At 47.0% G+C, this 245624-nt stretch overlaps 1 protein-coding gene and 2 long non-coding RNA genes across 4 annotated transcripts; 2 read left to right on the top strand and 1 right to left on the bottom strand.

Annotated features, from left to right (window-relative positions):
• Positions 1-3248: 3248 nt before the first annotated feature.
• On the bottom strand, positions 3249-16129 carry LOC311589722. Of its 2 annotated transcripts, none has more exons than XR_014776634.1 (3): positions 15996-16129; positions 7594-7691; positions 3249-4333 (listed from the first exon to the last, which is right to left on the bottom strand). It is a non-coding gene; the product is annotated as an uncharacterized lncRNA (long non-coding RNA). The 2 variants fall into 2 exon arrangements; XR_014776635.1 differs by lacking the exon at positions 15996-16129 and adding an exon at positions 12729-12837.
• XKR6 (XK related 6) lies at positions 13602-235152 on the top strand. The gene is made up of 3 exons (XM_084768302.1): positions 13602-16321; positions 201927-202123; positions 220501-235152. The coding sequence occupies exons 1-3, from the start codon at positions 15570-15572 to the stop codon at positions 221463-221465; spliced, it is 1914 nt and encodes a 637-aa protein (XP_084624428.1). The 5' UTR covers positions 13602-15569; the 3' UTR covers positions 221466-235152.
• On the top strand, positions 16710-47936 carry LOC311589721. The gene is made up of 2 exons (XR_014776633.1): positions 16710-21727; positions 24381-47936. It is a non-coding gene; the product is annotated as an uncharacterized lncRNA (long non-coding RNA).
• Positions 235153-245624: the final 10472 nt, after the last annotated feature.

The following is a 245624-nucleotide window of genomic DNA, read 5'->3' as shown; positions in this document are numbered from 1 at the left end:
CTCTCTCTCTCTCTCTCTCTCTCTCTCTCTCTCTCTGTGTGTGTGTGTGTGTGTGTGTGTGTGTGTGTACACATGTGTTTGTACAAGTATGCTAGACTATAGAGGTCAAGGGTCAGCACTGGGTGTCTTCATCTATTGCTCTATCTCTCCACTTTACCTTTTGAGACAGCGTCTTTCACTGAACCATGAGTTTGCCGTCTTTTGGCCAGCATGGCTGACCTGTAAAGCTCTGAGATCCACCTGTCTCCAGAGCTGAAGTTATAGATACACACTGCCTTGCTGTGCCATGCCATGCTGAGCAGCATGACAAACACTTTACCCACTGAGCCATTATCCCAGCACCATCTAATACTTCTTGGATGCTTCCTAATCCAATACCACCAGGCAGGTGTGGTGGTGCTTGGCTTTAACCTCAGCCTCTGGGAGGCAAAGGCAAATGGATTTCTCTGAGTTCTAGGCAAGCCAGAAATACACCAAATATCAAACCAAACCAAACACACACACACACACACACACACACACACACACACACACACACACACCAAAACAAAACAAAGCAAAAAACCCAAACCCAAAATCAAACCAAAAGACAAAACAGAGGGAAGGACCATGAGACCACACAGAAGTCAGCTCTCCGTAAGTTAAACAAAAAAGCTACGCAAGAAACTAACTAACCCTGCTGCCACCTTGATCTTGAACTTCCAGCCTCCAGAATTAGGAGCAGGGGATTTCTGTTGCTACCCTCCAAGTCTGTACAACTTAATTCCTCGTCGTGTAGGTTCTGGTGATCAAAGTCAAATCATCAGGCTTGGTGGTGAGTGCCTTTACCAGATGAGACATCTTGGTGGCCCCTTATCTAGAAGATTTTAAAGAATCTGTTCTTTTTAATATTCCCCTTTCCTCTTTTTAAGTGCATCATTTTAAAAACTCATTGTTTTATAACTTACTCCAGAGTTGCTTAAAATAACCAAATGTATTCCTCACTTATCCCTTCTATTATTACTACTACTATTTTCCCTTCCCCCTCACTATGTTGCTATGGCTGGCCTGAAACTCACTGTGTACACCAGGCTAGCCTGGATATATTTTGGCTTTTTGATACAAGATCTAGCTATATATCCCTGACTGGCCCGGAACCACTTATTCTTTCATGGAATCTTGACTGTATTGACTTTGGTCTTGCATATTCAAAGCTCATCTAGGGAAATTCATATACGTGTTCATAAGCATATTCTGTAGGAAACTTTCACATATGAGCTCCACTATAGAGCAGAGTGAGAGGAGGAATTAGAAACCAGACCTCCTATTCTGCAGCTGATTTATCTGATAGGAGGCAGAACAGACCACAAATACATAGTGAAAGCCATGGAAAAGGCTTTTGGACTTTTGTGATTTTTATCAGCAGATGGCAAGTGTGATTTATTGTAGGCAAACTAGTAATTAATTCCAGAGCAAGGAAGCCAGGCCAGTGATGTGTCTGGGCAGCATATAATCCTCTAGCACACAGATCAAGAAGAGGATTTAGGGATTACTCCTGAAAAAGCATCGACACTATCAATCTAGCACAGGGTTCTGAAAATGAAGGCAAACAGTGCTGACAAAGAGGGGCACACACAACAGTCACTAGTGACTGCCATGCAAAAAGAAACAACGGGAGAATGATCAAACCAGGAACCAACTGTATTTTCTTAGAGGGCCTTCAAGGGCTATGCAGGGACTGGGAAGCTACCGCGGTAAGACTTCTGGGCATGGTGGACTGGGTCTGCAAGGATGCTTGAAAGTTTTTATGTTCACACATATTTATACACACACGTCTGCCTTTATAGGTCAGCCATTGGTGCCTTCCTTCTGTTTCCTGTCTGATCTGAGAGTCTCTAGAAGGTAGTTCTGGGCCTTATATCCCAGCTGCAGCTTATGTAGCAATGACTGCCCTGGAGATGCTGCTTGAGAATGCTGAAAGAAAGGAGGCCGTTGTGCTGTTTAGCAGTACGTGTGATGGATGGTGGCTATCCAGTACCCCTACTATGTCTAATGCTTAAAAGGCCTGCTGGGTGAGCCCTACATGCTAGTTCTATGTGGACTCAGCCCCTCCCTGTGCCTACACGTGCACGGGCTTTGTGGTTTCTTTTTTTTTCTTTTTTAAAATTAATTTATTCATAATTACATCTCAGTTGTTAGCCCATCCCTTGTATCCTCCCATTCCTCCCTTCCTCCCATTTCCCCCCTACTCCCCTCCCCTATGTCTGTGTCTGAGGGGGACTTCCTCCCCCTGTATATGCTCATAGGGTATCAAGTCTCTCCTTGGTGACCTATTATCCTTCCTCTGAGTGCCACCAGGCATCTCCATCCAAGGGACATGTTCAAATATGGGGCACCAGAGTTTGTGTGAAAGTTAGATCTCCTTCTCCACTCAACAGTGGAGAATGTCCTGTCCATCGGCTATTCTGGGTAGGGGTTCGAGGTTCACTGCCTATTTTTTCCTTGGCTGTTGCCATAGTTTGCGGAGGACCCCAGGGCCCAGACTCGCCTGTAGTTTTCCAGGACCCTCTGGATCCTTCTATTTCCTCATTCTCCCAGGCTTCTCACACCTAAAGTCTCAATAGGATGTCCTCCCCTCTTACCCACTTTCCTGGTAGGTACAGTTTTTCATGGGGACGTACACCTTGTGGTTTCTTTTTAAGCTTTATTTTCTTTAGTGTGTGTATGTGTGTGAATACAAGGGGAGGTCAGGGATAAATTTCAAGAGTCAGTTCTTGTCTGTCAAGTGCCTCTACCCTCTGCACCATTTTGCCAGCCTTAGAGTTTGTGAATTATTCTGTCATCTGTTATGAATGAGACTGCATTTTATCTCTGCTCTCTCCACCAAGCTGAACCTTTCTTCTCCCTTGTGTAGCTATTAAAACAAACAACAAACAAACAAAAACCAACATGGTGTCAGGTAGCCCAGGCTGACCTTAAACTCCTTATGTATTCAAGGATGCTTTTAAACTTCTGACCCTCCTGCTTTCACCCCTCAAGGGCTTGATTTACAGGTTCCCATGGCTACCCTAGGCTTGCTCAGTCCTGGGGATTGATCCCCTGGCTCCAAGAATGCTCAGCAAGGCAAGCACTCTACCAGTTGAGCTATGTTCCCAGCCTTCTTGTTTACTATGTAGACAAGAACTTTCTTATCTGGGGTTTCCTTGTCTTGACTCTCATCCCAGGGTAGTTTGCTCTCTGCTCCTCTTGCCTTTTTCTCACTGTACCTGTGTGTGTGTGTGTGTGTGTGTGTGTGTGTGTGTGAGAGAGAGAGAGAGAGAGAGAGAGAGAGAGAGAGAGAGAGAGAGAGAGAGACAGAGAGACAGAGACAGAGAGACAGAGAGAAAGAGAGAGAGAGAGAGAGAGAGAGAGAGAGAGAGAGAGACAGAGAGAGAGAGACAGAGACAGAGGCAGAGACAGAGACAGAGACAGAGACAGAGACAGAGACAGAGACAGAGACAGAGACAGAGACAGAGAGGCGCCAAGGATATGAGATCTGCTGTTGCAGAGTTTGTGTAGAACTGGGAATCTACTCCTTCTGATGGTAACTTTGTCTGGTAGGTGACAGTCCTGGAACAGACAAATACTTAATAAGTACTTTAAAACAAACAAACAAACAAACAAATGCTAAAGAGATGGCTCAGCAGTTTAAGGACACACACTGCTCCTGCAGGTAACCCAAGTTCAGTTCTCAGCACCCACATCAGGCAGCTCACAAGTACCTGAACACCAGATCTAGGAGATCAGATATCTCCATTTGGCTTCCATGGGTATCCAAGTAGTTACACACATCCACAACCAAACACACTCACAGAATTAAAAAAAGAAAAACAACAACCAAAAAACCAAAAGAACTACCTTAGGCTGAACTTTAAGCTTATACCTTAAATTCTGCACTATTATATCTATACAAAAGTTCCTATATAATATTTACATGTAGAAACTATTTAGCATAATATAGTAAACATCTGTGAGTCTGCCTCTCAGGAACTAGAACATTGAAAATACTGTTAAAATGCCTGCCTATCAGCCAGCGTTCTCATGAGGCTTGTAAATCCTGCTCTAGGATCATCAACATGAGCATCCATTGAGACCGTGAGGTGCTGTGGATATGCAAGGCGATGTGACTGTAGAAATATGAAATAAGCCTCCGTGTTGCTTCTTGCATCTGCCACCTCCTGCTTCTTCTGCTTCTCAGCTGCCACTTCAGTTGCACAGACCCCCAAGAAGCACACATCGGCGTGGCAATAATGCCTTGTTCTCTCTGTCTTCTTTCCCACTCAAAGATGAGTGAGCAGCTGGAAGAGTCGTGTCACTAGGGCAACCAAAGAGGCAAGGAAGTATTTGAAGCAACTAGAAACATGGTACAAATAAATGCAGATGTTGCGCAACTCCAGGCACATAGTGGAAGACGAGCAGCTGCCCGGGACCTTCCCTGTATGTTCACCCTTTACACGTGCTGTACACTAGGCTGGTGAATCTTACCCAAAATAATTGGGACCAGGAGTGTTTGGATTTGGCATTTAGGTGGTTTTGCTTTAGTGTTTTCCGCAGACTTTACTAGTTAAACGTCCCTCAACTGTGGAGAATGTCCTGTCCATTGGCTAGATTTGGGCAGGGGTTCGAAGTTTACTGCATGTATTGTCCTTGGCTGGTGCCGTTTGAGCGGGACCCCTGGGCCCAGATCTGCCCGTCATAATGTTCTTCTTGTAGGTTTCTAGGACCCTCTGGGACATTCTCCACAGTTGAGTGGAGACTGAGGACTGACTTTCACATGAACTCTGTTGTCCCATATTTGACCATGTCCCCTGGAAGGGGAGGCCTGGTGGCACTCAGAGGAAGGATAGCAGGTTACCAAGAAGAGACTTGATACCCTATGAGCATATACAGGGGGAGGAGGTCCCCCTCAGTCACAGTCATAGGGGAGGGGAATGGGGGAAAGCGAGAGGGAGGGAGGAATGGGAGGATACAAGGGATGGGATAGCAATTGAGATGTAATATGAATAAATTAATAAAATATTTTAAAAAAAGAAACATCCTTCATCTGACAATACAACATCTGAATAAACCGAGTGTGGTGACACACACCTACAATTCCAGCACACAGTAGGTGGAGGTGGGAGGATCAGGAGTTCAAGGTTATCCTCAGGAACATAACAAGTTTAAGGCCAGCCTGGGATATGTGAGGCCCTGTCTCAAAAAACAAAGCAAATAAAACCAAAGAAAAAAGCTCCCAATTCTGAAATGCCTCAAATCTAAAACTTTTGGAGCAAGACACAAAACATTTCTGATTTAGAAACGTTTGTAAAGGATTTGAGTTATTTTTAAGCATGTGTGTGTGTGTGTGTGTGTGTGTGTGTGTGTGTGTGTGTGTCCCTGCACATGTGGGTATGCACATGTGAGTGCACATGTCTGTAGAGGCCAGAGGTGTCAGATCCCCTGGAACTGGAGTTACAGTTGTGAGGCTTCTGGTATGGGTCTGGGAATTGAACTCTGGTCCTCTGGAAGAGCAGCAAGTGCTCTTAACTGCTGAGGCATCTTTCCAGCCCCTGATTTAAAAGTATTTACAGTTGATCTGTAACAGATTAGTGTAAATCAAGTAGCTGAGTATAATGCACCTATTATCCTAGTGTCTGGGAGGCAGCTCAGGCAGTGTGGCTGGGACCTCTGCCCAGTGACTCTTGTGACTATGATGAAAGTACTGCCAGGCTTGTATAGACTCTGTTGGGGAAGACTTCAGTGCCAGGGGGCAGGGGGGGATTAATTTCCCCGTGACTCTGTTATTGCAGGACCTATGTTTTGGCTTGCTGCTGGCTGAGGCTACTCCCCAGTCTTAGGGCCTTCTCCCACAGAGCCACTTGCTACCTCGAACACCCAGGAAAGCCTTCAGTTTCATCTGACTTAAGCAATATAAATCACAGATTGATAACCCACCATCTTGGCCATATTCTGTTGGCTAGAATCAAGGCACGGGTCTTGGCTACCCTCAAGGAGGAAGGTACGAACACCAGCAGACAATTCATTAGGGGTAGACTTGGTGGTGATCTTATTACCTGTGCCTAAGGAGACAGGGCCTTGGTACAGGAAAAAAAAAATCTGGTCAGCAGGCTTTATTTTATTGGCATTTCTTTCCAGAGATCACGTGTGACTACATTAGCAGAAATTTGGCATTCTGCTGGCATTTTAGAACCAAATGATGCATTGTATAGTGCTGACTGTTTGGAAGGAGTGACTTATTGTATTGCTCAACTTTCAAACCCTTAAATATGCTCCTGGAAAGTGGTGAAGCTTAGAAAATCATGAGACAGAACTGATGAGAGAGAAGGCACTATAGGAAAGCAGAAACTACTGTAAAGTTTTAAGCTTTTGTGTGTGTGTGCGCGCGCGCGCGCGTGTTCATGCATGTGTGTATGTGTGTGTGTGCATGTGTATGTGTTCGTGTTCATGCATGTGTGTTTGTGTGTGTGTGCATGTGCACACATTCATGAATGTATACAGAGACGTCTACCTTAGGTATCTGTCTCCCAGGAGCACTTCATTTTGTTTTATGAGGCAGGGTCTCTCTTTGGCCCGGGGCTCACTGATCAGATTAGGTCAGTTGGCCTAGGTTAGGTTAGGCTCCAGGGGTCCAACTGTCTCTGCCTTCCCAGAGACTTGAAATAACAAGTGTACACTGCCATGTCTGGCTTTTTAAAAAGTGGATTCTGAGGAGCAAGCAGGCTTGTCAGGCAAGTACTTTAGTGTCTCCCCAGCACCCTTTTCTGGTAACTTTTAAAATGACAATTGATTCTGTTTGGATTAGGAAAAATTAATCTTAGTAGGATTTTTAACTAAAATCAAACGTGTTCCCTATTTCTACTAAATAAATGTGAAACCCCAAATGCTGGTTTATAAGGATACCATCTAATTAGTCCAGGGCACTTATTGTCAGTCTTTGCTCTGACTTCCACACTTTCATCAAAACAAATTGTCTGAAACACAAAGCTGCGGAGCTGGAGAGAGATGAGAGTGGGGGTGTTGCTGATCAAGAGCGTTTGCTGCTTTTGGAGGACCCCAGGCTCAGTTCCCAGCACTCACATGGCTGACCACAACTGCGTATAACTCTGGTTCCAAGGGGGATCTGCTGGTCTCTTCTGGCCTTCACAGGCACCAGGCATGTACATGGTACGTGTACACATGCATACATGCAGGCAAAAAGTCACACACATACATTAAAAAAAGAAAAGAAACACCAACAAAGTTTAATTTGTCACTTTTCTGATAAAAGCCTATAGGATCAACTTTAAAGTCCCATGCTGATACCTGTGGCTCTTGCTGACCACAGCATGGATGCTCACTGGGCATCTTCCTCTGCTTCATGTGTCCAGTGCTATGAATGAGCTGCACAGTTTCATGGTCTTTCCTGTTCCTGTCTCTGCGTACATTTTTCCCCTCTTCTTGATCTATGCACTCATGGTGTCTAGAGACTTTGCTTACAGGCCCCGAGGACATCGCCTTGCCTGATTTACCCCAGGAGTTATTTATTACAGTCCTAAAACACAGCAAGTGTTCCATAAATATTACTGGGGCACATACCTGAGAGTCCACTCATTCAAAGAATTGGTAGAGCTGGCTCCTATACTCCATCCTGGCCCAAAGGGCGAGAAGCAACTGAGATAATGGATTCCTTATGGCTGTGATTTGAGAAAAAAAAACATTACACGAATTAAGATGTAAGCATGCACATGAGTAAATTAATGCACAGAGGAAGGAGGCAGCAGGCTGGACTAAAACAGTTCAAGACATTTTTTTTTTCTGAAGGAATCTAAATGTACATTAAATACATTTAAATATTTATTTAAAACACATATTGAGAGATGAGAAGGAATTTTGAGCCTTTGCTAGCATGACATCTTCTTAACAGTAGGCTTTCATTAAAAATTATTTTTTCTTGCCTGTGTAGACTCCCTCCCCGCCCCCTGTCTGTGTATATGGGCACATGTGTCTGTATGGGTGCTCATGAATATGTGCAAGCCCAAGGTTGGTTGCTGTGAGGTAGCTTCCTCAGTTGTTCTCAGCTTTTTAAGTGAGACATGGTCTCTCCCTTGAACCCAGAGCTCACCAATACAGGCTAGCCAGCTTTCCCAGGGATCTGTTTTCTGCCTGAGTAGTGTGGGAATACAGGGTGCCTATCACATTTGCCCAGTCTTTATACAGGCTTCTCTAGTGACAATCACTTTATCCCCTCAGCTGTCTTCCTAGCTCCCCTTTATTAAAAGTATTGGTTTGAATGAAACACATCTTCCCTCACAGTCTGCAGGAGCAACACAGCCCTGCCCACGCGGAGGGCCAGCCTCATGAGGTACCTTTTGGAGTTCCATCTCTGGAAGGGTAGTGGTTTTGTTGCTTTAAGCAATGTAGTTTGTGGCAGTCTGTGTAGCCGACTCAGGCAACAAACAGGGAAGAAGCTGGAGAGGGAGGAGCAACGTCCACTGAGCACCTACTGCGCACCATGACCAATCAATCGTACACAAAGCTTGCGGAGGAAAGGTCTGCTAGCCATTTTACATACAAGGAAAATAAAGCAGAGAGCTTGTCCAACGTGGTATGGTTGGGCTGAGACAGAAAACGAAGGGACTGAGACCTGCTGGGAAAATGCTGATTCTTCTCTCCAATTTCATAAGCTCCATCTGGGGACATATGTTGCACACTGCTTCTCAGAAATACCCTTCGGATTTAATTTGTAATGATAAGTTGGTTTGACCAAAGTTGTATCTATGAGAAGAAGCTGTAATACTTTTTTTTGTTGGGTTCAGGGTGGAAGCCTAGAAAACTCACTTCAGATGCAAAAGCTTAAAATGAAAGGTTCATTTTCTGAGCCCAGGGAAGCGGCCAGTTCCGTATCTGAACCCCATCCTTGAGGGGAAGCTGTATTGCATATTTAAAGGGTGAAACCCACAATTAGCTCATACTAGGCACAGGTGGGCGGTGGAATAGGGTGGTCATCTTTGACTCGTTATTTTGCTAACAAGCAATTCTAGCTAACCTTGAAAGTGTGTGTGCCTGGCAGTTGGAGACAGCTGGGCTTATGATTGGGGAATTTTTGCTGATTAATTAGACCATCGGGTACGTTGAGCATAAACATAGTTTGAGGTCGACTTGACCCGGTGTTGGGAGTTTTCCCCAGAACTAAAAGGTATAAACATTTCCCTCAAAACATAAACATTATTTTTATTCAGTCTTGTGGTCTGCTTGACCTTTTGTAAGGAGTTTCCTGAGTTGGTGGTCTTTTGGATGGAGTTAAGTTGTTTCTAACAAAACGGAATCTTACAGCTTTAAACATGATCTCTTCGCTTTGGGATGTGAACTCATGAAGCTCATTATCTTTGCTTAGATAATACACATGAAAACTATAAGTAAGCTCCAGAAAGGCTTCCTTCAAGTCCCCAATGTCGGACTTAGTTCTTAAAGGTAATGCCTTTAGAGAACCCTCAATGCTGTTCTATCAACAGTGGCTTCTTAGGGCTGCCCCGGCTGTTCTATCCAACTCTGTGACACAGCAGAGCCATGTACATACCACATGCCACCTTCCAGTATCTTCCAATGTTATTATCCCAGCACCTTCCTGTTCACACAATTTTGCTGCACCTATAACACCGCTCTATAGGTGATTAATTGTTTTAATTATTTCTTGGGCACTTTCCCTGAATTGCTTTATATAGAAATAAGCAAACAGGAGCAGATAATAAACGTACTTCTTCTCCAGTCTTACGGAAGCTGAAACATGTCCTCTTGGACCACACCTGTTCTTTTTGTATAAGGCAACAGCATACAACCCATTCTGCTTAACTCAGGGGCGAACTGACATTTTCAACATCACCGTATCATATTCTGTCACAGAGACAACCACAGTTTATCCAGTTGTGTCCCTTGAATGGACGTCTGCGTCATTTTACCCTCTACATATTTCCATGCTATTATAAACATGCTACATGAAGAACTGAGTTGTATGAATATACATATACTTTCTTTTTAAAAAGTTTATCTTGAAGCTGGGCGTGGTGGCACATGCCTTTAATCCCAGCACTCAGGGAGGCAGAGACAGGTGGACTGCCATGAGTTTAAGGCCAGCCTGGCCTATAAAGGGAGGCCAGGACAGCCAAGGATACACAGAAAAACCCTGACTCAAAACAACAACAACAACAACAACAACAACAACAACAACAAACAACCAAAAACAAAAGAGCAGCTTATTTTACGTGCATGGGTGTTTTGTCTACATGCATACTGTGATATATTGCTGCAACAATGGCATAAATAAAATGGATCTAACCAATCACTTCATGAGATGGAACTCACATTTGACACTGTTAATGAGGTCAAGAATCTGAAACTAGATAAGTTATATGTGCCTTTTTAGTTATGGTTTGGCTTTTTTTTCCCCTTGTCTTTTTTGTTTTTGTTTTCATATTGAGAGAAAGAAAATGATGTTGGGTGGATAGACAGGTGAGACGGATCTGGGAGGACTTCGGGAAGGGAAAGAGCATGATCAAAACACATTATACAAAAATTTTTATAAATAACTAGGGGACTGTCATGAGGGCAAGGAGGGGAGGCTGTGGTCAGGGTGAATTGTATGAGAGCTGAATACATTAATAATAAATAAATAAATATGTAAAGAATATTTTATATGCATGAATGTTTTGTCTGCATGCATATCTGTGAAACATGTGTGTGCTTCATGCCCTTAGAGACCATTAGACTCCCTGGAACTGGAGTTAGAGGCAGTTGTGAGCTACCATGCGGTGCTGGGAATTAAACCCAGGTGATGTGAAAGAGCATCCAGTACTCTCAACTGCTGAGTCACATCTTCAGTCCTATTTGTACTTTCCGGCATGCGCATACTTGTCTATAGGATAAACTTACGTAAGAAACATTATCGTTTCAGAGAGTAATTCCATTGTAGTTTCTCATTCTCCTCTGTAGAAATTGTACCATTTTATACCACCAGTAATAATACTTCAATTCTATGTGTGTGTGTGTGTGTGTCTGTGTGTGTGTGTCTGTGGGAGTGTATGTCACATGTGTGAAAGCACCAATAGAAGCCAGAAGAGGACACCAAACCTCCCAGAACAGGAGTTACAGTGGTTGTGAACTATCTGGTGTGGGTGCTGGGAACCCAACTTAGGTCTTCTGTAAGAGGAAAGGCTCTTAACCATGCAGCTGTCTCTCTAGCCTAACACGACAATTCTTAACATCAACCGTCAAAATAAAAGGTTCTACTGTCTTTACTTTGCAGTTCTGAAAGAAGTCCTATTTCTATAGAAGTCAGTAAAACAGAAGGCACAGGAATGATAAGGCGATGCACACTTACTGTTAAGAAGCTTACATAGGCTCTGGGGCTAGAGAAAGGTCCTCTCCCAGGGGACCTGGGTTCAATTCTAAGCACCCACAGGGCAGCTCATAGCTGTCACTCCAGCTCTGTGGGAACCAACACCCTCGCACAGACATATATACAGGAAAAAATACCAATTCATGTAAAATAAGAGTAAATAAATCATTGGAGGAGGAGGAGGGTGAGGATGATGATGATGATGATGACGATGACGAGGAGGAGAAGCAGTAGCTTACACAGGCTCAATACATGTGAAGAATGTATGTAGAAGCCTCTCTAAGATGTTTTGCTGAGGCCCATCCCCATTTTGGACCTTGAGTGATCTGTCTCCTAGATGTGTGCCAGTACTACAATATAATAACAGGGTCCCTTTTACAACTAATAGAGTGAGTGATGTGATGTCCTTTGGGGTTTGGTACCAGCTGGTTGGACCAGTACAGTGATAGGGTAGATGGCATAGGGTGTGGCTCAGGAGAAGTCATTTAGCAGAACTGACAGAAGAAACTCCTGAGCCTTTTGGCACCATGGTAAGATTTAAAAATGAATAATCTTTGCTTTTCTGAAAATAGTGAAGAATTAAGAAGGAAAACTCAAGGACTTCCAAACAGGATTTACATCACAACTTCCATACAGTAACACTTACTATTCTCATAAAAGCTCTTAGAATGTATTTAGAATTACTTCACATGTAAATGGAACATACTTTGTTGCTTAACTTTTCAGTCTACATACTAGTAAAAACATAGGATCAAACCATTGACTGACTTAATAACTGAATTATGGAAAGCAAAGAATAAAAAAAGATATTAGGAAAAAGCCACATTAGCACCCATAATAAAGGTGCTTAGTAGGCCCACATAGCCTCTTAACACAAGACCATTTCAAAACCAAGCTGTCAAGGAAAGGTTAACGAGGACAGGAAAGATTACCTAGGTGAAAGTGGGTGGTAAATCATGTGCTTAGCATGTATGAAGTCTTGAGGTCAATTTCCAGCAGCAAAATAGTAAATTAGTAGACCTCAAATTAAAAGGTTAACCGCCTCTCTGTATGTAGAAAGCAGGCCAATATGTAAATTTTAGTTACCTTTCTCTCTATAATTTAAATAAAGGGATGAGATGTCTCTGTAACACTTCAATGATTTTATGAAGATTTACATCATAACATATAAAATATAATTTATGATGCACAATTTTAAATGTTAAGTTACCCAGAAAATTAGTCATCAACTCCTTTGTCTATTCAGTGCCCATGTATTCAATACTGAGAAGTACTAAACATACACAGATATCTGACCTAAAATTCTAGGTTAAAAGTACCATTAAAAAAAAAAAAGTACCATTCATAGAACTGTCCACATTCATATTAATCTTTCAGTAAGTCTCTGTGATAGGCTTATTATCCTTATGTCTGACTTTAATTTTAGAATCTTCTGGATTGGAGACTGTATTGTCCCCCTCCTAAAAAAGAAAGATAAAATTGTTGAGCCAGCAATTACAAAATTGAAATCACTTGAAAAGACTGAATCTTATATATCTACTTGAAATTTCAATTGCGATACATTTTGACTCTGTCCCTTTTGTCAGCCTTAGCGAGTGTAATTTACTTAGTTAATTTCACTAGTAGATTCTGATCTTTCAGGGTACAGAGAAATAAGAATCATAAATATACCATTACTGCCTGCTTTTGCATCTCATTTCATAGCCCCACAATTTAAATAAAGAAAATATATTTAAAAGTACAAATTAATTGCACTTATTTCCTGGAAGTATTTCAAAAATGCTTTCTTTTATTAGAGGCAATGAATCTATTCATGGAGTTTAAATGGATATATGTTGGCATGATGCAAATGTAAGAGTAGCAATAATGGCAATGATAATACAGGCAGTTAGCATTTATTTACTACCGAGTACCTATGTGGTATCATGTCGAGAGCTTTGAATAGATTACTGAGCATATTTTCAAAGAAGGCACTATTATTATTTTCATGATATAATGGTGAAAACTAATGTTTAAGGGGATTATTTTGTTTACATTATTCACATTATTACTTTAATGGAACTAGAATTCAAGTCTGAGCAACTGCATTCAATCCATGTATTTAAGGTGTTATTTAATTGCTTGGTTTTTTTTTCACTTTTTAAATATTTATTTTTTTACGTGTATTGGTGTTTTGCCTACATTTATGCCTGTATGAGGGTGCCAGGTCCCCTGAAACTAGAGTTAGAGATAGTTGTGACCATGTGGGTGTTGGGAATTGAACTTGGGACCTCTAGAAGAACAGCCAGTGCTCTTAACCAGTGAGCCATCTCTCCAGCCCCCAAGGCGTTATTTCAGTTCCAGCAAAGAAACAGTCTTTAATTTATATGCAGAAATAATTTTTACCAGTTAGCTTGTTTTTATTGCCATAGAAAGTAAAAGGATTAAAATACAGAAAAGAAGCAAAAGATGCAGTTATGTGATTAGTTGCTAGAATCACTTTCCGTAATGCGTAGATAAAATCTTCTTCAAATAGTCTTTATATGTTTTATATAGGCTTATATACTTATGAAAATTTGTGTTCCACAATGGGGTATTCTCTTTTTTTCCAATCCCTCTAAAAATTTAAGAAGATCCTATGGGTTAAATGCCATATACATTAAAGTAACTACTAAGTTGTCAAAGAAACTTTTTCTTCAGAACTCCAGCGCTATAAACATATTACCTATTTGTCTTCTTAGCATTTGAAAAAATGCTATTGCCATTATTAATTTTTACTGAAAGGAAAGTGGGTTTAAAAAAATCTACAGAGGTTGGTGAGAAAATCCCAGTGTTTTCACTCTTTGTCTTGAAAATATTCAGTTCAACTAATTAGTAACAACCAAGTAGTTTGTTGTGTCTTTCACTGGAAGAGCATTGTAATTCAAATCCATTCAGTGCTGCGTCACTTGTGCAGTTTGTTAGCAAAGCTCAAATTGTGTACTCTGCACCTATTTTAATGATATAGCACATTAATAACATTTTCACTCACTTAAAGCCATGTTTACTAACAGAGCCTTAGCACCTCCCCCCAAAAACCTCAGAGACAAGTTTCACACATTCAAATTGTCTGAAGAAGTAATTGATACATACAGCTTAAAGCTTTTTGTTTTTTGGTTTTTTTTTTTCAAATGAAGGTCTTTATAAAGTTTTAAAATCATGCTTTAAAAAAAGATAGGTAGAAATATGTTTGACTGTCCAGAAAACACTCAAGGTCACAAGATCCTCACTCAGTCCTTGCTACAACAGGAAAGAGGCAACCAGGCTGATTTCTTGTTAGATTTTACCTAGAATTTTCTTGAGGGAAAGTTGGAAACTTTATTTCAAAAGACGAGAAAGTTATCAAGTCACAGGAAAACCAGGGGGGTCAATGGGGATGAGAGGTGCCTAAACACAAGTGAAAATCAGTAAGTTTGTAGACTCTATACTGACTTATGTAATTTTTTTTAGAGCCCCTCAAAATAAGAAAAAAACACGGATGTAAGAGGGGGGAAAAAAAAAAAAACCCCAGCCCAGCCAGAGGTGAGACACAGCCATTTTGATTGGGGGGAGGGGGGAATGTCTAACTACACAATGAGGTCATCCTATCTCCCGGAAGTGACAAGTAATCACCTGCTTTGTACTAGCTCCTCCCCTTCCCTCAGAGGTCCCGCCCCTCCGCCAGCAGCCGGGAGGGTGTTAGGGGGCGTTTCTCCCAGAGCAAAGCTGAGAGATGCGACGCAGAGGAAGGGGACCCCAAAACGTCTGGCACTGCCTCCTCCAGGGAACACTTTGGACCGCCTCACTCAGCCCAGCGGGATTCTGAAACGCCGAGGGGTCAACCTGATGGGTTTCGGGGTCAACGGAAGAGGGGAAGGGGAGCCCTGGCGGGGAGAACCCCCCGGCCCCCCGCCCAGCAGCTGAGGCACAGGAGGGCGGCCATCTTGGCCGGCAGGGTAGGGCCAAGAGGCTGCGGGCGCCGTGCGATTGGGGGGCTCGCCCGGAAGTGACGCCACCCGCCCGGAAGCGGAGGGGGTTCCCTGGCCCACTCCCCCCGTTCGTCTGCTCCCCGCTTCCTCCCCGCCCCCCTTCCTCTCCATTCGTTCCCCCCCTCCCCGGTCCCTGCCTTCTCCCCCCACCCGTCCCTCCCCCCCCAACCTCCGGAGCTGGGAAGAGAGTCAAGATGGCGGCGAAATCCGATGGCGGTGGCGTGGGGGTGGGCTTCGCCCAGCTGCACAACCTGGACGAGGCGGTGGGCAGCGGCGAGGAGGACGGGGAGCCCGGGGGAGGCGGCTGCGGCGGCGACGGCAGCGAGCCCGGCGAGAGCAGCTCGCTGCACATCTGCCACTGCTGCAACACCTCCTCGTGCTACTGGGGCTGCCGCTCCGCCTGCCTGCGCTCGCTGCTGGGCAAGAAGCCGCGCCGCAGCGCCGCCGCCGCCGACGGGGGGGACCAGCCGCTGCAGCCGCCCGGGGCCGCCGGCCGCCACCCCCCGACGCCCTCGGCCGGCCGACCGCAGCCCGCGTCGCCGCAGGTGGAGCGGCCGTGGCTCGACTGCCTGTGGATCGTGCTAGCGCTGCTGGTGTTCTTCGGGGACGTGGGTACCGACCTGTGGCTGGCCCTCGACTACTACCGCAAGGGGGACTACGGCTGCTTCGGGCTGACCCTGTTCTTCGTGCTGGTGCCGTCGCTGCTGGTGCAGAGCCTGAGCTTCCGCTGGTTCGTGCAGGACTACACGGGCGGCGGGCTGGGCGCCGTGGAGGGGCTCAGCAGCCGGGGACCCCCAATGATGGGGGCCGGCTACGGCCACGGCGCGGCCCGAGGCGGGCCGGGTGCGGGGGGCTCGGCTACCCCGGGGGCGCAGCGTCTGTGCCGCCTCTCCGTGTGGATCTGGCAGTCTGTCATCCACCTGCTGCAGATGGGGCAGGTGTGGAGGTAAGAGCACTGCGGGGTGGGTGGCTGGGGTTGAAAGGGGGGGGGGGCTGCGGCCGAGCGCGGGCTGCTCAGACTGGCCCGGTTGGGCTGAGCAGGGTTGCCGCGAGCTGTCCAGGCGTCTCGCGACGGTCAATAGGATGCCTGGCCACGCCTTTTGGCCGGAGGGAGGCCCCAGGTCCGGCTGTTTGCCCATCTCCGTCCCTGGGTCGCACTTGGAGGAGACCCGGTCCCTGCCCTCCCTCCTCTCTGCAGACCTCTATCCTGGTTGCCCCTTTCCCCCCCCCGCCCTGTGTCCCAAGGTACCCGGAGCTTGCGCCCTGGAGGGGACCTGGCCTCCTCTAGCCGGTTGCACTTGGCCTTGCCCCCCTCCCGGCTCCCTCTCCTGCGAGACATTTCGTTTCTCCCCCACCTCTCCTTTTCTCTCTGCAGTGGCCGGTGTGGGGCCCTGTGGAAAAACCCTAGCTGCCTCTCCTTAAAGCACTCCTTCCTTTCACGCCCCTCCTCTTCCCGCAGCCCCAACCCCTGCAGACCGCTCCACACCAATGCCCTCCTTGAAGGAAAAATGACTTTTTTTTTCCTTTCTGGCATAGATGTGCCCTTTTCGCAGTGACAGGGGAAAAATGAGATGGTATCTAATGGCAGCAAGCGTTTGATGTTAACTCTCACCTTTGGAAAATCACTGAGCCACTTGGGCACCTTTTCTGTTTTTAATGGCCAGGCCTATGTGTGATTTCTGTTTACATGGAAGACGAAAGCTTGGCCTCAAGGCCTTTTCCCTTCCTTCTGTGAAGTCCTAGTGTGGCAGGTGGATCTTTCAAAAGCACTTGCCAAGGAACCTTAACTGCCTACCTCACTGTCTAACCACATAGAGTACCACGCTGACTGGCCACCCCACCGACTACCTCATTAGCTGTTTACCTCACTGTCTCACTGCCATGTAGACTACCATAAGTCTTCATTTCACTGACTGCCCTCATTGCCTAGTCACTGCCTACCTGCCGCCTCCTGACTGCCTCTCTGTTGACCCCACAGCTTGGCTGCCTCACCCGTGTTTGCATCACAGGCACTGCCTGCCTTTATGGTCTGCCTCTCTGATTATCTCACTGTCTTACCTTATTGACTACCTCACCTCAGGCCACCTCACTAACTGGCTACTCCACTGCTTTACCCTCATTGTCTTCTGCACTGACCCGGTACATCACTGGCTACCTCACTTTTTACCCTTTCCACTGCCTGTCTACCTCACTAGCTCGGCAACTTGATTTCCTCACTGTCTTGTCTGGCTTCACTAACTGCTTGCTTCACTAGCTACATCATTATCTCTGCTTCCCTCACTATCTTCACTGTCTACCTCACCAATTACCTTTGCTGCTTACCTAACTGCCTGACGACTGGTGTTTACCTCACTGTCTCACTGTCTGCTGACTGTCTCGGTGTCTATTTCTGTCTACTTACTGAATACCTCACTATGACTGCCTTACTAAACCAACCGCCTTCACTGTCTGCTGTCTCACTAGCTACCTTACAAACTACCTCACTGATTAGCCTTGCTGTTCCCTCCAGCTGTCTCACTGTTCACCTCACTACCTCCCCACCTCACCGTCTACTGATGAGCTTAGTCTACCGACTGCCTGCCTGTCTGTCTACCTTTGATGTTTATTTCACTGACTGCCTGACTGACGACTTCCACTGTTTACCTCACTGTCTATCTCACTGGGTACCCCAAGAAACCACGGAAACCTTAGTCACTCTGTCCTCCGACTTAAAACCTGCTTCAGTGTGTTCTGGAACCAGTGACTTTGTCAGTGACAGCAGGTACAAGGGAAACAATTTTGCTAGTAAAGCCGACCCTGGGATGAATCCTTTGAGTACATTTCCTCCGAGGAGATTGGCCTAGCTTGTCTTCTATGCCAAGTAGATTTGAGACCTCAGTATCCCAGCTAATAAAGCTGGACTCTGGCTAGACAGTAAGAAAGTTTGTGTTCTGAATGTTTTCTTCAGGTCTTTATTCTGCATCACCAGAGCATCTCAGAAAGCATGGGATTGAATTAACACGCCCTGCAGGGCTGACATCACTTTCAGGAAAAAGTGACAGTGGGCCTTGATTTTTTTCTGGTCTTCCCATGGTTGTTGACTAGTATTCTAAGTAATGGTCTCGGTGACCATTACGCTAGCTGCATTTATCTGCAGATAATTTGTTTTCCTGCAGCTAAAGGTTTATGAACAGGGGAATAACATTTTTACTTATGAGCATAGCAGAAGTCCAATAACATTTTCAAAGTAAGTCTTAAACTTAAAGTTTAAAATTTTAGCTCTTTCCCTAAATAATTCCATGCTGCATCAACGTGGGTTTGGTACTGAGAACACCGTCTTTCCGTCTGTGGTGGGCTGGTATGAGGAGTCAAAAGGTTTGGGTATGAGAGCGATCTTGAGCTGTTAGTAGGGATTGTATAGTGTGTATTTAATTACTAGGCTTTTATTTGGACAAGCTGGAATTACTGTCTGCTTGTGTGTGTGAATGTGGGCAGTAAGCATGTTGATGTCAAGTTAAGTTTTCTGAGAATTCATTCTGATGGGACCCTTCCCATTAGTGGGAAGGACGCTTTTGTGAAGCTAAAGTTCAGGGTCAGCCAGTCTTCCTCTTCAGTGCAAGCCCCTACCCCATGCCTCATTTAGCCAAACTTCATTGTGTTGTGCAAAGTTGAAGTGTAGAGTTCGGGACAAACTGAAAAGTGTAGATTTAGCTTTGAGAACTTAAATGGGGTGCTGTATTTGCCCCCATCTTCATTTAACTTTCCAGAGTCTTCGCTGGAAAGAAATTATGGAAGATGCCTGTGTTTTTAGTGTGTCTAATTTCTAGATTGGAATGTATCTTTACATAACTCACAGAGCAACAATATTAAAAGGCAGGCTAATTTATCAAAGCTGCATTGTCTCTATTGTTGCCTTTCAAAAGCAATATTACTGAGCAGGGATTTTCATTTTTTATTTTTGGACTGACTTTACTTGAAATGCTCCAAAAACAAGGCCTGCTCATTAGTACCTGCTAGGCATGTTGCTTGCACTGGAGTCATTCGTACGGAAGAGCTTGTGAGAAAGGTTTTCACTCTTTTCTTGTTTTCACCTCTTGGCAAATGGTTGCTTGTCAACATGTATAAGCACACATTGACTCAGCCCTTTACTGCAAGTCTTTAGGGTTCTAGCTATTTCCTACATCACATTTGTGACCTAAATTGTGCTATTTCATGTGGTCACATGGCATCCAAGTTAAGGCTAGGAAATCCATCATTTGATTTGGGCCATGTTTCTAAGAAAAGATACCAGTGAAGTTGTACATTGTCAAAACCAATTCCATTAAACACTGAGTACTTCCCTTCTTTTTCTTGCCTGTTTTAAAATGTAAGATTTCAGGAGTCTGCTTGGAGAGAGTATGGTCCCTATTTAAGAACATGTAGCTTCCCCTGATACAGAGGAGGGCTCTCCTTGTGTTGTCTTCCCTGTCAAGATGGCACACACTTGACATCTCTGTCATGCTAAGCCCAACTTGGAGCAAGGAAGCGTAGCTGTGTCTTAGCTAGGGTTAATATTGCTGTGATGGCCAAAAGCAACTTGGGGAAGAAAGGCTTCCATATCCTGAAAGATAGTCTGCTGAGGGAGACTAAGGGAGGAACTCAAACCGGATGGGAACCTAGAGGTAGGAACTAATGAAGAGGCCATGGCAGAGTGCTGTTTCCTGGCTTGCTCAGCTTGCCTGCTTATAGCAGGATGGAGGGTGACACTCTCACTACTGGCTGGGTCCTCTCTCTAATCACTAATTATGAAAATGCCCTACAGGCTTCTTGCAGTTGGATTCTATTGAGGTAGTTTTTCATTTCAAGTCCCCTCCTCTCACATGACTTTAGCTTATGTCAAGCTGACATACAAACTGTGTTTGTAGTGCTTTGGTATGTTGAACTTGCCTCTGTGGAGCATCAGAGTGTGATTGAGGTCTGTTTAGTGCAAGCTTGCCTAGTACTAATTGCTGACCATGTCGCTTCCTGTGTAGCTTTGTGTGCACTATTCGTCAGGTGCTTTTCCCTGGGGATAATGGGTGTGTGAGTCAGTCATAGGGACAGCCCACTCCAGACTCCACTTCAGTGTACTGAGCTGTTATTAGGAAGTGAGATTTTTTTTTGGGGGGGGGGAGGAGGCTCTGCACTCTGCACTGTGGATTGAGTTTGCATATCTGTGACCATGCTCATGTCTTTCCTCAGCATCTTGGGCCTTGCTGTTGGCTCCACCCTCAGAGGGTGCCCAGTGAGGGTTGTTATAAAAATGGCTTTAGATGTCATGATAGTTTTGGGGGGACTGTCCCAGTTGCTAGTTAAGGTTGGAGATGGAGGGATACCTGCTGTCAGCTGGGGCCAGCTAACTCATGAGACTGTGGAATGACAGTGATAGTAGAAAAGAGCTTGAGATTGAGAAATTGCTAAGCAGGATGGGGAATTCTGTCTTACACATGTATCATCCAACTTAAAAATTGCACTCATTTTACAGATGGAATGGGGCCAGGGGGACTTTGCAACCTGTGCCACTGGTCACTGGATCTCAGTGATGGCAAAGCTGGTCCCAGTTTTCTCCTTCATGGGGTTCTTCTCCCTGAGTGAAGGCCAAGGCAGCTGGTGTGGCACTCTCAGTGACTTTGCTTCCCCTGAGAGTTTGTTCTTTTGGCTAGTTTGGAAGTGGGCTTGTGGCACCCTTGATGCTCTGGGACCCCTTGGTAGATGAGCTGAGGTTCCTTGACACCCTGCTCTTTTAGTCTGATGTATTAGTCCCTTGAAATTGAGGCAGAGTTTCAAGTCTTGTAGCTGATGATGACATCAAATGTGGCACATCGGTGAGGACCACCAGGGAGCACGTCTTGAGAACAGTATTTTCAGCAGTTATATCCAACTCTTTTCTCAGAGTAGCTGCCTTTCAGCCCTATAAATCTACACTGCTGAGAGTATATGTCAGGTTTGACCCCTCTGGGCCACCATTCATACGTCTGGTCCCATCTATAAGCAGTCTTTCTTTATTGCTTTCTGTTGATCTGTTGGAAATGCCTTAGGGCTACAAAGTACTCACTTGCTAGCCTGAGCTGTGCATCAAGCTCACCCCAAAGTCAGATATTTGGATCCGTCATGAGAGATTTTGGTCCATGAGTTCTGGGATTAGGATGACCCCAAGCATCTTAAATATTAGGGACTGGAGAGATGGCTTAGCTGTTAAGAGCACTTGCTTCTTTTCCAGAGGACCTGGGTTCAGTTTCCAGAACCCATGTCAGGTGGCTCACAACGTCCTGTAATATACATGCAAACAAAACACCCATACATATAAAGTGAAAAAAAAATTTCTTTTTGAGATAGGTCTTTCTATGTAACCTTGGTTGACCTGAAATTCACTGTGTAGAGCAGGCTGGTCTCGGACTCAATGGAGAGCTATCCCCTTTTGCTTTCTTAGTGAGTGACTAAAGTCATGTGCTACTATCCTTGAGGGGAAAAAAACTTAAAAGAAGAAAAGAATCTAACTATTCTGAAAGTCTAGGTTTCCAGCAAGTTCCCCTAGCTCTTCGAGAGGGGAGTGAGAACACAGCTGCACCTGTCTTGAGTCACACGGTACTTACAGAGACGTGTTCACAGAGAAAGGAGTACATTCTAGGTGACTTAGGCTGGCTCTGTAAAGTTAAGATCTATGCAGATCAGGATTATTGTGGTAGAATTATGAAAAGGGCTTTGTGGATAGTTTTTTTTTTTAGCAATTTTTACAGATTTATTTATTAATATATATTTCTTGCATATTAGTGTTTACACCCTGCATGTATGTATGTGGACTGTGTGCTTGTACAGAGGCCAGAAGAAGGCACCAGATCCCCCGGAACTGGAGTTATGGATGGTTACCATGTGGTTGCTGGGAATTGAACTCAGGACCTTTGGAAGAGCAGTCAGTGCTCTTAACCGCTGAGCCATCTCTCTAGCCTGAACTCCGGTATTTAAACAGTAGTTGGCTAGGTTTTTTCAAACCTGGAATGGGGTTGATGAAAATGTGGATCATGTATTACTCAAATAATTGCTGTGGCCATATTATGCGCTTACAATTCTGGATATTGTTGTGGAGACATTTGGTACCCAAATGCAGTAGAATACTCTGTTGACTCAGAAGTTTCTGTGGACTTTTAAATAAGCCAGGATCATTATTTGAACACATACCATCTGGAAAACCACACACTACAAATATTAGGGCTGTGGGGGAAGAGAGTAAATACAGCTTACCTAAAACAGTAACTTTGTAAGCAGCCCATTAATAAAGACCATAACTTTGCCTAGAATCACCTTTCTGTGATTCTACTCTAGGTCTTCCCTGATTTGCACACGTAAAATCCTTTTTTTCTTTTTTCTTTTGGTCTTATGAGACAGGGTTTCTGTGTAGCCTTGACTGTCCTGAACTCGCTTTATAGACCAGGCTGGCCTTGAACTCACAGCGGTCTGCCTGCCTCTGCCTCCTGAATGCTGGGATTAAAGGCGTGCGCCACCATGCCCGCCTTAAAATTCTTAAAAAAAAAAAAAAATGAAAGCAGGATTTATGTGTTTGTGTGGGCTTGTGCAGAGGTCAGAAAGCAGATTGTGGGAGTCGGTTTTCTTCTTCATTTGAATTCTGGGCATTGAACACAGGCTGCAGGGCTTGGTAGCAAGTGCCTTTATCTGCTGAGCCCTCTTGCTGGCCCTTGATGAAGGTGTTTGATAAGATTCTCAGCATTCTTTTAGAAAGTAGTCTTCCTCTTTGCTGTCTTCCTCATTATTTTTTGAGACCATCAGTAGCTGCAGAGCATGCTAAGAAGAGTGGGCTTCTTTGGGCTAATGGCGCTTCCCCATATGCTGCTGTTCCCACCTCATGGGCACATGGAGGGGCCTGTGGTATAGAAACGTGCTACATGTTGGAATTGAGAGGTGTCAAGATGCAGCCGTTGAAATGTCAAGGTTGTACTGTACTGGGAAGCCTAGCTTGGGAGAGATGGTAAAGTGTTCCAAGGTCAAGTGGAAATGATTACTCTCTTCATGCTTAGTTGGCCCCAGCAGATAGTAAAGAAGCAAAGAGGGGCTGTCTTAACCCCCTTCTAAGTGTCTACTTCTGTGACCTCGCTCGCCACTGCATGAGAAGTGATCCTGTTGAGTAGTGCGCCTGGCGCCTGGAGTGCTTTGGGAATTTGCCTCATTTGTTATGTGGTTATGGTGAGGGTTTATATTAAAATTCATCTGAGCACACAGTAAACAAAAAGAGCAACAGTAGCCAGTTGTCAGGGAAAAGACTGATGGGTAGAATAAACAGACCGCTTTCTGCAATATAAACAATCTGTTTTCGTAGGTTTTTTTTTGAAGGATGAGTAGAACTTCCAAATCAAGAAACTGCTGAAGTGGGAAGCAGCAGCTCTGCCTGTGCGCTAGTCACTGCTGGTTTCTGCACTAACAGAGACACGACAGGAGTGCATGGCCTGTTGCTGTGTCCTGGCTGCAGGTGGCCTTGGCTGGTGGTGGCTCTGGCATTTCTCTGGCACAATCCAGTCGTAGATAGGCGAGAGTGGGCCTGTTTCTTCAACCTTTGGCTTGAGTGACACATAGCACTTCCACATAGATGCCAGAGTGAAGTGAGCCCAGTGGACGTGCCAAGGTCAAGAATGGCTTGCACTCCATGCAAAAAGGAGTTTGCATTTTAGTGAAATGAGACTCAGAAAGAAATAACTATACTTAAATCATCAGATTACAGTGGCAAATGCGTGTATATGTGAGAGAGGGGGATGGATCTGGTCAATATGCATTGTATGAAATTGTCAAAGAATTAATAAGCACACACACATCATGCCAGTGATTATGAGAGCATTAGAAGTGATTGCTTTCTGTGGTTGTTTTAAAGTTTCTTTTTGGTTCCTGCGTGTGTGGGTGTGCCTGCACAGTGCCCCCCATACCTGTAGAGATTAGAGAACAACTTTTGGGAGTTGGCTTTCTCTTTCCATCATGGGATCCTAGGATTGGCCTCAGGTCATCAGGCTTGCCTGGCAGGCACTGTCACTGGCTGAGCTATCTACCCTGTCTCACCTGTCTATACTGTCTACATGGTTTTCTGAGACCCAGTCTGCTGGGCAATCCAACTGGCCTGGAACTCATTACAGAGGCCAGGCTGGCTTCAGATTTGTGGGTGATTTTCCTGGGTCTGTCTTCCAGATGATGTGATTATAGTTGTGCCCCACCATGCCTGGCTCTGCCATTGCCTTTTAAAATTTTGATTGTTGCTTTAGTTCAAGGATCAACAAAATTTCTCTAAAAAAAAAAAAAAATCTTTCAGAACTTGGGTGCCCTGTCAGTCATCCATTGTGCAATTCCCCTTAAGAATGTATAACTGACCTTGCCTGTTGGGCCTGGAAAATAGTTAACTATTTAATTTTTAAAGCTAAGAGCTAAATTTAATGATTTGAAGCTGGAGCCATACTAAATAAACCTAAATTAAATGTGCTGAGACATCTTGGGTGCTGGTCTCAGGGGCTCCTCACCTAGACATGTTTGTTTGTTTGTTTGTTTGTTTAGTACCTGGAACTCACCAAGTAGGCTGCCATTGAGCTCCAGGCATCCTACTGTCTCTTGTTTCCCCAGTGCTGGAATAACAAGTGTGTGCCACCATGGCTGCCTTTTTTTATGGGGGGGTCTGGGAATCAAAGTCAGGTCTCCACGCTTGCTGTGTATTTAATTGGCTAGGCTGTCTTCCCAGCCCCCAGTGGTTCTTTATTGTAAAAATGTCTCCCGCAAAGTATTACGGCCCTATACCTAGACTTGCTAATATTTCAAGTTTTAAAACATAGTTCATCTGGCTTAGAAAAGGTTGGGTTTTGATATTTAACCATAGCTAATGTCACTTTAAAGGAATTCTGTTCCTTCTGTGGGACTTTTATTGGACCCAGGCTCTCCAAAGTGACTTTATTTCTACACGCTAATTTTATACATCACCAAATATATTGCCTAGAAAACTTGTAAATTTTTACTTAGATTTGGAACTTTTCATATACTAAAATGTACTGGATACTCTTTAACATTTGTGTTAGTGATTCTTGGTGACAGATTACAATTATCTGAAAATTCCTTACAAAGGTGTTAATTATCTAAGTGTGACTTAAGTGTGAAGCTAAACCTAATGTGCTGTAGAAACAGGACAGTGTGTTTTAGAAGTTCATATACAAGTCCAAAAGATAATGTAAAAATAGGCACCTACTATTCCAGAAAGGAAGTTTTTAACTGCTCTTTAAAAGTACTTCTCTACTAATTCTCTATTAATAATAGGTTACATTTTTGGTGATTCTTAAATAGCTTTTAAAACTGGGTCACTGACACATGAAAATAATAACTATATATTTATTTAGCACCTACTTAATAATTAAGGTTCCTTTATGTGAAATAACACCAGTGAGCCCATACAGGGGTCTAGATGAACATTCTTATTTTTTTAAGAAGTCAGATTGTGACCTGTGTAGGTAATAAGATCTTCTTAGACTTGAGGGTCAACTGCAAATTACATAATAAGAGTAACAAATACATACCAGAAGTTTTGGTAGACTGCGGTAGGATGTCAAGTTAGAAACATTGCAGGAATTGGGGTCCTTGTAAAAAGCATTTTACATGGTCTTCATGTAATGTTCACTCAGGAGTGGGTAGTACAGAGCATCTCATTCTTCGGGGTCAGAGTTGACACCCATTTTTATGCTTTAAATGCAGATTACTGTGGGAGATAAGCTGCAGGCTTGTATTGTCTTGTTTTATGCACTGTGCTGCAAAAGAAAGCTGGCTTTTGAGCAGGGCCTTAGATCGTGTGTCTGCTCCGGCACACAGAAGGGTGATGCATTTTGGAGGGGTTTGGAAGGAAGTGCCAAAGGCTCATTGTTCTAGTAGTGTAGCACATGGGGCCTAGGAACCATGCGTTCCGTTCAGAGTGAAGTAGGAGATCAGTAGAATTTAAAAAGGGTTTGACTACTCACCCCGATTTGAAGTGAGTGTACATTGTGAATAAATTTAATTTCTTTCTCCTTGTCTTAGAGGAGAGGCTGAGTCACCTTGGGTGGATGAGACAGACCCCTCTGTTCTTCCACAAAGATCTGAGGTGTTTGAGAAGGTGATAGTTCCCCACGGCTGTCCGCTTTCCTTTCCCCTCTGCTTGACTGGCATTCATGGAATAAATAGGCTCAAGAGAAGACCTGGTGAGCTTGCTGGAGACTTAAGGGGAGAGCTCTAATTGGAAGCACACAGGTCAGCGTGTCTGCCCAGTACATCGGTGTAACCTCCAAGACAATTAATAAGCAGCTAAAGGAAGGCACTTTGTGTTCCTTGCAAGTTGCAGGCACTTTGTTCCTGTATCAAAGGAAGGAACAGAATACCTAATTATAATAATCTTCTAATAATTACAATATTTTGCATTCATCTTCTTTTAAAAATCTATTTGAGTAAGTACTAGCCTTCAGAAGATGTTGGAAAATAGTGTTTAGGCGGCAGCTGGCAGCGCCACTGCTGCAGTGTGTAGTGCCCTGCTGCAAGGAGATCTAGTTGGTCATACCCTTTGGTTTCCTTACTGCTGCACACATGTGCTCCTCAGCAACTGTTTTGGGAAGGAATGGACAGTACAGGCTCCTGTAGTAGTTGTGACTTATGTGGAGTGTCACACGTCATCTGGGAGAGAGAAGAGTGAGTACTCAACTCCTAAGAGTGGCGGTGCTGGAGACTCCACAGCACTCCTGGTGCAGTTGCCGTCCCCTCACCTCGTCCCTCACGGGAGAGTAGCTGGCAGCGGTTGTCATTTTCCTTCATCACAGGTTTAACAATTGGGCTACATGGGCAGGAGCCTCGACATAGGAGGGTGTCTTAACTGAGTGAGTGTCTTTCGTAATGCGAATTGACACTTGGTCCTTTTATTTTCATATTGTGTGTATGAATGTTTGCCTGCGTGTATGCATGTCATCATGTGCATGCCTCATGGCTTGCAGAGGCCAGAAGAGAATTGGATTCCCGAGTATTGGAGTTACAGATGGTCATAAGCTGCCATGTGTGGGAGCTGAGACCTGGTCCTCTGCAAGAGCAAAAATGCTCTTAACTGCTGAGTCACCTCTTGCCCAAACTTAGCATTTTTAAAAAAATATGTTGTGTTTTTTAGAATTAAGACAAAAATACTGATCTGTGTAAGAATAAAATAAGTCCTTATCCTGAAGGACCTCATGGTAACTGCCATTGGCAGGAAAGGGTTGTGAGCTCTCCCTCCTTTTTTTGTAATGTGTCCTATCAAATAACTAGATATCAATATTTTTAACTTTTATTTTTATTAATTTAAAATTTTATGTGTGTGAATGTTTTGCCTGCTTGTGTGTCTGTACACCACTTGTGTGCCTGGTGCTTATGGAAGCCAGCAGAGGGCGCTGGATCCCTGGAGCTGGAATTGCAGATGGTTGTGCGCTGTCATGTGGGTGCTGGGACTCTGCAGGGTCCTCTGTAAGAGCACCCAGTGTTCTTAACCACTGAGCCATCTCTAGCCCCCTATCTGTGTGGTTTTGAGTTGAATTCATCACTGAAATAGACTTGATTCTGACCATAATAAAAATCACATTTTTTTCTCTTAGGTAGCGGCGGAGGGAAGGGACTGGTAGAGTGAGTTAATAAAGATGTAGAAGGTTCACAGTCCACATGTAGTTGGGCTTACAGCTTTAAGTTTACGGTCTTACCGTGCAGGGCACAAACTGCTTAGTGTACATGTTACTCCGTCCTAGGTAAACTGTTGATAGGCTAGTGATTTAGCTATCGTTACAAGATTTTACATTCATAGTTTTAATTCATAGCCTGAAACAGCTGCACTGGCTGCGGGCGCTTTGCTGGCTCCTCCCCTCCTTGGGTGTAGCTTAGTTACAGTAAACATTTCTCTATGCGTCATGTGTAGGACTGTATTCCTGAGGTCTTTCTTTGGAGTCTGCGTGCTTCCTGACATTGCTCCTGTTGACACCTAGAGATAGTTATAGAAGAAGAAAAAAACTCCACAGTCTAAAGTGGGCTTTTCTGTGGTTAAAAAAAAAAAAGAACCAGTAGACAGCAAACATCCACAAAAGCACAAAAGCACAACACATCACCTCTGGGCAGCAGTAGATAGGCAGGCACAGTGACAGCCTCATGGCTTCTGTGAGAAGCTTGTGCTGAGCAGCATGGAGGTGCTGTCACTGAGTGTCCTGTGCTTTGTCCTGTTCTGTGACCAGGCGTGGACTTGTCCTGTGCTGTGTTAAAGTGCCTTGCCGTTCAGGGCAGTGGCCACTGTGGCTGCTGGATCGAGCTGGTGCCATCTGGCTCCATTCATTTGTCTTTCCTGAAGTTCTACTCACTATGCAACAGCGCTTGTTGAACTTTGTATTTTTCCTTTAGTTCTGGTGATCCTTGTTTCTGGTCAGGCTCTATGTTATCTCCTTTCTTATTTTTTGATGTGTTGTGTCTTTGATGAATGAACTCTTATTGATGGATAATGTTCTCCCTTTCACTTTCCATGGCTTACTGATACTGAACTTATATTTTAGAAATTGCTTTAAAGTCTTTGCATAGTAAATATAGTGGTCTTCTTTCTGTTAATTTTGAATGGGCTTTTACTTACTGTGTCTCATATTCCTTACGCTTGTATCTGCTGGGTTTTTGTTTGTTTGTTTTGTTTTTTATTGTTGTTGTTGAAAGCCCAGATGTCTGAGAATTATGCACTCTCTGTAAACCCGATTCCCTGTCTCCAGTCTCCAGGGCATGCTTGTTTTTCGGGTTTGGTTATTGAGGGCCATCACCTTTCCTTCCTCTTACTCCCCACCCTCCACCTCCCTTTTTAAAGTGTTTTTGTAGGGACTATATAGTTCTTGACCTGGGTGGTTGAGGCTTGCTTGGAAGTTTGTGATGTTACTGTTGTGTGTGTTTTGAATTTCAGTGCCAGGGATTGTACCTACAGGCTTGACCATGATAAGCAACTGCTGAACCACTAAGCGATTCCTCCAATGCTTTAAATGCTTTTTATTTTAGGATCTCACTAAGTTGCCCACGGTGGCTTTAAGCTTGCTCTTCAGCCTAGTCTGGCCTTGAGCATATGGCTCGTTTGTTTGAGCATCCAAGTAATCAGAACTAAAAACTAAAGCTAAATCTCCCTCTCAGTCTTTGCTGGCTGGCTCTTTGCTGGGTCTGCTTTGAGCAGTTAGACAGACTGGTGTCTGGTACAAACTCAACCCATGGTGAGACGCCATAGGGTCTCCTCATTGGTGCTTCTAAGCCTGTGCTCCACCCTGAGCATGTATGGTTTCTGAAATCCTTCCACGTGTATGCTACTTTTGATTGCCCTCAGCCCCAAGACACCCTTGGCTTTTCCTTTGAGGCCTCCCATGCCTATCTCAGGTCTCGATGGTGATCCTTCACCTCAGGTAATCCTGAGCAGTGGCAGCCTTCTCCATCCTGCCTGGGATTTGGGTTAGGTACATGGCAGGGTTTTGTGACAGACTAGAGCAGTTGCTGAATAATGGAACCTGGAATTAGAGTCCCAGTCTGAGAACATGGCGTGATGCCCCAAACAGGCAAGACAGATGAGAATGCTGTAGACTTGCTTGTTGTTTTTAGCTGACTTTTCCAGGTTCCGTTGGTTGCTTAGCCTCTGACTGACTTGCAGATCTTTGATAGGCAGTTGGCTGCTTTCTCATGTTTGACATGGGGAGGCTGCGCACCTTCAGCTGCCGCCTCTTCCATTTCCCAGCATCATTCTGTCAGACTCTGCAGGAGTCTGTTCCAGAAAGCACAGAAGTGTTTGCTTTGTAGACAGGGCTGCCCTGTTGCTAGCTCAGATCTTCCTCCTGTGACTGTGAGAATCACCCAGTACCTTTTACCTGAATGCCAGTGTTGATATTTTCTGTCTTAAATATAAAAATACTAGAAGATGCCTTGATTATTAGTTCATTCAGGGTATCATAACAAAATATTATATTGGAGGGTTACTTAGGACCAAGAGGTGTTATTTATTTATTTATTTATTTATTTATTTATTTATTTATTTATTTTTAATCTTTCTAGAAACTAGAAGTTCAGGTCAAGGTTTTGGCAGATTTGTTTGGTGTCTGGTGAGGACCTGCTCCTCCGTTTTTACTAATCACTCAGTTTCAGGTATTTACAGCAACAGAAATGGACAATAATTACCAAGAGTTTGAATCCCTGGGATGAAAGAACAGTGCACACTAGCCTTCTGGTGTTTCCTGGCTGCTTTTGTTCTTGGTGGACCTTTGGTGTCCTCTCATCCTATGTGGTGAGAAGGACATCTTACTCCCTGGGGCCTCTTCTCTAAGGGCACTGATCCCATTCTTGAGGGTTCTACTGCTTAAAGGCCCCACTTCTTAAGGCCATGATAGGCTTGGCTTGCAACTTTGGAATTTTGGTGAGATACAAATATTCAGACCATAGCCAGATGGCCACGTTTTGTGGTATTTTTTTCTGCTGTGAAAATGCATTTCCAAAATGAGCCAAGGACAAGTCTGATTTCATAATATACAACTTTCTAGCTATGTTTTTATTGGTAAAACTTAAGTGCAGCTAACATTATTTTGTCTGTTTGGTGGATGGTATTTGTAGTCAGTTTGCAGATTGGGAAAGTTAGAGTTGTTTGGCAGTGTTAGTCACCACTGCATGCAAGCCTCTGTGGACTTAATGTCCTCATGGTGAGACAGTGCAAAGCTACTTATGGAGGAAAGACACAGCCTCCTATTTTGTGGGAGCGACAAATGACCATGCCATAGTTTTAGTGTCCCCAAAGCATTGTGTTAAAGTTAATTGCCAGTGTGATGCAATCGGAAAGTGTTTGATTCCTTTTCCTGTGGTTGTGGTATAACTTAAAGAGGGCTTGCTTTGGCCCTTGGTTTGAGGGCCCAGGTGGTCATGGAGGAAGAGCAGCATGGCTGCAGTCATATGAGGCATCCTGGGACATTGTGTCCACAGTTAGAAAGCAGAGAGAATTCTGGTAGTCTGCTTACCTTCTCCTTATTCATTTGGAGACTGGAGCCCATGGGATTGTGCCACCTACATGCCTAGAGTGGGTCTTCCTTCTCTGTCTCTGGGAACCTCACCAGAGCGTTGTATCATTTTGAATAATCAAGTTGACAGTCAAGATTAATTATGGGAAGCAGAGGAGGAAGCCAGGAGTGGATGTGTGTTGTTGACAGGCAATAGCTCTGTCAGAGACACGGATGTGTCAGGCCCTTCCTCTGAGTGAGGCTCAGCCAGATACAAAATGTTCTTCCTTTGGTTCAAACTCAAATGTTGGCACTGTTTATAAGAACTAGCGACTACAATCTCCTCCCTACCAGATGACTGTAAGGAGATGCTTCTCTGTAGAGACCTCCTACAGAGACCAGCTCACTACTCCTGGTCTGTACAAAATAAGTGCCCTGAGGTTCCAGGGTGGTATGAGGTTGTTGGTGTGTCTCCATCAGACCTAGCACATCACACCTGATCCCAGCTTTTCTGTATGTGCGTCCGTTCTTTTCTCATCCCCTCAAGGCCACAGTCAGATTTCAGCCACTAAGTTGGGCAGTTAACCATCAGGTTGACCAAGACATGCAGGATGTGACAGTTAACCACCATGGAGTGAGATTGTTGAAGGCCCATGTGAATGTAGTAGTCCGTTGTAGGCTCATTGTGAAAGCTCTGCTCCTTCTCTTGTCTCTGTCTTGTTTCCTGCCGTTCTGCCTGCCATGAGTGCAGCAGCAAGTTTTTTGCCAGATGCCACTGCCAGGCCTTTGGACTTCTTAGCTTCCAGAACTATGAGCCAAATCAGTTTCTATTATTTATAAATTTCCCTGTCTCAGGTTTTCTGTTATAGACTGAAATAGACGATCTTAGTGGAAGTTTAAGGTCTTTGGATGAAAGAATAGTGTATATTGTCTTTCTGCTGTCTCTTGGCTACTTTTGTCCTTGATGAAGCATCTTGTGCGCTGTCTTGGGATTCACTGTTAATTTCCAGACGTACAAGTATGAATTAACACATTATATTTACACTGAAGACTGAGGTGGAGTTGGGGGGAAGAAAATGGGTTGCTAATATATTGTGACCTGGCATGTCATCAGCCAGGAGTGAGCCTTCCTCCCAGCTGTCCCTCTTTGACCCTATCTTGTTAGTCTGGGTGGGTGGAAACCGAGCTGTAATTTGGTAAAATTCTCCCTAAAACCACAGGTGGTAGTTGCCCTGGCTTCCCTGTTTAAGATATTCACAGCATGTCTGCAGTGCAGGTTGAATCACTTAGTCCTAGCATGCTTCTTCCCAGGGCTTGCTTATATCCAAAGCTGTCTTAACCTGTCGGCTCCTTCAGCACTTTGATGGCCTTGGAGCTTCCCACTGGTGAGGTGACGAGGGCGTGTAGGCAGGTGGAGTTGCCTGAGAGCTCCAGGCCCTGTGCTCTGAGGAAGTGGTGATGTCGGTATAGGAGGTGGGTCTCAGATGTCCAGGGCAGATCATCCGTCCACTGTGTTGCATCTGAGGAGTGGGTGGTAAAGAGCACTGGGGTTAGTGGGTAGGAGGGGAGAGGCCATCTTGAGATCTAAGGTCTTCACTATTACAGCGTGGATGCTTGTTTGTGTGCCGTAGGCAAGCCTTTTCCCTCTGGGCTATACTCCAGCCAGCCCACTGTGTCTTTTAAAATAGTGGCTTAAAGCGAGAACTTCTGAATTTTGGGTTCATCCTCCCCCCCAGCCCCCCCTCCCCAACCTCTTCATCTCTTTGGTTTACCCCTCAGGAATCTGTAGGAGAGAAGACTCAGAATAGCTTAACTGTAGGGCCAGTTTCATGGAGAGGAAAGGGCTAATGACAGTTCTGCGTGCGTACTGGGAAGAGGCTGAACCCCAGGGCAGAGAGGAGGAGAGAAAGTCTAGCAAGTACTCTAGTAATTGACCTCATTCCTGGCGTGGCTGGATGGCACTCAGTCGCAGAGTCTGAGATTGAAAAGGATCAGAGGACTGTGGGCTCTGCTTGAGGCACTTTCAAACCTCACTGTTCTCCTAGAATTGAAGCTGAAGCCTGTGGGGTGATTTGACTCTCTGGCCTTGAATAGGCAGAGCCAGTGGGGAGTCAGGGAGGAAGCAGTGCTGGCCTGGCTGTCTGCTTTCCCCACTGTAGACAAGCATTGCAGGTGAGGTAGGAGCGCCGCCTTCCACGTTAGCCTGGGAGTGAACTTACAAAGGTAGTGGGGCCGTCAGTGAAGCTTGTCCTTTGGAGATTTCTCTATAATTTTGTACTGTCTGTATGTTTTGGTTAGAACTAAGTCAGGGACCAGAGAAGTGGCATTTAGACCACATTTAGTTCCCTGTGCTGAGCTGTCTTACCTACCCTCCATTCCTCAGCTGTTAATATCCTCTGCCCAGGGCAAAATAAGTATGTGTTTGGTGCTTAGCTTAAAGGAAGTGATATATATATACATGTTGTTAGACACCAAACAAAGGAGTGACAGGGCTTGTACCCAGCAAACATGGCTGCTGTTCAGCAAGCTTAGTATGTATCTTTGTGTTCTTAATTGTTACTATTTTGCCCTTAGAGTTATTGTAGGACTTAATTCTATTTCATGGGAATTTCTCTCCAGCAAATCCAGAGAAATCTGTATGTAGTAAAGACAGACACAGGAGAGGCAAATTTGGATAGATTTTCTGAGCCTTTTAACCCCACATCAGCACCTGGGCTTTGACAGTGGTGGTCAGACACAGTTTGGAGGGCCAGTTGGGTTTTCCCTGCAGCCCCCATCATGTGCTAGGTCACAGCTCATTTGCTAAGTGTAGAGCTTGGATAGGAGGGCTGGAGACACACATGGTAAGGTGGTGTCACTGGCAATACGAGCTGCCCAGTGCTTAAACTTGACATAAAGCCTTCTTGAGTTGAGAGGGTGGTGGTTTGTAGAATTGCCTTCATACTTTCTCACCGTTCCCATGTTAAGTTTGTTGACTTATGACCATTGTAAATGGTTTTGAGTCCAGCAGAAAGTAATTTTGGATTATGTGCACTGGGTTTAGTGTAGAATCAGAGTTAGCGAAAGGTTCGGGTTTCTCAGTCTTCATGAGCAGAGTGAAAGATTGATAAAGTAGTCTGTTTTCTTAGAGAAGAAAGAGTTAGTCTCTTTTTTCTTGCATGTCAAGTGATAAGCGTATAGTGATGTCTGTGAGGGATGTTCTGGTGGGATTCAATAGTCTTCTCACCCGTGGAAGAACACCCTTGGCTTCTTAGTGGCTTTTCATTCAAAGTGGAAGCTTTTAAAACACTGAAACAGGATATTAGGGATTTGAACCTTGAGTCTTGTGCTTGAAGTACTTTGCCAACTGAACTGTCTGCCCATCCTGTACAAGCCATTCTTGGTAGCTCTAAAGGTTGTAGACTTGCCTTTCCAGCTCTTTCTAGGGCAATAGTTCTTAATCCGTACCCGAGAGAGGCCATAGATCAGATAGCCTGCATATCATATTTACATTATGGTTCATAAACAGTAGCAAAATTACAGATAATGAAGTAGCAACAAAATAATTTTATGGTTGGGGGGACAGTGGCTCACCACAACATGAGGAACTGTGTTAAATGGTGCCAGCACTAGAAGCGTTGCGAACCGCTGTGCTAGGTAGAAGTATAATTAGAGCTCAGTGTGGGGTGCGCACCTGTAACCCTTGCAGTTGGGAGATTGAAGCAGGGATATTATAAGTTCAGGGCCAGCTGGGGCAGCAATAGCAAGACATTGTTTCAAAACAAAAACCATAGGAAGATAGGGTTGTGTTTTCAGATTGTGTCTAACCCATGCGTTCAGTGGTATAGCCTACTGCCAAGTGCTTCTCCAGACTCAGAGGGGCTCATGCTGCAGATTTGACCTGGAACAGAGGTCAGGATTTGTGCTCTGGGAATTATTCTTTCACTTCATGGTTCATCTCTGCCTATGTTTGTATGGTTTTAGGATGTTATCTATAGAACTTAAAATATGCCAGCTGCATCTGTTACCTTTTGCCATATTCTTGCATTTCACTAGCTGGCCTTCCCTGTCTTTGTGTGCATCCTGGTGGGCAAATGAGATGGAGAGCTGGATGTCATTGAGTGGAGCTGGATTTCCTCATTAGAGTGATTGTGCTGGTCATGGCTTAGTGGCAAGTTACCAATAAACACAAGGGGTTTTACGTAGTTGCCCCAGAATTGTCAGTAAAGCCAAAGCAATCTGATTGCAGGGGCCATGCCCAGAGTTGATTGAGATCCTGTCTGTTTCTGACCTTGTCCTGTCCTTATGAAGAGCTTTTGGCTTTATGCTGGGCTGTCTGAGCTGCCTGCCTGCCCTGTCACTTGGTGTCATGTGGTGCCTATCCTTTTGCCCCTCTTCCTAACTGATGCTCCTTAGATTTGAGGCCTCACTCTGAGTTTTCCTGTAAGGCTTTTATGGGTCTCTTCATGCTAATCATGCTGGTAGACACACACCGCTTTGCTCCTCCTGCGACAGAGTTACTGATGGCTACCAACTTGCCCTTCCCCCTTCATGTGTGAAGCTTGGAAGTAGGAAATTAGATAGCTTAGGTTTGAAGTCACCCATTTTACACGGAACTTTCAGGAGATGATGCCTGTGGTTGCCATATAAGTTGGAATTCTTGCGATTCCCGTGGACTTGATAACTCTTTCGATTGGCTTGAATAGAACATCTTTGCAGCATGCCTTGCATGGCCGGAGCTCGATGACTGGCTTGCTCACTAATACTTCTTTGAAGTTTGGAAACTGGGAATCTGAGAGGTTTGTGTTTACGTAAGAGAATCTGTAAACCTCTTTTAATAGTTGCAGGTCGAAGGGCACTTGTAAAGGTGGCAGAGTTGCCTCGCTCTGTTTATTCTCTTGCGCTTATTAATTGTCCAGACCAAGAAACTTCAGCCTCTCCCTGTGAGAACAAACTCCTGCCATGGTGTGGCTCTGCAGCATGTTGCCACCCTGTGAAAGGTACTGTCCTAAGGCAGGGACAGTCATTTTAATTTTTTTCAGGTAACACACCTCTGAGAAACTGATCATTGCTATAGGCTTTTTCTCCCCAAACATAAAGCTATTCAAGATTTTGTATACAGTTTTATGAGTTCACGTATTTTTACGCTCTTAAGACTTCTGTTAACATGCAGTTGGTGCTGGGTGGTGGCAGCAGAGGCAGGCAGGTCTCTGTGGTTTGAAGCCAGGGGACATAAAGAAGACACTGTCCTCTGGGAATCCAGCCCCACTGACTGGCATGCAGTAAGGGAATGGGTGTTGCACACCCTGAAATGAAAGACCTTATTTAAGGGAACAGCAGTTTGACTCGAATGAGACAGTAGACAAGGCTGCTGAGGGCAAATGCCGCTGGAGTCTGAACTTGAAGAGTGGGAAAGTTAAATCAGAAGGTCTGACAGGGAGCTAAAGAGTTAGCTCAGGGGTCATGAGTGCAGCGTTTGCATACTGTTCTGCCCGCCCTACACCCAAGTCAAGTGGCTAGCTCACAATTGCCTGTAACTCCAGCTCCAGGGAATCTGTGCCTTTCACCTCTGGGACATTTGTACAAATGTGTATATGTATAACCATATGCAGACACATGGCCATAATTAAAAATAAAATGTTTCTAAGTCTTAATAAAAAGGCCCGAAAAACATAGTAGTTAACTAGAAGGAACCAAACCAGCAAACATGCACAGTGTGTTTTATAATGGCTGAAGATTCTGATCTTGTCACAATTGTGGAAGACGAACTGAGAGGTGGGCAGGACGTAACACTGGAGGAAAAGGGTGGAGAGTAGACGAGAACTGGACGAGCTTCTCCGTTTGTGAATTTAGAATGTTTTAAAGGCTGCTTAATTCTGTACTCAAGTAATTTTCGTCTTTAGCTCAGTGTCTCAGTGGTTTACTGGTGCACGGTGAGTTGAGTAGGCAGAAAAGAAAAATGCAGTTGCACTGTAGAGAGATGTGGCTGTGAAGGGACTTGGGGTGAGAGGTGGTTGCCATGCTGGGGATCCAGAGAAAAGGGAGAGAGCAGTACTGACTGAGCTGAGAGTGATGGGGGGAGGAAGAAAGCAGGCGAGGACAGTTGGGATCCCATGAAGGGGAGGGCTCGCAGCTCTAACCCAGTGGATTCCCCACTGCCTTCGTCACTGTCTCTTTCACAGTTCTGGATGTGTGTGTCCTATTAGTTACCTTTCCTATTTCTCCAACCATGTATGTACTCAACAAACAACTTAAGAGAGGAGAAGGGCTTATTTTTAATTATAATTCTAGACTGAATATGGCCTATTGTTGGGGGGGGGGTTGTGAACAGGAGTGGGGCCAGGCTGTAAATGGTAAGACCTGCCCCTAGTGGGCCTCCTTTCTCCAGCAAGACTTCCAAACCAGTGCTGTCACCTGGGTACCGAGTCTTCCAACATACAAGCTTAAGGGAGTGTTTGACATCCAAACCGCAGCAGCTGATTAGAACAATCAGACATCAGAAGCCTAGATTTTAAGCGTGGCTTCAAGTTGATCTTGCTGCTAGTACAGTGACTCTACTTAATTTACTTCCTTTCACTGAGGCCTTTGCTAGATTCTACTGATAGAAACATCTACGTTCAGGCCCCTGATGGACTCAGTGAGGTAATTAAGGAACAAACATGGAAAGGATAAAAATACCTGTAACATGAGAAGTCGCACTGCTCTCTCTGCCATGGCCAGAACAGTCTGCCATCTTTGCGTTGCTGGGAAATAAAGCTGAGGTCTGTGTGGTTTCTCTTCCCTAACCAGCTCCTTCTTTAGAAGGGAGTGCAACCGTCTCTGTGCTCATTGCCGCCTCACTTTCACGTCCTTCTTCCTTGTCTGTATTCTGTGGAGAGGGCTGGCGTTTATGACCTCACCCCTTTTAGTTTAGGTAATGGTCCTGCTACTTTTGTTCTGTTTGTTTTTGAGACAGGGCTTCTCTGCGTAGCCTTGGCTGCCCTGGACTCGCTTTGTAGACCAGGCTAGCCTTGAACTTCCAGCGCTCTGCCTGTCTGTGCCTCCCTGAGTGGTCCTGTTACTTTTTAATCCCAAAAGTGCTATCCATAAAGGAGAAACCGGAAACCTTTGTGAGGGAAATGATCCCTTAATATAAAATTTAGTTATTTTGAGCACAAATTTGGCTCCCTGCTCTACAAAAAAAGGTTTTTGGTCATGGTTAGAAAGCATTTTGTGTATTCTATTAATTGACAGTGGAAGTTAGTTTAAAATAAAGCTTCACTAGGTAGACATTGCTTTTGTGTTTTAATTCTTGTTTTTCTTGTGGCCTCTTTCTTGGGAAAGAAAACTCAGAAGCTATGCATTCAAGTTTTATTGTTTAAAAAATTGGTCTAGTGTCAGAAATAACTGACTTTGGAGAAACTTTACCCTTTTGTGGTGGATTTTTACTAAGAAGTGCTAGTTGAGTTGCATAATTTCTACCATTCACAGGACTTTGAGTTCTTCAGAGTCAGGGTCTGTTCTGTCTCTGGGCTTACCCTGCACATCTGTGCCAAAGCACCGTGTTGTAGAGGCAGCAAAGTCAGGAGGCTCACACTCAGGGGGCCAGTCGCCAGACAGGAGTGGCTGGCTCTGAGACAGCGTTTTGACAATGGCTCGCATTTAGGACAAGGTGAGGGCTGAAGCTTGGAGAAGAGTGGAAAGGCACATAGGAGATGAAGGTCACAGGGTGAGGCAGAGCTGTGCATGGTGGAGAGGCTGTATTGACCCGGCCTGTGGCTGGAGGGCTCATAGGGGTTTTGCCTCTGTCCTGTGCACACTGAGAGGCTCAAGAGTTGTGTTTTGAGTCATAAACTGGATTGTTTGATGCTGCCTTAGAGTCATGGGCTGTGTGCATGTGCACCAGGCAGGTGACAGTTCGCGCAGCCGAAGGTACTGTAAGTCTGCACCACTGCTGCTGGCATGGCTGAAGAGGCCTTTGGAGCCCCAGCCCTTCTATGCAGATTCTCCTGGTGTCTCAGTCCTCAACTCAGTCCAGCCGCTTACAGGGCCTGGACATGAGCCAGCTTCAGGTCGGGGTGGTAACCTCTGGTCTGCCTGGGCTAGAGGTCAGGCCACCAGCTTTCCAGTGATGGAAGTTGACTCTGTCACCTCAGGAATTAAGAGAGCACTGAAGGACAGAATTCCAAAGTTGCATGCTTCTCTTGCTTCAAAAATCAAAAACAATTCTTTTATTTTTCAAGATCTTTCTAAAGCACAATAACAGAGCATTAGCTTGGGCTCTAAGTAAAGAGAAAGAGAATTTTTAAAGAATTACTACAGAGAAGTAGAAGCTGAGCGTGAAGGTACACGCCTTTAATCCCAGCACTCAGGGAAGCAGAGGCAGGCAGATCTCTGTGAGTGAGCCAGCCCGATATACAAAGCGCATCCACAACAGCCAAGGCGACATAGAGAAACACTGTCTCAAAAAACAAAAAACCAAACCAAACCAAACCAAAACGAAAAGCTCCCCCTCCCCAAAGTAGAGAAATTGAATTTTGAGAATAACTTTCTTCACCTAATGCTAAATAATTTGAATAAGAAGCTTATAGACATAGACTGACTTGTGAGCAGTAATTTGATAGCTGTAGCTGAAATGAGCAGTCTTTCTGTGTTCCATCAGAGTTCTCTTCCTGTCAGCTGCCAAGAGGAGAAGGCTCAGGAAGCAGTGCAAGACAGTGCATCTTCCATTTGCAAGGGTTCTTACACCTCTGCCTTCCTCCCACCCCTTCTCCACCCCAATCCCTTCCAACCCCCAACACTAGGTAGGGGAGACAGAAGGTAGAAGGGGAGGGGGCATAGGTCTCTTTAGACTGCTTCCTGCTGATTGGGGTTATTGGATTCCTTGGGGGCAAATCCGATCTTTGTAGTCAGGCTGTCTCCGCCTTCTTCTCATGAAGTTGCAGCAGCAGCAGCGGGGAAGCAGCAGCTGCCTCCTTCTTGTTCTTCTTGTTCTTGTTCGTTTCTTTCTCCTCTTCATCCTGTTCCTGTTCCTGCTGTCCTTCTGCAAGCCCCGGCCCCTCTCTGGGCTCTGGCATTTATTATACCCTCTCAAGAGTCCCCAGAATTAAACTATCTGCAGCTTGCAAAGATCACGCCCTTGCTAGTGCACAAGACAATCATAGTTAACACCTGTGGACAAACTGAAGTAGCTCCATATCCCATACCTGGGATTAAAGCAAAAACATAATGTAGCTGGGTTTTTAAAGAGACCACTCACTATATGAGTCCGATCACTCTCATGTGAGGTAGAGAAAAAAACTAGCGTGGTGGGATTTGGGTGAGGTTGGCGAGGCTGGGGCGTGTGCTGCTTTCTATGGAGTCTGCAGATGAGGAGGCGGTGAGCTCTGAGCTACCAGCTGCACACTCTTGAGAGACTGCTGTCACAGGCCAGAGGGAGCTATGTGAGCAGTCTGCATCTCTTTTCAGAAGTTTTATTTGTTTTCATCTCACTCTTGACTCTCATTTAAGGAGTCTAAATTTCACTAGGCTTCTTGTCCTCAGAATGAATGCCTCATGGCTATAGTGAAGGCTTCTCATCCTAGAGATGCTGCACAGTATCCTGAAGGCTCCTCCTGTAAATGCTGCATGGTTACTATAGTGAAGGCTGTTCTCCTATGAATACTGTACTGCTATGGTGAAGGCTCCTCCTATGAATGATGCACAGCTATTGTGAATTCTTCATATTCTTCATTATTTTTCTTCCTGGAAGCTTGCCTTTTGTTACTTTATAAAATGAGGTTATTGTTTGTTTTGCATTTCAGTCATGAAGTTTTTGGTCACATTAAATTAAGAGTAATTTTTTTCTTTCAGTTATAAACATACCAGACTTTTATTTCTGAAACACTTGATCCTTAATTAGCTGACAGGGCAAGGAATTCTAAAACTTGGAAGCCTGAAGGGAGATAATAAGGCTATTGTGACACTGTTCAAATCATGTGCAGCCTTTTTGAGTAATAAAATAAACTTCTCAGGTGAGTAGAGTATTGGGCAGTGTTCTGTCCAAACTGGGGATCAGGGTCCAGTGGCCTTGTTTTCAGGACACAACAGTGATGTGCCAGACAACTGCTATTTGTCTCAGACAGCTCAGGTAGCCCCAAGGCTGTGCTGCTGGAATCCCCTTTGAAGGCCTTCACCTGTCTTTCCCTTTCAGAAGGAGTGGAAGCTGTGTCAAGGAGACTACAATAGATTTTTAGGATTCAGTTTTGAGTCTCTATAAAAATAGAGACTTTAATACTGAGAATTTTGAAGTAAGAATGAAGGAAATCAAGGACAGTAGAGGGAAGAGCGCCTTTGTCTTTTCTTGGAATCCAAAGGTGGATTTTCACTTGTAGACAGAGAAGTAGTAAACAAGAACCCATCACACACTCTTGTTAACTCTTGGTTAACTTGCAAGAAAACTATATAGACACTCGGGCTGATAGCTTTCTAGAATCAGCCAAACTGAGGTCTGAGGGTGTGATAATTTGTAGGCAGAACTTGGCTTCCCTGAATGTTGTTATGCTTACTGTTATGGTTTATTGCTGAAACATGCTAAGGGAAGGTTCCATTTGTATCTTCAGTTTTTTCCCCCATGCCACTCTCCTGGTACTCATGTGTGACAGTACACAGTGTTGTCAGCCAGGAAGGCTCTCCTGAGCATCCATGTCCACAGGGTTTGCCAGAGACCTGCTACACATACTTATTCAGTTGGGTGGTTATCCACAGACTTGACTTCAGTCTCTGGGCCTACTGATACCATGATCCCAAACTGCTACCCTAAATCACACGATTGGCCTTTCTGGCATGGCCAGTCTCCATCCTAATTATATAGTATGACCATCTCCTCCTAAGATCCAGTTGGTCACTGCTAACAAACACACTTATATCTGACACAGATTACCTCCCGGAAGTGACGGGCAAGCAAGGGTCAGACCTAGCTTCTGTCCACCTGCAGACTGAAAAGATTGCCTTAAGTGGTTTTTCACTTTTCCCTTTTTGTTTTCTAACATGGATCCTGAATGAGAGGGTGGAAAGCAGAGACTGAGAAGAAGTCTGTTTGCCATAGTCCAGAGAGCTGGTGACGGATAGAGGTCATACAACTAGCTCCAATCTGGGAATACCTCTAAGGAAAGGAAATGGCAGGATGTTTTGATGGGTAGATGCGTGCACGAGAGGAAGGTGGGGGTGGGGGGTGGTTGATGCTTCTCCAAGCTTTGACTTGAGCTCTCCGAAGGGTCCTGAGATATGGGAAAACCAGTTGCTCATCATAAGAATGAAGTGGGTCCATCTTCATCACCATTGGAGAAGTCATGCAAACTGGTCCTGTGCTGACAGCTCCATGTTGGTGCTCTGAAGGAACAAATGCACCTCAACTTGATATTTTGTATTTAAGTTTCTAAATTATGCTTTTGTTTGTTTGTTATGTTTGTTTGTTTTTGAGGCAGGGTCTTATTGTGTGTAAACCAGATGGACCTGGAGCTTTCAGTTCAGCGTCAGCCTCCCTAAATGTCAGGAGTGCAGACAAGCCTGCATGATAGCCTCTAGATCTCAAATTATTTGACCTGTCGAAACGGGCCAGATACGTGGCAAGGCTTTGTCTGCATGTTGTGCATGCTACAGTGCCTTCGTGGCTTCATGTGTCTTCATTTCTATCTGTTGCCTTTGTCTCATCATGGTCTCTATTGATCCAGTAAATTGGTTTATTTGGGTCAATTGAGAATAGTTACCTAAGGGAACTGTAAATATTGAACTCAGTCATTCATGTTGCTTAACTAAGTGCTGGGAGTTAGTTACAACTCTCTGGATACTGTGTAATAATCTAACTGTAATTCAAAAATTAATTATTCTAAATAGCAAGACTGTGCATCACACTGTGTTAGTGTCTGGCCACAGTGAGGTTACAGCTGTGTACCTATTTGGTCTGTTGTAGCACACACCTTGTTTTGTCATCTTTGACAGATCTGTCGGCTTACATTTGTTATGTTCAGGCCTCAATGATTGGTAGTAATTTTGTTGAATTATGGGTAGTGAGACCAATTTGCTTAGGACTGTTTGTAAAGAAAGTTACTATGTGTCCCTTGTATGGTTGACAGGAATAGCCAAACGCTCCAGACCTTCTGCTCAGGGGCTGGTTGAGGAGCAGCTGGTCAGTTTGTGACTTCTGATTACTAATTCTCTTTCTTGCTGTATGAAAGTAGTTAGGTTTTACAGGCAATGGGCAAAGTTCCAGAAAGCTTTCATTGCAAGAGTCTTGTCCAGGTAGCAGCCCACCTTCTAGAACACTGGGTGCATTTCTCCCTGCGCCCCAGACTCCTGGGAGTATCTGCTCTCCAAATACAGTATCTGTATCTGCTTAGCTCCAACCCCAGATGGAATGGGGAACCTAGCAACATGCCTGGGTATTACTTGAAACTGAGATGTTTAAGGGTGGACCATTGTCCTTAAATTCCCTTAAGTTCCTTAGCTGATGCCACTGGTTTATTCCAATATTATGTTGGTGGAAACTTTTCTTAAAGCCTTATGCAAATTCTGTACACTTTAGCAAAATCTTGTAACTATCCTTAATGTAAATAGAAGAAAAAAGATGCTGCCGAACAAAGTAGCACATGTTTGTATTGCTGCCATGAGGGAGGCTGAAGTAAGATGACGAGTTCAGGGTCCGTGTGGGCTACATAGTAAGATACAATCTTAAGTAAGGCCTGAGTGTAGTTCAGTGGTGGACCCTGGCATGCACAAGCCCCTGACCTACCTGGTGGAGGGCCTGTGTGTATGGTTGTGTTTTTTGGATATATTCTGTACTCTCTTTCCCAGCAAGGCTTCAGCGTAGCTAAACTTGCAATGTGAACCCAGCCTTATTAATCATTATTTCCTTGGCTGATGGGAGCTATTGAGAACTTTAAAAGGCTAACTTGTGTTTTTTAAGGTGAGGAAAAATGTGAAGCCGAAGGAGTGTAAATGGGGTGAGAGCAAGCTTAAAGATAGAAATAAAATAAACTTCTTGCTGAGAGCTTATCGAATAGCTCTTAGGTTGACAGCTCTGAAATGAGCTTGTCTGATCAGCGTTCACTTCCTGGCTGCTTCATTGCCCTCCACGCGCTTCCTGGTGTAGCCTGGGCTTTCAGGGAACATTGTGTTTACATGGGTGGAATTAAATTAGAATGTTCTCTGAATGATCATGTACTAAGTTAAAATATTGCCACTGTAAAATGAGTAAATAGTAAGAAATCACAGGAAATTGTTCAAGTTTTCTGGTTTCACACAGCTGATGTGCAGTCTTAGAAAATACGTGTCTAAAGTAAATGTACATATTTTGAAATGCGGTGACTTTTTATATATGCATACTCTTATCAAAATGTGGCATTGTGATTACATCTTCATTAAAGTATACCAGTCTGGGTTACAGCTTAATAAATGTAAGTTAAATTGGGAAGTAATGGGCTGCTGATGAGACTGAATTCTGCCATGTTGAAGGCTGCCTTGAGTCATCGACTCTTGTAACAAAAATTAGAGAAGAGAAACTGAGCAGAGTGTCTTTTGCTTACTTTCACTCTCAGCTTTTGTATACTCTGGGAGCAGAAGTTGTTTCCCAATACCCAGTGAACAAGTCCATTGTTGAGGAAGAAAGGCGACTGGGAAGAGTGTCCTGGGGAGGTTAGGGGCCGCACCTGTTTTCAGGGACACTCACAAATGACTTGGTTTCTTTATTCCTTGGAGTAATTTCAATGCCATGTGTGCCTTTAAGTTAAGCAGAGGAACATAAAATTGCATTTAATGTGTACAGTAAACAAAGCAATTTTATCTCAGTTGGAGTTACTAAAGGAGGAAATAACAGCTTTCAGAGTTAGGAGGTGTTCAGAAAAGTTGTTCTGTCCCACTCCCTTCCCAGTCAGCATCCCAGCCAGGTGGGACAGATGTCAGAATCAGCCCTCTCCTCCTTGTCTAGCTGAAAGTAGACAGCAGGCTGGACTTGTGAACTTGTGTGAATGCAATCGTAAGGAACTCACAGGAGATGGAGAGATGGCTCATCCTTTAAGAGTCTGTTCAGCTTTTGCAGAGGACCTGTATTTGCTTCCAGAGCCCACGCCTGGTAGCTCACTGCTGCCTTAACTCCAGCACTATGGGATCTGACACCTCTGTCTGTCCTATGCCGGCACCCACACACGTGTGAATTCACACACATAATTAAAGGTCATTTAAAAAAGGATTATACAGACGCTTAGTGTCTTTAGGTCAGTATCACTGTTGGCATTTAGCCTTGATGTGTTGTAGGCTGTTCTGTGTGTATGCTGCTACTGTGGGCCATGTGGAGGAGCGATGCTGTGAGTACACCCAGCCTGCCTCACGGACTCCTTTGCCTTCTGTGTGCCCCAGAGGTGAAGTTGCTCTGCCAGCATTTCATTTTGACAGATCTTCCATCCCCTTTGCATTATAGCTTCAGCTTCTGCCTTGTTATTTTCTTTACTGTTTTCATTTGCGTCTTTTAATTTTTCTTTCTTAGTATTGTTCTTACAGTCAGTTTTGGGAGATGCTGGCAAGTGTTTTTATGAAGTAATTGTGTTCACATGTACTTCAGGTGGCTTCATGTCGTTGCTAATGCTACTTATTTCATTGCACTTATGCTTTCAGGGATATAGTATTCCATGTCATATTATTATACCTCTATTTGATTTAAAAGTGTTTTGATTCCAGAATTTCATGACCAGTCTTAAATGAATGAGCATTTCATCAATGTTAACTTTAAGATCATTTTGAAATTTACAAAATCAATACACTGGGGTTTTACATCAGCTTTGGTCAAATTTAAAATAGAGAGTCTTCTGGTTTAGCGTGACACTTGTCTTTCCAGTTGCTTTGATGTGTCTTTTCTGGCCCATAATTTGAGGTAGGTGGTTGACGTAGAAACGCTCTATAATGAGCGGATCCCCTGTGTTACGCTTTTAACACAGTTTCAATGCATTCTTCTGGCTTCTTCAATTTCAAGCTTCTTTATTTATTTTCGTTTGTACTTAGTAGCATAGACATTTAAAAATTTAAACCTTCTTGTGTTACAGATTTAGAAGTTACTTTTAGATTTTGACATGGTTTTCATTTTAATGAAAAATTTTCTAGCTAGTGTATAATGCTGTCTCAGATTTCTCCTTTGCCTAATTACCCATTTGTAAGCAAGTGTTTTAAATTCTGTGAGGTTAAGGGATTTTGTTATTGCTGTAAATCTTCAGTTTTGTTGCATGATGATCAAGATTCTAGAATTCTTTTGTAATCCATTAATAGCTTTTATTGCTCTAGTAGCTGTTGAAATTCTCTGTTGTGAAGTTTTGAATAGAGATGCAGCTGTCTTTTGTGATGTAGTTAATGTGGGGATGTGAATGTGTATCCTAACAGTTGTTACTTACAAGTTTTTGCTTGTGTTATCTTTTGGGGCTGAAAAGATTTATGAAAATACTGATTTTTTAAATTAGTTTCTTGTTCACTGTTATATTTTAAATATATAGTGTGTTTTGTTGAGAATTGATACAGAAAAAAACTATATACATGTAAAATATAAAATTTAATATTTTTGAACATATATGCATCTCCAGGAGGCTCAAAGTCGCAGTAATCAACACATTTATCCATCACTCCCTGTCTAGGTCAGGTCTGGCTGTTAAATAACTACATTATGGGTAGCCCACACAGATGTTTCTCAAGTTCTGGACATTGGAAGTCTGAGGTCATGGTCTCTGGCCCTCTTGGTGAGGGCCTTCGGGGCTCACAGACTGACTGGGGAGGGGCAAAACTCTCTGCACTAGTGATTTTTCAGCCCCATCACCTCTCAAAGGCCCCATCTCCCAATTCCAGTGCATTGGCTATTAGCATTTCAACATCTGGATTAGAGGGAATATATATACTGTTAATTCCAAATGACATGCCTCTCCCACCTTCAAAGTATCTCTTAGCCATCCTTCATGTCCAGGCAACCATTAATGTGCTTTCGCTCTCTAGTTTTATAACAGTAGTAGCATTTACTCCATATTTCTGTTTGGTTTCTTTTACTTAGCACAGTTATTTTCAAATTCATTCATGTTGTGTGAGATTATTAGTGCATTCTTTTTATTGCTCAGAAGTGCTGCCTTGTATAAAAACATAAATGCATCCATCTATCTGCTGTGGACATTCCTGGTTCATGCAGCTGGGGGCTATTATGAACAGGTAGTCTTGTAACATTGGGAGCAAGTCTGTATAGACACAGCTTTACATCTTCTAGGTAAACACCCAGGAGTGGGACAGCTGTGTCATATGGCATATACATGGTTAAACACCCAGGAGTGGGATAGCTGGGTCATATGACAGATATATGTTTTATGGTTTAAGAAACCACCAAACTGTTTTACAGAATGCTTGAAGCATTTTTATTTCTGTCAGCTGTATAAGAATGGGTACTTGGGGCTGGTGAGATGGCTCAGTGGTTAAGTGCGCCACCTGCTCTTCCAGAGGTCCTGAGTTCAATTCCCAGCAACCACATGGTGGCTCACAACCACCTATGATGTGATCTGATGCCCTCTTCTTCAGATAAAGCACTCATATACACTAAATAAATAAATAAATCTTAAAAAAAAAAAAGGAATGGGTCCTTGCTTCACACCTTTGCTGAAGGCTGCCATAAAAACAAACAAATTAGGCCATAGCTTTAGTGTCTGACATGGTAGAGATTTATCTTCTCCAGATCTGGAATTTAGTCATGCCAAGACCAGGATCCACAGGGTTGATTTTTCCTAAGGCCTCTGTTTGGCTCATGTGTGGTTCCCTTCTAACTGCATCTGGTTGGCCTCGCCTCTGCCTGCTCCTGGTGCGTACAGTCTCCTCTCTGGCTTTGTTTTTATGTGAGATACTCTATGTGCCTGTTTTGGACCTAACACACCCATCTTCCATCCTTTTTATTGTATCTCTATCTTCCTTTTAATCTTCATATTTCTAAGACTTGGTCTTCTTTTTTCCTGGTTGTGTATTTTTGGGGCATTGCTATGAGGTATTTGCTCTTCACTGTCTTTTCTTCCTTAACAACTTTGTAGAATCTGACTTAGTATTTTTGATGCTCATTTCTGTGTGAAGTGTCTCCTTCCCCTGGGAAGGAGTTGCGTGTGTATTTGGTTAGTCTTTTGACCCTCTAGGGCTCCTCCAAGGTTCTGTGGCACACGCAGCTTCCTCTGAAATGTTCTGCTCCCCTTATCATGTTTACCTCGCCCTTTTCTCTTATCTTATTTCCCTTCTCTAATTCTTGTTTCAGGCTTTCAGAAACTCTGCTGCCCTGGCGGGGCTGGAACTCAATGCAGAGCAGGCTGGCCTTAACTCACAGAAATCCACCAGGCTTCTTTTGGAACTCTTGTGTATTAGCTTAATCATCTCTTGTCTCCTCAGTGGGGACCTTGATCTGGAAGCGGGGGGTGGGGGTGGGGGGACGTGGGGGGGCGGTTGGTTCCATATATGAGTCATTCCAGGTCTGGGAGGTCTAGCCCTGCATGCCTGTGCTTCCAAGTTGTGTGGAGCGGGCTGAACAACTCCGCGGCCGTTCCCAATGAGCACCTGTACTATTGGGCTCTGCTGAGTGGGCAGACTTACCACACTGTGCCTCCTGCACAGTGTCCTCTGCAGCCTGTTGCAGGGTCCCTAGTCTGAGGCCTGTGACTGGCATTTGTTCCTATTTCCTGGTGTATTGGTGTCCACAGAATTCTCATCATTGGATGTGTTGGAAATTGTATGTGTGTGTTGGATTTTGTTACCTAGTCTTTTTATATTTAGTTAGATTTTCTTTTTTAATTCAGAGAGGTGTTTTAGCTATTTCATAAGCTAAAGAATATACTTTGATTTTAAGTTAACAGCCTTTCATGAGGCCAAGAGAGTAAAATTGATAAAGCTTTAACACTTGCATTTAATATTATTAAAGGTTAATTGTTTTATTGTGAAAATTCCAAGCATTGGGAAACTAATTACTTTTATTAGTCCCTAACAAGTAACTCAAGAGTTGTCAAGAATGTGACAAACAGCTGATTATGTATTAGTGATTATTGAAAATCTCATCTTGAGGTCAGTTTCTGTCATCAGTTAATGAACTGGTCCACATACTTCAGCATAAAAAGTGCTTCTGGCTCTGGAACCTATGTTATTTGTTTTGTACATTTTTGCCTAGAGATTATAGAATACTCACTTGCAGTCAAACTAGACACTTTGTGATTCCCGAGAACTAGAAACTCCATTTCCAATCACAATCTCCTTGTTTTCATCCACTTGATAGACCCCCTTGGTTTGAGAGTGTTTTAAATAGAAGTATATACAGATTTAATAAAAGTTTTCAGTCATTTTATGTATTGCTCTGTATTAGGACTTAATAAAATTTTCTTTGTTTTCAATCTGCTTTAAAATAATTTCTTTTTAAAATTTAGTTCTCTTTGTGTTACATGTTAACATATATTTTCTAAAATTTATTTTTAACACAAAGTTTATAGCCACTTTTATTTTAACAGTACAATGGAAATAAATACCTTTTTATGTCATTAAATCACATTCTAAAACAAAATTTTATGCTGTATGGTATTTTATTGTGTTTGTACTGTAGTGTAATTTGCTAGTTTAGTATTGGTCATTTAAGCTCTTTGTAGTTTTTGCTGTTATAAATAACACGATAGTAGACACTTTGTGGAAATAGCATCATGTGTATTCATGACCACTTCCCCAGGTAAATAATTTGTATATTTGTTTGGAGGTTGGGGGAATAAGATATGCAGGGTGAATTCACATGGCTTTCATGAAAGGTTGTATGAAGGGATAGGGATGTAGCTCAGTGGTAGAGTGCTTGCCCCACACACACCCCTGGCCTTTATCTTCATCAGTCCCATCTCCAGTCAACACCAGCCAAGAGACAAGGGACACAGAAAGAAAAGAAAACGAACTTAACGTTCCCCTCTGCAGCAGAAATGACCATGCAAATGAAAGTCATCTAGCATCTTACACCACCGAGTCAGCTGCACAGCAGTCAGTGAATGCCCACGGTGGCCACAGCAGTCAGTGAATGCCCACGGTGGCCACAGCAGTCAGTGAATGCCCACGGTGGCCACAGCAGTCAGTGAATGCCCACGGTGGCCACAGCAGTCAGTGAATGCCCTCTGTGGCCACAGCAGTCAGTGAATGCCCTCTGTGGCCACAGCAGTCAGTGAATGCCCTCTGTGGCCACAGCAGTCAGTGAATGCCCACGGTGGCCATAGCAGTCAGTAAATGCCCACTGTGGCCATAGCAGTCAGTGAATGCCCACTGTGGCCACAGCAGTCAGTGAATGCCCACGGTGGCCATAGCAGTCAGTAAATGCCCACTGTGGCCAGGCCACGATGTGACTATCGATGTCAGTGTTTTAGGGCGCATGGTTATTTTATTTGCAATAGTACATGCTGAGTTATTGAGCAATGTCTGAGGATACCCTTTCAGTATATACTTACATTTAAGGTATTGAGATAGGAGACAGTCCAGATAGACAAGAAATAACATAGCATGGTTACTCTGAAAGAGGAGGAGATTGGGGACCAGAGGAGAGAGCATCAGGGGCAGTGGGGCAAGGAAGGTGTCACAAAGCAGGGGATGGCTGTGTTGAATGTTGAGTGAGAGTTCTCCAAATAGACCGGGAGTCAAATGGGAGGTGACCGGTGCATATAGAACAAGCAGCACTATGTGTCAGTGCACAGGGCTGAGAGCATTGTGGATGCTTCTTAGGAAATGGGCAGGATTTTGAAGTTGGGGTTTTTTGATAGAAAACCAGATTAAAAGACTGAGACTAGTTTATAAATGGCCTGACAGGCAAAGTCACAGGCCTAACATTTACTCCGTGAATTAGGGAACATCTTTTCTGGGCTTCAGGCAGAGAGTTAGGATTCGGGTGTTGAGTGATTGTAAAACCCAACATTTCCTTGGGAAATGACATTCCTCTTAGAAGAAATCAGGCTACTGGGAACAGAGACAGTTTGGAGCATAGGGTTTCAGCTGCATCTTTCTTTCCGAAGAATGGCCTAACCCTGCTGCCTCATTTTTTCCCAGCATGGGTTGATCTGTTAGTAAAGGCCAAGTTCTTTGATAAGCTTATACTACATTAGCATTTTCTTTTTAATTTTTTTATTTTGTGTGTGTGTTGTGTATACTTGTGTATATATGCATGGGTGGGCTGTCCATGAAGGAGGCCAGTGGAGACCAATGGTTCGTTGTGAGCATTTTCTTCAGTCACTTTATACTTGGTTTTTAGAGACAGGGCCTTTCTGAATCTGGAGCTCACCATTTTGGCTAGACTGGCTGGCTAGTAAGCCACTGAGACCTGCCTCCCCCAGTGCTGATGCTATAGACACCAGCACACCCTGCTTTTAAGTGGGTGCTGGAAATATGAACTTAGGTCCTCCCTTACAAAGCAAGCTCTTTACCCACTGAGCTGTGTCCCCAGCCCCTATCATGTGATCTTCCCTTTTTAGTCTCTCTGGAGAGAGTTTATTTTTAAAAAGCCCAACCCCCCTCCTGCTCAGGGTCTGTTCTGAAAGGTCTTGCATATTCAGGAGTAGTATTTTGCAATCTTTATAGCTTGTGCCCTTCCTTCTCCTGGACATGAAAGATGACATTCACATACTTGGCCCAGGTGTCCTAAGTTAGGTCCAGACAGTAACAATGTCCCAGAATATCTAAAACTTGCCCCCCTGTGAAGTTGTCTCCAGGTCTGTCAGAGTGGGATTCCAGCTCCTTACAAACACAGCAGTGACAGCACTGTAGTGCTGATGGCCTAAATGCACTTAAGCTTTTAATAACTACATTTAAATCACAATCTTTGGCTCCCATTTGCTCGCTGCCTGCTTTCTCCATCTAGGCACCACCCCTCAGTTTCTACACGTCCCAGCCATGGCCAACTCACTGTGAATTGATCTGCGATTAATGTGTTGACCACGACCAGTCACTCCCAGGGGCCCCACCCCAGCACTCTGCTGGGGACCAAGCCTTTAACGCACAAAGTTTGTGAGGACACACTGACACCTTTATTACAGTATAATCGACTTATTTTGGTATTAGCTATTTTATTGAATCTAACTCATTAACTAAGCTTTATCAGAGGTCTGTATGTATACAGAGAAACATGGTATATGATAGGGTTGATACTTTGCAGTTTTAGCCATTACTGGAGCTCTTGGATGCTGCTGTTCTCATAAGGAAGCAGGGAAGACCACAAGTACAAAATAATGTGCACACCATTCTGCTCCTGCAGAGCAGGAGGCCTGGTGGCCAGTGCACATACTTGAGAAGACTCCACTCTGCCCTAGTTCACTCAGATTTTATGCTGTTACTTCACTCAAAAATAACTTTTAAAATAAGCCATATTAAAATAATATATAATATTTCTAAGGAAATTTCCCATTCAATATCATAAACTTGAAATGACTCAGGAAAAGTATTTCTGCTATGCCCTCTACTTCATTAACCTTCCTCATCTCTCCCACTTATTCATTCACCCCCCCCCCCCATATACAGAAACATAAAGAGACATCATCCAGATTAAAGAGGTGCAGTCCAAGTGTCTGCACAGCAAATACAGAGGAAGGCACTGTGACACTGTAGAAGATGCAAGTCACTTGCGGGATTCAAGGCAGTGTCCATTCCAGAATGTTTTCTTTATTGAAATTATAGCAAGGTGCTCCCTTGGGATGGAGTCTCTAAAGCATCGTACTGAATTATGTGATCAGGCTTTGTGTGAAGTGTGTTTATACTGTGTGTGATGCCATGACACCAATTCTTGCTCTTCTGCTCAGAGTTCAGGTCGTTTGGCTATAGAATCTATATGGGACTCCATTTGACACCCATGTGGTGTATGTCAATATTGCTACAGTCAGGTGGGAAAAAAATATAGATCTATATGACCGAGGTTCTGAAGTGACAGTAGTTTAGTGAATGTGTACATGTGCATGCTTTGAAAAGGCCCCTGCCAGTCTTCAGTGGTACTTTTCATTAGGTTGAGCATCTGAAGGCTGGTCATGGAAGGCCCACCATTGGTACAGTATTCTGAAGAAGGACAGTATTTTGTGAGCATGTTTTAACAACACATCTGAAGGCAGTGCCCAGAATAGAGTAGGCCATAGTGTGTCTGCAGTGGCCTTTGTCAGATATCAATGGGTGGGAATAAGACACCGGTTATAAATAAGGCAGTGAAAGAGGTTTGTGTTTGTTTGTTCTCGTTTGTTTTATTTGCCACGTCGAACAGTTTTTACACCCAACCCAAAGACCCTGCAGCTCTCAGGTTTAGCATACCTGTACCACCTCTGTGCGTATGTCACATGCCTGCTTGGTGGGATAAGGAAGACAGGGCTTCCTGTAAAAGCCCCGCTGCTGTGAGTGTTGATACCTCGTCAAATGCTTGTACTTTGGGGACCTAAGAACCGCAAACTCAGATGTCATTGCATGTGAAAATGAACTGAATTTCACTAAAACTGTGTATCATTTTGGAAGCACTGAAAAATTAAACATTTCAGATGGCAAATAAACACCCCAAACAAGCAGGTCAGCTACCAGTTTTACTCTCCCTTAAAATCTGAAGGCTGTTCTAGACCCCCAAACACCTGCTTGCATTTCTAGAAGGTGTGTTTTGATTGCGTAATGAGGTAATGTTCCTTTGGCTTTGGAAGTTAATTTTAGTAATTCGTCAGACTTTTTATGTAAGAGCACGCTAAGGATTTCCCTTTCAGCCAGGGACTGAGAATTTGGTTCAGGAGTCGAGCTTCGTGCCTCAAACATTGCTACCCCTGTTAAAGATCACTTGTGTGAGGCTCTTCTTGCTTTGTTTTGTTTTTTAAGTGTTGAATTGTCCTCATTCTTGTGGATGGGCAGAAAATGGAAAGGCCTTAGACAGTTGCCTTTGGAATGAAAAGCATCTTCCAGCCTGTTTTCTTGTGCATCCCACACTGACTTAACAAATCAATACAAATGCAGAATCCCCCAATCACAGGTTTAGGATGAATTAAAATTCAGAGGCATGCAGGAATTATAATCTGTTTATGCAGCACCTGACACTAAGTGCCTGTAATCTTTGATGGCGTGTTTTCGTGTTTTCTTGACTGTCACTAGGACCAGCTATGTTGGAAGCAGAGGCAGGAGGTTCACAAGCTCAAGCCTTGCCTGGAAAACTTAGTGACATCCTGACTCAAAATTCAAAAAGAAGGCTGAGGATGGAGCTGACAGTGTAGGTACTTGCCTAGCATTCATGAAGTTCTGGCTTCAGTTCCTACTAAGGCACACGTGCCAGCAAAGAAACCATCCAGAAGAAGTGTCGTCACAGTGCAGTTGCTGTATGATTGTTCATAGCCTGTGGGCATTCTCATTCAGTTTAGAACTAATTACTAACCCAAGCTTGGGCATCCATTCATCTTTCTGTGGAAGTAGAAAGCACCACTATTCTGTCTGATGATGTGTTGGAGAGTCACTTAAGGGGCGTTTGGCAGGAAGTCTTAAAAAGGATGCAGCCTCAGTGAAACGGTAACTGTGTGCCGAACCTTTTAGCATTGCCAGCAAGTGGTGTTCTGTGGATGTCAAACATCTTTGGAAGTAAAACTTGCACAGCACAAATCATCCACTTTGCTATTTGTATTTATTTATTTTTGTTTAGGCGCATGTGTGCGTGTGTGTGTGTGCGCGCGCGCGCGCGCGCGCATGTGGCCATCTTCCTGAAATGATCTGCTTTAAAGTGACTTGTTCTGAGTGGGTCATCGAGATGACTCAGTAGAGGTGCCTGCCCCAAGTCCTGACGGCTTGATATTATTAATTCCTGAGACCCACGTAGTAGAAGGAAAGATCCTACTACTGCAAGTGTCCCCTGACCTCCACAGTGCTCCAGGGTGTGTGCCTGCCCACCCCCACACAAAACAAACAAGTGAAGACATGAAAAAATCTTCATAATGAACTGTTCTGTGACATTCAGTGCTTCTCTGATATTAAACAACCACCACTTCTGACTACTCCAAAACCCTTTTTGTCATCCTGTACCCGTTGTATAATTTATCCTATTTTCCTTCCAGCTTTGCCTTCTGTCTCCGTGTATTTACTCATTCTAAATATCTTGTGTAAATGTTCTCTCATATTTGGTATCTGTCATGGAGCATAATATTTTTAGTGTTTATCTACCTGTGTGTGCCTGAATGAAAATTCACTGCATAGATAGATCCACCACGTTTGGTTACCAGTTGTCCATTGATGGGTGTTTGGGCACCTTGGGCTTTTTGGCTGTCCTGAACAGTGCTGTTGGTAGAAGCAGCCATGTGTGTCTGCTCTGTGACACAGCAGTTCTATCTTGGATGTTACCCAATAAGATCCTCTATCTCTAAAAAGGATGCTTATATTACAACAGCATTATTCATAAGACACCAGCTTTGGGAGTGTTAGGTCTTGAAAGGGGTCCTGTTTACATGAGGTATGTACTCACTGAGTTGAAACCAAAGATAATGTTTGATTTCACTGTTGGCACATTTTAACCCATTTTACAAGAGAGAATAGAGCAAACTGTGAATCCTAATTCTCAACAACTCCAGCTGCTGTGCCAAACTAGGAGACCAAGAATAGAAGGAAACTAGTTAGCTGGGTGTAAATCTTGAGAGGCAGTGGTAGCTTGGCTCCTGTGGTAATCGTGGGGGTGGGTGGAAAGTGGTGTGATTCTTGGTGTACTTGGAAGGTATAGCTGATTTGTTGTGTTGACAGCTGTGATGGTTGGTGATGGACATAGATATATTGGCAGGGAAGACAGTTGTAAAGGATGCTAAGAGTTCGGATGGGGATGGAGCTGCCGTTTAATGAGCTGAGAGAGCCTGAGGGCAGATGTGTAGGAAGGTGGGGAGTTTAAAACCTGCCAAAGACTAGGAATCTGATTGGGACCAGAAATGTAAAATCCAAAGTTGCCAGCCCGGTCGTCAAGTCCTGAGACTGAAGGAGCTCCAACCGAGTGAGTGGGCAAAGCAGTTCTGAGTGCCTAGCCTCAGGAAGAAGGTGGGTGGAAAGAAGCCAGCAGAGGCGGGGGTGGGGTGGGTGGGCACGCAGAGGCCTGGCCAATGGGGGGAAAGGAAATTCAGAGTACATGGTAAGCTCCTTTTCTGTTTCACAAGGAAAAGCACACATGTTCTGATCTTTTTCTTCCCCTAAGTTTCTCACTTATTTTGAAGTGTATTAATTGGCACAGTCTAAACTCCGTGTGTATGTGGGCACAAATGGTGTGTGTGTGTGTTTATGTGTGTGTGTACATGCGTGGAGGTTGTGGATGGGTGTCTGGCGTTTTCTCATCCCTCCACTCTGGAGCTCAGGGATCATCGAGGATGGGGACTGGTAAACCCTAAGGATCCTGTCTGTGCCTCTCCTGTGTTGGGATTACAGACGAGTGCCACAGCATCTGATCTTTATGTGGGCACTGGAGACCTGGACTGGGTCTTCATGCTTCCATCTCTCAAGCAGTGGAGTGTCAGGACAGCAGTTGGTTGAGGTATTTTAAAGCCGTGTTTATCTTAGTACCAACTAGAGTACCCTGCTTGGAGAATGGTGCGAGAGGTTAATTTATCCTGTGTTGTTAAATGTATTTTAGGGAACTGTTTGCTCTGGGTTCTGAGTGCAGTAAACCAGCTCTTGGTGATCATGTGACTCCCTCTGTGGCTTGCTCACGTGGAGCAGGTGCACTGAGCAAAGGAATCACTTATTTGGCTTCCTGTGATTGCATCCCAGTCTCAAACAAGATTTGTCTGCTGGGGAGAGTGGTAGTCGCTTGTCACAGGACTCTGATGTTTCCTGGTCCCTTCCAGTGTTATAACTCCCTAAGCACTGCCAAGTCAGCATTCTGGGTAGAGTCCATTAAGACGGAGTTCAGAGATAACTGAGACAAACCGTTCTACCTAGTCTATGAGGGTGTTGGCCTCTTAGAAGGTCAAATTGCCACAGTCCTCTTCTCGGGGGACTTACTCCTATTGAGCAAGCCTGATAGTAAATGTGTGAGTTTTTCCTCAGTTTGAATTTTTATTTTGACAACCAGGAAAATGGAAAATGAAATAAAGCATGAATGAAGTAGAGTTTTCTTCCCTCCTTCCCTTCTACTTCCTTCCCTCCTTTTCCCTCTCTGTTTGATTGGTTGGTTGGTTTTTGTTTTGAGAGGAGATCTAGCTCGCTGTGTGGCCTTAGCTGGCCTGGTCTTGCTGCACAGTGCAGGCTGCCTTTGACAGCAGTTCTCCTGTTTCAGTCCTGTTTGTGCTGGGAGCCTAGACAGGTGCCAGATTCCCTGAGCTTCCCTGCTCTCCTCCCCTTCCCTTCCCCTCTGTCTTAGGTGACAAGGTAGTGCTTCTAGGAGGCCAGACCTATCTGTTACTTGCTGGAAATACAGAAAGGCTGCAGTTCCCAGCAGGTTGGTTGACAGTGGGCCAGTAGGACAGCACTGTGCCGCACCATAGTAGGACGTCCTGTGGATAGAAATGCGGCGTTCAGAGTAATGGACTAGGCACTGAACATCATAGAGGGGATCCTGGACATTTTATGAAGGGCTGCTGACTGGAAGAGGGATCAGATGGTAAAGCACCGATTTCGACCTGTGTATGGGGAGGGGAGTTGAGGATGGAAAGGGGAACACAATAGAGTCTCTGTGAGTGCAGCTTATAGTGCACCAGGGAGCTTGGCTTCTTTCTTTAGATCAAGAGGTCAAAGCCAGTATCAGCAGAAATTACTGGAATACAAAAATGTTTGACTCCGTACACCTCCAGTGAACGCTGGGTAACCCTTAAATCTGCCTGACACCTCCTCCTTCTTGATTTTATAATCTGCCCTCCCTGTACCCCTTTATCTCTCAAGTGATGCAGACCCCAGTCGGAGTCTGTGTGTGAGGGCGAAGGAGGGGAAGGAGATCAGGATCTATGCCAGTGATTGGCCAGACACAGCTGTGGTTGAGGCATTGTTTTGGGGCCATTTGTGTTACAACAAAGTTACAGAGGCTGTGTATTTTTTATTTTTTTAATTTAAAAAATTGAAGAGATATGTTTGGTTTTATTTATGTGTCCCCCCCCCACCGTGTGTGTGTGTGTGTGTGTGTGTGTGTGTGTGTGTGTGTGTGTACACAGAGGCCAGAAGAGAGTGTTGAAGCTCCTGGAGCTCTCTTTTCAGGTCGTTGTGAGCTGGGTGTGGGCAACTCTGGTCCTCTGAAAAGGCTGCAAGTGCTCTTAACACTGAGCTGTCTCTGCAGCCCTGAACTATGTGTTTTAAAGGAGATGATTTATTTAACCCACAATTGGGAGGTCCAGGGTTCAGTGCTGACATCCTCCGCCGGTGAGTACCAACTGTGGTGTTCCACTGTGGTGGGAATGTAGAAAGGATGTGAGTGCATGCACAGAGCACAGGTGCAAGAGCACACAAAGGGGCCAGACTGCTTCACAACCCTTTCCTCTCAGATATTGATCCTATGTAAGTGTTGAGCCCTCAGGCTCCATGTGAGTCTCAGTGGAGACAAAGCATTCAGAAGATGCGCCGGAGATCGTGGGACACAAGGAAACCGCCGCCCCCCCCCCTTTAAAAGTAGATTGAAAACGGCAGATAGATTCTTCTAGTGGACATGGCCAGATGTGCACCCCAGGCCTGGCAGGTAGGGAGGTCTCCGGAAGCTGTTCCATTCCCATGTGCTGGGGCAGAGAAGCTGGGTCCCAGATGATCTTTAACTAACACTTTGCAGCGGCTGGACTTGAGGACTTAATGAATGACACAGCAGATGAGTTTGCCTCCATGTGAAGCTGTTACCATAACAACACCGTTGATGGACCAGTTACTAACACTGACGGGTGCCCTGAAGTGGAAAAGATGATTCTCCAGGGAGAGGGTCCTTGGAGAGTGGCTACTTGATGACATGGGAGTCCAGCATTGGGCAGAGTTTGGGGAGACTGGACTTCTGTCCTTTTTAACGGGGAGACTCGGGGTTTGCCATTCTGGCTGTACAGCAGATGGCCTCTGAGGTTGTCTCTTGGAAGGGAGGTGAACCTCAATTGCAAGGCTTTGCTTGTGTTCAGGGGTGGGTGTGGAACATGGCTCCCCGACCCCAGCCCACCTTAATGACTTCAATATCTGTTCGCTGAGTTATCTGTGCTTTTATCATTTCAGAGAGGAGGTGGTACTTTATAAACATCGTTCCTTGTGAGGATATACTGGCTTAGGAAGATGGGTGTCATGTAATTAGATGTCAAGACTTTGTCTAATTATAGTAACGTAAATAGTGTTTATCATTTAGTTGTTTGTTTCAGAAAAAGACCCATTCATTTACTGAAATTTTACTACTAACGAATGCTTTGGTGATACAACGAAATGATACAACTTTGGGAAAGGTAGCAATGGCAGACATTCATTTGAAACTTTTTGTGCAGTTTGAATTGAGAGTACTTTATTATGTTGAAGTCGAATGAGCAATTTGAGAAGGCGTTGAGAGGAACATAAAAGCAGGTAGGTGTGTCTGCCGGGGATTTGTGAGGTGTTCTTCCTTCTGATTGTGAACTGTCCAGCTTTCCACCCTATCTATTGTTACAAGTCATTTTTCTGATCATTCTATTCTTCATCTCTTACCTGTGTGGTTTTTAAACCATGCCTAACCCCGAGCAGTTGGTTAATAGTGGACAGTATGTCTTCAGCATTTCCTGTCTCTCGCTGTAGCATTGCAGCTTTTATGGACAGTGCTTTTGTCTTGTGCTCAGGAAGCTGTATTGATCTTTCCTGGGGAGCGACAGACTCAGAGCATGGTCATTATGACTGCAGTGAAGCTTATCAGTTCTGTGTTTCCTGCCTGGGAAGCACCATCTGCTCTGCAGTGATTATTCTCCTGTGCAGCCGTGGGATTGTGTTTCGGAGATCTTAATGTGTTGCTCTCCCCAGCCCCCTTATTTAAACACTATAACCACCACCATCCCTAGAAATGTCCCACGGCACAGTTGGCCTTGATATACCCTGTAAATTGTACCCTGCTGCCATGCCTCTGCCAAGGCTTCCTGCTCAGATGGGTGGCCTGCTGTTCCGTCCTCCCTCCGCTGTGTGTTCACTCAGCTCCGTGCTGGTGCTGCTGTCTTGAGCTTGCTGGTTATCGCCCCGTACCGTGTTTCATTATGTGCCAGGCGCTAGGAACCCTGTAGCCGCCCTGCGATGGGCTGTGGCCATTGCCCTGCTGTGCCGCCCCTGTGCCTCAGTGCTGCCCTCTCCCTGTTCTTACTTCTTGTCTTCCTTTTACGTTCTGTTCACCTTTAGGGTTGACTAGGGTTGACTAGCCAACCCTAAAGGTTCTTGTGTGGCGGGAATTTGTTTTCATCATTCCTTAACCGTTCAACAGTCAATTGTAGGACTTTCTTGAGCCTTGACAGACTTACTCTCATTATGTTGAGGAGGCAGTGTGTGGCTGTAAACATTAGTGGGGTACAGTGTGTTGTCTATGCATGTATCTAACATGTCCTGCTCACAATAAGATGATACAGTTTTTCTATTGTATAAAGCATGGACTTAAATTTTTATTACGTTTTTATTGTCTGTTTGTTGCATGGGTGCACACATGTACCATGGCATACATTTGGCTGTGAGTGGACACATATGCCATTGCATACATTTGGCTGTCAGAGGACAGCTTATAGAAGTCTGTACTTTCCTATTATCATGTGAGTTCCAGGATTGAACTGAGGTCATCAGTCTTGGTGGCAATTGCCTTCACCCACTGAGCCATCTTGCCAGCCCAAGATCCCTTTTTTTTCAATTATCAAATATTGTTTCCTTATGCTATTTTGAGAACATGTATAATCACTCCCGTTACTCTTCCTTGTCCCTGCTTTTTTTGCTGATCCAAAACACTTCCCTTCTACTTTTATGTTTTGTTTTGAATTTAGATTCCATATCTAAAAGAATGCTCATTCATTTTTCTGAATGTGACTTATATCATTTAACGGTGATTTATAGTTCTATTTTCTTTTAGATTACATAATTCTGTTCTTCTTTATGGCTGAATAAAATTCCATTGTATGTGTATTTGTTCATTTATCTGTTGGCTGATACCTGTATTCTATAAGTTGCTTATTGTGAATAATGCTGCAATAGCGTGTATGTGTGTATAGAGCAACATAGGGTGTGTGGGCTTAAAGCTGAGTAAGTTTGCTTATTTTATGGATAAAGACACGCCTGCATCTTTATTTTTTCTGCCTGATGTTCCTTGGGATGCTAAACATTATCAGCATTGTGTGTGGTGGGGCCTGTGCTTCCAGGGGGACTATGGGAGCTACTTGCTGATGCAGACTGCGTCTCTCTAGGTTGGCAGTACTAACAGCTTTCCCAGAAATTTTGTTTTAGACTTTGAGTTCTGGCTGCTATTGTTTGGCTGTTTGTGTTATTTGGAAGTAGTTTGCATGCAGTGTGTTTAGACCTGAGCTATTTAGTAGTGACATAGCCATATTTGTGACAGCTACTAGTGAAGAAACTGCTGGTCTAGGTTAAGCTCCTAGGGAGCATCAGTTGTCATCTCATTTTACATACATTTTCATGTGTGTCTTTTAAAAATCCTGCCTATTTTTGTACTTAGCTGTGTGTTTAATAGTATGTTAGCAGTCAGCTTAATCCTCTGATGGGGAGAAAACATTTACACAGACATATGGGAGACAAATAAACATCCCAGGTACTCACCAGCAGAGCAGGGTGCTCAATGAGTCGGCACATGTGTAGGATTGGATAGAACAACACATACAAAAACTGTTTGTAGACACTGCGTTTTCGTCAGGTGCTCACTGCCTTACAAATGCCTGTTTATCATCCTGTGCACTGTTGGTGGGAACAGAAAGTGGTATGGTTGTTGTGGGAAACAGTTTGGTTGTTCCTCAAACAAAAGAATGGAATTGCTACACAATCCAGAAATGTCACTTCTGGGCATACATACTGAAAAATGGAAAGCACGCACTTCAAGACACCCAGGCAGCCGTGCCTCCAGCAGCTTTACTTGTCATTGCCTGAAGGTGCAGGCAGCTGCAGCGCCCTAGATGAATGAGTGGATATGAGCCAGCTTTGGGAAAGAGTTCTGCTACATGTGGCATGTAGATGAACCTTGAGGGCGTTATGCTATAGAAAAGAAAAGACAGGTCACAAAACCCCTAAGCAGCGTGTGCTTCTGCTTCAGAGACACCTGGCATAGGCAGCCATCAAGTCGGAAAGGAGGGAAGGTGGGTGGGAGATGGTATTCAGTGGATGTGGCTTGTGCTTTGCAAGGTGAAAAACGTGGTGGAGATGGTCACACAGTACTGGTACACTGAGTACCATGGAGCTGTGTGCCTACGAGCTGATGAAGAGGGAAAGGCAAACCACAGCTCACACACTCGCAGATTGTGCTTAAGGTGGGGAAGGTAAAAATGACCATGGCATTGGGAGGTGAGGAGCCTCTGGAGAAGTAGGTGAAACAAAGATGGCATGATATGGTAGCTATTAAAGCTGGATGCAGGTACCCATCAGGGCTCACTGTGCTGCTGTTTATTGTATGCGTATTTGAACATTCCCATAGTTACTTTAAAGCTCTTATTTGTCATTCAGTTAAGAAAGCCACTTGCCTTTTCCACAACCAATGGGTGCTTCAAGAGAGAGAGGTGTGAGCTGGTCACCTCTTCAGTGCAGGGGGCTGAGGGAAGAGCAGCTAGGGAGGGGAGCATTTCTGCAGACAGGCAGTTTTGTGGTACCCAAGTGGCTCACAAACAACTAAAGGACATGAGTCCTCTGGACCTCTGACACATGGGCGTCAGAGCTCGTCATTCCTACAGTGATGTCTTCTGAACGGCGCATCGGGTTTTACTTGTCTGTGCTTTGGGAGGCAAAGTGTCTCAGTTACTCCTCAGTAAAGCTAATATGAAAGAATACAGTGGCAAGACCCTGTCCTTAGGTGAGCAGCTGTCAGCAGCTAAGGAAAAGTCATACTGCTAGGTTTCCATGATCCAGTGCACATGTTGCGAACAACCCTGATGAAATTAGTGGGTGAAATATTTTTTTATAGACATGAAAGTAGGAAGAAGATGTGTTTGGAAAAAGGGATCAGAGGTAGTTGGGGTTAGGATAAGAAAGGGGAATGGGCTGAGCAGTGGTGGCACACGCCTTTTGTCCCAACACTCAGGAGGCAGAGGCAGGTAGATCTCTGTGAGTTCGAGGGAGGCCAGCCTGATCTACAGAGAGAGTCCAGGACAGCCAACGCTACACAGAGAAACCCTGTCTAGAAAACAAAAGGAAAGGGGAATGGAGGGTAAATGTGATCAAAATACATTATAAATAATAGGAATTTATTTTTTAAAAATAGATGAATAATTTTTAGAAGACAGGAAAAATACTGTGGCATACATTTCATGGAGCAAAGATTATAATGTCCCCACAAAAAATGTCCCCCAAAAGTTGGGGTCTGTGTTGTGGCCAAAGACAGACAGTTTTTGCTTTTTCCTGATTAGAATCTAATGATGTCTTGTAGACAGCACAGTGTCTTCTTGTGAGCAGGAGCCAAGTATTACAGGTTCATACATTTCCAGCTTTATTACTGAGGCAGCCTGACGTGTGCCCACACCGAGCTGCCCAGTGTGCAGCTTGATTCCTTAAGACACTTTAAGACAAAGCCCTCTCTATGTAGACTTTATTTATCAGTAGTATTTAAATTTTATGGCATTCTTACTTTTGCTTATAAAAGAATGAGTACAAGGCCAAGAGGAAGGTCATTTTGTTTGAATTATATAAAGCTGCCTGTGTTTAACTAAGTGAGAGGTAATTCTGGGCACCACTGTGATGATCTGATGGACTTCTAAAAGAAAGGCAGGGGCTGCTGAAAAGGCTCATTGGGCAAAAGTGCTTGCTGCCAAGCCTGACGACTTGGGTTTTATCCCTGGTACTCACAACATGATGAAAGGAGAGAACTGACTCAATTTGTCCTCTGACTTCCATATATGCACCATGACATAGGTGTGTGCTTATACAATAAAAAATCCCCCCTCTCTCTTTGTGTGTTTGTGTGTGTGTGTGTGTGTGTGTGTGTGTGTGTGTGTGTGTGTGTGTGTGTAAGTTGGTAAAGAGGGGGCTGGAAAGATGGCTGAGCAGTTAAGAGCAAGAACTACTCTTAAAGAGGACCTGAGTTGAGTTCCCAGCACCCACATTGTACAGCCTACTATGAGGATCAGATACCCCTAGTTTCAGTGGCATTTGCACCGAAGTGCACATTAACCTCTACATACATAGTTAAAAGTAAAATGAACCCTTAAAGAGCTAGCAAAACAAACAAACAAACAAAAACAAAAACCCAATACTGGCAACTTGCTTTGTTAGTGGGATAATATTATTTTCTTAACTTTTACATTTCTTTTTATATTTGCACCCATAATTTGTTAAATGTGAGCCTATCCTGTTCCACCTAACAGAATAAGATGAGATTCCTTAGTACGTCTTTTCATTTAATCGAATGTATTAAATCATAATTTTCCTCTATAATGTACAAATGGTGTTGACCAGTAACGTTTAGCATTTACTAAAATGTCAAAATGGAAAGAATACTCCACGAAGTTTGAAAATGAATGTGAGCCAAGGGAAGGGCATGCCAATCAATGACTGACATGTGTGAAAGCTGATGGCAGATTTGACACTAGCAACATAACACTAGGAGCATTACCACTCACTGATGCAGGGGCCGATCAGCACAGAGGACAGTGACACAAAGAGCAGTATCATGAATGGTGTGCCAGGCTGGCGGTGGGGATTTGCTTAAAGGAGTTTATTGCCGGAGTTTCTGGGTGTTTCGTTGGAGCCTGAGGAAACAGCACAGCAGGGCTACATTCTTGTGTTGCTTCTTCTCTTCAGTAGTTTCCTTTTAGGCTGATTCATCTGCGGCACAAATTCTAAACACTTCCAGTGTGCAGAATGCTGTGCTAAATATTGAGAGAAGCTGAGGGGCAAAGCCAGCAAGAGTCTGTGCTTCAAGCTCAGACCAGGAGTCATTTCCAAAGCGTAACAGGAGCTGTGACCTCTGAGCAGGTCCTGTGCCTGAGAGTGCTCAGCTAGCCCTAGGGCAGTGGTTCTCATCCTGTGGGCAGTGACCCCTTAGGCGAACCTCTGTCTCCAAAAATATTTACACCGTGATTCATAACTAGCAAATTACAGTTCTGAAGTAGCAATGGAAATAAGCTTATGGTTGGGAGTTACCACAACATGAAGAACTGCATTAAAGGGTCTCAACATTAGGAAGGTTGAGAACCACTGCCTTAGGGGATAGAGGGAAGCCATGAGCAAGAGGTAAGAGGTAAGGCTACTGAATTCAGTTCCTGCATTAAGGGTGACAGCCCAAGTTGCCTGTGGTTGCCTGGGTGAGGGCTGGTTTTCTTCTTCAAAATTGACCTCACATCACCCAGCCTGACGTGTCAAGATCCCTCATTTTGGTCTTAGGTCCCTACCTAGGTTGCTACTGTTCATACTTTGCTTAGCCACCTCCTGTCCAGCCCTTAGGTCTCAAACTCAAGATACCCTTCTTCCCAGTCCCCAGTCAGGGCTGTGTGTGATCCAGAACCTTCAGGACAGATGGAAAGTAGGGTGCAAACAAAGTCCTTTGGGTGTACCCTTCAGCTGTAGGTACTTTTCCTTCATGAAAAGTCACATTTCAAACTAGTGAATGTGCCTGATGGTTTGTGCAGTGCAAGCACAAATCCCTAGCAATCTCATTTTATTCACTAAGCCCCGGTGCATTGTCAGTTCCCAGTAAACACTTAATGAGTGATTAGATGCCATTGGAATTGTCAGTCAAGCAGTTGGTGAGGGGAGGGGACTGTGGGTTGTTCCAGGGTCTGCAGTGTGTTTGTGCTTAGTGGTTGGAAGGAGAATGAAAGGAGGGTGGGGGATGGGATAGTGGTGGAATGAAGTCTACAGGAGAGATGGGCAGAGAGCCCGAGAAAGGAGGCACCTGATAAAAGGAGACTCTTGGGTCCGCTTGAAATGAGGGAGAGGGCTTTCAGTAACAACCTGCCATCGACACACTCTGTTCCCGTGGGGGAATACCTCAAGGCAGGTGCCTATGGGTTTTCTAAGCCTTGTGTGTATTCGTGGTCAGAAACAGTGTGGCATAGCTATTTTACAGCTCATCACTTAGGATTGTTGGATTCCAATCACATCAACATGCCTGTACTTCCTGCCATCCTGTTCAGGTCTGATCAGTGCTGATGTGGGGCACCTCTGAGGATTGTCAAGTTAACAAGGGGCTCTCTGCAGCATGGGGTTTTTGTTTTTTGTTTTTTCATGTACTTTCAGTGACATGTTACTGGGAGGTGTGCCTTCAGATGTCAAGATGCCTATCAAAGGTTGCAACCATGGTTGGGGTAGTTAAGCTATGGGAATAAAACACCCAGTGTGGACTCAGTTGGAGCATTTGTTGTTATGGCTTGTACTTTGGATTAAAAAACAATACCTAACATTTGAAGCAGAAAAGGGATGGGTGTACAGCTGTGGCTGTGGCACAAAAAAAAAAAAAAAAAAAAAAGAGTAACCAACCTAGGGTGGGTAAGAGCTCTGGGGAGGAGAACGGAGCTTCCTGGCTGCGTTTGCTTGTTTGCTTGCTTGTTTGTTGCAAAGACTGGTAGAAAGGAGAGTTGGGACGAACTTCAGGATGAACTGTAGCTTTTCTCTTGATTCGGGACTAGTTTGGAATTTTTAGGTAAACAAAGCAGAAATGTGCACCTATTAATTATGTTTTTTGTGAGCGTACTTAAGATTGCTAAGTGGGTCCTGTGACGTGGGGAGGATGAGAAGGATGGGCTGCTGGCACATAGGAGCGACCAGATTGCCTTGATTCAAACTTGCCTCAGAGTAGAGAGCCGCTTGAGCACAGGCCTGATCTGATTTGCTTAAGACTTGCATAGAACAAGAACTTAGATTATCCCCATAATTATTTTAAGTATTCAATCATGTCTCATAGTATATTCCTTTAAAGCACAAATCTGTGTGCTTTAGAGCTAAGCCAGTGTAGCTTCCTAACACTTATCTAGATTTTAAATTTAGTTGGTCCTCAAGAAAAGCTCTGGAAGATGGACAGACCTAAATATGTGTTGACTACACTTGCTGCTGTGATTCACAGAATGAAGAGATGTCGTTGACACACACACCCAGCAGACACACGTGAAACACAAAACGCTCGTGTCCGTATAGATGCTGCTTGCTAGCTTCGGAGTTGTATTTAACTCAGGGTATTGATGAACGGAATGAAAGTCCATAAGCTGATGTCTTCACTATAGGGAGGGCTGATTCCAAGGTAACTGCAGCAGATTCTGAATTTTCAATAACAGCTCCAGCTAACTGAAGTACTGAGCAAGTAGCTTTGGTCAGTTTGGCCTTTGAAAAACAGCCTAAGACATGTTTAGGATCCAAGCTACCCATATTTTCCAGGAGAATGAATTGCAAGATTAATGTAGGGTTTTAAAACCCATGCTTGGTCCTGAAGTATAGAGGTTAATGATGTGAGACAGAAGCATGTGGGGCTCCTGGTGCGGTTTGTTTGAGTCCTGTAGTCTCTTGCTGGCACTTCAAAGATTCTCCTGGCCTGCCTGGTGGAAGTGGTGGCTGCTCCTGCCCTGCAATGGCTGGGACTCTTTCTGTGTGCTTGGCTTTGCCGTCTAGCACTTAGGCACATTCTGTATTGCTTGGATGAGCGAATGCTTGCTTTCACTGGAGAAACATGCCAGTTCCCACGTACTTCATCACTACTGTTGAAACCAGGAGTTCTGAAAACTCTACTTCTTATTGTCAGACCACTGACATGACTCAACATTGTACTTTGCTTTCTCGCTCTGGTATGCATGTATCTACAAATATATATGTATATAAGTAAAAAAGTGAAATTTCTATTTTAACTTTGTCAGTGTCATTAATTTAAGTATAAAAATAAACATGTCATAATTTCAGAAGATGAATGAAGTACTGCTTCGGCTTTGTAGGCCAAACTTGGAATTGGATGATTGTTATTGTTCAGCTTTTAAAAGGCTAGAGAGGGAGCCTTCCAGGGAGACTGGAGCTGTGACACTGTGCACACAGCGTGGGCTTCATTCTCCTGATGCTCTATATTTTACTGTCATGTTAGAGGCTTCATCTCATGATCATTTGTTCATTCACGTGTATTTTTATTTTTAGCTCTAAGCAAAAGACATGAGGCCTTATCTGCAGTGAGGTGGCTTTGAGGTCATCCGATTTCTAGACATGTGCGGTCACCTGGTCCTGAAAGCCCTCCACACAGAATGGTAATGGCAAAATTTGAGGGATTGAGAGGGACCTCGTGCTCCCGCCTCTGCCCCCGTACCACACCTTGAAGTATGTTAAAGAAACAGTACTTAGAGAAAGGTCTTGATTTCTGGGAGAGACTAAGATTCTTCACTTACATTCAAAAGGTGTCTAAGCCACCATTCAGTCAGGGAAGGGGCTCTCCGTGCCAGTTCCTATCCTGCGTTAGATATGGTACCATTTTAGCTTCTCAAATTACCTCAGAGGTTTGCTGCGTTTTAGCCTAGGGTGTGAAGTTGCTTCATCGCTGAGCTCTAAGGGGGCAGTTCATCCAGTCTAGTGGGCCACATAGAAGGCAAGTTCCAAGTTGTTCCCCAGGGACAGTTGCATCTTGAAGCAACACCTTGTTGATGTTTATCTTTCCTTTCACGCATGCTCATCAGCACTTTTGTGCATCCTCACATTTGTCAGTAGTACTTTAAAGCCCATAATCATACATATTGAGGGCGATAAGATTCAGGGCCATTCCCATCCCATCACGTTTGTGACATTTATGATGACTGAGAGCTGTTCACATGCATCCAGATAAAGCTCTGCTCCAGTTGGTCACCCTGAACTGTGGTCTTATCTGTGTCTCAGCTTGTCCTCACTGGCCAGCCTTGTCGTGTTTTAGACAAAAGCCGTGATCAGTGGGTTGTTCCTATACACAGCGTTGCAGTTTCTTGGAAGGGAGAACCCTGGTCTTAAACTACAGTGGAGGAGTTGGATGTATGCCTCATTCTCATGTATTCACATGACTTAGTAAGAAGGGGCAGAGTGGTACATTTCTGAAGTCACAGTTCCAGCACTTGAGAGGCATGAGGAACATAATGAGACTGTCCTGGCTGTGGGTGTGGGGAAAGTCTCAATGAGAAACAATTGCTGGCACTCTTGATGCCTGTGTGCTTAGAAACTAATCTCGGGCCAGGCCTAGTGGCCCACACCTGCAGTCCCAGCACTCCCAAGGCAGCGACAGAAAACCTTTATGAGTTCTAGGCCATCCCAGTTTTCAGAGAGTTCTAGGCTAACCAGGGCTACATAGTAGTAACTGATAAACTAACTCTCTCTCTCTCTCTCTCTCTCTCTCTCTCTCTCTCTCTCTCTCTCTCTCTTTCTTCTTATTACCGAAACAAAAGTTTTGTTTTGTTTTTGTTTTTTTTCATAGAAAGAGAAAGCAAACCAGGCCCACTTGACTGTGCTGCCCCTTTTGAGCTTAGAAGAACTTAGTGTCTTTCTAATGTTAAGTGGTAGAAGTTGGTGCGCTGGAGGACAGACACTGGCCACTGTCACCTAAGAAGTAGCTTCTAAAGATACATGATATTCAAGAAAAGCCTGTGGCTTTACTTATGCACCTCAGTGTCTTCACCATGGCGATCACTTCCAAGAGAAAAAGACAGGACTGTGCCATTTTAAAGACTTACAACTGTGAAAGGTGTTGACCCAGCAAGTGTAAACAAGCAGGTAGCACGTGTGAGTGTAGTTGGATATTTATTTTGCTGTATGAAAACTGCTTTGTTTTAAAGTAAAGCTTAAGCGCTAATGTAACACAAGTAAAGCATTTATGTTGAAATGTTTTGAGATTTATAAAGGTAAATATTGACCTTTTCTGGAAAACTCTTTTCTTTTGCCCTTGTTTAATTTGTTTTCCCCTTTTTTGTTTTTTAGGTTTGCAATTTTTTTTGGTGATGGCATGTACAGAATCTTGGATCCCTAAGTTGAATGTTGGAAATATGTAGGAGCCTTGGAAATTACATTGTTTTCATATTTTAATGTCTTATTAGGTGAATTAGTAGATTAATAAATGAATGTAAAGGGACTCTGTACTTGTAAGTTGACAAGTGTCTCTCAGGATTGTCACCTGTCTGAGCGCTGTGCTCCATAGACAGCTCTGCAGCTGAAGCTCCCTGCCCCCGGGCAGTATGTGGGACTCCTCCTGTGATGCTTCCATTAGCTGCTTTTCCTTCCTACCTGCCTTGCAGTGTCAGCTACTTAGATCACAGGGATCGCTGATCAGGAGTTATGAAGAGAAGAAAAAGCATCGAGTGACAATCTTAAATGCAGTAATTACAGAATTTCTACCTGGAAATCATCTCACAAGGTCTGTATTAGAATATGTAAATTATTATTATTATTATCCTTTTTACAAATATATGTGTGGCTGAATGCTGCCAGGCATCATTGTAGATCAGCGATGGCTCATATTGAGGGAGTAAAGCTGTTCGCTTTCACCTTCTTCCTGCCCCTCTCTTGTTGGGTTGATAAGTTAGTGGGAAGGGTTGGTGGTCTGGGTAAAGAGGAGGAGAAAAGGCTTGAATTTCCTGGAAAAATTAATTTTCCTAAAAAATAAAAACAAAAGCAAAATCCCCAGAAGTTTGTTCCCTTCTAAGTGTAGGCAGCTCTCATGTAGAATGTGGGTGAGAGAGAATGTTCAGCCGCGGGTGGATGGATGCGTGATACTGGGCTGTAGTCACCATGGGGGGTTGTTGTCCTTCCTCTGCCTCCTCTGCACCTGCTGCCGTTCAGAGGCTCAAGGAGGCTCAGTTACTTCACCAATATGAGTGCTTTCCTACTCTTCACACCGTAACTGGGGAAGATGATTGCAAAGAGCACAGATAGAGCCACTTGGAAAGATGAGGAGGATGCAGGCAACTGCCGAGACCGAAGCTCAGGGGAGCACATGGTGAGTTTTATTATTGGGGAATCGCAAACACAGTTATCCTCAGATTTCTGTTAGAAAGTTTTCAGAAACAGAAGGGCTGGACCACTGCCAGTGACCCCTTCTAACTAGAATTTAATTGCATTATCTCCCCCTCCCCCATCTTTATTCCAGCCTTCTCCCTTTTCAGTGGGAGGAATTAGATGATACTTACTTAATAGAAAGCACACTGGAAAACACTAGGTAGACTTGTTTTTTTAATTGTTGCATACCAATCTCAGCATGCATTGCCTATTTAGCTGCTTTCTGATTACAACTGGCTTTTAAAAACTCTCCTGTGGTATTCTGCCAATAGAGGTTTTCTTTTAGCCAGGTCTAGCCACAGTATTGATTGGGCCTGGGTATCTGATACACCCAGAAGGAATTAGCCAGCCAGAAAAAACTTTGTCCCCACCAGAATAAATATTTTAAAGACCTTCTTAGATTCTGAAAACCATGAGTACAAATGAAAGAGACTCAAGAAAGAGAAACCCTTAGGAGCCTAACAGCACAAAGTGCTGGTGGGCTGCAGACTGACCTTCACAGAGCAGATCTGAGGGAACAGAGTGCGTCCTGGAAGGGAAGAGGATGCTAGGCTATCTTGGACACAAGGCATTCCGTGTTGTCATGCGTAGCTTTCACGAGCATAAGTGAGGCCAAAATTTGGAAATACTAATGTATTTCCTAGTGCTGAGTTTGCATCGTTTTGGTATGTTGTAAATGTGTTTGTGGCTCAATGGTTAATTAAATTTCGAATAAGTATCTTAAATATTAGGGAAAATACATTATCAATAAAATTATTTTGTTCTGTTGTATAACTTTACAGAATTCTATAATATATATAGTGGAGAACTTGGGGTATGAATATGGTCATAGTGGCCACCTCCTAGAAACTTCTAGGTACAACTTTAAGACTGTACTTAATTTTGTTCTACTTGTAGTACTGATTAAAGAGCATTTTAGTGTCTCTCATGGGAAGTCACTGTGCTTGAGTAACAGATCTGTGTGAGTTACACACATTATTAACAGAGGGACCTGGATAAAGTGAGTGGAATGGTAGCCTGCCATATGGGGGAAGTTGTAGAGAAACTCTGCATGGAAACCTGCTGAAAGCTGGGGCTCCTTCACCAGCAACCCACCCAGGTAGAGCATCTCTGTGCAGTTTCTTTCTGCGCAGGCGGGGACATTGTCATGTGAGGATGCCTGATCTATGGGGTCCTCATCACACGCTCCGACTTTTGCCCCCTCTAGTTCTCTGCCTCTAAAAGAAGGACCTCAGACTTGAAGGCTGTGCACTGCCTCTTCACACACACAAACAGGCTGGGAGTGTGCTAGGGAAAGGGAGCAGACCCTGCAAAGGCCACTCCCCAGGACAAGTGGGAGAAAGTGGAGCCCGAGGCACAGTGCATGGTGGTGTCTTTTGTTGATGAATGTTTTTTTCACATTAAGTTGAATAATAGTGCCTTTTAAACATGAGTATATGTTCCCTGAATCATTGCAAAGATTTCTCTCAAGTGTGACTTTTATTATGCTAGGATATTAAATTCTTGGTGTCAGATGATTCTTAAATTATGTAATAGTAACTGGAAGTTTGGGATTCTGTTCTGACTTGTAAGTTTGAAGCACATTTTTCAGGAGGATCGTCAGGATCCCCAGTTGGCACATCTCCATTCCTTTCAGCGTTTTGGGGTGTGATCCTTTCTGAGTCTGTCAGTCGGGAAGAGCCACCTTCACTTTTGTTCTGACTTGGTGGCTGCCTCTGTCTTGCATGACTCAAAATCTAGTTCATCAGAAAGTCCATTTGAACAGCTCTCCTTTCTCTGTGCAATCTCGGGTCGCTTCCTTGTTCTGTCAAGTTGTTGGGAAATCCTTGCACAGCACAGCTTTACTCTGAAGGTGACATCAAGAAACTTGAAGAAACACCACCACCAGGACTACGGAGACAGAAGAGAATCATCAGGTGACAGCAGCAGAGTGTCCTGGGTGGCCTAATGTCAGCAAAGCGCATCTGATGTACATACCTGTGGTAGTTCTGTCTGTGTTGTCTAAAACTGGTGTCCTGTTCTGCGACAAAGGACCTGGGTCAGTTCAGCTGACTGGAAGATGCCACTCCCTCATCAGCGGAGGTGTTTAATGTTTCCTTTGAGAGTTTGCTGTTTTGGACTTTAATGGTTTCACATCTAGAAGAGAAGAGGGTCCTGGAAGGAGAGCTTGAGTTGGTCCATGCCTCAAATTCATGTCCTCTGTGGTGACAGTAAAAACAGCGAGCACAGGGGTTCCAAGGCTGGCTGGAATTGCGCCACATCTGCCTGCTTATCCTTCTAGGCAATTCCATTGTAGTTGCTTCTAGGTCTTCAAAGTGATGCCGCTTGGCTCCTGAGTCCTGAGTCCACACAGACGTATAACACATCCTGCCCTTCTCCTTTGCCATTGTCAGGTTGCGTTCTGCCGTGCACAGGGGCTTCCCATCACCTTCCTGAGAGGCACATTCCTGATGTGTTTCCATCCTCCTTCCTGGAGAGAAGCAGCGTTTCTAGACATAGGGACCTTGGCTGATAAGGGACATCTCTAGAAAGTTCTCAGCACTCTATTCTAAGAGTGACCTCTCAGCGTGCTGCTGGTCACTGCTGTTGTGGTATCCAAGGAAAACTTTTCCAACAGCTGTGCTCTGAGGCCAAGAGGAGCCTAGTGTGCCTCAGGCGTGGGAAGACCCAGAGCTGACTTCTGAGGATGGAAGCCTACTAGGACTGAAGAGCTGGAGACGCTCCTACATTTCCCTTGGTGGCTTAAAAAAAAGTCACATAGAGCAAGTGGCTATGTCAGCAAGATTTGTCCAGACCAACTTTTTAAGCCCACATGACTCCATATTGCATATATACTGACTATCTAGATGTATCTTTGTAAGCTATCATGCAATCTTTTGAAAAGTTTGTTACACTGACATTAAAAAAAAAAAGATTTAAAGTTTTTTTACATATAAATGTCAAAAGCAATACAGATGTGTTTTGTGGAAAGGCTATCTGGCTTGTTATAAATTTCTGATCTTGCTTAATAAAAATTCAGTGGTCCAGTTATTTAAAACCTAACACTTGGATTTTTTTTGGGGGGGGGTGATAAATGTGTGGCTGTTTTTACTTTTCCTGTAATATATGCATATTCTCTGTGGCTGCTGCATTTAAATAATGTAGTCAGGGCTCATGTGTTTTCTCCAGTGTCTCTAAGCTCCTGGCTTATGGTTACTAAGTCTTGGGGTACCTGAAATTCATCGCAAGCTTTTCTGTGTACATAGCAGACTTTGTCCAAGTAAAGTAGCTTTATACTCTGAAAGAGATTTTAATAAGCAAGGGTGAGTGGGTCGTGTAGTTCAGAGGGAAAGGAAAGACCCCCTGTCTGGAACGAGCAGTGGATAAGTTTTGTGCATATCTGAACCCAGTTAGAGGGCTCATGGGTACCAGTGCTCCTGTGTGCCTGACAGGGAGTCCCTCCCTGCAGCAGAATACAGGGGAAAGGAACTCAAGAACAAGCAAACGCTTTGGAAAGCTTTGGCTTGTGATTGTCAGTCAGTCTCAGGACTCAGAAGGCTGAGACAGGAGCTATAACGTGAATTCTAGTCAAGCTCTCAAAACCAAACCAAACCAAAACAAAAAACTACACACACATACACAAATTTTTATACTCCTCTCCACTGTATGATGGGTACATAAAATTAAAAGTTTATACTGTTGGGTTCTCTTAAAGACATTTGTACAATCTCTCATTGGCCTTTGAAGTCAAAGGCCTGGGAAGCACTGCCATTTCTTAGAACTGTAGGTCAGTATTAGCGTGTTGACCGACTTCAGCCTAAAGGACTTGATTAACTTTCAAGTGCCCTTATTAGGGTTTCTGAGATGGTGAAGGGGGTTTTGACCATTACTTTAGTACATAGTTTAGCAGGTGTCTTTGTTTTTAAAGCAAATCTGACAATGTAATACTGTCATCAAGGTTGAACTGTTGCTCAGCCAAGAACTTTCTGGTAATCTTTCAGATTATCAAGATGTTAAAATTCAACTGAAAACTCAGATGGTGCAGAGATCCATGACAACACAGATTTTCTGGAAATGATTTATACCCCCCTGTGGATTCTGTTTTTAATATTTTGTGTGTGTGTTTGTGTGTACCCACGCATGCATGCTTCAGCTTGTGTATACAGAAATCAGTGCTCTTCTACCATAGATAGGGTTCCAGGGATTGGACATGGGTTGTCAGGCTTGTGTGGCACATGCTTTTACTCACTAGGCCCTAAGCCATCTTGCCCTTATTAACTTAAAGAATTTCTGCTCATCTGTAATATTAAGTTTAAAGCTGGTTTCTTTGGCATGCCAATATCTTCCTTAGCTAGACTATTTTCATTAATAAGCTTTAAAGGACTAAACCAAAATACACCGAAATGTCCACGGTGCCTTTGAGATGTGAAACCATCTTCATCCTCCCAGTGTAATGGCATTTTCTAGAAAAACCTGAAGTGCAGTAATTCCAGTTTCCATGCTTTGTCTACTCATGGGCCAGCCACAGTGCTAAGTGTGTGAAGGAGCCAATTTCTTAGATTATCTTTGTCTTCTTCAAGAGTGGGGTTGGACTTTATTCAGTGAGTCTTGCAAACACAACATTCGGGGGCCGCTCAATGACTTCTGACTTGGGGCCAACACTCTTAAGAGTTTCCCCCTGACCTCTCAGGACTATGCCGAGTTCTTCCTGGGTTGCACACTAGAGGAAGTTCTTGTCTGTTTTCCTTAGAAGTTTTTCCCCCTAAAAGATCCAACATTGAACTCTTAAGCCCTGAGCTGTGAGTGGTGAGGCAGTTTCTCTCTCCATTCATTGGGACTTAGAAGCAAGAATGTAATTACCAAATACTGAACTTGGCTGCAGGGTTGTCTTGGACTCTGTGGCATTGCTCTGTATTCTTCCCCAGGGCTGCACAACCATGGCCTTGGGCTTCTGAAACTTCATGGAAGGTGTTACTTGCTGTTCAGGATTTGAACCAAACATTTTAAACATTCCCAAATAACAGCAAAGATTGCCAATACTTATTGAAATACTGATTAAAATATGGCGTCCAGAAACCGGTGGCTTTGTGCCTTTTTACTCTGAAGAGGAAGCACAGGTCCCTGACTGTCTTTGATGACAGTCTCAAGCAGGCCACTCAGCTGTCTCTCTGCCTTGCTCCCAGGCCATTTGCATTTGTGGTTAAATCATGGCTCAGGTTTCTCTTACAAATTGGACAGTTTTGTTTGTTTTCTGCTTGGGTTTCTCCATGGTGTCTGTCGAAAGCCGAAATCCAGATCACAGAACTTTTTTTCAAGAACTTTTGTAGACTCTTTAAAATATACCAGAATATTAAAGACGCTGTGGAATGGTTCTCATGTGAGGAAAATGGAAAATGTGTGGCCTGAGTGCAACTTGTGGGTAGCTCAGGGCTGCCCTCTGCTTTCCAATTGTCCTGATTCGGTAGCTGAAGTTCTTGGTTTTACCAAATTGAAGGCAGCTGTTGGATGTTGCTTTACCTGTAATGCCACCGTGAGCAAAAAAAAATTTTACATCTCTCCAGGAAGCTGCTGTAGTGAATTGTAGTTTCTTTCTAGATTTTAATTTTAAAACTTATGTTTGAATTAAAATCGAGTATCTGTCATTTCTTTTAAAAAGTAACAGCGAACCTAGAAGCATGCTTTAAAAACTCACTATTGAGGCACATTACTCTTGAGGCACATTACTCTTAAATCTGAAGAAGAAAATAAATGTGATTGGGCTTTATGGAGCAGAGGCCTGTGGAAGGACCATTCCTCTGGAGGCCTCTCTGTGTATTCTTGCTCCACTGCTCTTTTGGGGGAAGCTTCAGACCATCTTGTGAGTTTGTAATCAAGGGCACCCAGAGGAAGGAGGGGGTGGGCAGCCAGGCCAAATATAGGCAGGGGGTCAGTACTGGGGTATCTTTATAGCTGCCCGGAACTGTTGGGTTCTGCATCATCTTCCTCTTGCTTGACAGGAACTTGGCTTCTCTTAGGCTGCACTAGCGCTGGGGAGGCAGAAGCATTGAGAATAGGCAGGCTTTGTGCTCTCCCAAGACTCCTCGGGATGGGGGAAGATGACTGTCTTTTGTCCATAGGACACTCTCACTTTCCATCCTCTTTCTTCCTGCCCTTCTCAGGGTGAGTTACACCAAAAGCTTTCTTCCAGAAGACTCTAATCTTCCAGGAAACGGACATGAGCATAAAGTTTGTGTTTGGGAAGGGATACAGTTGATTTACCATGTTTTAACCTTGACCGACAACTGGCAGCACAGGGAGCAAAGCCATGGTGCTGTGGGGGAGACTGAGCAGTATGTGGTGGTGACTACCACTGTTAGGGTGGCTGAACCTCGGGTGATGTTTCTGCCTTCCCACCCCATTCCTTGGCTCATATTACACATGTACATCAGCTGTAGGGAACCTCTTGTCTCTCTGTTCTGGCCTTGCCTGATTTCCCACCATCCAGTTCAGACATCAGGGCCATGGCACTGGGGAGTTGTGACATTTAAATTCAGAGGTTCTACCAGAAGGGAGTGGTCTTTGGGAGTCTGCAGCCCAGGCCCAGGACATACAGCCAGACATGAGAGAAATAGACCAGTGGCAGACCCTGTGTTTATGCTGCGCGGGGAAAGTGCAGCTCTGGACACAGGGGTCCTCTGCTGTCTTCTGCAGCTCCCCTGTGAGAGTTAGTTAATGCTGAGCAGGACCAGAATTCCTTGGTTCCTGTGGCCAGGCTAGAATTCTGGTGAGTGAGGGATAGAAGGTGGGGTAGTCAGATTTTTTTCTTCTGTCTCTATACCCATTTTCTTCAAAATGCAATAATTTGTCTTAAAATTGTGATGTGATTTGCAAACCTTACTTTCTATTACTCATCTTTGCAGACCAGTCCCCCTCTCCCACTCTTTTAAGTAGTGCTGGGTTTGAACCTAGGTGTTGTGCATGCTAGGCCGACCACGCCTCTCCTTTCCTGTGTCCATAGCCCCGCACTTTTTCTTTGTTGCAGTATCATGCAGGTACACATTATTCAGTTGAAAGCATCCTTTTCAGCATCTTCTCCATGTGGATGGAACCAACCCTTATGTTACTCCTGTCAGTGCAGCAGAGTACCTGACTGAAACAACTCAGGTGTGGCGGTAGGTCATGGCACCAGTAACGTAACACCACGTGTGAAGGAGAAACGCTATAGCCTCTGGTCAGTTGGCTAGACCCCATGTCCAAAGGGTCTCCAATCTTTCTCTGTACAGGGTCCCAGCTGTCCAAACGTATGAATGAGCTCGTGGGGCTACTTCATGACTAAACCATAATGTCCCTACTGCTGGAAGCTATGTTTGCAGTTTGGGATCCTTCCAGGTTATCTCTCGTACAAACTCAGTCCCAGTGACCACTCTCCTGTGCAGTTTCTGCACTTACCCTAATACCGCAGTGTGAGTTACCAATACCTGGAAACGTAGAGGTTCTACATCTGAGATGCACTGTTCCACGAGTCAGTGCTTCGAGATGGTCCCTCTGAACGGCATCGAGGCTGGACAGCATTTTCCTCAGGACTTGTGAACCTGTGCTGCCTTTCCCAGCTGGTCCTGGTGTTTGGTTCCAGGCAGGTTTTGCAGCACTGATTCTAAGGCCTACGGAACTTTCCAGCCTGGTGTGAAGCTGCTTTGATTGCAAGTTTTCCTGTCCAGTTAGGCAGCTCAAAGAGGAGTGCTCTTGTTGAAGAAGTTGAAGATTTGCGGCAAGTTCAGATGCATCCCTGTGTCTAGTCTAGGATGGTAGGTATTGCTTCATTCTCCTTGTCTTCAAGGGAGGAGCCTATGGGTGCAGCATAGTTACTGTTTTGTGCTTGGGGCCTGCAGTGCTGATCATTTTCCCATGCTGCCCTCCCAGGTCATCATAAGGCCTCTACATGCTTTCTACATGAAACCATTGCTGCCTCATGAACTTCTCAAAATAGGGAGCGCCTGGCCCTTAGGGCAAAGGTTGGGAGCTTGGCTTTTTTTTATTTTTTTATTTTTTTTGCCAGTCTCAAGGACATACTTAGGCACAATATAGTTTTTAATCAACATGTAGGACCTTTGTTAGATTTGGAGAAACTTTGCCAGTGTGTCCAGACCATTGTCAGACCACAAGGAGAGAGAAAAGCCAGATATATAGTAATGTCTGCACCTAAGTCAGCAGTTTTAGTTTCCCCCAGATGGGTGGAATGGTGGAGTTCATCTTCCAATAATGGCAGGGAGTGTGGGTCTCAAATCAGGCAAGGACCACCACACGTTTGCTGCCTGTTTGGCATCCTCCCTTTTTGTCCACATGCTCTCTTCTTGTATGGGTTAGGCTCTGGAGCAATTCAGGTTCAAGCAGGGTAATCAAGATCTGTTGAGGTCCCACTGGTTCCAGGGCTGCCTTCTGTGTGGCTAATCTGCTACCCTATTCCTCGAGCCTCTGGGGAGTCCCCTTTCAGTGCCCTTTGCAGTAGACAGTAGACCTTTCTAGAGGGCCAGAGTTGTTCCTGTTTTTTTATTTCCTTTTTGGCTATGACGAGGAGCACCTTCACTCTATAAAGGTCCCCATGGAGATGGGCCATGACAAATGCAGACTGTCTGTGTACAGTGGTGGCTCCGCCCTGTTCCCAGAGAAGTCACTGGGTTAACTCCAGCTCAGCCCTTTGTGCTGAAGTCCCTCAGCTGAGGGGCTGGGCCCACTCTGTCCTGTCCAAGGCTATAATTGAGGCTCCAGCCTAAGTGATTTAATCCCGAATGAAACTGCTCCTATCAGTGTACAGTACCTCTTCTGCTTCTTGTAGCAGGACATCTGTTAGGTCTAGGCCCCGAGCAGAGGATGCAGCAAGTGGGGCCAGGCCCTGCCTGAGGCAAGAGCTGAAGCTGCCAGACTCCATCTTTCACCAAGGCAACATGTGTTGGCATATCTCCAGCACCCCTCTGCATGAGCCGACCTGTGAGGTCCTGCTGGCTGGAGTTACAGGGGCCAGGGCATCTCCCCTCACTGGTTGGTACCAAGGGACCCTGTCGGCATCCTCTTCAGCATTACAGAGTCATACCCTGTTAGGCCTCCATGGGTGGTGGAGTCTGATGGCCCGAACATAGCTGCTGTCTTGGAGAGGCTCTGTTGGGTTACTCTTTGGCAATAGGCTGGATGGGCTGATGACGGGAGTTATGCAGAACTGGAGATTGGGTTGCCCCAAAAGTGTCTGCTCATGCATTATTTGGGTGTTGTGCATCTATTTTCTGGGATCCCCCTCAGGAGGGCCACTACAGAGTGTGGCATAGTTAGGAACAGTTCCAGGGCCTAAGTCAGTTTGTCACCTTCTTTTATTAGCATAGCCGTGGCAGCAGCTGCTCACAAACAATCCAGAAACAAAGTTATTCATTTGGACAGATAGGTCACTGGCCTCTTCCAGGACAGACACACTTTGTAGAATGGGGTGACCTTTGCCCTTCTTCCCTCTTCCTTCCCCACTATCCCTGGCTTCCCCCTCTGGGATCTCTTTTATCTTTTGTTTTCCTTTTCTCTCCATAAATTTGAGCAGCCTCCAATAGTTAAGACCTATTTATATTATCAAACTTGTCTAACTTCCAAAGCTTTTCTAATATCTGGGGACAACTGAATAACACAAGCAGCATTTTCTAGCAACTGTCTTTAATCTTTTTAAAAGGGCCTTGCAAAAATTTACCTTGATCAGTGTTGGAGGTCCCTGTTAGGTCAGGCAGGAGGAAAAAACCCCACTCTATCCAGGCAGTACTGTCCAGAAGTGACGAGCTCCCACCCCACCCCCACCCCCCATCCTGCCCTGGCTTTTCTATTCTTTTCAAAGAACCATGTGTTCCGAGCTTTTTCAATCATATAGATTGTTGGTTGAAAAGGAGACAGACTGTGAAGGAGAAAGGAGTTGAACTTCCTCTTCTCCTCTGGGCTTGACCTGGGGAACTGCTTACCAGAGGTTACCAGAGCAGACTGGAGAGGGAGCAGAGGGAGCGCTTGGCTGAGGAACTATTTCCTCCTCCCTGTGCTCTCTACTTAGATGGCAGAAGGCCCTGGTTGAGAGACCTCCACACAGGGAACAGAGCTGGGACCTCAGGGACTGTGAGTGAGGTTGAGGAACATGGGAGCTTTGGACTTTCTCTGGGTGACCTGGCTTAGCCAACATGATTCAGGTCCCCAGCAAGAGGACGTGGGACTTACAAAGAGATGGTGGTGGGATTGTCTTGCACCTTGTAAATAAAGCCGCTGGTCTGGGTGGTTAGGGTTTCCCAGTCACTATGTTCCAAGTTAGGCACATCCATCCACACAGTTGTGGGGATGGAGATCAGTCTTGGGCCTTGGTGTTCATGGGAAGTGGTGGGCTATATGGTGCTGTTGCCATGATACATGACAAAACACAGGAGCCAGGATGCTGCTGTTGGGCACCAGGGCTTCCTTCTAGAGCATCTTAATAAAATTCTTGTGTGTCCTCTTTTAAGTTATTAAGCTAGACATCTATTGATTTGGTGCAGGGTGTTATTTGTGGAGATTTTTTTCAGAAACTTCCAAGATCTTAAAAGTCTATTAAAGCAATGTTTAAAACACTACAAGTGCCTGTGAGGTGGCTCAGTAGGTAAAGGGACTGCTGGCAAGCCTGACAACTTGGGTTCTAGACCCAAGGCCCATGTGGAAAGGCAGAACCTACTCCTGGAGAATGTGTTCTACACACATGTGCATTCTCCATAGCAAGTGCATGCCTACACACATACATAAACACAACAACTAAACTTAAAATATGCATATATATGTTGCTGTTCTTTCCCGCTATAAGTTTCAAAAGACAGTAAAAAAGGAAATCTGTTTCTCTAAGAGTGTGAGTAGGATAAAGTTTAAGTGAGCAGAATTTGGGATTCTCACAGAGTTAATAATTCTTTAATAATAAGCTCCCTGGGTGTTTAAGAACCTCTAAACTTACTCTGAAGAATGAGTATTTAACTGAAAGCAAAAATGTCCTGGAAATAAATATGAACACGCAGTGTGCCCTAGTCAGCTTTAAGTATCAACTTGATACACCTTTGAGTCAACTGAGAAAGGAGTCTCAATTGAGGGATTGCCCAAATCAGGCTGGCCAGTTGACATGCCTGCTGAGCATTACAGTCCACTGTGGGTGGTGCTATTCCCTGCACAGGTTGGCTTCTATTGTGAAAGAAAACTACATAAGCATAGGCCCTGTGAATGAGCTAGCAAGCTGCAATGCACTTTAGTGTCTTTTTCAAGTTCCTGCCCTGACTTCTCTCAGTGATGAACTGTAACCTGTACACTGAAATAATAAATAAGCCCTTCCCTCCCCTAAGTTGCTTTTGTTTGGAGTGGTTTGTTTCATTTTGTTTTGTTTTTATCACAGGAACAGAGGAAGGTAGCTAAACCACAGCCAGCCCTAAATTGTGGAGTCAGGCTTGCTGAAAATTTTTGGTACCTGGCCAAAGGGCCTTGGGCTCCAAAGATTTTGTCCCAGTGCTTAAAATGCAAAGATACAACACATTTGAAGATGTTAGGAGGCTCGCATTGATGTTATAACTCTAACAGTGTTCTGTGTACTGTATGGTCAACTCAGGAGAGGTGACAGGACATATGCAAAGGTCACATGATAACTTTCAGGACTTGGTTCTTTCCTTCCACTGTGTGGGTCCCAAGGATCAAGGTCATCACACTTGGTGGCTGCCACCCTACCAAATGAGCCATCTCACCTGCCCTCAAATTTTCTCTTACGCAGTATTCAAAAAAACTATTTTCCCAAACTGGAAACAAAATGATGCTGAAAGTTCTTTTTCTTTTTTAAAAAATTATTTTTCTTTTTTACATATACATTGATTTGTGTTATTACAAATAAACTGCATATAGCAAGAAAAACCAAGAAACAATCAGGAATTATATAAGTGTTACATCATAATGTTTTGGGTATTTGTATTTGCAACCTTGAAGAGAAATCTTTCCTATCTTTGTGAATCTAAAATTCTGAATGTAAATCAAAATCTATCATATCTCATTTTTATCAACTTAAAACATCTGTATAGACCTAAAAAATCTTAACCCCCTAAACAACCAAGCTTAATTGTAAAACTAAATTTTCTGGTCTTCAACCTCATCAGAGACTTGAGAAGAAATAAACTTAAATTACCTGAATATTTGGGAAGTGCAATTTAGCAACTTCCAAAATGAAAAAATAACAGACAGTTTGCTTCCTGAACAGTCACCCAAAACTCTCTGTAACATTGGAACATCATCTTCAGCCTTCTGGCCCAATATACCTGACAGACATATTTGTGAGGCAGGAACTATTGAAGACTTGCTTACCCTGCTTTGGCAGAGTTTGGCTGATGTCTATGCCTGCATCCAAACTTGCGATTTTTAATCCAGAGTTCTGTCTGTGGCTGAAATGAGGACATTTTGCCCAGTGGCTAGTTTTCCTCATTTTAGGCCATCTCCATAAGGAGGTTCTTTGATGCTCATCATCTTCTTTGAGATAGGTGGGCTAAAAGTTACTTTTAATTGTAGACTTAATTAAAAAAACAGTGGAATTGGTAGTTGGTAGGAAATATTTTGAGACAAATACTTCACTGTATTAGGTTGTTACTAGTTCTTTATGGATCCGGACACCAGACTCTCCATTCTGGCTTTTTGAACTTAGCAATACCTGAGCTGCATCTAAAGCCACCCCTCACTCGTCTGCAGCCTCAGAAAAGCTGAGCTGGGTGCAGGTGGGTATTTTAGGTTATTTCTTTTGCAGGCTTTGGTTTATACATTAGATCGTCTCAGTGTACCAGATATGTTTGGCCATGGCCCGTACCCTAAGTAAACAGCAAGGATCAGTGCCCTAGATTCTGTGCAGAAGGGACCCAGAACTGCATGTTCTGGGGGAGATGCCACAACATTGCATGGGTTCTTTATTTGTGAACAGGATTATTTCCAAGTTTTGTGACTGACTTAGTGCCTGCCTTAGATGTCACCACATTCTAGTAGCTTTTTAAAAATGGCTTGTACAAAGTATTTAATAATACTTTGCATTTGTATAATTATATGGAGCACAATTCATTGTTGTTTGGTCTACACTATAATCACAATTAAAATGGATTATAATTAAAACTGTAGATCACTAACCAGGCTGGTGGTGTCCCAGCACTTGAAAGGCAGAGACACAAATTTGAGGTTTACCTACTAAACCCTGTCTCAAAACCAACCAAACAGAACCAGCAATCAGAGCCACAAAGAGCTTTACAGATTGATATCTGGGGAAAGACGGTAAAATGACAAATAGTCTCATCTCTGTGCGAAATGAAAGTGTCTGCCTTTGCTGGGAAAATTCCTGTTTCTGTCCCAGAGTTGCAGATCCATTCATTGATGATTGTACAGGCAGCTTGCCTGTGAATCAGCTGCCTTTGTCTTCTTTTGTGTCTGTCTGGTGAAGAGAATCTGTGAATGGAAAGCAGCCATCTGCCCACAGTGGAGAGCTGCAGGCCGATTTTGGCTTTGGGCGAGTTAGCCCAGGAGTTTATTCAGGTAATGGTGCTGATAGTGATGGTGTCACTGCCTCATGTGGTTGTGAAGATCAGTATGTGTCCCCAAGTGCTGGCACCATGAGAGCATCACCAGCTCCATCCACACAGCAGATGACTTGAAGAGGCTATGTGGGGGCAGGGAAGAGGGCAAAGGAACTCAAGGAGAGGGTTTAAAGTTTATTTTCCTGTGTCTTGAGGTGAATTGGTCACTTTGTATGTATGGATTATATATACCCCAAATAAAAAGTAGATAGCATAAAGCCTCTGAATTATGAAGCTCTAAACTTTTATTTAAAGGTTTATTATTTAAAAAATAAAGAGAGCTCTAACCTGGAGTAGTTACTGCAGTTATTGTACATATGATTTGAAGCACTCAAGGAAGATTTAAATGTTAGGCCATCTTAAGAAGAAAAGGGTCAGGCCACCTGCAGTCTGTCTTTAAATTCCATTTATTTAGAGGGAGAGGTGGGAGGGAGGAGGAGAGGAGAGAGAGTGCGCGCGCGTACACACACACACACACACACACACATGAAGCACACATATGGAGGTTAGAGGACAGTTTTCAACTGTCATTTCTTTCCATCATGAGTGTCCCGGGGATCCAACTAAGGTCATGAGTCTTAGTGCAAGCATCTTTACCTGCTCCAAATCTTTTAATACTGTTGCTGGGACTGCATTCTGTGATGGAGATGGAGCACCATGTATACAAGATGCAGTCTGCTGACTGGAGCTGGAAAGCATTGGGGTTTTGGAGCTCTAGGGCTTGGCCTGGCAGGTTTTCTACAAGACTTATCTGTGTGTGAGCAGAGTGACTGGAGCTGAGAGCTGGGCTGGGATGCTGGAGTGACTGAGGGAACCTACCATGGGGTCATCTGCCCCCAACCACTGATGGGCAGCCTGGAAAGTGGCCCAAGGGCCTGTCAATCATGGTAGGTCACAACCTCTACCCAAGGCAGGTCTAACCATCCATCCTCAATAAGCCAACAAAAAGAGCCAAATTAATAGTGGAAAGCAGAAAAAGAACTACACAAAGTGACCATACTGGGAAGACTCCTCTTTAACCTTCATCACCTCATATGAAAGGCTTCTGCCGGCTTTCCACCTCTGGCAGAATACGTGGAAAAGAATACACGAAAGGACACAGGCTCATTTTCGCTCATAATTCTAGCCATTCCATGGTCACCCTGCTCTGTGGCTTCTTGTTCTGGAGTGTGGTAGGCCCTCGTGGCAGGAAATATGTCGTGGAGCAGAGCTCCTCATAATTATCAGGAAGCAGAGAAAAAAGAGGGGGCCCAAGACTAGAGCCTTCAGCAACTGCTTCTTGCCGCTTTGCCCACCTCCTAGTTTCCACCTTGCCACCCCCCCCACATCTGTCTGTTTAACTGGCTCCATCAATGATTAGATGATGCCAGCCCCCTCATGATCAGGTCATTCCTAAAGGCTCATCTCTGAATTCTACTGCACAGGGATCAAGCCTTTGACACAGCCTTTAAGGAATGTGTCAGACTGTAACTGGACCCAGCTGACTGGGCCTCTCAACCCTGGCATTCTGTAATGAGAAACCTGTTTATAAGTTGTTGCAGGTCAGAAAGATCTAAAGAGGTTGAGAAGGGGGTCTCAGCTCTTTGGTGGCTGAGGACCTTGGCTCCCACCCAGGAGGAAATAACATTTGAATCCTTACCTCCAGTCCCCTTGCTGGTATCTGCAGGCAGCACCATGGACAGCTCCTGCCAATCTAGTACCATAAACTGTGACCTGCTGCAGTGTCACTCACACCTTGCCCGCTAGAGAATCCCACCTTCCCAGCCAGAGTTCTCACGAAACCCCTCAGAGCTCACGGGGCATCTCAGGTGAAAGTATTGTATGGACTCTGATAGAAATGGAGTGAGCCACAACCGGAATTGTAAGGTAGGGTAAGATAATACAATATAGGATATGTGATCTTTAATAGAATGTTCCTTGGCTTTTCATTTGTATGTGTGTGCGCGCATGTGTATGGTTGCATGCTCAATGAGGTGCAGTGAAAATTCATTTGATTTTCTTTTTTACTCCAGGGTTGTAAACAGAAACATTTTGAAGAGCAAAGCTTCAGGCTCACAGTCCCTTGCACAAAAAGGATCCTCCTGTCCCCACTTCCATATTACTGGGATTACAAGTGTGTGTCAACTTGCTTACCTTAAAAAAATGTATCTGGGGGTCAAACTTAGGTCCTCATGCTTGCAAAGGAATCATGGCACCGTCTGCGCTGTCTTCCTCAGCCCATGAGGGGGCGGGGGATCCGAAGAGGGAGTAAAAGGATCAGGATGTACATTAAAAGGTGTTCGACTTCCTTGTAACCCAGGAATGCAAACTAAAAGAATGCTGTTCATGTTTATCATAGAGCATGAATTACGGGCAAGCCTGTCAGGCCCACGTATTCCTGGTGGATTGCAAGGGGCTCCTTCTTTTTTGAGTGTAGTTAATAATATGCAATAAAAATCAAAGCTGTACAATCCATCTGTCACCTGACCCTCCAGCTAGAAGTTTGCTCCAAAGTACTAATTTGGCCGCAAACCCATTAAAAATAAAAAATACTAACAAATTGTAGGCATTCATTAGTAGAGTACTATATAGCTATTAAAATAAAAGCTACATTTGAATCATGGAAAGTCTGAAAAAAATATTGAGTGAAAGAAAATACATAGGGGCTGGAGAAATGGTTCAGCAGTTAAGAGCACTTTTTCCTTTTGCAGAGGACCAGTGCCCATGTCAGGGGGCTCACAACCACTTCTAACTCCAGCTTCAGGGGATCCAACACACCCTCTGGCCCCTGAAAGCACCCTCACATGCACATATACATACACATAAACAAAACATTTTTTAAAAACCTACTTACATAAAATTTAAAGCATGGCAAACATCTTTTATGTTTGCATGTATGTGTGAATAAGTAAGTGAAATTTAAATATTCATGAGAGTGATGAACAGGAATTCAGTGCTGTGTCTCAGTCACAGGAAGGGGAAGGGAATGAAGGATGTTCAGAGTTTCAGTTGCCTGACCTTTTCTTATCATTACTCATATGTTTGAAATGTCTCATTCCTAGAAAATCCCTAGTAGTAATATTTCTTCTTTCATTCAGAGAGCTTCTATGATTTCCACTCATCTGGCTGGTAGAGTTCCAGTGCTTCTGTCCGGAATCCCAGGTTAGATTAGTGTCACGGACCAGCTCAGTGGGGCATAGGTCTTTGGGATCGAGGGGGTTCTTGAAGCGTAGGTAGACAGAGATAAGGGGTGTGACACTCAGACACACTCATCTGTGTGGTTGTGTCTGTTTGTCACATGCCTTATCTCTGTTCACCGACGCATCGAGAACCCCCACTCCCAAGGACCTATTCCCTACTGAGCTGGTGTGGGACAGATTAGGTCTTAGCTCTCAGACTGTAATCTCTTGTGCCAGCACTTTAATGGACCTCATATCCATCCATGCAGTGTGGTTTTGTTAGCCATAATCTACTTATTCCACTATCCTGTGACCTTACACTTGGGACTCCTCTTTCAAAGCCTATTAAGATGCTGACTCATCCTCTCCATCCATCTACCCATTCGTGCCCCAACCCTTTTATTCACCCATTCAGTTAACCACCCACTCATCCATCTAATCGTACTCCTATCTGTCTATCATGCATCCATTCATCCGTCCACCCAGTCATCCAGCTTGTCCGTCCATCCACCCATCCACTCACCCACCATTTCATCTAACCATTCAGTTATATATTCACTCACACATTATTCCATCCGCCCACCTATCCATCCATCCTTTCATCCACCTATCCAATTATCCACCCACCTGCCATCCATCTGCCCACCAAGCCATCCATCCATCCATCCATCCGTCCATCCATCTACTCATTCCACCCTACCACCCTTTGATTCACTTATTAAATCACCACCATTCATCTACCCACCTAATCCATCCCTTTGCCCTCTGCCTATATATTGAGCATCTTCAGTATGCAAGTCATATACAGCATACTTTACTTTCCCCTGTTACAAGTCATTGTACCTTCTGCAGGATCTCTGTATTACTTTGTATCTGTACCATGGGTTTAAGTCACATTAGCATTTATCTTCCTAGACTGTACATCCTTAATGCTTTGTACTTACAGAGGCTCGTTAAACATTAGCTGAAGAGATAAATTAGGCTCAGGTTGTCTGTCCACAACACTGAGATCCATGTTAAGATGATGGTTCCGCCCTTAACATTTGACCCTGAGTACTCAGTGTCCTTAACTCATCACTGCACAGTGTTCGTGCACGTACCAGGTTCTCATGTTTGTTATAGGGAAGTCGAGGAAGGAGGTGAGGAGAGAGGGAGGGATAAAGGGAGAGAAAGGGGGTGGGCGGCTGTCTTTGAGTTGTTTTCTCTCACATTGACTGGGAATCCAGACTCTATGCATCAGATGAACCTGCCTCTCTGGGGACTTTGCATTTAGTCAGAGAGGGAAGGAAATGCCATGAAAAATTAGTAACCTGACAGAGAAATGTGAGGTGTGGGCCAAATGAATAATGCTGGTGTTACGGCCTGAGATGGCCCATAATGAAACAACTTGTTTTATGCTTGGCTGTGTGAGACTGGTTCTGTGAGATCTGTTCTTTTGCAAGAGGATCTGGGTCAGAATTATCATTTTATGTCAGGTTGGGTTTCTGTAAATCTTTTTTTTTTCCTAGCTCAATGCATGTTTAACAACATCTCTATTAGGTGTAAGCTCATGTACAGGTACAGTTTTGAGAAGTATCTTCTGATACTACATTTTTACACGGCGTGAGCCTCAAATAACTTTCTGACCTGACACCAAATGGGATTTTCTTTGCACTCCCTGACAGGTGTCTGAGTTCCTAGAACTGCTAACCTTCCTTGCAGCTCTTGCAGTGCTTTCTCGGAATACGGTTTCCACTCTTGACAGTGGCTGGCTCTATGTCTCTAGCCACTAGGCTCAGGTTTACTTTTATCACTGGGTTTTTCCTACCCATGCAGGCTTCTTGAAGACTTTTTAAGTTAGAAGGGGTCTTTGTGCGGGTTCCCCTCTTTACAGGACATAGGTCCCTCCTCTGCTTTCTGCCGTTGAACATTTCTGATGACAGGGAGCATACTGTTTCTCATCCATGATGACCTTTGTGTGTGAGGTCAGGTGTCTTGAGTTGTACATCAGTGAGTACATCTTGGTATGTATTAACATAGTGAGCGAGTTGGACTCTCTGCAGGAATAGAACCCACATAGGATTTCAGGAAACTCAGGCCCCCGCAGTAGGCTCAGGATCTGCTCGTAGATCACAGTCTTTTTTTCAATGGGGGAATTGGTTGAGCATTAACTGAAGCCTTGTCCTTAGGATTAAGATCATCATGAGTGGCACGTGTCACTTAGCATTCTGGGTGGCACATAACAGACTTCAGTTCTGGCTCTGTGTGTGTGTGTGTGTGTGTGTGTGTGTGTGTGTGTGTGTGTGTGTGAAGGAGTAGGCAGCAGGAGCATGAGTTACAGGGCAAGCACGGGAAACCGTGGGCAAGTTAAAGGGGTGACAGTGCTCTGCAGGAACTAGCAGCTGTGAGTTCCAGGTGTGACCTGGACTCTCCGCTGTCCTCAGAGTCAGCACCTCTGATTAGGCCAGGTGGAAGGTTTTGTTCCTTCCTTCTAAATTTGTCCTGGGCAGAGAACAAAGAAGGAAAGCCTGGAGGGGGCAGCACCTCTGCCGTGGGTTGGAGCCCAGCAGATGTGCCTTTCAACTGGACAGCCGAGACAGCAACAGAGATTACAGTCTTGAACTAAGTCCTACAGCATCTGTGTTCAAAGAACTCTGCTTATCCAGGAAGAAACATATGATCACTCCCTGCTTCACACTTGGGCATGCATATTTTGTTGGCCAGGAAAGTAACTGTGAGTTAATAATGGAAGCAGAGCCAGCTGGGCCCTAGCTAATAGGGTCCAGTGATTGCCTGACAAATGGAAACTGGAGCCGGCTTGAGGAGCAGGGTTTCTGGGGATCCGCCAGTTCTCTCAGGACCATCAGCTTCGTACACATCCAGTCATCTCTCCCGAGTGAATCACAACACAGCACAATGTTGGAGTCTGTTGAAATGAGCTTCACAACACCTTGAAGTGTGCTATGTTAGATCTTTGCATTATGACCAGTATCGCACTGTTCCCCTCAGCTGGGAGGTTCCTTCCTACTCAGCTGGGCCTTTTCCTGGCCCAGGCCTGGGGCCCACACCCTCACCCTCTCAAAGTATCTAGGCATATTCCTACCTCAGTTTCCCCAAGTACAACCTTGCTATTGTACTCCTTGACTACCTGTCCCTTTTTCCCTCAGGACTCTTCACCAGTGTGGTGTAACAGTTGAGTCTTATATAGGGTAGGGTGGTGCCTTAGATTCTAGAGTTTTTACCTAGTCTTGGCTGTCTATGGAATCCGAGCGTAAATAGCAGGGATTCTTTTTCACCAGCAGTGGTTTTGAAAGGCCACGAGTACAAACAGAACCAGGCTTAAAAACTTTGCAGACGCGATGAATTCACAGCGCAAGGGAAGTCACAGGCTGGCTGGCTGGATAATTAATACCCACAGTAGACCATGAATGGAAAGATTGGGAAGGCCTTATAGGCTGACATGCTAGAGTGCTGCTGAAGGACCCGGAAGACAAGGCCCCTGCCAATCAGAACCCATGTCACCATCGGCTGGGGAACTGGACTCTGATTTTATTCCAGGGATACTGATGTTGGGGGGGGGGGCAGTGCCTGGCATCCTTGCCATTTGCCTGACAAGAATATGTGCCCAGCTTGCCATATGGATGATGACAAAAGATGTGGCCCAGATTTCCAGAGGTGCATTTTAGGGATTGGCTTGTTTTCTGTTTAACTTGGTTTGTGTATCCTGGTTGGGTGGGTGTTTGTATTGCCAGCCCGTAGCAGTTTAGGAATTTTCTCTCTCATGCCATCCTTTGCCCAGCTCCAATCAGGAATGGAAAACAGGGACCCATCTTCATGACCCCTCCAAAGCCCACCCTTTCTGAGAGGTAGGCCTGGTGGCACTTCTCCTGGTGGCATAGTGGATGCTGTAGGACAGCCCAGTTAAGACTCTCACTCTCCCTGCTCATCACAGCACTGTGAGAGGAAGCTTGGCCTTACAGAGACACTCTAGCTTTGAAGCCCTGCTCTGCCATTTGTTGTCAGTGCACTTCCAGACAGGCCGACTTCTGAGTCCCAGTTGCCTCACGTGTCTCCCATGCCTGTGAGGATGAGTAAATAGCGTTAACTGAGTGTCCTTCTGTCCACTGCCCGTGGTGCTTGAGGCTGCAGGCTTAGTGTTTCTGAGAAGATACTTGGAGACCAATGAGCTGGCCATTCCCTCCAGGCTCCCGGTGGGCCTGTGGCTTCCACCTCCCTCTTCCACTCTGGATCTTAATCGCTTGGAAGTACAATGGTGGCCGGACTTGGAGGATCACCAGCTAGAATACTCGGACTTAACAGATGAATCCAGTTTCCTTGATTAAGAGCCCATCATCAAAGTATTCATTTCAGAAGGGACCACTCTAATTTCAGAGCGAAACACTAAGAAAGCAGATCTGATGCTTTTCAGCAAGAATCAGCTCTACAAAATGCAGGCTTGACTGTGGAGAAGGGAAGTGTGCACCTAGAAATGTCTTAATGATGCAAGGCCTAGGTGCATTTTGTGCCACAGGGAAGACATTGTCACCTCATATTTACACTGTGCCTTGTGAGGAGGGAGGAGCTGCAGGCCGGTAGAGCTGGATTGTCTCTGCTAAACCTGGGAAGGAGCTGTTGGCCCTCGATGTCCAGAAGCAGACCCTCCAGGGGCGCAGGAAACTGACCCCTGAGCACTTACTTGTTCAGGGCCCCATGTGCAGGTCTGAAGAACCTTTAGTTCACTTTGGGAATAATCTGGTACCTTCATGTAATGTGGAAGACAGAAGATGCTGCCATCCCTCTGGACTATGGATACTGGATTCTATTGGTACACTTTGACCTGCCATATAGATGGCTCTTGATACATATACTGAGCTACTTGTACAGAGGGTGTGTCATCATTTCTTGGCATTAAGGGTAGGTTGGACAGCCTTGTGCATCTTTTCCATGGCTGATTCTGGAGGTGGGCAGTATCTCTTCTGGGAGGCCTTTTCTGGACCCTACAGCCAGGGAAATACCTGCTTCTTCTCTGCCACAGTCAGTCAGTGTCTCCTATTGGTCAATGAGCAGCAGGATCCAGGATCACATCTCATTTCCAATTGTGTGTCTAGTGCCCAGGACCCAGTAGGCTCTCCATTGACACCGTATGACTGAATCGGAGAGAGAAATGTCTCATGGAAGTGTTTAGCTGGAGTGGAGTTCAGACTTGCCCTCCATCACAGACTCCCACCATGGTTCCCTGGACTATGTGGATGTTCCCCCCTCCTCCCCTCTCCCCAGATTTCTGATACTCTGACCATCAGCTCATCCCCTGTGTTCAGTAATCACTCTGACCTTGGATCCTCAATTACCCAATCTCTCATCAGCTTGGTCCTCCTGTACCTAGGACTCTGTGGTCTCAACTACCCACTCCCCTCCCTAGTCTTCCAGCCCCATCTTTTTAAGCACTCTGCACTGTCATCGTTTGTACCTCTCTTGGGTCTTCGATCTCTCCCTGAGAACACCGAAGGCTCTCAGAATGCAAGTACAATAACTGAACAAATGGGGCCCCAGACGCAGAATCTTGAATAGATAAGAAACAGCCTTAGGGCTTAGATAGTTTCCTCTCTGAGAAGCGATCTTGCAGCTAGAGTCTATCCCGGAGATCCCAGAGAACAGCCTACTTCTTAAGAAAACAAACTTTCAGTGATTTCCCCTTAACTGGGGGTTTACAAGTCCCATCCACAGACCCCCTTCCACAGACCCCTTCTCCGAGTCTCCTATACCACCCTGTGAATGTGCTGGGATGATTCCCGTCCTTTAGGATGTGGTGCATACACTGTTACCATGTCATTTCTGCGGTCCTTGGTTGCAGATGAGGAAACAAAAGGTTACAGAAGCGTTGGCAGCAATGGGCACTGGGTCACACAGCTGGAAGGTCATATAGCTGAAGGGTTGCACAGCTGAAAGGTCGCACAACTAGATGGCATAAGTGGGGTTTGAATCTCACTAACCAGTGTGTTCCTTCTTCACTCAGGCTGTGCCTCATCTTACACTAAATTCCCCCTTCCTGTAGTCCTCAAGGGAGGTCATGAAAACCCTTATTTGCCAGGGACCATTATTTTGATCTTACTGTAGAAGACGAGCAGTTCATTTTACTTTCCATTCATCCAAGAAGTTCCTAAATGCTTAGTGTTGTTGTCCTAAGGTATAATATACTGACCTAATGTGTAGTTTCGAAATTGGTTCTAGCAATAGCCTGTCTCGTTAATTAGACGGTAAGAGTGCACCAAGAAGAAAGATTGCCAATCATGTAGGTTGGTTTTGGCTACAAATACAGAAAATGCAGTTCCTAGTCAGCCAGATAAGGAAAATGGATAATATCACTTAACAAGAAGTTACCAAAGTGACTCCAGAATTGATTAAATTAGTTAGCTCAAAGTTGGCATCAGAGACCAAGGCTCCTTCCATCTTTTTGCTCTGCCACCCCTAGAATGCCAGGCCAGCTCCTTTACTGTGTGTTGAGATGTAACAATGAGATGATGGAGGGAGTGCCTCCCTGCCTCTGTAAGGAGGAAACATTCACAACCCTCTCAGTGGGCGTCTACCATGTCTGACTGTCCAGACCCCATCCGATTCAAGTTTAGAGTGAGCCCCTGGGGAGAGAAACAAGGTCTCTGAGATTGTTGGAAGCAAGTTAGGCTTTTTCCTGAGCTCGGCCATTCCCTTTTTCCAAAGGGGGAGGTCAAGATAAGAACTCATTAAGCAGGGAAGCAGGGGAGGAGTGGCTGGGGGCGTGAAGTTGTGCGAGGACACAGAGTCCCTTCACTGAGACAGTTGTCAGTGCCTCTTTGGGATACTAAAACTATTCAGGAAGATTTCTAGGGAGTACACCACACCAGACTGCAGAGCAGAGTGCCGGGAGGGCCTGACAAAGGAAATAGAGTACCTGAGTGTCTGTGGGCTCTGCTTGCTCACATCCACCCTTAGAGGGAAAGCAGAGGAGCATGGTTGGCAGGTCAACTTTCATGGAACCAGCAGTGAATCCATTCCCCACAAGATCCCCCAAAGAAGGGCACGACTGATCCCTGCGGGGCAGCGCCGGGCAGGTGACCCCCAGGCCCTCTCTTCTCTACAGCTGCTTCTGGTCTTATGCCTCTTCAGAGGATGCTGGCAGCAGACACAGCGCTGCCTCCATTAACAGCAGAGCAAGCGGCTATGCTTACTTGTTATTTGAAGTCTCCCCTTTCACTAGACAGCCAGCAGCAATATAGCAAAGAGATACAACCAGTGGGATACCAGAGCCCTAGATTAGATGTCGGCCTCCGCTGGGGAGTGGGCTTTGTAGCTGAGGTGAGTCACTTAACCTCAGCACGTCTCTTTCTAGTGTACAGGACTTACTGCCATTGAAAGCTTTCTGCTCTCTCTGACATTTTAGACTAGCTGGTCCAGGATTGTCCTCATGCAGGCTGTAATGTTACCCATTGGGGTGCCCTGCTATGGCTCAATAATCAATGGCAAGGGACAGTTTCGATCAACCCCTCACACTTAAAAGCCCACCACAGCCACAGGCTACATTAGTAGACAACACAGCTGTCATTGCTCGAAAACCTACTATGTAGGGCACTTCTGCAACCAAGGCTCCATGCCAGGTCTCAAATTCACCTTCAGGTCAGCCGAGTTCACCTGTTTTCCCCTTCCGTGGGTTTCCTTTTCTTAAACAAGTTACATTTAAATAACAAGCCACCAAGGCAGGGTATTCACAAGAGTGGGGATCAGGGGTATGAGTTCTTGCTTTTGAAAAAAAATCTTTCCTAAACACACATTGGCTTTCAACCCTGTTCTTCACATGAGGGCATCTGGGTGGCTGTCCAAGCTGTGAGGTATCTAAGGAGAACTCAGGACATCTAACAAAGAGAAGATGTGCGCCCTTCCACCAGATGCTCAGATCCTGGGTAGAAACTTCAGTGATCACCTGACTCTGAGATGAGAGTGAGCATGTGAATTCCTGGGGCCACCTTGTAGGCAGCCAGACTCCATAGGTTTAAGATGCAATTAGCATCTGCATGCCGGCAAGTCCCCAGATGGTGTGAAGCAGGCAGTATGCAAACTTCAGTCCGGACAGTGCCAGGCTGTGGTATAGAACACCTGCCCAGTGGACAGCAAGGAATCAGAGCTGGGTGAGTGTACCTCCAAGAAGCCACCTTTTGGAAGCTGTGGGTGTGACCTGAAGTGTGCAGGAGGAGAAGACTGGTGGCATGGAGGCCATTGATGCGGTCCCCAGGCAAGACTGTCGCTAGGCCAGATTCTCAACACATGGGGTATATGACCGTCCACATGCCAGCTTGTTACCATGGCCAACCAAGCTTGGGCAGAAGGGAGAGGGAGGCATTACCAGGAGCCCCAACCTCTGCCAAGCATTTTTCCCCTGAGGCTCAGAGCAATGGTTTCCCACTCTGAGACCCCCCTCACCTACCACTGCTCACTTACCTCTCTCCTGTCCTTAACCAACATTATTTACTTCTGCAGGTATTTTATAGTCCAGTCTATGAGATATGGAAAACCAGCTTTTCTACAGTTGTGAGAGTGACACCAGGGCTAATTAGTCTCCCCTCCAGTTCCCCACCTATCTCCCACCATTGATCCTTACAAATGACTGCTTAGGTCTCCCTGTAGAGGGTTCTGTGTGCCCAGCAACTGCCACCCAGAACAGGCACACCTGCTGAAAGAAAGATTGAATGTGTCCTGTCACCAGAGGCAGAGACATGACCTCTGACTTTAGTAGCTCTCAGTGGAGCTCAGAGGACCTCGTTAGATCTTCATGTGATGAAGCAAGTGCTGGCACTAGTTTGGTGAAGACGAGTCTGGAGCAAAAGGAAGGAGAGTTGGAAGGGGACAGAAAGAAAGACAGTGACGTTATTAGAGGCCAGAGAAAGCCGGGGATCCAGGTGGAGTGATGAGCTGGGAGTGAGAGACCAAGCAGGCTGCAACTTAGAGGCAGGCAGCAGTGGATCCTTTTGAGACCTGGAAGGTTGACTGTACCCCACACAGGGATCCCATTACTCTGGAAAGTTGACTGTACCCCACACAGGGATCCCATTACTCTGGAAGGTTGACTGTACCCCACACAGAGATTCCATTATTCTGGAAGGTTGACTGTACCCCACACAGAGATCCCATTACTCTGGAAGGTTGACTGTACCCCACACAGGGGTCCCATTACTCTGGAAGGTTGACTGTACCCCACACAGGGATCCCATTACTCTGGAAGGTTGACTGTACTCCACACAGGGATCCCATTACTCTGGAAGGTTGACTGTACCCCACACAGAGATTCCATTATTCTGGAAGGTTGACTGTACCCCACACAGAGATCCCATTACTCTGGAAGGTTGACTGTACCCCACACAGAGATTCCATTACTCTGGAAGGTTGACTGTACCCCACACAGGGATCCCATTACTCTGGAAGGTTGACTGTACCCCACACAGAGATCCCATTATTCTGGAAGGTAGACTGTACCCCACCCATCCCATTACTCTGGAAAGTTGACTGTACCCCACACAGGGATTCCATTATTCTGGAAGGTTGACTGTACCTCACACAGGGATCCCGTTACTCTGGAAGGTTGACTGTACCCCACACAGAGATTCCATTACTCTGGAAGGTTGACTGTACCTCACACAGGGATCCCGTTACTCTGGAAGGTTGACTGTACCCCACACAGAGATTCCATTATTCTGGAAGGTTGACTGTACCTCACACAGAGATCCCATTACTCTGGAAGGTTGACTGTACCCCACACAGGGATCCCATTACTCTGGAAGGTTGACTGTACCCCACACAGGGATCCCATTACTCTGGAAGGTTGACTGTACCCCACACAGGGATCCCATTACTCTGGAAGGTTGACTGTACCCCACACAGGGATCCCATTATTCTGAAACTCTTTCTCCAGACCCATCCAGTCTTAGGAGCTAACCCGCCACAAGTGTGTGAAGGAGACACAGGACACTCAAGTCCCCTCCCACCACCACCACCACCACCGAATGTGCAGAACGTCTCCTTCCCCTTCAGGCTGGCAGCAGGCCTAGAACTCACACAGAGTGGAGAAGGTTCTTTGAGCCTCAGAAAAAGCTAGAATGTTGCTAGCAAGTGCCTCTTCATAGCAGGGAGTAAAATAGATCCCACACGGTCATGCTGGAAGCTAGCAAAGCCTGATAGCTGATTTCAGACTTGGACTGAATGAGGCACAGGCAGGCTGGTGGGTGGAGCTTTAAATATACACCTTAATCTCATCATTAGGATGGAGAAGATGTTTCATTAGCGTTAGGTGCTATGTAAATACGAAGCACTTTCTGAATAAATATTTGCCTTTTTCTCCCCTTCCAAAATTAGGATACGCTCTACGGAAAATAGCACAACTCTTAGACACAGGGGAGTTGTATTTTGAGAGTGTTATTTTAAAATGGCAATGTAAATTATAGCCGAATTCTGGGATCTCTCCTGAAAATAAGCCACTGGCTTCTGTGCGCACAGGAAAGCCACGAGTAGTTGGGACTGTCCGTGTGCATCTGTTCTCACTACTGAGAGGCTGTCCACACACAGTGCTCAAACCAGATCTCAACTCCATGGGTTTGGGAAATACTGATGGTTGAGACAAAGTAGTGATGAGCACAGATTTTGGGTAAAACTGAAGGAGTCAGCTCTGGAGACTATCTGGAGGTTACAGTGTCGTGTGTGTGTGTGTGTGTGTGTGTGTGTGTGTGTGTGTGTGTGTGTGCGCGCGCACACACACACACAAGCTTGAAGAGGCATACCCAAGGCCATGAGGTAGATGAGGCAGAGGCCAGGTAGAAACCAGAAGAAACCCCACTGAGGAGCTGTTCTCTCTGGGCTTCTCCATTTGACTTTTGTTTTGCTTCTTTCTTCCCTTCTTCCCTTCCTCACGCCTCTTTCTTTCCCTGCCTTCCCTCTCCCTCCTCCCCTTACATAGCCTAAGCTAGCCTCAAACTCACTTTGTAGCTAAGAATGAACTTAGATTTCCAAACCTCCCACCTCTGCCTCTTGAGTTCTGGGATTATAGCTGACCGCTGTTGTGCCTACTTTACAGGCTACTGGGTCTTCGTGCATGCTAAGCAGGCACTGTACCCCAATTGAACTACATCTCCAGCCCCATTCATTTTCATTAAATTTTATTTGTCATAAAAATAACAATATACGAGGCGTGGTGGGATACGCCTTTAATCCCAGCACTCGAGAGGCAGAGGCAGGTGGATTGCGGTGAGTTCAAGGCCAGCCTGGTCTACAGAGTGAGTCTAGGACAGCCAAGGCTACACAGGGAAACCCTGTCTCGTGAAAAGCCAAAAAACTAAAACCAAAACCAAAAATAACACAATATGATAGGCTTAAAGAAAAACTTGTAATTTTCCAGCTATTAAGAGCTTTACTTAGAGCCAGGTGCAGAGGCGCATGCCTGTAATGCCAGCACTCAAAGAGGCAGAGGCAGGTGCATCCCTGTGAGTTCGAGGCCAGCCTGATCTACAAAGTGAGTCTAGAACAGCCAAGGCTACACAGAGAAACCCTGTCTTAAAAACAAATGAACAAACAAACAAACAAGCAAGAGCTTTCCTGAGTAATTCTGCATTCTCTTGCAAATAATTTAAAATCGGTTATTGTAACCATAATGGGCATAAAATTCCGTGTTCAGGTCACTTTCTTACATGGCTGTATGATTTCCATAATCACTGTTTTCTTTTTATTTGATTGACTGATTATTGACTAAGACAGGGTCTCTCTCTCTGTAGCCCAACTGACCTGGAACTCACTCTGTTTCTAGGTTGGCCATAAACTCTCAGAAGCCCTCCTGCTACAGTTTCTGGGTGTTGAGCTAACAGTTGTGAACTCCTCCCCCAGCTTTCCATCCCTCCTGTGACAGATTGACAGGGCCCTCATTGCTGCTGAGAATAGTGTCTTACTGGGCCATCGCTTTCACAGCTTTTGCTTCTACACACAGTGCTGTGATGAACATCTTCAACTATTTGTCTTTTTCTCACTGAACACCTCCCTCGTCCTTCTCACAGAATCACCCCGGCTTCCAAAGGGAAACACAGCCCTGGCTGAGATTTGCAGTCTAGCCATGGGATTTGGTGGCAAAACTTGTGACCTAGGCCAAGGAATAGATAGCCCAGTGGTGAGTGCAGGTTCCACAGGGACAGACACAATTGAGAAGCCGTGGCGTTTCTTGTCAAGGCTGCTGGTGCCCAGGCTCTAATGTCCTGAAGCCTTCATGTGAGCTGGGTCAGATCATTTGGCTGAGCCATTTCCTGGAGACCAAGAGTGAGAAGGAAGTGCTTGTTCCTTCCTGCAAGTGGTACTCAGCAGTAGCCCCTCTCAGGATCTCCCAGCCATGTGTCAAAGAGGGCCCTTTGTGCTTGGCCATGTTCCACGGCAGCACCAAATTACTTTAAACACCCCGTGCACCACTTGCAGCTCCATAGCTCCTCAAAGGTGCAGGAGGGAGCAAGCATTTCCTTCTCGCCCTTGGTCTCCAGCAAGTGGCTCTGCCAATTGACCTGCCTGCCAGAGGATCAGAACTCCAATTCATTCTTGGCTACAAAATGAGTTCAAGGCCAGCCTGGGCCGTTGCAAGAGAAAGAAAGGAAATGCCAGATGTCAAAACATAGGATGGGTGTGGGGCACAGGTACAGGAAAAAAAATCTGGGCTGAAGGAAGGCCCCACCATGGGCTTGTCTGAACTTGCTGGCATGGGGGTTTCTTGAAAGGGTACAGCCCCAGGAGAGGAAGTGAGGCTGATATACTTAATTTCTCCATTACAGCTACTTAAATGCCCACATTTTGATGTGTGATCAAATCATATCTGAAAAGACACTGGGCTAGATCGGCTCCTGATGAACTGCTGTACAGATATGGAAATCATTTCAATGAAAGTCTTATTCATGCTAAGACCTTAATCAAGAGATAACCTATTTGACACCGGATCACAGACGATGTGTAATTCTGCCTTGGCAGGAATAGATTTATTCTATCTGACTGATTAATGCATGAGGAAGTGGGGGTTAGGCCAAAGTGAAAGTCTCTTCCGGATTTCTCCAGAGCAGCTTTCCTTGCTTTTCTTCATACTACTTTCTCCAAAGTATGGGCTGCTTTTCATCAGAACTGCCATTTTTGAGTTGGGTGACCCAGAGAGCCATGGGCTGCCTCGCTGAGCCCCCTAGATGAGCAGAGTGCTGCTGGAGTGTGAAGGTCACGGTTCTGCCTTTACTCGGATCAGGTGTGTTAGCTACTTTTCTCACCGCTGTAACATGATACCTGACACAAGTAATCTGGACGGGGAATGTTTTGTTTTGTTTTGGATCACAGCATCAGAGGCTATCAGCCCCCGGGAAGGGAATGGCGTGGCAGCTGAGAGCATAGCTGTTCTTGATGGTGGGCGCATTCACATTTTGAAGACCGGGAATCGGAGAGAATGGAACCTGAAGTGAGGCTAGGCTTGTAACCCTCCAGGGACCATTGTGAGTGACCTCCCAAGCAGAACACCAGCCGAGGGGACCTGTTCTGATTCTGCCACCGCACCCAGAGCTTTGCATCGGGAGGGCCTTGTCCCAAATGGCTACAGGCTGTCAAGTCCCTTCACGATCCTTTGTCCTTGACGTGCCTGATACATGTGCTGTGTGTCATACCTGTGTTATTCTGTGGCCCTCAGTTTCCTTCTTTGTAAAATGGGAGTGTTTGTAGCTTCTACTCTCCCTGCCAAACTGATTGCTGGTCAGTCGGAGGGACAGTGCCTAGCAAAGCCTGTGTGGGGTAAAGTGGTCAGTTGGACCCGGCAGTCTTAGGTTGGTGTTCTTCCTGGGGGCATCGCTTTCTAACCAGATGGGGACTCTTCTTACACACAGGGGCTCTCAGCCTTTGCTTATGAGACCAACTGGACAGAAGCAGGCTGAGCAGATGGTTTTGAAGATTAGCTACCAGCTTAGGGGGGAAGGGTTACCACAACAACAAGCTAGCAGCAACAAGAGCCGGCATCTCTGAAGTTTTGAGGCTTCTGTTCTGCTCTTTGCAGAACGAGAGGGACAGAGTAATTACATTGTCAAAATGACCCCAACAGCTATATCTGATCCCTCTTAATACATGATGGTTTTTTCCCCCCTCTAACCTTTCTTGCAGAGAGTCAGGTCCGAGCCTGGCACATGCTGTAACTTGGGACAAGCAGCATGAGAAGATAATTTCCTCCTGGCAGTTTTGCATGGAGGCTGCTTGGTTATGAGGACACAAGTGACTGAAGAAGCTCAGGATTTCTAACAAAGCAAAGAATAAAAAACAAAACAAAACAAAACAAAAAAAACCACATAAAGTCCTCAATTGAAGGGGGCTTGGGCAGTTGGCTTAGTGGTTAAAGCACTTGCCATGCCGGCGTGGGAATTGGAGTTCAGAACCCCAGAACACACAGAAAATGCTGGCTGGGTATCGGGGTGGTCTATAATTCCAGCCTCGGAGTCCCGAGCAGGCTGGCTAGTGAAAACAGCCATAGTACTGAGCTCTGGGTCTGGCCTCTACAAACACTGCTTCAATAAGTGACGTAGAAGAATAATTGAGGATTATTCTCATACATCAACATGCATAGGCACACAAATGCATGTTTATACATGTCCACAGACATATCAACATGCATATACTATACACATGAAGACAGGAAAAGAGATAAATAAGATGCTGAATTTAAATAGCCTATTTCCTTCTTGTTCTGGGGAGGGATGTCTGCAAACAGACATTCATGAAGGGCACTGCTCTTAAACATGAATTTTTCTTGTTCTCCAATGCTAGGGACTGAGCCCACAGGCTTGGGCTTACTGGACAAGAATTCTACAAGGGAGCCAAATTTCCATCCTATTTTTAAAAATGGCTCATCATGCTGTGAGGAAAGGTGGGCTGGGCACTAGCCGCCCAACTACAGTGCCATTGTTTCTTACTGCCGCATTACCTGACCTTGGCAACAAAATTGCAAGGTATGTTTAAACTAAGCCACTATTCTCCCCTGTCTTACACAGCCCACATGCTGATCCAGCCACAGTTGTCCATCCAGAGGTGCGAGGCGTTGGTGTGGTATTGATAGCAACTGTTCAGTGACTATCTTCCTGAGATGTTCTGTTCTTGGTGTAGTGAACTGCAACTGGCCTTACTCACTGAGAATTCAGTCAGAAGCAAACCTCTGCGTCCTTCCTTAAGAGCCACACTTCTGAGTCTGTTGTTTAACAAGCTGGATGTACCCAGGTATGGTCCTGCTGATACTTAGCTGGCACACCTTCCATCCATCCAATGAATGTTCTTTCTTTAGCCATGTGGTCAAGCAAGCAGAACAAAGAACTGTACATGTTGGCACCCACTTCACTGAGGTCTTTTTTTTTTTCCATCATAGTTACATCCTCCTGCCTAGGAGGAGATGGTGGCTGGAAACTGTTCTGGGTCTTTGTGTCCATTCCCTCCTCCTAAAGGAAGGGCAAGACTTTCACTATCTGCCAGGGACCCATGTCCTGGTCTGGCTGCCTGGCATCTCCATTGGCAGTCTTGGTGTAACCGACAAGCTTTTTGATTTGGCTGCCAGATGGTGTATTTGGCCATCAACCTGTCAGTAAGGATGGGTTGCTTATGGACAAAGCATCGGTCACCCTCAGGAAGCCATGCTTGGTTGGGGGCCGGCTGTCTACTCTGAGCCCTTGGGTCTGATGATTGAGGCGTATAGTCTGCAGAGATTTCATCTTCCTGCCTTACTGTTCTGTGCACCTCAGGACCCTTCGTGTGAGCTCTCCAAGACAGCAGCCAAGTACCCCATGTAGCCCAGCCAGCTCTTGTCTTGGGCAGCCTCATTTAGTGCTCACTGCTTATGGGTCAAGACAGCCCTGTCTGGTGAAGGCTGCTACCTCATAGTATCTTGCTTGAAGGTCTGGCATTTATACCTTTTCCTTGGGTATAGCCTTTCCTCTGATGGAGTTGGTACTGTACTGGGATAGTGGAGAGACATAGGAAGGACATAGTCACTGTGGTTTGGACCACAGAGCCAGATTAAAAGTCCTGTGGCCTAGGATAAGTCATTGGAAATCCCTGGGCCTCATTTTCTTACCTGTAAAATGGCGGCAATCACTCAGTCATTCATAGGTTGCTGGTGCTCACCGTCATTGGTGACACTGATGAAGACTTAGGATTGAGAGTTAAGATGTTCAGTAGGTGTGTGTGCGTGTGCTTGTGCGTGTGCATGTGTGTGTGTGCGTGTGCGTGTGTGTGTGTGCGCGCGCGCGCGCATGCATGCACGCGTGTGTTACTTTCCCTGGAGTTCCTTCCCAGCTCTATCTTTCCAAATGAAAATAGGCCTTCTGTCCCTGTAGACTCAGTGAGACCTGATGAATCCTTACATGAGGCGCCAGGAAGGATTGTGGTGTTCCCCAGAAGCCTCTGGCAGCACACTGGTCTAGGGTGATTTGGGGTCAAGTTTAAGGTCCACTTGAGGCTCTTCCATTGGAGGGACAGTGTTTCCTCTCAGCTGACCCCTTGGTCCCTTATTGCTCCCCAGGGCTGGACTTAGGCCACATAGGTGAACAGAAGGGAGCTGTTCCCCAAGTTCTGCTCCCTCTTTTTTGTCTCTTGGGGTCCCAGTTCTGAGTAGCCTGTGAGGGGGTTTTCCTCCCTCCTACAGCTGCAGCAGCAGCCTCCACTCATGCTGACACAGACTGGAGCAGTTGCCATGGGGACCAGGATCCATGCCCAGATCCATTCTCTGAGCTGAGAAGACAGGATGGGGCTCCTCCCTGGAGAGATGGGGGGTTTGTTTTCAAGAGGAGATAGAGGGAAAGAACCACAGGCTCGTTGCCTGGCTTTCCTTGAAGGTCCCCTCCACCCCGTGTCGGGCTCTTGCGTGGTGCATGTGGAATATATTTGCTCATAGTCAGACACGCCCACTCCTGACTGCAGCACATATGAAGAGGTATTGTTCTTCCAGGACCAGCATCCATTGCCCCAAATACTTGGCCACATGTTAGAGAGCGAATATTATTGATTATTCATCAGTTTCAGCTCTTCCCCAAGTCCAAGACTCCATCTGACCCTATAGCAGTCCCCAACAGGGCATCTGTACTTCCTGGGTGGTGAGGGGGGGAAATGAAGTGGCTCCCTGGAAGAAGAGGCCTTCCCAGAGACAAGTGGGACCCCTAAGATACTACCAGTAAGCATGCTTATGCTCCCCAGAAGCTGGGGACTGCTCCCTATCTATGGATAGATGAGGTTGCTGCTGATAGGTATTTCTGCTGATCCATGCTATCCTTTCTCACCCTTGTGGTTGGTATTCAAACTTACAATAGGCACAGGACACTTGACGTTCCATCTTAACTGTGATGCAGAAACAGAAAATCTGGACCAAGGTTCTGGGTACTAGCTGGAAGTCTCTGGATCCCTCCTTGCCCGTCCCTAGGCTTCCATGGGCTGTCTCCCCTGAACTAGGGACTAGACTATGTGTAATGCATAAGAAGTTGGTTTATGGGTCAGAAAGTTGAAACTAGAAGATAAAGATTACATGGCCACTTGCTCACTAGTTTCTTGTCTAACCCTTTTTACTGACTCACGACATCATCCAGCCTCAGTGAATGGTGCAGCAATCTGGTAGACCAGAAGCTACAGGTTCAAGTCACTTAAAATTTTAAAACATTTTAAGTATGGTTAAAAAAAAAACCAAAAAAAAAACCCAAAACAAACCTCAGTGAATGGTGCAGCAATCTGGTAGACCAGAAGCTACAGGTTCAAGTCACTTAAAATTTTAAAACATTTTAAATATGGTAAACAACAACAACAACAACAAACAAACAAACAAGCAAAAAAAAAAACCCCAAATGTAGCATAGAAATTACCATCTGTACTATTTGGAGTGTAAAGTCAATTGTCTCACATATGTAAATGCTCTGCTGTCATCACTATCATCTGTCTCTAAAATTGCTAATCTCCTGAAACTGAAATCTGCACCTATTAATCAGCGTTTACCCAGTGTTCTTTCTCCTTGCTCTTGGGAGCCTCATTTTGCTTCCTGTGACTTGACTGCCCTAGAGATCGCACTCAAGTGGGATCACTCAGTATTTGGTCTCTCGACTTGCTTATTTTTCTGTGTATAATGTCTTCAGGGCTCCTCCATGTGTAACCTGCATTGGACATCCACCTTCTTTACGGCTGGATAATAGACCTCACTCTGGTTACCCGTCTCTTCATGGGCAGTTGAGTTGCTTTTGTGTTTTGGCTCTGTTGTGACTCACACTTTAGTGAGCATAGGTATCTAAACGTGTGCTCAAGGTCAAGTCACTCCTTAAAATGAATGAATTGAGAAAACGCCACGTGGCCTACCTCCTGGGATTGTTAGGACAATGGTTGGAAGTGTTTTGTGAAGGAGGGGCTGGATTCCAGGTCATCTCTAGCATTAGCCTCGACTGGGAAGACTCAGCTTTCCCCAAGAGGAATCCGTCTGTCTACTCATAGACTGTTGTTCAGAACACCTTCCTTAACACCCTGCCCTGGATGGGACTTCACATAACAGAGGAGGAAACTTATTCAAACATCAGTAAGGAGTTGCCGGGTGGGAAAACTCAAGCCTATGTCCTTTGTGTCAAGGGTATCAGTTAGGAGTCTTCAAAGGAACAGAATGTGCACATGCATGCAGATATACAGAGGAACATACTTGCACTCACACACCCAGAGGCAAACGCATGCATGTGCATGCACACATGCTCACATATGTACATGTGCACACATGTGCACACATGACGATATTTAAGGATTAGCTTACATGACTGGAGGCCGAGAAGTAAACATGATGTTCCTTCTGAAGTTAGAGAACCAGAAAAGCCAGTTTGGATAGCATTCGTCCTGAGTCTCAGACACGAGACTCAGGAGCCGTGATAGGCAGATGCAGGGGAGGATGGAGGTCCCAGCTTAGAGAGAATTAACTTGTCTTTGCTTCTCCTTTTTTTCTTCTTCTGCAGTCCTTCCTGCCTCAGAGGGTGACCCAGTGTATTGTGAGGGCAGATCGTTCCACAACCTGCTGCTTCAGATATGAGTTCCTTCCAAAACATCCCCTTTCACAAACCCAGAATTTAGATGCAGCCACCAGTCACGTGGGCATCCCTTGGTCCACCTACAAGATAACAGTAATTAACCTTTGCACCCAGCCTCTGCTTTCTTCCTTAACACAATCAAGACAGATTCAACTCAGGTTTCTAATCTGGGGACCTGTGGCTCGTAGATGGGACCCACCCTTTTCTTTTGAGTTCAGACTATAACAGAGCTTCTGTGCGTTCCAAGCAATATGCTACAGGTCTCTGTTTCCCTCCTCATCCAAGCAATATGCTATAGGTCTCTGTTTCCCTCCTCACTTTCTTGTGCCTCAGCTTCCAGCAGTGGTACTGGCCCCCGACTCCTGTGATCCCCTTACAGCTTCTGCCCCAGAAACCCCAAGGTGGTTTAGATTGCCCTAGTCCAGTCATCCCCAGTGCCCTGCCTGCCTTCGTCTCCTCTGTCCTGGACCTCCACATTGCAGCGTCTTGCTCTGCCCTAGGCACAGCTGGCCCCTGCCTCCGTGCTCCAGAGGCTGCCTCACTTGGCAGCTGTTCATGGTCTTCTCACAGTGCTCGCATGCAGCCTCTGCTCGGTAACCTCTTCCTGGGGCCCAGTCCCTACAGCTCTGCTTCCCTTCCCCCTTGGCCATCCATTTGCCTGCTCCCTCTCCTGGACTGAGAGCTTCCTGGAACAGGGAAGGTAGTTTGGGGACATACCAAATACTCACAGGACATTTATTGATGGATTGATGATTTATATACATACATACATACATACATACATACATACATACATACATACATACTCATTGTTTGGGGTGGGAATGTGATTTAGCCACCATTTCCCTCATATCTGACAGAGTGCCTGATGTGTGACAAGAACCCAGAAAATGGTTGCTTAGATAAATGAGTGATTGAATTGACTAATGAAACTGAAGCCTCTGTGATGAGCTCTAGGTAGAGTTGGGTGGTCCTGTGAGTGGATACTTCAGATACAATATCATAATCACTGAGTAGTCACCATAGTGATCTCCATGGGTGTGGGCTGTGAGAGAGCTCTCTAGATGGGGGAGACTAAAGTGGGGGAAGCACCAAAGCAAAGGGGAGACCTTGAGCAGAGCTTACAAAGCTGCACGCCCACTGGCTTCTCTCCTTGTCTCAGGGGCTGAGCACAGCCTCCTTGCCGTGGTCATGAACCTCAGAGGGAGAACATTTGAAATCATACCTTAGCTCACCTTCCCCCCAAGAAATGCTAAGGCTACTGCTTTTGAGAGTCTCGCCTTTCTGCCCCAAAGTGAACAACTGGAAGTCCACAGTGCGCAATGCCTAGCCTTCCACAGTGTCTCTAAACCTTTTTTTTCCTATTATCGCCCTGCCCCAACCTCAGTCATCTTTCTCAACCAGCCATGCAGACCACTTGGTGTTTGCCATGTGTCTTCTATGTTCCCTGGCAGCATCTGGAACCTACTACCTGGTTTCCTAGCCCACTGAGAGGCAGCAAAGCCCTTGGCTACCAGCCTCTGCCTATTGGAGTTTACCTTAAGGTTGTCACACTTCCTCATGGAATTGCACATCCTAGCACTGGTTCCTCTGAGTCCGTCAAAGGCTGCCCAGCTGCTTCTTGGCAAGACTTGCTACTTTTTAATCTTTCCTCTCAACCTGTGACTGAACTATGTGCAGCGCAGGTATCAGGACCGAATGCATCTCTTAATTCTCTATAATTGATGGAAATTTTAGGTCTGGAAAGCAAAACTGGCTTTGGGATAGATTTTCATCAATTTAGTTCATCTTCAGTATTGATCAGTGCCCATGGTGGAACAGTGGAAGAGCAGGCCTGGGCTGGTACAGGTGAACAAGTGCTGTTACAGGCTAAGTTTGAGGCTCACGCCAGGACCGTTATAGCCCTAGGGCGCATCCCTCCCTGCCTTTCACCATAGTCCTTCGTGCCTGAGCCTCTCCTCAGGTTGGAGTGTGAAAGCTCCATGGGTAGAATATGCCTCCAAAATAATTTCCTACCTTCCACAGAGCCAACTCCGTGTCTATCATGGAAGTGACCATCAGTCATCATGACTAATGCAGCTTTGGAGCTCATTTCAGCTCTGGGTCTGCCAGGCAAGATCACACCCACAAGCTGGCCACAATGGCGCACACCTGTAATCTCAGCACTTGAGGAGGCAGAAGCAGGCAGATCACTGTGAGTTCGAGGCCAGCCTGGTTTACAAAGTGAGTCTAGGATGCCCAAGGCTCAACACACACACACACACACACACACACACACACACACACACACACACACACACACCTGCATGAAAGCCATAGCACTATGGCTTGAGGATCCTGGACACCAGCTAATGGACAGTTGCCCTTTCTGGTTTCATACTGTGCTGATTGTGGGCTACTTTACCATGTGGGGCCAGCTCTAGTAAGCATACTTTTGGTATGATTCAGATATTCTGACTACAGCTGCCCAACCTTTTGGCCATTAATATCTTACCATCATGGCATGTGTGTTCTTGCCTGGTAGGTGTGGCCTGTGCTTTCTTCACCCAGTGTGGAGATGGGCTAGTGCATAGATTTTTTTTTCTTCACTCAAAGTGAGACCTTGGGATGCTTACAAGATACATTGGTTTGGGTAAATCCCAAAACTCTGTGCTCCAGACCCTTGGTGAAATGTGGCTGTGGACAGAGCAGGCCTTTTGTGTTACTACATCAGAAGGCGGGGTAAGTGTGAGAGGGCAGTGCCGCCATGAAGGTTTGTTTGTTTTTTTTTTTAAATCATAACTGATGCTGCTTGACTGGGTGTCAGAGAGTTGGCTAGAAATGAGACCACCACAGAACTGTGTTCTGGGTTCAAACGTTTAACTCTGTAAGTGGCTGCTGACACCCTTGTTTTAAAAACCAATCATTTCTCTGTGTCTTGACAAAAATGTTTCTTAGATTTCTATTTGATTTCAAGGACCTTTGTTTTTGGGAGGGGGATGTATGATGTCTCGGGTCCAATTTCTTGGAATAATGTGTATATTGAGCAGACACAGTATTGGTAGAGGTGGCATGGATACTCTGTCATGTTAGCAAACAGCATGTGCTCATGGGTCATTCCTCAAGTTAAAGACCCTGGAACTTATAAAACTCTGCTCATATGACAAGCTCTGTTGTCTGGGAGGCTTTGCCGGCCTTCACTTCTGCTCTTCTAGTTCTGGAGGCTGGAAGTACAAGCTCAGAGTATACACAGGTTGGCCTTTGTGAGTGTGTGTGTGTGTGTGTGTGTGTGTGTGTGTGTGTGTGTGTGTGTGTCTGTGTGTGTGTGTTGCTTCTTAGAAGAACATGGGAAGATTGTGATTGTTTTTCCTATAAGATTCTCTTTTGAAGGAGGAAAGAAAGCTGGGTAGACAAGAGTACTTGCTTTTGCAGAGGCCTGGATTTCAGGTGACCAGCATCCACATTGGGCAGCTCAGGTGGCCTGGAACTCCAGGGGTTCTGATGCTTTCTTATGGAATCTGTGGGCACCCACACACACAGATGCATAACACAAGCACACACATACTAATATATGCACACAAATAAAAACAAAAGGTTATATATATAACATTTCCATGAGAATGTTAATGTTACAAAGGTTAGCCTTCCAGCAAGGGTGTGCTAAAGCATAGGTGCACTCTTAGAAATCCATACTGTACATTTGTGTGCTAAAGGCTCCCGACAGTATAGAAGCTGTTCCTCAAACCTCCCCAAACCTCAGAACTTGATCTGCTCTTCTTCGTTTCACTTGCTCATTGATTCTGTCTGGAATGCTTTTCCGAAATGTTAGTGAGCCGCCAGCACTTTGGGACATTCTTCACGTTCAGATTAGAGTTGGGGAACGCAGGCACAGGTTGTGAGTGTGGCACACAAATGACTCAACCTCAGTCTGCGTGACCCTGAGGACTGACAGCACTGGCTCTACCCAGGAATGTGTGAGGACCTTGAAGGAGACATGCCTCAGGTGGATGTTAATGGGAGAGTTGCCCTTCAGGAGGAGGTGGGCCAGAGGCTGCTCTGCTTCAGAGAAGCCCAGGGTCCCATGAGGGCAAGGGCAGCCTGAGACACCTGAGTGGACATTGTGGCAGACAGCCTCTTGGCATGATTCAGGTATGCTGGCTCTAGCTGTCTAACCGTTGGACCATCAGCATCTATCCACCCTGACATATGTGTTAGCTACTTGGTCCTCTGTATCTCAAAGGCAATGGGGCCTCTACTCTTTATCCCACTGAGGAAGAACCAGAAATCCACTATTCTTTGCTGAGTTCTGCACTTGGTAGCAAAGGCCATAGTGTTTGTTACCATCACTTGATGGAGGAGGAAGACAAAGAAGGCTAGGCAACTGCTCTCTTGATTCAGTCATCGTTAGAGACTCTGAATTTGTGCTTAAGACAGGAAAGCAAGAGAAACCCCCTCCCCCTGGCAAGGAGTAGCCTGGGGTGGGTGACAGATGGGAGGATGGAGGCAGGAGAACAGATGAGAATACTGGGAGGAGGAGGAGGAGGAGGAGTCATGCAGACAAGAAAAAGAAAGCTGTTAGCAGATGCTCGGATAAGGAAAGCAAGAACAATGGAAACAGCAGACAAGAGTCAGCAATGTGAGTACTGACATCAAGTCACTGATAGCCAAGGACCATCCTCTATTGTAGGGCTCTTGTTTGCTCAGAGAAGTTTAATGTTGCATGTCAAGAATGCTCATCACTGGTCATCAGGTCAGCCAAAACCACCCTCCACATCTTCAGTGCCTCCAGGAGCCTCTGGCTGAGGGTAGCTACATTCTATTATGGCAGAGCTAGAGGGGCTCGTCCTTGTAGAACAGGCCAGACCCTGTGGTGTCAGCCGTTATGCTGAGAGGGCCACAAAGAGAAGATGAACAAGGCATTTTTCCAAGCCAACAAACCACCATTGAATCAGGAACTGAACAGGCCCCAGAGACACAGGAAGGGGAAATGGACTGTACTTGAAGGTGGTCATATCCATCTGGCAAACAGACCATCAGCAAACTGATGTGTGAGTCACTCTGACTCTTCTAGCAGGGACAGGGACAAGAGCCTGGCATGATGGCAGGGGATTTTTACATTGGTTCCTCGGCCAAGAATGGGCCATTCATCCTTCTGTGGATTCTCCCAGATCACTGAGTGCTCACTTACGTGACCTTGGCCCATTCACATCCTCTTTAAGCATTGGGGTCCCCTTAGAACACCATGACACTTGAGGTCCCTTTGAGCACTAATTCCATGCTTTCAAATAAGACTTAAGGCTATTAACTCCACCTAATATAGGCACATTATTTATTTCTCTGCAGTAATGATCAAGCTGTAGATGTCTCTTTAAAAGTGGGTGACAAGTCCTTCCCATACCCTGTACTCTTCTAACACTCTTCTTGTACATCCCTAAAACGCCACCCTGTCTCACACATGCTGCTGCCTCTCTGGAGGGTGACAACTACGCATGCCCCAGCTTCATCATCTAGAACATGGCCATAGGTTTGGTTGGTTGGTTGGTTTTGTGGGGGAAAGTGAAGGGTAAGCTATAAATTGCCATGTGCATGCTTTACCGGAGCATCATTAACAGCTTTCTTAGCTGTTAGATCACCCAGCAAGTATGCTTGGGGCTGGTTCTGAGAAGTAGTAAGGACAGAAGAGAGAGGCAGATGCAAGTTTCTCCTGACCGCAGAGGTCTCACTTGGAAACTGTTCTGTGTAACTATGAGGTCCTGTCCCTGAAGAGGAAGTGGCAAGAAGTTAGCGTATAAACTGCAGAGGAAACTAGAGGCTTAAAAAGGGTATCTATAGAACAAACCGATCCCAGGGACAGTTTAAGAAGTGTGATGACAGACGGGAGGCCACTCACGATGCTGGATGAGGCCTCCTCCTTCAGTGAGCTAATATCAAGGAGGGAGGGTTGTGTAGGCCCCTGAATGGCTGCTGATGTCTAAAAAGCCCCGCAGGGGTAACTCCTGGTGGGAACCAGAGCAGCGGCAGAAGCCAAGTTACATTGCACGTGGAATCTACACAGATGACCATGTGTCTCCCTGCTTAGATTTTTGTCAACCTGACATAGCTGGAGCCATCTGAGAAGAGGAAACATCAATTCAGAAAGTGCCCCTGTCTGAGTTACTTTCAGTCGCTGTGCCAAAGCACTGTGACAAAGGCAACTTATGGAAGGAAGTGTTCAACTGGGCTCATGGCATCAGAAGTTCAGAGTCCATGACGGCAGGTTGAAGGCATGTATGGTGGCGAGATCAGCTGAGACCTCACATCTTAAAATCACAAGCATAAGGCAGAGAGCACACTGGCAGTAGCACATCGTCTGAAATAATAAGCCTTTCCTCAGTGACACACCTCCCACAAGGCTACACCTCCTAATCTTTGCCAGTTTTAGCTCCTGGAAGACCAAATACTCACAAATACGATCTTATAAAAGGCCATTCTCATCCAGATGACCACGGTCTCCATCAGACTGGCCTGTGGGCAAACCCGTAGGACATTTTTTCCTGGCTGGTGATTGATGTGAAAATATCCAGGTCACAGTGGGCAGTGTCACTCCTGGGCAGGTGGTCCTGCAGTAAACAAGCAGGAGGAACAAGCCAGGAAGCAGTGTTCCTTTCCCTCCATCTCTGCTTCAGTTCCCGCCTTTAGGTGCCTGGTTGAGTTCCTGCCTTGGTTTCTCCTAAAGATGAGCTGGAACCTCTAAGTCAAATAAACCCTTTCCTCTCCAAATTGTTTTTGGTCATGCTGTTTTATCATAGTAGCAGACAGCAAATTAAGATACCATGGGACCCTGAAGAAAGTTTAATACGGGAGATCAAGGTCACAGGGACTTTGGAGAATAGAGTGCCTTCTTTCCTTCCTGGCTGCTTTATCTAGAAACACTGAAGCTTGAAGAGGGAATGAACCAAGAAGCTAGTCTCTCGGGCCCACATCATAACCCTGTGGTCCCGTGCTCGCTGGGAATCTTACTGTATGTGTGGTCACTAGGAATGTAACACAGACTTCTGTTGTTTGTGGCATGCTGCTATGTCATATGCTAGGAGCATATGGGTGCTTTGAGGTGTCTAAAGGATAGGCCAGGTTCAAGATCAAGCAAGTCTTAGGACGCAGGTGAGTTTGGAGGAAGACGTGGACTCAGGAGAATGTGAACAAGAAAGCCGTTCATGAGCTAAGAACGAATAAAAAGTCACTTGGGAGTTACTCGCTTACCAATCCTTGAATTTTAGAGGTTAAATAATACTTAAGTAAAACTGTCCATAGAGTGAAAGGGGGTAGGCAAGACTGTATGGATTATGGAGCAAGTCTCTTGGTTGTAGTCCCCAAAAACCTAGAAACCATTTTCTTAAGAGGATAAGGTTAGAAGCTGGAGAGATGTATCAGTGGTCAGAGCACTGACTTCTCTTGCAGAGGACCCAGGTTCAGTTTCCAGCACTCATATGTGTAATATCAGTTCCAGGGGATCCAGTCTCTCTTCTGACCTCCCCAGGTACAAGGCACACATGTGGTACAAATACGTACATGCAGATAAAACACTCGTGTATAAAATAAAAATAAATGAGAAGGAGGAAGATAAAGGAATTCCAGAGCTGAGATAGAGGGCTGCAAGACAGAATAATGCCATTGACAGTAGAGTCAGCCAAGGGTATGGAGGACAGCATGTTCAATTCCTTAGCAAGTTCTTTCTGAAGAATACAGAAACCAAGTATGTGTGCACATGTGTTCCCTCAGCACTATGAAGGCAGAGGTAGGAGAATAGAGGAGACCCCATTTTGAAAAAAGGAAAGGTATAAAATTGAAGCTGACAAGACCCAGAAGAGAGCTAGCTATCACAGTTTGCAGTGGAGAAGCGTTCACTTCTATGATTGCCATAGAGACTCGGATCTGTCATGTTGCCATGTTTGCCTTGGGTGCTGGGCAGCTCACAGCTGAGTTCATTCTCTCAAGCCCAACCTTTAAAAAGTTGCTCTAATTATTCCTTCCTCCACCTTTATATCCCTACTTAGCCTGTCTCTATCTTTATTTATATGGTAGTGGTTTTCTTATTTTATGCTGTGTTATATCCTTTAGCAGACAGTATTTTTAAAGTCTTTCAAGGAGCATTTACTGTACAAGAGTAGCAAAGAATACTGCCACGCAGACCGTGCTTTTCAGGGTTAGCCTCAGAGATCTGTGTCTTCCACTTTGCCTGTTGAAGCCGCTCCAAGCTCAGTTTCAGCTCAGTGACAGTTTCCTTAACCTAGGAGACATGCATGGATCCGCACATCCTGTCAGTCCCTTAACTGGCTTGCGTTTTTTCATGTTTTAAGTTTTTTTTTTTTAAAGATTTACTGACTTATTATTATGTATACAATGTTCTACCTGCATGTACAACTGTAGGCCAGAAGAGGCCATCAGCTCACATTACAGATGGTTGTGAGCCACTATGTGGTTGCTGGGATCTGAACTCAAGGCAGGACCTTTGGAAGAGCACGTGGCTCTCTTAACCACTACCACTGAGCCATCTCTCCAGCCCTCATGTTTTAAGTTTTATTGTGTATGTCTCTTCTGTTGTGAGAAATAAAAATCTTTTTTGGGGTGGGTGGGTGGGAATGTATTACACTAGAGGAAAGAAAAAAAATAAAAGGATAGAGGATGCAGGTATTTGAAACATATTAAGAACCTTGGCATGGGGCTGGAGAGGTGGCTCAGTGGTTAAGAGTACTGGATGCTCTTCCATAGGACCTGGGTTCAAGTCTCATCACCCACATGGCAGCTCATGAGCATTTATAACTCTAGTCTCAGAGGATCCAACACCCTCTTCTGGCCTCTACAGGATCTGAACTCACATGATACACGGACATACATGTAGGCAAAGTACAAATGCACATAAAATATAAATAAATCTTTTTTGAAAGATTGAAAGAAAATTGATAGAAGGTACTTGTAACTGAGACAGTGATGGCAAATGCAATGTTTAAAGAGGTAAAAGGATCAAGTGATTTGCAGCTCTTGCAATATTCTTCTATAATCTTTTAGTGAAATTTTACTTATTTATCTGCATGAGCACATGTGTATATTCATGTGCCTCCATGGGCATGCACATGCCACAGTATGTACGTAGAAATTGGAAGACAACGTGTGGGAGTCAGTTCTCTCTTTGTCACTGTGTAGGACCTGAGGGTTGCAACTAGGTCATCAAGCTCCGTTGTTCACTGACACATCATTCTGGCCTGCAACCAAAAAGTCGTTCTTTCTCAAAAAGTTATTGTGGGCAGATTTCCCCCCTTAGCATGAGAGTCACTCAGGCACTCGTGGTCAGGAAATGAGCCACCCTGCAGGAGGCTCCTACTCTTCTGTGAATGGCAGTAGACACTACTGTCTGTGTTCACCGTCTTCATGGCTTGACTTCTCTAAGGTAGAGATGGGCAGGATGGAGAGGGAGGCTTGCTCCTCTCCTGCTGAATAGCCGACGGGAGGGAGTGTGCCTCAGAGAATAAGGGAAGCTGTAGTTGGTACCCTGGGAAAGGAGGAGATGCATGGAAAAATGCAAGGAACCATTCACTGCAAAAGTAGTGGAAAGCAGGGCACAGCAGAGAGGGTATGGAGAACTTGAAAAAGCAACGTGGGGAAGCGATGTGTGAAAGAGAGAGAACCACACGCAATCTAGAGGGGTGGATTGATGGGCAGTGCTATAAAGAGCCTGAGAAGATCGTGTGAGATGGAGGGTGTGAGACATTTGATGTTTATGTTGCACCCAGCAGTAAACTCAGAAGATTAAGAGAAATTAGGAGCTTGCAGGCAAAGTTTAAGGAGAAAGAGGTGAGTTCATTTCTAATTGAAAAGGCCAGAGGCCATCAGTTATGTCCAAATGTCTGTCAGAGCAGCTACTAAAGGAAAGAGCTGATGAACACTGACTCCAGGGTCTGGGACCAGGCACTAATTGCAGATAAGGATGGTAATAGAGAGAAAGGAGGGGGAGAGTCCCCAAATTTTTACCAAGCTCCGTGTACCAAGAGCTCTTATAAATCCCACCTCAGTAGTTGTCTCCAATACCACCCTCTTTCCCCGGTATTCAGACTAGACTTTTATCTGCACATACCACCCCCATCCAGGTTTGACACATACTGTTTACGTGGTATGTGTTTGCACGGGGATAATGCTCGGTGCTTTAGCGTGTAAACACCACTATCTTTGTGTTGTAGATGATTGAAATTTACTTCCCATACACACAGGAGTGCAACCAGTGTCCTGTCTGTGGTGATTCTAGAACTTAGATTTTTCCATGTTCCATACTCCAGGGCTATTGAATTCATTTCTAGCCAGCACATAGGAAAAGAGGATGCCGGCTCATGACTGCCATTCCATCCTTTGAGAAGCTGAGTTAGGAGAGGTGTTAGGAGATTGAAGCTAGCCTGGGTGACAAAGTGAACTACTGTCTTAGAGAGGGGGAGAACACACACACACACACACACACACACACACACACACACACACACACACACACACACGGAAGAATCTTAGGGTCAAACTAAAATTTTCACTTACTTGGCACCAGCTTTAATTCATTTGCACAAATGTGCTGATTGCCAAGGAGACTGAGAAACATTAATTGGCTGGGTTTTCAAGGAAAAGGGGGTCATTTTGATATATACAAACAAAGATGTTGATAACGTATTTTGTAAAGTTTGTTTCATAAGATAAATGAAGCTCAAACTATAACAATAACACTTAGGTGGGCTATGCTTACTCTTGGAGTCTTGACTCCTTTAAAAGATTTGCAAAATGATTTAACCATAATGATTTAACTGGAAATCCATTTTCTTCTGCCTTGGGTCCTGTGCATGATTGTTTTGAAGTAAGCGCCCCACAACCCTGTGGTGCTCAAGGCTTTAGGTCTTCATATTTCCTTTGTAAGGTCTAAGCGTTGGGGTGAATGAAGGCACATAAGGCAAATACGGTCATAATCCTAGGAGGAAATAGTATTCCGTTTGCATACACTTGGTTCATAGATCCCAGGTCACATTGCCCCTGGCTTTCCCAAGAAGCCAGTGGCTCTTCTTTACCTTTACTTTGGCTCTGTAGAACACTGGGCTGTGTTATTCAGCCTTGTTGTCTGTGGCTTGTTTCCCTGGTGTCCAGGCAGTGCTAGCCTGTATCAGGACAGGCTCCACGCTGACAGCTTTTTCCTGCCTTGTTGGACTTCCAGACTGGACCTGACTTGCTTTCTGCTGTCATGTCCAGCTTCTTTCAGCAGACCTAGTTTTCCAGGCCTGTCTGTTCTGTGGAGTTCTATGTTTCCAGATCATTTTGCCCTGAATGTATTAGTCCACTGCTGTCCTGGTTTCACCTCATACGATATTTGCTTGCTTCCTTGCTCTTTAGAGGGAGGAGCGTGTCTAAGGGACCCAGAAGGCTGTGAGATAAGAGCAGCAGCAGCTCCTGCTGCGATGTCCTGGTCTGACCCATACACAGACAGATCCCTTTGAAGGGCCTCAGTTGCAGACCTAGCACTATAGCTGCTGGCAGCTGCCTACCCTCCTGCCCAGTATACCCTGCCTCCCTACTTCTCTGTATTTGGGCCAAGTAGGTTTAATGGTCCTGCCTGACCCTCGGCCACTGCTGCAGAAAAATGAAGTGGATTTCTCATTCTCAGTACTCTTCTGTCCTCTCTTGGAACCTTGAATAGAACACTTTTGGGGCTTCTGTGGCACACTGTGCAGAACCCTGACAGTGAAATTTCAGAACCCTGGACAGACCCTCCCACAGAATACTCAGTACCTTGGACAGAGTCCTGGGCCACAGCGTCAGAGCCTGGTCTGGGCCCCATTAAAATCTTCAGTGCTTCAGTGCTCGCTGGGTGGTGATGGCAAAATGCCTTCAGTCCAAGCATTTTGGAGGCACAGGTTCTTGATCTTTGAGTTCTGAATTCCAGGTTAGGCTGTGATAAAGAGTGAGTTCCAGGACAGCTTTAAAAAAAAAGGAAAGGGGACAGGGGGAAAGAGGAGAGAGAGGGAGAGAGAGAGAGAGAGAGAGGGGGGGGGGGGGAGGGAGGGAAGGAGAGGGGGGGACAGAAACAGAGACACAGTGAGAGAGAATTTTGTGTTCAGGACAGCAGTTTTGAGAGATTGGTTCAGCACCACGGACAGAGACATTAAGGGGAGCTTGGCGCTACAGCACGCTGGACAGAGACCCTCCCTCAGTCTCTGGGTTTGTGTTTTCATTACCCTGACAAAGGATTCACAGATCTCTAGTGTTGACTAAAAACTGACTTGTTCTGAGACACACCGAAACTTGGAGGTTGGCCTTCATGGGTCAGCTGGGACAACTAGGTGGTGTTTTTTAATCAGTCCGTTCCCATTTTTACTAATTTGGAAAATTTAAAACAGCTCTTTTAAGTTGTTGTTCCAGCTGAGAATAGCTATGGGGCCAGATTTCAGTGGGTGCTGCAGCCCTGCTGTTGCAGGCTGAGTCAAGAGACAAGCCATTTCTCATCTATCTCCTGTGCAGACACTGAAGCAAGATCACAGACTTCAGACCTGGCTCCCAGTTCCATTGTGATCTGGACACACTTGTTTCCTCACTGGATCATTTGTAAAATATTATTCACTACTCAGAGCAAATATCATAGTTGGTATCAGGGTTGGCATATACCTGTGGCACCTGAATTTTCTTTTTTTATTTTAGTTGCTTCCTTGCTTACACTTGAGCTCTGTCCTCAAGGTTTAGTACACTCTGTGTGTGTGGGGGGGGGGTGTGCACTTGGAATCTACATTGGAAGAAATTGTCTATTGCTCTCTGCCATATTTTTTGAAACAAGGTGTCTCACAGATTAGGGCTAGATCTGCTGTCAGTGTCTCTGTCTCACCACACTGGCTTTTATGTGGGTTCTGGGCCTTGAAATCCGGCCCTCATGCTTACATGGAAAAAACTTTGCCCCACCACTGGCCATTATAATGCTTTGATTCTATTAGTAAGTGGACTTTTGTTTCATAGGGTGAATTTTAATATAGACCTTGTCACCTGTGTCTTGCAACTGTCAAAAAAAAAAAAAAGTGAATGTCCAGAGTTGTGGGTGAAACTGGATCTGAGTGACAATCTATAAGACCTTTCCTAGTGCAGGTCGTATAAGGACAGTGACCAGGACAAGGATGGTCTGCACGCCATGGCCCTCGCTGGTCCCTCCTTCCACCTGGCACTGCATAATGCCTGGAAGAGGTATGATGCTTCTCTAACATGCAGAGCCCAGTTTGTAAACAAACCCTGGAGCTGGTGCTGCCACCGCCCGCGCAGCAGATGGCTCTGCAGCTGCCCACTGGGTGGGGCCTCCCTGGGAACAGAACAGACAGGCAGGCTCCAGGCTCAGTGATGAAGCAGAGGCACCCAGTTGGGGTGCAGGGGAGGAAGCAAGGAACCCTCAAAAGGGGGAGCATCTCCCTCCTCTCTTCTAGGGTGTGCCCTGTTTGTCTTCCCTCCCTGCTTGCCGGCCTCCCTCTATTCTTTCCTCCTTCCCTCCCTATTTTCTACCCTTTCTTTCACCCTTCTCTCCCATCTTCCTCCCTCCCTGTTTTCTGCACCCCCCCCTGGGTCCATCAAGCATTCTCTCCCCCCCCCCCACTATAATGCACTTCAGCTGGGCAGTACTGTGACAGGGAAGTAGCTGCTGCCTCAGTCAGTAGGAGAAAGAACGCAGATATGCCAGGCACGTGTTACCCTGAGGCAGGCTCTTACTATGCAGATCAGAAGCTAGGTGGGCTGGCCAGGTGGACTGGCCTGAACATGGAACCCAGCAAGCTGGGAGCATCCCTCCCTGCATGATTGGCTGTGCAGGAGTTCTGGGCTTCGACGCCATTTCCTTTCTGCTAAGTGAAAGTTCCTGTCTTGGAAGGCCAGTTGTAAAGTCAGGAGGAATGTGAGTGGCAACTGAAGGGTTTGTAGTAACCTCTACTGTGTCCTCTGCTAAAGGCACCACAGAGGGCAGACAGGCAGGCATTGTTAGGGGATGAATGGATGCTCTTCCTAAGCGGGGGCATCCAATTTGTTATACAGAGGAGGGGACAGTACTGTGGGAGTCGAAGGATGGGGAGGAGCCTGTTAGATGGCGGTGGGAGGGCAGAGGTGGCTTGTACAAAAGCAGAGAGGTTGGCAGTGTTGAACAGTGTCTCTGTGCCTACCGCCAATGCCGTGTGACTGTGCTGTGACATTGCATGTGATGCGGGGCAGACACGAGCATGACTGTGCTATTGTCACTTCTCATTCACTCACTTCTTCATTTATTGAGCATGTGGTTTTTTTGTTTTTTTTTGATCTCCTACTATGTGCCAGGCCCTGCTAATGTCTCAGCAATGAACAAAAGGATGGAAATCTCCCGATACACAACTTAGGTGGTAGAGAGGAGAGACAGAGAGATTGAGAGGTACTGTATCCGTAAGTGTGCTAATGACAGCACAGGATGCAGGGTTCATGCGGAGAAGTTGGTTATCAATGCTTTGAGTTTAGCGTGGAGAGAAAGCAGGAGGAGCTTCCCGTGACCAGCATGACTCTAGGGGTATGAGGGGGCTAATGAGTGGCCTGGTATGTCATGCTTTAGGATGCCAGGGTGGCCGCTCCTGATCTCAGAGGTGAAGCGGTGGAGCCAGAGAGTGGCCAGCAGTGGAAATGAACAGCACAAAGACCAGACCTGGGTTGTGAGCCAGTGCAGGAGAAAATGAGCCAGGGGTATTTGAAGGATCCTGGTGAGGGAAACAGAATTCACCCTCTTACTTTGACTTCTGCCTAAAGACTAGTGAAGGGGCCACGGGCATAGAGAAGGATTAAAGGAAAAGAAGAAATGAGTGCAAGGAGTTTTGGGTGACTACCGAGGGTGTTGGCATATTGGTTCACACCATGTCTCTGTTTTTGTCAGCCCTGGAGTTCAGGGGTTCAGGCTACCTACCTTCTCTTCTGCAGAAGATGGGCCAAGCAGTCATTTCCCACGCCCATGGGCATCACCTCAGAGCAGCTGGGTATCTTTAAACAAGGGTCAAGGTGTGTAGAGAACTGTGTGCCTACCTGCATGCCCTAGTTGGGCTTGGTGTATGCCTGTAATGTCAGTAATAATGGGCAGTACCGGAACTGAAGCAGTGTATGACCCGAACATTGGTCCACGATGAGTCTCTTATTCAGGGTAATATAGCCTTTTAGCTGAGTTGAGCTGTTGGGTCTTGTGGCTTCCAGATGTCATAATTAGAGAGTTTAAGGCTGAGTCACTCTGAGCTGTTTGTCTCCCCTTCTGGCCCTGCTCAACATTCACTTCCTGATGTGACTTGCCAAGTCCCACATACAGAGGAGGGTGGGGTACACCTTCTCTCACACACTGACTTCCTGCCCTCATAACACCAGGCCTGTCTTTGGAGTGGGATCCCTCGATTCCTCGCATAATATTCGCACCACGCCTCATTCTTCCCGAAGCAGTACTATTGCAACTTTGCGAGGAATTGCAGAGGAAAAGGCATGTAGTAGCCTTTGGCTACTTCCAATTTTGTGGCCCAGTGTTTCTGAGATTCAGCATTTCCTGTGGTTCCTCTGACACTTGACCATGCACATACACCTGACCATGTATGATGGAAAACCCAGTGTGTGTGCGCACTGTTGAGGGAGGCCACTGGATTCTAGTGAGCAGAGAGACCTAGAGAAAAGCTCCCTCTGGTCTGGTGAGAGGGCTCAGTGGGTAAAGACACTTGCCATTGAGCTTGATGATCAGAGCTCTAGCGCGCGCGTGCTCGCACGCACACACACACACACACACACACACACACACACACACACACACACGGGAGTGGGGTGGCGCTCCATCCACCTAGTGGGTTGCTTCTACTTTTCCAGTGTGTGGGGGGAGGTTATTTATTGGACAGAACCAGTGGAGGGGATGAAATTTTGTGGGCTGGGGGATGTTTTTATTTTTATCCACAGGGCTCTGTAAGTGGATCTTGGTCCACGTGGGACTCTCAGGACCAGAAGGCTAGAAACAGATTTGATCAATGAAAGCTGTTTCCAGACAGAACAAGCCATTGATAAATTCTAGCCCTGCCTGGTCAATCAGACTCATCTGTTTCTGGGGAGACAAGGAGGGGGGAAAGGAAGAGGAAGAAAGGGAGGGAGGGAGGGGGCAGGAAGGATGGCGCCTACTGGGAGGAGGCTCCTGGACTGGGCCTCCCTAGAGTCTCTTGCAGGCTGCCCCCATCCTGCCCATGAATCTTTTATTTCCGTGTCTGGGAAGGAGGAAGGGATGCAGATTTCTGTCTAATTAGTGTGAGAGGATCCGGGATTGATCTGAGCTGTGATTGATGTGTTCACCCCAACTGCCAGCAGGGCAGTGGGCGACCCCAGGGAGGATGGAGTGGATAGCTGGCTTCCTTCGCATGGCAGAGACTTTGGAAAGAAAATGAACCCTCTCCCTACAACCTTAGCCCGGAACAAGAAACATGACACTCCTAGGATGGGGTCCCAGACACATAGTTTCTTAGGCAGCGACGGGCCCTGCCAAGGTACAGAGGGAGGTAGGAAAAGGGCATGGTGGGTTTTGACCTGTGGGTTGCTCTGTTTGTCCCACTCAACACCACTCTTGTTAAAGAGACACACACAGGACTTGACCTGATCTTGCCCTGACATATGCCTTGTGCTCTCATTGATATGAGCGGCAGCCTGTACCCACAGAGCACCTGAGTAGCCAGTCATCTGAGCCAGTTGCTCTACTGACAAGGGGATATGTTGGAGGTGAGTGAGAGGGACTGAGTGGTAGATGCAGGCCAGGAGGAAATGAGGTAGAGTCCCAGGACTGGCCCAGGGTGGATAGCCAAAAATGTCACTCAGGTAGTTTGGGACACCACTGGGACATGGCGCCCATATGCTAAAGTCCTTGGGCCTCTTAGAGTGTCCAGAGGGATGCAGGAAGTGACCCTGTGCCTGCGCTTGCCTGTGGTCTCCATACAGAATATCAGACATTCCGTAGCTTTCCTCGTCAACCTATTTCTAATGCCTCTTCAGGTCACTGCAGCTTGGGCATAGCCCTGGGGAACGTCTTCAATGGGCTATATTGTCTTCCAGGAGCCAAATAAAAGCAACCTCAGAAGATCACATGAGCCCAAGGCTGCCTCCAGGGACTATACTGTGTGATGAATTTCTGGGCATTTTGCATTTGAGTTCCCTGGGACTCAAGAGCAATTTTCAGGGGATAAGGAACAGACCACCCAGACATGGGAAAGCTGGGTTTAGACCCTGCTCGCACTGTCACACCACCTGATGCTCATTAAAGAACAGAGGTTTGTCAACTTTGGAATTCTTTTACTGCTTGCATGTTGGCGGTTGTCTTCCACCTACGACCTCGCTTTTTGCTTTTCCTGTGAGGTGGGGCCAGGTCTGCCATGCTTCCTGCTTTCTGTCTGACACCCCGAATCCAGCTGGCTTGCCTCCGCACTTGCTTCCTGCTTGCTTGCAGATCCGAGCCACAAGGATACAGGTGGCTCTCGGGAACACTTTTAAAGTCACCTAGGTTTTCAGAGATGCTTCCGACCCTCCCCGTTCCTCTCCCGCACTTGTAGCACCACTGCAGACAGAGCAGGAAGGTGTGACTGGCAGCTTAGATCACCCGACACCAGCAGCTCCTAACAGGGCAATACCTACGATGCAGAACTTACCTAAGTCTCACTGTAATAGTTTCCGGAACGAATAGACATTAACCAGCCGCTCCCCCACCTCCCCAGTCCTCAACCTACTCTAGTTATAAAATGGTTTATCCTTTCTGAGATGCGTGGTGAAATCTGACTACCATTGTGGCCTCTTTGGAAGGTGGGGCAGCCGAGAGGAAAGAAAGTCCTTAGGAGAAGCCAGGGCCTCGCTCTCAGCATTGGGTTCACCCTCTCTGCCCTGGACAGGCTGTTTTAAAGGGAGGCTGACCTGGTGTCCCGCCTCCGGCGTACCTGTCTGCGGTTCTTTTGCTTTACATCATCAATGAAGAAAGCAGCAGGATGCCCTTGACAGCAGCAGGGCTCCTCCACTGGTCTCCCCAAATATATCCATCCTTTATAAATAACTCAGCATCAGATATATTCTGCTATAACAACAGAACTGGAATTAAGACAATGCTTCTGCTCTCTAATATTGAAATGCGCATGAAGAGATCTCAGCACGCGATTTTTGCCAATCTTTAATTTCTTCCAAGTGGGACAGGGATGCTGGTGGAGCAGGGGATCTGGAAGAGCTTCCGCAGAGTTGGGCAAGATCTGAGCTTCTCCTCTGGGTCAAGCCCTAACCAGCATGTTTCTTCAGAACCGTTGGCAAATAGTTACGACACAGTTAAGGCAAGGTGCCTCTTTGCAGAGCCTGTTGAGCCTGGCGGCTACCTGACATGAGGTATGAGGGAGGCCGAGGGTTGTGGGGCCCCTTTTTGGTGGCGTTATCCCATTCTGGATAATGTCTGTTCCTTCCAGACACTCTGGTGCCGGAGTGGACTACGCAGTGTGACCAGCACGGGGACTATCTTTGAGGGTCCCGTCATCAGGGCAGTGGGCACCTCTAAGCACAGTGTTCCCGTCTGTGAAATCGGGTCCTTCAATGTCACCTAAAAGCCTGGGAAGAGTGAGAAGAGTGGTTCCCACCTGTGTGTCCCTGGGGCTGTGTTGTGTTCCCCATTTGCCGCAACTGTGGCTAAAAAACTTAAAGCTTTTGAACATTTATTCTTTGACAACCTGATACATGTATAAATATATGCTATATTTTGGTCACATTCCCCCACTATCCACTTATCCTCTCCTCCTTCTGTTGAATCCATTCTTTCCAAGTAGTTCCCTTTTTTGTATGTGGTGTGCGTGTGTGTGCATGCTCGTGTTTGTGTGTGTGTGTGTCTGTCCGTCCATCCTGCCGTATTTAATTAGGTTGCTTGAGTGAGCATGGGTGTGGAATTGTACTGGAGCACAGGTGGTTTCCCAATGGCTACAGTCCCTGTCCTTCCTCCTCCAGAAGCCACCATCTGCATATGGTTCTTCAGGGAGCAGTGGGGCCTCATGAGATCCCTCCCCATGCAGGCTGGAAGGTTGATGGGCCCAGCCTCGTGCAGGTAGCCACAGCTGCTGTGAGCTCCACAGTGCAATAGCCACGATATAGCCAGAGGATATTTCACAGTACTTCTCCTGACCCCACAGCTCTCACAGTCTTTCTGCCCACTCTCCTGCAATGTCCCCTGAGCCTTGTATGTGTTGATATGGGTGTTCTGTTTAAGGCTGACCATTCACTGGTCATCTGTTCTCAGCACTCTGTCTGGTTTTGAGACTCTGCATTAACCCTTGCCCTCTTCAAATAGAAACTTCTCTGACCCAGGCTGAGAACAGCACTAATCTATGGGCATAAACACAAGTATTTAGTTTATTTATTTATTTTTATTTTTATTTTTAAAAAAATATTTATTTATTGTTTCTATCTGCACATGCGCCTTCCTGCCAGAAAAGGGCACCAGATCTCATTTATAGATGGTTTGTGAGCCACCATGAGGTTGCTGGGGATTGAACGTAGGACCTTTGGAAGAACAGACAGTGTTCTTAACTTCTGAGCCATCTCTTCAGCCCCTATTTCTTTATTTTTAATTATTTGTATGTCTGTGTGGGTGTCTGTGCATGTGCATGTGTGCAGTACATACAGAGGCCAGAAGAGGGCACTAGATCCCCTGGAGCTGGAGTTATAGGCAGTTCTGAGCCACCATATGGGTGCTGGAACTTGAACTTGGATCCTCTGCACCAGCATTTAAGTGTTTTTAACTGTTGACCCTCTCTTCCAGCCCTTCAACATGAAAGCAGTTTGACATCATGCCTGTTTAGTAAATCAATATGATGAGTATTTTTGATAGTGAAAAAAACAACGTTATTTTAGCTATTTTTAAGTGTACAAATCAATGTCATTAAGTCCCTGCCATCAGCTGAACTTATTCACTTTGCAAATCTGAAACTGGACATAAGACATCCGAGCTCCCATTCTTCTCATTCTCCTTTCAGTTGCTGTGTGTTTAACTGCCCCCAGGATTCATGGTAATTTTTTTTTAAAAGGAAAATTAGCTAGAAATGGTGACATACATCTTTAATCCTAAAACTTGGGAGGCACAGGCAGGCAAGTCTCTGAGAGTTCAAGGCAAGTCGGAGCTACATGACAGGACTTTATTCATTAAAAAAAAAAAGGCAAATTGGGAGGCAGAGAGATAACTCAGTGGATACCAACCCTTGCTGTGCAAGCCTGGCAACTTAAATTCAATCCTACGATGCACATAAAGGTAGAAAGAGAGAACCAATTTCACAATTAGTCTTTTGAGTTCCATAGACAGACGCTGACATGCACATGCCTCCACACACAAACAAGGAATAAAAAAATATATATTAAAATGGAAGATTAGCCATGATACATTTTAAATTTTGTTCTATATTTTCTCTTAGGCAATATAAAATTGTTTTTCATGGTAGACTCACCACTCTGTTACAGGATACACAAAAAGCCACATGCATCCATGACTCAGCACTGGAGAGCCAAAGCCTGTAGCCGAAGGCTCCTCGGAGACCTCTGCAGCCCCCCTCTCCCAGCAATGGACAAAAACTGTGTGTTTAAGGTGTACAACAGGGTGTTTGGGTATAAACATACATTGTGAACTGATTACCATAATCAAGCTAATTAGCATACCCATCACCTCACAGGCTTAATTTTTCCCCTGTGAGAACATTTGAAAATATGTCTTAACGGGTCTAGGGAGATGGCCCAGTCAGTGAAGGAGCTGCCGTCTGAGTCTAAGAGCCAAGTTCAGATCGCAGCACCCACAGCTGGGTGTGGTGGTGTTTCCCTTTAGTGCTCAGGAAGTGGACACAGGTGGGTCCTTGGCCCTCAGTGGCAGCCAGTCTGGCAGAATTGGTGAGCTCAGGTTCAATAAGAGACTTTGTCTAAACTTTGTCTCAGAAACTGCAGTGGAAGGTATTTGAGGAAGAGACCAGACAGACTTCTGACCTGTGCACGCTTGTACATGCTGTGTATACATGTGCATGTACACACACACATACACACACACACACACACACACACACACACACACACACACACACCTTAGCACGTTTTAAGCCTATGGTAAACTCGTTAATTTGCATCATCTTGCTATACCTCAGATTTCCAGAATTCATTCCTCCTGTCCCAGTGGAACTTTGTGCCTTCTGACCAATGTCTCTGATCCGGCCCCCCAGTAACCAGCCATATGCTCATGGTACTGTGCTGTGCTCTGTCTGTCTTTTTGCCTCTGTTTGTTTCTACTGAGCATGAGACTGGTTGAGTCATGTGACTTCATGAAGTCTTATGTCTTCTCTCTAAAATGGGAAGGTTGGTCTCGATAGCAGTTTCTCATCATTTACAAAACAGAGTGGACTGATGAGGTGGCTCAGTAGGCGTGCTGGACAACAGGTTTCAATCTCCAGGACCCACGTAAATGCAGAAGGGGAGAGCCTGCTCCTAAAAGCTGTCCTCTGATCAGCGTGCACGCATGCTCGTGCACACGCAGATAGACACACACACACACACACACACACAGTCACATATACCAAATTTAAATGTGATAAAAATCTCAATCAATAAAAGCAGAAATATCTTTCTGGAATGAAATCCCACACCAGATCCCCACACAAGCCAGATACTAGCATCAGGTTCCATATAAAGGCGCCTCTGAGTTAAAACCCAGACTGTCCACTATCAAGTTGCTTAAGTAAGAAATATCGGCCCACCTGACTGCATGCACTGGGGATCGTGGGCTCTGGTGAACAGTTTGTTCCTTTGCCAGTCTTAGCACGTGATCACTTCTTTTTGCATGGACACCAATGTAGTGTTTGGAAGGTGCTGACTGACTCACGTGCACAGTTGACAGTGACAGTTTGTGGCAGATCAAGTTGTGGTCGATGAGCTCTTCCCTCTTGAGTAGAGCAGACCTGGATGCTGGGAAGAATGCTCACATTCATTACTGTAGGAGGGAGGCCATGATGAACAGCAGATCTAGGGTGGCAGAGTCTCCAACAGCGCAGGTCCATGCCTCCTTGTACTGAGTAGAGCCTGACAGGCATATCCCATTCTGACCTTTGACCTCACAAACAGTACCACACAACCTCCACCATCACTGGTGGCCCTTGATGTCCACTAAGGTGTACTTACGTACTTAGCTTTGAGGTTGAAATTGTGGTTTGAAAACTTAGCTGAATCAACCTTATGGAATTTGTCTCAAACTTCTGTTGAGCCCCTTCCAAAGGATCTGTTGCCCATGAATCCTGAGAGAAATATTTCTCAGCTTTAGCATCTATCAGATTTAGTGGGGTAAAATTTCAAAATTCAGTGTGCTGTTCCCCCAGAGGGCTTGTAGAAAGGCAGGTGCCTGGGTCCCACTCAACAGAGGTGTGGACTTATTAGGTCTGAGGTAGAGGGAGGCCTGAGAGTTTTTGTTTGTTTGTTTGTTTTGTTTTGTTTTTACTAGCTTTGAGCAGTTCTGGTGGTAAGACTCCAGTTCAACTGTTTGAAGACTTCTCCATCAGAGCTCTCTTGGAGTCCTTATTACCTTACAGCGGATTCCCTATGCTCTGCTGACAGAACAGACCCCCAAAACTTAGTGAGGATGCTCTCAGCTTGGCAGTGCTCTTCTCTCTCTCTACTGGGTGAGAAGGTCCTCTGAGGCCTGTTTTCTCACATGCATCTAGTCCTACATAGTCTGGGTGAGACCTATTTCTGTCTTTATGGAGTTGGGGCATTTTAGGGAAACCATTTACCTCCTATCCTCAGTTGCCCACCTGCATTCTCAAGTCGCACGTGTAATTCCTACCATACCCACAAAGATGGCGGGTTTGAAAATGATGTGTGAACAATTCACTGACCACCTGCAGCATGTAAGGAGAGATCACCATCTGTGTCCTCTCAGGGTTCGTCCCATCCCAGGTGAGGCCTGTGACAGTGAGTGTCTGTGAAATCACTCAAGATAATTCTGGGAAGATCAGGACATTTTAGGAGGAGCCTTATGGCGTTCTGGGTTCTAGAAGGTTTGCTAAAGAACAGAACTGATCCTAGGGTCTCTGAGCCCCACCCCAGCCCACCCAGGAACCTCCTGTCTATTTACGGGGATTCACTGAGCCCCTGCTCACTCCACTTACATCCTTATCCCTTTGGGCCCTGTCTTTCCTGAAGCCACCTTTTGCATTTTGATCTCGGGCTCTGCATGGCTGCTGAGGGTGCCAAGCTGATGCACTGCAAGAGGAAAGCTCCATGATGCTGCTGATGCTGGCGGTGATGCCGATGGTGCGAGCTGAAAATGGGCTGCTACGTCATCGTCGTCATCGTTATCATCATCATCAGCACAGCCATCAGATCGCTGGCACCCATGCTGGGTTGGCTGTTTGTCATAAGTTGTCTCTTGAACTCATGACAGCCTCTTGAGGTAAGTATCATCACGCCCATTTTACAAATGAGGAAACCCAAGGCTCAGAGAGAATCAATCACTAATGTGTATTAGCTTTCCCTTACCGTAACAAAATACCCAAGGTGAGCTGCTGCTGAAGAAGAGGAGGACTAGACAGTCTAACAGTCTAGACAGCATGGTACAGGTTATAGTGAGGTCACATGACTCTTGGCAGGAGTAGGTGTGATCACATTGCCAAACAGGAACTAAGAAGGCTGTAGGGGCTGGGCAGTGTGGGGGTGGGGGTGGGGGGCTGCCTCAAGCTTCATCACAGACCTCTTGTGGGAATTAACTGAGGTCCACAGGAAAACATCTTCATTTCTTTCAAGACTGCACTCCCATTGACCTGAGGGCTCTGGTTAAGCATAGTGCCATAAAGGCTCAACAGCTTCCTCCCAAAGTGCCATCCTAGGTACCTAGGTTCCAACACAACATCACAGGGCAGCCCAAGGATGCCCCAATACTATGTCTGTCTGTATGTGAAACACAGAGCCTTTGGGGTTCCAATAGGAAGGTTCACACCTTCACCCATGTGTGACCTCTCAGGGATGGGCCCATTCCAAGTGATGTCTCTCAAAGCATAGAGTCACAGTTGCTCGGGAGTAGATGAGGCTGGCAGGATATGGATGGAGATACTGTGCTTTCTAGGTTAGAGTGAAGCCGAAAGCCTGGCCACAGTCGATATTACACTTCCCACTTCTGCCTGTTCCCTCTGCATTGTGAGAGGCAGGGGAAACTGAGAGAAGTTTGCACCCATCCCACTGGGGACTTGATGGCCATGTGCACCACTACTTTAGGGCTTAATCTTGGGGACAAAGTGGTTACCATTTCTAAGCTCCACATCATTCACTTTCTGGGAGGCCTCCCCCAACACACACACACACACACACACATACACACACACATACATACACACACACACACACACACACACACACACACCCTTGCCTGAAACACAAGTCCCCTACACACACACACACACATACACACACACACACACACACACACACACATCCTTGCCTGAAACACAAGTCCCCTACACACACACACACACACACACACACACACACACACACACACACACACACCCCTGCCTGGAAGAGAAACACAAGCCCCTTACACATACACACACACACACACACACACACACACACACACACACACACACACACACACACACACCTCTGCCTGGAAGAGAAACACAAGGCCCCTAGCTCATCACAAGGAAATTGCTCACTGACTCCTCACTTGAGCCTCACAAGGCCCATTTCACCCAAGGGTCTGAACAAATGCAGTTGATTTCTGTTTCCCAGAAATGCTCCGAGCTTCCTGCCTTGTGCCCTCCTTGTGCTGTTGCCTCTTCCCTCTTACTGTGTGGCCAAGCCAGGCTAATTCTTCAAAGTTCTAGCTTAGGTCTTGCTTCCTTCAGCTGTCTTCTTGGGTCTTTGAGATCCTCCTTGACTTTGGGTCCCCTGCCCAAGCTGCATTTCCCACTGAGAAGTACCCCACACTCCTCCCTTCCCATCACCTTGCACTGACCACTCCCCTTGCATTCAGTCACCACACCTGAGAGGGCGAGCATAAGCAGCCCCTGTGTCTGGTTTTATTTTGGTCCTCAACTGTGCTCTGCATGCTGTTGGCACTTGCCTTGTATCTGCTGAGTGAAGGACACACAATGCTGAAGTGATGAAGCACTGTCCTTGGAGTCGAAGGTTCTGGGTTTAGCCTTGCCTCTGCCAGCCCCTGCCGGCCAGCTTGCTCCTTTGCAGGCTTCAGGTTCTTCATTTGTAGAATAAGGTGTTGAACACTGGAGAAGACCTGTCTTTGGTACTCATGAAACCCTTGGGAAAATGTGTGATCCAAGGAAGACCCAAATGTCTACATAATTCACACACAACCTGGAAGTTGAGTGGTGTTGGAAGTTGCCTGACTATCCTTTGAGAAACTTGTGTCCAGGAGACTTTGAGAGGTAGGCAGGGATGAGAAGGGAAGACGAGGCTATAGAGTCCCCCTCACCATCACCAACACAGTCATCTTTATTATCATCAAACCCACTGGTGTTTCCATAGTCATGGTCATCAGAACCAGCACCACCATCTTTATCTTCATGACCACCGTCACCATAATTACCATAATCTTCATCACCATCCTCTTTGGTCATCTTAATCATTACAGCAATCAACAGGATTGTAGTCATCACCATCATGACCACTATGATTGTTTTTCATCGTTATCATTCATCATCTGTGCCATTATCATCTTCACCATGTCCGTTATCTTCTTCATCACCTAACAATTAGCATCAATATCAATATTATCCTCATGATTTCTTCATTATAACAACTGACATGACCAGACTTACCATTATCGTTGTCACCAACATTGTCATCACCTCCCTGCTTGTCCTTGTCATCTCTCACATCAGCAAGGACATCCGTGCTCACTATAGCTCACCTGTGTTCCTATCTTTATGGTCATTACCTGCTTCAGTCTTCTTGGAGAGCTTGTGAGTTAACTTCTAAGGGAAGCTAGGTGTAGTGACTCACTCGTGTACTGCAAGAACTTGGAACGACAGGGCAGGAGGAATGCTGTGAGTTTAGGGGCAATTTGGACTCCATAGTAAGTTCCACGCTAGTCTAAAATAGAGTGAGACGCTTCCTCGAAAGAAAAAAAAATGTTCTAAAGGATCTTTTAGTCCCAAGGCTTGGGCCTGTCTGCAGTGCCTCCCACTGCTGAGGAGTGACCTGTGTCTTCGGGAGGAACACACAGGGCACTGCCTTCCATCTTCACATTCCAATGTCTTTACACCAAGTTGGCCAGCTTCCTGCCAGACCCATCTTTGAATTCAATCCAGGCCACATTTCTTTTCTATGTTCATAAAACAGAGATTTTATTTTTTCCTTCTCTCCAAAACTCTTTCTGCCCACTCGAAGCTCCTGTGAAAATAGCATTCATAGCTGAGCCTTGGGCCAATCTGTGTCCTTGTGCTCAATGCACATGCTCTATCTTTCACACCACAAACGGCTTTGCTTGGGGGCGGCGGGGGGAGGGAGGAATATGCTTTCTCTCTGCAAAACTGCCATTTTTAGGCAGCACATAGAAGGCAAGAGAGACGACTTCACTTTTCCTTCCCCTGGAAAACCCCACCAAGATGTTGTTTTCCTTTGCTTTCTCTGGAGGGGAGATATTTTTGACAGCCGTCAGCACTAATCTGGCTCTGGGCCCCACAGCTAGTGCCAACTTGTAAAGGGAGCAGAAGAACGCTTAGATGAGCAAAGACAAGATTCTCCCAGAGGTGCACAGCACCCCAGAACTACTCGGCACTCTCAGGTGCCCTGTGGCAAGCCCAGCCTCCTATCCTGCAGGGACCACCCTCCTCACTGAGGGGTCTGAGTGGGACACACACTGGCTTTGCAATAGAGCCCTTGCAGCATAGGCACTGGCCACTCACTGGGACCCCCAGGTCACCCTCTTCACCTCGCATTCTATGGGACTTTCATAAAGTAGAATGGAGATGAGTACTCAAGTGTTTGGGGCCGGCGAAACCCCAAACAGATCCTGATTCAGCCTCAGTACTGCACAGCTGAGTGAAGTCAGCATCCTCCTGGGTAGGGTATTAAGAGGGAAATGTTAGCCTGAGAAGTTTGGGGCAGGCAGAGAAAGAGGTAGTGCTTGAGATGACTAATATGTTTCTTTTTCAGGACACAGGCCTCATCTAAGACTACTGAAGCCCACTGCCACACTTTTCTCCCCTCCCCACACTGGCCCAGTGCACCCCTTTCTATGGCTGGAGAAAGAGAGAGAGAGAGGGAGAGAGGGAGAGAGGGAGGGAGGGAGGGAGAGAGAGAGGGAGGGAGGGAGGGAGGGAGGGAGGGAGAGAGAGAGAGAGAGGGAGAGAGAGAGAGAGAGAGAGAGAGAGAGAGAGAGAGAGAGAGAGAGAGAGAGGGCCCTTTCGATACTGACAGCAGCTTCTGATGTGCCTGGCTCTTGCTTTCCCGTGCTCATTGCTGAGACCCTCACAGTCTTGCTGTTCCGCTAGCATGGCCCCATGCTGCTTGGCACTGTGGGCCCAGTGGTCCAGAGCCAGGACAACATCACTGCTTTGCCACTCCACACTGTCATCCCGCCTGCTTCAGAGTTTCCTACTCAGCCACTTCCTAGATTTCCAGAATCCCACTGAGCTGGCCCAACAAAGGGTTGTCTAAGGAGATGCCCAGCAAGAATGAAGCTGGGCCATTGGGTCACATGGGTCAGGTGGTAGATCTGCAAAGATCCAGGCACTTCTTTCTTTCGTCATCTCTCTTGCTGGTCTTGATCTCAGGACCAGATTCTAGTTGGCTTGTCTTGGGTCAGGTGTTTTTATGATGACGGGCAGGATCCAAAGAGGGACCTGTGATTGGCTAGGCTTGGGTCAGGAGTACTCAATAGCTGTCAGAGGACTGGCTGGGTCACCTCATATGAGGCCATCAGGATGCACCCTTTCAAAATCAGAAGAGCAGTCAGGGAAAGAGGCCACTGTGAGCTGAAAACGAGCCCTCATGTGCCCCCATGCCCTCCATGCCACTGTGTGTTTAATTCATGGTCCTGCTTCTCTGAGCTCCAGGTCCCACATCTGTAAGACAGCAACAAGGTGACTTCTCAGCCTTTTAGCCAAGATCAGGCCTAAAATGACAACTAGACCATCTGCTTCATTGAGACTACTGTGATTAAGAAAAAGCATATACAGTAGATGACAGTGACCCGAATGCCCTGTGGTGGGCCTAAGCAGCTGTCCCCCCATTTGAGGGCTTTCAGACCACCCCGCCTCCAAACCTGAGACACTGGTGAGCAAGGTTCAGACATGACCATGGTCCCTCACCAAGTCCCCCCGATGTTATCTACTATTGGGGTTCAGAAGGCACATCCTGCAGAGGTTCCAGGCTCCCCGGGTGTCCCTGAAGAATTTGTGTCAGAAACACGAAGCTGCAACAGAAGCAAGGACAATTTATTAGGGAGGATGCCAGCTAGAGCAGGCAAGAACATGGAGAATGTTGCTCGTGTCTGTGGAACTGCTACATGGAGGATGTGTTAGATAGCATGAGCTCTTTGGCTCTTTTGTATTAGCATGGTTTTCCATACATGGTCTGTTACATGTAGCTCTCCATATGCTATCACGTGTCAGGAATTTCATCAGTGTCTTTGGTCGACACTTTGGGTTAAGGAAATTACACGGCCTTCAAAACAAAGCAAAACAAACAAGTCGTTTAAATAATGAATGAGCAAGGCACCCGAGGTCCACCTCTGGCCTCAACACACTTGCACATTCGTGCAGTGCATCGGACACACAAACATGTACACACCCTCAGGTTACTCTTGAGCAGTAGTTCTCACCCTGTGGGTCATGACCCTTCTGGGGTCAAACAACCTTTTCACAGGGCTCATACATATCAGATACCCTGCATTATCAGGTATTTATAGTTCACAACAGCTGAGTAAAATTACAGTAATGAAGTAGTAACGAAAATAATTTTATGGCTGGGGTCACCACAACATGAGGAGCTACAACATTAAAGGATTACAACCTGAGGAAGGCTGAGAACCACTGCTCTAGAGCATCTGCAGCTACAGTTAGGGGCCAGGGACCTGGTGGGTTTCCAGTGTACCTCTTTGCTGTCTTGGATTTTTTTATTGTTTTCTTTTTTAAAGTTTCCAAACCACCATCTTGACACTCCCCCCCCCCCTCTCTCTCTCTCTCTCTCTCTCTCTCTCTGCTCCTTTCCACCTCATCCTCACCACCCCTGGAATACCCATGCATGTGGCAGAGTTCCATTCTCCTGGGGTGGGGGTGAGGTTGGGGGTGGGGGGGCTAGAGCTATCAAGGTGAAGAGAATGTGTGCTGAGGATCATAAGTTGCCTCCTCTGGCAGGAAATTCTGTTGTTTACAAGGAGACACCAGCTGCCAGGCTAGTGGCTCTGGACAGGAGCACTGGAGGCCCTGGGCTACCTGGAAGGGTTGGCAGGTTCTACAGCTGGACTTGGGGACTGTTCTGGGGAGTCTACTGCCCCTTTCATGGAAAGAGAAGAGGCACGTTAGTGCTCTTTAGGTCAAGGGGGACAGAAGGTTGAGCTACTTGGAGGTAAAAATGAGCCCAGCTTGGGCGAACAGTACAGGAATCTAGAGAAGCGTCTATAGAGGATGAAAGAGGCAGGCCTAGGGTGGAGCTCAGTCTGCAGACTGGTCCCAGAATGAAGGGTGGATGCCCACAGTGTGTGCTGTAGAGTCCATATCAGGGTTTAAATTGGGAAAGGGATCCTGGTGGCATGGAGGTTACGCTGACTACTACCGTTCTTCTGTGGGTGGAAAGTGGCCAGAACTAAGGTTGCTGACAGCAGCAGAGGGAAGGCTAACCCACAAGAAAGTTCCAAGGGGACATTGAGAAGGTACATTCGAGTATGAGAGAGTTGAGGTCCCAGGTTCCTGGCAGTGGGAGGCCGCGGGTCTGAAGAAGCACAGACACTCATTACCTTGTGAAGGCCAAAGAAACAAGACCCCCTATAGGGATGAGTGCTGGGACAGCGTCCAGAGATGCGGAAGAAGACAAGAGTCTGTGCATGAGGCTTGAGGTTTGCTATGGGGTTTGAAGGTCCTCAATCTAAAAGGAAAATAGGGACCGATTTAGGTGACCAGGCATGGGAGGGAGGATGCAGAGAGGATGGTGGAGGAAAGGACAGGCTCATCTCCCAGGACTGGTCTGGGTCAACCGCACTAGCTCTTCTATTTTTAGGACAGGGATGATCCTGGGAGATTGAGGTTTCTTGTTCCTGGTACCCAGAGGCAGCAGCTCAGGGGTCACTATAGTGGGGCCCAGTGCTCTTCTCGCTAATCACAAGGAACGTGACTTTGTGCCAGCCACTCCACGCTTGCTTGTTTCTACATGCCCATTGGGACGATGGGGGTAGGTAGGGGAACAGCACGTGGAAGACCTTTGTCTAGTTCCTGTCGCGTTTATTAAGAGGTGTGGTTAGCTGTAACTGATACCAGGGAGACAGGTACACATCCCAAGTGCTAAATGCTATGGGCAGGACTCCTGCGATGGCTGGCCAGCTCAGCGTAGGGATGGGGCATTTATAAACAACGGTAACAAGGTAGTGAGCTTGCCCAGGACAGTGTGGCCCCATTTACTGCCAGGGAAAGCTTGGAAGCCTTTGTAAGCTTGTTAACAAAATGCATGGCCAGTGGTTACCATGCTGGGGAGCATCACTGTCTAAACACACAGGCAAGTTATTTCCCCACTCTCCAAGAATGATGATGACACCTCTGAGTGTCACCTGCCACTCTTCCAGGTCACCCACTACCTGGCACATTGTAGTACCATTAGATCAAGGCCTTTATTTCACACACTATGATATATATATTCAGAAATTCAAACTCACGCATTCACAAACTTGCAATCGTAGGCCCATGCCAATCTGGGAATTAGTCTTTTGTTTCACAAGTGGTTTGCGATCACCTCACTTCTCATACCTACCAAGCGTGGCATGCATTAGATTGAAAGTGTGACTGTTCCCCTCAGAGCCTCTTGGAAGGAAGAATTTGCCCCCAGTCACCTCTCTGCCTCATCACCTCTTCCCACAATCCAAGGGTCTAGCCCTCGGCTGCCCTAGGTGGGCCTTCAGTCATATCTGAATAGACCCCATCAGCCAGAGGCTCCTACTGGAAAGGAGACATTAGGCAGGGCAGGCTCTGAAGTCAGAGCATGTAAAAACGTGTTGAAAGGCAGAAAGGACGTCAAAGGTAACCACAGAATTGAAGTTTTGATTTGCTCAGACACGAGCCTGGGAGAAGTGAGTACAGGGTGCTGGCGGAGGGATACTTTTTTGAGAACCGGCTGGAGTTAAATGGCTGGAAATCTGTTCCAGGCATCGGAACTTTGATGAAAGCAATTCTGCCCAAAACCTGTGTGAAGAGTTCCAACCACTCATAAAAGGCGGCTGCTGTTCCTCTGATCCCTCCAGGCCCCCAATCTGGGAGAGAGCTGCCTTACCCCTCCTTGTGGGTTTTGGTTCCCGGAAGCTGTAAGGAGGGAAAAGTGTCTATGGAGACAGGTTAGAAATCAGAAGCCAAGTGCCAGCCCATTGTGGCTGCTCTGAGCAGACATTTTGTGTCAGCATACACACACACACACACACACACACACACACACACACACACACACACACCTTGAGGGACAGGCAGAGCTGTAGGTGGCTCAGCAGTGGAGAACCCTGATCAGCATGGGGGCTGAGGATGCCTTTGTGGATGCAAATTTCAAGCAGACATCCCAAGATGGGGCAGGGAAACCTTTATGGTCCAGCTCCCTTCATCCCAAACTGACCTGAGCAGCTTCCAAAATGGAGATAGAAAGCAAGTCCTTGCGTATAAAGTAATCCTGGACCCAGGCCTGTCTTCAGCTGCTTAAGCTAGGACTCGTCTCTGTCCCTGCAAGGGTGATTCACTATGTCCCAAACCACCAGGGTCAGATGACTTGGGACCCTGTGAGGCATCCAGTCTGTCGGAAGGCAGAATGGCATCAGAGAGCATTGGGTTTCGAGTGCACATTCAGCAAGCTGTTGTCTAGGCAGGAGTGGGAGGCAGGGCGCTGGTGCTGTACCGCCGGGAATTAGGAACTGGGAACTGCACAGAGGCTCAGCCATCTTTCCACCCCCACACTTCTTACCGCCACCCCAGTAATTGAGAGAGTTCCCGTCTCCCATTTTTTTTTCCCCGTTCAACACATCAGAGGCAGCGGCTGGGCCTTCGGTCAGGAGTCTGAGCAAATTGGAGCTGAAATTGTCTCAGCGGGTAAGGGAACGCTCACCGTCAGCCCAGTCTCTGTGGATGAGCAGGGAGGAAGGCGCATTTCCCTGCCTATTGATGCTATTCTCTCCATGCCCGCCCCAGGAGCACAGAACTGCCCTTCGCATTAGAGCCCTAGCTCCGCCCCTGGACGGCCCCTGCCCAGGGCCGTCACACGGGTCCTGGGAGAACTGACTACCAATTCATAAACGGCTGGTGACAGATCGCAACGTGGAAATGGCCTATCCGTTTCTGTAGGCGCCTGGCAGAACTGGGGAAAGCTGTGTTTTGGAAACAGCCACTTAGCGCCTGCAGGACTTCAGGCAAGAGGACTCCTCGCAGCCTCAGGCTCTGCACCGTGATAAGGGTTGCATGGAGGACAGGCAGGGAGTGCTCAGTGGATAAAACGCCTGCCTGTCAAGAAAGAGGACCAGATTTTGGAACCCTAGAACCCATATAAAGTTGGGTAGGTATGGAGGCCTCCCTATAATCTCAGCGCTTGGGAGGTGGGATGCCCAGAGCAAGCTGGCTGGGTAACTTCAAATTCAGGAGCTCTGGGGTCAGCCAGAGACTGTACCTAGTGACAGAGAAAGACACTGATGTCACCCTCTGACCTTCTCACTGCATATACCCACACTCACCTGCATATGTTTGTGCTTCATACACATTAAAACATGCATGGACTCTCCGCCTTGGGCATACTGGGGCCTCTTGAACACTCCCCACACTTTTTAAAATTAATTTTTCAATTCACGTACAAGGTGATTAGCTTCCCTGTGACGTTTTCATGCATATATCAATACATTGTTCTTGTTCATTCCCCGCCCTCACTGCCTTCCCACATACCCTGTGCACCCCTCTTGCTGGCCTCCTTCCTCTCAACAAATAGTCCCACTTCCTACTTTCATGTTGTATATATTACTGTTTGGCCAGAGAGAGTTTTGTTCTTGGTAGACAGAGTGGAAGATTCTGTGCCCACATTCAGAGATACTGTTCCTGCTAGGGGTAGCCATACTAACCCAGCAGTGACCCATAGCCTTCTCACTGGCATGCCCATGGGGACACTGCTCTATGGGCACTTTTCCTGGATCATGTTATTAGCTCTTGCTGTCTTTTTCACAAATGATATTTCCATGAGCAAAATGGATTGAACTCGTGTGTGTGTGTGTGTGTGTGTGTGTGTGTGTGCGCGCGCGCGCGCGCGCGTGTGCTTACACACATTTGCAGGTGTGTAAGCATGTGTGTGAACATGTGTGGGGTCCATATGTTGTCTGGTGTCTTCTTGATTGCCCTCCATTTCATTGACTGAGGCAGGATCTTTTATTCAAGCCCAGAACTTGCTAATATGGCTAGTTTAGCTGCCCAAGCCCTGGTACTACCACAACCCAAGCCTAACTCTTAAGGCCTTGATTTGAGAGTCTCATCTTGTACCTGCCTTGAAGTTTCCTGTTCTAGATACCAAGGCAGATGCAAGTCCTGCTAAGACAAGGAAGGGTACATGACTCGGATTGGGAGGAAGACCCACTGTGCATCTACTGTCATTGGCTCCAGTGAGCTTAGCCTTCCATGGACAGCATGGCCACTTGCCTGACATGACAGAAGGTCATTCTTACATCTCTCCACTGTTTTTGCAGTGACTACTCACTTTATGACCTTCCTTTTCTGCTCAGTTTGAGCCCTAGACAGACTCCTCTTTTCTGGGTTCTCATGTGTGTGGAAGTGAAGCATCCTCAAAGGTCATCATCTGAGCCCCAACAGGTGTCCAGTCAATGCCCTGACTCTTTGTGAAAGTGGAGCCAATTAACGGTGTTAGCCTCTGCCTTCAAGAGCTGTGCCTGCCGCCTTGGCCTGGGCAGCCTGTAGCCTCTTCCACCTACCTCACCACTGTCTCCTTCTCCAGACACAAAGGATGGTCATGGGCCTGGGGTAGAGCTGTTATGGCTTGTGAGAACGGTTACCCAGACTTCTGGCAGCCTGATCCTCATTATTTTCTCCTTTGTGCAATGGCTAGAAGCTCCTCTTCCACCCTGGAAAAGTAGAGCTGGCTGTGGTCCACTTGCACTTTTGCCTAGCTGCTGCTCTGAAAGGCAGAATGCAAGTATCCAATCATGATGGTGGTCTAGGGTCCAGAAGGGACCGTCTTTATCTCAGGGGCTGAGGGCTCTGTGGGTGAATGTGGGATGACATATTGTCTCCTCATTCACCTTCAGTGAAAGTCTTCAAGCTAATACCTTTCACACTGACTCCAGCTGCTGGTGCAGTCAAACTATAGGAGCATCAACATGAAGAAGGCTAGGGGCTTGCCTTTCAGGGTCATACACCATCTGGGTGCCAGGTATTCTGAAATCTTCGTGCCTTAGCATAGACTATCCTCACAGGGCTTAAAAATGCAACCAAGGGGCATCTAAGTGTTACCTGGGTTTGGGGAGTGATAAGGGAGCCTGAAGACAGCGTCTGAGCCTTTATGAGTAAGGACAGCTGAAAGATAGGACCAGGCATGGGGGTCAGCTCTGGGCAAGAGTAACTGGGGAGACAATACCTCTGGCAGAGTCTCAGCACTGGGAAGGGGTTTCTTGGGGAGCCACATAGGGGTTACTAGGCTGAGCAGGAGAGAGTTTTAGAAGGCTAAGGCTGTGGCAGATGTCTGTATCTGTTGTTCTTGGCAGTGGGGAGCTAGTGATGGTTCAGGGAATGGGAGCGTGTGCCACATTTCAGGAAGACTATTTTGGTTATTGTTGTAGTCTAGAACACCATCCAAAGGTCTGCATGTTAAAGACTTAGTCCTGATCTTGGTGCTATTTGAAGGTGCTGTGATCTTTAAGAGGTGGTAAAGGGACCAGGATCAGCTCAGGACCCCCAAGATGTAAGTGGCCAGCACAAAGGGGATTAATTTGCCCCAGAGGGACAAAAAGCAGGGAATAAGAGACAAAGACAGGAGATAGAGGATGAGGGAGAAAGGAAAAGGAGCATGGGAGAAGGGAAAGGGTACTTGTCCCTGATGGGTGGACAAAAAACTGCCTCTGGATAGAGAGGAGACAGATGTGGCTCAAAGACAAATGGAGATTTATAAAGGTAAGGGGGGAAATCCCGTGTTAGGATGAGGTGTTTAATTTTAATTGGGCATGTTAATTAGGTGAGCTAAAGTGGGCTTTTGATTACTGGACTTCAATACTTTGATAGTTGGACCTTGTTAGTCAGCCTCAGGAGGAGGAAGTGACCAAATAAAAGAATAGACCTTGGTGGCTAGCTTTGGGAGCTTAATCTAATGGTTTTTAGCAAGAAAGAACTGGCGGAGAAGGGCAAAGGCTGCCAGAGCCATGTTTGTCATGGTAGGCCCGGCCAGAGCCCCTTCAGGTGGGCCCTGGTGGGAGGCTTTAGGTCACAGAAGATGGCTCCTTGAGAGAAGTGTTGAACTCATTCTCTTCCTCTTTCTTTTGTACCTGGCCACAGTGAACCAACTCCTCCTGTCACATGTCCTTTCTGCAATGCACTGTGCCCTCTGTCAGGGGCCAAAAGCCTTCAAAATAAAACCGTTTGGCTGCTGTAAGCATTCATTGACATGATGAAGAGACACCTGGCGTATTGGAGGTGTTCTGTGTGTATTTGATAGGCGTATTCTCAGCTGAGACACATGTCATGGCCTGGAGTAGTGGAAACTTCTGGTGTCACCTGCAGTTTCTCTCTAGACCTGTGGCAGTTCTCAGCTGCTGGCCCCTCCTCCTTGCCCTCTGGGCTGTACCAGTTCTAGAGTGCCTCCCCGAAGCTGGTGTGGTGAAGCTGTCCCCAGCATGGTGCTAGCGGCAGGTGGTGGGGACTTAAAGAGGTGGAGCCTGATGGACCACTGGGTGTGTCTTCTTCCTTCCCCTTTCCTTTCTTACTGTAAAAGCTGCTTTTCTCATTGCCGAAGCCAAGTTGCCTGACTGGAGCAACTTAAGGGAAGAGGGGTTCTCGGCTTCAGAGGGTGGCTGTCCATCAGAGTGGGAAAGGCATGGCAGAATTCAAACTGGAAGCAGAGAAAATAGGCCAGAGCCAGAGGAAGTCCCACATCCTAAAAATCGACATAGCCTTTAAAATAACACCACAGACTGGAGGCCAGTCATGAACCCGTAAGAGACACATTAGCCTCAAAACAACTCCAACTGTGACGTATGTAAGCGGGTTAGCTTACCACACACCGCCATAACATGCAGCCTCATCACAGCGTTCTGGTCCAGCACCTCTGAAGCAGAGATCCAAAGCTTTCTTCCTTAGCAAGGCATTGTGGAGCACATCTGTAATTTCAACAATTGGGGGCCACCAGCATGGGTATCACCACAAGTTCAAGGCCAGCTTGGTCTACATAGGAAGTTCCAAAGCAGTCATCTCTCATGAAAACCGAACACAAGCAGAGAGCTCTTCTTTTTAAACAGTTGGTCATCTCAGGTACTTGTTAGAGTAATAGGAAGCTATCTAGCATACCTCCAATATGGAGCCCCAGGATTTAGAAAGAAATACTGGCCTAGCATCTTGGCACTGGAGGCATCTATCCTTGGCTCTCCCTTTTCTACTACTGCTCTCTTCCTAAACTCTTACTAAAAAGGAAGCAACACCCCCCCCACACACACACACACAGATGCCACCTGCTAAATAGCTCTGGGCGTGAGTGGGCTAAGGATAATATTCAATCCTGGAATGATTCCGAAAGCCAGATCATGCCAGGAAAGGTAGGTGTGGACCTGGTGCCTCGAGGTCACCATGGTAACCAGCTGGAGGCAGGATAGAAGCTGGGAGTGGAGCAGGGTTGAGTCACACTGAGGAAGAGGCTGTCCCTGAGTGGGCAAGGGGATTCAAGGCATACAGAGGAAGGACTGCTTGCTTCAGTGTGAACCTCTGACCTCCACATCTGTTCTGGTAGAAACCTTACATGTTCATGGGGTTGAAATCCAACCCAGAGTACTGAGGGTCCACCCTGCGTCATCTCGGGTGCTCGGCAACAAGTGTAGCAGAGGAGGTGGGAATGGAACTTTGGGCTGGCCATCGAAGCCGCTCTCAACTTAGTCTTAGGTGACTATCTCAGTTTCTCTTTCCTGTCCTTCAATAAATTACCCAGACAAAAGCAACTCAAAGAAGGGAAGGTTGGTTTGAGATCATAGTTCAAGGGTGCAGTTCATTGTGATGGAGGGAATTGAGCCAGCAGGAGCTGGAAGCAGCTGGCTACACGCCATCCACAATCAAGAAGCAGAGAGCAGTGGGTGCTAGTGCTTAGCTTTCTTTAGTTTATACAGTCCCGGGAATGTACTATTCACAGTTAAGGTGTGTCTTCCCACATCAATTATCCTAATAACAATAATCCCCCACAGGCATGCCTGGAGGCTAACCTATCCTATATAATCTCATGGGTGTGCCTGGAGGCTTCAATGATACCAGGTCCTGTCCCATTGACAATGCATCCCAACCATCACACCGACCCTCTCATTTTTCTCAGGGTATTTTTCATGTCCCTGAGCCCACTGCCACCTCAGGGTTCTGTGATCCACCCCAGCTGCCTTTGTCAGGGGAGATCAGGACCCACATTGGTGCCTCAGCCTGATTTGCCTTTCCCCCATCTAATCTTTAAGCCTCAGGGGCAGATGTCCCTCCATCACGGTGTCTAATAATCTTATGATCTTTTCTGTCTTAACAAACAAACAAAACGGGCACAGCCCAAGCTGTCCTTCCACTCATGGCAATCCTGCCTCAGTCTCCTGAGTGCTTGGGTTATAGGCACGGGCCACTACACCTGGATGAAATCTTCCACTAATAATCTCTCCCAGGGATCCAGTTTGGTACTGAGTGGGTATTTTCTAGTGAGTGGGTTTGTGTCTACATGATCTCTAGGTGGAAAGTCCTAGCAGTATTCATATGCATGGGACTCTGCAGACATTCCTTGAGGGAGGCAGGGAGGGAGGGAGGGAGGGAAGAAATAAAAGGATGAATGAGTCTGATGATGCTACCATCGGAGTCCCACGTTCCTTGAGCTGTGCCTGCACCATCTGCACCTGGCATTTGAGCTTGGAAACTAAGCTGCTACTGTGGTTAGCTAACAGGTTGTACAGCCTAACCACGTTTTTATTTCATACGTTATCAAAGCTCACATGTTGTCCTGGCCAGACCAGATCTTGGGTGTTCCTTTCCAATACATATGCATAGCCTTCTGTCTGTCCATGCATCTGTTTACTCCCTGTGTGTTATCTATAAGTACAGCTATGTTTACATCTGTTGCCAGCATTTGCACATACCTATAATCTGTGCAAATGTATAATCTATAGTAATCTATCTTTCATATGCAGCCACCTCTCTTCAGTCATGTCCGTCAATCTCTCCATCCATGATCTGCTATTTTCTGCATCGTTTTGCCATCTACATCTGAGTATGATATCTCTCTGCGTCTACCTAAAGGCAAGGTAACTTGCTCAGAATTTGGGTGGCCTGGGTTTAAGAGGCAGGAAACCAGAAAGGAGCTGGGAAAGAGAGAAAGAAGGTGCTTGTAGCTCTCAGGCCTGGAGGCGTGGTGCAGGCAGACATGAGGTAGCGGAGAGACAGACATACTGGCTTAGAGCCTTGAGCTGGGCACTGCAGAGAGTTGAGGGGCTAAGAGCAGGCAGGCTGTCGAGGGTGGGGTGAGGGCGGGGTGGGGGCGGGGGCGGAGGCGGAGGGGCTTCCGGGAGAGTGGTGTCATTTATAGCGGTGACAAGGGAGAGCATTCTCAACTCCTTGTTGAGGGCTCACTGAGTCAGGCCCCAGGCAGTGTGTGGGATCTCTGGGCAGGAAGTGGGACGTGATAGTGACTCTGGGAGGGAAAGCGAAGGCGGAGCCAAGAGAAAGAAGGGTCTCAGACCTCGGTGTAGAGGGCGCCCCCTGGCACCATTCTGCGCTTCCTGTGCTGTGCTGTTTCAGGTGGCCAGCCCTGGAGCGCCACGTCACCCTCCTTCAGCCGCGTGGGTGACTAGATGCGCGGGGGAGCGATGGGGGACACCAAGGCTTGGGACCCGCCTCGCCGCGTCAGGACGGGGGTAGAGGTGGAGAAGATAGTCATCCCCGGATCCCCTGTGGAGCTGGCTGCCCTTCACCAGGCAGCCGCCAGCTGTGCTCTGAGGAGCAACCCCAGAAAGGCAGCTGCAGCCTAGAGAGAACAGGGGCTCCGGGGTTTCGGAGCAGGGGTGCCTGGGTCAGTGCAGTTCTACAGAGAGAACCGCCTTGTTGAAGTCCAGTTTCCAGGTCTTTCAGTCCCACTAGAAGGAGCAGAGAGGGTAGGCTCCGGACTGTCGCACCACTGCCCACCAGCGGTGCGTGGGCGTAGCCCTTGAGGCGGATGCTGTGTTGCTTCTTCGCTGCTCCCACGTGTGCAGGTGAATGGAGCATTACAGGAAGGCGGAAGTGGGTCCAGGGGCCCATCTCTCACCCCCATCCCGCACCTGTTCTCCATCTCCACTCATTTCTTTCGCCGCATACCCCACGCCAGCTTTCTCTACAGCCTTCTCCTGTAAGCCAGCCAGTGTTGGGGGGCGGAGTCAGAGTATACTACCGGAAGAGAATTTGCTGGAAGGAGAGAATATGCCACAAACAAACCACCTTGGCAAATCACCTTGACAGCACAATGTTTGCCTGGCTGAGTGCATTCTGGCAAACAGTACCCAGGTGACACAGCTACCAGTGCGGTGTGTCTCCATGTGCTCCCAGAGCCAGGGTGAGCCAAGCCCTGATGTCTCATGTGTTCGAGATCCACGCATTCTGTACCCTTTCACGACTTCTTTGGTTTCACATTCCATTGGTTTGGGTCCTGAGTTCTGCATGTGTTTGTAGTTGGTTTCGCATTTCACCTTCATTTTTTTTTTAAACCAGGGTTGCCTGAAAGATTTATTTATTTATTATGTATACAGTGTTCTGCTTTCGTGTATAGCTGCACACCAGAAAAGGGCATCAGATCACAATGTAGATGGTTGTGAGCCACCGTGTGGTTGCTGGGAATTGAACTCAGGACCCCTGGAAGAGCAGTCAGTGCTCTCAATCTCTGAGCCATCTCTCTGGCCCACATTTCACCTTCTAAACAAGACACAATTCCTCCTTGTGTGGCAGCCGAGGCCCTCAGCAAGGGTCTTTTTTGTTGTTGTTGTTGTTGTTGTTACTGAGTCCCTTTTTCATGTGTGTCCTGGGACCTTCCTGAGGTGGCCATGCTGTTGCTTACTGCACAGCTCACTTTACCCAGACTCACACGGATTGATCCCCAGTCCTGGCACCTGAACAGCTTAGTGACTTCCTCATCTTTTCTCCATGGGAAGATAGAGCTGAGAAGAAACCTTTACAAGAATGCAGAACTGGATGCATCCCTCAAGGAAGGGCCTTCAGGAAGAGACAGCAAGGAAGGGGGGGGGCTCCCATCTGGGTGGCAGTGTTTGCAGAGAGGCTGCTCCTGTAATGAGTGTCCTCTGGGGGCCCCCCACAGGGCATTTTCCAGCCTTCCAGGAAAGAATATTTGTAGGCCTACATGGCTCACCACCTTCCCTCTGGATATTTGCCTTTTGCAGTTAGGTCCCTGCCTACTTTGGAACATATGGTCATTAAAAACAACAACAACAACAACAACAACAACAACAAAAACTTAGAATCGATTTTCCCAGAAGGGGAGCAAAGGGCCCCCTGCATTCACGAGAGGCTTTCCTTTCTCACCCCTAATAAAGATGGAGCTTCAGTGGGAAGGGTAAATGCTTAGGGGCTCTAGAAATATGTATTATGTAAATGAGCTATTTAAGGACCTTTAAAAATGCTGACTGACCGGGTCCGGAGTATTTACTGGCTGTTAGAGGCGTGGATTGCCTGATGGGCATTTGGGGACCTTTAAACACTGTGATTATGACGGATCTAGAGAGCTCCCAAATCCCTCCTGGCCTCTTAGGCCCGTCTGCTGCTGAGGAAAGGCGTGCTTGGGCAAAGCAGCGTTTACTCGGTGCCTGGGGTCCATGCTGCTGGTGGCCTGCCGGTTAGAGGAGGGGAGAGACTCAAGAGATGGTGGCGGCCACAGAGGTCCCCTTCTGAGTGGCCTGGGAAGCAGAACCATAGACAGGCTGAGTCCTGAGACCCGTGTAAGAATCTCTGCTGCTTAAAGACGTCCTCTGAAGTAGGTTATGATTCTGCAGAGTGTGGGTATGTAACTGGGTAGGAGCATGAGGGCGATGGCATTAATTCCATCCCCCCCCCCCCCCCCCCGTTCTAGAAGCATTAGATTCAGGGATGGCAGGGTCGCCCTGAACAACAACACTATGGGCAAGCGTACTAAGTTGCCGTTGAAAGACAAGGGGACAGATGGGAAACCTCTTAAATACCGTTGGTGGCTACAAGTTGTTGCCGGACTTTTTGGCTGTCTCAGGCCTTCCTAAGCCAGGCCGATGGGCTCAGCCTTTAAGAGCATCCAGGAAACAGAGTCCCCAACACATGTCCCTCCTGGCACTGCCTCTGGAGCCTTCGGAGGCCACTGCCCTTGATCCTGCCTTGTGAGCAGTCGGGGCCAACATGTCTTCTCTCCTCGCCCTCTTCTCTTCTCCCTCCTTCGCCTCTTCCATGGAGGCCACTGGTAAGTGCCATGACCCTGAAGGTCAGCCTCGCCGACCTCTTCCAGAGACCATGGGCTATTCCTTTATCTGTCTGGCCTTGGCACCCTTCTCTGTAGACGAAGGTGGTGATGGTACCTGACTCTTAAACTTGCCAGGAGGATTGTGCATGTGCCTTGAGGGCTTTGTGCCTGTTCCCTTGGAAACCAGATTCTCATTTTGCTTTTATGCCGGAGTTGCTGTGTGGCCTTGGGAAATTCACTCCCCTCTCTGGTCCTCATTGTATCTTAAGACTGAGGCATCAGGGTGGTCTGCTAATGAATTTGGGTGGGTGCCCACATCTGCTCTACAGGAACACTGCTCTGCCTCTTCCCTGGGGGACCAGGATTGGATGGAAGACGTCCCAGAAGTACAGAAGAAGGAATTGTGTGTGGTGTGGATGATGAGTCAAAATGGTTGTAGTTGGGGAAGATGGACCCACTTGTGGCAGTTAGTGCTTCTACAGCAGTTAAATGGGACCCCCCCCCAGAGTTAATTCAGGGAGGGGGGATAGTAGAAAGGAAGGGCACAGGAGTAGGTGTGACAAGACAGGGACATGCGAGTTGTGTTTCCTAATGTTTTCACTCCTGGGTCTTCTCCAGGCCCCACGTGAACAGTGATGGGCAGGGTCAGGAGCAAGGGATGCTGGGGGCACATTCTGTATTCCTGAACCGTAATCTTTCTTAGAAGTTGAGTGATGTGATTATCCTCAGTTCATGGAGGGGACAACGGACAGGAAGAGGCTGGAGCAGCTTCCCATCCCGGATGGGGTTGATTCACCTGTGCAGGCGCCCCTAGCAGCTGAGCCCCCGGCGTGTGTGGCCTTCCCTAGTGCCCTTCAGGCTGGGCTGGGGTTACAGTCTGCTAGGCTAGAGTGCAGGCGAGGCTTGCTTCTGCAGCACTGGAGTAGGCACAGGGGAAGTGGGTGGACTCAGGCTTTTTGGTGGACTTCAAGGCCTGGCCTTTTTCCAGATTCTCCTTGTCCAGGCCCTCAGTGGGCCTGAGCATGGCCGAGGGGTTCTGTCACTGATGTGCCTGGCATCTCCCTACCGATACGCTTTCCCGTCTCAGTTTCCTGTCCGCTTCTGTTCATCCCTGTGCTTGCAGTGAGGGGCCTGGTGGGTGGACACCTGGCCTGTCCACACAGAAGCTCTCCTGCCGTTCTCTCACAGTGTGCTGGGAGCAGCCCCTAGCTCATGTGTTTGAACCCTCCCTGGTGTTGCTGTTGGTGATAGCTACAGAACCCTTAGGAGGTAAGACCTTGCAGGAAAAAAAAGTAGGCCACTGGGAACAGGCCTTGAGAATTTGTAGCCTGGCTTCAGTCTTGTTCAGTCGGCTTCCCAATTGCCTACACAATGTGACCAGCCCCTGGTCCTGCATCCCAGAAGGCCCTGCCATGATGCCTGTATCCCCTGGAACTGTGTGAGCCAGAGTAAACCCTTCCTTTCTTAAACTGCTTTCTGTCAGGTGGTCCATCAGAACAGCGAGAACACGGGGTTCAGATCCCCAGTACCCAAATAGTGGATGTCTTAGTGTGCGCTTTAGCCTCAGCTCTTGAAGAAAGAACAGTGGAGACAAGCAGGTCCCAGGGGCTTGCTGGTCACCCAGCCTAAAAAAAAAAGCAATAAAGGAAGGGCATCTGGTGTTGACCTCTGGCCTCCACACACTTGCACAGGCATGCACACCACTGCACATGCATACACCACACAACCCACCATCATGCGTGTATATGCCACACAACCTCCCCCCCCACACACAGTTTTTGTTCTAGAAATAAAAAGGTATGCATACATACAGAGAAAATTCTCTCTAATGAGCTCTCTACCTATAGACCATCTGTTAATGATGGATCTAATTTTATTTTAGTGTTTTCATTCACATTAATGAGAATATATTGTAAATACAATTCATATCGTGACTGTTTCACAAGTCAGTCAATAAAATCAGATTTGGATGCCTTCACGCTATTTCCCTAGAAGAGGTGAATCATAACGGTTTTTTCTTCTTCCTTAGTGTCTGACATTAAACTCTCTGCCAATTTCTCAGTGGCTGCCAATTTCTTAGTGGCGTCAAGGAATCTCTTCCCTTCACACAGAAGCTCCCTGTGACTGTATTCACTTAGTTGGAGATCACAGCACGGTTGTTGAGATCCAAAGGCTATGACCATGGGGTGTAGGAAGGAGGAAAAAGAAATGTAAGAGTTTCCTCTTGTCTTCTGGACATGAAAAGCAGTGGATATTGACACCTCTTGTGTGTTCCTAGAGCCACTGAAAGATCTGGCTTCTAAGGGGCAGAAGCTGAGGCTTATGGGTACTTAGGAGCTAAAACCCCAGCACACAAGTAGTCAGAGGCTGTGTCTAGCTGTGGCGTTGGCCTGTCCCCTATTAACGTGTTCTCAGAATCCGGAAAGTCCAATTCTAGGTGTGTGTCTACAGAAGGCCTGGGGAGATGCAGCCTGCCCCGGGGTCATGGAGGAACTGAGCAGTGCAATAGGAGACATGGGCAGAATGGACCCCAAAGCTCAGGCTGAGCATCTTGCAGGCTCCCAGCCTGCATCCTGGAGATGGGTCTTTGGCCCCTGCCTTATCCTTGTCCACCACTTCACTATACTCTTCTAATAAATCTGAATCAAAAATTTTGCCTTTATATTCATAAATTTGAAGTGGAGTTCTTAACAAGCCTGTCAGTAAGATGGAGAAGGGCGGGTGAGAAGGAGAGGTGAATTCGAGGAATTGGGGCTATTTTTAAACACATCCTCATTATTCCAGAGTTTGCAGGTCACCAGTGCCAGCGAAGAATCCTACAGACGTGACAGCTGGTGCTAAAACAATTAGGCTCAAAATGACAACCCGGGGCTGCGTGTGCATGGGTGTGCGAGCATGCGCATGTGTGTGGCCAAATCCTCCTCTTTCTTCTCCTTAGATTGCAAGGATTGTCAGCTGTGGGGCCATCTGTGTTAGTGGGACCTGGGACACGGGCACTGACTTTGTCAGAGCTGGACCACTACCCTCCGGCTGTGTATATAAGCCTCACCCCTTCCTGGCCAGCCTTCTCACCTGCTAAATGTGGGTGGGATCTGGAGCTCTGTAGGAGCCCCTTCAGCCCTGGAAAGCAACCACGGCCTTAGATCATCAAGCACCTCTCATCCCGCTGTTTCAGAGTCACCTTGAAGTCCCATCCTGTCATTCTTTTCTGGTCTCAGTCCTGCCCAAGTCTCCTCTTGGTTCCCGCTGTGGCTGCTTTATTAATGGGGAAGAGATGCTTCATCTAGCTTCATTCCTTCATGATCTCCACTGCATCCCTCAGAACAAACCCGCCTTTTAATTCCCGCCACCCAGCACCCCTGTCCAGTGCTCTTCATCCCACTTGTTTGCTGTTGCCCACACAGATCTTTGTATCAGTGGCCACTACTCACATCTCCAGGCAGAATGGCCTCCTCTCCCTGAGCCTCCCTTCTCTTATAAGAACTTTGGCAGTGGTAGAATTGTCTGGTGTCTGCTCACTGTGCTGTCTAGAAGGAGGAGGAGGCAGGTGAGATGGAGGCAGGTGTGGCGGGGTCAAGTAGCTGAGTCATTCCCTGAGTCTTCCCTGCCCCCAGCTCTCTTGCCTATTGCTACACAGCTCTGAGATCCCATGTGCCCATCTCCCCGTCTACAAGGTGGAGACAGCCACACCCTTCATTCCTAGCATTGTCCTAAGGCTCCAAGTTAAAACAGGCTTCAGATATATAGAAAGAATGAGAGACTTGTAAGAAGTCATTGTTATAGCACCAAGCTGAGTAGGGTGGCTGGCAGCTCAGATTCCCTGGGAAGTTTTGGAGACTAGATTCACTCATAATAAAATGGGTTCAGGGTATCTAAAGGTCAGTACACTTGAGATGGTCTGAGAAAAGAAATATGAGGCCATTGTGTGTCTTCCTGGAGAAAAAGCACACACAGACAGTGCAGTGTGTATGTGTCTATCTCTGTCTGTGTCTCTTTGTTTGTCTCGTTATTGGGCAATGAAGGACAGAGTTAAAAGTCGACTCTGATCACGGTCTCATCTTTTCCTAAAGCGAGTCTCTTATTAAAAATAAAATGTGTGTGTGTGTGTGTGTGTGTGTGTGTGTGTGTAGGTATGCTTTCTCACATCTGCACATCTGGATGCAGAAATCCATGTCAAGTACATTCTCCTATCACTTACTCTTTCAGGTGGGGTGTCACATTGGGCCTGGAGGTCACTGTTTTGCCTAGACAGACTGGCCTGCAAAACCTCTCAAGGTCCGCTTGCCTCTATCTCCCTGGACAGCACTAGGTCCATGGATGTGCACCACCATCCACCCCAGGTCTTCAGGCTTGTGCAGCAACAAATCTACCCACTAGCTCCAGTGCAGTCCCTTTCTTGTGGACCAGAAGAGTGTTTTCACCATGCACCGCCACCAACCACAAATGCAATCAGCAACACACACGCTCCAACGTACACTGTCTAGATATAGAAGAGAGGAAGCTAAGAGAGTGGATGGAGTGTTGTGTTTTGTTCTTCTTCACAGAAGAAATTTGCAAAGAAAACCTCTCTGCTATGTTTCTCCTGTAGTTGGGGGAATCCGTTTCTTACTCTGCCCCTTCTTTCTCACCTCATTCCAGGTACATGTGAGGAGTGTAAAGGTGCACAGCAGGAAATGGGGCAGGGAACCTCAGAACTGCTGCTCTGCGTGGTCAGATACTGCTGTCAGTACAGACTAGAAGCCACTGGCAGTGGAGCCAAGTGCCCTTTACGGCCAGTGGCACCAGTAAGAAGTGACAGTGGCAGCCAGGCATGGTGGCACACGCCTTTCATCCCAGCACTCGGGAGGCAGAGGCAGGCAGATCGCTATGAGTTTGAGGCCAGCCTGGTCTATAAAGCGAGTCCAGGATGGCCAAGATAACATAGAGAAACCCTGTCTCGAAAACAAAACAAAACAACAACAACAACAAAAAGTGACAGTGGCCCATCTCCCCTGCAAGTGCCCCTTAATAGAAGGTAAGAACAGAGAGCCACAAAGAAATATTTTAGTCAATATCTATTTTTTAAAAAAAACACTGTTGCTTTGAGAAGATGATAACAGAAAATGATTATGCGAGAAAAGTAGTTTTCTTGTCACTGCTTCCTTTAAATTTCCTCTCTCCTTCTGTGTGAGTAGGTAGTAAAGAATTCCAGAAACTTAGCTGTGAAAGGCTTAGCGAGTGGGGTGGTTTGCTTCAGTTGCCAACTTGACCTAACAGGGAACCATTCCAGCAGAGATGACCACTTAGGGATTGTCTCCATTGGGTTGGTCTGTAGGCATGTCCACGTGGACTTGTCCTGATTGGTTGGTGTGGGAACATCCAACCCAGTGGGCATGGGTGGCACCATCTCCTAGGCAGAGAGGGTCGTGAACCGTACAGACTGGAGAAGTCAAGCTGAGTACAAGCCACCTCTCTGCTCTTGATTGTGGATGTAATGTTATCCTGCTACGGTGGACCCTGACCTGGAATTATGAGCTGAAACAAACCCTTTCCCCCCACTAAACTGCTTTTCATCAGGGTATCTTACTGCAGCGGCAGAAATGAGACTAGAGCAGAGAAGATCTCTCTTGGCCTCCCTTTGTCATGTAGCTCAGTTAAGTGAGGCCCAAGAGGAGGTTACCCAAGAAAGCATAAAAACCATTGGTTCTCTCCCTTACTCTAGCCGCTGCCCAACTAAGCACCACTCACTGGAGTAGAGATGTTTACAGAGAGTTTCCAAATCTGGTAGCAAAAGCATCTAAAGGAGAAGGTGTGAGATTTGTTAAGTAATCCCTGAATAGTGTGTAATAAAATATCACACCCTGATTGGCCTATAAATACCAGACATTTCCTTCTCATAGCATTGGAATATGAGAAGCCCAAGGTCAGTGTGCTGGCAGGTTCAGTGTCTAGCGAGGGCCTGCTTCCTGGCTCTGAGACAGACTTGGGTTTGCTTTGTCTTCACGTGACAAAGGGGCAAAAGAGCTCTCTGGGCTATTTTGTAAGGGCACCAACCCTACAGGGCTCTGTCCTTAGGGTCCAATCACTACCTGCCTTCTCCACTTCTGAAGCCGTCATCTTGTGGGTATGGATTTCACACATGAATTTTGGAAGGGCACATGTCATGTCTGTAGCTATGGAACTTGCAGAAGTTTCATCAAGCTACTGAATCACACTCACAGTCTAGTCAGTGGGTCCTGGTGGTCCAGGGCTCTTGTCCCCAGTGCCCCCAGGTGGTGCAGTGAACCCAGCAAAGGAAGAGAATGACCTTTTGACAGAGTTGACCTTTAGGAAACACATGTATTCTGTTTGTTCGTTTTAAGACAGAGGTTCTCTGTGTAGCTGTGGATATCCTGGAACTCACTCTGTAGACCAGGCTGGCCTTGAACTCAAGAGATCCTCCTGCCTCTGCTTCCTGAGTGCTGGGATTAAAGGCATGTGCTGCCACTGCCTACCCCACCCTTTTAAAGTATATTTTACATTTAAAGTTAAGTTTTGGTTTTTCTGAGAAAAGGTTTCTCTGTATGTAGCCCTGGCTCTGTCCTGGGACTTGTTTTGTAGACTAAGCTGGCCTTGAACTCACAGAGATCTGCCTTCCTCTGCTTCTCTGATTGCTGGGATTAAAATGTGCACCGCCACACCTGGCTATTTTTAAATTTTGAATTTTATTTATTCCTTGACAATTTCATAGTTGTATAAATTGGTCACACCTATCCCCAATTACCACCCTGACAACTGCCGGATACCCCCAATTCAATACTGCTTTCATGTTCTCTCATTTTGATTTGTTTGTAACCCACTGAATCCAGCTAGCTCTGCCTGATTGATATGTTGCCCCGATCTCAGGCATGTAACAAAAGCTGCAGTGAGTTCATGTGTGCAACAGTTGGGTGATGTCCAAAAGACAGCTGCACTCATGTCCATCTTTTAGCTTTTGCCCACCTATTTCATGATGTTCCCTGAGACTTACATGGAGGACTTGATACACATTGCATTCAGGGGCAAGCACTCAGTAGTCACTTATTTTCATTATTTTTGGCCAGGCTTAAGTCTCTGTATTAGCTGCTGCCCACTGTAGAAGAAGCTCCATGATCAAGGCTGGGAGCAGTGTTAACTTAAATTTACAAAAACTAATATTTAGAAGACAATTTGATGATAAATCCATTTAGTAAAACAATCATAGTGTGTTCTCCCCTAGGGTCTATGACCTCCTCAGCCATGTTTGGTTTTTGTTTTTTGCTTGTTTATTTGATCAAGTTTCCACTACCAGGCATGAATTACCTCCTGTGGAGCAGACCTCAGATCCAATCGGAAAGTGATTGGTTATTCCTGTAATCTGCACACCACTATTGCACCCGGAAGCGCAGTGGATAACCTCTATAGACATAATTCTCCTTAATGTCCAGCAGGCCTATGGGCCATTCCTTCTGTTCCCAGCACCTAGCTTCACTTGTTGCACTTGGTTCTGCCACTGGCCAGCATTCAGGCTTGGATAAAAAGCCATTTTCATGAGAGTCTCAGACCATAGGGGCTTGAGGAGAGTGTAAAGAGAAATACTTCTGGTCTGACTCAGTGCGGTTCTGGTTCTGGTTACAGGGTCTTTTCTCATCACTCCTGGTGTTCCCATGCAGTTCCCTGAACATCAACACTCAGGACTCACTCGAGAGAAGGGTGATCACTCAAGCATGGAAAGCAGGTGTTGGGTAGGTGGGCTGAGATGGCGTTCCAGTCTTGGTTCCCTTCCTGGGACTCTCAAGGTATAAGCAACCTGGGGATGTGGAGATGGCTCCATTGGTAAAATACTCATAGGGGTGGTAGCATGCCCTTGTAACCCCAGTGTTTGGGAGGTAGAGATAAGCTGGTCCCTGGGGCTTGCTAGCCAGCCAGCCTGGTGTTCCAGTGAGAGGCCATGTCTCAAAAACAAGATGGATGGCGCCTGAAGACATCTGAGGTTGACCGCTAGCCTCTAGGGATGCTTCATACCTGTGAGGTGGCCTTGGCTGGGAGATGTCTTTTATATAATCTACACTGTTTCTGTCATTGTGTCCTTTCCTGAGCAGAGTGGGGGAGGAGTCTAAGGCTTTGGAATCAGGCAAGTCTGTATTTGCACTCTCATATTTATTAGTTCAGTGACTTGAGACTCCTCATCTGTAGACGGCTGGTTTTTCCTTCTGTGGCCATTCTGCTGGTGGTTAAGAGGGACCCTCCAGGTATGAGGGAAGGGTGGGCACTGGATGGCCACCAGCTTCTGAACCTGGGCATTGTCAGGGAAAGGTGACATGAAAATCACTCAGCTACTCATCACAGAGCCAGATGCTGATTTTATTCTTGGAGCATATGTGGCCTGCTGGTGGTCAGGCATGTCAGGCTGGTGGTCAGATAGAGCCTCCTCCACCATTTCTCTGGCCAGAACACTTCCTGTGGGCACCCCTCCACCATTTCTCTGGCCAGAACACTCCCTGTGGGCACCCCCACTATCCCTGAGTTCTGAGATGGCCAGACCCCCCACTGATTTCAAGTCTGAATCTTCCTGAATCACATGAGAGCATCACACTGCAGAAGATGCAGCTGAGTCATTCTTCAGGAGAGGAAACCAGACCAGACCAGACTGGGGATTGGCTCTGCAGGGCTTGTCCCTGCAGGTGAAACGACATCTCAACTGACAAGGTCTGAATCAGGATTGATTCAAAATGGAGCTGATTTCCCCAAGTGGTTTGGTTCTTGGTGCCCACCCCCTGTCCCATGACTATGTGGCACTAATGTGGATGCTTTTACATGTGAGCATGAAAATATATACCCATGTACCAAAAAGGTATTTAGGCCCCAGCCAAGGGGGTGTGGTTTCTAGTGATGTCACATAGATGAAACTGTGGAGTAGTTTCTAGAACCTGTGATGTGGATGACTGAGGCTTTGCTGAGTTGGGCTCAGAAGCTGCAGGACTCACTCTTGGAGTCACACTTGGAGTGGCTTAGGCTGCCTGCAATTCTGTGCAGCTGAGCTCAAGGGAGGCAGCAAGCCCCAACCCCCTCTGAAAAATCCGAGCTGTCAGATGATTGAAATTAGAGGAGAAATGTTTGGGAAGGGCATATGGTGGTATGAGTAGGTCAGGAGTCCAATATGCTTGGGCCTAGGGTTGCAAGAATGGGACCAGGCAGAAGCAAGAGGCCAGGAGCAAAGCAGAGAGGAGAATCAGAGGGCACACCCACACTGTGTCCTCTGCACCGTAGCTTTAGGTGCAGGGCCCCCTGATCTTAGCACTATCGGGCATGTAATCACGATCTTCCTGAGGATGCATGCCCTATGCTGGCTCGCCAACCAACCAGCCACCTGACTGAGACAATCATGCAGATGGAGGAGGTGCCCTTCTGCCTTCGCTTCCCCTCCCCGCCTGCTCTTTCCTCACCCATCTTTCTTTCTTTCTTCCCCCTCCATGACGTCACCTCTCGCCACTGCCCTCACAGCCCTGTCCCCTGGCTTCCTGGTTGCCGGGCTGCTGCAGCAAGTGGTAGGTGCTGATTAAGACGGATGGGTTGGTAAGAGGCATTGAATGTGACTTGAATAAAAAGCAGCACAGCTTCGCCTGAATGCAAGGGCACACGGCCAGTAAGTGGCATCACTTGGGAGATGACTTTACTACTGGAGCTTGTCCTTAAAATAGCAAGCATCCTCCATTCCATTTCAATTGCTATTTATATAAATGTAGACACACACAAGTACGTTGAAAAATCAGAGTGCCTCTGTTTCCCAGCTCCTCCCTCCTGTTCCCTGTTACTCCCAGGAGAGATCAGACATTTATTTTCTCGAGACATGTAAAGAGAACCTTTAGTTACTGGGAAATGCGATGGTCCTGTGACCTTCTGAGGTGGTTTGTCACATCGGGTTGCCATAGTGGTTGGCTTGCTCTATCAGAAACTTAATTAAAACCATGAGGATCTATTTAGTTAATGCTTCCCTGTGTCTTGGGGGTACCTTGAGGACCAGCCCTGCCTCCTATATCATGTGTCACAGCTGCAGTGGCAAGAGCTCCCTCGGAGACTTTTGCTCCGGACACAGAACTGGCTTGGTACGCAGTCACTTCATGGTAGCAGGATCGAGGAAGTCATGGGATTTGTCCAAGGTTAATGGTGAGTGAAGATTTTGAGCTCTAGATCCAGATCCATTCTCTCGGTGTTTACTCATGTCTGCCTCTGTGGTAGAACGGCAGGGACCACAGTGCCTTTGACATATTAGGTTCACTTAGAGCCCCAAAGGCTATTGTTGGTTCAAGGTCAACCTCTGATTTTCTTGTGGTACAATGAAGTAGAGAGCTTGCTTACAGACACCCCAGTAGTGTTTCAAAGGACACATCTGTCCCTTTGCATCCTGTTAAGGACTTCCTCAAAGTAAGAGTCTTGGCTGAGTCAGGGATCAGGGAGTGGATTTTTACATCCATGGATTCTTCATTCTAATAAACAGGCTCTAAAAATCTCTTGACACTAAAATTGCCCCCCCATATCTCTCTCTCTCTCTCTCTCTCTCTCTCTCTCTCTCTCTCTCTCTCTCTCTCTCTCTTTCTGTGTGTGTGTGTGTGTGTGTGTGTGTGTGTGTATGAGAGAGACAGAGACACAGAGAGAGACAGAGAAACTCACACAGAATTGGACAGATGGACAGACAAAAAGATATTATAGTTGAATAATGCTTTAGATTTTATCACCATCTAATAATTTTTGTAACCTCTGTTAAAAATAATTGACAGCTGAATGGCAACAGGCTGGAAGATGGTGACGTCATCCATGCTATTTATAGAGCTCCGTCCCCTGCAGAATGCAGATCTTGGTATTTAGCCTGTGGAGGCCTGTGGGTAGGATTCATGCCCAGTTCTGTGTTTCCTGCTGTACCTGTCACATGGACATCTCCTGACGTCCATTGTTAACCACCTGTTTATAGACAGGAAATTAAAATCTGATCCAGGGTCTCAGTGGACATTGGAGTTATCCAGTTCTATTCTCTTAGTTTATTTTTTTTCCATCAAACTTTACTTGTTTCAAATATTTGCAAGCAAAACTGGAGAAGTGGTGTTGAATCAATTCCAGTCTAGGTGCATGGTTAGGAGCAAACAAGGAAAGTGCTGTCTTGCCCAGAATGGAAAGAGAAAGCTGAAAGGAAGTCCAAGGTAGAGCATGAAGAGAAATAACTTAAGGCCGACTGGGTAGTTCCATCTTTACTGAAATGTACATTAGACATCATAATTCCAGGCTTGTTTGTGTCTGAGGTACTCTTGGCTCCCCACCCAAGGGCACAGGGACCTGAACTTGAGCCATTCTTTGTGTAGAATGTTTTCTGGAGTGGTGTGCTTATGCTGACTCGGGTTGTTCCATCACAAGTTCAGACTCTGAACAACTCTGAGGATCCTGAAAACACAAACACAGCTTGTATAGACACTAGCATCCAAGTCAGCATCGAACCAGAACCACATAGTGGTCCCTGGGCCAGTCCATTAGAGAGACGATCAAGGAAGAACTAACTACAATTGCAAAGGCAAAGAGGAAGAGATCTCACCCAGAGCGAAGGTTTGAACACTGACAAAATTCGGAGCCAAAGTCCATGTGGCCATACAAAGCTACTGCGTGGACCAGAGCAGGCTTTTAGAAGCATGGCCGGAAAGCACTTATCTTTGCTACAGAGAATCTGCAGGGCTGGTAGAGTGGAATTTCAGGACCACGGTCAGTACCTCATAGCCCTGAGGTAGGGGGCGGGCCTGTGAATTGCTTCTGCGTTCTGCTGGAGCTTGGTTTCCAAACAGATCCAGGGAAGCAGGGCTCCAATTACTCTGCAGAAACTTTCTCAAGCCCCTGGTAACCCCTTTATGCTGGAGCGCTTTCTTGCAACCTCTACATTGAAGATCCCTCAAAAGCATAATAACTCATACAGTGTTTCCATTTGTTGTCATCCAGTAGATTTGATGTTTCTGTAGACTCTCTGTGGTGGCGGTGGGGGTGGTCTCATGATCTCACAGCCAGACAAGGAAAACTGTTGTCTGGAAAGCATGGTCACTTCCTGCAGATCACATGCTGAGATGCTGACATGACCAGACCATGCAGGTGGAGCTCTGATCATCCAGATACTGATAAGTCAAGCCTGCTGCAAGAAGCTCTCAGTCCAAGGACGTGAGGCTGGCTGCCTCAGTCATTTCTTCATATGTCATTTATGAGACTAACTTCCCATTCATAGGAGGACAGGTTTCTGAAAATAGTTGGCATGATCTAGAACTGCCTAAGATGTTGGCTTCTGGGAATGCCTGTTTATAATTTTCTTAGTCAGATTATTTGAAGTGGGAAGATCCGCACAGTGTCAGTGGCACTATTTCTGGGCCGGGATTCTGGACTGTATAAATGGAGAAAAGCAGCAAGTATTGCATATTATCGGAAACCATTGGGTGGTGACCCTCTGGGTGTCTTGTTTTCTCACAGTCAAATGGAGTTATTAGAAAAGTGTTAGCCCGTGTACAGTTTGTTGGCATTGGACAGGTATCTCACTGCTTATTTTCCTCAGTCCAATCAAATGAGTATATAATTCACTCTTGTTCCAATACTAAGCATTCCAAGTAGCTGAGATCACCTGGGAATCATGCCTCATAGGCATTACTTAGCTTCCAGTGTCATCTCCAGTGCACCTTACCTGGATGAGGATGTGCCCCACTGTACATCTCCCGGTACCCAGTCACCAGCATAGATGAGGGGGGTAAATCTATACCAGGTAGCTCCCTCTAGTGGCAGGACTGAGTCTTCTGCCTTGTGCTGTGAGCCACCTGGAATGCTCTTTCCTTTCTGCTGTCTGGAGACATTCCATGCACCACTGTATAGAAGGATGAATCTACACCTTCACTCTACAGGGAGCACAGACAAAATCCCAGTCACTGGGTTCTCATTTTCTGAAGATATGCTCTTTAGAGAGATTGGGACCAGCAGCGCTCTTTGCTCTCTTTTCATTCTAAAGAATGAAAAAAATGTGCCCAAGTTTGTGTCAATTTCTGCAGTTCTGGTACAACTTATATCCTTTGATGAGGAGCTGCTGGCACGTGGAGAGCAGGCCTGGGGTTGTCCCCTTCTGTGACCAGGACACCATGGAGCATCTGCAGTCTCACCCTTCACAGCTCTCATTTCTGAGTGTACCCTTGGCCACCCAGCCTCAGCTACACCAACGTCCCCCAGCTCTCTCAGTGATGTCTGTGTCTGAGGACTGTAAGGTCTGCTGAGCATTTCCAAAGAACGAAAAGAAGAAGGTTACAGAAGAGACTAGAGCTTACCAAACAAAACGATGGAGCCTCTCGGGGAGAGCAGCTGAGTTTGTCCACTTACTTGTTCATCTAACGAGGATCCATTGAGAGCCTGCTTTGTGCCCGATGCTGCATGGGGGGAGAAGGTGGTCGCAAGCAAAACAGATCCAGACGCAGTCTCCAGGAGAGAAGGGAGGAGTACAAAAAAGGAACAATCAAGAAAATCTTGTATCAGGATGAGAAAATGTGCGAGGCTATTGTTTGTGTAAAGGCTGAGTGTAAAGTTCTGCTTGGGGTGGCCAATGGAAGCCGGGGTCTGGGCTTGAAGAAGCATGGTTTTCTTGTTCACGCCACTGTTGATGATGCAGTCCTGACTGAGAGGCAGCAGAGAGGCTGCGTAAGTGGATCAGTTAACAATATCACTTTAGGGGGGTTCCTGGGCTCAAGCTGGGCGCGCGTTTCATACCTGCCAGGACTACATAGTGATACTCTGTCTCAAAAACAGACAGACAGACAGACAGACAGACAGACAGACAGACATCACTGCAGTTGCAGCACAGGACTGAAGAAACAGCTCAGTCATTAAAGTGCTGGGACCTGAATTCCATCTCCAGAACCTAAGTCAAAAAGCCAAATGTAGGGTGCACTTGGGCGCCAGCACTAGGGAGGTAGAGACCATGGGGCTTCACACGATGGCTAGCCTAGCTTCCTTGGCAAGTTCCAGGCCAGTGAGGATGCTGTCTCAAAAAAACAGGATGGGCAACTGTAGAGATAGCTATGTTGTTAATCAACGTATTGGAGGACTGGAGCTTGAATCCTGGCACCCACACTGGGTGCTTCACAAATGCCTGTAGCTACAGATCCAAAGGATCAGATCTGATGCCCTTTCTGGCCCCCATTGGCACATACGCACTCACTCTGCAGGGGACGGAGCTCTATAAATAGCAGGGATGACATCACCATCTTCCAGCCTGTTGCCGTTCAGCCGTCAATTATTTTTAATGTAGGTTAGAAAAATTAATAGATGATGGTAAAGTTTGAGGCATGATTTAACAATAAACTCATAGATATTTCACTGTTTCGTCTGTCCACTTCTGTGTGATCCCCCCCCCCTCTCTCTCTCACACACACACATACACACACACACACACACACACACAGACACACAACTCTGGACTAAGTGCCCCTTCAGGGCATCATAGCAGGGCACCCAGATGCTCAGCCTGTATAGGGGTTCATCTCTCCATCTCTTCCCTGTAGTCTCCTTAGTATCTGAAGCTGTTAAATAAACCTCGTTTTCAGTCCTCACAAACTGTTTAGATTGTAGTATATGGCACGCATGCTTAAGCCCTCCCAATGATTTATTCCTGCCTTGTAACGAACCTACGAAAAAGATCCTAATGTTCTTATTTCATAGAGAAGGAGAATGAAGTATAATGGGAAGAAGAGGACAGTACTGTCCGAGGTAATCCCTCTGACACGCACAGCGACGGTGCAAAGCCAGGTGCGCCGGACTCTAAAGCTTGCTTCTTAGTCACACTCTACTCCCACCTCGCACACCCATCCCTGGGTCCATTTCTGCACCTAAGAAAATGATCCTAACACTCTCTCACTGATTAGGCTTCCTCTACCTTTGTGTAGGGAAAATGCTTGCAAAAACTTCTCAGGCTTGCAGGAAATGGAGAGACGGTGGGCTCTCTCTCATCCTTCTCTTTGTGTGCTTGGTTGGTAGGGATCCCCCCTTGCCCCCCACTCCTGCTTGGTTGTTGGTTTTGATTTCATGGTATTTATCCTCATGAAGACATTATTTTTAAATCATATCTTTAGCTACGAAGATACAGCTTAGTTGGTAGAATGCTAGCATGCTTGTCTGGCATGTCCGGACTCCAGGGTTCAGTGCCATGTAGTTCCATGTGGTTTCACAACTTGGAAGGTGGAAGCAGGAAGATTAGAAATTTGAGGCCAGTCTGAGATCCATAAGACAGTGTTTTGTTTTGTGTTTTGTTTTTTTGTTGTAATCACCTTTGGGCTGGCAAGGTTGCTCAACAGGTAAAGGCACTTGCTGCCAACCCTGATGGCCAGAATTTGATCCCTGAAACCCACATGGTGGAAGGAAAAAGACCAAACCCCACAAGTTGTCCTCTGACTTTCACATGTGCACTGTAACACGCGCACACACACACACACACACACACACACACACACACGCACACACACACACATACACACACACACACACACACACACACACACGCACACACAGACACACACAGACACACGCACATACACACCCCTCACAATAAAAATCACCTTTGTAGATTCTTTTTTTCCCTAGATATAGCATTATATTTAGTAAGACATAATAGAAGTATAAAAACATTCTCCTGTAGGTTCTCTCATTGTGGGCTAATTTCATTTTATGTTTAGGTATTTTATGTATCTGAGACTTACTTAGCATATAAAACAAAGTAGGCATCCACTCTTTATTTCCCCTAAGGGCCGATGGTTTGTGCTACTGTCACAATCAAACAGTCCAGTGCTCTGCCCACCTTTGTCATCTTCTGGGTTCCTGTATGTTTTGTAGTCTAATTCTGCCCTTTCCAGTATAGTCAGTGTATCTACCTAAATCTTATGCATTAAGACCACACTGTTTTACTATTCTGTAGGCTTGTAATAGTTTATCATCTGATAGTAATCTCCTTTTATTACTCCCATTTATTCTAGAAACTTCCTAGATATTCTTATTTATTTTCCTCCATGGATTTGAGAACCAGTCTATATATTTAAACAACAATAATAACAACAACAACAAAACATTAGCTTTTATTTGATGGGGTTCATGCTAAATCTGTGAATTAAGTCAGGAGGAGTTTATATCTTTACAGTCATGGGATTTCTTACCTAAGAACGTGAGGCGTGTTTCTGTTGCTTAAATCTGTTATTCTCAGACAAGAGTTTTAATGTTTCCTTCATAAATGTTGCTGAATGAATGTATTTCTGTCTATTTTATCTTTTCTTTTACTCTCTCTGTGTGAGTGAGTGTGTGTGTGCATCTGTGAGGGTGCATATATGTGTGTATGCATGTTTGTTTGTGTATGTGAATGCCGGGGCCAGCGGTCAACATTAAATGCCTTCCTCAATCACTCTCCATCTTGTTTTTGTTGTTGTTGTTGTTGTTGTTGTTGTTGTTGTTGTTTTTTGAGGAATGGCCTCTCACTGAACCTAGAGCACCTCAATTCATCTAGCCTGTCTGTCCACCGAGCCCAGCAATGCTATCATCTCCACCTTTCCCAGGGGTCCTCTTGTTTCTGACTTCCTGTATGTTGGGATTCCAGGCATGCGCCGTCGCGTCCAACTTTTTTAACGTGGGTTCTGGGGAGTTGAGCTTAGGTTCTTAGGCTTATTTGCAATCTCTTTTTACCAGCTGAGCTATCCTTCCCCGCCTCCCGCCCCCTCTCCCCTGCATTTTGTGTTATGTTGTAGTGGCTGCTTTTCATTTGGAAAACTAGCAAATTCTGCTTATGAATTCATTACTCAACAACCTGGTTACGTTCCTCTACCACAGTGGTTCTCAACCTGTGGGTCGCGACTGCTTTGGGAGTCACATATCAGATATCCTGCATATCAGATATTTATATTACAATTTATAACAGTAGCAAAATGACAGTTATGAAGTAGCAACAAAATATGTGTTTCATGTTGTGGGGGGTGTGGGGTCGCCACAGCATGAGGAACTATATTAAAGGCTCACAGGAAGGTTGAGAACCACTGGTCTACTGTTTTAGTCATGTTAGTCAATTCTCTGGAAATTGTGCCCAGTTTTTCCACCTTTCCAATTTTTATACCTTTTCTTGTTGAATTAGTATCTTCAAATCTATACCAAAAACTTGTTTTGGTAATAATACACATATTGGGATGTATCTAGTGTTTCCAAATAGGCATGGTATTGTGGCCTTACAAGTTGGTAGATGTTTGTGTGGGCATATGGGATTCTGTATCACTGTAAGAATCTTATAATGTTTTTAAAAGGAGCATAAGAGTCTTCTCTCGATTGGGAATGGGTGTTGCATCTTATACGCTGCCTTCTCGCTGTCTGTGGTGATGATTGTGTGGTCTCTCTCTGTGGATCCATTGATGTGGAAAGTTATGGTAATGGCGCCTCCCGCATTCGTGTGTTTGTGGAACTTCTGACTCACTTGTCTAAGATGTGTCATTCTCTCACTCTGCTGCCGGGTTCTGTTAGCTAATGTTTTATTTAAGCATGTTTGCAATAATATTTCTAAGATTGGCCTTGAGTTTCATTTATGTTTGGTCTCTGTGGGTTTTGTCGTCGGTCTTAATGCTAATTTTACAGAACAGATCTGCGAGTGCTCCTAGCTTCCCTGTGCTTTGGAACGTTCTCAGTAAGTTCTGCACTCATCTTTTGCTTAATGACGAGTTACAATTTTTTCTTTAAAACCAGTTGCCCAGGCCAGGGAGACACTCGGTCAGTATACAGAGTTTGCCACACAAACCTGAGGGTCTGAGTTGTATCTCTAGAACCCTTGGCTCAGGCTTAAACACTCAGCTCTGGGGAGGCAGAGGCAATAGATCCTGGGGCTCCCAAGCCAGCCAGTCTAGAAAATCAGCGAACATAAGGCCAATAAGAGACCCTGTCTCAATAAACAAGGTGGCTGGCTCCTCAGTGACACCTGAGGCTGATGGCTGGCCTCCATACTCACACGTGCACACGTGTACCCATGAGGCCGTGTACATACAGAGAAATACTAATTGTTAAAACTTGACCCAGTTTTTTAAGATTATTTTTTTTTAAGGCAAGGTTAGCTCTGAGACAGTTTCCCCTATAATTGTTCTCTTTACTTCTATTTCCCCAGAGATTGGCTTTGGGAACCCCTGATTTTCTATGTCTCAGATCATTTTAGGCTCACTGAATTGGCCTCCTAGAATGACAAAAGTAACTCTGAAGGAATCTTTCAGTGATGCCTTCTCCGTCTGTCATCATCTTTGTTTCCCTCCCTTCCCTCTCCCTGTCTCTTCCTCTGCTTCCTGCTAGACCTGCAGCCAGGCCTCCCTTCAGTCGGCTCCACCATGCCAGACCCTACTTTCCTTTTGTTGCTCTGTCATCAAGGATGCAGCAGGCTCGGGTTCCCACATGTGACGTCTGAGACATGGCAGGGCCAAACTCGAGCCATAGGCAGCTTCTGGTTCTTTTCTGGACCTCGGGCCAAATCATTTCCTCATGAAGCCGACTGACTCCAGCAAGATGTCCCATACACCGTGGCTTCTGTCCTTTTTCCCTCAGCCACAACAGGGCCAGTAAGGTGCCTTTTCAGCCTTGGGAAGGCTGACCATAAACCTAAGGATCATGCGTGGCCTGAGGGAGAAACACACAGGGCTGAGTGTGCCAAAGTGAGGCAGTGGCTTCCAGCAGTGCTGTTCTTTCTCCTTTTTACAAAGGTGACACGTGAAGTCCCGGAAAATTAATGTGCCTGTCACTGTGGGCTGCATTATATTATGATATCTTAGATGAGAAAATTAGGACACAGGAAATTGCCCCAGATTTCCTTCTTGCCTGGGAAACGAAGCATTTCCTTTGCTTTCTTGGAAATGAGTTTCAGTTTGCAGGGGGGGGGGTCAGAACAGCCTGACTGGAGTTTCTGTTTAGTGCTGCTTTGCTTTCCAGCTACTAGCAGAACCCATGGGAAGGGCCTGATGCAGTGGTGGCTTGGGAAGATGCTCTTGCCCTGAAAGAAGCCTCCACTTGGGGTTTGGCAGTGACCTCGGTCCTTGGTCTAGATCCCATGTGTCTCACTCAGCAGGAGCCAGTAGCCTTTGGAATTCTTGACAGTCTTAAAGCACCATTGCATTTCTATCTATGGCACAGATTTGAGGTGACACATCTTTACCCGGCGATAGGTCCTGGTACTAACCTCAAAGTGACACTTTTACTGGAGGAAGAATAATAATCAGAGAAGGATGTGTGCCAGAGTGTGAAGGATTACTTACAAGGAAAAAATTGCTGGGACAGTGTGGCCAGACACTAGAACAAGCTGTGAGGGGAGGACGGATGTCACTTCTTGCTTACCTGCAAAGGGAAGCTGTGTTCAGTTTTATGGCGTGAGAAGTGCAGTGACTTGGCTCCAGAGGCTTACTCCAGTCCTGCAGGACTCTTCTTTTTGGATTCAGGTGGTTGAGAAATTAAATAGGGCTATCTTTTTTTAACTGCCTCTCCCCAATTCCACCATCAGTGGTGGTTCTGTGTACTCTGGAAGCCTCCTGGAATCCCACCCCAATCCTTTCCCACATCTTAGCATCCTTGTCCTCATAGCCTGTCACTGCCACACCCGCCTGCCCCATGTTAGAAATGCTTCCTCGGTTGTGTTCTGTGCTTCTGGTACAGGCCACTGTGGGCCTCACCTGGAACATGAAGACCCCAAACCACGTGACCTATCACTACCCTAGCCTTGCCATAGGAGCTGTTGCTAACTTTACTCTCAGAGAACCTAGCAGAGTTCCTTGTCTGTGCGCTCCAATCCACAACTGTGCGTGCACATGCCAGTGGGAGTTGGCACACTTTCCAGCCTTTAAATTGAAAAGTAAGTGACTGACTTGTGCTCTTCCTCATTTATCGAATCATCTGGACCCAGCTGACACTGGGTGAGAGAAAGAACATAACAAAGGCTCGGAGAAGAATGGCATGAGAATTTAAAGATGAAGGCAATTTATACTTGCCTAACGGTCTGCCCTTATTCATTTAGGAAGGGATAACATTGGGCTCTTTTTTTTTTCCTTGCACGGCAACCTCTCATATAGCCTATTGACATGCCATAGAATTCTTGTCCCTAGTCACTCCAGCCTCTAGGTACCGAGGTAGGATTGTAAGTGGGTATCCTGACCCAATATAATAATCCAGACATCTGCGATAGGTATCTTAATCCCCCGTGCCTGGTCTCTGTGACACATATAGACAGATGATGTATATAATCCATCAATCCTAATCCATACGTTGGTAGATATTATACCCCATCAGTCATCATCTAGTTAACACCACATTGAGCACTTGCTGTATACCAAGCACAGTACTAGTGTTGACAGAAAAGAACACAGAGGATGAGACTCGCTGTCCTCATGAACTGATGAGCCTAGGGAGCCTTTCCCACATGCAAACCAGATCTCAGCCATCCTTAGGTTCACATCAGCTCACAGGCCCCTCAGCCGTCTCTGTTACATGTGAAGACGTCTCTGTCTTGGATCTGGGGCCCTCTTCCACCAGATGCCTTTCTACCTCATCTCTGCCCCTTCTCCCTGTAGCCTCTGGAAGCTGTGCTGTCCCAGGCTCCTAAGCACTCCCATCCCTGTGGCTACTCCTCTGTCTAGAAGGCTTCTGACTGGAGCTGTGGCTTCACCCTCAGCACCCAGATCAAACATCTCTGCAAGTGCCGTAGAGGCTGTTCCTTCTCTGTGCTTCTCTCCTCACGAGCTCCTTGCGTGTGGTCTCAGGTACGGAGTCAGAGATTTCTGTCTGAGGCCTGGTAAGATCAAGGATAGATGGTGGCAGACCTCAGCAGTATGCTCAGGTGGGGTGGATGAGCCTAGCCCAGCATCCCCAGCCTCACTCCACTGGTCATCCTAAATCCAAGGAACACCGAGAAGAACAAATTATCCGGGCCTTGGAAAGTCCTTAGCCTGAGCCCCAGCCTGAGCCAGCAGCTCTGCATCTCCCTTCCAGGCCACATGGTCCATATTCAAAGTCAGCATGCGAAGAACTGAATCAACTAGGCTTGAGGACCCAGTCCTCAGTCCTGGGTAACCCACAAGCATTCTGCCAACAGCATTTCACATAGACTGTAGAAGCTGACAAGGAGGCGGGGTGCTCAGTTCCCTTTCCTAAGAAGGAAGTGGCTCCTACGGATAATGCCTTCCTTGTTTCCCCTGGTTGCCAGTGTAACAAGATGGAGTGATGTTCTGAAAGGCCCTGGCTGAAGAACTGCCAAAGGGATTGATCTGAGGGGGGGGGGGACGGGCTGCCTCTTGGCCTCTTGGGGTTGACCAGGGCTCCAGGAATGCTCTGCCTGCCTGTAGGGCTAAGTAGATAAAAGGCCACTTGGGCCCTTGCACCTGTTGTTGCAAGACACCAGTGACTTCCAGCCAAGACAGAGGAGCAAGAGTTCTTTCAGCAAATGCACACAGAGCTTCAGGAGACCCCACAAGAATGCAAGCACAAGGAACAAACAGTGGGGTGGACTAGCTTGGACCTTGAATCCCCCAGGAGCCCCATAGGCAAGGCAGGGGCTTTTCTAATAGGAGAGCGGAGGGGGGGGGTGCAGAAGAGGTGGTGGTGAGATGGAGCTGGTCCCTAAGTCAAGCAGGGCTATCATAGGAAAAGTTGGACTACTGGGGAAGTAGCGGTGACCGGCAGTATAGGGATGTGACACAGCAGTGGAACCACTTAGTGAAGCTGTGTCCCAGCATGTGGGGTTTTGCCAGCCTTTGTCTGAGAAGGGAGCAGGATGCTGTTCAGGGGACCTAGGATGTTTGACCTAAGGAAATCATCTTGCCCATGGCAGAAGAATGACAGAGGGCAAGGCCATGTGTCTGCTTCTGGTACAAGACAGTGGTGGAAGCTGAGTGTAGGCACCGTGAACAAAGCAGAGAAGCAGGGCAGGAAGGCAGCAGGCAGGAGCAGAGATGTGGTTCCAGGATGGGGCCAAAGCCTGTTAGCCAGGGTCAGAGACCAAAGACCTAGCAAGGCTGTCTTTAGCCAGCGTGGAAGTATATTCTTTTGTCTCTTTTCTTTTCTTTTCTTTTCTTTTCTCTTCTCTTCTCTTCTCTTGTCTTGTCTCTCCCTCCCTGCCTCCCTCTCTCCTTCCATCCTTCCCTCCCTCTCCCACTCCCTGTCTCTGTCTATCTCTGTCTCTCTCTGAAGGAGTGCTTCAGAGACCCCAATAAGAAGCCCATGTGAGGGGCTGGAGAGATATTGCACTGGGTAAGAGTGCTTTTTTTTTTTTCAAGCATGAAGACACAGGCTTGAATCCTAGCACCCACATAAAAGCTGATCATAGCCACATAGGCCTGTAACATCGTGGGGGTAGGTAGAGACAAGTGGATCTTGGGAGAAACCCAACTGAAATGGCAGCTTTGGGTTCAGTGAAAGAATCCGCCTCAAGGGAGTAAGGTGGAAGTGACAGAGAAGGGAGTGAGTGCGTGGACGTACTCACCTGAATACCACAAAAAAAGAGACTATACCTAGAATAGACCTAGTCCCGTTAAATCAGCCTTCAACAAATTAGTCCCCTCCCCCGCCATACCACATGTATTATTCAATCTGTTTTAAATGGAGTGCTCATCCCAAGATGTAGAAATCCATGGGAATTTATTAAGTCTTGACAAGAGTTATTGAATGTTCTATTAAGTTTTCCAAATTGGCCAGTGTTGGATGGCTTAAAAATTATTCATTAAGGCATAGCATTAAGTACCAATAAATTGCATGGTATATTTATGAACTATCTTTGAAAGCCATTAAATATGTACATCAGGCAATAAATCCATTCCCTCCTGGAAGTCTGTTCTGAATGGTGGCAATTTAGGGTTTAGGCAGTAGTCTTGGGGGTGGGCTAACTTGCCATTGGGTGTCTCTCAGACCTCAGGGGGTACACAAGAGTCAGGGACAGACACTTTCTACTCATCATTCTGCTACTGAAATGAAAAAGGGGCTAGCTAGACCAAGTAGACCATTTTGATTGGTGCTATATCAAAGGGTGAAAGTCCAAAGGTTGGAGAGCCGTGTGATGGGCCAAAACACTGCATTCTGGAATCTCCACCTGTATCTCCACCGCTGACTGCAATAATACCTGCCACCTACCCAAAATTAACCTTCTGACCCTGGAAGGCAAGTGCTTTCAGCCCCGGTCACCACAGCTCAGCAATTCTCCTACGCTATGGGCTTTGCTTCTGTATGACCCAACACTGTCTTCATACTAGAGTCAGCCACAGTTAGTGCATGCACACACCCTATCCACCAGGCATGCAGGGCTCAGCTGCAGGTTGTTGGAGAGTTCTTGCCAATCTGCCTGTGCAGGGGCGGCGTCAGCTGTCACCCATTCTGAGTCACACCAAGGTTGCAATTCAGTCTCATCCCAGATTTTCCAGTAATGGGGAACTCGGTACCCTCATAGCCCACTGTCAGGCTGATTGCATTCCTAAATAGCTGTTCAGAGCTGGACAATGCCAAGCTGTTCTCCCACTGCCCACCATAGGGCAGAGCGGTCCTGGGGTTCCTAAGGCTGACATGGCTTCTAGACTTTGCTACTAAGTTCTTTCTAGGGTTCCCTGAGTGTGAGACATGGTGCTTCCCCCAAGCAACTGTGGCCTGCCAGTCAACATAACACGTAAGGAACCTACTCCACAAGAGAGTTACAGCCAGGCGGGAGCTTCTTAGGATGGACAGGCCCATCCTTGAAGTCAGAAAAACCTCATTAGTTCTGTGGTCTGGGGTATGATTGATCTTTGGGGAACATTCTTAGATTGGACATGCTGCTTTTCTGTGGGGCGATAGAATGACTGAATAAAACCAATGGGTAAGGAATGGCCACCTCCGTGGGGTGCATTCTTGGCACTGAGGACCCGTTGCACCCACCCTGTTTGGGTCACCTGGGCCTTCTGATGCATGGGAGATCCATGCCTTCTGTTCTCAAGCAGACCACATCAGCTTTGAGGAAATAATAATAATAATAATAATAATAATAATAATAATAATAGTAGTAGTAGTAGTAGTAGTAGTAGTAGTAGTAACAGCAGCAGTAATAGTAATAACAACAACAAATATATATATATATATATATACATATATATATATATATATATAATGTGTGTGTGGTGTGCAATTATTGTGTGTTCATGTGAGTGAAGATATACGTGGACGTGTGTATGCATGTGTGGAATCCAGAGGTCAACCTCAAGTATCTTCTTCAGTTGTTGTCTACCTTATTTTTTGAGGCTGTATCTCTTACTGCCTGGCACTCACCAATTGGCTAGGCTGGCTGGCCAGCAAGCGCAGGATTTGCCTGTCTCCACCTTCCCAGAGCTGGGAGCACAAGAGAACACCTCAATGCCGAGATCTCATGTGGGTGCTAGGGACCCGGCTTAGAACCTCATGCTTGTACAGTGAGTGCGGATCAACAATCACACAGAGAGACAAAGAGAAAGTGAGCAAAGAGCAGGCAGGTCACTAAACCACTCGAGTGGAATTGAATTCTGGCATCCTGCACCCTGTGGTCCATTCCCCACAGCAGAGCTAGGGCCTTCACTTCATCTTTCATCTCAAGTTTTGCTGGAATGAACTTTCCCCTCTTTTCCCCATCTCTTGAGCACCCACACAGACCAGTGAGCGTCCATGTGTGGGCTGAGCGTAGCTGGCATTACCCTCCTTTCAACCCACAGCACAGGCTGTGGTAGGGGGAGCCGCAGCTGGCCCCTGGAGGATGATGGTGGGAACACATTTCTTAGCATGGTTCACTTTAACCTGCCTTCCCCAAGCACTGCCGTTATGCCTGACCTCTGGGCGGCAGTCCACTGGTGTAACTGCACATGCTTATCATCCAGGGAGCCACAGAAACAACTCAGCCCCGAGTGAAGGCTGCCTCACAACCCTGAGGGCCTCCAAGAGGTGTTAAGACTTGCTCTTGTGAAGTGTGCGTATCCTAGTGTGCTCACAGAAATCCACATTCTTTGGCCCCACCCCATAGAGTTGGTCCTGGGGGGGTCTGAGGGTAGAGCCTCAGAATAGCTATCTCTATATGTTCTAGCTAATACACGTGTAGCCGGTGCCAGTATGGTGTGTAAAACTGGCAAGACTGTAGCAGGGGTTCCATAAACATCTTTTGGGAGCTCATTTCAAATGCAAACAATGTTGGGGCTCACCCCAGACACACTGAGTCAGACACTCTGCAAGTGGGGGTCCGGCCGTCTCTTTTGCAACTCGCCCTGTACTTTAGTAACTCAGATGTCCCTGAAGTTTGAGAAGATCCCAGAAGTGCCCCCCAGCCTGAGCTGGGAGTGACTTGGGAACCAACAGGAGCTTGGAACCTACTGATGACCTTTGTCTGTTTCCCTTGCAACCTGGTGTCCCAAGCTTTTGTGAGGCAGAAACGGCAAGGAAGTTGGAAGTACTCTGCCCAGGCTCAGATCAGATGCACCCCCAGCGTCTTCTGGTAGTGACGGAAGCAGGAACATCTGCTCAGGAGTTATTGCCTTTGCGTTCAGCGCAGAGGAAGAGTTAACGGAGTAAAGCTGTCAGACAGCCGTCTGTTGCCCAAATAACACCCTGCAGCTGCCAGAAGAAGGAAACCCGAGCCTCCATGCACCAGGCTCCGTTTTCCCAAGACTCAAGTGGGTTGTTTGCCGTCTATTTTTTCCTTCTGGAGGGAGGAATGCAGAACTGATTCCACAGAGCCTTGATTGCCTGAACTTACTGTGAGGGTTGACCATAAACAATCTGCTCCCCGTTTGAGTTCCTATTCGATACAGCTATGTGTGTGGCTAGCACTGGAATAGACAGGCATACATGGCCACAGAGGAAACAGCTGTCCCTGAGCTGTGCCCCAGGCTGGGTAGTCGATGGGCTCCACAGCTCCGGCGTCTCCACGCTGCAGACTCGACAGTACGCACAGCTTAGAACCACACTCGGCGAGCTAGCACCCTCGTCAGAACACAGGGATCCCCCCTGGTTTTCTCAGAACTGAGAAAGAAAGCTTAAAATGGATGCTCTAGTTTTATTTCTGTTGCTGTGATAAAATGCTCTGATGAAAATCAACTTATTGAAGAGAGGACTTATTTAAGCTCAGAATTGCTGGTATGGTCCATCACTGTGAGGGAAATCACAGCAGCAGCAGCAGCAGCAGCAGCAGCAGCAGCAGCAGCAGGAGCTTGAGACAGCTGGCCACGTCAACCCACCGTCAGGAGCAGAGAGGAACGCAAGCATGTGTGTTCACTTGCTTGTGCTCTGTTTGATTTCTCCACTCTTGTGCGATTTAAAACCCGTGCCTAGGGAATGGTGCCACCCAGACGGGGCTAATTCTCCCCACATCAGCTAACTGGTATAAGACAACCACGGCACATAGAGAGAGGCGTGCCCACAGGTTAACTCTTATGTGGACAGTCCCTGAGTGAGGATCTTCTCATGTAGTTCTAGGTTGTTTCAAGTTGACAGACAGCCATCACAGTGGGCATCTGTCCACAGGATCCAGGGATCTGCCACCCACTTGGTTTAGCACTTCCTGGCTAACGAATGGGTGCTTGGGGTCTTGGCCATGTATGTGTCTTCCTGAGTGGACAGCCAAGAGTTACGCAGGTATCCTCGCTGGGCTCTCCAGCCTGTCAGTGGCTCTTGGTAATCCCTCTAAGTAACAGGGAAGAGATCACGATCTGAGGAGCAGGCTAGTCTGTGCAAGGGGTTGTGAATTCTAGGCTGGGAAAGCTGAGGCAGAACACAGCCTGCTCCTGCTCGGGTGTGTATCACATGGAAGGAAAAGGGGCTTCAGAGAACGGGACTGGCAGAAATCCTGAGCCTTCTTTTGGCATCAGGAAGTGGGTCTGTCAGCCAGACCTATCCCCATCACTGCTGGAGAGGGGAGAGGCACAGTGGGCCTCCCAGTTTCCTGTCTCCACATGGCTGATGACACTCCCGTCAGCTTCTGGTACCTTCTCGTGCCTCAGTCCTCCAAGCTATGCAAATGTTGGAGGGTGTGGCTACAGCAAGAGAAGATAGGATGCTGTTCACTGTTGGCTGTTTCTTCTGGCCTGACAGCCTATACTCTCTGATAGGGATGTGGTACCCACACTACAGAGATGGGGATGGAGGCCAAGAGAGGCACATGGCTATGGGTTTCAGTTCAGGTCCAGGATCCCAGAGTTCAGGCTGTATGCACGTCACTCATTCAGGAAGTGGTTCTGTAGGGGACTCAATGCCATACTCCATTTGAGACAGTGGGTTCCGAGGAGAAATCCCATCCCACATGGTGTGGCCATACCACTGAGGGCTGACAAACTACCCCCTGACATCTCAGGCAACCTGAATCTGAGGGTTCAGCTGGGTAAAAGGTGTCTGCAGATACAAACAAAATGTGGACCAAGGACAAGGAGCCTCAGCATAATGCCCAGGCCAGGTGATATTTCAGCAGGATCCTGAAAGGGGTGTGTGTGTGTGTGTGTGTGTGTGTGTGTGTGTGTGTGTGTGTGTGTGTGTGTGTGTGTGTATGTATGTGTGTGTGTGTGTGTGTGTGTGTGTAAAGCACTGTCCGTCAAGGGGAAAGCTAGTGCAGAGGTCCCATGGCTGCTCAAATGACTGGAGCCAGGTAACGCATGGGGGCCAGGGAGAAAGCCTGTTGTGAGGGGTTAGTGAGAGGTTGAGGACCCAGAGAGAGCCCAGGTTCAAAGGACAGTCACACCTTGAGAATGCAGGCAAGATCCAAAGTCGAGATTCTGGGTAGCTCCAAAAATAGAAGAGCTGGCATCTCCGTGTGAGAGCCGGAGCCAAGACGGAAAGGGACAGACAGTGAAGGGAACCTGAGGTCTCCTTCCCCCATGAAAGATGGTCAGCATCAAAAATGAACGAAACTGTCATGGAGTCCTACATAATGACTCCGCCTCCTTGCTGGGGTGGTGGGGGAGGGGGAGCAGAGAAATGCAGCATAAAGCTGATTATTGAACAACTTGTAGTATGTGACTTAATAACCCCTCTATTGTATAATATTGTGCTTCAGGGGGAAAAAAAAGAAGCCTTTAAGCCTGCTTAGTGCCTGCAGTTTCTTCTTCAAAAAGACAGAAAGTCAGTCCCCTTCCTGTGCTCCCAGAGCTACCTCCTCCCAACTCCTGTGCCTCCCAAAGCCGTGATTAGGCCAATGGTCTTCCATTGTGCTTCAGAGAACAGCACAGGTGCGATGGGCGTTCTGAGTGTTTAAGGTGCAAACACTCTCCCCCTAACCAGGGACAGCTGTGATGCTGAGAAGTGCAGGGTAGCCCATTTCATTGTCAGGGAATAACGTTCATTCTCAGGGGTCCTGGGTGTGGTTAAAGGCCCTATAATCACTGCCCAGCCTCTGTTTGCCCTGGCAACAACACCCAAGGAAGGCAGGATTTCTGCTGCCCAGGAGAAAAGTAACAAGGTTATGGGTAGATGCAGGCCAGTACTCTATGAGGAAAACTACAAACACAACTGAGCGTCTGTTGTCTTCTCTAGCCTGGGCTGTGGCAGAATCTCTTTAGACCCAGATGTTATTTGACCAAGAAGAGACCTGGTGGTTTGCTGGGCCTGTTGGGGTAGGTTCCATGCATAAGAGTCTAAAAGGGCAGAGTTGAAAATTTAGGATTATTTTGCCTTTATGGTGTATAAATGTGTTGTGTGGGTGTGTATATGCTGCTGTGCATGCCTGTGCACGCACGTGTGCATGTGTGTGTGTGTGTGTGTGTGTGTGTGTGTGTGTGTGTGTGTTTGTGTGTATGATTATATACATGTGCATATGGAAGCCAGAGGCTGATGGCTCAGTCACCCATCACCTTCCCCTTAGAGACACAGTCTCTGACTCACCATGGAGCTCACCAGTTCTGTAAGGCTGGCTGACCAATGGGCTCAAGGGATTCTCTGGGCTCTGCCTCTTCCCAGCATTGAGGTTATAGATGAGATGCACAGGTCCTGGCTTCCATATGGCTCATGGGGAGCCTGACCTCAAGTCTTCATTCTTGTGTGGCAGGCATTTTAAGCAACTGAGCCGCCTCCCTAGTCCCCACAGCCTCGACTTCAGAGGTCTTTAGTCATCACTGAGTATTTGCAGGGCACTCCATCCCCATCCTAAAACTGCATCCAACCCTGGTTCCCAAGATGCCCGTGGCCACTCCTGCTCTCCTGCTAGTGACCGCTAGCAGGTCTGCTAGTGACACCCCAGTTCTGTGAAGAAGACGGCCAGTGTTCCAAAGTCTCCCTAGCTTGAGATTCCGGGACTGCTTCATTCAAGTTCCCACTGCCCCAAGCTTGGAGCATTGCCAGTAGCCAATTGCCTGCCACATGGCCACCAGATTCCCAGCTGGTTGGCACACCAAGGCCACAGTGATCTTCTTAATTGGCCAATTGGCTCTTGCTGCTTCGCTGTTGAAATCTTATGAGTGGCTTTTCTCTTTGTGCTTAGGAAAAGCCTGCCTTCTTTTGTCTGCTCACTCTGCCTTCTCCGAGGACTCTAGGCAGTGGCATATGCTGTCCCTGCTCACCTATGGCCTCTGCCTGGAGTTCTGAGTCTAGTCCAGAACCAGCATCCCTCGCCTTGAGGGCGTGAGCGGATGAGGAGATAAGGGAGGGAGAGAATGGTTGGGTTTTGAGACAGCTGGTCTTGGGTGTTAGACAAGGTAAAGGTTCTCTGTGACCTTGAGCATATCGTTTGACACCCAGGCGTCTTTGTCCCTTATCTGTAAATTGAGACTCACACTCCTTCCCCTCCGTGCTTCATTGGAGTGTGCTGAGGATCAAATGAGAAGATTATACAGAAGTGGCAGCCAGCCCGACACCTAGTGGGAACTCCATAGGGTTTCCGTTTCATCCTCTATGGAGATGAGCTTGCTCCTCCATTAGAAAGAAGGCCTGGTGCTCACTGCCTTAATTCCCTGCTCTCTCCCCTCCCCTGTCTGTGTGGACCTCTGCATTTTACCCTCTGAGACTAGGCAGTCCTCTGCCAAGGGTGAAGCCTACAAGCTGCCCACTGTCTGTGGGTTGACAGACTTGAGGTCTCTGCCTGTGGCCCATGGAGTGATTCTAAGGGCCCTGTATGGGATGGGGCAACCTGAAGTGAACCAGGACAAGTCAGGCCTAGGATGAGATGGGAATCAGGATCCCAGATGTTTATCTTCAGGTGTGACCTGGGACCGGCTCTGAAAGTGAGTGCCACCTTAACTACTGTACCCCCGGGACACTTCATGTCTTACCAGTCCTGGTCACAGAAACTTGGTGTTTGGACAGCCACTGATAGCCTCCTCTGCGTGTTCCTGGGTTCCTTCCAGACTATTCTTGCCATAGGAATTGTCTTAGTCGTAGTCCTATTGCCGTGAAAAGACACCATGACCACGGCGACTCTTATGAAGGAAAGCATTTAATGGGGGCTTGCCTATGGTTTCAGGCCTGTAGTCCGTTATCATCAGGGTGGGGAGCATGGCAGCTCGCAGCCAGACATGGTGCTGGAGAAGGAGCTGAGAGTTCTTCATCCAGATCCACAGGTAGTGGGAAGAAGGAGATACCAGGCCTGGGCTGGGCTTTTGAGACCTCAAAGCCCACCTCCATTAACACTCTTCCTCCAAGAAGGCCACACCTCCTTCAACAAGGTCACACCTCCTAATCCTTCTCAAGGAGTGCCACTCCCTGATGGCTGAGCATTCAAATATTTGAGCCTTACAGGGTGTGTGTGTGTGTGTGTGTGTGTGTGTGTGTGTGTGTGTGTGTGTGTTACTTCTTATCCAAACCACCACAAGAACCTAGAGGATAGGGCCCAATGGGATGGCCATCCCATGCATGGTTATTTCTGCTTCTCTGCTGATGCTGGGTATCATAGAACACTCCACCTCCCAAGCTCCTGTGCTGGAGAGGATTAGGCTTAGAAGAGGTCATGAGGATGGAGTCCCAGATGGCATCAGTGTACTTACAGAAGAGTGGAAGACAGAGAGCTTTTTCTCTGTCCCTGCATGTGAGGACACAGCAAGAAAGTATTTGTCTACAGCTAAAAGGTGGTCAGCTATGGGCAGGAAATGGCCACCTAGAGGCCAGAAGTGCTCATCGGCTGGCAGAAAGTGGTGTTCACCAGGACCTGACTCTGTCAGCACCTTTGATCTTGGAGTCTCCGAACCCTGCTGTCGAACCAAATGCCTTGTTCACACTGCTCCCACAGTAGTATTTAGTGGTAGCACCTCATGCTGGTCAGGAGTCCCCCTAGAATGTTCTTACCTCCTCCACTTGGGCTGCAGAGGGCAAACATCCCTTCTGTGCACAAGCCTATTAGCCTCAGACTTCTCCCTTTGCTGAGTGGGGACAGGAGAGGCACGGAGGGACCCTGCAGCCAAGGCAGTGCATGAGCTGCCGTTGCCTCTGTGAAATCTGTCTAGAGATCCATGAGTAGAGGTCACCACTCAGGATGTGGAGAACCCTGCCTCATTATTGGCAACCTGACTCGTGGTCTCAGCCCATAAGAGGAGCCAGCTCTTCACTCAGATTAATGTCAAAATGGAGAGATGACTTCGACAAAAGAAGTCTGTCTGTCTGTTGACCGTAGCCTACATCTTTATCTCCATCCCAGTGATGACAGCCCCTAACTGCCTTTCTTCAGAGCCCTCAGGCCACACACCATTTCTTGTCAGGGGATGGGGTTATCCCCACTTTAGGCTGGGAAGCGGAAAGAACAGGCACACAGGGACACTGTGACTCTAGTGGACAAGCTGAGGCTGGCCAAGCAAGCCAGAGTCTGCCCCAAGGGAAGGAGGTGCGGGCTCAGGGGACATCACTAGCATGGCACCTCCCCTTCCTGAACTACACCCTGACGGATGCCAGGCTGCTGCTTCCTCTGTTGCTTTGGACTCCGCCGAGGATGTCCAGGCTTCAAGATGCACCTGTCCAGAGAAATTTAGCCCCGGTCTCCTGGGAGAAGTACTGTTTCAGGAGGATCGTCCTCCCTTTTGATTTAACCAAACATAACTCCACACAAGCCAGCCAGTAGGATGCTCTTAATCTCATAATTGTATTAGTGCCTATGCCAGAGGACCAGGTTCTGAGTCCCAGGCTTCGGGCCTCTATCCCCCAAGATTTCTCACAGATGGCTCAGACAGAACATTTCTCTTCCAGATGATTTGGCCTGGGCATCATCCAAATGGGACTGCCATCTCATGAAAGGGCCTGTAGAGCCTAACCCAGGCTATTTTGAGATTTGAGGCTGAGGTAAACAGCAACAAGAGCCCTTTAGATGCCCTAGCTTGACTCGGACTCAGGGTACAAGAGAGCAAGAGATTTATCCAAAGCACGCAGCAGGCAGTTAGGCCAATGCACACTCCAAATCTCCACGGAGTTTCTTCTTTTTTGTTTTAATTTAGTAAATATCAAGGTTCAATTGCCATTTTTCTTCTTCACGATGCCTTGGTTTGAGTTTTTAAAACCTTAATCACACGGGTGACCAATTTTAGGTCTGACGTATTTGTTGGCTCGAGTCCTCGGGGCGTAAGCAAGCGAGTCTAATCTGTGTCCCTGGCCTCTAGTCTGGTTTTACCTAAGGGGAGAGGCCCATCCAGAACCCTGACAAATGCCTCCCCAACTGTGACAATGGATGGCCAAGAGCTTAAGAGCCAACCGTGCTGCTTGGAGTCAGGGTAGGGTGGCATACCTCACCGCAGGTGTTTTCTCCATCTGTCCTGCCAACCACACGCGTTCCTTCCTGTTGGGAGCAAAGCCATCAGCATCCCAGCCCTGCATACCTGTCTGTGGAGGCTGTGAGAGGCTGGTACTTGGACTTCCCCAGCCACCTGGAGCCTTCCATGGTGGGGAAGGGACCCCATGGACTGAGTAGATCCTCAAGGCTCCCCCAAATTCTGACATCCAGAGGGTAGGGAGGCTCCAGGAAGGCAGTGGGTCCTTCTGTCTCAAGATGCAGTCACTCTTTGAGACTTTAGCTTAGGGCTTTAATGTAAAGATTGTGGAGGATGAAGAATTAGACAGACTGATGGAGCCCTGAGAAGACATTTTAAGGGTGTGACTTCCCTGCGAACTAGATGACCCCCATGACAATGAGCAAGGCTAGGAAGAACAAGTAGGATCAGGGAAACAGATCACCTGGCATGGGGTGGTCTTGGACACTCCAAGAAGGCCACTTTGTTGCTGCATGGGATCTCAGCATGCTCTTGACTCAACTCAGCTTTGGGGTCCCCATTTTTAGAGTGAGAAAAAAAATACCTCTCTCCTTTGTCACAATGCAAAGGAATCAACACCATGGGAGTGCCCTATCAAATTTAGCCACTGGTGCACATGTTCGAGGAAAATGCTCCTTTGCATCTGAGGAGGATCTTTGTTACTGGGTGGGGTTGGTTTCTCCTATAGAGGAGAAAGTGGTGTGACTCATGCTGCAGTGGCATGGAGCATGCATCCTCATGCTTTTTGTCTTAAGTAGGTCTCTCTACTGTTTGATGAGATAATATGGCAAGCCACCATCATCTTAGTGTGAGTTAGTTTGGTCTGTGTTTCAGGAAGGACTAAGGATCTTCGGAGACCTCAAGGTATGGATAGAGTAACCACTGTCCCTAGACCAGGACCCTGGGTGTTACCCTGCCTTTGTCACACTGGGCCAAGGGCAAGCCTTTCTGTATCCTGACTTCTTATTAAGATGGAGACACATTCATCACATGCATGCATGCACATCTTTCTGGGTGTCTCTTGGGGGAAGCAGAGCCACACCGCCTCTCAGCTCTGCTATTGACTACTCATGTGACTGCAGGCTTCCTTAATGCCTCAGCTTATCTATGAAATGGGACCATGATATGACATTCCTCATAGGTAATAGGAAATGAGTCAATTCTCATGACACGTGTAGACTTATCATGGTCTTTGTATTCCATAAATGTCATCTTAAAGAGACAGAAAGAAGTCTGGCACGCTCCTATAACCCAGCACTTGGAAGGCAAATGGAGGAAGATGGTGACTTCAAAGGCAACTTGGGATACATAGGGAGACTCTCCCCCAAAATAGAAAAGCAGGAGATAATCTTGGGAAATAAAAATGAGGTTAAAGGAATTGTGTGTCCCTTTTGGATATATCAACAGAGCAGAAGTCTTAGAAGTAAATTCTATGCGTAGTGTGTGTATGTGTGTGGGCTACATTTGTGTGTTGTGTTGTCTATGTATATTGTGCATACATTGTGGATGTGGTGTGATATGTATTGCATGTATGTGTTGTGTGTGTGTGGAATGGTGTGTGTTGCATATATGCATTGTATGTGAGAGTGTGTATGCTTTATTGTATTTATTTTGTGTATTAATGTGTTGTGTGTGTGATTCTTGTACCCATGTGCGTACACATAGGCTAGAAGAGGACATCAGGTCCCTTGATGTATTACTGTCTAGCTTACTGTTCTGAGACAGTCATGGCCCCCATAGGCTCATATATTTGAACATTTAGTTACCAAGGGAGTGACACTGTTTGAGGATTAGGAGATTTGGCCTTGTCAGAAGAAACACTGGGGGTGGGTTTTGAGGTTTCAAAAGCCCATGCCAGTCCCAGTCTGTCTATCTGTCCATCCATCCATCCATCATCTATCATCTGTCTATCTACCTGTGAGTCAGGATGTAATTGTCAACTATTTCTCCAGCACCATGTCTGCCTGTGTGCTTCCATGCTCCCTTCTGTGATAAGAATGGATTAAACTTCCAAAAGTAAGCAAATCCCCAGTTAAATTTTTTTTTTTTGGTAAGAGTTGTCTTGGTCATGGCATCTTCACAGCAGAACAGCTATTAAGACACAGAGTCTCTCATAGAGACTGGAACAAGGCTGATGTCCAGAAAGTTCTGGTGATCCTTCTGACTCCACCTCTTGCTGCACTGGGGTTATAGGCCCAGACCTGTATGGGTGCTAGGGCCCACCTGAACCCAGGTCATTTTCCTTGCATAATAAGCACTCCCATATGCTGAGCACCCTCTCCACCCCAGATCTAAATTCTGCAATAAGCCTAGGCAGTAGGTATTTGTCAAAGGTGCCAAGGCAATTGAATTGCGGAAAAAAACATTTTTTGAGCACAAGTTGCTCAAACCACTGGAAATCCAAATACAAGCACACACAAAACAACTCATGGTGGATCATAGACACAAATGCCAAAATGATAAGGCTTGTGGAATAAAACACAGGAGAAAATCTTCCTGACCTTGAGTTAGGAAGAATCTCAGATATGGCGCCAAAACACAGGTGACAGTGGGAAGCACAGCCACATTTGAATCCATCAAAATTAAAAGCTTTTGCCCTTCAAAGGATACCACACAGTAGATGAAGAGATGGTTCACAGAGAGACAATATCTGCAAGCCACATATTTGATTAAAACCTTGTACCCAGACTATTTCTCTTCAAGACCTATTTATTTATTGTATTTTATGTGCATGCATGTTTTGCCTGTATGTATGTATGTGCCCCACATGCTTGTAGTGCCCTGAAGAGGCCACAGGAGGGCACTAGAGTTAAGAGTTCTGAGCCACCTGATGCTGGAAACTGAACTCAGATCCTTGGCAGAGCAGTAAGAGCTCTTAACTGCTGAGCCATCTCTCCAGCCCTCAAGAACTACTAATAACAGTGAGAGTATCCACTTTAAAAGTGAACAAGAGACTCCAACAAAGCTTTCTCCAGATAAACATTTCTCTCAGACATACTAACAACCAATGAGCAACGAGAAGATGCTGAGCACCTCTAGCCATTAGAGAAAGAGGTCATGATGAAGTGCCACCCAACAGCACTAGTAGAGCTAAGATGAAATAGAAACACAATAGTAACTTTGGCAAAGATATGGAGAATTGGAACCCCCTCACATTGTTGATGGACTGTAAAGTGGCGCAGCCATGATAGAAATGCCTGGTAGCTCTCAGACAGTTAAACATAGAGTTAACCCATGACCCAATAGAGGCAAAAACATACATCCATACAAAAATATGCGTTGAGACTCACCATAGCATCCATGTGGAGACAATAAATATCCCTTAGATTGGTTACAAATCTACAATGCAAAGTGACTCAGCAATAAAAGGGAGTGGGAGGCTGACATTTGGTACCCAGAAATGGACCTTGCAGGCACTGGGCAATGCTACGTATGTACCCCATGAGTCCTTTGTATGACACATCTATGATATGCTAAGCAAAAGCAGGAGACACGTTTGTGAATGGGGAGTCATTGCCTTTGGGTTCAGGGTTTCTGGTTGTGTGCTGTGTTTTGGAAAGAGGTTGTGACAATGGTGCAAGACCCTGAGAAAGCAACGAAGCGGCACCTGCGTTGCACACCTGTAACTCCAATGAATACTGTTGTGTAAGATGGAAGAATGAGTTAAGATCACTCTGTGGTTTTCCCATCTCTTTAAAATGAGATGAACAAAACCACACAGGATTGTGGGAGCCTTAGAGCCCTCATAATGGAGTACTGGCTTGGACTGGCAGGAACATGTCCTAAACAAGAGATTCTGACATTTATTATCCCTGTGTTGACTGGGTAGAGTAGGCACAACTATGTGTATTATATTATACTGTAAATCCACAGACCGCAGGCTACCCTACCAAAGAGTGATGTTTCCAGTGGGCCTTGAAGATGAACTCAGGACCCTTCTGGGGGATGTGGACTGAGACATGAGGTGGGGGCAAGGTCTGTGGGAAGTGAGAGGCGTATGGGAGGCCGTGTGGCAGACCTTGAACTGCACGCAGGGGAATAGACACCCGTGTTGAAGGTCTTCCTCCCTCCTCCTGACTCCCTCACCCCTGCCTGGCCCAGATTTACCTTCAGATGCCAGCTTCCCCCAGTTCCTTGAAGAAGATGTAGGGAAATAAATCTCCTACCTTCTCCCAGCCGCAGCCTTTTTCCCTGAGGTCAAAGGTCTCACTAGGCTCAGATTCCCCATGTTCAGTTGAAACCAGGCAAGAAAAACACATCACTGTTTCTACCCACCAAGGAATCTATGTGTGTGTTTCCCTGAATGGGCCCTGTGTGGTCCCTTTGCTGGGTTGTGGTTGGCCAGGAGGGGTCATAGAGGTGGGGCCTGATGAGGTCGGGGCGAGGCTAGGAATTGTTGCTTCTCCTGCTCAAGGGGCAGATCAGATCTGGTCCCAGGTGTTATCATCAGCTTTGGGGGAGTGGGATGTGCCGAGAGGCTATTCGTCACGTAAAGTAGCCTTTCCATTTGACTGGGAGGACACAGAGGACCAGAAATTGAAGACATCTATAAAAGAGCAGGGGTACTTGGGAGCCGTCTGGGTGAGTGTGCCAGGGGGCAGGGTTATTCTTTGAGATGAAGTCTTCCTTGCTGCAGTCTGCCCAGCATTGCTTTTGATGTTCCTCCAACCTTTTCCTTCTCTGAACTATTGGCTGGCTGTTCCCTGGGCAGAGCACAGCAGCTTGCTCTATGGGCTCTGTGCTTTTGTCCCCACTTCCTCTCCATTTCCCATCCTAGTATGATGTCATATAATTATTCATTCCTTTGCTGTATGCTCCAGGTGGAACCTGAGTTCCAAGGGTGGGGACCTGGGATGCTGTATGCTCTAGACTTCAGCAAGCCAGTTCAAGCCTAGCCCAGGAGTCTTTCTCAACTGTCCCAAAAGATGAAGTGGCCCTGTTTAACCCTTGAATGCACAAAAGGCAAGAGGATTGTGAATCCCAACCCCCACCCACCCAGCTGTGTGACTTTGGACAAGGGACTGACCACCTCTGCGCATCTGCTTTCTCCTATGCAGAATGGCATAACAAGAAAAGCTGCCTGGTGGAGCAGCTGCGAGGGCTGGATGGGATGGCAAGTGAGAAGTGTCTAGCAAGCCACTTGCCTCTGAAAGTGCTCTGCAAAAAGCTCCTGGGGGTGACCTTGTGGGGGGGGGTGGGAAGAGCTTGGCCAGAGAGCCAAGGGTCCTCAGCACTTGCCAGCAGTATCATATGTGGTTGCCGGCTCAGGTTTTTTCCTAATGTGCTGAAGTGCAAAGAGATGAATTATTCATATCTCTGTCTGAGGAAGAGCCTGGCTCTTCCATTCTGTGCCTAACACAAAGTGTAGGACCAAGACCACAGTAGGCTCATGCCAGCCAGTCCTGTAGGAAGTCAGAAGGGAATCCTCACAGTCCCATTTTACATATGAGGTAACTGAGGCACAAGGTACAGATGTCATTCCTGTCTGTGGGGATGACAGAGAAGTCATGGAGGTGTGGTCCTCACACAGCTGGCTCCTCCCTCTGGGGGCTGCAGGCTCACGTGTGGCTCTCAGCTTCTGATACTCCCCCCGAAGGAGCACGTACAGCTTTCTGCAGGGGGCCCCTGGAGAAAAGGAGGTTCCAGCACCTGGTCTGGATGGAGGAAGTCCAATTACAATACCTTCATGGGGTTTTGGGGTATCCTGGGGATTCAGAACTTTGGAGAGCCTCTCTGTGACCCACTGGGCAGGCCGAGACCATCTAGAAGTGGGGTGGTAGGGAAGTCCCACCTTATCTGCTCCCATCTGTCCAACCAGGTTTGTCTGCATTACACTGTCTAGAGAAGAAAGAGGCAAAGAGCTGCCTGAGGAAAGTGGGAAAGGGGCATGGTGGAGCCCCAGGGAGGGACATGACTGAGAGCTGAGCCCCTATTCAGGCTCTGCCTCCTACTGGCAGTTTTTTTTTTATTCCAACAATCTCTGGTGCCTGTGGGAACTCACAGCTCATAAACTCTGGTCTGCATGCTTGGGTGAGTGGATGCTGTTTGCTTCCATTGTTCTCATCTGTAAAATGGGGACATCTTTGAATGTGCTACATCAAGGACAGTCATCCTATTGGAAGATCAGCAGTGTCTCCATTGGCTTTGGCTTCTTCATGGCTGAACAAGCCTTGGCTCTATGCTTGGCTTCTGGGGGCCCTGCCTGTCTTGGTTTTTAGGATGTGTCCAGGAACAGTTATGGCGCCCTGGATGCTGCCCCCTGCCTAGAAACCTCGACTGTGGCCCATACTCTGCTACTAGAGGGCTCCACCTCCCTTTTTCAGGAGAAAGTCCAAGACCATGTATGGTGGAAACACGGAGAAGGTGAGAGGGACATGGCTACATGGAGGTAGCCAGGAAAGCCAGAGGACAGAAGCGCAATGGTGAAAAGTAGGCATCGCTAAGTGGGCGTGTTTTCTTGTCTTGTTTTTGTTTTAGTTTTGAGACCTGGTCATCATTGGGATGATGACTTGAACTTTTGTTCCCCGAACCCCAGATCCAGTGTTCCCTTTCCATAGGGAGGGTGAGCATTTGAGTTGAGCTCCATGGTCCCTTTGCTCAGGCTCCTATGTTGGCTGGTCCCACCCCAGCCCTCAGGACCCCACAGTGTGGATGAGGTTTCTCAGAGCCAGCTACTGAGTAGTGGGTACTCTTGGTGGGTGGGGGACAGTGAAAGAGGCACTGAGAAGGGATCCGGTTGTTTTTGAATGTTTAATGCAGTTGCCTGTTTCCCGGGGTTGCACAGTGCTATGCTCCACCCTTGCCCTGGACCACTGCCATGAAATACCATCTCACGTCTGCTCTCTGGTTTGTTCCCCCTAAGACCCACCACCACCACCACAGCTCAGCTGATGGCAGGACTGGGAGAAAAGGACTAAAAATACCTCTGATTTGATGCACTGCACACAGGGGCTGAGCTGGCAGCTGGCCCCTCCACCTTCCCTCCATGTCGACAGCTTCTTAGCTGGGGTGTGTGTCTGCATGTCTGTCTGTGTGTCTGTGTGTCTGTGTGTGTGTCTGTCTGTCTGTCTGTCTGTCTGTCTGTCTGTCTGTCTGTCTCTCTCTCTCTCTCTCTCTCTCTCTCTCTCTCTCTCTCTCTCTCTGTGTGTGTGTGTGTGTGTGTGTGTGTGTGTGTGTGTGTCTGTCTGTCTGTCTGTCTGTCTGTCTCTGGAGACACATGCATCAGCCTGGCAGTTGAGGGTTCTAGAATCCACCCTCAATCTCAAGAGAGACCCTGTGGCCCCAAGTCCCATGGCCTTTGTGGAGCTGTCTTGGTGACTGTTTGTGGCAACACTCTTAATCCAACTAGACCTGGCCTTCGGCATGGTTTTGAGAGTGTTGGGAGGTGAGACTGTGCACGGCTGTTCTGAGCACAGGCTAACCACTAGAGCTGGGAGAGCTTTGGAGGTCCATAGCTGCAGGCCTGCCCTTGGAGCTGAAGGATCTGGACCAGCTCCCCCTCTCTTATACTGTCCTCCTGTCTCCAGTTGCCAAGTGCTTAGTGGTGCTCAGCCCACCCCGGCCTGCTCTAACTCAGCTCCTGGCCCACTCCAGCTATCCATCTCTGGGAACATGTGTTTCCTGTGCTCAAGTCCAAGACTGATAGCATCTAATGGTCAAAGCAGCTTGCCATCAAAACAGACACAGGGCTCGCCGCAGCACACTGACTACACGTGTATTCTGAGCTTCTAGATGCCCTCTTGAGGGTTAAAATGTAGCAGAGAGGCATCTGTGTGCACAAGTGACTCCAGTATGGGGTGGGTGTACAGTGAGGGTAAGGAGAGCTGTGACAACATGGTGAGAGGCTTGCATGGAGGGCACAGGCATGCCACACAGCCACTCAGAGAGGGTTGACTATGGCTGTCTTGCAGGGCAGGTCATTCTAGTCTCTGACCTGACCTTGGGGCTGGTCGACGATCTAAAGCATGATGTTCTTCAAAGGAGTGAGGTGGAGAGAAAGACAGAGACATTCAGGTCAGACATTCAGGGGCTGGACATCCTCCTGCTGTGGTTTCTTCCTCCTAAAGCATCCAGGGGAGCATGTGAGTTAGGACGGGTGCATAAGATGGAGGAAGAATCCAGTGAAAGGATTATTATTACATTGAGGCTCTCATGATCAAGACTCCTGGAGGAAATTACGGCATCTAGAGGCATCTGCAGGAAGCCCAGCCTGCCTGGGGGAGATACTGGACAGAGGGTGATGACTGAAGCTGACCATTGTAAGGGACTTTGGGTGGAGAGCCATCAGGAGGCAAGGGACACATGCAACGAGGAGCAAATCATGGAATGTAGCTCTTCAAAACATAGAAACAGGCGAGATCTGGCCTGGCCTCCATTTTCTCTGTAAAAATAGGAATGATGAAGCCACTTAGACAGGCAAAACGCCCACACAAGCCAAGTAGCCTATCGCCTCTGTCCCCAAACTCCTGTCCCCTCCTCTAGGCTACTTTCTCCTACTGCTGCCAAACAAGCCACTTTGGGCTTAACATGTGCTCAGAAGTGGACCAGACATGCAGGAAGGAGATCCCTCCCCTTAGACGATACAGTTCTGAGAATGCCCCTCTTCCCAAGCCACTGTGACTAGTCAGACTTTCCAAATCAGCCTGCACAGGTGGGGAAGTATCGCATTGGGGACCAGGCTGGTGGGAGGTAAGACCTGGCGAGGTGGAGGAACCAGTGAGCTCAGTGTTTTGGGGACCATTTAGCTCAGCCATCTTCAAGAATGTAGACATTGCCAGCCAGGCGTGGTGGCACACCCCCTTCATCCCAGCACTTGAGGGGCAGAGGCAGATGGATCTCTGAGTTCAAGGCCAGCCTGGTGTGTTGTGTTCCAGCCAGCCAAGACTATGCAGTGTGGCTTTTCTCTGAGTCTGTCCACCTTCTGTATGGAGGCCACGATGACAGGGAATAGTGAGGAGATGGTTCTTTTCAGGGCAGCAGGGGACAGTCAGATATCACCCCCCCCCCCTTCAGCAATCCAGATCGGCTATAGCTGTAAGGCTGTGCAGATGTGACTGTGTCTACAGGTGTCTGTACAAATGGGATTCAAGTGTGTGTTGTGAGGAGTATATTGGAGCATGTGCATGTATGTGTGCACACTCTGCAGAACAGTCTGTGTAGAGTGTGATGTGGGACATGTACATTCGGAACAGAGCAGCATGTATGTGGGCAAAGTGCATGGATTCCGTGAACACGGTCTGTGGAGTGTGTCTTGTGGAGAAGTGAACAGCTTCAGGCGTGTATATGTGTGTATGGGAGATTATGTTCACAGCATCCATATGGGATGGGGGCAGAGCCACCTCGGACAGCCCCACAGACGTGGCTGCATGTGCTCAGCTGTAACACGGCACAGAGGCGTTTTCAAAGCAGCAAGGAGCCCTGGTGGGTGGATGCTTATTATTAACTTCAGAGAAAACTCCTGTTCTGCCTTTGAGGTCTTCTAGCTGGGTCCTTCCAGGAAGAGACTAAACAGCTCTTGCCACAAAAAGGTCACCCGCTGTCCTACAGGTTGTGATGCTGAGGGTGGCAACCATTGTGGGCCTGCACATTGCCTCCTGCCAGGATTCATGGGGTAGTAGGTGACGCTGTGCCCGCTCCCTGATGATACCACTTTTAGTTAAAGCTAAGGCTCTTGCAGAAAGCCTCAGAATCCTGGAGCCCAGTGCCTCCAACCTCCCCACAGCCTCCGTAGCTCCCAGCAGCCTAAGGAGCACCCAGACAGCATGCTCATGCAGACTATGGCTGGGCCTCGAGCCTGGCCCTGCTACTTCTGTCAGTTGGTGACACGGAGCTCTTCTTGAGTGCTGGATACTGGTAGGGAGTGAGGATCCACAGGGAGTGCGTAAATGGACTATCTTGCCCTTAGAGTCTTAGGACCCCACAGGGAAATCATATCTTAGTCTTAGATAACTTGGATTTTCACCCACGTCCACTTTCACTAATCATGGACATCATCTGGGTGACCCCTTCCAATCATTTAACTCAGTTTCCTTATCTCCGAAGAGGGGGTCACGATGCTGGACTCATGCAGGTAACACAGACAGAACAGGGGGCTGCCATGTGCTACACACTCCTGGCTGGTGGTGCCGGCCCTCATGACCGTACACCAGGTCTCCTGTTCCTGTCACCAAGCACAGGTGTTTCTGCATCTCCAGCAGGAGTAGCTGAGAAGGATATGCAGAGTAGCCCAAGGCCGGAGGGGAGGCTCTCCTCTACCTCCTAAGGCCAAGGACTGCCCCAGGAGCCTCGATCCTTCCTTGGTGGGTGAGAAGCCTGGTCCTGTGTGGCCCAGCCACTGTCAAAGCAGACACTTTGATGGTGAGCTCACCTGACTCCGGGTCTCATGTTACCATCTTTAAGGAGTTGATTGGATGATGATTCAGACCCCAAGGGGACAGGCCGAAGCTGGTGGCTTGGAGTGGATTCTCTGATTCCTCCTGTTCAAGCCTTGAAGTTAGAGAGACTGCTTATAGCTGTGACGTCAGCCAGCGACTAAATAATGTGGTTTGCTGGCGAGGGGCTCACTAGCCTATTGCAGAAGGGAAGCACCCCGTCACCACATGCAAGAGCCCTGTGTCCTGGAAAAGCGCTTCTGTGAGTTGGCACGGGGGTGCGCCAGGGCCTGGTAAGACCTTGGAGCCCCTCGAAGAGTGTTTGATTTTGTTCTTGCTCTGCTTCCAGGAGAACTGTCTGCAGGTGCTGGACGGAGAAAACTAAGGGTCTCCCCTGCAGAGCTCAGCCTGCACCCTGGTGACTGCTCTGTCACCTTGGGTCACGGGAGGGATTCTGGGCCTTCCATCATCTTCACTCAGCCCTCGTTCAGCAGATCTCCAGTGGCTTTCTGGGGCTGCATGGCTTCTGATTACCTCACAAGCTCTAGAAGAAAAGCTGTTGTAACCACTATGGGATTGCAGCTGGGAGACTGGCACACATACCCTTGTAGGCAGAGAAGGGAGGTGGGTGGGCGGGGCTTAAGCTGTCTCCTCCCTTGTCCTGTTTTTCCCCTCCTCTCTTCCCTTCTTGTCTCTGTTCAACTACCCCATCCCTGCTCTATTTTTTCCCTTCCTTTTTCCTTCTCCCTTCTCCTCCTCCCTTTCTCCTTTTTACTACAGGTCGACTCTGTGACAGTTCAGACTACAGTGCTTTGGCTTCACAGCTGCATCGCGTGACATCATTCCACACACACACTGTATCTGAAATTCTGAGTTGTGGTCTTTTCCTGGGCTGGCAAAGTGCAGTCCTACCCACTCTCCAAATGCTGGGTAGTGTGGGCAGTGAACCACAGCACCCAGTCAGCCACAGCCCCCTGCGTTCTGTAATGCGCCCTGTTGCTAGGCTGCAAGCTCCGGAGGTCAGGTGCAGCCAATGCGTTTGGGGCTTATGGTACTTTCAGAAACAGGGAGATGGACTCACATTGTTAAGTCTTGAGTAACCATACTATCGAATCAGGATCTGCCCCGCAGGGGGACTCTGGTCCCTGTTGGGACAGGCCCTCCTTGACAAGGTGCACACAAATGCACACACTTCCCTGATGCTGCTAACTGCAAGTTAAGCCCAGTAGGACTCATGCACTAGATGTGGATAGATACGGGGTGTGTCTGGATGGGGAGCCCCTGCTTGAACCCAGAAGGCCAAGGAAAATCCAAGGTCAAGCAGAGTGCTGACTCCATGAACTGTAGACAGGGTGGAACCTCACTCCCAGGAACTGGAGAGATGGCATCCCAAGAACTCCTTGGTCTCCAGAGTGACAACTGGCCAAGCGCTAGATTAGAGTAGGAGCTTTGAGACCCTGAGGACTTAGAGGAGCCTGAAGGCCTGAAGCCAGGCTGGGTGTGAGTGTCCTCCCTGAATGAGCCAGAAGGGACCCAAGAGGTGGGCTCCCGAGAAAAGCAGTTCCTAGGCGAATGTGAGGCCTAACCATTGCTAAGGCCACTTGGCTTGTGTCGCTGTCCATACAGACAGCAAGATTATCTTTCTGGTTTGGACCAAAGGGACAGACCCTTTAGGATGAGACTATTCGGCTACGTCCTCTGATTCCCAAATAGTCCCCACCAATTTACTCCAGGTAAGAGGGGCCCAGAGCTGTGTCAGTACCCCACAGTGATCTTGCTCTAATACATGTGGAGTCATATCCCAGGCCAGAGTCCTGGGTTAGGCCCCAAATTTTTGTTCAAGAGTGAATGGAGCAAGTGGAGCTAGAGGTGGTAAACCCCACTTGTGCCGCCCTTCCTAATATCTTCCTGCCTGATGGGCCCTTTGATGTCCCTGCACATGGAGCTCTGAGTTCTAGAGCTCTGATCCAGGCTATAGGCAAGGAACTGTGATCTTGTTCCTGAGAGACGTGGGAAGGCTCTAACCAGTTGGCGTTTGGGGGCAGATCATGTGCTGTCATCACCGAAGCATGGGTTTTAAGGACCTCACTCTCAGGGGTCCTCTGTTTATTTTATTTTCATAATTTGAAATCTTTAAATTTTAAGTCGAGGTTATGGTTTCTCTGTATTGCCCAGGTTCACCTTGAACTCCTGGACTTAAGCAATCCTCCTGCCTCAGCTTCCCAAGTAGCTAGGACTACTTGGGAGCACATGCCAACAGTCTGCTTCCAGAATTAATAGGTTAAAAAAATAGATTAACTCAGTTAGCTTAACAAAAACCATTTAAACACCTGTACAGGTCCAAGCTTTGTACACCTCAGTTAATTTCTATACAGTTAGAACGGCCACCCTGAAAATGTGGGCTTAAGTTCTTTGGGAGCTGTAGGATTTGGGGTGGTTTCACTCCAGTCTGTGTCGCATGTCTTCCGTTTTCTTAATGCCATGCGCAGGACAAGTGTGAAGTGTTGACGTTTATCAGTTTGGCTTTTGTGGTCATGTAGAACTCCTCAGCTAATGCAAGGTCACCGGACTGTCACCCCCTTTTTTTCTGAAAGTCTCCCAGTTCTGTCTTGCAACCTGTGCTACATACTAAGCCTGTTGCTGCATGTGACCAACTCATGAACCCCACATCAGTGGGAAGAAGGCCTTTTGTCATCAGATTCCCCATGCTCCTTTGTAGGCAACCAACTGACCTTGTTCATGTGGGCTTGTTTCTAGACTCTGGCCCCTGTTTCTCTTTCCCGGTATTGTCACAGTGACTGTACCTTTAAGTCCTAGAAATCAGATATTGCGAGTTCTTCAGGTTTGTTTCAAAGTTGTGTGGGCTGTTTTAGGCCCTTTGCCTTCGATATGCACTTTATAATATGCTTGTCTATGCTCACCTGAAGGGAAAAAAACGTTGCTGGGATCTTTCTTAGAATTACGTTAAATCTGATTTGGAGGGATGGCAAGGCATAAGCTCACTTGCAGAGGACTACAGCTCACACCTGCCTATGCCTATGGGATCCGGCACTCTCCTCTGGCCTTCATAGTCACCCTGCCCTCATGTGCACATATCCACACACTTAAAAATAATAAATCTTTAAAAAATAATTACATTAAGCTTTCAGTAAATGGAGGAGCAGGGGAGCAGTTGCCATATCAGTTATACCCACGAGTGTGTTATGTCTTTGAATTCTTCTAACAATTTTTTTTACCTTCATCATACAAATATCACATGCCTAAATAGACTTATATCTAATAATCTTATTTGGGGAATATAAAAGTGGAATTTTTATTACAATTTTCAGCTGTCCATAAGTTACCTACAGAAACAGTATTGATTTGTGTCTGTTCATCTTGTTCTACGAGATGTTTCCCTGTAGGTCCTGTGAATGCGTTGTGTAAACGGTTAGATCTTCAGTCTAAGCCTCTACCAGAGAGAGATGGGTGCACTTCCTCTGTAGTCTGTTTGCTTCCTCTGTACCTAACTCTTCGTCTTGACACGATGAACTAGCTGCCCCTTGCAGCACGGGATTGAATGAGGGCGAGAGGAGACACCATTGCTTTGTTTCTGGTCTTCAGGCAAAGACATTCAGCCTTTATCGTTATGTGTGATGCTAACACACATTGTTTATTATTGTCCTGCATTTTCATAAGAGTCTGGAAGTTTTCTCCTAGGTTTTTCTTGTTGAGTGTTTTTTATTATGGATAGTTATTGAATTCTTCCTGGGTGTGGGTTTTGCTAACCACAGAGTTTGCATTCATTGAATTTGAAAAATTGAACCAGCCTTCTATGTTAAGATAAACTCCGTCTGTCCCATGTTGTTGAGAGAGAGAGAGAGAGAGAGAGAGAGAGAGAGAGAGAGAGAGAGAGAGAGAGAGAGGCAGAGACACAGAGAGAGACAGAGAGACAGGGAGACAGAGACAGAGACACAGAGAGAGACAGAGAGAGTTTGACTTGTGTTCTAGTCCCTTCTGAATTGCTATGATAAACCAATCTAGTCAAAAGCAACTTAAGGGAGGGATATGTTTATTTGGCCTGAGCTCCCAGGTTACAGTGCATTACTGAGGGAAGTCAGGTCAGGGACTTAAGCAGAAACTTGAAGCAGAAATCATGAAAGAATGCTTCTTGCTGCAAAGTATCATATGGATGAAATGCTTGTCAATTAAAAAAAATCTATGGGCTATAGCTGAGGCAAGAAATAGAAGGTGGAACATCTGGCAGGCAGAAGGGATTCTGGGATAGAGCCAGGTGTGGGAGATCGGCTGGCAAGATATAAGGAGGACAGAGGAATGGTACCTGAGTGCAGGTAACCAGCCACATGACAGAAAGTAGATTAGAACAAATGGGTTATTTTTAAGTTATGAACTAGTCAGGGAAGAGCCTAGCTGTATGGCCTAGGTGTTCATAAATGATGTTTTGGGTCTCATGGGTCATTGTCTGGGAGCTTGGGGATGGGAGGGGGGAAAACCCACACCCCTCAACAGCTTGCTGCTCCTGGATAGCTAATCTTCTTACACAGCCCAGAGCTACCTGCCTAGGGAATAGTTCCACCACAGTGGCCTACACTAATTAACAATCAAGACAACCCCCATAGCCGTGCCCACAGGCCAATCTGATCTGAGCCTTCCTTCAGGTGACTCTAGCTATGACCATTGCTCTTATTTTGTTGAGGGTTTTTGTACCTTTGTATATGAGGTATATTGTCTGTATTTTTCTTGTACCCAGTGTGTGTGTGTGTGTGTGTGTGTGTGTGTGTGTGTGCGCGCACACGCACGTGCAGACTTGGTGCTTCTTCTACTTTAAGAACTCTGTAGAACTTACTATATTGTTAAATGAGGGGTTGTCTATGGTTTATATACCACAAAACACAGACTGAGCCTGTTGGAGGCTTTAGGAAGAACTGTTGAGCAGCTCAGGGCTTTCAAGCTGAAGGTGTGTGAAGCAGGGTCAGGAGCTATGGGTGCAAGACAGGCAAAGCCTCCCCAGCCTCCAGCCTCTTGCAGAGCCTTAGCTACCGCACAGTCTGGGTAAGATTTCTGATGTTCCTGAGCTGTGGCATGCTGTGTGACCAGGGAAGTCTCTCAATTCCTCTGGGCCACAAATCAGCCAACAGAAAAAAAAATGACCGTTTTTTCCCCTGAGTGCTGATATCAAATAGAAAGATACCGTGAGACCTGAAAGCTCTCCTGGAGGCAGGAAGAGAGAGCCTGTGATGATGTCAGGATTTGCATGGCACAGAAAGGAGGTGAGCAGAACTGAGGGCTAAAGTCAGAAGGGAGGCAGGCACCCTACTGAGCAGCCACCTACCCAGTGCTTTCCCATGTTTTCATAGGGACTCTCAAATTCCAGGCCTTCATAGCCCTTTAAGGGGAGAGGGCAAGATGACATGCATTCGTTCCTTCAACTTGTTCTGGGGTCCTACTCTGGACCAGGTCTCAGAGAGTGGGCAGACTGTCATGATCAGAACAGAGACCAATGGTCTGCCTGAGAGCTGTGCAGGTCTGGACTCCATCCAGGGCCCTGGGCCCAAAGCCAGACTACCCAGGGGTGAGGTTCTGCTCTGCTATTTGTGCAGCTGGGTAAACTGAGGAGCACAGTTATGCCTCAGAGCTTCAGTTGGCAATCTGTGACGTGAGGCGATGCTGCAGGTCCCTTGTAGGTCGTGAGGACTAAGTGGGTTGGTGCTCTCGGCTCGTTACCTCAATCCAATTGCTCAGAACCAGCCCTTGCACTCAAACGCAGCTTACCAGGCATAAAGCCTTTGCACGTTGTGGAACCACACACTGGAAAAGGGCCGGTATAAAGTACTGGCCGGAGTTCACAGTGCCTCAGACCGCCCTTCTCTGGTGGGTAAACCTGGGGTAGGAGAAGACAAGGATGGAGGTTGGACGAGGATGCAGCCTAGGGAAGGGACCTGCTTAGGGGTCACACAGCCTTTCAGTGTGCAGGCAGCTGCAACCCTCTGGCTTTTATACTGATTATTGCAAGATCTGGTGCGCCTACAGGAGAGAGAGAGATAGTATGACAGGAGGTGACAGGAGATAAGATGGTGGTAAATGCAGGAGCAACTGGGTGGGTGTCTTCTTTCTTGGTTGCCTTCCTGGGACAAGGCAGCTTTCTAGAACCTGCAGGCAAAGGGGAGACCTTGGCACCCACCGTGCCTTCAGTTGGGCCGCCCCCCTCCCGCTATATATTGACCAACATGCACCGCGGCGCGCAGGTGGCTCCTGCATCTGGCACTGTCGCATAGGAGGGCGCAGGCCCTAAGGTATGAGATCACCGGTGTGGCGCCTCCTTTTTGCGACGCTTAGGGTCTGGCGCCACCGTGTGGCCACAAGAGGAAGCCGCCTACACAGACGAAAGCTGCAGGGCAATCCCAAGGCCTGTACCTACCTGCTAAAGGACTCCAGGGAGAGGTATGGCATCCTGTCACCTCAGCTCATCCGCTACATCTCCTGGAACTGTGAGGAAGGCAGAGTCTGGTGCAGCTCAGGATGCAGCACCCCACCTGCCCTGATAGATGGCAGGATTCATGGCTCCCAGAGCTGCTAGGGTCCTTGCACACTACAGGAAACTCTTGGCATCATACTGAAGGGGGCGCTTTCCAAGGCAGGGAGTCACAAAGCTCAGATGTAGATTTAAGGATGTCCACCACCCGCACCCCCACGTTCCCAGAATGATGGCGACATAGGAATCAGTTTAGACTCTGACTTTGGGGTCCTGGCCTATAAAGTGGGCTGGATCTAGTGTATCCAGATCTAGCTTATTTCAAGCCAGAAACCATCTTTCTGTTGCCAACAAGCTACCAAGACTTAAAGATGGAAGATAGAGTAGCCAGCTGGGTACGGTGGTCCACAGTACTCAGGACATAGAGGGAGAAAGGTCAGAAGTTCAAGGTTAGTCATGTCTATGTAGCAAGTTCAAAACTAGTCTGGGATACGTGAAGCCCTGTTTCAAAAACAAAACAAAACAAAACAAAAATAGAGCCTGGAAAAGGAAAGAAAGATGGAGAACATTTACCCATCGTCTGAGTATCTGGAATTCCCAAGCTCTTGCTCCAGGGCAGAGGCTATGCGGTGCTGGTGACCAGGAGGTGTGGCAGGCAAACCCAGGTGCCTGGCCCAGGGGACAGGTTCTGGCTTTGCTCCAGGGGTTCTTTCTGCACCTTGATACAGGAGAGGAGCCAGGGGGAGGTCTGGCGTTGCCCTGGGACCTTGATGGCTAGCCTTAGTTCTGCCACTCATTGCTACGGCAGATGGGTCACTTCTGAGAGGCAGAGCTGTGGTCTGAGCGAGGTGGGGTGTGGTCTGTCTCTGGTGTGGGTCGGCGCCTGTGAGGAGAGCCGAGTTTGGGTCAGGGAATGCATCGGATTGGTGAGATGCACAGTAGCACGGCTCTGCCAGACATGCAGCCGTTCTGTCCGAAGCATCACTCAGGGTCGGCTTCCCCATCCCCTCCCGCCATTGGGGAGGCAGTGGCTCCTCCCAGGGTCCTTACACACTGACTGTCTCTACCCCTTGTCCTGCCCGATGCTATCTTCCCAAACATTGGTCCTTCATTCCCTCTTCAGTTCCTCTCCCCCTCTCTTTTCTTTCTCTTTTCTCCCTCTTTGTCTTCCCTTTCCCCCACTCACTCTCCATACCTCTTGCCTGCTTTTCTCTCTTTTCTCCTCCCTCCTTCCCTTACTGGATCCAGTGCCCTTCCTTTCTCCAACCCCGCCCACAGTTCCCTGATGGTCTAACTCTGCAGAAGTACCTACAGTGTGGCAACCCACAGAAAGTGCGAGCCATGATAGAACCAGAATTTTGTGCTCTGCTTCACCTCAGCCTCAGTTTCCCCCACTTTTGAAATGGTGATACGAAAGTTTGCTCACAAGGCAGCTGACACACCTGGCTAAGGCCTGGCACATCCAGGCCTCCTCCCAGTCTCTTCCCTGATGGAGTCCTCTGCAGTGTGGCCCTTACTCTTCCAAGCTACTGTGCCTATGGTTCCAACACTGATCCTGATGTACAAATCTGAATATGTTCTCTGCAGACATGCATCTAGGGAGAATCTACTCCCCTAGTGGGAGATCTATTCATGTCACTTGAGTCTCTATGTGGAAGCCTGCAGCTCTATTATTATTATTTTCTGGTGGTCCAGCTGGGACTCACTGTGGCTACATGGCTGTTGGAGTTCACAGCCTTGGCCCAGTGGGCCATGTCTTGCAGGCCACTGAACTCTCATCCTTTGGGTTCAGCACACAACTATGGTTCTAGAGTGCAGCCCATGATTTTGCAACTCGAGGTAGCAGCACTTTACAGTTTTAAGCTGTGTTACAAACATGTGCTTTCCAGGCTGTTCAGTCTCTGTGTGATGCCCCCACACTGCCATGAGGACAGAGTGTTTCTCATTCATCACCTCCATTGTTAACCTTTGTTCCCAGCATGCTTAGGGCCTACCATTAAGATGTTGTGAGAGTGTGGGCCTGCCCGGAGCCCTCAGTCCCAGAGAAGAGGCATTCCCAGCATGCACTTGCTTCTTCCATAGGTGCTTAACTAGGCAGTGGGGTGTGTCAGGGTGCCATCAGCAGGTCCCTGGGCTCCAGGGGGAGGCAAGAAAGACAGATGAGAAAGCGGGGTCTGAGAGAACGGGAGAGCTGCTGAGTTGTTGGAGACGAGGTGAGGCCCTAAGCCCTGAGGAGGGCTGGAGATTTTTCTGAGCACTGGGAAACCAGCTGGCAGAGGGGAGAAGCTGCCAGCACTTTAGAATCTTCCAAGAGCACTCTTGCTGCCATGTGAAGAGGGGCTCTTATGGAGCAGGAGTGGGCAGCATGTGCCAGTGAGGAGGTGTCATGTTGATGCAGTGGAGGGACCAGAGAGGACTATCCAGCAGGCTCAAGTGGGCAGTGCCTGAAGGCCACTGAGCCTTAAGAGGGATAGCATCCCTGGGCCCTATCTTTATGGCTCCAGCTCAGGAGCATGTGCCGCTGTGTGTACGGTTCCGTTCTTGATCCTGGCCTACAGAGCTGTGCTTCTGACCCTTGTGTTTGGGCAGGACCCTACCCAGACAAGCCTACCAAGATCCTGGGCTCTTCCCACACTCTGAACTCCACGCATAACCTGACTATTGCTTGCCTCCAAGGCTGGGGGCTGGGATTGGCAGATCCACAAAATCCTTGGAGACATAGCTCTGGAATATTCTGGGTGACAGTGAGGCTCACACAGGAAGAGTGCCCGTTACACACGTGTGCTCACTACCCACCCTATGAGGCACGCTCAGTGAACAGGAGGGCTGGGCACACTGACGTGGAGTCATTATTTCAACACCACACAGTTCCCAGTGTAAACCTGCTTCCTTGGACTCTCACAGCTCCCCACGGTGTCTTTTTTTTTTTTTTTTAGATTTTTATTTATTTTATGTATGAGTGCTCCATCTGTATATACACCTGTATGCCAGAAGAGGGCATCAGATTCCAGCACAGATGGTTGTGAGCCACCATGTGGTTGCTGGGAATTGAACTCAGGACCTCTGAAGAGCAGACAGTGCTTTTATGCCCTGAGTGATCTCTCTAGCCCCCATCCCACGGTGTCTTTATGCCCTCCTGAGAGAGGGGTCAGTGGATTTGCGACTGCCCAGGCACAGAGGCTCCTCTGTAGTCTCTAGGTCTCTGTGGTGTCTACCAGGGATACACCCAGGCCTGAGTGGCCAATGACCTGGGGCTAAGGTTGGGGGGATACCAACGCAGAAAGCTGGGGCTCTAGGGAGCTGGTTGTGGTCCTTCTGCAGCCCCATCCCCACCCACACGTGTGTTCTGTCCCCTGTCTCCCCACAGGTATATCCGCACCATGTACCTGGGGATTCAGAGCCAGCGGCAGAAGGAACACCAGCGACGCTTCTACTGGGCTATGATGTATGAATATGCAGATGTCAACATGCTGCGCCTCCTGGAGACCTTTCTGGAGAGCGCCCCCCAACTGGTGCTACAGCTCTGCATAATGATCCAGAAGAACAGCGCAGAGACGCTGCCCTGTGAGTGCCTACCCCTGCCACTCCCCCAGCACCGCCAACGTCACACCCCCACCACCCCCAACCCCCCTGCCGCCGTTGCAACCAGTCTTAGCCCCCCCAGCACCGCCACCATCACACCCTCCCAACCCCCAGCTCCTGCCCCGGCCCCGGCACCTCCCCCCTCCCCCCAACCAGTCTCACTTGCCTATATGGCCTAGGGGTCCTGGCTCTGAGTTCAGACGTCCAGACCCAGCCCACTTGGCAGATGCCAGAGGCACAAGTGTTTCCTCCCTGCTCCCGAGGCACTTAGTTCAGAAGATCAGGGTTTCCCTGTGCCGCTGGGCAGCAGGGAGCCAGTCTGCCCCTAGCAATTCAGGGGCCTGGCCCACCCAATCAGGTGTGAGCCACCCCCACTCCCCTCCCCCAACCCCGTTGACTTTACATTGCTCTGGGCCCTGGTGTTCTCACGTCTGTGGAATAGGGGATAATCAGTCCTAAAGATAGCATATGCCAGCAAAACTGAATTATGTCAGGTCTTACTTCTGGTTGTGGACATTTTAAGTGTCGGGCTTTTGCTTCTGACGCATGTAGATGCCTCAGCTCATTTGTAAAAGCAGGCTGACATGGTTGGTGCTCTGATGAGCACACACACAGGGACCCTGTACTCCCCACTGTGGCCTCAGGTGAGCTCCACGGGGCCTCAGAAGCCACAGAGCGTGGTCATGCAGGCTCTATGGTAGGAAGGCTCTTGGCCATCACGGTTAGGCTGAATTGGTCTTGCTTCACAGCTGATGGCTAGCCTCGCCTACAGTGCTGCAGAGTCCCTGTCACAGAGTCAGGGATGCACCAGAGCAGGCTGTAGGTTAAGAAGGGACCTGCGGTGGCATGTGGAGGGAGAAATGAGATATTTGGCATGGAGTTAGAGAGGGGATTGGGATGTGTGAACCCTAACATTTGAAGGTGCCATAGATGGTGAGATATGCTCCTGGGAACTGTTATATCTTCAATGGGTAAGAGATGGGAAAGATTCCGTCCAGCCATGGAAAGATTGTCTCTAGAGGTGGCGCGTGTCTTGTTGCTAGGTGTATTCAAGCAGAGATACTGCTGAAGGAACCAGACCCAAGGAGGTCCTAACTACCGAGGTTTGCAGGAGTATCCATGATCTGGGGTAGCAGGACAGCTTGGGGAGATTTGCCCTTTTTCTCTCTGGCCAGTGGGCCTCTGGTCTTCTGGGCTCCCATGACACCTCCAGACCCCACAGTCCATATGCTGTGTCTCGTCATTTGGATGTCTTTTCTGTAGATCCACTTGCTGAAGGGCTCTAAGCTTTATACATGAGCTCCTTGACCTCCTGGCACTGCCTCTGGCTGGCTGTGGGACAGCTTCTCCCCTCGCTGTGCCATTGACGCTGAGGGTGTTTAGAAAGATGCTAAGGCTGTTACGATCTCCTTGCTGGTGCAGGGTGGTGGTGGGGGAGGAGGTTTCCTGCCATCTTGGCAGGCATTCCGGGTTAGGGGGCGGGGTTGGAAAGAAGCCTTGGGTGCTGGGAAAGGCAGGGAGCCGAATGCAACTTGAGTTTAGCGGTGTAGACTTTGGATGTGGCATGATTCGTTTCCCAGCCCATGTTTCTTTACCTCTAAGGTAAAAGTAAGAGTTGCACCGGGGCGTTGTGAGAGATTGTTGAGCTGCACATATGCCTCCAGAGCACATGGTCTAGCATCGTAGGCTGGCGGGATTCTGGAAGCACGCTGACACGTGGGAACGTATTGCTGAGGCAGGAACTAGCTATGGGGTTGGAGGGAGTGGCCTAGAGACAGAGGTCAGAGAAAGCCTTTACGGAGGCCTCGCATTTGGGCTGGGTGTCAACAAGGAGAGAGGCACAGACATGGCCTTCTGTGCTTTGAAACTAACACGTCCAAAGGCCCTGAAGCTTTCTCTGTGGGAGACCGTGGTGGTGCTGTGACCTGAACGTGCAAACACTCCACATAGCTAGAAGTTGACAGAGCAGCAAGGGGAGCGGGGTGGAAGGCAGTGTCCAGGGGAAGAGCCTAGTGGGCCCCACAGCAGTTCACAGGCATGATGTGCCAGAATCCATGACTTCAGCCGTTACATAGCTGAACATTTCCACGTAGAGATGAGGAAGACAGAACCTTCCTAGGAGTTCCACCAGTTCGTGAGAAGACAGCTGGTGCGCATGTCCCATATGCAAATCCCTTGGGTCTGAGCTGTGTGTGCCTTTCCACCCTCTCAGTCAGCTAGTGGGCAAGCGTGGACGTCCCTGGACGGGCTGTGTGCTTGGGATGGGGTTGGAGCATGAAGGTAGAATGACCTATGACCTGAGAATGGGACTAGACGGCATGACATGGGCCAGCCCTGCTCAGGGAACACCTCAGAGGCATGCTTCTTCCTGGGAAAGGCATCTCCCAAGATAAGCCAGGCCGACTTTGCTTTTGTTTATTTAATTAATTTATTTATTTATTTTTGTTTGTCGAGGCAGGGTCTCTCTAAGTAGCACTAGCTGACCTGGAACTCTCTAGGTGGATTAGTCTGACCTTGAGATAGCTATGATCCTCCTGTTTCTACTCTGCTCCAGTTCTGGGGTAAGAGGCATGTGACAGCATGCCCAGCTAGACTTTGGCATCTTCAGTGACATGCTGTAACACTCGGCAGGCGCACCGGGACTCCGCATAGCGGTGGGAGATGCCAACCACAGAAGCCATTGAGTCCACTCCCTTTGCTTTACACATGGGAAAAGGTAAAGCACAGAAAAGAAGTTGCCCGAGGTCACACAGCAAAGAGCAGGCAAACAAAGGACTTTTATGCTTCTTGCTGCCCCAAGACAACTGCTGTGGCATGCAGGGCACCTCCAAGCACCAAGCCTTGCCCACAAGTTACCACCCTCACCTCCCCATCCCACAGACAGTGCCAGGGAGATCAGCAGGTAAAGTGCTTGATGTGCAAGCCTGGTGACCCGAGTCCAATCACAGAGACCCACCTAAAGGGAGTCCACAAACTACCCTTTGTTCTACATAAGTACACGCGTGTGCACACACACACACACACACACACACACACACACACACACACACACAGAGAGAGAGAGAGAGAGAGAGAGAGACAGACAGACAGACAGACAGACAGACAGACACACACACACACACACACACACACACACACACACACACACACTACTAAACACAAATAACTCCAGACCAGTGTATAACAGGATGAGACAAGAAAAAGAATGTAAGAAAATATAAAATAACACAATGAAACATGGATTTTCTTTTAAGCAAACATTTAGTCTTAGATGCAGTTCAGTGTCTTTCTGTCTGGACTGTCAAGCTCCCTGCTGGTTTCTCCTTCCAATTTTAAGTTGTAGGCCCCCCTCACATCAGAACCCTGGAGATATGGCTCAGATGGGTGAGAGAGCTTGCTGTACAGGCATGAGGGCCTGAACCCCATCTCTGGCACCCATGTAAAAACGAGGTGTAGCCACGTGTGCCTGTGACATCGGTGCCATAGAGGATGGTGGTGATGGGGGTAGAGACAAAAGGGTCCCTCAGCTTGCTGACCTCCAGCCTAGTTCCAGGTTCAATGAAAGACCACATCTCAAGTGAATGAAACAGAGAGTGACGGGGCAGGACAGCCTGTGTCCTCCTCTGGTCTGTGTGCACACACCACATATGTGTACCAATGGCAGGGGCTTGAACCTTAGCTTCGCCTTGGCTCAACATATAGCGAGAGCCCTGACAGCATCCTAACCACTCAGAAAGGCGAGTACTCACTCCCTTCTCACTGTCCTGTTGAGCTAAAATGCCCAGCCTTTCTCTTCAGCTGTCAGCCCAGGGAGTGAGCCTTTCTTCCCCTGGTGGGAACAAAGAGTGCCACACAAGAAGCCTCAGTTTCTCCTTCTCTATCTCCATGACCAAACTTCTCAGCAGAGGCTGAAGCTCCCTTGTGCTGGTCTACAGGCAGAGAAAGGCTGAGGCTTGGCTCTTGGCTGCTGCATCTATGAAACACTTCATTTCTTTCCTCCCAGAGTCATTTCATATAAGAAATGCTCTCCAGACTCTAGTCTGGTTTATATAGGCAACTAGCTCAAACTCTCTTTAAGTCCAGGACCAAAAAAAATAAATAAATAAATTATATACATATATATATATATATATATATATATATATATATATATATATATGTACTTCTATAACAAAACACCTGAGGCTGGAAATTTACAATAGAAATTTATTTCTGGAGGCTTGGTGTCCATGAACATGATGCTAATGCACAGTGAGTCTCCTCATGACATCATCTAGGTGAAGGGATTAGAACACTTGGGTCTCCCATGCTGTCATGGGGGCTTTAGCTTCATGACCCCATCTAACTCCAATGGCTCCCTAAAGGCTCCACTTCCCAATCCTATGAATACATACATTTGAAGGGTAAGTTTCCAGTATGGCTTTTCCAAAGGCACATCCAAACCATTTGCTCATCCCCCTTGGCTAACATAGAGCAAAGCTGGAAAGTGACAGTGACCTGGCCATGGGAGCTGAAGGTCACAGGTCTATGCTATAGACCAGATCTATGCACTTCCTGCTTTGGCTCCTTGGAAGCAATAAGTAAAAATTGCTATTGAGGTGACCGTCTCGTTGCAGCCAACAATTGAGCCATTACTCCCCGCGCTGAGTCATGGGTGTTTCTGAGCCAGTGCTGCCTGACAGGCCTCCAGTGGAGGGAAGCTTTCCTCTCCAGGTCCTCAGCAGTGGCCTACTGTTCCCAAAAAACATGGTGGGGCCACAGATGAGAGGCACACACTCTCAACTCCTCAACTGCCCATTGCAGCTTGTCTTAGTCTCTGCTGAAGAGAGAAAGACGCAAGGTTCTGTTGTCTCCTCTGGCCACCTCTTTACACATCACTAGACTGGAGAAGCACAGCAAAGGCATGCCTCTAGCCAACAAGGCCACTGCTGTGTCCCCAGGATGGTCTCCTTCCCGCTCCTTTCCCATTCTCCTTTTGAGGCCAATTCATGAGGATTCTGCTCGGTGTCTAGACACAAGACCCCGCTGGTGCTGAAACTCCAGCCCTCCGCCCTTCTAGCTCCAAATACCTTTTTGTCTAAACTCACAATGACGCCTCTAGCAAATTGGAACAGAGGTCTCCTGTGTCCTCTGTCTCTGTGTAGCCCTTTCAGCCAGGTTACCCTTGACAACTGAGGAGGGGGGGGGACATAAAGAAAACTCACAAGAAAAGCAAGCCAAACCGATCTTGTGAAAATCAGTGCAGGTAAAATGGTCGCTGGGATGAAGTCTCAGTGCCCTAGGCTTCCTAATGCAGCTCAGGAGTCAAAGTGGCTTCTGGGAGAAGGTGTAGAGGGCAGTAAATTCAGAAGCCTGAGCATCAACTGCACCTGGACCTTCATTCCTTCTCCTTGGGAGTAGTTATTAATCACCCATTGTATGCCTGGCATGGTGTGAGAGCTGGGGACAGACACATTAAGAATCAAAACATTCCCTCTGAAGCCCAAGTGTCATGTAAACAAGCAATAAGCAAATATTTAATGTTCTCCTTTAGAGAGTGACGGGAACAATGAAGCCAAGAAGAAGAATAAGGGTGGTAAAGTCAGCAGAGCATCTTGCAGCTTTTAGCGGGGTTGCAGGGACAAAGCTTCATGAGGCTACCAGGTCACCTTGGAGCCAAGAAGTGCAAGGGAGAGAAGTTCAGCAAACATGGAAAGATGTGATGTGGAATTTAGGGGGATCCAGGGCCAGGGCTTTCAGAATCTGAAATGAAGTTGGGTCCTTAACAGCATAAAAAAAAAATAGGGTCACCTCAGCCTAGCACCACAGGGGCCTCATGGGACAGGTGGGAAGCTGTGCTTGCCCAGCTCAGCTCCTCGGTAAAAGTCCACAGAGAGAAGGTAAGGAACACTGCTGGTGACATCCGCTGGACTGGCCACCGGGAGGGGTGCCAGGCGGACTCTCAGCTCTCCTTTGGGCATGAGCCATGGGAGTGAGGGCATCAGGGACTCCCAAAGCATCTCTGCACTCAAGCCATCTCTGTTGCTAAGCAGGGGGAAGTAGGGAAACTCTTCAAGATGGGGCAGTAGCGCCCCTCAGCTGTGAGGCCAGACGCAGGACCCCTGAGCCCTGAGACGCAGCCCCAGAGAGACTGCAGTGGAACAGGCCTCTTAAGATTCCAAGGAAGCATCGCAGTGTCCTGGGGCGAGGGCTTCCTGCTGCCAATTACTCTGAGAGGGTCCCTACCTGTCCCCCGGTGGTCTGGAGACTGTCACCTAGAAGAAAGGTTCTGTTCCTTGTGAGCACTGAGCTCTGACCTTGCTTAGCACCTGTCCTCATGGAGCTGTGGCCCTCGGGGTGGGGGTGGGGTGGGGGAAGGGTGTCCTTCCATCACTCTCTCTCCTTTGCAAACTGCAGCTAACCCCTCCTACCCTCAGGAGTTTGGAGACAAGTAGGTGACACTTCTGCTCCTGATACCAAAGAAGCACCCAGTGCAATGGCTGACATCAATGCTATGCTACCAAAGGCGTGCCAGATTCTTCCAAAGCCCCTGGTCTCCAGGACTTAGGTGCTAGGGCAGTGACAGTTCTCAGTGTTCAGCCTCTCTCTAAGCTGCGTTCTTGCCTTTCCCTATGAGGAATAATGTTCTCTGCAGTTGTCTACTCACAGAGGGTGCCAAGGGGATAAGGACTTCCCGGTCCTGGACCCAGGGTGCCATGGTGGGCAATGCAGAGAAGTCTCTGTTCTCTGAGGGCTCATGTTCTAGTGGATACAGGCAAAAATAAATAGGTATATGAATATAATTTCAAGGACATGTGGAATATATATCTATATAAAGGCAACGTATGCTTATACCCTTTATAAGCATTCTATATATATTTGGTTTGTGTATTTATGCATGCTGTATATGTGTGTATATAGAAATAGTATGTATATATATGTGTGTGTATATATGTACACACAGCTATATAAAAGCAAAGATTCGTTATTCGCTGCATATTCAAAGTCTATATTTTTACCCCTGGCTTACAAATGATAAGTGGAGCCTTAGTAGCTTCATAGCTCAAGATTATAAGGCTATACCCAAGCTAGATGCCTCAGGGCAGAGCCCATGTTCCTTCCATGACATCTATCAGATGCCATTCAAATTCCACCATGTTTGGGGGCCACACGGGACTGGGCGTGGCCTAGTTCCTTGCTTAGTGAGAAGGGGTTTGCTAGACTCCCCAGGGAAAGCAGGTGATTGCAGGGGGCTGCTTCACACATTCCAATCAGTCAGATCCCAGCACCCACAAGCCCTACGCCATGCAGCTGAGTGGCTGACATTTGTTTTAGAGTCTCTGAGGCTGGGGCTTGCCTTTATCCAGCTGGCTGTGGAGTCCGCGTTTCAATATTCCTGACGACATCTGGCTCCTCTGCTTGTGCTTTAAATGCTGTTGTCTGACCTTCAAGCTCCTTAGGGGTGGAGTGCTCCCTCCCTCAGGTGAATTGTGTTCCCAGAGTGGCCTTCCAGGCAACTGGGTGAACCCCAGTGCCCCCAAAGAGTTCTATGGGTGTTTCCCTCCTCCCCGTGACTCCAGTTCTATGGAAGCCATAGGAGAAACACAACGGGGGTGCGGGTGGGTGTCTGTGGCTAACACAGGCCAATGGCTCTTTCCTGGCAACGTTATTAGTTGTTTGCCTGATTGCTGTGACAAAACACCTGATAAAGGCAGCTTGAGGAAGGAAGGAAGGGTCCATTCTGGCTCACAGTTTGAGGACTCATAGTCCATCACCATGGGGAAGGTATGGTGGCAGGAGTGTGAGGCATTGTGTCTGCTGTCAGGAGGCGGGGAGAGATGAACACTGATGATCAACTCATTTCCTATTTTGTATTCAGCCTGGGGCCCCAAGCCCATCAAATGGTGCTTGCTGCTCACCCTTAGTATGGGCCCTTCTGTCTCAGCTAACCACATAGAGAAACTCCCCCATAGACATGTGCACCGACCTGCTTTCACGGTGATTGAAAGTCTCATGAAGCTGATAGTTAAGATTACTACCTGGGAAAAGGGAAGAGGAAGGAAGGAAGGAAGGAAAGAAGGAAAGAAGGAAGAAGAGTGCTGCACTGGGAATAGTGGCGCACGCCTTTAATCCCAACACTCAGGAGGCAGAGGCAAGTGGATCTCTGTGAATTCAAGGTCAGCTTTATCTACATAGTGAGTTCCAAGACAGCCAGGACTATGTATAGAGAGACTCTGTCTCAAAAACAATCAGACAAAATCACCATCAGAGGAACCCACCACTCTTGATCGGAGCCAAGGGAAAATTTGTCCTGCCCCAGTGTCCCTGTGTCCACACCCTGCACCCACTACTCATTCAGGGTAGCCCCCCATCTCTGGTGCCAGGTGCCATTTGTTTGACTTTTGTAGAACATGGAAAGATATGGGAAAGCCCAATCATCAGATCTCAACCCCAGTGCCATTAAATCTAAGTATAGATGATTCTCCATCTCTGGGGCTGTCCTGCCCAGGATGCTTGACAACGCCCCTGCCCGCCCCTCCCCCGCCATACACCAATCTCCACCTACCAGGTACTAGCAATATCTGTACCCTGAGTTATAAGAACCAAAAATGTCCCACAGACATTACCTGACACCTGATGTGGGACAAAACCACCCCATCTGGGGATAACTGTCTGGCTATTAGTGAGTGATGGTAAATGTTGGCTGAATATGGTTTGCCAAGCTGCCTGCTTCCTAATCTTGAACCGGTAGCTGTCACATTCTATACAAAATGGGCTCCACTGATGCTGCAAAGAGTTTTGAACCAAGAAGATGAATGATCACCTGGTTGTACCGGATGGGAAGGAAGCAGGTCAGAGGGACAGAGGGGAATGCAACAGCCAAGGCTGAGAGAAAGTCATAAAGATGCCACACTGCTGAACTTGAAGACAAAGGGGCCAGCAGCCAAGGGATGTGGGCAGCTCCCAAAGTCGAGAGTCAAGGAAGCAGATTCCCCTGGAGCCTCCAGCTGGCACTCAGTCCGGCCAACGCTTCAGAAACCAGACCCTGACCTCCAGAACGGCGCAGTGATGAATGTGGTTGTTTTCTGCCAGCCAGTACACACGTGGTCCTTTGTTCCAGCAGCCACCGGAAAACTGAAATAGTGGGGAAGGTAGATTTAAGTGAGCAATTAAGACAACCATGCCCATTGCCTTAGAGAATTCCAGGTGTCCATCCATGGCATTACTTGGCCGAGGAGTCGGAGGCTTTGTTATCAGAGCTTGTATTTCTGGCACTGCTTATGAAACAGTGCGCGCGAGGCATTTATTTGCTCAAGACTCATGTTGGACAACTTCTCAGCTGGCTCAGAGCCTATAGGAGTGGATCAGACAGCTTTTCTTGCCTCAGAAGTAAAAGCCAAGAGTTGGGGGGATAGCCCAGCAAGTCAAGTTTGGTTTCCAGCACCTATATTTAAAAAAAAAAAAAAAAAGAGCCACACATGGCAGTACATGCCTGTAATCTCAGCGCTGGGGAGGTAGAAATAAGCAGATACCTACAGCTCACTGGCAAGCCAGTCTGCCTGAATAAGGAGCACCCTGCTCAATGAAAGATCCTGTGTTAAAAAGATGCTTGCTGGGTGTGGTGGTGCATGTCTTTAATCCCAGCATTCAGGAGGTAGAGGCAGGTGGATCTCTGTGGGTTCAAGGCCAGCCTGGTCTACAAAGTGAATCCAGGACAGCCAAGGCTACACAGAGAAACCCTATCCCCCCCAAAAAAACAACAAACAAATAAACAAACAAAAGATGCTCTATGTCAACTCCTAGTTTCCATTGCATGTATACATCCATACATGTGCATCTATATATGCACAACATGCACATGTGAGCATGTATACACCTGCACCTACTTACACACACACACACATACACACACACACACACACGGGGGGGGGGGGGGAGAGGGAGAGGGAAAGGGAGGGAGGGAGGGAGATCAAATCAGTTGTTTCCAAAGGGAAGTCACAGTTCAGAAATGAAGTAGGGCAGACAGTCTCCAGAAAGTGGTTTTGAATGGAGGAACAAAGTTTGGGGTTCTGTGACAAGGCCAGAAGTGGTTTCCACTGGGCACCCCAGAGTATGTGAGGGATGTCCAAGGGAAGGGCAGCTCTGGGCTTGCTCTGGAGTCAGAAGCATGCTGCTTTCCCACCTCAGAGAGCAGCTTGGGGAGATGGCTTGGTAACACGCTTCCTCTGTAAGCTTGAGAACTTGAGTTTACCTGGTGCCCATGTAAAAAGTCATATATGGCGGTTCATGCCTGCACTCCAGTGTTGGGGAAACAGACGGGAGGACCTCCAGGACCTCCAGGACTCACTGGTCAGCCAGCCTTGCCAGTTGGTGTTCTCCAGGTTCAATGAGAGACTGTCTGAAAATTAATAATAAGCGATCGGGGAAGACACCTGAAAGCAAACCTCTGGTGTTCACACACATGTGTACACACATGTACATGCATGAACACACATACACACAAAAAAGAGTTTGTAATTCACAAATCCAGAAAGAGAAGCTCATTGTGCAACAGGGCTTTTAGTGCAGGGAGCCTTGGGCAGCAGACCCGGAAGCAGAGACCGAGGGAGGCAGGCAGGGAGAAGGCTTGGAGGAGCCCTTGTTGCGGGCTTCCTCAGGAGCAACAGGCAGGTTGGCAGGCAGAACAGCGCAGGGTTGGGCTGATGCAAATCATGTATGCGTCCCCAGGCAGAGGGTGATGTCTCTGTCTGTCTCTGGCCTGGGGAGATGAGAACAAGCACAGAACTAGTCTGATAACACAGGGCTAGGCCTAGACCCTGGTGCTTGGGAAGCCTTCAGTATAGACAGAGCACATCTTTCTCCTTCTTCTCTTTCCAAGAGGTTCTTCCTAAAAATACAAAGGCGCAGGCAAGGGCTTCCTGGGAGCACCCCGTCCCACAGTTAAGACAAGTAGGATATTGTGAAGGCTGAGTGGATCAAACCGCTTCCCCTTGGGGTGCAAACTGCAGGATCTGAAGCTTGCTGCGGACTCTTGCAGGAGGAGAAAAAAAAAAATCACCCAGGCAGATTTGCACATAATTCTAGAGAAATCTCTCAAAGTTCAGCCCTTCCCTCGGGAGCTAACCTTCACTTATGAGCAAAGCGGCAAAGAAGAGCTAGCATTTTTGAGTGACAGTGTGGAAAATTCATGGGGAAGGAGGAAACGCGTTGTGGGGGGCGTGGTGAAGGCTGTGGTTTTGAGTGTGGTGCTTGGGGGCCAGAAAGGTGATCTTTGAGTAAAGGTCTCAGTGAAGTGACATTTGGCCACAAATGTATGGATACTGGGAAGAGAACCGTAAGCAGAGACAATGTCCTGGGGTGCAGTGCTCCTTGGGGGGGAGTTGGCAGGAATGGACTCCAGGGAGAACAAAGGAACTTATGGAAGCTTCCATACCTCAGGAACAACTGGGCGTTGACCTGGAGTGTTCCAACACAGGCGACGCCCATCTTCTGTCCTGGTTTGTCAGCCCCACTTGATTCGCTCAATCATTTGGCTACCTCACTCAGCTAACGGCTTGAGTGGAACCCTGAAGGTCCAGCTGAGGGCCACAGCTGTACTCGGGGAATGTGACCCACCAGTCATAGCAGGCTACCCCTACGGTGATGATTCTATGGCTTTTGGAGGCTTATGGTTAACTTATCCTGGCTGTTTGTGGGCTGTGGGCCTCCAGGGAGCAGCTACTGGTTATTCTAGAGTGTTTGTGGAGACAAGAACAGACTCAGGGAGACCAGTTAGGGGGCCATCCTAAAAGCCCAGGCAAGAATGATGGAGCACAAGTGTCAGTACCACCAAGTGTGAACTCTCAGAGAGAACTTCACAGGGGTGGGTGTTCAATTCTGCAGGCCCACAGCCAGTGTTCACAGAGATGACAGTTGAAGAGGGATAGCCAAACTAAAAAACAAGAATATACAATCTCAAATGTCAGATCATTATTTCGTGGGTGAAGTTGAAGAGCTATCATTTTCCCAGTAATTAAAAAACAATCTAAGTCTTAGATTTTTAATAAATCTGTGTTCAAATCCTACATCCACAACTTCCTAACTGCTTGACCTGAAAAAGCCACAGTGTTTAAGTTGTTGTTGTTGTCTCGTCGTCATCATCATCATCATCATCATCATCATCTTCATCATCTTCATCCTAAATCTAAAAAGAACTAATATATAACATGCATACATTCACAGGCAAATGGGAGCTGTTTTCTGAGTCTGCTATTGCTTAGGAAAGATGGTGGTCAGGGGACACTGTTCAACCTAGAGTGATTCCCTGGGAATGCACTTTGAGAGGTTTCCCATTTGCTTAATGGGATAAAGCTCTATCTAGTGACCAGGGAGCACGCTGCTTCTAGAGGTAGCTCTGGCTTGTCCCCAGGTGGAACTATCCTTATTTACATAACTATCTACCAAGATTTCCAAGAAGGACAGTAGGTCCTAATGTTAGGGGTGTTGGCTGGGATTGTGGGTCTAGATCGGCAGAGTACTGGCTAGCCCTCAGCACATCTCGGTGGAGCCCTGGTTAGTAGCATTAACTACTAGTCTGTGTTGTATATGTTTCCATGTGGTAATTTTAAGCCTTTGGCATAACAGCCACCATTCGGAATCGCTGAAGCCGTGCCAATTCTGACTCAGTGGAGAGACATGGCCCCTGGCTTATCAGCTGTATGACCTTGGCTGAGTCACTCTCCATCTGCATCTACCCCACAGAAGGTGCCTGTAATGCTTAATTCCTCCACCCCACACGCCTGAAGAGGAGGTCCATGTGGAGCATGCTTACCTCTGTGTCACCTGGGTGGAGTGAGGAAGGAGTGAGTGAGCGATGCTTGGTGATTTGGTGGGCACAGCCACCTTGTATTTTTCTGGACTGTTCCCAAACAGGCACTAGGCTTTTTAAAATGTAGGAAAATGAAGGCATTTTGAGAGCTGAGGGAAGATTGCCAAAGAAGAAAGTTGGTGTAAGAAAAATACAAACAAGGATTGGCTGAGCAGGTGGTGGGTCCTTGATGGAAAGATGGCTCAATGGTTAAAGCACTTGCTTCTCTTGGAGATGACTTGGGTTAGGTTCCCAGAAGCCATACTAAGTTGCTCACAACTGTCTATAACTGCATTCTGGGGGTTCTGGTGCCATCTTCTGGTCTCCCCAGATATCCTTACACACCCAGTTCACATACAGACACACACACATTAAAAAAATAACTTTTGAAAATGAATTAAATAAAAAACTACACTAGTTTACCATGGGCACCATCACAGAGTGACACAGGCTGAACGGCCTCCATAGCAGAAATGACCTCCTCACAGTCTGAGAGACTGGAATTCTGGATCAAGCTGTCAATGGATGGCTTCTCCTGAGGCCTCTCTCCTTAGATTATAGGCGATACCTTTGCCAGGTTCTCATGCCGTCCTCCTCCGTGTTTTGTGTGTCCCTTGTGTCTCTTGTGACTTCTTTTCCTTTTCTATGGGAACATTAGTCGTGCTGGACTAGGAATGCCCATCTCATCTCATTTTGCCTTAACCTTCTCTGTAAACACCCGTTTCACTTAAGCTGGACATGGTGGCACATGCCTGCAATCTCAGTGCCCAAGGGGCAGAAGTAGCAGGATTGTGAGTTTGAGGCCAACCTGAGTGAAAAGGTGAGACCATGTCTCTGAAACAACAATCAAAATCCATCTCCACATTCCTAGGTACGAGGACTAGGTGAGAACTTCAACACGGCAGCTCGGAGGACCAAGTTCAGCCCATGACAAGTACAGCCTCCACAGGGTCCCCCTAATAAGATTGTGACTTGAATGTTGGAGCTCCGAGGGCCGTGCCTGTGTTCTCTTGGACAGCTGGGCGTTGACCTGGAGTGTTACAACACAGACGAAGCCCATCTTCTGTCCTGGTTTGTCAGCCCCACTTGTATCCCCTCAATCATTTGGCTGCCCTCAGCTAATGGCTTGCCATCAAACAGTTGAACTAATGGTTCCATGGGTTGGCGAGGCTACACACTTTATCCAAAGAAAGGATGCAGGTGTGGCCTGGCCAAACCGTGGACAGCTATTCCATCAATCAACAGGATGTCCAGTGTTGCAGCCGAGTTTAGAGGAGTCCCATGGGTTGAACCCGTATCTGATACCTATACTATGGGCTCCTAAGCCCATGGAGGATAAAGGGCACAGTCTGGTGAACCTCCAGAGGGAAACCTATTTCCTGCATGGAGCCTTCTAAGGCTGGCTTTCTCAGCAATTCTATGAGATGGACTAAGGCCTTCGGCCACCACCAACTTTGCATGAAACATGCTGGAGCCTTAGGTAGAGCTGGGAATATTTTGGTGATGTGGTGAACTAGAAAGTGGTGGGAGTGAAGGTTTAGACATCTCCAGGCCACTCTCCTTCCTCACAATCCCTGCTCTGTGCAGGTAAAGGGCCATCTTCACACTCCATACCTGCCTGCCACTCCCACTGCCAAGGCTCTAGCGGCGTGCATGCCCTTTGACCTGGAGGGCTATTTGTGCTCCCAAAGACAAAGAGGGTCATTTCAGGCCCCCAAGAAGCCAGTGGCTATGAAATGGAACACATTCTTGCCACTGAAGCAGCCCAATAACCTTCATTACAAATGACCTTGAGAACTTTAAAAAAAAAAATCCAACTATCAGAATGACAAGACGGAGAAGAGACAGAGAGCCAGCAAGCAGCAGCACGAGGTAGCAAGAAGAGGAAGCTATGCTACGTTGCATGGTCACTGGTCCTCAGGGTAGTCTTGGGCAAGGCTCTAAACTCCTGCAGCTCTGCTTGCTGGAGGTTGAGGGGGCTGAGAAGCACGTGTGAGGAACTACCCTTCCATAAGCCATGTGGTAATTGCAGATTTACCAAACCAGAAATAACTGGGGTTGTGAGTTGAGACCAAAGGGCTTCCTGTTATAATTCAGCACTCCCCATGACCTCAGCTTCTCCATCCCCATATGGCCATTTCCAGAGCCTTCTTTATGGGCCAGTGGTGATGCTGTGCAGTGTTTGAAGAACATCTGCACCATGCTCTGTAGAGAAAACCCAGAATCCCCATCCAAGAACTAGGTTCTGCCTAGTTGCAGAGACAGCAACTTCAGTGCCACAAAGGGTAAGACAAGAACAGAGCCCAGACCATAGCAATGGATCAGGAAGAGGCACGGATAACTGGGAGACAGGGAGGTGGAGCACGGATAGCCGGGAGACAGGGAGGTGGAGCACGGATAACCGGGAGACAGGGAGGTGGAGCATGGATAACCGGGAGACAGGGAGGTGCAGCACGGATAACCGGGAGACAGGGAGGTAGAGCATGGATAACTGGGAGACTGGGAGATGGAGCACGGATAACCAGGAGACAGGGAGGTGGAGGACGGATAACCAGGAGGCAGGGAGGTGGAGGACGGATAACCAGGAGACAGGGAGGTGGGGCACGGATAACCAGTAGACAGGGAGGTGGAGGACGGATAACCAGGAGGCAGGGAGGTGGAGCACGGATAACTGGGAGACAGGGAGGTGGAGTGTGGAATTTGGCTGTTGCTGGTGATCAATACACAGTGAAAACCCTGTACTCAGCATGGGGGTAATGTGGCCACACACAGAATGGTAAGATTAGAACTGTGAAGGCCAAAGGCCAGACTGCTCTGGCACCCCAACTCTACTCAAAGTCGTGCTTAGAATTAAACAAAGCAAGGTCATGTTCTGGCAAAAGCGCAGCTGGTTTTCATTCTCTATGAGCTCAGCACTCATGCTGAGTGGAAAATAATAGGGGCATCGTCGTTTTCATTGTGTTAAAAAGAGCACCCAAGCCAAACCTTCCTCCTACTTAACTTTCATAAAACTCCTTTGACAGACAAGTCTTGACAATTCCCACTAGGTGCTTAAACATGAGCATCAAAAAATGGGTTCAAAGCCCAGCGTGGTGGCACAAGACTTGAACCCCAGCACTTGAGAGATGGAGACAAGAGGATCTCTGTGAGTTTGAGGCCAGTCTGGTCTATAAAATGAGTTCAAGAACAGCCAGGGCAGTTATATAGAGAAACCCTGTCTCAAAAAATAAAATAAAATAACAAAATAAAAATAAGAAAGACAGAGAGAAAGAAAGAAGGAAAGAAATTGGGGGGGGGGAGTGGGAAGAAATGAATTCAGGGGCCAGGAAGACTGCCCCTTCAATAAAGTGCTTTCCATGCAAGCAGGAGGACTTCAGTTCCATCCTCAGTCCACATAAAGAGCCTTGTGATCGCAGTGTTGGAGTAGAGACAAGGGGATCCCTGGAGGTCACCAGTCAGCCAGCCTAGCCTCCTTGGTAACCCCAAGCCTCAATGAGAGGCCCCATCTCCAAACCTAAAGTGTCCCTCACCTAAGGAATGTCACCCAAAGTTGACCTCCTGCCTCTACATGCACGTAGAGGCACATGAACACACACACACACACAAACACACACACACACACACACACACACACACACACATCTGTGCATGCACACAGAAAATCAAAAAGAAATGAGTTCAGTCATTAGAACTCTGGGGATTGGATCAGGATGACCTGAGCTATAGTAGTAAGTTTGGGACTGTCCTAGGCTACTTAGAAATACCCCAACTCAAGGTAGATAGGAAGGAAGGAAGGCTAGTCAGGTAGCAATGGCGTCACAAAGATGTTTGAAAGGAACTTTCTCCGAGTGTACTAGGGACTACTCTTGATATGAGCTACAGTGGTGAGACTTCCTGCTCCCTGACCTCTGGAAATCCACACCCAAGTCAAGTGACTCCTATGACAACTGCAACCTAGCAGCCACAAACGTTCATGCAAGTATCCATTATAGAACTTTCCAGAAAAGTTGGATGAAAAATCCACCATCGCGGCTCTCAGGATAGTTTTCTCAGTTGGTTTCCATGGAGAAGTTGGGCTCATGCCTCATCCCTCCTGTTTGTTTTGTTATCTTCATTGATGTGACAGCAGCAGCACATGTTCCTGGTAGTAGCCAGACATCCAGATGTCCAATGTTCTCCATGTTTTCCACATGCTGGGTTTGCTATGGCTCCTGTCATACTATTTTACAATGTGAGACCAAAAGAAGAGGAAAGAAGGGAGATTTGTGAGATGGGCAGTATCATAATTCTGGGACGAGAAAGTGGAAGGACTTTGGTTCCTCCTTGAAGCCATCTTTCTTAGTCCCTTGAGTGCCTGAATCTGACTTTAATGCTAGTGGGTAGCATAGTGTTGATTTGGGCTTGGAAGACAGTAATAGGAGAATTGTGCTTGTGAGAATAGACAGTTTGTTAAGGAGACTATCAGTGAGATGATAGCTGGGCCTCCAGATTCTTAGTTCTGAATTTTGGGAAGGACCACACAAGGGGTGCTAGGCTCGGGCTATACACGAGCAATTCAGGGATGATGGGAGAATCCTGTGTGAGAGGACATTGTGCCTGGTGGATGACTACTTGTTCATGGGTGGATTGGATCATAAACAGCTGCTATCACTGTTGTTTCATATGATTGTTCACACACACCGATTAAGCAAAGTTAGAACGAAAATTGCTTTAGAGAAATTTGAGTGTTTCCAGGGGTCAGAGACATGCAAGTTCCAAGAATCTTTGAGTGCTGGAGGATTTTCTGGAGATGAACCACAGAGGCCTGAAACACATCAGCAAAACCCTGAGGGGAAGTACTCTCAAAGGAGGAGGTGGTTGCTAACCTGGGAGGGAGGCCAGAGGAAGGGGCACAACCTGGCAGGGGCTACTGAGAAAACAAGAGATTCTAAGAGTGTTTGCAAGAGGTCAATAGAGTGACATTCGTGATCTCCTGGGGGTGGGGGGAAGGATATCCCAGGTGGCTGATGGACAGAAAGACTGAGTGGAAGGGTACTTGGGACCTTGAGTGAGGTACCCCAGCACTTTCACAGAAAAGAATGATGGGACAGTAGCTTGAGCGAGGGTGGCTATCAGTGGGCTTCCACAAACCCAAGATCACTTCTGTAGGTTCTTGTGACTTCTGAGGAAGGGGACACCACTGCTGGCAACGAATCCACAAGCAACAAGGACCCTTAAGGTAGAGAGTGAGTGGCCTGTTCAACTTAGATGTTGCCCCCATTTCCCAACTCCAGCCCAAGCGGGGCGTCTCCACTCTACTCCTAAGCCTGAAGGCTCCCAAAGTGCAAATGGGGTTGTTGAAACCCACCTCAGACACCCACAGCTGTAGGATGCAGCAGGGGACTCCGGTCGCTTGGTCCAGTGCCTGATTTTGTTCGTCTCTCCCTCCTCCTTAGATTCTGGTGTGCATGGGCGTCTCTTCAGCCAGCAGTCCCGCCGCACCCACGGTAGATATGTGAGGTTTTAACTGTGTGGGTTTGTGTCTTTTTGGCAGGTGTCTCCTCTGTGACTTCCCTGATGTCCCTGGCTTGGGTGCTAGCTTCCTATCACAAGCTGCTGCGGGACTCCAGGGACGACAAGAAGAGCATGAGTTACAGAGGGGCCCTCATCCACCTCTTCTGGCGCCTCTTCACCATCTCATCCCGAGTTATCTCTTTCGCCCTCTTTGCTTCCATCTTCCAGCTGTATTTCGGGATCTTCGTGGTGGTGCACTGGTGCGCCATGGCCTTCTGGATCATCCATGGTGGGACAGACTTCTGCATGTCCAAGTGGGAGGAAATCCTCTTCAACATGGTGGTAGGGATCGTGTACATTTTCTGCTGGTTTAACGTCAAGGAAGGGCGGACTCGATACCGAATGTTCGCATACTATACGATAGTCTTGACCGAGAATGCTGCCTTGACGTTCCTTTGGTATTTTTACAGAAACCCGGAGAGCACTGACTCCTATGCCGTGCCAGCACTGTGTTGTGTCTTCGTTAGCTTTGTGGCTGGGATTACGCTCATGCTCTTATACTATGGCGTGTTGCATCCCATGGGACCGCGGGCTAAGGTCTTTGCCAGCTCCTGTTGTGCCGAGCTGCTCTGGGGCATCCCTTTGCCCCCCGATGTTGAGCCTATGGCACCTCAGACCCCTGGGTACCGGGGGACCCAGGTCACGCCCACCAGAGCCGTGACGGAACAGCAGGAGGACCTCACGGCTGATACTTGCCTGCCCGTATTCCAAGTGAGACCCATGGGGCCCTCCACCCCGTCAGGGCGTCCTTACCACCCAGAAGGGCCCCTGATTAAGATTGACATGCCAAGAAAGCGGTACCCAGCCTGGGATGCGCACTTTGTAGACAGGAGGCTGCGGAGGACTATTAACATCCTGCAGTATGTCACCCCCACCGCAGTGGGCATTCGCTACCGAGATGGGCCTCTGCTCTATGAGCTGCTGCAGTATGAGTCTTCACTCTAGAACACCTTGACCCAGATGGAGAAGGGGACCTTAAGTTTGGTTGCGGTCAACGCCGCCTGCAAGAAATATAACCCTCCCTTCCCCTGACCCAATACACAGAACCACCAACCACCGCCACCGCCACCAACACCAACACTACAAAAAGATCAATAAGTCACATCCCCTTCAGATAAGCTTTCTTTCCAGTCACTCTATGTATACAAAGATATTCTCTATGTTTTGTAAGTACAAACAAAAAGGAAACCTTTCTTTTGTTTTTTACACATAAGAAACAGTATTGAAAACAAAAAAAGAACAACTAAATAATCCCACACTACAGTTCCTAGGATGGAGAAGGACCAGCTAGCTAAGCTCCTCTCCAAAAGAAACAAAACAAACAAACAAAAAAAGAGTTTTATACTTTACACCAAGTGTAGATCATTTATGGGATTGGTGCTGATTGAGAGAACAAAACAAAACAAAACAAAACAAACAAAACAAACAAACAAAAACCTTCAACTGCCTTATGCCCTTAGGTGCTGAGTTTCTTTAGGTACTGTCATGTTTTCTCACACAAAACTCTCTGGTAACTTTTGCACCAGGAGAGAAAAAAAAATAAATAAACAAATAATCAAATGAAACAAAATCTACCAACAAAGCAAGCAAATTAAAACAGCAAACAGATACCAAAACAATCCTTCCTATCTGATGACTTGTATTGGAAAACAAACAAGCAAATTGACCAAAAGCAAAGGCATACAACCCCCTCTCTTTGTTCAATTTATCTTGCCCCCTTCCGCAGTTTGCAAAGCCTTTTAGAAGCTAAAGGGCTACTTGGAATCTCCACTGGCCGGAAAAGCTACTGGAAGGCTGACTATGTGCCATTTTAACATTTGCCTAGCAAGGACTGCATTGTTTTCCCGTGCAAAAACAAACAAATATAACAACAACAACAATAACAGAAAAAGAGAATGAAACCCCCCATGAACACCCAATTTGGTAAATTCTAAAAGCAGATCAAAGGAGCTGTCCATGAGCGCCATCAAAGAGAATCAGCAATGATAACACTCGGCGTGGTAGCAAAAAGGACGTCATCAATTTAAAGGCACAATACTTAATCCATGACTGGCAACAATGATCTCTTCCGTCATTTTAAGGCTGAAAAGGGAGTGTGTGTGTGTGTGTGTGTGTGTGTGTGTGTGTGATGTGTGGCAGTGTGTAAGGCCTCTTCTCTTTTCATTTGGTGGGAAGCCTTAAATTGATCTGGAAAGAATTTTTCATTTTTCATTTGTGCTTCAAAAAAAAAAAATACACACAAAGAGGAACACTAGAATATTTATCTATCTATCTATCTATATAAAAAGTCAAATCATATTAACTGACCCATTTCACAGACTGGTGCTTCTGTCAGTGTGGCTGGCTGAGACTCATTCAGCCTGGTGCATTTGGGGTGAGTGGACTGTGTGTGTGTGTGTGTGTGTGTGTGTGTGTGTGTGTGTGTGTGTGTGTGTGTGTGTGTGTGTGTGTGTACACCTGCTGCAAGGTCTTGCCAGAAATACATAAAGCTGAAGTGAGGTAAATACGGTGGTAGCTGGGGGAGGGGAAGGAGAGGGTTGGTATGGTAAGGTGGGTAGGTGGCATCTGTGTGTGGCCATCTACCTAGAGAGCAAATCCCCACCCCAGAGGCAGAGGCTGGTCATCCAGGCCCAGCGGCTTGGGTGAGGATTTGAATCAAATTTATTTTCTCACTATACCTTGTTGAATTTCTGGAGGTGTCACAAGTATGCTTGGCCATTTGTGAAATTTTTAATTTGTTTTTGGAAGGTACTGTTCCTTTAAAGAGTATTTCTGTTTTAGGGTATTATTTCAATACCATTCTGTCTCTACTTGGGCACAGAAAAAAGAAAAAAAAAAGAAAAAAGAAAAAAGAAAAAAAGAAAAAAAAAGAAATTTAATCATAAAAAGAAAAATATCTCCACAAAAGATATATATGTGTAAATATATATATATCTATATATACATACACAGTATTTTTAAGACCATACTGTTAGTCTTTGTTGTCTGTGGTTGCGATTGTTTTTTTTTTTAATTCTGGATTAACTGTTCAGGGTGCGAGACCTCACACTGAGCTATTCTTAAGAGAAGTTCAAAAGCTGAGGAAAAAATTTTTTTATGTTTGAGGAATTTTTAAATTTTATTTTAAATACATAGTCAAAAAAAGCCTCTCTTTGCCACCCCTTCATGGTTTATTTGACATTCTTTTTCTTTTCTCAAATCTATAAAACATTATATCAGTTGTGAAACTAAGTGTTCCCTCCTTGGTTCCACCTTCTTATCTCATATGTTGCCTAATTTGCAGGACCTCCCTAATAGGGAGCCTTTAGGGGGTCTTGCCTGGTCCCTGCTCGGGGAAGCAGGACACAACAGAGCACACCTGGGCTGCAGTGAAGACCAGCTAGGCTGCCTGCCTAGCAGGGGACAAGACAGGGAGAGAGGAACTGCTTGGAGCTGTGTGTGTGTGTGTGTGTGTGTGTGTGTGTGTGTGTGTGTGTGTGAGAGAGAGAGAGAGAGAGAGAGAGAGAGAGAGAGAGAGAGAGAGAGAGAGGTGAATAAAGGGAGCTCCCTAGGAGACCTGTTTACTCTTCGGTCCCTGCTGGGGCTCCACCCCCAAGCTCCCCCCCCCCCCAAGCTCCACTCTATACTCTGCTCAGGCTGGGGAAGATGACTCCATTTGTGGGGTGGCAGGGCATCCCTTTGGCTAGCTCTGGCCCCAGTTCTTGTCTGTCCCAGGTCCGGATAGCTTCCTTGAAGTTGTTCAGGGCCACCTGTCCCCTCTGTGCCTCTACCACTCTGCTTGTTTGCCTAGTGTTAGACACATCTCCATTTTATCTCTTACTCTGATCCCACCACTGGCTTTGGCCTGCCGCCTCTGTGGGACCACTCTCTCTTTAGCACAGGTGCACAAGTCCGTGTATACACAGAACTTAGGAATTGTGGGTATTGGCTGGGAGCACAGTGTCCAGTTTAAGGAGGCCCGAGCCCTGGAAGGTGAAGGAGGAAGTGGTCATGGGCTTCTCACCAGCCCTTTGCTTCAGCTGCGGTGGCTTTGGCCTTCCTTCCTTTGACAGCATTCCTGACTTCTCCCAAACTCCTCCAACAGGTCCTACCTTTCCCAATAACTCAGCTGAAAATGCACCTCTATAAGCCAAACAGCAGGGAACAAGGCAGGGGTGGGGGTGGGGCAAGTAAGGACTGAGAGAGACTAGACCTGTTTCCTCTGGCAGCATCGCCCCATCTTGTAGAGAGCCCCACCTCTGAACTCCATTGTTCTGAGGCATTACTTCCCATGATGTCTTCTGGTGTCCTTCCCCTTCAGAGGCCATTGGTAACTGGCTGGCTCTCAAGGGTCACTAAAGAACCTCACACACATTATCAGTGTCCTCCTCTCGGATGACCTGGGCACCTCACAGCAGGACCACTGCACGGAGGCATGCATGTCATCACCCCCTGGCAATCTGCTCTCACCATCCGATCAGTGTCTAGGCTCCAGATAACCTTTCCTTTCCTGGGTTAACAAGATCCATCTAAGTTTTCCTCAGCTGCAACCGATACGGCTTGCAACAGAAATCTCTACACCTATGTCGTTCTCTGGATGTCTTGATGGCAACTGACCAACTCCTAATATTTAGCTTTGATAGATAAGCCTGTTGGTACCTTGTTCTTTCTTTTCATGTGGCCCCCCACCATAGAATATGCCTGTAGACCCCCATATTCCACTCTCCTAACCCCACAGAACAGTTGGCTCTTTCTCTTGTTCTAAGAAACACTGTCCTACCAGTGCAATGAGATCAGTTTGTTGGCATTGTTTCGAAATGCCTTGCTCCCACCCCGTACCCCAGCCAGCTTCGATGGATCTGCCTTGGGAATCTTCAGGTCTTTCAAGGACATGACAGGGGAAGTTAAGAGGATCTAAACCCATCAAATCTGCTCCTGTGGACTCCATTTGCCCCTAAAGTTTTTGATACCTCAAAGACAATCTATCTCTACAAAATGCCTCCCTGCTCTCTGAGGTCAGATTTGTCTTGTGTTTGGAACCAGGGATGCTAGGAGAAACACACGAAGGTAGACTGAGGGCTGGGAGATAGCAGGCTCCATCTGTCCTAATCATGGGAAGACACATTTCCCTGTGGCCTGAAAAGACCCCTGTATACTACTCTGCAGATAGAGAATCACTCAATTCTTTGTGGCCCCATGACCTCTCAACATCACTGGCCCCCTAGGGTCCCATGGTGGCTAAAAGAGGATAGATCCTGTCTGGTCCCAAGAACAACTGTCCTGGTCATGTAGCCTTCCATGATAGGGCCTTTAGACCCAATACAAATCCAATTCCCAGAAAAACATAGTATTTTTAAGAGCACCAAATCACATAATGTCCTCCACTCTTCCTCCTCCATCCAGATCTGCTGTCACCACCTAGATGCTCGTCTCCTCCTAGAAAGTCAGGTGCCCCTTTGCAGTTCCTCATGCCTGGGAAAGAACTCATGGCTTCCTTTTCCCTTCATCTAGTTTGCCCCTCACCACCTGGGTCTCTCATGAACCCCAAGCCTTGATGCTTCTACACCTGAGGAAGAATGTTCTCTACCGGCTTGTGTGTGCAGGCTTGGTGGGTAGAAGTCCAGAAGAGAATGGGGCTGGAGTATGCTCAGGGCTCCAATGCCCTGCAGTGCTATGTCTTGGGATGCAGGTGGCCATCTTGCATCCATTTGCCCAGCAATTGGCAAATACAGAAATAACCCCCACCTGATTAGGCTACAGATTTGACATGTAAAGGGAAGAGGGGTCAGTGTAATTCCATGGCTTCAAGTGGCACTTCTAGAGCTGCTTGGAAAACCACCAGGGAAATCTGAGAAAGACAATGCATAGGAGAAGGAAAGGACTCTGAGGAGTCAACCCCTCAGCCTGCCAGGGAGCAGTTCTAGGCATTGTGGTCTCAAATACCTGCTGGGCTCTCCTCTTCTCAAGACATAACTTAGCCCCCTGTAAGAAGCAACCTAGGCTCAGTATTTGCACCTTTCATCAAGGTCCGGTTGGACATGAGATAGGCATTATTGGAAGGGGGGAGGGCGCTCATCTAGATCCAAATATGCCCTGACCCTATCTCTTCTTCTCAAACTGAGCCTGGTCCAAGTTTGGGCAGCCTTCCTTTCTCATCTACAGGCCAGGCTCTGGAATGTGACATTGATAATGGTTATCCAACTGCAAGCCTTATCCGCTCATAAGAGCATCCTAAGTCAACATGTGCCTGTCTCAACTTGGAATTGTATAACAATGTAAAAGGCAAGTGCATTTCCTTATAGGTTTTCTGTCACTCTTTCCCCCCACCCCACCCCTAACCCCCAGGAAAAGGAAGATGTAGTGACGTTTGCCTCACCCTCCCCATCCCTGGCTGTCCTAAAGGTTTCCGTTTCTCACTGCAAACGCTGTATCTGTTGCTACTGGCTGCAAGATATGGACTTGACCTAGTCCCAGCTTTCTCCTCTGCTCACATGCATCTTTCTGGCTTACTCAACACCCAGGCATCGCCTGCTTCTTTCTCTCTATCCCTTTCTTTGCAGTGACTGGCAGGACACAGCGGGAGTGTTCTGGAGCCAAAGGTCATGAGGGCTATTAATGATGGCTCCAGAGAGCAGCAGACAGACTGCCTCTGCGGGTGGTTCCCCTTCTCCTGGCCAGCACCTGTGTCAAGGGCTAAGAATAGACCACAGGAACAGGAGCAGGCAAGGGCCTAGGGACACTTGCCCTGGGGTGCCCCATCGCATGAAAGAAAATGTGTATGCCCAAGTAGGAGAGAGATGCTGTCCTTGCTGGTCTCCAGCAGGAGTCCCTAACCCCCTCCTCAAACTAAAGTCAGTCAGAAATCTCTGTTCCTGCCTTCAGGGAGGATGGCTTCTAGAACATCACCCTCAAGGCAAGGGGGGCGGGAAGATATTTATGACTTCCCCCTCTTGGTACAGTGCTGGCTGGTAACTGGAGAGCACCTGTCTCTAAGTAACCTTTGGCCATCTGTCACCGTGGAACCAAATGAGCAGTCTGCCATCAGACTCTAGTCCATCCTCAATATAGGCCTGACGTCCTCAGGCTTGCAGACTCGTTTTAGTGTCATACTTCCTAGGCGCTTTGCCTAGAGCAAGACAGACCAAGAAGGGCCACAGGGCTCCACTGTGATCACGGCTAATTCATTTCATCTCTTGGTGCCTTGGTTTCTCCATCAGTGAGGTGGATGGTGGGCAGGGCACTCCTGCTCTCCCTCCTGCTCAGGGATGCTCTGATGATTCGACCAACGCTCCCTGCCTTGAAAGCATCTCACAGGAACAGGGGTGACCCCATTCCTTGGGAACCAGAAGTATGGAAAAGGAGGAGGTTTCAGAGACACGTAACACTCAGAAGCTAGGAGGTAAGCAGGGAGGACATGTGCACAGGGAGAGAGCCCTGGAATTGTCAGCTACGTCACAGCACTGCTAACTCAGTACTGTAGCATCCAGCTGGGGACATCTGGTCACCTGGATCCTGCTGGGCATCTGTCAGTTCTTAAGTCCCATAATGTAACTTTTCCCTGAGAGTCCAGAGAAAATATAGGAGAGTGTGCTTCTGGAAGTGGATATTCACTGAGCGCCTGACAGACAACGAAGTGGGATGGGCAGAGAGGGTCTGGGATGGCGAGGGAGGTAGCCAGCAGCTCTTTGGGAAGGAAGGGGCTCTTGCCTTTGCTCAAAGCCTTGAGGTTTCCCTTGTCAAATGAAGTCATCCCCCACCAGCCCCCTGCAGAGTACAGAACGCCCCAAATGTGCTTTCCCAGCACCTATCTTGTCAGCTACAAATGGTCATGCATACTGTGGGTCTTCACCACTCCCCAGTGTGCTTTGCCTGGACCCTGCAGGCAAAGCTTCAGAGATAGGTGGAACCAGGGAGTGGCATGCAGTTGTTTTTCTTTTTCTTTTCTTTCTCTTTTCCTAAATTGGGATATGTTCCCCCTCACAATTTGAATTGAAAAAGTTAATTTCAATTTCTTTTTCTCCCCTCCTCTTTTTTTTTTTTTAACACTATGGTTTGACTGTTATCATTTCAAATACCAAGATACACTTGGAACAAGAAAACAGACCTGTCTTAAGAACTTCATTGTTCTTAGGACCTAACCCAGAGTGAGAGCAGGTGGGAGCCATGAAGGACCTAAGCACTCAGGGCTGCAGCCATGATACCAATTCTAAATTGGTTCTGAGAACCGTCTTGCAAAAGAGAACTGTAGAGGCTCCAGTTCCCATGGGTCAGTCAATATGGTCCTAGCCAGGTCTGCTCTGGCATAGAAATTCTCACCAAAAACTACAAAAAGAAAGACAAGTCACTTTCTGAGACTGCCCCAGACGAACAGAGTGTTCTCAAGGGCAGGTCTTGGGTACTGCTGCCAAATTCCTCTGCCCTTGACCATGGAGCCCTGGTCGGACTCCCTCGCACCTGTTCTGACTCTGGTCTGCAAAGTTAATGCTATTCGGTGCAAAGGATCAACCAGCCACAATCTGAAAGTCAGTAATAGCTCCTTTGAGTTTGTGTCTGATTGTGTGTAGCAAGGCCAGCCCCACAGGCCTTATCTGTTCCCACAAGGTATTTCAGATGGCAACTGAAAGGAAGGAATTCAGAGACCCCCTGCTGCGCCTCTGTGCCCATCTGTGTTCATTCTGACTCACAAAAGGATCCTGCCGCACTTGTGAACAGGGATTCAGAAGACGGAACCTTGGAGCCACGGAGCGCCTCAAAGGATGGTAGGCAAGCGATAAGGATGAGGCAGGATCCCGGAAGTATACTGAAGGAAATCGTGCCCAGCTGGTCAGTGCTTCCAGTTCCCTGAGGGAAGAAACAGCGAAGTGTATTCTTTTCAAACACAGGAAATTGATTTTACAGAGTGATGTCTTTAAGCGTTTTCTTTGTTTTCACAAAAGGGTCGGAGAAAGCATTTAAATAAAAGCATGGTGCTTTCTCATGGACAGATTGTGTCACTGGAAATTGCAAGACTCTGCCCTTTTGAAAATGTACCCAAGTCAAGTCACTCTGGGGCCAATTTCTCTTTCTGTGCCATGAGAATATTGCTTACCTACCTCACAGGGGTGTTGTGAGGGTAAAGCAGTCTAAGGTCTGGTAAAGCACTTTGAGGATAACAGTGTTATGATTATTAAGTTTGCTTTCTATTTGATGTCTTTTTCAGCACTAATTAAGCACTGACTGGATACAAGGTGCCATGCTATATGCAGGAAAAAAGATCACAGGCTAATTCCTTCTCCCCTTTCTTTTAAGTATATTTTAAAATGATAACGCAGAATAGCATTGTGGCGTTGTCTGAGTGTGGGGCTGTATTATTGTTCTGCTCCCAGGAAGGCCACTCTCTTTTCAGAGGACTTGGAGAGCAGGCCTTTCTGACTCCTGGCTTCTGTCAGAGAATGTGTTCCTGAGCTCTCTTCCCTTTGTGGGAAGATGAAGGCGGGTACGAACTGGTGCATCCTGGGACCAGCGCTTATCGCGTTGGTTGTTATTTTAGTTATTCCTCCTAGGCTCAGTGTGGGAGCGACTGCCCTCTCCTTTTTTAAGATCCAGAGAGCAAGTCCCTGTGGCCATCCTGGAATAGCTTGGTACTTTTTGGTTTGTTTGTTTCCTTGGGAAGTCTGGTACTCTGTTTACTGGAATGTCTTGGCTTCCAAAGATGAGGATCTTTGCCAGAAAACAAACTGTGAGACTGTCTTGTTTTCTTTTGTATTTTGGTGGGGGAGGTAGGGGGGAAGGGGGGGAGGAGATTTTCAAATCTCGCACAAAACAAAGCCCGTTTAAATTTCTCATTTGCTTTTCCATGTGCATGGAGCTCTTCCCGTCCCAACACATGTTATGGGCCAACTGTGTCTTCTAACAAATAGCACATCTCAAGTTGTTCAGGGAGCACTGTGCCGCAGGTTCATGCGTTTCAGCAGAGAAACAACTTCTTCTGAGCTGAGCAAGTAGAGATTGCAGCCACAGATCCAGGCTTCCTGGAAACACTCTTGGCCTATTAACTTTGCAGTGTCTGCAGGGCTATGTCCCGGAGTCTCCAGAAACTTTCTTGCCATGAGAGAGCCTCCTCAGAGCCCAGTGGGAGCATCCTCTTTATTTTTAGAACCAGAATGAAACCACCTATTATTTTGAAAATGGAAAGAGTTGCTGTTTTTTCTTTAGAGAAGGGAGAAGTGACAGAGTGAAGGGTGGGGGCGGAGGGTGGTTATTCATCTTGGATAAGGACCAGAGAGGTCTGGAGTGGCACCTGAGGAGTTCCAGCAGACATGTCCTTGTGCTTACATTCCTAACTCCTTGGCAAGGGTAGCTTCAGTGTCGAGCCTTCTGAACTTCCAGCTACGTCACTGTCCTTTTCCCAGTGTGGACAAGCACTTCTTACCCTGTGTTGTTGATTCCGAAAGACGTTCCTCCCGTGCTGCCAGTCCTTATGTGTGCCTCCCTCCAGCCATTTCTCTTCCTTTCCCTCACCCCTGTTGTCTTCATAACCCCAGAGTCACATGGGACTTATTACATCCAAGTCTAGTCCATCTTCAGGCCCTGGAAACATTGGTAGGACTTTTGTTACCAACTCCAACTAGAAGTAACATCTCCATTATCTTTCCCCATCTGCAGAGCATTTTTCTGGAAAAACAAACTTTCAGGAAAACTACTGAACTATCCAACCTTGGGCTTTGGCTGTTAAGAAAATTACAGACTTGTTACAGAAAATAATATATTCAGAAAAGGAAGGAAAGAAGAAAGAAAGAAAAAGAGGGAGGAAGGGAGGGAGGGACAGAGGTATGGGAGAAGAAAGACAAGAAGGGAGGGGCAGAACAAGAGGGAGGAAAAGACAGGGACAGAGAGAGGAGGAGAAACAGGAAGTGATGCTGCTGAGGTCTCCCTGTCATCTCTTGGTGTCATCAGGTCGGTGCAGTTGTTTTTCATTCAAAGCAAATACCTACCCCACTCTCACCCCCCAAGTTCCAGCATTTCCTGGCCCACTGTCTTCCCGATAACAAGCTCTGGCACTGGCTTCCTGCCTCACTGACCCCCTCTGTTGTGCTCTGGCTTTTCTTGAGCCTTCTGAACTCAACCCTTCCACCAGGACACAAGAATCTAGTTTCCTCAGAAGGGTAGCAAGCTGGGGTCATTTTCTTACACCTGTGCAAGCTTTCCTTTTGGAGGCTTTTCCAGCTGTCCCCAATAATGGTCCAGGCACTGCTAGCCAGCTCTTTTATAGGGCTAAAGGAGTCAAACTTCTCAGGTCGTTTGGAGACTTGAGTGTATATACCGTTGGTAATTTTCCTGAAAGGCTAACCTCAGTGTGTCCCGCCACACTGACCTCATGTCCTCTATGGGCACTGGTGGTTTGAGAAATGAGTTTTCATCATGATCTTGGGTTTCAACAGAAGAGAGTTGTGGTTAATCTTGAGATTCCAGGCCCCACAGACCAAATGATCTGGCATCTCCCATCCATGAAAGGTGAAGACCTAGACCACGGCATTTCCAAGCTGATTATATGAAGCCAGAGGCTTCCCCTCCCCAGGCATAAATGCTCCATATGTCCACAGGGGTTCTTTCCTCTCCCTTGCTCCTCTCTATCCCTGACGGTCACTTCTTCCCCAAGAGAGGAGGTGAGTGAGTGGACTGCAGCGTCCCACGCTCTGCACGTGCCTCCCTTACCCTTGATTCTGCCAACATTAACCACCATCTCCAGTGAGCAGAGCCAATCAGCTGAGCTCTCCAGACTCTCAGCTCCACAGCCATGTATGGATAATCAAACCCTGCACCGGACACAGTGTAAATGAGCCAGTTTCTCGCCGCCATTTCAGTGAAGCCTGCCAGTGTAGAAGTAGCTTGGCCTAGGCATCAGGAAGGGCTTGGCGGTAATCTTGCCTTTAGTCAGTCCTGCACACATGTTGCGCATGTGCACCTTGAGAAGGGTGGGAAGAAGCGCACCCAGGGATATGCATTATGGAATTAGTGCACTTCCCTTTGGAGGGAGACTAAAGAAGCCATTATTTGTCTACACTGGTATATGCCAAACATAGCCCTGGCATGTGGGTAAAGCAGGAAAGAGGGAAGATGTCAGAGGCCTAGAGACTGGAAGTGAATTTCAACTTGTCACCACAGGCCAGCATACAGACTCCCAGTGAGAAATCATTAGATGTGAGCTCTGTGACCTTGGGCCAATTATGTAGCCTTTTCTACTCATCATTTTTTTTCCTTCCAAAAAGGCTTGTTTCAGTTTTAAAATACTCAAGATGCCTGACTTGGGCATGGAACATCCTGTAGATCACGGTAGAATCTGGTCATCACACAGAAGCATGGGCAGACTCTGGCCAGTTCCACGGGAGGGAGCACATGACCTTGGTGATGAGGAAAGACTTAGAGGAAGCAGCTTCCCAGCTGAGCCTGTCACTGGGTTCCATCGTGGTACCCTAGCCTACAGCCCCTCGGTGCCGTGGATTCCACCCAGTGTCATTTGGGGAGACAGTAATGATGACTAAGTTGGCCAGAAGCAGCAGCACCAGCAGAGATAGTGCAGATATGAGCTTTCAGGCACCCACTGCTATAATCAGGAGCACCTGGAGCCGTGAGGCAGCGGCAAGGCAAGGGGGTGTCCTCGAGGCCGGTGCCCACCCAGAAAGAAGTTCTAGAAACCCTAGGGAGGAGAAAAAGGATCGTGTCCCTACACCAGTGGCAGACAGACAGTCTTCCAGAGAAGGCCCAAGTAAAGAGTGAGTAGGTGGCTGCTTCCCCACCCCCTTTGGTCCCAGGATGCTATTGGAGGTTTCTCTGGCAAATAGAAACTGCTTGTTTGTCCCTTGCTGCTCCTGCCCCAAGGTACATTTGAATATATAACTGTAGCTACCATTTTACTTAACCACCTGCAGAAACGAAAATGCCACTTGAGGCTCAGCTAAGCGTTAGGATTTGCCAACCATGAAGGCAGAAAAAAAAATCAAGAATAACGTTTACATCAGCGAACTACAGAGATGGGCTGCCATGCCACACTCCCACTACCACCAGCCAGCGGAGAGGTCCCTGTGCAGAGAGCCATCACCAGCAAGCGGAGAGGTCCCTGTGCAGAGAGCCATCACAATTTCGGTCCCAGGTCTCTCTGGCTTGTCATCCTTGGGCTTCGGTGGTAGAGAAAAAGACTTGAGGCCTGCAGGATCCACCAGCACAGCCAGTGGACTCTTCTGTTCCACCCTAGACTTAGAACCAGGCAAAGACAGCCAGCCATTGCTGGGGGCTCTGAATCCTGGCCCCCGCACCCACTTTCGTGGCACGGTGTAAATACTCATGCCAACCAGGAGTGTTGCTTTCACCTGGAGTCAAAAACAGAAGGGGTTTTCAGGGCCGGCCAGTTATACTGAGGGAAATTAAAAGGCCGCTGTATCCACTCAGCAACACCCTCCTGGTTTTCCAGTGCCCTATGGAATCCTTAATGTTCCAGATGGCCAGTGAGTTCCCTTTTCTTAGCCAAACTCTCAGGATGGAGAAATGTGGATTCTAAGTCAATATGCATGGCCCTCAGTTGTGTGGACACGCGTGGACATCTGTCTGTCTTCAGTAATCTCCATTTGGTGCTACTTGTGGCTAACTGGACGTGGATGTAATAGGTCCCCCTCCTCCCTTGCATCATTCCTTTCTTTTTCTTTTTTAATTCATTAAAACCAAGTTACCATGACATAAAGATTTCCTTGCTTCCCCTTTGGGGATTCCAGTGTCTGAGAAACTCCCGTTTTTAAGTTTCAGACTCAGAAATGTTTTTCCTTTTCCAGTAGCCACAGAAAAGGACAATGTCAGGCTCGTAGCTCCTCAGTCTCATTGAGCTGGGATCGGCAGGTGTATGCGGGATGAGGTCTTTTGACTCAAAGGCTTTAGGGTCCTTGCTAAATTTGAATGACCTGTCTGTGCCCCCACCATGGTGAGGTCAGAGCCGTAACAACACAAGATTTAACTTCTTGAAACCTGTGGTGCCTTTTCTCGTGGTGCTTTTTGGTCATGTAACTCCACTCAAGGTGGCCACTTGGCAGCAAATAACAGTGCCAGGACTTCTTTCAAGTCTTCCGTGCCAGTGCAGTCAGAGGTGTGAACGTATGTACACATGTGTCAATCAATGTGGATACAGATGTACCACTGTGGTTCTGTAGTTATGTAATGGCGGCTCTGATGCAGCTTTGGTGGGAGTTGATCATTCCTCTACAAAAATAGTATGCTCCCCTAGACCTGCTGGCTCTCTGGAGAGTAATGAACCTTAGAGATGGACACCGACAGGTGGGATGAGCTGCCGGTCTTCCAATCTCTGGGACGAGCTCTCTTGTTCTCCCCCCCCCCCTTTTTTTTCTTTTTTCTTTTCTTTTCTTTTCTTTCTTTTTTTTTTTTTTTTGTGAAAGCTGCTGTCTCTGTAACACAGAATGGTTGATAAAGGAGCACAAGACAGCTTCTTTTAAACTTCCTTTGGTGCTGATATTAAAAAAAAAGTTCTTTGTTTATTTTGCTTCCTTGCTCATGGCCAGAAGCTGCTGTTCCAAAAAAGAAAAAGAAACAAATAAACAAACAAACAAAAAACAAACCCCCCCACACACACACCAAAAAAAAAAAAAAAAAAACAAACAAAAAGGAAAAGAAACTCAAATCATCAATCAAAGTGGACAAAGGATGGTTTGGGTGAAAGGTAAGAAGTCGGCATGCTTGAATTGTGTCCAAACTCAAGAGAGTTTCCTCTGTAACCTGCTTAGGTCTATCAGACTCAGTTTCCTCATCTAAAATGGTTCCCATACTATTTCCATACCTCATGGGGAAGGTTACTCATCACACTGGCTGTGGAAGGCATGGTCAGTAAATTAGCAGTTTGGAGACAGCAGCTTGACCTGATTTTGAGATTCTGTGTGCACGTACGTCCATGAGACTTTCACCCTGAGGTTTGGTTTGCTCCCTCCATGCTTCGCCGTCACTGTCTCATCTCCCCGCTCCAGGAATCCCTTTGGATGTTGTGTAACTGACGGAGATGCTCTAGGGCATTAGGGAGTGCCACTGTCTCCCAAGGGAACATCACTAATGCTGTTTAAGGTGCTAGAATCAAACCTCATTTTATACACTTTGGTTCTTAGAGAAAAACAAAACATACAGAATTCTTTCTGTGAGGCCTTATAATAGTGTCACGGCTGGTTGTTACCTAGAAAGAGAGAAGGAACAGAAAACATGAATGAAGTGCAGGGAGTCTGCATAAACAGTAACTAAAAGACCTTGGTTATTTCCTATATTAATGTAAACTGCCATATATGTGTGCGCTCATGTGTGTGCATATATGTCTGTATATGCTGAAGGCATATAGCAAGAGTGGAATCGTGTACAGTACTCTAAGCTCTGTTTTCGGTTTTCCCTTGGTTTGTGACTTTTGGTACATGTGTATGCTAGAGAGTTCGGTGAGGGTTGGATGACAGGTGCTGAATGTGAAACAGGAAACCCTTCATCTTCTGTTCTGTTCCATACCTTATAGAAGGCAGGCTGAATGAGAGGTGAGAGAAATAAAGCAAGATGTAAATATGCTTTCTCATGTTCTGCACATAGATATTACAGTTGGGTGTTGTTTCTTCCCTATTTGTATTGATGGCTGCCTAAGGTGTTCATGCATAACATTTACCTCAAGAAAGCTTAAAAAAAAAAAAGGCAGTTTTTTTCTCTCATTTCTTAAAGAGTAGTGACTCTCCCCTGACCAAATGTGGGGCGTTGCCACTGAGAGATCGATAAGAGAATCAAACCATTATCTGGTGCTTTTCTTCATGCCACGACCCCCATCCACTCTTTTAACTGCTACTGTAAGCAAAAATGAACAAGCCGTGGTGTGGGGATTCAGGCACGTGTACTGGTGAACCCAAACTTTGCTGGAACAGGCAGCAAGGGGGTCTTTCAAAGGTTGGGGTTGGCTTGTGTGGCTTTGGTCTTAGTGTTGGGGTGTGTGTGTGTGTGTGTGTGTGTGTGTGTGTGTGTGTGTGTGTGTGTACTGTATATATGGTTCTGTGTATGATGTGTCTGATGGACAGAGAACAAAATACTGCAAACAGAAATGAACAGAAAATAAAATCAATCTATCAGATGCTATTTCTCAGATGATGTACTCGTTCACCTTGGTGAGAAGCCACTGTCTCACAGCTATGCAATCTTCCAGTTTCCCTCCACCCCCTTCACCTCAGATTCCAAGCTGTTTTCCATATCCCTCACGGATTGTTTTTTTCCTTTATCCAAGAACCACAATGACCAATCTCTGGTTCAAGGTGAGCATGCTACAGTGATTCTTTGCCTAAATTTAAAGAACTAACAACCACAACAAAAATTTTCTTTGCTTTCATTTGAAATGATTCGATGTGCTAATCCTGTTTGGTTCTGCAAGTGACCTGATGTATAATTTGTGTTTTTGTGTTTACGGCTTGTTTTCATTTTTCTTTGTTTTTTTTGTTTGTTTGTTTGGTTGGTTGGTTGGTTGGTTTTTTTTGGTTCGAAATGTTTATTTCCTTTGAGATTCTACTTTTCATGGTATATGTTTTGGGGATGTGTTGACTTAATGCAAGGAAAAAATTTGGCTTAAGTGGAACAATGAGCCTGTGACCCCTGAGGCTGAGGGTAGGGTTGGGGTAGGATGCACCTGTAGCTCTTACTGTAGCCCTTCCAACCAGATCCTGGATCAGGCAGGATCTGTCCTGTTGGATATTTCTCTTTCTTTATTTGTGGTCATCTATATGGAGTAACCTGTCCCCAGAGGGCCCAGCCGAGCCTTCCACTTTAACTTCTGGCCAGTTTCCTCCTTCCCAGATGGTCCTGGGCCAGTTTTCTCCTTTCCAGATGGTCCTGAGTCTACACTGAGTCTACCCAGTGGCAAATCTCATTTTTTTCTATCCTTTCCGATTCCCAACATGGGCATCAACTTGCCTCTGTTTTCCTTTTGAAGCTAATATAAGTGCAAGGGGACTCTTCCAGGGCCTGAAAGCATACTTTCCCAGGAAGCCCTTTCCCTGCACACTATGTGCAGTGTGTGCTGTGGTGGACTGACATTGTGAGTATGGCAGCTTCCAGCTCATTGACAATGTCCCGGGAGCCTAAGTCAAGTGACCTGGCCCAGCTTTGCAAGGTCTTGAGAAGTAGTTATGGGGGAAGAAGAGAGGTCCTGGGGTTCTACAAAGCACAACCTAGGCAGGGAAATCCCTGCAGGCAGAAGGCAGCTCCTCCCGCTTTGAGGCTGAGAATGCACAAGTCTGAGTTTTGTTCGTGGTTTACAAATCTTGCACAAGGTGGCCAAGCCATCCAAGATAGTTTTTAACAGACAAATTCAGACACTGCCTAACTGCTGTAGCACAAGCTGCCCCTCTCCCTGGTTGGTGGGAGCACAGATGGGAGTCCTTTGAGATAAAGAAGGAGATCATTGTCTCCATGAGAGTAGCGTAGTCTTTAGCACACACACACACACACCCAAAAACCCTCCCTGTTCTCTTAGCTATCAGGGGATGTTTGAGACCCATCCCAGGGACTTCTTCCTCTTTCGTTCTCCTAAAAGTAGTCCCTCTTTAGAGGCTGTTTTTCTGGAGACTTGGAGGCCCACCTACATAAGCACCCCCCTCCAGAAATCTTTGCCAGAATCTAAGCCATCTGAAAGAGTCAGAAAGTCCTGGCAGCATCAGTTCAAAAACACACAGAATTCTCCAATACCTGGCTTGCTCAAGAGCTGGGACTCTGTCTGTGGCTGCTTAGGTCCTGTCCTGGGACCCCTTCCTCTCTGGACCTATGTTCTCTATCTCTGTCCAGGCCCAAATATGGCCATTCAGATCCAATGATCAGGGGACAGCCGAGTTCTCAAGTTCCCTGTGGGTCCAGGAACCACACTGTCAGAGTAAGTCCCACAGTGACCCTGGGATGGTGTTAGCCAATTGTAGCAGGGCCCTTCTAGAAGGACAGGGAACTCCCATCCATAGGATGTTGACTTGACTAAGAGCAAGCAAAACAGGAGACTCATGTTGCCCCTTCACCCAAAATCTTCCAAGGCCAGAAATCTCACTCCATTTTGCAGGCCAAAAAAACTGAGTCTCATAATGCCTTGGGCAGAGTTCTGTGGTCAGTCAGAGGTATAGCTGAGGGCCCGGTCTGCCTCAGGGGTTCACTCCTTTTCCGGCTCTCCCCATATCATTTCTTCTTGACAGGGCTTGCAATGATTAGGTGGCTTATGAACCCTGGCAGAGACAGAGACAGATACCAAGAAACCTGCCATTTTCTTTCCATCCAATAAACACAACAGGAGGGACCCAGCCAAGAATCTGAGAGGGTGACAGCCCTAGGTGGGGATAAGCAGAGGGCTGGGAACCGTGTCTTCTCCTGTCCCTACATTTCTAGGCAGGTTACTTAACCAACCTCCCATGAGCATCTGTTTTCCTATCTCTAGAATGCAGAGGTGAGGTTGACACCTTTGCGAGCCATGCAACCAGAAAACACCAGATGGCGAGATGAGCAAGTGCAGCAGCGATGGAGAGTCTCAAATAGTGAGCTGACATGTTCAGGTCTGGGAAGGCCAACCATGCTCCAACAGTAAACCAGGGAAGGGAAGGCACAAAACCAGGATGGGAGTTTAAGTGAGAGTCACAGCCTCCAGCACTGGAGGTAGTAAGCAGCACGGGGAGCAGAGAGGAAGCAAGAGAAATGGGCAGATGGGAGGGGTGGATGAGATGGGGCAGATGTCCTCTGCTAACCCTGTCAGTCCCTTCCTTTGTATGTTGGTACCAGCTGCTCTCCCAGCTTGTCTGCTAGCACACCGACTCAGTGCACTTGCATGGACACATAGTCCTAGCTCTGCAGTGATCACTGAAGCTGTCCATCACGAAAGCTCTTCCATCCCATGTTGCTCTGTCCTTTGTTCCCCCATAGGATACCATGAAATCACATACGCTTCCTTCAGAACTGTCCCAGTGTTGCCTACGATAGTCCCAGCTGCTTTCCTTGTTTTGAGTCTCCCAAGGGACAGAGATTAAGTATTTGGGACCCTTGGAAGTGCCCTTGGCCTTGCTGGTCCAGGAACTCCTGAAGACAGCAATGGGAACTCCAGACTCTCCCGGCCATAATCTCTGAGAATCAAGTGACCTGAAAGGAAGCTCCATACCCCGAGCCAGGCTGGAGAAATTGTCTGGCCTCTCATGGCTTCTGTTTACAGATGAGTCGATTTTAGTTCTTTCCTCTCTTACTTTGATGCTCAAAGTTCAAAGGTGAGTCTTCCCTGGTATGGGCCCAGAAGGGCAGGAGAAGCCCTGGGTCCCACACGGACACAAGTAGAGACTCATATCCTCTTTAAAGCTTTGAGAACCTTGAGATCTTCCCTTCTTCCTCAAACCCATCCTCTTGTTGCACTTTCTAAACACACAGCTCAACCTGGACTATGTGGTCCATGGACCAGGGTATGTACTTGGCTTTGGAGAGACAAAGAGGGTCTCCTGGGGTGCTTACAATTGCCAAGCCAATGAAGCACAAATATGAGGGCCAAACCAGTCAAACTCTGGCCTCTCTCCCTCACATTTCCCCAAGGTCCTCTCTGAACACACCAGGTGGCCTCCAATCCCTCTTCTATCCCACCCCAATCCCCACCCCACCTCCCGGAAAAAGTAGGCATTTCACCAGGACCTCTCAGCTTTCTCTCCGGCCCAAGGCTGCTCTGGCTTGCAGCCATCTGCAGTGTTTCTCAATAGAGCAGATTTCACCCAAAGCAGGATCTAGCCACAAATGGAAACATGTATTAAACCATCCACCGAAGTCGGGCTCAATGTGAGACAGATTGGAGCTCCAGTCCCCTGGGCACCTTTTGCTCTGAGTCTATAGAGCTTTCTGGTGACATACACCATGGCCAACAGTTTCTTTGACATCTGCATCGGTCTGAGCTGGCCTTCCCTGGTGAGCTGTTTTCATGATTCACCAGCCTGGGGTCCTCCTCTCCTTCTCCTTCCTCCCAACCATGCTTCTGCCATTCAGGACACAGAGGAATTGGTCTCTATAGTAGTCACCACCACACCAGACAGATTCAAAGCATGCATACAGTCAAGGTTAATATGGCCTTCTGGGTAGCCCATTAGTCTCCCCATCAAAAGGATTGTTAATTGAAACAATAAGGGCAAAGGGATGTCTTGGGATGCCAACTGGCAGCACCTGTTGCCTTTTAGAGTAACAGATCGGGGGGCGGGGTGGGGAGCTGGGTTCACTACAGTTGATGTATTAAGGGTCCCAAAGGCCAAAATTCCTCTTCTGCAAAGATGCTCTAGGGAGTTAAAACCCCACAACATGCTCACCACTGACTCGTAATTGATGAGCTCCTGGGACCCCTCAGGTCCCACTTGGCAAGAGGACACAGAATAACCCTGCAGGACAGGTTACTCCTGGCTAGCTAAGTTAGAACTCCTTCCAGGGTGAGAGTAAAGAGCACAAAAGCAAAATAACAACAACAAATAAAATAAAACTTTTTTTTCTCCTTAATTTTACCAGGGTTTGCAATTGAACACATCTGTTACCCTGATTTTTTTTTTTTTAGAAAGTTGGGTTTTTTTTTCATCTTGAAGCAGGTGTTTTCCCTGGGACTTAATTTAGGGTGAGAGATCACCGGGCTTCTGATGGGCTGGTGAAAAGGCAGACATTGGTGGCCACAGTATTAAGCCAAATTTAAAATCTTTAGTCGCCTCCATCTGTAAGTGTTCTGTATCTACCTCATTAAGGTTCTTTTGGATTTCTGTGCTTTCGTGTTGTGTACAATGTCAGAGGTGAAATGTAGATAAAAATATATATATATAAAATATATATTTTTTGCTTTGCAATAAAGTTCAAAGCTATAACACAGAATATTCATGAAATGTCATAGCCTTTCTTGTCCTCTATCCTCTTTGTTGTGAACTGTCCTTGGGAGCCCTTTGCCTATTCACTAGAGTCAATATTGTTCTGTTGGCCACTCGATAAATTATTCTACTTATTTTCGTTGTACTTTTCTTTTTTTGACACATTGAGTAAGACACTAGGATTCTTGAACAACTCTTGGTTTCAAAGGTGCTTTATTTCTGTGGATGCAAGTGACCAAATGGAAATGTCTCTGCAGACTAAATCTTCTAGATAACAGGATTGATCTTGATGCTATTGTTCTTTGGGTTTAGAACTAAAGGTTTGTGCATGGGGGGGTAGGGGTGGGAGGAAACACTGGTTTGGCTTTGTTTTTGATATGTTTTGTTTTTGAAGCCTTTTCAAAGTCTTATTTATGTCCAACACAGTTTCCTTTTGTGATCTCGACTTTGTGGTGTGGAGGACAGCATGCACTGACTCTCTGGCTGTGCTGTCTGACATGGCTACTTTCTTTGTTGCCGTTGCTGTTTTCTCTAGGTTGGTATCATGTTGTACTATTTGGAGGTGAACTACTGTACCCAGCCTCCACCTCTTCTCTAAACCTTCTGGAACTCTCTTCCATATCAATGTGTTATGAGGAATGGTACTTTGGAACCGTTCACAGTGTACAAGCCGGTGGTACCTAAAAACTCATGTTTCCTAGGAGAGTCCAGGTGGATAACAGGACAGGGATCGTGGGATCCTGAATAGAAGGTGGACTGTCTTCAATTTATCTGTTCATCCATGTGTCTGGACAAAATTACCTTCATCTCACTAAGTACATCTATGTTGAAAGCCCTGTATAATTTGTATGCTTCAATAATCCTTGTTTTTCCTGTGTCTTGGGCCAAAAGAAATGTATGTCTTTTTTTCAAATTTTCAAATGTGAATTGAAATGGGATGAAGAACAGTTTCAAAATTAGGGTAAGATATATAATTGACACTTCTACAAAACTCTAGACTTGTCCTATTATCCCCAGCTCTGAGGAGCTATGAGGAAAAGGTTAGTTTAATGGGGGTAAATGGTGACTTTCCTATAAATACACATGATGCTACAAGAAAATGAAAATGCCTATGACTCAATCTCATATTAGGTTGTGTTTCTTTCTCTTTTCTCTTCTAATGATCATAAATAATTGCTTGGTGGGTATCAATGGTTGACATTTCAACTTGTACTTGAGGGAGGTTTGTTTTGTTAACAACATTGGACTGGCAATGGAAAAAACCATGGCTAGCTAGGTTATACTCTGTCTTTCCCTGGCTGATTCTCTTTTTATGATATATAATGGTCTGTGCATGAGTTGAAATGCAGATAAAGTGTATACTGAAGGTGGGACACACTGGCGTTGGTTTGGAGGGAAAGCATAATGATAAATATATTTTTATATATGTGTGTGTATGTGCATGTGTAACTAGGTGAGTGGGAATATCACACACACACACACACACACACACACACACACGCACGCACACACGCATGATTACAGTAGCCATGCACTTCCAAAGTTTTTTGATTCTGAGGAATTTGCCACATCACTGAGCTTTCTATAATTATAAGGTATCATTGGAAATAATTAAATAATTGAAAATGTTTGCTTTAAAATTCTCCCCTTCCTTCTCCCCTTCCTCCCTTCTTTCCTTTTCTCCATCAGCACTAGAAAGCACAATTCCTCTGATTACTTATCCTTTTGGTTCCATAGCTACAGTATAGTCCAAGGAGGAACCCGGAATTCATCCCTTGTCTCTGCCACCTACCTTTCATTCACTCAAAACCAGAGTTGCCTGCCTATACCTATATCATCTTTCCATGTGCCTCTGTTTCCCAGGTTTTTCCATGGGTAGGCTTCCATTCCTGGAAACCTTCCAGACTTTCAATACCAGGCTCCCTTTTCTTTCTGTGCAGGTTCTGGGCCACACCCACCCTTGGAGCTGTCCTCCTCAGATGCCTATACAGATTGCACCAGGACACAGACAGCAGGAAGTCAGGACCACTAGAAAAGCTCTCCCACATCTGGTAGAGACAGTCCAAGTCTACTTAGGAAAAAGCACAAGGTTCAGATGTCAGATTTTTTAAGAGGAAGGTCCAATGGGCTTGAGTGAGTCTAATGGCCAATCAAGGAGAGGACATGGTGGGACTTCTGAACAGATAAGGCAGCTTTGCCCATGCAGTGACCTTTCTGCCTCCTCATGGGTGTGCTTCTTGGGGAGAGAGGGGGGAGCAGAGACACAGAGACAGAGAGAGACAGAGAGAGGGGGGCCCAGGCAAGTCAGGGTAGCGTGGGAGGAAGGAAGGATGGCCAGCTTCAGCTCACTGTGAAAGGCCTCTTTAGACAGCTCATTTCTGCAGGATGGGGCTAGTCTTCCTCTGGTCGGACTACTGTTAGTTTTGTTTGTGAAGGTGTGAGGGGTTATTTCTGGTGATGTTTTCTCCTTATTTCTAATGTAGATGCCTCTGCTTCTCTGAATGGCCAGACTCTTGCTTTGCTTCAGGCGCAGCTGCATCTGCCTCATACCTCCTATCAGAACCGGGAGCCATGTCTTTTGAGAAAGATGTCTTTTCCTGAGGATAAGGGCTCCACCAGATTCCTAAGGCCCTAAACAGTTAACCCACTCTATTTCCAACTCAGTCTCACCACCCACTCACTAACACCTGGCAGACATCCCAAGCACTTGACTAGACATATGCCCAAGTCATTCACAGTCTGCTGGAGGAAATCCAGTTAAAAAAAAAAAAAAGACTGAGTAGAGTGGCACTTTCTGGGGATCCAAGGACAGGAAGACATTGACACCACTGAGCTCAAAAACCGAGGTGGTGTCTTCTCATTTCACAAGCTTCCCCTGTCTGATGAGCATTCCCGTGGCTTGTGGTCTCTCCTGGATATAAGAATTATAGACATTGATGAGGAAACGATCATCAATGTCCTCTTCCCCCCTCCATTCCCTGTAGGTCCCTTCTACTGAGAACCAGTGTTTGTCCCTGTAGATCATTTGTAGAGGGCCTGCAAGGGCACAAAGAGCCCTTCACCACAGCAATGGTCATTTAGAGAAAAATGGCTCAACCAAGAAATGAGACAAAGAGAGTGGCGAGTGAGAGCATGTTCCTCTTTCTCTGAACTAGATTCTCCAAGGTAAAGGATGGTTGCTTGCACCCAAATCATGCTAAGATCGACCTCAAGACAGAAGAATGAGCCTCTCCATTGCCTCACCTCCAGGAAAATGAGACTGTCACTATGCCTTGTTAGCATCATGTCTTCATGCCCACAGACCATAGGCCTCTTTCCTGAGCCTTATGGACTCAGAGTTCATGTGAGTCTATAGTCTATGAACAGGGTTATGGGTTACTGAGAATAAGGGAGGAGACCATTCTCTTAGGAATAGCTAGACCATGCAGCCTTGCATTCCTCAGTCAACATTCAAAAGCTCCCGGTGAGGTCAGAAGCCATAGGTCAGTGCCCCAGCATGCTGCTTTTGGGCCCACACTGGTTGTCACTGGTTCCTCCTAAACAGTTGTCTTTTCTTTGCCACTGTCCTGTTCTATTGTCGTGGCAAATCTGAGGTCTCTGCTGGCATACTTTATCAAAAGTGTTCTGAAGTCAGTGTGTATTGCCATCCTTACCCTTGCCACTTACCAGATGCCTATTTCCAAAACAGCATGCTTTCATCTCCCAGTGAGGCCGCCATGTCAGCTGCAGGTGGTGATGAGACACTGCACTGTTCTTTCTTGAAACCTTCAAGAAGGAGTTAACTGTTTCCACCTTACTTTCCTAGTTTGACTTGGCAAACTTGAGCACACGAGTCTGCCAGGCAAGTAGCCAGTGGTTTTTTTTTCCCTAGGTGGATTGAGAATAATATCTATAAAGAGAAATCTGGAAGTAAGAAGCCACCTGGGGACACCCTAAGCATAGCTCCCTTCTAAACAGAATCCAAGCATGGCAGGTGGAGCATTAGATCCAACCTCAGCCTAATGCACTAGTGCTGGCACGATTCCCTCTTCAGCAAACACAGACAACACTCTTTGATGTCCCTTGCTAGCCTACAGTCCTGTTGTCAGCACACCTACCCATCTAACAAAGGAGCCTCCTCAGTTCCCCCTTTCCTCACTCACCCTAATGTTTCTAAGTGTAAGAATCCAAGGAGATCGCGGTGGTGCACATAGAGGCCCTGTCTCAAAACAAAACAAAACAAACAAAAACAAACATCTCCTAAACCAATTAT

This window comes from Acomys minous (genome assembly GCF_964271855.1).
Source record: "Acomys minous genome assembly, chromosome: 18".
NCBI classification, from domain to species: Eukaryota; Metazoa; Chordata; class Mammalia; order Rodentia; family Muridae; genus Acomys; species Acomys minous.
This window is presented reverse-complemented; position numbering and strand designations above follow the sequence as displayed.

Bases quoted from the DNA above. Each gene is read 5' to 3' on its own strand.
- XKR6 (XM_084768302.1), top strand. From the start codon at position 15,570: ATGGCGGCGAAATCCGATGGCGGTGGCGTGGGGGTGGGCTTCGCCCAG. The intron at 16,322-201,926 runs GTAAGAGCACTG...GTCTCCCCACAG, and splicing joins CAGATGGGGCAGGTGTGGAG to GTATATCCGCACCATGTACC. The intron at 202,124-220,500 runs GTGAGTGCCTAC...TCTTTTTGGCAG, and splicing joins CAGCGCAGAGACGCTGCCCT to GTGTCTCCTCTGTGACTTCC.